The sequence below is a fragment of the Heptranchias perlo genome, chromosome 1 (assembly GCF_035084215.1).
Source record: "Heptranchias perlo isolate sHepPer1 chromosome 1, sHepPer1.hap1, whole genome shotgun sequence".
In the NCBI taxonomy this organism is placed as follows: Eukaryota; Metazoa; Chordata; class Chondrichthyes; order Hexanchiformes; family Hexanchidae; genus Heptranchias; species Heptranchias perlo.
Window position 1 is genome coordinate 81,171,580 of NC_090325.1, and position 218,534 is coordinate 81,390,113.

The following is a 218,534-nucleotide window of genomic DNA, read 5'->3' on the forward strand; positions in this document are numbered from 1 at the left end:
CGGACGGAGGCTCCACACCAACGGGTCATGCACGTAACTCTCAGAGAAGGCCGGGCCCTGGTGTAACTGGGTCCCAGTTGCAGCCCTTCCAGTGCATTCCCACCTGAGCTGAGTCTATTTGCTTTCAAAATTCAAAATATTTGTTTTTCTAAATAAAACTCAAGTAAAGATAAGGAAAGCATTCTGTCTCTTTGGTTCTCAGCTTAACACATTTCTATAATTTAGAGTATCATTCGAAGCCATGAAAAGCTGCATCAGTGCAATTTGTCGTCTTTTTCTCTTTCTCTCTGATTTACGCACACACGTAGACAGACTCTCGATTTTGAAAAAAAAATTCAAGCTTTTGAAATTTGCCCTCTAGCTTCTCTTCAAATAATTTTGAAAAATACTGAATAGATTTTGCTAATGATTGATACATGCAGCGAAGATTACATATGAAGCCTACAGGCAGTCCGTAATGGCAAATATCACACAGCAGACTCCAGCCCAATGCTGCTCTTTCATGGTGGATCCACAGATTACCAACTTAATAACATTTTATTTCTTACAAGTCAGAGGTACAGGCTGGGGGACAGCAATAATTCCCACACAGGAAGGAGCTCTTCAATTTTCTCTCTCTCCCATGTGCTCTTTTCTTAATAGCCCCTCCTCTTCTTCTTCCCCAGCTCGGTCTTTAATTTGTAATGACCTAGTTCTCTTCTATTTTTCTCACACTCTTTTTTTCATACACATTCTCTCTACTTTTGAATCAACACATTTTCTATTTTTCACAACCTCTCTCTTTTTAATACCCCACTCTACTTTTTCCATTTTCCCAGCCTCTTTCTCGCTCACTTTTCATAGTTCCATTCTCCTCTGTTTTCCCACACTCTTTTTTCTTATCAGCCCCACTTGATGCTATTTTTTCGTTCCCTGATTTCTTTTAAAAAACCCTATTGTACTTCGTAAAAGACTTATTCGGACTTTTCCTAAGCAGAGTGCAGTTTTAAAATAAGTGTTCTCACGAAACCCGTAATCTTTTAAATAACTTAGCTTCCAATTTGGTGTGAGTAATGTCATGAAAGAGCTACCAGTGCACTGAATGATTTCTTATTTTCTGTGTTTAAGCAGGAGACCATGAGCAATCTGCCCAGCATGGAAGCTGAATGGAAGAACTACTACCAGAATTTCAGATAAGGTAGTCATTAATCGGCTAAGGAAGTTAAAGCAGGACAAGGCATCCAGTCGGGTGAACTTCATATAAGGGTTCTTAAAGAAGTGACAAGCAAACTTGTTCACGTCTTTACAACCTTCTGTAGGGAATTGTTAGAAACAGGAATAGTGCCCAAGAACTGGAAAGTAGCCAATGTAACTCCAATCTTTAGAGAGGGACATAGGGATGCTCCAGAAAAACACAGACCGGTAAGCCTATCATCAGTGACTACATTTCAAAAATACTTGATTGGCAAAAAAGCACTTTGGGACATCCTAAGGTCATGAAACGTGCTATGTAAATGAAAGTGTTTCTTCCTAACATCTGTTGTGGGTAAAGTAATAGAAACTATTCTGAAAGACGAATAATGAAACAACTAAATAGATGGTATGAGGGAGTCAGCATGGCTTTATGAGAGGGACGTTTTACCTGACAGATTTAATGGAGTTCTTTGAGGAAATAAGCTGCCTTGTTAACAATGAAAATTGTATGGATGTCACGTATTTAGAGTTCAACAAGGCTTTTGATACAGTGCCACACAAGTAATCACTCCACAAAAGGAGGAAGGCATCGAATATGGTGCAACCTTCTGAAATGGACTGAAAATTGGCTAACCCATAGAGAGCAAAGGGCAGATGTGAACAGAGCTTCATCAACTTGGCATGGGGTCACTAATAGAGTACCACAGGGATCAATGCTGCGGTCATTTCTGTTCCATCCATTCCTGCCAGCTGTCCCCTCAGAAGACTACAGAAGAGGAAAGTAGAGGACAGGAGCAGCCACCCAGAGCGTAGAATCATAGAATCATAGAAAGGTTACAGCACGGAAGGAGACCATTCAGCCCATCGAGTCCGCGCCAGCTCTATGCAGGAGCAATCCAGCTAGTCCCACTGCCCCACCCTTTCCCCAAAACCCTGCAAATCTTTTCCTTTCAAGTTCTTATCCAGTTCCCTTTTGAAGGCCATGATTGAATCTGCCTCCACCACCCCCTCGGGCAGTGCATTCCAGATCCTAACCACTCGCCGTATAAAAAAGATTTTCCCTCATGTCACCTTTGGCAAAAGAATCAATCACCTTAAATCTATGTCCTCTGGTCCTTGACCCTTCCACCGATGGAAACAGTTTCTCTTCTTTACTTTATCTAGTCCATCATGATTTTGAACACTTCTATCAAATCTCCTTTTAACCTTCTCTGCTCTAAGGCAAACAACCACAGCTTCTCCAGTCTAATCACATAACTGAAGTCTCTCATCCCTGGAATCATTCTAGTAAATCTCTTCTGCACCCTTTCCAAGGCCTTCACATCTTTCCTGAAGTGCGGTGCCCAGAACTGGACTCAATACTCCAGTTGTGGCCGAACCAGTGTTTTATAAAGGTTCACCATGACTTCCATACTTTTGTACTCTATGCCTCTATTTATAAAGCCCAGGATCCTGTAAGCTTCTTTAACCACTTTCTCGACCTGCCCTGCCACCTTCAACGATTTGTGCACATATACCCCAGATTTCAGTTCTTGTACCCCTTTTAGAGTTGTGTCCTCTAGTTTATATTGCCTCTCCTCGTCCTTCCTACCAAAATGTATCACTTCACATTTTTCTGCGTTAAATTTCATCTGCCATGTGTCCACCCATGCCACTGGCCTGTCTATATCCTCTTGAAGTCTATCACTATCTTCCTCACTGTTTACTACCCTTCCAAGTTTTGTGTCAGCTTCAAATTTTGAAATTATGCCCTGTACACCCAAGTCCAAGTCATTAATATATATCAAGAAAAGCAGTGGTCCCAGCACTGACCCCTGGGGAACACCACTGTACAACTCCCTCCAGTCTGAAAAACAACCGTTCACCACTACTTCCTGTCCCTTAGCCAATTCTGTATCCATGTTGCTACTGCCCCCTTTATTCCATGGGCTGCAATCTTGATGATAAGCCTACCGTGCAGCACTTTATCAAAGGCCTTTTGAAAGTCCATATACACCACATCAACTGCATTGCTCTCATCTACCTTCTCTGTTACCTCATCAAAAAACTCTATCAGGTTAGTTAAATATGATTTGCCTTTAAAAAATCCGTGCTGGCTTTCCTTAATCAATCCACCCTTGTCCAAGTGACTGTTAATTCTGTCCCGGATTATCGTTTCTAAAATTTTCCCCACCACTGAGGTTAAAATGGCTGGCCTGTAGTTGCTGGGTTTATCCTTACACCCTTTTTTATACAAGGGTGTAACATTTGCAATTCTCCAGTCCTCTGGCACCACCCCCGTATCTACAGATGCAAAAGTGCTGATAGTAGTGCCAGGGCTTTCTCGTGAACCAGCAGAAACAGGATGTTGACCACACGTGAGTCACAGGATCTCCACTGAGAAGCAGCACCTTGCCACCACTCCTACTCCTCCCACTGAGGTGGCATTTAGGAACACGAGGTCAAGAAGTAGACGACACAAACCGTACACAATTGCCAAGGGCAAGCATTGAGGAAGCAAACATTGATGCAGGGAATTGTGTGGAGTAGAGAAATAAGCTGCCTGTACATTCTTTAGGGTGTTTGGTGATGATTTGTTGGCCAGAAGGGAGATGTCGGGGGCAAACATGTAAATGCAATAGTGACGGCAGGGGAGATTTAGCCCAGCATGTTGGTCTGGGATGAATGGAGTACAAAAAGGAATCAGGCCCCACCTAATCTATCCAGACATCAGAAATGCTATTTCAACCTACCAATAGTACGTTTCGCCATAATGCAGGTAGAGGCATAAGCCTCATTCTATTTACTTTCCAACCAGGTGTGGAGGTTCCAAGCTTTTGTTAATAGCCAGGGCAGCAAGGACTATCCTTGATCTCCCTGGTGGCCACCTGTCCATTCTGCTCCTTCAAATTTGGATTGCTGTGAAATGAAAACATCATGCTGGTGTATCTTGCAGTCCCAACTGAAACATGAACAGCAACAGCAGATCTCTTTGTACATGCCCAAGTAATTGTGCCTGGGTTGTATTGTATAAATCTTGGGCTGTCCGCGGGTGGACACCAGACACTTGAGTTCAAGCGCACTTGCCTTCCCTCCCTCCTTAAGAACTCCTCTTCCTCCTCCAAATCCAGGGCAGTCATTGCCAAGCCCAATGCTTTGCTGAGCATTCTACTTATAGCCGCATTTGGCAACTGGTGGCAACAAGAATTCTGCTTTTGGAGGCGTGCACCAAGAGAATGCTGAACTGCAGATAAATGACGGCAAGCAGAGGCAAAAATAAATGCACCAGCTAAAATGCCCAAAGTTCAGTTTGGCAAGTCAAAAATAACAGAAAGAAAATCCAAGTATCCAAAACCACACAAACTAGCTTTAAACAGAGGAATTCTGGAGTGAATTGGTTGCAGGCCTCCCAGCACCTGTTTTAAATGGGCGCTCAGCAAATCCAGAACTATGCTGCCAAACAGCACAGGGAATTCATTGTGGGATCCATTAGAATGAATTCACAGCTGCCAATGAGGCCAGTGCACGAGGCCTCCAAGACTGGAAACATTTTTACTCCCACGAAATCAGGAGTTCAGCACCATGTGCGCTGAGGCCCACCCACCCGATTCTGTGGGAATCGTGCACTGCTGGCAAAAGGCCAGTCTTCAAGCATGACATTGAGGAGCCAGTCCTTTTGAGTAAAGGGGATTTTTTTCCTGATATCTGTTCTAAATTTACTTTTCACTAATTTCCTTTCAGGTGTGCACTGCCCTTTTGGCTGGAAAATTTTGGGAGGCCCACACCTGAATTTCTGATCTGTGGGGCCAGTGGGCAAAGCTATCTGCAGATAGCATGCATTTGTAAAATAGACCCCAGATTCTAATACACTGCATATATAGCCTAGCATTATACTAGCCTTTTAAATTGCTTTGCCATATTATCTGGACATTGAAAGCCTACTGTTGCTCCCAAGTCGCTTTCTAATTTTACCTGTATTAATTCAATTATTCAATGTGCATTTCTGGCCTACATCTCTTGGACCTACACATAGCACTTTACCATTTATCAGTGTTGAATTTCATCTGCCCTCTGTCTGCCCAATTGTATAAAGTATCAAAATCATTTTGCAAATCTTTTACTGCATCCTTCGTCTCCACTGTTCTCACTACTTTTGTGTTTTTAGCAAATTTGACTGACATCGGCACTTTAGTGCACTGAATTTTATTTCTCAAGAATTCTATACAGGAGTCACTGGATAACGCTTTAGTGCCAGGGATTTCTCTGTCTGAACCAGGAATGTAGTTATCTGGAGCAACACGTTTAAAGCTAAATAGATTAACAAGCAAAACTTAATAATGGAAAAATGTTCAAACACTAAAGGGCCACAGAGAGTTCCGAACCCCCAAGGCCTTACCAACGGCACATGATATTGCACACTGATTCACTGCGCACAGCATTTTGCAGTGACCAATTTGGTGGAGAAAATGAGACTGCACAACTGGCATGCACTACCTCATTTAAACAGAATGATTACTAAAATAAGGTATCTTGCTGAATTTCAAATCTTAAAGTGAGACTCCACCAACAGCATGTACCTCAAGATATTTACTTACAGTCAGGACAGAGCACCTAATGGAACACCCAGCACAAGTGAGGAGGAGCAAGTGGACATGGTAGCAGAGGGGCAGGAACCAACTGAGTGGAGGCCAAGGACCAGTCCTTCCTCTGCTGCAGGGAGCCAGATTCTTATCTTAAAATGGGCAGCCCATAGAAGGGAGCCTATTAATTAGCAACAGCGCGTCATGCAGTCTTTATGGAACATTCAGAACGTCCAGCATGGTATGTCGGAGATTCTGCAGAAGTGCAACACTAACATCCCTGTAGCAATGCAGAAGGAATTCGTAAACCTGCAATTAACCATGGAGCAAGTAGCAACTCCATGGCCATCTGCAGAGGAACTGCAGAAGTACAAAGCGCAGGCACTAGGGTTGAAATTTGTTATGGCCTATTTTTAAATGCATAACTGGCAGCGGCACACAGTGTTTGTCCGAATCAGGAGGCCTGAGGCCAGGAGAGTATTAGAATAGTCAAGTCTGGAGGTGACAAAGGCATGGTTGAGGATTTCAGCAGCAGATGGGCTGAGACAGGAGTGGAGGTAAGCTATGTTACAGAGGTACAAGATGTGGTCTTTGTGGTGGAGGCAAAATGTGTTCAGAAACACATGGGGTCAAACAGGTCGCCGAGGTTACAAACAGTTTGATTCAACTTGAGACAATAGCCGAGGAGGGTGATGGAATCGGTGGCAAGGGTGCAAATTTTGTGGCAGAGACCAAAGACAATGGGCTTGATTTTAAAAGTAAAAAAACAGATGGGTTAGGGGCAAGGGTGGGGGGGCGGGGCATTGAAAATTGCCACCATTTCAGACCCGCCCCCAACCCGCCCATTTTCGGTTTTCACAGGGGCGGGACGTGGGGCAGGTGGCCAATCTGCTCCCAGGAAGCGGGTCGGGTCTTAAAACCTTTCTAGGAGACTTCAGGCCTCCATTTATAACGAATTCCCGATTTTAACCCCGGGGGGCCAGGATTCCCCGGCCTTCTATTTTATGCCTCATGAAAGTAGGCGAGAAGGCCCGAGACTGCAGGTAAGTGCCTAGAAAGGCACAGCTTGTGGGCCCGGAAGAGCAGGAGTGCTTCTCCCAGGCCCAACAAGCCTACTTGCACCGACCCTCCCCGCCCCCGCCCCGGTCGCAGACCACCGACCCCGACCCCCTGATCCTCCCCCTCCGACTCCGACCCTGATCCTCCGACCCGGATTCCCCATTCCCTGACCCTCCCCTTCAACGATCATGGACCCCCGCGATGACCCCCGACCACCCCCGTGACTGACCCCTGATCCTATCGCCCATGACTTGCGACCTCCGTACCCTCCGTGCCCATCTATGCCCACCAGTGCCCCCCCCCCCGCCAATGCAAACAAAGACATACCTACAGACATCCTTTCCCTGGCTGGTCTCCCATCCAACTGAGACCAGTCTGTCAATCAGCCAGTCAGTCGGACGGGAAACCGGCAAAAAATATAAAAGACGTCCATATAAATAATTAATATAAAAGAATCAAAATCGTAAGGACGTCCGGGGAACCCGTACTAATGGGTTTCCCAACCTCAAATTGGCCCCCCTGCCCCTGGCTCCGTTTCAAAATTGAGCCCAATGGCTTTGGTCTTCCCAATGTCTAACTGGAGGAAATTGCGGCTCGTTCACAACTGGATGTCAGACAAGCAGGTTGACAGCACAGAGGAAGTGCAAGGGTCGAGCATGTGATGAACAGGTAAACCTGGGTGTCGTCGGCTTACATGTGGAAGCTGGCCCCATGTCTTCTGATGATATTGCCAAGGGGCAGCATGTAGATGAGGAAATGGGGGGGTAAAGATAGATCCTTTAAGGAGTCCAGAGGTAATAGTGTGGGGGTGGGAAGAGAAGCTATTTCTGGAAATGCTCTGGCTATGGTTGGTCATAGAGAAAGCAACAATACCAACAGCAGCCGAAAAGCAACAACTGCTGCATATTGAACAAACGAAAACTTTTCTTTTTACAGTGAATGTTTTCACTCACTGGTGATGCTCTGAGGCTTATCTTTGTCTATTCTGTCACTGTCAGAATTCTGGGAAACCCAGCTAAGCATAAAACTCCTGTTTGATCTGTTGCCGTGACTGGGCTACCTGTCTCATACATTTCATGACTGAATGTCTGACAATTGTCATGTAGGTCGCCTGCTGATAATTGATAAAAACCAGTGGCATAGAAGTTGAAGTCAGCACTTAGCCTGATAGTCTCAAACAGAGTCTGGAGTCATACCTAGCACAAAGGAAGATGGTAGTGGTTGTTGGAGGCCAATCATCTCAGCCCTAGGGCATTGCTGCAGGAGTTCTTTAGGGCAGTGTCCTAGACCCATCCATCTTCAGCTCCTTCATTAATGACCTTCCCTCCATCATGAGGTCAGAAATGGAGACGTTCGCTGATGATTGCACAGTGATCAGTTCCATTCGCAATCCCTCAGATAATGAAGCAGTCCGTGCCCACATGCAGCAAGACCTGGACAACAGCCAGGCTTGGGCTCATAAGTGGCAAGTAACATTCGCGCCAGGCAAGTGCCAGGCAATGGCCATCTCCAACAAGAGTGTCTAACGGCCTCCCCTTGACATTCAATGGCATTACCATTGCCAAATCCCCACCATCAACATCCTGGGGGTCACCAGTGACCAGAAACTTAACTGGACTAGCCACATAAATACTGTGGCTACAAGAGCAGGTCAGAGGCTGGGTATTCTGCGGCGAGTGACTCACCTCCTGACTCCCCAAAGCCTTTCCACCATCTACGAGGCACAAGGCAGGAGTGTGATGGAATACTCTCCACTTGCCTGGACGAGTGCAGCTCCAACAACACTCAAGAAGTTCGACACCATTCAGGACAAAGCAGCCCGCTTGATTGGCACCCCATCCACCACCCTAAACATTCACTCCCTTCACCATCAGCGCACTGTGGCTGCAATGTGTACCATCCACAGGATGCACTGCAGCAACTTGCCAAGGGTTCTTCAACAGCACCTCCCAAACCAGCAACCTCTACCACCTAGAAGGATGAGGGCAGCAGGCACATGGGACAACACCACCTGCACGTTCCCCTCCAAGTCACACACCATCTTGACTTGGAAATATATTGCCGTTCCTTCATCGTCGCTGGATCAAAATTCTGGAACTCCCTACCTAACAGCACTGTGGGAGAACCTTCACCACATGGACTGCAGCGTTTCAAGAAGGCGGCTCGCCACCACCTTCTCAAGGGCAATTAGGGATGAGCAATAAATGCTGGCCTTCCCAGCAACGCCCACATCCCATGAACAAATAAAAAAAATAGCTCCCAACTTGCAACTCCACAAAGGCAAACTTAGCCGGATCATTCTATGTAACAGCTATATATTTGATTAATTCAAGAAAGTCACCCTGGGACGATGTACCTTGCTCTCAGGGCAACTACGTTACCTCATTCTCTCATGAAAAATGCTGAGGAATATCTGCCTTGCAGACATTCTGAAAAGAAAATGTGTTCTCTCATTTGCAAGCATTTACATTCCCCTTGCGGATGATTTTAAAATTAAACTAGGTGTCAGCCACTTTCAGACGAGACTGAGCTAAGGAAAATAAATTCTGAAAAAAACGCATGGGGTGGAGAAATGGACAATTTACAGGGATAAACCTCCTGGATCTGGGGGGCAAAATATTGGGAATTTATTTTCCCACAAATCATAGGAAATCCTGAAAGTTCACTAAATGAAACAAGACTGCAGCTGTGATTCTTCCACTGAGGAGAAAAGCTGAAAGCGATAGATACCTTTGTGAAGCAGCGAGTCATTTTGATAACACACCCCTTATTCGCAGATTTGGAAAGTGCCATCATTAATCATTTTACACATTCTTCTGGAATCAGTGGTGTAACATGATATGACACATGTAATCTCACAGGAGGACACAGGCAACTCTCACTGCACAGCATTTAAACCTTTTTTGTTTGGTTCTAAAACAAGGCATGAGATACTTCAAATTGAAGGCCGGATCAGCACTACAGAGTATGATTTTTTTCAAATAACAGCTGCTTTAATATATTTACATTAATAATTGTTAATTATCGTAACCCAGTCACCACCCTTTCTCAGTGCAGTATTCCCTAAGCAAATTAAATTACAACCTTCTCATTTGGCTGGAATAATGCATAAATGCAATGATGTTGAGAGAAGAAACATCTTCTAGATATATAATTTGATTTTTATCTACATAGTACATGTATCAGTCCCAAATGCAGTATCTTTTGCCTGCCGATAATATAAAGGGCAACTCTGTATGTCTTTCAGACAAGTGGAGCCATTCTGTCGAGCAACTGGTACTATCGCTGACTGTAAAATACATCTCCGTGGAAAACAGGCACACAATTATATCTACACAAAATGAAACCCTTCAGGATCTATTACCAGAGGCCACAATACAAAATGAATCAAACATTGTCCTTGCAAGATACGCCAAATATGAGGCTCTTTCATTCAGAATCACATCATGTAAGGAATAGCTAGAGAAACAAGTCCAGTCACAGCATTTGCAGTACCTGTATTTAAATGGCAAAATGCCTGTATAGTGTTCAATGTCAGGCACCTGTTATTGTTTCTAATGCAACTTTAGATTTTTTAAATCGTTGAAACAAGGGCTGGATAGCTCTGAATTTTATACTGGTTGGTCAGCATATTAATATCGATTTTATATGAACTGTATCAATATTTAATTAGTTTTTAATTCAGAAGTAATGGAAACTCGTAAATAATACCTTGAGCAGTTTTAGTTCATCAAAAAATTCAGAGACATTGTATGTGTTTTACATATTTCAAAAATAAAATTGTGATTGTCTCTCCTTTCTAATGTAGTCAATATAGCGGTTTGTGTATGTATGTATGTGTGTCTCTGTCTGTCAGTAGAGTAGTGTGTTCAGCTTTTCTTGCACTTTGGTGAGGAAGAAAATCATGGAAACATAACACACCATGGTTGAGGACAATTTTAACTTTTATCACCGATCGATAGAAAAGAAAATCGGGCGAGGTGTAAAGCAGGCTGCCGATTCGCTATCAGCCGACGATAAAAATTAAAATTATGCCGAACCATGTAGCATGTGGAGAAATTTTAAACATGTCACTTTGGCTCAGTCGGTAACACCTTTGCCTCTGCCTCAGAAGGTTGTGGGTTTAATCCCTGCTCCAGGACCTCAGACTATCAGGGTAAATTTTGGAAATGCACTCACCCAGTGTGGAGCCTCATCCAATGAGAATGCGTATATGAAAATCGTAGGGCACATGCCCATGGTTTCCCGATATCCATTACCTCAGTGCTCTTCTTGCTGGCCTCCCATTCTTCATTTCACCCTCCATAAACGTCAACCTGTCCAAAACTCTGCTGCCCATATCCTGTCTTTTGCTGACATACTTGCTCTCCATCCCCCAATGCATTCATTTTAAATCATTAGCTTTCTCTGCAATCTCCTCCAGCTCTATATTTCCCCTAACTCCATTCCTCTGACCTCAGCTTTTTGTGTATCCTCTTCTACCTTTACCCCATCATTGGTGGCAAAGCCTTCAGCTGTCTGCTTTGGGCAGGGGAAGAGAAAACAGGCTGATGCTCTTCTGCAACATTTCGCTCAACAGCAGCGCAGACAGGGCTCTGGGGCAGACTCCCATCCACTTTCACACACAGAAAATGGTACATAATACAAAAGCAAAAAAACCCCAGAAAATCCACCCAGATTTGTCTTAAAAAACAAGCTAGAATGAAAGATGAAAAATCAATATTGTCTTCATGAAAAACGATCTGACAAATGTTACATTTTGCTTGGGATGGGATGAGAGCCAGATATCGTTCTCCAACACAATTTACAAAAGAAATGAAAAACAAGGTTTTCCAAATACTTTTTTTTAGGAAAGTAGTGCCGTTTAAGAGATCAAAAGTGAATGGGAATGGATTGAGAATAATTGGGATTTTAATAATAATGACAATAATGAAAGCAATAAGACTGAACTCAACTGTGTTATTATCTGAACATTGGAAGTATTCACCAAACTAGTTTAAAAGAAGTGGACTGTTTGCTGGTAACCTTTTTAGACAAATCATATACTTGTCTTTTCTTCAGAGAACATGCTCCTTTCTCAGTATTTTAGTGATTCTTTCAACCTCAGCCCATGTAGAATGTTTTCCTTTTAGACTAACCTTACAGATCTCACCGCTGATAGTCATGATAAGTGGTTGTGGTGTCATTACTACTCTGAAAGAATATTTGCACAAAGGCTGGCACTCAGTGCAGAGGTGAGCAAAAGTCCTGGATTTGCTTTCTGCAATCTAGCTACATTGGCTAATACAGGCTATTGTAACCATCAACAAATGTCAATATTTTGGCACTTTTATAACAAATTCAATCTCTTTTCTTTTTAACACACAATACAGTACGTACCAGCTTACATTAGTGGAAATTCCGTCTTTTGTTGATTTCAATTCTCCACATCAGAACTGCAAACTGAAACCTATTTTTTTGTTTGTCAAAAAATTATACAACACAAACTCTTCTCTCCAAATGTTTGACCTAAGTTTGTAAACTTTTTTTTAAATTGCTGTGCTTTACTTTTTCAAACCCCAGTCCTACTGGCATCAGATAGTGTTAGACACGAATGAAGAATTTCACAAAAGGTCATTTCCACAAAGGAAGGTCAATTCCTGAAACAAATGTTATCATCTCATCTGGGCCACATTCCCTGAGATACACTGAACTCAACCAGAAAACAATAAGAATTGAATAAAAACTCAACCATTTAAAACATGGGATAAGAAAAGGTCACTCTGCCTATCAAAGGTCATCCCTCTAGTAAACAATTTTACAACACCAAGTTATAGTCCAGCAATTTTATTTGGTGAATGTCCACATTCATCTGAGGAAGGAGGAAGCCTCCGAAAGCTTGTGGATTTTAAAATAAAATTGTTGGACTATAACTTGGTGTTGTAAAATTGTTTACAATTGTCAACCCCAGTCCATCACCGGCATCTCCACATCATAGTGACATTTACAAATGGATGAATCAATTGAAAATATATTGACGTCCTCTCTGGTCAAGCCAACCCCCATTTTTATACCACCAGATCAGTTTTCAGGATCTTTCTTGTCAAACGTATTACATTTGCACAAGGGATTGAAACATTCTCTAGGTTTTCCTCAACCTTCAATGTACCACTAATGGATTGTGCATACATATCAATTCTTGCCTTATTGCTCACATTCTGCAGATGCCGCACATTTAATTTCCTTACTTGACTCTTAGGACTGCATTATATAGTATGGATTTACAAATTACAATGGAAAGTCAATCACACAATTCATAACAAATGAAAACGCAATGAAGCAAACCAATGGCATAAGAACTGAATAATCAGAAGCTAAACTAAGAACATTTGCAAATCTTTGTTTATTTTGTAATGATAAAAGTGCTCTAAATGAACAAATTATACATATTTAAAATGAATGTACTTTAATGTTTCTTTTTTACAATCTCACCCTGACTCCTTAACAAAACGGTTTGTTTCTAAATCTAGTGCAATAACTCCAAATAGCATTTGATTGCTGCTAAAATGGTCAATGCAGTAACAATGGGCTAAGGTTCCTGTCCTTTATTGCAACAGAGAGAAATTGAAAAATGGAGTGAAGATGTTTGTTTGCTGAGAGGCTCAATAGTATCTTTGTTAACAGTTTTGATCTGACAATATTTTAAAGAATTAAATAATTTTTAAACTGCCAAAGTTCTGACGTCCCAACAATCACAGTGTAACATTGTGATTCCAACTTCTGATCTGGTTTGTTAATAATTAAAATTCAAACAAAAGAGGTAAACACCTATCGCACTGCCTGCATGCTCAGGCGCACTAGCCATTACTGAATTCATAACAAACTTCATTTATCTTTCAAAAAGGTTCTTATAACTGATCAACTATTAGTTTAGAACATTTTGAAAGTGAGATTGTACCACAAAATATTCTCTGGCAACCAGGATCAATACACTCTAATAAACTATTCACTGATAATTCACATTAGGAACAACTATTAAAATAGTCAAAGTTGAAGAATAATTGTGCTTTACAATAGCCTATTCACTTGGCTATGTCACTTGAGCTGTTCTGAATATATGTAGTATTATGAGTTCTCCTTTGAACTTGCATAATTCAGTGATTAGTGGATAAGATTGATTGGGTTGAGTTCAATAACCGATCTTATGCCCAGCCCCATTCATTAAGAGTGGTCAGTTCTTTAACAGCAGCGGGCATAATAACTTATCTCATGTTGTATGCATGCAACGTTAGCATTCCCCCTAGCAACATATTATAAAGAGGATGGTAATATAATGAATCATACTATTCTTCACGGCAATTCACTCCGGTATTTGATTATGAATAATATACTGAAAGATGTACAATGATTACGCTCTCTGAAATATATGAATGCAAAATATTTTATGTTAGAATAGAGAACAAAGCTAATGAAAGCACAGGGCGATGGCTGAGTTCTTTAGATGTCTTATCATACTCTTAGAATCTATGTCTTGTATGCATACAGTATAACCAATTGTAGATAAATCTGACTGTTGTCCACTTAATAAATCAGGCAGTGCACTTTTAGCGTACATGACCCTACCAGTGGCTAATTCCCACCTGCAAGATATTTTGATAATATATATATTGACTAACGTATCAAAGGATAGTGCCTTACAACAACAAACTGGCCTGTTAACAAAAACAAAAATATATTCCAAATGGAAAAGCTGTTATTTTGCTTTTTATTGTGGTAAAGGAAGCGCATTCTAGAGCAAGATAAGATTGATATTCATTCAGAACAGAGCAATAGATTTTCCACTAAACAAAATGAGACATGTCAAGCAATAAAACTGCACAACTAATGTCAAATTGAAAAACAAACTGCTGATAAATTATGCCATCTGAAGCTAATGGAATGCTTTCAAAACATCCGCTTTCCACCAGCACCGATTTGAACCTCATGCTCTTCGCTCCACATGAATGAGTCCGCAATCACTAAAAACACATTCAGCAGCAGGGGGATTTTTAGGGAAAAAAATGCAAAATATAACACAGTAATATTGTATATGAAAACGATATTTCCAATATATAATTATATTGATGGGGTGGCGGATGATAAACCCCTGTGTTTTGTCAGTGATCGATGCACCTCCTGGTTTTTCACGAGCATTCGATTTACGGTGACTTAGCAACTGCTTTTTCCTCTAGTTGACCTTTGCATCGCTTTGCCAGTTACAACTGCTCGTTGTTTTCTTATACTATCAATAAAACGCATGGCTCACTTACCCATAAACCTGCGACAATTCGGTTACTGTACCATGAAATATAAAACAACACCATCCATCATTTACGTGAGTTTAAAATAAATCAGCCATACCTTACATCTAATTCACCAATTCAATCCCCGGTCATGTTTTCCCCCTTCTCTTTCTGCGTTGATCGCTAGATGCTGGCGTTTTCTCTCTTTTTTTTTTGCGCTTTGGGATGTGCCAATGGGCTGGTGTGCAGTCCAGAGGTTTGGGTCTATTCCGCCTCCATTGCTGCTTCTACTGAGGGAGGACCAGAATCTGGGAAAGAGCTCAGTCTCCTGAATAATCCCACTCTCCATATATGGACCATAGATCAGCCCTCCACGTGGGGAGTGACAGGAGCTGTCTGCAGCCAGGCAGGGTGCTCCTCATCGAGCTCGCTTCATCAGAGCTACACGCCCTTGATACAACTAATAGAGGATCAATATTAAATGCAATCGATAAACTTTGAATTAAACCTGCACGTATAGATTATATTAGGATGCTTCGTGAAACGTAATGTAAATTATAGAATGGCGCGACATTCATAGCAGAAAAAAAAATCCAGTTCTACATGAGTTTACTGAGTGGGTTAAATTACCAACCATTTGGTTAGTGCTATTCTTCGTAGAAGTGTATTTGCTGAAGATTGATGTAAATAAAAGAATTAATCACAATAAACGTGATTGTGCTTTCTATTACGAGATCTAAACGTTTGCCTATTCTTAGCTTGTTTTTTTGTTTTTCTTCCTTTCCCCCGGGAGGTGTCTCAATGAGAAACATTGCTAGGCAGCAGGAGCAGAGCAGAATCACCTGGGTCCCTGAGCACTCGGCACAGACCGATCCACAGCCATCCGCTTCAGCTAAACACGATCCAAGCGCGTTACCACGTCTGCTTTGCTTCCCTCATCATTCTCCGCTTTGTTTTTTTTGGAAAGACTCACTTCAACGCCACTCCATCTAGCGGTTCGGTCTGCGGCTATCTCTCCCCCCACCCCCGTCCACCCCTAGTAACCCTGGGCGGTGGCTCGGAGTGACAGGCGGCACTTGGCTTGAAATCCTGGCGCCAGTGAGCGGTAATATCAATTAGTGAAAGCACGAACATGCGCTGGATCGCTCATTGGGAAACGTGACCGTGTGCAATTGAAAACAATTTTACAACACCAAGTTATAATCCAGCAATTTTATTTTAAAATAAATAAAATTTAAAATAAAATTGCTGGACTATAACTTGGTGTTGTAAAATTGTTTACAATTGTCAACCCCAGTCCATCACCGGCATCTCCACATCGTGTGCAATTGAAACCGAGGAGAGGTTCTAGTGTTATCTTTTATGTCTAAAAATGCTTCATTAGCTGGAATGAAGAGAGCGTGGATGTCAAATTTCCTGGGGGATATTGGCCAAATATCTTTTTGCCACCAGAATTTTTAAAAACTAGAACTTGTTTTAAAATATTTTTCAGCTCTTTCACAACTGTTACACAGTTCGTGCTTGTGGAACAACTAAGATTGGTAAACCTATCCCGCCACATTATGTGTGTTCAACGGACTAGAGTGATTCTGCTGATAACAAGGGTGTAAAATTACGCTTTTTAATATATATTTTAAACTTACTTTGAAATAAAGACTGGGTAACAAAAGGCACCGCTGCTGGTTTACAAGGCCCATGTTTCCAATTGTTCTTCCTACCTCAGACCCTGTTCCTGAACCCTGACCCTGTTTCCATGACAGAGAGAGGTGTAGTAGGCTCAATTCTGTGTGATATCCTGACAACTTTACCAATAATAATGATTATAAAAAGTCCAAGCCTTTGACTACTGATTGATTTCCCCTCCTTTTATGCCTATAATTACTGTACATAGTGCACCCCCCATTGACCTTTAGTCAGAGGCTGGAACATTATCAGGTAATTAGGACCAATAGAACTGGAAATCTGGCTATTCACTGACATTGTTGTTAATGCAAGTTCTTCATTGATGTATATTTCCAATTTTGTATCCTCCTCCTCTTGAAATTGCTAGCACATGTTGGGACTTGGTTCCACAGGAGCCAACAGCTCTTTGATAAGTCATCCAAGTGATCATTTGTCATGTGTAAGCTACAGTGAGTGCTGGCAAGTTATTCATCTGTGGAGGGCATTGTAGCCGGCCCTGAACCTGTTCTTATTCAACATCCACACACGGGCACTTTCAGCAGGAGTCATTGAGTAGTGATCACAAACAGAAACCTTGTCGTATTTTCTCTTTCATGGCCAATTTTGGCACCTCAATGATGCCTTGGCTGGGTTCTACTAACTCATAGTGACTATTGATCAATCTGGGATCCTTCTGGTTTATATGGCTTAGTGCCTTTCCCCACTAGCCAACAAGGGGAGCTGCTCATTAATTATTTTACCCTCTTTTTAAGATTATCTTCTTCTGTATTTGGATCTTCAATCACTATTCTCCAATAGAAAGTGGGCAGATGATCTGTTCTCCAGTCTCTGCCAATAGTGCTTCATAGCCATTATTGACTATGCAGTAGCAGCCTGAGATGACTCATCTTCTGGTTCATTTTCGCTCCTTCCTTCCCTGAATCTCTCTTTTCCAGTCCAACCAAGATGAGAAGCTTACTCTGAAAATGACAAGCAAAACACATGCTATACCAGTACATGATACACCAGCATACTTTGCCATTCACTTACTTGCCACATTATTTAAGCCACATCAGCTGCTATTGCTTTTCTTTCAGTACAATTTAATTAAACAGAAACAACCCTCTCTCTAATTCATAAGATACCTAACCTGAAAGGAGCATTTGCCTTAAGTGGTACTGTTGGTAGAATTGTGATTCCATTGCCAAAACTCTACTTGTGGTTATATTCTAAAATTACTTTAATCAGAGCAGCACTCCTGCTACCTTACCAAGACTGGCATTTTAATGTATGAAACGAGCAGATTGCAGCTTCACATTCCCACCCACCTGCAACCTGATCCAATTTCTCAGGCAGTGTATGGTCCAGTGACAGATACATTGAGCAGTGAACATGTCACCTTAACTGAACTGAAGGTCAACAGGATATAGAGGATAGCAGCCTTATAGAGAAACTATTAAAAAACACATTGGCCCAGATTTTGCTGGAGCGGGGCATCTTGCGGCGTGCCCCATTAGTTAGACTTTTTCCCTCACCCTTCAACCTAAACATTTTTTTGTCCTGCAAGTTGCTGGAAGTGCGAGCTGGTAACGGGACATCTGGGACTTTGGCAAACAACGGGACCAACAGTCTATCTCCTTAATCAAAGAGATTTAAGGATTGAGAAAGAAAAAGAGAAGGAAATAGAGTGAATTAAAGTCAAATGAGGTACAGAAAGAGAAATGAAGAGAAGGAAAGAAAAATTGGATTAGGAGAGAGAGAAAAAAAGAGAAAGGAAAAGTAAGAAAAAAATATTAAAATTTATCATTTTAAATTTAAAAATTATCTAGGAACAATTTACTACCTGTACGAATGAGACTCCACAATTTCAATTGTTCCCTTTCTGGACCGAAGACGTTGATTAGCATTGCATTAACAATTATCACATAGTTAAAAGAGTACTTATGCTATTAAGTACCTGCTCTAACTTTCTGCATGAGTTTAATGTGCAAATCCTGCAAGTTATTAAAAATAACAGGGAGGTTGAAAGCAAGCTGCCGTTTTTGCAAGGCTAACGGCGGAGCGGTGCAAATCAACCAGCAAGTTATGGCAATTTGCAACTCACTGCATATCTCTTCTTTGCCTGAACTTGCTGGCTGATTTGCACATTAATAACGGTGTACGTCATGAATTTGCTGTTATTTTTCCTGCAAGATTTGTTTATTGAATCATTTGTTGTTTAGTGTCTAGGAAAAACAATTTCTGTTAAGTATTTTAACCACTCTTTGTCCCGGGAATACACATTGCTTTTAAAACCCACCATTAAAAGTAGTTCTTTCTTTAAATACTTTAGTATAAAAATTACCAAAAAAACACTGAAACATTCATGATATTTCAACACCCGAAGTTGAGGTCTTCAATTTCTTCTGGTGTGAAACATTCTGACTTGGCACAATACAGCTGCACATTAGGTTTAATTATTGAACACATTTTAAAAATTATTTTTGGCCTGCTTGTGTGTGTTTCTGATCCCTTGTTCTATTGCCACCAATGGCCTTTGTCAGCGTGCTTTTTCTCCTTGATGTGTGATGGCATCCGCCAAGTGAATTCAGGATACCTAATGAGATTCATTGCAAAGTTTGCCATCCTCAGTATATACTATCATCTCATTAAAAGTGTTATTTTTAAATTAGAGACCTAGAGATCAGCTCCGCTTATTTACCATCATTTCTGATCTGTCACTTTCCACAGAATTCCCTTGTGTAAAATTGCTTCTGTCCTCCGCCTCCACCCCGCACTTAAGTCATAACATTTATTAACACCAGCCTTTTCCTATGATTCTGAGACATTTGACTCCTCTTAGGAAAGATTCTTCCCTGTTCACTGAATACCATGTCATCTTGCCAAGAACAGCATCCTTGAGTGAGTGCTGCGCCTCAGCTGGATAATATTTATTTCTGGCTGGCTCGTCTTTGACAAAGAACATCTGACTACAGTATCATGTTTATTAAAGGTTCTGTGTTGTCCCATCAGCCATTTTAGGTGGCTCAATAATGCCAGGAATAATCTATACTGTTTCAAAGCATTTAAATAACATTATAATATTTGTACCACTGAGCCAGTCATGTGGGGAAGCCAACAAATTAGCAGTGATTTTGTCATGAGTCTGATTGTTTATTCACTCTGTGTCAGCTTGGCTCAGTTGATAGTAGTCTGATCTGAGTCAGGAGGTTGTGGCTCAAGGTCCACTGCATGAGTTCAGTATATAATCAGATGAGATGTTAAACTGAGGAAACAAAAAACAAAATACTGCACATACAGGAAATCTGAAACAAAAAAAACAGACAATCCCGGAAGCACCAAGTAGGTCAGGCAGCATTGGCAAAGAAAATAAGAAAGTTAATATTTCAGATATAACCCTTCGTCAGAACTGGAAGATATAACATAAGAATGGGATTCCCTGGCAGTGCCCATCTTATATGGGCATGATGCATCTGAAGCACTGTACAGGTGATCGCCTAATTTGAATAAAATTAAGGGCTTTAATGAGTCCAGCTCATGGTAAATGTGCAGGTGCTCAGCATCACAGGTGTTGGTTGACTGCTTCATCAGGTGCCGTGCATACTGGGCACTTACCATTCCTCAGCGCCACATAATGTGAGGTACCGGCACTCAAGGCATAGCAGCATTACTGGCACTAATGGGGAGATTGCATTAACAACTCCAAGATTCTTACTTAATGCAAGAGTAGATAGTACAGGTATTAAATCAATTAGTTGCAGAAGATTTAATTGGAAGACTAAAGTTGTCTATATTTTCTAATTTCTAGCATAATTTTAAAAAGCCTTGCCAAGAATACTACAATTGTCCATTTTCATGTTTTTCAAACGCCATTTTACATAAGAACATAAGAACATAAGAAATTGGAGCAGGAGTAGGCCAATCGGCCCCTCGAGCCTGCTCCGCCATTCAATAAGATCATGGCTGATCTGATCCCAACCACAAATCTAAAGAACACAAGAAGTCGGAGCAGGACCCGGCCACATAGCCCCTGGGCCCTCTCCGCCACCCACAGGGCATTGACCGATCCGAACTCAGCTTCATGTCCAATTTCCTGCCCGCTCCCCATAACCCCTAATTCCCTTTACTTCTAGGAAACTGTCTATTTCTGTTTTAAATTTATCTAATGATGTAGCTTCCACAGCTTCCTGGGGCAGCAAATTCCACAGACCTACCACCCTCTGAGTGAAGAAGTTTCTCCTCATCTCAGTTTTGAAAGAGCAGCCCCTTATTCTAAGATTATGCCCCCTAGTTCTAGTTTCACCCATCTTTGGGAACATCCTTACTGCATCCACCCGATCAAGACCCTTCACAATCTTATATGTTTCAATAAGATCGCCTCTCATTCTTCTGAACTCCAATGAGTAGAGTCCCAATCTACTCAACCTCTCCTCATATGTCCGCCCCCTCATCCCCGGGATTAACCGAGTGAACCTTCTTTGTACTGCCTCGAGAGCAAGTATGTCTTTTCTTAAGTATGGAGACCAAAACTGTATGCAGTATTCCAGGTGCGGTCTCACCAATACCTTATATAACTGCAGCAATACCTCCTTGTTTTTATATTCTATCCCCCTAGCAATAAAAGCCAACATTCCGTTGGCTTTCTTGATCACCTGCTGCACCTGCATACCAACTTTTTGATTTTCTTGCACTAGGACCCCCAGATCCCTTTGTACTGCAGTACTTTCCAGTCTCTCGCCATTAAGAAAATAACTTGCTCTCTGATTTTTCCTGCCAAAGTGCATAACCTCACATTTTCCAATATTATATTGCATCTGCCAAATCTCCGCCCACTCACCCAGCCTGTCTATATCCCCTTGCAGGTTTTTTATGTCCTCCTCACTCTCTACTTTCCCTCCCATCTTTGTATCATCTGCAAATTTTGATATGTTGCACTCGGTCCCCTCCTCCAAATCGTTAATATAGATTGTAAAGAGTTGGGGACCCAGCACCGACCCCTGTGGAACACCACTGGTTACTGGTTGCCAGTCCGAAAATGAACCATTTATCCCAACTCTCTGCTTCCTGTTCGATAACCAATCCTCCACCCATGCCAGAATATTACCCCCAATCCCGTGATTTTTTATCTTAAGTAATAATCTTTTATGTGGCACCTTGTCGAATGCCTTCTGGAAGTCTAAATACACTATGTCCACTGGTTCACCTTTATACACCCTATACGTTATATCCTCGAAGAACTCAAGCAAATTTGTCAGACATGACTTCCCCTTCATAAAGCCATGCTGACTTTGTCCTATTAAATTATGCTTATCTAAATGTTCCGTTACTGTCTCCTTAATAATAGACTCCAAAATTTTACCCACCACAGATGTTAAGCTAACTGGCCTATAATTTCCAGCCTTCTGCCTACTACCCTTTTTAAATAACGGTGTTACATTAGAGGTTTTCCAATCTGCCGGGACCTCTCCTGAGTCCAGGGAATTTTGGAAAACTATCACCAAAGCATCCACAATCCCTACTGCCACTTCCCTCAAGACCCTAGGATGGAAGCCATCAGGTCCAGGGGATTTATCCGCCTTGAGTCCCATTATTTTACTGAGTACCATCTCCTGAGTGATTTTAATCGTATTTAGCTCCTCCCCCCCCGAGAGTCCCCTGTTTGTCCAGTGTTGGGATATTCTTAGTGTCCTCTACTGTAAAGACTGAAACAAAATATTTGTTCAGCATTTTTGCCATCTCCATGTTTCCCACCATTAATTTCCCGGTCTCATCCTCTAAGGGACCTATGTTTGCCTTAGCCACCCTTTTTCTTTTTATATAACTATAGAAACTCTTGCTATCTGTTTTTATATTTTTTGCTAATTTCTTTTCATAATCTAACTTCCCTTTCTTAATCAATCCTTTAGTTACTTTTTGCTGTCTTTTGAAGAATTCCCAATCTTCTATCCTCCCACTAAGTTTGGCTACCTTATATGTCCTTGTTTTTAGTCGGATACTATCCTTGATTTCTTTACTTAGCCACGGATGGCTGTCATTTCTTTTACACCCTTTTTTCCTCAGTGGAATATATTTATTTTGAAAGTTGTAAAATAACTCCCTAAATGAACACCACTGCTCATGTACCGTCTTACCCTTTAATCTATTTTCCCAGTCCACTTTAATCAATTCCGCTCTCATACCATCATAGTCTCCTTTATTCAAGCTCAGTACGCTTGTTTGAGAATCAACCTTCTCACCCTCTAATTGGATATGGAATTCAACCATGTTGTGGTCGCTCGTTCCAAGGGGATCCTTAACTAGGACATTATTAATTAATCCTGACTCATTACACAGGACCAGGTCCAAGGTTGCCTGCCCCCTTGTAGGATCAGTTACATACTGCTCAAGAAATCCATCCCTGATGCACTCAATGAACTCGTCCTCAAGGCTGCTCTGCCCAATTTGATTTGTCCAGTTAATATGATAATTAAAATCCCCCATAATTATGGCTGTTCCCTTATTACATGCCCCGACTATCTCCTGATTAATACTTCTTCCAGCAGAGTTGCAACTATTAGGAGGCCTATATACTACGCCCACTAATGTTTTTTTCCCCTTATTATTCCTTATCTCCACCCAAACTGTTTCATTATCTTGATGCTTTGTCCCAATATCATTTCTCTGTATTACAGTGATTCCTTCCTTTATTAACATAGCCACCCCACCTCCCCTTCCTTCCTGCCTGTCCTTCCTGATTGTTAAATACCCTGGCATATTTAATTCCCAGTCGTTGTCACCCTGCAGCCATGTTTCTGTAATGGCCACAAGATCATACCCATACGTAGTTATTTGTGCCGTTAACTCGTCCATTTTATTACGAATGCTACGTGCATTCAGATAAAGAACTTTCAAATCTGTTTTGTGACACTTAGTTCCTGCTTTTTCCTTTTTTAACACTTTACCTATTACTCCATACCTTCTGTCCCTTCCTGTTACGCTTTCCTCTCTCTCCCTGCTCAGGTTCCCAACCCCCTGCCACTTTAGTTTAAACCCTCCCCAACAGCACTAGCAAACACTCCTCCTAGGACAGCGGTCCCGGCCCTGCCCAGGTGCAGACCATCCGGTTTGTACTGGTCCCACCTCCCCCAGAACCGTTTCCAGTGTCCCAGGAATTTGAATCCCTCCCCCTTGCACCATTCCTCTAGCCACGTATTCATTTGAAATATCCTCCTATTTCTACTCTGACTAGCACGTGGCACTGGCAGCAATCCTGAGATTACTACCTTTGAGGTCCTATTTTTTAATTTACCTCCTAACTCCCTATATTCTGCTTTTAGGACCTCATCCCCTTTTTTACCTATATCGTTGGTGCCTATGTGCACCACGACAGCTGGCTGTTCGCCCTCCCCCTCCAAAATGTTCTGTAGCCGCTCCGAGACATCCTTGATCCTTGCACCAGGGAGGCAACACACCATCCTGGAGTCTCGGTTGCGGCCGCAGAAACGCCTGTCTATTCCCCTTACAATTGAGTCCCCTATCACTATAGCTCTGCCACTCTTTTTCCTCCCAGCCTGTGCAGCAGAGCTACCCGTGGTGCCAGGAAGTTGGCTGCTGCTGCCTTCCCCTGATAAATCATCCCCCCCAACAGCATCCAAAGTGGCATATCTGTTTGAGAGGGGGATGGCCACAGGGGACCCCTGCACTACCTGCCTGCATCTCTTACTCTTCCTGGTGGTCACCCATTCACTTCCTGCCTGTATACCCTTTACCTGCGGTGTGACCAACTCGCTAAACGTGCTATCCACGAGTTTCTCTGCATCGCGGATGCTCCACAGTGAGTCCACCCGCAGCTCCAGCTCCGAGATACGATCGGTCAGTAGCTGCAGGTGGACACACTTCCCGCACACATGGTCGGCAGGGACACTGGTAGTGTCCATGACTTCCCACATCTTGCAGGAGGAGCATATCACGGGTGCGAGGTCTGCTGCCATGACTTGCCTTAGCTTAGTTACCCCTTTTAAATTACGTTGAAATTAGAAAATGTTAACTATACTAGGGACCTAGGTTCACTAAAAAAAAACACTATCTGCTATAAAACCTGCAGATCTTCCCTTTCTTATTACTTTACTTACAGTAAAATGGTAGAAATACTCACCTGAACCTACTCACCAATCAGCTGCCTCCCCTGTGCCGCGTCACTTTCTGACTGGTGACGTCACCCCGAACTCTGCTGCTGGTCTCAGAGTCTCGCTCTCAGAGTAAGCTCTGGTCTCGCTCTCTCCGCGCTGTTTATATCCCCGCTCTGGTCTCGCTCTCTCCCGCCGCTCACCGACTGAACTCTCGCTCTCTCCGCGCTGTTTTTATCCCCGCTCTGGTCTCGCTCTCTCCCGCCGCAGTATTCCTAATACTGACTTTAGTTCTCCTCTGCCATTTTTTATACTTGTGCCTACTGTTTTGAGAACTGTACCTTTTAAACAGAGAAATTAACCTTAAAAAAGTATTTTACTATGAACCTTCCTATTTACCCACGTAGGTGTCACTTTACTATGAAAACACCTTTTTATCGTAGGGTTTCTTTGTCCTTCAGTGCAAATTTTAATCAACTTATTTTTCTTTTATTTCATAGAATCATAGAATGGTTACAGCACAGAAGGAGGCCATTCGGCCCATCGAGCCCATACCGGCTCTCAGCAAGAGCAATCCAGCTAGTCCCACTCCCCTGCCCTTTCCCCGTAGACCTGATTTTTTTTCCCTTCAAGTACTTATCCAATTCCCTTTTGAAAGCCATGACTAAATCTGCCTCCACCACCCTTTCAGGCAGTGCATTCCAAATCATAACCACTCGCTGCACAAAAAGGTTTTTCCTCATGTCGCCTTTGGTTCTCTTGCCAATTACCTTAAATCTGTGTTCTTGACCCTTCCGCCAATGGGAACAGTTTCTCTCTATCTACTATGTCTAGACCCATCATGATTTTGAACATCTCTATCAAATCTCCTCTCAACCTTCTCTGCTCTAAGGACAACAACCCCAGCTTCTCCAGTCTATCCGTGTAACTGAAGTCCCTCATCCCTGGAACCATTCTAGTGAATCTTTTCTGCACCCTCTCTAAGGCCTTCTTCACGTCTTACCTAAAGTGCAGTGCCCAGAACTGGACACAATACTCCAGTGACCGAACCAGTGTTTTATAAAGGTTTATCATAACTGCCTTGCTTTTGTACTCTATGCCTCTATTTATAAAGCCCAGGATCCTGTACGCTTTTTAACCGCTTTCTCAACCTGCCCTGCCACATTGAACGATTTGTGCACACATACCCCCAGATCTCTCTGTTCCTGCACCCACTTTAGAATTGTACCCTTTAGTTCATATTGCCTCTCCTCATTCTTCCTACCAAAATCTATCACTTCGCAATTCTCTGCGTTAAATTTCATCTGCCACGTGTCCACCCATTCCACCAGCCTGACCATGTCCTCTTGAAGCCTATCACTATCGTCCTCACTGTTCACCACACTTACAAGTTTTGTGACATCTGCATATTATTAAATTGTGCCCTGTACACCCAAGTCCAAGTCATTAATATACATCAAGAAAAGCAGTGGTCCTAATACGGACCCCTGGGGAACATCACTGTATACCTCCCTCCAGTCCAAAAAACAACCGTTCACCATCACTCTCTGTTTCCTTTCACTTAGCCAATTTCGTATCCATGCTGCCACTGCTCCTTTTATTCCATGGGCTTCAACTTTTCTGACAAGCTATTATGTGGCACTTTATCAAATGCCTTTTGGAAGTCCATATACACTACATCAATCGCATTGCCCTCATCAACCCTCTCTGTTACCTCATCAAAAAACTCAATCAGGTTAGTTAAACACGATTTGCCTTTAACAAATCCGTGCTGGCTTTCCTTAATTAATCCACACTTGGCCAAGTGACTGTTAATTTTGTCCCAGATTATCGTTTCTAAAAGTTTCCCCCCATCTATATTCTATATGTCTTTGGAAGACTTTTGGATTCCCTTTGATGTTAGTTGCCAGTCTATTCTCATACTCTTTCTTTGCCCCTCTTATTTCCTTTTTCACTTCCCCTCTGAACATTCGATATTCAGCCTTGTTCTCACCTGTATTATCAACCTGATATCTGTCATATGCCTCCCTTTTCTGCTTCATCTTACTTTCTATCTCTTTCATCATCCAGGGAGCTCTGGCCTGATTTCCCTACCTTATCTCCTCATGGGAATGTACCTAGACTGTACCCAAACCATCTGCTCTTTAAAGACCGTGCATTGTTTGATTACAGTTTTGCCTGCCAATCTTTGATTCCAATTTACCCAGGCCAGATCCGTTCTCAACCCACTGAAATTGGCCCTCCTCCAATTAAGTATTTTTACTCTAGATTGCTCCTTGTCCTTTTCCATAGCTAATCTAAACCTTATGATACTATGATCACTGTTTTTCTAAATGTTCCCTCACTGACACTTGCTCCACTTGACCTACTTCATTCCCCAGAACCAGATGCAGCACGTCTCCTTCTTCGTTGGGCCAGAAAATTCTCCTGAACATACTTAAGAAATTCTTCCCCCTCTCTGCCCTTTACACTATTACTATCCCAGTCTATATTAGGATAATTGAAGTCCCCCATTATCACTACTCTATGGCTCTTGCACCTCTCTGTAATTTCCCTGCAAATTTGCTCCTCTATATCCTTCCTACTAGTTGGTGGCCTATAGAATACACCCAGTAGTGTAATGGGACCTCTATTCTTCCTTAACTCTAACCAAATAGATTCTGTCCTTGACCCCTCTAGGACATCCTCTCCCTCCAGTACTGAAATATTCTCCTTAATCAATTCTGCCACCCCCCCCCTCCTCCTTTCCTTGCTTCCCTATCTTTCCTGAACACTTTGTATCCTGGAATATTTAGTACCCAATTCTGCCCTTTATTAAACCAGGTCTCCATTATCACCATGACATCATATTCCCATTTGGCTATTTGCGCCTGCAGCTCACCAACCTTATTTACACGCTTTGTGCGTTTATACACTTGCACTGTAAACCTATCTTAGACCTTCTTGTATTCTCTTTTAGTCTGATCCCACCTAATACCTTACTATTTCTTACTCTAGTGCTATCTGTTTCTCCCAATCCTTTGTGCACCTTGTTTCTTCTTTCCAAAGCTACATCCTGGTGTCCATCCCCCTGCCAAATTAGATTAAACCCTCCCCCACAGCACTAGTGAACCTCCCCATGAGGACATTCGTTCCAGCTCTGTTGAGGTTATTCTCACCCAACATTATAGCCCAATGCCCCCCCCACAAATCCTCCATGATAAGTAAAATTTTAGCCTTTCTGAAATCAGGTACTAACATTAAATTATTACGGTACCTCATTAGTTGAAATCAAACAATACAGTGACCACTGTTGCTCTGATGCTCCTCACATGGAAATCGAATATCATCTTGGGCTCACTACTAAATCAGTAGTTTGTCCTCAGCAAAGGAATCATTAACAGTATTAACAAATAATTCAGTGCTGCCTCCCCACGCACTTGGGTGCCCCGTATTAGATTCTTACACAGCAGCACACCACTTAATGGATGGATAGTTAAAATCCCCCATGACAATACTACATTGTTCTGCTGCTCTTGAAGTTGATCATAAAGCTCCCTGTCTTGCTTAACCTGCTGCCCCAGAGCCCTATAATAAGTGCCAAGCAACAGCTATGGACTAACTCCATTATCCAGCTGCGCTCGATACATTTCAGCTCCCTCCTGCTGACTAACATCCTCCTTGACTATTGCAATTACATTCTCTTATATAAACAAAGCCCCATGCCACTTTTGTGATCCAATCTGTCCTTTTGGAATCCCTTGTTGCTTTCACCTGCACTTCTCAACCATCACTGTTGCTCAACCAGGTTTCAGAGATAACAATTTCATCTAAATTCTCCATGGAAGGACATGCCCCCTGCCTATAATTCATTTTATTTTTAATACTTCTAACATAGCATAAATATATTTCAAGGAATTATGTAACAGATTCGGACGTGATGCCAAATGGTAATGTCTCATTTATTAGAGTCAAACCAAATGTAAGAATCCCCAATATTAGAAGACAGTAATAATACAGGGATTAAAACATTATTACCCCATTTGATCTCTGGGAAGAGTTTGTAATTAAGTTGGCGGCATGGTTGTTTTGAGTTCTGACATCTTGGTAATCTTCTGACATCTTGGCAGTCTTCTGACAGCTGGGTGGGATTCACGCTAATTCCTCTGCCCTGAGCTCAGGAGACATTAGGTTTTTATGGCCCTCTGGCCGGATCCTCCCATCATATATGGAATTGTTATTCACAAGACCCTTATAGATTTACAAGGTTGCTTTTCACGGAACTCAAGGTGGCCTGTTTGTTTAACTTTACTCATCTAGCTGTCTCACCATTGTCCTGTTCCTATTGCTATCTTTGGATTATTGTTCCGCTTTTTGGGTCATTGTTCCTCTTTTAATCACATAGCTGACTTGCCTCACAATGAGGATGACAAGGTTCAGTTATTAATCAAAGGTCAGTATTTTACAATTCAGCAAAACAGGCCGTTCACTCAGCAAAATAAGCAGCACAGCCTGCTGAGCATGATGGTTAATAACATTAAGAAAATAATGTCAATTTGTCCCTATTCCCAATATTCTTCCAGATTCCCCAACTTGAGAGTGAGAAAACCATAAGGGTTTTGATCTCTCATCTATCCTTCAATAAGGCTGTCAGTTCTATGTGGCCCTACCTCCATTTAACATTCCTGATAGCATGTTTAAGTACACATAATGCTTTTGCGGTCAAAATTTACAACCACTTGTAAGCTTTCTGTCTGGAGGCTAATGTTTATTTGCATTTTTGTAACATTGTGGCCATAACAGGCACCAATATCTTAGTCCCAATTTAGTAATTCTGGTTGGTGTAAAGCAAACTGTTAACCACCAAATCGGACATATGGTGTAGCCTTGTGTGTAGTGCTTTCTATTAGTTGTAACGCAATACCTTCCTCCAAATAAACAACGTTGGTTCTTTTCGAATTCAACATTACAGTAGGGGATTCTTCATCCGGAGTGAAACCACAAGCTGACAGTGCCCTTTGTTAAACATCACATCTGCACAACCAGGATCCACTTTTCCTGGATCAATGTGAAGTGTTTGGTGCAATCCTGAACCTTTCTTTTCCCCTTTACTGATACATTCGATCTTCGGATAATTTACAAATTCCTTATGTATATCATCCTCCAGCAAGCCCATTGATTCCACTTTAAATACTTCCATCGGTTTTACATCAGCAGATAGCATTGGTATTGCCACTATCACAGGAATCAGTCACGAAATTATGTTACTCTGCTTGCAAAGTTTCTTGGCACCTTACACCAATCTATACTCCCATCTGATTTCCAGATTTTCATTTGTTTGTCCAATTTAAAATTTGGGATCCAATTGTTTTCTACAGCATTTAACCTCCTTTTGAATCTGAACATTGTAAAAACCCTCCATACTTAATTGCCTTTAAGATTAGTTGTTCCTTAGTCTTTGTTACTCAGAATGATTGCCAGTATCTCTTATCTGTCTCTCTGCCAGTCGTTTTATTAAAACCAGGGACTCCCTTGTTCTGATATAACATCCCCTGTCTACCTATTCATTCCTTTAAGTAATCCCTCTAATTGCTTGTGCATTGTTTTATTATGTTCCCATTGTCTCTATGTGAAATCACCTAAATCTCTTCCGGATTGTGCTTAGTAAAACTGTGTACCATTTCTCTTAGCGTGATAAAAATCTACATACATTCAACTACATAAATCAGAAGACAAAAGATACAGAAGGCAAAATTTAACAGAGCAGGAATAATCACTAACTGCAAATTATAACAAGCTTCTTGTGTTTGCTTCATCACACGTTCGTTTACGGGTCCTTCATAAATGTGGGCACGGAATTTGCATCTTTTCCTGCACCTTCCATTTTAAAGTTTTAATTACATTAGTCTCAATTTTAAATCACGTCCAAATTGGGATCCTACTACGATACAGTTTTCCTGTCAAACACCGTTAACTTAGGCAAGTTTTCCCTTTGCTTATGCACTTCTTCCTCTAACTATCCCACAGAATGTGGTTCTGCCAATTTGGTAAATACTTGGTTCGTCACATCCATAATAGGTAAGGATAGGATAAAAATCGAGATTTGTTCTTATCCCTAACTTGGCCCATAGGGTGAATAGTAGCATATCCCAGATTGCAGATTGTTGATACAGGTGGAACTTCAACCCCCACATTTGTTTTACCATTTCCCTTAGAATACCAACGGACAAGATCATAGTCCCTTAACATATCCGGGACTTCACCTCACATCAAAAATATCAGTGTTTGATCAATAAACAATAGCACATATGCTCTGTATGCCGTACAAATAGTTGCCCATACTATTCCCTTTGCTTGTTTGTTTCCTTGTATATCATTTCATTTATTTTATCCCACATCTGAGTGCAAAACTTGGTAATGTTGTGCATGTTATAGACGGTACAACGTTCTTCCTGTGCTAGTTCATTGATTGCGTTTAGGATTGATGCATGTTCATAATGACACGTATGGTTCTATATAGTCTCAACAGCTACCCGATTCCAAATTGACATTCCTGTTCCGAATGCCCCATTATCGCACCTACCCCATCCACAGCATCCGATTGTAATTGCCTTGTCCTGAAGATGCCCTCCTCTGATCTAGTTTCAACCCCTGTTATGTTATCTATCACTCTCTGCCTCTCGTTCCCATTTTATCCGCATATCTCTTGTAGGCATTTACCACAGTACCGTATTTTGGACATTATTCACTTATGGCACATTTTACAGTTTCTAAGTCCCTATCATATTATACTCCCCAATAATAAATGTAATTAATATCACATTGTCCATTTTGCTTCATCTGTGAAGAAAGCACAAAGAATTATTTCTTCTGCCTCCATTTTCTTTTGACATTGGAGTCGAACAGCCTACACACTCTTGACCTGATGTCTCAACTGTCTGTTGTCTTGGACGCTCTGTACGTTGCTACTGACTATCTTTCCCCGTTGGATGGCTGTAGACCCACAGGGTTAAAGTCATCCCAAATGTGGAAGTAACTATGTAAGGCAACATGGTTTTAAAACTTCGTTGCAGCACTGACTGTGAAAATAGGGCGGAGCCAGCTTCATTACAACAGCTCCATACTCAGGCAGATTTCAACTAAATTTAAAGAAACTTTGCTGAATTGAAAAAAAAACTATCGATTTAGATCTCAAATCTCACAGACATAAAATAGGACATAGTCCTGTTACTGTATAATAATTCTCCAAACTCTTTTGACTTCTTCCTATATATTTAACAGTGGTACCAAGCTTAGAAAACACAACGATTGAAGTGTTTATATTAAACGAGCGGGACTGCAAAAGGTGAACACTGCTTCAGTTTTGTGAAAAAAGGGGAAATGGAGCCAGCTGCAGCCTGCATGCTGCAGAGTGCAACACACTTAAAGAGACAGTACACTAAAAACTAAAGAAAAATCCAGTAGCTTGTAATAGTAGGAGAGACGGAAGCTTCCCTTTTCACCTTTTTCCCCTGTTTTAAATCATCTATCCTTTATCTCTCTTTCTGAATTTCATTCTCAGATGTTTCCAACTTAACTCAGTTTTGTACCGATTTAAAATCTCATATGGGAAAGACCATTTATCAGGCTTGTATTGGCTCTCCTGTTTAAAAGTTTTCTCCTTTTACCCCGTTGGTGGAAGTAAGGGATATAGTGACATAGAGTATGGATGAGAAGTGGGTACTGGGGACCCAGTTGATAGTTTCAGTACCTTTCCCAGTTCACTTTCCAGAACCTCTACAACTGATACTCTCTCTTCTGGTTTCATATCCTGTAACATGCTTTGGGTTTGCTTAAATGCATCTTTGACTTCTGCAACTTTCATTTCTACTTTCTCATCTAACCCTTCACAATCTACTTTATTTTTATCATTGGCTCCTTGTGTCATTGTGTTTTCTAGGGAGCAATAGTTCGCAATCACCTCTGCCAACCCTTCCCCATCTACCTTGTCTCCATCACCATCCGCTTGGGTCATTGTACATATACAATCTCTCTTAACTCTCAACTCTTCTTGGAGCTGTTGTATCTGTTTCTGACATTCAACATGGGACACTGTGGGCATGAATTTGACCTCGAGCTGGGAAGGGAGCGGGGGAAGTGGGGGGTGAGGGAGATTTTCAGGTGCGAAATTCAGAAGGTAAGTTGGCGAATCATGACCTTAATGAGGACAATAAATTTTACCTCTGGGCTTCGTGCCTGGCAGCCAGCCTGATTGACAGGCTGGTTGGCTGTCAGGCAGGAAGGCCTGCAGTAGCAGGCCGCAGCCGGGAATGGGAGAGAGGAAGGGAGGGATCATGGGCTGGGGAGGCGATTGGAGGGGTGGGGAGGAAATCAGGGGCTGGGGAGGACATCGGAGGTCTGGGAGGTGGAGATCGATGGGAAACCTGAACAGGTATGGTTAAATTCATTTAAGTTTTCGAATACACAAAGAATTAAGAACCTCAAGTATTTCAATGAGGTACATTGTCCCTTTAAGTATCGGCCCGCTGGCTTTAAGTGGGGGCAGGACTTTCTGGTGTCTGTTGTGCACACGCATACAAACCTGCCTGGATTAAACCCAGAAGTGGGCGCGTTGGAGCCAGGACGCGGTGCCTCTCCTAAAACCTCCCACCCGCCCCCAACCCACTCGCTTTTGGGGGTTAAAATTACGCCGTGACTCCCTTTCTATGTTCTTGGACCATTGCATCCAGCACCCTTACAGTGGCCTGCAAATCATTATTCTGTTGCTTTAACCAAGAACACCTTATCTGGGTTTCCTGATTTATGTCCTCAATTTGTCTTATACATCTCTTTGCTCAACTACTTCTGATGGTAATATGCTGCATTACATTCCCGACTGTGGATTCTCCTATCAGACTGGAATATTTCCTCTTTTTTTCTCCCCCATTGATATCTCACCTCGTTCATGGCGACTTCTAAAACAGCTGTCTTTGCCTGTGCTTCTGACTTCTCGATTTCTAGTTTCTCATTGCTCTCCCTCAACTGAGCACAAATTACTGTAGCGGCCAGCAACCACACTGCTTTCCACTGCTTATCTTTATAATTTCTTTTTTCTTTAAACTCCGTCTTCACTCTACTGCAAATGAGAAATGGCACTACACTTGTGCATACTTCTGCATATTTCTCCTTAAGTCTATCTCTCTCTCTTGTAATATTTTCTGACTCTGTAGTCCCTGTGCTATCGCAGTTTTAGCCACCAATATAAAGGAGAGAAGCAGCTGAGAGGAGCACATAAAGCACGAGAGAAGTGGTGGAGAGGAGCACATAAAGCGCAGGAGAGAAGCAGCTGAGAGGAGCACATAAAGCATGAGAGAGAAGCGGCTGAGAGGAGCACTTAAAGCACAGGAGAGAAGCGGCTGAGAGGAGCACATAAAACACAGGAGAGAAGCAGCTGAGAGGAGCACATAAAGCACGAGAGAGAAGCGGCTGAGAGGAGCACATAAAGTACAGGAGAGAAGCGGCTGAGAGGAGCACATAAAGCACAGGAGAGAAGCGGCTGAGAGGAGCACATAAAGCACAGGAGAGAAGCGGCTGAGAGGAGCACATAAAGCACAGGAGAGAAGCGGCTGAGAGGAGCACATAAAGCACAGGAGAGAAGCGGCTGAGAGGAGCACATAAAGCACAGGAGAGAAGCGGCTGAGAGGAGCACATAAAGCACGAGAGAGAAGCGGCTGAGAGGAGCATGTATGACACAGGAGAAGCGGCTGAGAGGAGCACATAAAGCACGAGAGAGAAGCGGCTGAGAGGAGCACATAAAGCACGGGAGAGAAGCGGCTGAGAGGAGCATGTATGACACAGGAGAAGCGGCTGAGAGGAGCACATAAAGCACGGGAGAGAAACGACTGAGAGAAACACTTAAAGCGCGGGAGAGAAATGACTGAGAGGAGAACTGTAAAACAAATGCAGGAAAAATCTGGGGAAAAAAAATTCTGAATCTGAAAATGTGATGCCGGAGCAGAGGGAGGAGTGGCAGAGCCCGAGGAATTACAGCTAAGTGTTTAATTTATTATATAATTGAGCTAAGTGTTTAATTAATTAATCAGATCTAAGGGGATAAAATTAAAATTAACTAAATAGAGGATATTAACATTAAAGGATTCTGAATTTCATTTAATTAAAATCTGGCATACATAAATAATAGGAGTTAAGGAAATAATAAAATAAAGAAGTTAATAAACAAAAAACAAGGCTAATTAGTTACAAATTAATCTGAAATCAAGCTAAATCCATCTACTAAATATAGTTTAGATCTCAAGTAATTATGTTATAGCTAGAATTAAATTACTACTAATAAATAAATAAAAACTAGAAATGGCAGTGCAGGCTATGGGTCAGGACTGTAGTATGTGGGAGTCTGTGGACAGTGAGACTGTCCTGGATTGCCACATCTACAGTAAATGTTTCTGCCTTGAGACACTCCAACTCAGAGTCCTCAAGCTGGAGTGCGAGTTAGAGACACTCCGACACATAAGGGAGGGGGAGGAATTTTTGGATAGTTTTCGCCACAGTACAGTCACACCTCAGAGGAAAGCACAGGTACAGAAAGGAGAGAGTGTGATAGTTAGTCAGCAGGGTAAGGAGAACCATGGGGTGATAGAGAAGGAGGTCCTGCAGACACTGGTCCTGTCAAACAGGTACGAGGTACTCGATACCTGTGAGGATAAGGATGCAGGCTGCGGAGTGGATAGCCAGAATGCTAACCATGGCACCGAGGAGCAGGAGGCAGTCCAAGGGGAATAAGAACACTATAGAAAGGATGCAATCATTGGGGTTTTGATAATTAAGAGGAAAGATAGCATCCTCTGCAGTCGTGACCGAGGGTCCAGGAGGATGTGTTGCTTACCTGGTGCAAAGGTAAGGGATATCTAGGAGCAAACTGGAGAGGAACTTGGAAAGGGAGAGGGAAGATCCAGTTGCCGTGGTCCATGTTGGGACCAATGACATAGGGAAGAAAAGGGAGGAGGCCCTGTTAAAGGAATATCAGAAGTTAGGAACTAAATTAAAAAACAGGACCTCACAGGTGGTAATCTCAGGATTACTACCCAAACCATGTGCTAATTGGCATTGGGATAGGCAGATCAGGAAGTTGAATATGTGACTGAAAGGGTGGTGTGGGAAGGAGGCGTTCCATTTCATGGGACACTGGCACCAGTACAGGGACTGGAAGGAGCTGTACGGCTGGGACGGGCTACCCCTAAACCAGAATGGGACCAGTATCCTAGCAGAAAGATCAATAAGGCTGTTGATAGGACATTAAACTAATAAGACTGGGGGAGGGATCCGGTGAAAATAACCATAAGTCTGAAGATAAAAGAAATAGTAGATGAGAGTAAAGGTCAGACTAAGGTAAGGAACAAGGTAGCATAAATGGCCAGGGAACAAATACAGTTATAGAACATGAGTACAAAATGACTGTAAAATATGAAGTGAGGGAACAAATTAAATTACCTGTACAGCAATGTGCACAGCATCCAAAACAAAACTGGGGAACTGGATGCAATAATTTGTAGCGAGGAGCCCGATGTGGTAGGAATAATGGAAACATGGCTACATAAAGAACAGGACTGGCAGTTAAGTATTGCAGAATATAATATATTTATAAAGGACAGGTAAGGAAGAAGGGAGGTGGGGGTAGCTGTACTAATTAGAGACAACATAATGGCAATAGAAAAAAGGGACATAAGTAATATTAAGATAGAAACAGAATCCATATGGATTGAGACAAAGGATAAGAAGGGACCCAGCACGTTAATAGGTATATTCTACAGACCACCTAATAGTGGAAGGGAAGTGGAGGGAGAAATATATAGACAAATCTATGAAATGAGTAAAAAACATCGAATAATCATCATGGGAGATTTCAACTACCCCCAAATAAACTGGCAAGAAAGGGTGGGGAAAGGGGAAGGAGTTTTTACAGTGTGTACAGGACTCCTTTCTTACCCAGTATGCGAAAAGCCAAACAAGAGAGGGATAACTGCTGGATCTAGTAGTGGGAAATGAACCAGAACAGATAAGAGAAGTAAGCGTAGGGGAACATCTAGGCAATAGTGATCATAACATAATAAGGTTTAAAATAATGATTGAGAAAGACATAAGTAAGACAAGGACTAAAGTAATAGATTGAAAAAAAAGATAATTGTAAGGGGATGAGAATAGAACTAGGGAAGGTAAACTGGAAAAATTTTTTGACAGACCAAGAGATAGAACAGCAGTGGGGAATATTTAATATGCTGATCAATAGAGTTCAGCAGAAATATATTCCTCTAAAAGACAAGAACAAACGAGCCATAATAAAACACTAGGGATGAATAAAGAGATAAAGGTAAAATTTGAAACTAAAAAAAGCATACTGTAAGTACATAGACAATAAAGGAAACAATGACAAAAGGGAATACGAAGAGATTAGGAAGGATGTCAAAAAAATAATTAAGAAAGCAAAGAGGAACTACAAAAATAAATTATCAAGGAATATAAAAAGAAATAGTAAAGTATTCTACAAACACATAAGTAACAAAAGAAAAATCAGGATAGGAATAGGGAGTTTATCTTGTGCATCACTAAGGGATGCACAAGCTAAACTCACAGGTCATGGCAGCGAAATGGCAGAAATATTGAATAGTTATTTTGCCTCTGTATTTACAAGGAGATCAAAAAAAGTATCAAGACATTTAAGATAGAAAGGAGGGAGATAATTGCTAAACTAATCAAATTTAGAGAGGATAAAACCCCTGGTCCGGATGGATTGCATTAGTGCATATTAAAAGAAGTTAGGGAAGAGATGGCAGAGGCACCATTACATATATATAAAAATTCATTAGAAACGGGAATAGTGCCAGAGGACTTGCTGACAGATAATGTTATTCCTATATTTAAAAAGGGAGGTAGAACAAGTCCAGGGAACTATAAACCCTCCATAGACTATAGCTTAATGTTGGTGGTAGGAAAGATAATGGAATCTTTACTCAAAGATGTAATAGAAAAACATCTAGAAATTGAAAATATAAGAAAAAGCAGCCAGCATGGAGTTCAAAAGGGCAAGTCATGCTTGACCAACCTTCTTGAATTCTTTGAAGAAGTAACAGAAAGCGTAGACAAGGGTAATGTAGCAGATGTAATATATTTGGATTTTCAAAAGGTCTTCGATAATGGCATTGTAGACTCATGACTAAGGTCAAAGCATGTGGAGTCAGGGGAAAAGTAGCAGAATGGATAGCAAGCTGGCTACAAAGTGGAAAACAGAGAGTAGGGGTTAAAGGTAGTTACTCAGATTGGCAAAAGGTGGGATCAGAGCTGGGACCACTGTTGTTCACAATTTATATCAACAATTTGGACTCGGGAATCGGAAGTACAATTTCAAAATTTGAGGACGACACAAAATTGGGGGATGTAGTTAATACAAAGGGAGAATGCGTTAAAATGCAAGAGGTCATTAATAAACTTGCAGAATGGGTGTGTCTGTTCTGATGATGCCACCTTCCACACCAGTCCTTCCGATATGTCTTCCTTTATCCTCAACCGAGTATTCCCCTCCACTGTGGTTGACAGGGTCCTCAACTGTGTCCGTCCTATTTCCTGCACTTCCGCCCTCACCCCTTCCCTTCCCTCCCAGAACCATGACATGGTCCCCCCTTATCCTCACCTTCCACCCCACCAGCCTCCATATTCAACGAATCATTCTCCACCATTTCCGCCACCTCCGTGCGATCCCATCACCTAACACATCTTCCCCTCCCCTCCCCTTTCAGCATTCTGAAGGGACCGCTCCCTCCGCGACACCCTGGTCTACTCTTGCGTCACCCCCAACAACCGCTCTCCTCCCCATGGCACCTCCCACTGTGAGCGCAGGAGATGCAACACCTGCCTCTTCACCTCCTCCCTTCCCACCATTCAGGGCCCCAAACACTCCTTCCAGGTGAAACAGCGATTTATTTGTACTTCTTTCAATTTAGTATACTGTATTCGCTGCACACAATGTGGTCTCCTCTACAATGGAGAGAACAAACGCAGATTAGGTGATCGCTTTGCTGAATACTTCCGCTCAGACCACAAGCGTGACCTTGATCTGCCGGTCGCTTGCCATTTTAATTCCCTGTCCCACTCTCACTCTGACCTCTCTGTCCTCGGCTTCTTACACTGTTCCAATGAGGCTCAGTGTAAGCTCGAGGAACAGCACTTCATCTTTCGTTTAGGCACTTTACAACCTTCCGGACTCAACATTGATTTCAATAACTTCAGATCATAATCACTGTTCCCATTTTTTTGGACAGCAAGTACTGGTAATGGTTCTGCTGCTGCCATTTACAGCCACTCCTGACCAATCTTTAGTTTCTTAACCTGTCCCATTATCACCCTCTTTGCCTTGCACCATCATCCCTTTTGTCATTTAATCACTCCTGCCCACCACCCTATCAAAGACCTTCCCTTTTGTTCTTTGCTCACCTCCCCTCCGTTCTCTCCCCGCCCTGCTTTCACTGGCTCTGTACTTGTTTAAACATTTTAACTCTTTTAACATCTTCCAGTTCTGATGAAAGGTCTTCGACCTGAAATGTTAACTCTGTTTCTTTTTCCACAGATACTGCCTCACTTGCTGAGCTTCTCCAGCATTTTCTGTTTTTATTTCCGATTTCCAGTATCCACAGTATTTTGCTTTTGAGAATGAGTGTGTAATTGGCAAATGAATTTCAATATAGCTAAGTATGAGGTTGTGCATTTTGGTAGGAAGAATAAGGAGGCCACATATTGCTTGGATAGTAAGAGTCTAAATGGGGTAGAGGAGCAAAGGGATTTCTGGTACAGAAACACAAATGTGTAGCAGAACTACACATAGTATGAATTATGTATCTCCTGTCTCAACTAGTTTAAATACCATCCAATGGCCCTTTCTACATTCTGAGCCAACCTTTCAGCCCCAAATGAACCCCATTCTACCTGACCAAATTTTCCCTCCCTAGAAAAATGTTAGTTATCCATCAACTCAAGATTTTCCACTTTCTTCAATGTCACCAGCCAATCATTATAAACAATTTTAAAGGGGGTGGTGCGCCCGGGGAATCTAGGGATGTGGAAGCATATGTGACTATGGTCGTGGTGCACCATTTCTCCTCATCCTTCTCATGGTCGTCCCCAACCCCCACAAACTCCATTCCCTCGTCACTGATTCCATTCCCCCTCCTGGCCACTGTCTCAGACTGAACTAGAATGTTCATAACCCCAGCATCCTACTTGACCCTGAGCTGAGCTTCCAACCTAATATTCTCTCAATCACAAAGACTATCTACTTCCACCTTTGTAATATTGCCCGTCTTCGCCCCTGCCTCAGCCCATCTGCTGCTGAAAACCTCATCCGTGTTTTTTTTACCTCCAGGCTCGAGTATACTAATGCTCACTTTGCCGGCCTCCCATCTTCTACTTCCATCTTCAGCTATGGCTCAGTGGTAGCACTCTCACCTCTGAATCAGAAGGTTGCAGGTTCAAGTCCCACTCCTGAGACTTGAGCACAAAAGTCTAGGCTGACACCTCAGCAGTACTGAGGGATCATTGCATTGTTGGCAGTGCTGTCTCTAGGATGAGATATTAAACCAAGGCCCTGTCTGCTGTCTCAGGTGTACATAAAAGATCCTGCTGCACTATTTCGAAGAAGAGCAGGGGAGTTTTCTCCGCTGGCCAATATTTATCCCTCAACCAACACAACTAAAACAGATTATCTGGTCATTTATTTCATTGCTGTTTGTGGGACCATGCTGTGAGCAAATTGGCTACCGCGTTTCCTACATTACAACAGAAACTACACTTCAAAAGTACTTCATTGGCTGTAAAGCACTTTGGGACATCCTGAGGTCATGAAAGGCACTATATAAATGTAAGATCTTTCTTTCTTTCCATAAATTTAAGCTCATCCAAAACAAAGTATCCTAAGTCGCACCAAGTCCCATTCACCCATTACCCCTGTGCGCACGGACCTATCTTGGCTCCCAGTCGAGTAGCGCCTCAATTTTAAAATTCTCATCCTCGTGTTCAAATCCCTCCATGGCCTCGCCCCTCCCTATCTCTGTAACCTCCTCCAGTCCTACAACCCCCCGAGAACTCTGTGTTCCTCCAACTCTGGCCTCTTGTGCCGTCTAGGCCCTTCAGCTGTCTAGGCCCTACGCTCTGGATTCCCTCCCTAAGCCTCTCCACCTCTCTCTCCTTCTATAAGGCTCTCCTTTCAACTTACCTCTTTGACCGTCACATGTCCTAATGTCTCCTTCTTTGGCTGGGTGTCAATTTTTGTCTGATTACGCTGCAATGAGGCGCCTTGGGACGCTTTATGATGTTAAAGGTGCTAATGTTTTTATTTCGGATTTCCAGCGTCCGCAATATTTTGCTTCTATGTAAGTGTTGTTGTTGTGGTCAGAATGTCACGTGATCAAACCTCTAGGAATGCCTCAAACCAGAGTTGGCAATCCTAAAAATGATTTGTGCAATCTCTTGCCAATGGCCTGCCACATCCCTAATTACCTAGGGGCAGGGTCTTGTACTGAAGAGGATGTCGGAAACAAAATAACTACGGTAAAGAACCAAGCTGAATACAGAAAGTACAGAGGAAAGCTGAAAAATGATATAAGAAAGGCAAAGAGAGTGTATGAGAATAGATTAGCGGGTATCATAAAAGGGAACCCAAAAGTCTTTTATAAACATATAAATAGTAAACGAGTAGTCAAAGGAAAGGTGGGGCCGATAAGGGACCAAAAAGGATATCTGAGGTACTAAATGAATACTTTGCATCTATCTTCACTAAAGAAGCGGATGCTGCCAATGTCACAGTAAAGGAGGAGGTAGTAGAGAAATTGGAAAGGATAAAAATAGATAAAGAGGAGGTACTTAAAAGGTTGACAGCCCTCAAAGTAGAAAAGTCACCAGGTCTGGATGGGATGCGTCCTAGGTTGCTGAGGGAAGTGAGGGTGGAGGTAGCAGAGGCTCTGGCCACAATCTTCCAGTTCTCCTTAGATATGGGGGTGGTGCCAGAGGACTGGAAGATTGCAAATGTTACATTCCTGTTCAAAAAAGGTGAGTGGGATAAACCAGGCAACTACAGGCCAGTCAGCCTGACATTGGTGGTGGGGGAACCTTTAGAGACAATAATCTGAGACAAAATTAATTGTCATTTGGAAACATATAGGTTAATAAATGACAGCCAACATGGATTTGTTAAAGGAAAATCATGTTTGGCTAACTTGATTAAGTTTTTTGATGAAATAACTGAGAGGGTTGATGAAGGTAATGTGGTTGGTGTTGTGTATGTAGACTTTCAAAAGACATTTGATAAAGTACCACATAATAGACATAATAGCAAAATTGAAGCTCATGGGATTAAAGGGGCACTGGCAGCGTGGATACAAAATTGGCTAAGAGACAGAAAGCAGATAGTGCTGAATGGTTGTTTTTCAGACTGGAGGGAAGTATACAATTGTGTCCCCCAGGGGTCAGTATTGGGACCACTGCCCTTTTTGATATATATTCATGACCTGGACTTGGGTATACAAGGTACAATTTCAAAGTTTGCAGATGACATGAAAATCAGAAATGTAGTTAACAGTGAGACGGGTAGTAATAGACTTCAGGAGGACATAGACTGACTGGTGAAATGGGCAGACACATGGCGGATGAAATTTAACGCAGAGAAGTGTGAAGTGATACATTTTGGAAGAATGAGGAGCGGCAATTTAAACTAAATGGTACGATTTTAAAAGGTGTGCAGGAACATAAATACCTGTGAGTGTACTTACACAAATCTTTGAAGGTGGCAGGGCAAGTTGAGAAGGCTGTTAAAGATTTGAGATCCTTGGCTTTATAAACAGAGGCACAGAGCACAAAAGAAAGGAAGATATGCTAAATCTTCATAAATCACTGGTTAGGCCCCATCTGGAATATTGTGTCCAATTATGGGCACCACATTTTTGGAAGGATGTCAAGACCTTAGAGAGGGTGCAGAAGAGATTTATTAGAATGTTACCAGGATTAGAGACTGTTAGCTAAAATTAAAGCTCATGGGATTGAAGGCAAACTATTGACCTGGTTAGGAGATAATGGGTATGTACTCAAATTGGAAGGAAGTGACTAGCGGTGTCCCACAAGGATCTGTGCTGGGGCCTCAACTATTCATTGTATTTATTAATGATTTAGATAACACAATAGAGAGCCATATATCCAAATTTGCCGATGACACAATGATTGGTGGCATAGTAAGTAGGGTAGACAGGAGCATAAAATTACAAAGAGACATGGATATATTAAGTGAGTAGGCAAAACTGTGGCAGATGGACTTCAAAGCAGGTAAGTGCAAGGTCATCCATTTTGGACCAATAATTGTTCCGAGTATTTTTTAAATAGTGAAAAGCTAGGAGTAATGGAGGTCCAAAGAGCTGTAGGGGTCCATGTACATAGATCACTAAAATGTAGTGGTCATGTACAAAAAATAATCAAAAAGGCTAATGGAATGTTAGCTTTTATATAGAGAGGGCTAGCACATAAAGGGGAGGAACAGAACATTAGAAATAGGAGCAGGAGTAGACCATACGGCCCCTTGAGCCTGCTCCACCATTCAATAAGATCATGGCTGATCTTCGGCCTCAGTTTTACTATAGCTATACAAAGCCCTGATTAGACCACATCTGGAGTACTGTGTACAGTTCTGGGTACTGCCCCCTAGAAAGGATATATTGGCCTTGGAAGGAGTGTAGTGCAGAGTCACCAGAATGTTACCAGTGCTCCAAGGGTTAAATTATGAGGCGAGATCACATAAACTAGGCTCGTATTCCTTGGAATAAAGAAGATTAAGGGTGATTTGATTGAGGTTTTTAAGATTTTGATAGGAATTGATAGAGTAGAAAGAGATAAACTTTTTCCGCTGGTGGGGGAGTCTAAGACAAGGGAGCATAACCTTAAAATCAGAGCCAAGCCATTCAGGAGAGAAACACTCCCTTCATGCAAAGAGTGGTAGACGTGTGGAACTCTCTCCCACAAAAAGCAGTAGTTCCTAGCTCAGTTAATAATTTTCAATCTGTGAGCGATAGATTTTTGCCAGGCAAGGGTATAAAAGATATGGAGCCAAGGTGGGTAAATGGAGTTAGAATACAGATCAGCTATGATCTCATTGAATGGCGGAACAGGCTTGAGGGGCTGAATGGCCTACTCCTGTTCCTATGTTGGATATCAGTTACATGGAGAGGCTAGAGAAGCTAGGATTGTTTTCCTTAGAGCAGAGAAGGTTAAGGGGAGATTTAATAGATGTGTTCAAAATCATGAAGGGTTTTGATAGAGTAAATAAGGAGAAACTGTTTCCAGTGGCAGAAGGTTGGTAACCAGAGGACACAGATTTAAGGTAATCGGCAAAAGAACCAGAAGCGAGATGAGAATTTTTTTTATGCAGTGAGTTGTTATGATCTGGAATGCACTGCAGATTCAGTAATAGCTTTCAAAACGGAATTGGATAAATACTTGAAGGACAAAATTTTGCAGGGCTATGGGGAAAGGGCAAGGGTATGGGACTAATTGGCTAACTCTTTCAAAGAGCAGGCACGATGGGCTGAATGGCCTCCTGCGCTGCAACACTTCTTTGTCCGACGAAGCCGCAGAAGGGCTCGGATGCCCCTTGGCACATGCGCAGTGGTGGGCGAGGACTGTAATGAAGAAGACTACAGCTCCCAGAATGCCCAGCGGATCGCCGTGGCGCATGCGCGCTGGCGGTGGGTCGAGCGGCTGGTTGAAGGGGGCCGCTGGAGCCGAGCGGGACGGGACGGGACGGGCTCAGTGTGAGCCGGAGCCGGAGCCGGAGCGGGCGCCATGGGCGGGATGGCGGCGGCTCGGGCCGCTCGCAGGGCAGTGCTGCTGCCCACCATGCTGACGTTTGCTGTGATCGTGGCGTCGGGCGGGCTGCTGCTCATGATCCAGAAGGGCATGTTAGCCGAGGTGGACGCACTGATCGGCCGCAATTACGGAGCCAGAGGCCGGCCGCACGGCAGCGCAAAGCCCGGCTCAGCCGGCGGGCAGGACTGGGGGTGGAGCGAGGACCCGGACTACCAGGTGAGAACGGCTCAAGGGTGACCCACGATCGTTAGTGTGACTAGTTATTAGAACCAGCGTTCGCTGCTAGTAACTGCTACTTGTCATAACCAGCGCCGATTGCTGGTAACCGCTAGTTATTGTAACCAACGCCGATTGCTAGTAACCGCTAGTTATTGTAACCAACGCCGATTGCTAGTAACCGCTAGTTATTGTAACCAGCGCCAATTGCTAGTAACCGCTAGTTATTGTAACCAGCGCCGATTGCTAGTAACCGCTAGTTATTGTAACCAGCGCCAATTGCTAGTTATTGTAACCAGCGCCCGTTGCTAGTAACCGCTAGTTATTGTAACCAGTGCCAATTGCTAGTAACCGCTAATTATTGGAACTCTGGGTGCAGTGAGACTGAACATTTGTGAGCCGGGACCGCAGAATGCACTGGAGCCGCTGCTTCAGACCTCTTTTTGGGGGTGGCGGGGGGGGGGGGGGCTGTCGTTTCACATCGCACTTACACCTGAGTGCATTTTAACTGCAACCATTGGGAAAAGTAATGAGTGAGGTTTACTGAGGCATAGCTAGCCAGTCATATCCTTCATCACTGGGAAGTGCCACTGTTGATCTGGGGTTTAACTTTCAAAAGGAGGAAAATGTAACTATCTCTTGCTATTAAATGGAGACTAATTTAGTGATTGAACTTCAGGGTGGAAGCATTGAACGTGTTAATGTCTATGTGTGAGAGCAACGATCCATTTGGTTATTAATGTCTCCTGAAACCTAAGCTATGCAGTAGGCTCTCGACACACACTTTCCAGCCGCTGCTCTTTGTCTCTACAGCTGGAGTTTTTGGGACATTTTTGTCTTTTGGCGATTGGCCAGTGGCACCAGCTGTAGCTGACTGCAGACTTGTGATTGAATTACCATAAAGCAGATTATCTGGTCCTTCATTTGCTGTTTGTGCGATTTTGCTGTGTGCTAATTGGCTGCCACGTTTGCCATCATAACAGTGATTGCACTTCAAAAGTAATACATTGGCTGTAAAATATTTTGGGTCAGCCTGTGGATGTAAAAAGGCACTGTATAAATGTGAATTCTTTTATTTCAGCTGAAGTATCACTGTACTGAACTGAAGTTGTAACTTGGCTTTATTTCACTGCATTTACATGATAAATATGTGATTTTACTAGTTTACCTAAATCTTTCCCAGATTAACATTGAATGTACATGTTAATGAGGATTCACAGGATATGATTTACATAATTTTCATAGCAGTGACCATAACTGACGTCTGATTATTATGCTGCATGCATCCACCAATCCCAATTCGGAGAGACACCTACCCTCCTGAATTTTGTTCTCTAAAAGGTGCAGGCATTTCCATGCCTTAATGTATGTTTGAACAATCGTGGTTAATTCAGTAATTGCACCAAAGGCACCGTCTGAAGAAGAGTTTTCATAATAGAAGAAATAGTATTTGGATCTTTGCTGTAAGACTCCAAATTGACTGTATTGATTGTACTGAATATTGGCCCAGAATTTGCTCCAAAAATAACGGAGAGCTGAATAGTGCTCATCGTTATTTAAGGGCAAACAGAAGAGCAACTTCCGGTCAGCGTGCATGCGCAGTCAAACATGCAAATCTGGAAGTTGCTCGCCGAGATGCCCTGCTCTTCCGGAAGCTGTGTGGGAAGGACAGCTCGCCAGTAAAATGAATGGACCAGTGCAAAGTTGCTATACTGTCCAGCTGGAAATGAACTAATCTACACAGAAAAAGGTACGCTGGGTTTTTTTTTTAGGTCTAAACTAATTTTTAACGACATGGTATGTAGTAATGACTGCCAAACAACCTCTTTGGCACTGAAATTAACTTTTAAAAATATGGTTCCTTCTGATTTTAGTGGTGTTGGACATTTAAAAAAAAGTTTTAATTTTTATTTTTTTTACTTTGTCTTTTAATTCAGTATTTCTTACCCTCTTTATTTGGCTTTCTCTAACTGATTTTACATTGAATTTACTGTTGTAGCTTTCACTTCCTGGTTCTGACACTGTGTGGCTTGTCAAGAATGCTTCAATCTGATTGGTTGAGGGGACAGAGTGATCCTTTCCCCACTCACACAGCTCACAGATTCCCAGGAGAGGACGCTGCACTTTTTGCAGCTCACCATTAGAGGAAGTTCCCGCACTAAAGCCTGTGGATCGTTTGTGGGCAAGTTTAAATCTAATGAGCGGCGGGCGCCGTTCTTTTGCCGCTCAGAGCAAATTCCGGGCCATTGAGTTGCAGTTTTTCGTTACCTGCTGTTACGCTTAGCAATGTGATCAAGTTTAATTTTCTTCAATTTCTCTGCTATTTGCAGACGTCGTGTCAGCTTCCACAAGTATGCTGACGATGCCCAGCTGTAGCCCGCCATCATCTCTCTTGACCCCTCCATTGCCTCTTGTGTTGTCAGGCTGCTTTTGGATACCCACTTTTGGATGAGCCATAATTTCCTCCAGTTAAACAATGCTATCTGCTTTGGCTCCCACTGCAAACCCTTGCCACTAATTCCATTCCCCTCCCCAGCCATTGCCTCAGGTTGACCAGACTGTTTGCAACTTATTCCATTCAACTCCGTTCTGAGTTTCTGATTCCTTATCCTTTCTGCCTATTTCCACCTCCATAATATTATAGAATCATAGAAGTTTACAACACAGAAACAGGCCCTTCGGCCCAACATGTCCATGTCGCCCAGTTTATACCACTAAGCTAGTCCCAATTGCCTGCACTTGGCCCATATCCCTCTATACCCATCTTACCCATGTAACTGTCCAAATGCTTTTTAAAAGATAAAGTTGTACCCGCCTCCACTACTGCCTCTGGCAGCTCGTTCCAGCCACTCACCACCCTTTGAGTGAAAATATTGCCCCTCTGGACCCTTTTGTATCTCTCCCCTCTCACCTTAAATCTATGCCCCCTCGTTATAGACTCCCCTACCTTTGGGAAAAGATTTTGACTATCTGCCTTATCTATGCCCCTCATTATTTTATAGACTTCTATAAGATCACCCCTTAACCTCCTACTCTCCAGGGAAAAAAGGTCTCAGTCTATCCAACCTCTCCCTATAAGTCAAACCATCAAGTCCCGGTAGCATCCTAGTAAATCTTTTCTGCACTCTTTCTAGTTTAATAATATCCGTTCTATAATAGGGTGACCAGAACTGTACACAGTATTCCAAGTGTGGCCTTACTAATGTCTTGTACAACTTCAACAAGACATCCCAACTCCTGTATTCAATGTTCTGACCAATGTAACCAAGCATGCTGAATGCCTTCTTCACCACCCTATCCACCTGTGACTCCACTTTCAAGGAGCTATGAACCTGTACTCCTAGATCTCTTTGTTCTATAACTCTCCCCAACGCCCTACCATTAATGGAGTAGGTCCTGGCCCGATTCGATCTACCAAAATGCATCACCTCACATTTATCTAAATTAAACTCCATCTGCCATAAATATCATTCGTGTCTGCCCCTACTTCAGCCTATCTGCTGAAACCCTCATCCTTGCTTTTGTCATCTCCAGACTTGAACTGTTCCAAATGTATCTGCTAGCCTGCCTCCAATTCTCCACACTCCATGAACTTCAACTCATCCGAAACCCTGCTGCCTGAATCCTATCCTGCACCAAGACCCATCACCCCATTTAAAAATCTCATCCTCGTGTTGAAATCCCTTCATGGCCTTGCCCTCTCCCTGTCTTTAACTTTTCCAGCCCTAAATCACTTGCCCCCTGAATTCTCTGTTCCTCTAACTCTGGCCTCTTGTGTATTCTCCTCCCATCACTTCATCTCATCATTGCTGGCTGTGCCTTCAGCTGTCTAGCGCCCACGTTCTGGAATTCCCTCCCTAAATGTCTTCAACTCCCTCCTTTTAACAAGGAGTATTAGCAAGAAATATAAAAACTGACAGTAAAAGCTTCTAGAAGTATATAAAATGGAAGAGGGTAGCTAAAGTAAACATTGGTCCCTTAGAGGATGAGACTGGGGAAAGAATAATGGAAAACAAGGAAATGGCAGAGGAATTGAACAGATATTTTGTATCTGTCTTCACAGTAGAAGTCACTAATAACATACCAATAATAGTAGAAAATCAAGGGGAAAAGGGGAGGGAGGAACTAAAAACTATCACTAGAGAAAAAGTACTAGGTAAACCAATGGGTCGAAAGGCTGATAAGTCCCCAAGACCTGATGGCTTGTATCTGAGGGTCTTAAAGGAAGTTGCTACAGAGATAATGATGCATTGGTTGTAATCTTCCAGAATTCACTAGATTCTGGAAAGGTCCCAGTGGATTGGAAAACCGCAAACGAAACACCCCTATTCAAGAAGGGAGTGAGACAGAAAGCAGGTAAGTATAGACCAGTTAGCCTAACATCTGTCATTGGGAAAATGCTAGAATCCATCATTAAGGAAGTAGTAGCAGGACGTTTGAAGACTCATAATACAATCAAGGAGAGTCAACATGGTTTTATGAAGGGGAAATCGTGTCTGACAAATTTATTAGAGTTCTTTGAGAAAGTAACGGGCAGGGTTGATAAAGGGGAACCAATAGATGCAGTATATTTGGATTTCTAAAAGGCATTCGATAAAGTACCACATAAAAGGTTACTGCACAAGATAAGAGCTCATAGTGTTGGGGTTAATATACTGGCATGGACAGAGTTCATGGAATGCATTTGAGACAATTTTCTAGAACAATATGTCGAGGAACCAACGAGGGAACAGGCTATTTTAGATCTAGTATTGTGTAATGAGATGGGGTTAATTAGTAATCTTATAATTCAGGATCCTCTGGGGCAGAGTGATCATAATATGATAGAATTTCACAGTGAGTTTGAGAGTGATGTAGTTAAGTCCGAAACAAGGGTCTTAAATTTAAAGAAAGATGATTTGTAGGTATGAGGGGCAAGTTGGCTAAGGTAGATTGGGAAATTAGATTAAAAGATATGACGGTAGATAAGCAATGGCGAACATTTAAAGAAATAATTCCTAATTCTCAACAAATTATACATTCCTTTGAGGAATAAAAACTCCACGGGAAAAAATGATCCAACTGTGGCTAACTAGAGAAGTTAAGGATAGTATTAGATTAAAAGAAGAGGCGTACAATGTCGCCAAAAAGAGTAGTAAGCCTGAGGGTTGGGAGGGTTTTAGAAATCAGCGTAGGATGAACAAGAAATTGATAGAGGGAGAAAATTGGAAATGAGAGCAAACTAGCAAGAAATATAAAAACAGATTGCAAGAGATTCTACAAGTATGTAAAAAGAAAGAGATTAGAAAAAGTAAATGTGGATTCCTTTTTAGAGGCAGAAACCGGAGAAATTATAATGGGGAATAAGGAAATGGCAGAGATGTTAAACAAATATTTTATATCTGTCTTCACAGTAGAAGACACAAAAAACATACTGGAAATAGTGGGGAACTAAGGGTCTAATGAGAGGGAGGAACTTAAAGTAATTAAGATTAGTAAAGAAAAAGAACTGGAGAAATTAATGGGACTAAAAGCCAACAAATCCCCCGGATCTGTTGCATTGGTTTTGATCTTCCAAAATTCCCTAGATTCTAGCATTGTTCCCATGGATTGGAAAGTAGGAAATGTAACCTCGCTATTCAAGAAAGGAGGCAGAGAGAACACAGGGAACTATAGGCCAGTTAGCTTGACATCAATAATAGGAAAATGCTAGAATGTATTATTAAGGATGTAGTAACAGGGCACTTTGAAAATCATATGATTAGGCAAAGTCAATATGGTTTTATGAAAGGGAAATCGTGTTTGACAGATCTATTAGTTTTTTGAGGGTGTAACTAACAGGGTAGATAAGGGGGAATCAGTGGCTATAGTATATTTGGATTTTCAAAAGGCATTCGATAAGGTACCACAAAAGATTGTTACACAAGATTAGGGCTGATGGGATTGGGGGTAATATATTAGCGTGGATTGAGAATTGGTGAACGGACAGAAAACAGAGTGGGGATAAATGGGTCATTTTCGGGTTGGCAGGTTGTAACTAGTGGAGTGCCGCAAGGATCAGTGCTGGGTCCTCAGCTATTTATAATCTATATTATTGACTTAGATGAAGGGACCGAGTGTAATGTATCCAAGTTTGCAGACGATACAAAGCTAGGTGGGAAAGTAAGCTGTGAAGAGGACGCAAAGAGGCTGCAAAGGGATATAGACAGGTTAGGTGAGTGGGCGAGAAGATGGCAGATGGAGTATAATGTGGGGAAATGTGAAATTATCCACTTTGATAGGAAGAATAGAAAAGCCGAATATTTTTTTGGAAGGTGAGGGACTAAGAAGTGTTGGTAGCCAGAGGGATTTGTACATGAATCACAGGAAGTTAACATGCAGGTACAGCAAGTAATTAGGAAGGCAAATAGTATGTTAGCCTTTATTGCAAAGGGGATGGAGTATAAGATTAAGGAGCTCTTGCTGCAGTTATATAGGGCTCTGGTGAGACCACATCTGGAGTACTGTGTACAGTTTTGGTCTCCTTACCTAAGGAAGGATATGCTTGCCTTAGATGGGGTGCAACGAAGGTTCACTAGATTGATTCCTATGAGGAGAGATTGAGTAGAATGGGTCTATATTCTCTGGAGTTTAGAAGAATGAGAGGTGATTTCATTGAAACGTATAAAATTCTTAGAGGGCTTGACAGGTTAGATGCTGAGAGGCTGTTTCCCCTGGCTGGAGAGTCTAGAACTAGGGGTCATAGTCTCAAGATAAGGGGTTGGCCATTTAGGACTGAGATGAGGAAAAATTTCTTCACTCAGAGGGTTGTGAATCGTTGGAATTTTCTACCCCAGAGGGCTATGGATACTCAATCGTTGAGTATATTCAAGTCTGAAATTGATGGATATTTGGAAACTAAGAGAAAGAAGGGATATGTGGATAGGACGGGACATTGGAGTTGAGGTAGAAGATCAGCCATGATCTTATTGAATGGCGGAGCAGGCTCGAGGGGCCGTATGGCTTACTCCTGCTCCTATGTCTTATGTTATGTTCACACACCTGAAATCTCTGCGTGGCTTCTCCCGATCACCTGCTGATACTTTGGCAGAAGATCATAAGGAACGGCATAATTGGGTATTTCAGCCATTTCTGCAGCGTCTTCCCAATGCTGCAGGGAAGGTAGGGGCCTCATGCAAGACTGGATGTTGGGACAAACAGTCTGACAGCACAAAGGCAGTGATGGGCCAAGAAGTGGAGTTAGGTTTAGTCAGAATACACGTGTAAGCTGACACCATGGCTTCAGATGATTCCGCCAAGGGACACTAGATGAGGAAGAGGAAGGGCCAACGATGGATCCTTGGGGGACTCCAGAGGTGATGATGCAGGGTTGGGTAAGGAAGTGATTGCTAGAGATGCCCTGGCTAAGGTCAGATAGGTAAGAGCCAGGGCAGCTCCATGGAGCTGGACAGTTACATCGAGTCTACAGCAATGGAACAGGCCATTCGGCCCTAACTAGTCTATGCCGGCATTTATGCTCCACATGAGCCTCCTCCCTCCCTACTTTATCTAACCCTATCAGCATACCCTTCTATTCCTATCTCCCTCGTGTGCTTATAGCTTCCCCTTTTGCTATTTGCCTCAACTACTCTTTATGGTAGCGCGTTCCGCATTCTTACCACTCTTTGGGTAAAGAAGTTTCTCCTGAGTTCCCTATTGGATTTATTAGTGACTATTTTATATTTATGACCTCTAGTTTTGGTCTCACCCACAAGTGGAAAAATTTTCTTTACATCTACCCTATCAAACCCTTTAATTATCTTAAAGACCTCTATCAGGTCACCCCTCAGCCTTCTCTTTTTTTAGAGAAAAGAACCCCAGTCTGTTCAGCCTTTCCTGATAAGTATTATCCTCTCACTTCTGATATCATCCTTGTGAATCTTTTTTGCACCTTCTCCAATGCCTCTAAATCCTTTTTATAATATGGAGGCTAGAACTGTGCAGAGTACAAGTATGGTCTAACCAAGGTGGTCTTGCATTTTGACACATTCTTCCTTTGTATTAATTACACCTCCCAATTTGATGTCGTCCGCTAATTTTCAAATGTACCACCTTACACTTATCTATATTGAAATTCATTTGCTAATTACACGCCCGTTCTGCAAGTTTATTAATGTCTTCGTGTATTTTGTCACAGTCCTCCTCCGAATTAACTATACCCCGACAACTATATATTTGGTGTTGTCTGCAAATTTTGAAATTGTACTTCCGATTTCTGAATCCAAATCGTTTATGTAAATTGTGAACAAGAGTGGTCCCAGCACCGTTCCCTGTGGAACACCACTTCCCACCTTTTGCCAGTCTGAGTAGCTACCCTTAAACCCTACTTTCTGTTTTCTGTTTTGTAGCCAACTTGTTATCCATTCTGCTACCTGTCCCCTGACTCCACATGCTCTGACCTTAGCCATGAGTCTACAATGTGGTACCTTATCGAAGGCCTTTTGAAAATCCAAATATATTACATCTACTGCATTATCCTTGTCTACATTTTCTGTTACCTCTTCAAAGAATTCAGTAAGGTTGGTTAAGTGAAGGAGAGGCACCTTTATTGAGCCAGTCTCCTTTTGACATCAAATGTCCAGGCAAATTTGACAAGATCACACCCAGCAATACAATCATCTTCCTGTAATAAATAATTAAACACAGTTTGGTACTGCAACTTAGATAAGATTTTTATCAGCAAGCATAACTTTTTACCAGGCAAATAATAGCCCAATATCTCGCTCAAGATGAAATAGTTGGCTGTTTACATTGAAATAGCCATTAAACTCTTTTATAATATAAGAGTATAACTACACTGGGCTGCACTCCATGTGTAAAGAAGTTGAAGTCCAGGGTGCCAAGAGGATTGTAAACAAATGGGCTGATTTTATGTGGACTGTGGAGATTTGCCACCAGGAGCACACATCAGGAATTCAAGTGCATTCCTGCGATTTTTCAAACCAAAATTAACACAAACTTGTAAAATTATCCCCACCACCACTGGAGATTTTCAACCTGCAATCCCCAAACCACTGAAGGCCTGTAAGGGGATCCCAGAGGCTTTGCAAGATACTCCCATTGTAGACTAAAGTCTTTTGGAAATTAGGATAGGGGATCTCTAGTGCAGATCTTTGGTACAATCTCAGAACTTTTGCCCCAACAATGGCAGGCAACCAGCTGCTTCCCGTTACCAGTTTTAAAGAGAGTGTGTAGAAAATCAATGATTATATTTTTAAAAAATAAACTGTTCAGTGTTGCAGATGACAAATGTAAAATGATTGTTTTAATAATTAATGAGTAGATGTGCTGGAGTTCAAATTTGTAATGTGATTCACGTTGTGCTTGCGCTAGCTTTCTGATACTGACAGTATTAAAAACAAATGGACATCCTGGCAATTGAAAGGATTAAGAATTTTAATAACATGCGACAGTGGAATTCAAATCTAGTTGTAGTGGTATAGAGTGCTCGTCTGAATTTACGTTTAACTTCAAATTCAATAGAGTTGTATTCTGCTCAGAGCGTAAAAGTCTGCTCAAAGTCTGATATCTTGACAGAATGAAAGTACTGTGGGGCATCTCTGGGTCATCACTATTTTGGATTTTGTAACGCATTGACATGAATGGATAGCGGGCGGTTTAGGAGTTGACAATTTAAATACTTGTTCAGATGGGCCAGACTTGAGAGTCAGCTTTATTTTCCATAATTGGAATAAACTGGCTCATAGCTCCTTCCTAAATCTATGATGTACTAACATAGATATTACAAAGATGTAAAATGTTGAGTATCAACATTTGGTGAGCTCCAGGGTGACTTGAAAGGCAGTTGGTGGCTATAGCTGTGAATGAAGTTTTGAACCTCCCTCCATCTGCTTGGCTGGAACAGACAAAAATATGTTCAGTCAAATTCAATTGATAGCCTTGAGGTCTGCATTCCTCAACTTGAGGAAATTCCCAACATAAATTTTAACAGTAAACGTGAACACTTTGACAATAGATCCCTTATAGTTTTTGTTAAAAACATTACTCTTGAACAATTTTTTTCGTTAACTACAAAAATTTCCATTGCTCCCCTGTGCTCAATGCACTGTTCTGTTGTTAATATCCATGGGTGGATCTAGCCTGAGTGTGCAATGCTGCAATTCTTGCTATGCAATGCTGCACAAATGAGTTACATGGTTGGTATGAGTACTTAATTCTATGATTTTCATTGTGAACTAATTTGAATGTTACCAAATGCTGTGCAGTTCACAGTACAGAAAAAAACCTGGCCTTTTAGTTCCATAAAGCCATCTAAGTGTGGTACAGGTGCCACTGGGCACTTGAATATAACCAAAGTAAAGAGAACTTGCATTGATATAGCACTTTTCATGGCCAAAGCACTTCACAACCAATGAAATACTTTAAAGTGTAGTCACTGTTTTAATGTAGGGAAACGCAGCAGCCAATTTCCCGACATCAAGGTCCCACAAACAGCAATGAGATAAATGACCAGATAATCTGTTTTTGGTGGTGTTAATTGAGGGATAAATGTCGGCCAGGACACCAGGAGAAATCCCCTGCTCTTCTTTGAATGATGCCATGGGTTCTATTATGTCCACCTGAGAGGGAAGATGGGACCTCTATTTAATGTCTCATACGAAAGACGGCACCTCCAACAGTGCAGCACTCCCTCAGTACTGCACTGAAGTGTCAGCCTGGATTATGTGCTCAAGTCTTGCGAGTGGAGCTTGAACCCCTGACCTTCTGACCAAGAGGTGAGAGTGCTGACACTGAGCCATAGCTGACACCTTAATTAATTGAAGGAGCAAAGCTTTCATACTGTGATAACACTATCTGATAGCATTTGTCTAAGAAGTCACCTACGTGTTGGGGGGTGCGGGGGGTGGTGGTGTATGTGTATATTTTATCTTATATCTCCCTAATTGCTGTCATATTTTCCACCTTTTCTAGATTATTCAAGAGATTCGGAACAGGACTCTTCGGAGTGTGTGCAAACATAAAACTATGCCACATAGTATCTTGGATTTAACAACATCCCAGCGGCGGACTTTACTAAAACACATCCTGGTCAATGACGAATATAAGTTTTTATATTGTTATGTACCCAAAGTTGCGTGCTCTAATTGGAAACGTGTTATTAAAGTTCTGAACGGTGTGCTGGACAATGTGCATGTGCAGATAAAAATGGACCACAAGAATGACCTGGTGTTCCTCGGAGATTTAAAGAATAGTGAAATTAAATACAGGCTGAAACATTACTATAAGTTCATGTTTGTTCGAGACCCAATGGAGCGATTGTTGTCAGCTTATAGAAACAAGTTTGGAGAAATTGAGGCATACCAGAGGAGGTATGGAATGGAGATAGTGAGAAGGTATAGGAAAAACATCGGGCAGTCCAAGGGGGATGATGTTACTTTTACAGAATTTCTTCAGTACTTGGTGGATGAAGATGTAGAAACAATGAATGAACATTGGATGCCAATTTACAATCTGTGCCAACCATGTGCTGTGACATATGACTACATTGGCTCCTATGAACGATTGCACAGTGATGCACGATATATACTTCAAAGTGTTGGGGCCCCACACAGTGTTGAATTTCCTCAAAGACAAGCATGGTATAAACCTATCACTAAGGAGACCTTACATTACTACCTATGTAAAGTGCCACAAGGACTTCTGAAGGAACTTTTACCAAAATATATTCTGGATTTTTCACTGTATGCTTATCCTCTCCCAAATGTTACAAGTGAATATTGCAGACATTGAAGGGCATTATTATCCACACTGTGTGGGTGGGAAAGCTTTTTCCCCCATCTGTTTTCTAAATGCTAGATGTGAAGGGGCCATTGGCATTGGAGAAATGTTATACCATTGCTTTTGTGTTATGTCATTAGGATACACACACTACTGGGATCTTTACCTCCCTAATAGAGTGACAATTCCCGCCCCCCACCACCCCCAACCACCAAAAGTTTTTTGAGACTTGAAAGTTTTGCCATCATTAATTAGTTTTCAGGAGTCAAAATTGAATTTTATTGGTTATTGCCCCAGGACCAGTATTACTGACAATAACAGGTTTTGGCTTCAACGTTATTGTTCCAGGTGGTCTTAAGAAAAGACAATAACCTTCTAGCTATTTGAACTTTTTAATCCTCCTTCTTTCCCTGTATTGGCATTAATCGTTTTCTCTCATCTTATTTTTCTGTTCCTGAGCCTCTTCATTTTTCTTTATCTCTTTTGCTCTTCAAATATATTTTTCTATCTATTTTTATCAATAGGAAATTCTCAAGTTATTTGCCAGTTTACCTGATACTTCCCATTGGGTAGCACTCATTATAATCCAGTTGTATAGTACCCAATCCCATCCAGTGTCAAGAATGTAACCGAATAGCAACACAGTGAACCTTACATGGGCCGTGAAGAATATTTTTTTCTGGGTCCACGGCCCTGTCTTCCTTTACTTCTCCCTCAATTTTTGTTCAAAAGAGCAGATCGGACACATTGAATCAGTGGTATTTCTAGCCCCTGGTTATTTTTTAATATCTTAATTCTGGCAGAATTACAGAAGCCTTAATGATGCAATGGAGGATTGGTAATTTGTCACTGACAGCATATGTATATGGATTTGATGCTTATTTTTAAAAATGTACACAGAGTGCACTAGCCCCTTCTGATGTTGCTCCTTACTTATGCCTTCCCCTAATAAAGAAATTGCATGGAATCCACTACTTTCTTTTTCATGGCTCCTACAGAAGTGTTGGAAGATCTAATGTATGTATAGATTGTAAAAGTTGATATGAACGGGCTGGAATAGAGTTAAATAATTGAAAGCAGGTAGGGCTGATGGTAGCACAATTTTTTTAAATAGGTATATTTTTTATGAAGATGTTACATTACAAATCAAATAAAATACACTTTGACTATATTAGTTCTGTTTTATGTTCATTTGTGGACGGTGACATTTCTCTTACATTGTCAAACCAGGCATTTAACCAAATGTTTATATCTGATGATCTGGATTTGTTGCTACAATTTAGTTTGCTGTACTTAATTACTGGCACCACGTTGTTAAGCAATCAGCATATGATTCCCGAGTACTGACTAGAGCGGTTGCAAACTGAACAATGTCAATATTCACATTCACTTATGGTGCCTTATATGGTTTCCCTTATCGGCGATGCCAACCTTTCCTTTTTCACCACTCTTATACTTTGGGAACTGCAGCATCATGGTGACATTTGACAGCTGTGCCATGCCCCTGGTGCTAAGGAGATTAAATAATTGGTTATGCTGACTGATGCATCAGTTGTTTTTCTGTATATCTGTGGGTAGCATATTGGGTCATTGTGCAGATGACACCATTGCTGGACTGGAAGGAGGTGGAGGCAAAAGGGTTGTGTGCAGCAGTAAACATGCCTGTTACTGACAGAGCAGGGTGGCTGCAGGCACCCTTACAGCAGCTGGAACAAATTGGCAAATGGCTCCACGCTAATCCAAAAATTACAAAGCCAATTCCCAAATCATTACCTAGGAGGAATGCCAGGCTTGGAGAAATGATTGGCACCTTGGCATATGTAGTCAATCCAACTGGTTCCTGCTAATCTTTCTGGCAAGCCTTTTTTCATCTAGGACCACTTACAGTACGAAATACTGTGACTGGGGTGTTTTCAAAGCAAAGAGGACCAGTAGGTGTAGCTTCCAGTTAGATGCTGTGGCATACCCTGCATTGGAATGTAAATTGGAGTGGGAGAATCTTTACAGGTACCGTGGTTTTTTGAGAATCTTCCTGTTCCGCAGAACTCATGGAAAGAGTTTCGGTACAGTCAGTTTCTCTCTGATATTGGTAACAATGATTCAGTTACTTCTCTCATTTCACAAATATTCCCTCCATTGTCTAATCCAGGAAACACAGCTGGAAGAAATGCATTAATACTCTTAAAGAATAGCTGAAACAATTAAATTCATGAGCAAAATATTAGCTGAACAATTAAAAGAAATATAGTTTTATATATATTAGCTGAAAAATAAAAACATTTCAAATTATTTCCTCCATCCATTTAACATCTGTTTATAATGGACAGAAGTATCATTGGGCAGCACTTCCATCCAAATAACACACGTGATGGATTTGGATATATGTATAATTAGGTGGTGCTCAGCCTGTAAGCAAATCAATGTGGGATGTGTTTGTAGCATGGATGGGCAGAAGTGTTGCCCCCCAATTTCTCACTGCCTGCTCTCCTAAATCCTGCTGATGGTAATACTGCCAATTACCACTCTTTGTCCCTGAACAAATTTTTAATGAAGGTGTTTAAAATGTCATGTCTACAACATGTCATCAATGAAGACAAACACCTCGCTATGGCCATCCCCACACCTCCACTACTCGCCTTTAAACAGCCACCCAACCTCAAACAGACCATCGTTCGCAGCAAATTACCTAGCTTTCAAGAGAACAGCGTCCACGACACCACACAACCCTGCCACAGTAACCTCTGCAAGACATGCCAGATCATCGACACAGATACCACCATCACACGAGAGGACACCACCCACCAGGTGCATGGTTCATACTCCTGTGACTCGGCCAACGTTGTCTACCTCATACGTTGCAGGAAAGGATGCCCCAGAGCATGGTACATTGGCGAGACCATGCAGACGCTGCGACAACGGATGAACGGACACCGCGCAACAATCGCCAAACTGGAGGGTTCCCTCCCAGTCGGGGAACACTTCAGCAGTCATGGACATTCATCCACCGACCTTCGGGTAAGCGTACTCCAAGGCGGCCTTCGAGACACACGACAACGCAAAATCGTCGAGCAGAAATTGATAGCCAAGTTCCGCACCCATGAGGACGACCTCAACCGGGATCTTGGGTTCATGTCACGCTACACGTTACCCCACCAGCGAACAAATGTTATCTGTTTTTAATATAACGGGTCAGTTGCTGTCTTTTCTATGTTTCTACCTCTCTATCTCTGTTTTTTTTGTTTGTTGTTTTTTTTTTGGTTTGTTGTTTTTTTTTTGGTGATTTGTATATTCTGTGAGACCTGGCAGGTAACACCTGTCTGTCTGCACACTGATTGCCTTGGCAACGGGCAGTTGAAAAAACTGTCTGTCATCACCAAGCATTGTTCTGTGAATTATAAATGCGATTTCATTTCGAGGATTTCATTTTCACATCGTTCACCTGACGAAGGAGGAAGCCTCCGAAAGCTTGTGAATTTAAAATAAAATTGCTGGACTATAACTTGGTGTTGTAAAATTGTTTACAAGTGTTTAAAATTGTTATTTAAAAACTGAGCAAAAAATCAGAGAAAAACATAGTCAGAATTCCACTCATCACAATTGTCTCTCCTTTTGTCTTTCGAATGCTATTTCACTTCCTAAGATCTTTGTATATTATCCAGCATTTTTTACCTTTGTTTGCAGAGCATTAAACCCATTCACTGCCGCACTGTGATAATAAGGAGCATATGTAAGTATTGGCTTTTTATCTGTTCTTGCCGCCTTCACTTTGTTCAGTCTTATCTTTCCGTTCTGATGAAGGATCTACACCTGAAAAAAAAACTTGCTTTTCTCTTTTCAGATCTTCCCAGACCTGAATGTTTCTAGCATTTTCTATTTTTACTCTTTTGTATTTTCCTGCTTTACATAGCTAGAGACTAATCACTTACCTAGGTGTTCAATCATTCCTATAATTCCAGAATTTGAATTTGGCAAATTGACCAAGTTGCTTTTAGTTACAAGATGTCTGCAGCTCAATGGGCAGAAAACTATTATCTTTAGCAGGAAATCTGTTTAACTGGCCAGTTGGCCAATGCTGACAATTTTTTTGAATTGATAAACCAAATATTCATTTCAGTACACACCAAAAAATTTTGGGTGGTCTTCAGTTTAAATCTTTTTCAGCTCTTTAAACTCTGTTTGCTAAATAGAAGGTGCCATCTGAAAATAGCTGAGTACTGTACAATGTTCAGTAATTATCTCATCCCACTGCTCAGTCCACTGAAACAATAATTCAGTGTTTTATAGTCAGCATCAAAATTGCTTTGATGAGTGGAAAAGAAGTCAATTTTTGGGGTTAGGACAGACCAGCCTGATATTTTTGGCATTTTTCTCTCAATTCCGAGATGGTTTGGTCCTGTGCTCCGTGTAGCAGCCAGGCTGAGGACGGGTGAAATTCATACAATTAGGTTAGGTAGGTTTCACTCAAATACCCAGATTTGCACTTGTCTCCCTCAAGATAGAGGATTACACCATTAAAATAGTCTGGAGGTAACAAAGCCATAGATGAGGGTTTCAGCAACAAATGAGCTGAGGCAGGGGCGGAGATATGCGATGTTATGGAGGTGGAAGTAGGCGGTCATGATGATGGGGCGTATATGTGGTTGGAAGCTCATCTTAGGGTCAAATACGACACCAAGGTTGCGAGGGATCTGGTTCAGCCTCAGACAGCGGCCAGGGAGAGGGATGGAGTTGGTAGCTAGGGAACGGAGTTTGTGGCGGGGTCCAAAAACAATGGTTTTGGTTTTCCCAATATTTAGTTGGAGGAAATTTTTGCTTCTCCAATACTGGATGTCGGACAAGCAGTGTGACAAAGCAGAGACAGTGGAGTCGGTGAGGTAGAGCTGGGTGTCGTCAGCATACATGTGGAACCCGACGTGTTTTTGGATGATATCGCCGAAGGGCAGCATGTGGATAAAAAATAGTAGGGGGCCAAGGATAGATCCTTGGGGGGATTTCAGAGGTAACAGTGCAGGACGAGAAGAGAAGCCATTGCAGGTGATTCTCTGGCTATGACTGGAACCAGGCGAGCGCAGTCCCACTCAGCTGGACGATGGAGGAGAGGCGTTGGAGGAGGATGGTGTGGTCAACCGTGTCAAAAGCTGCAGACAAGACGAGAAGGATGAGGAGAGATAGGTTACCATGGTAATGGTCACAGTCACATAGGATGTCATTGTGACTTTAAGGGCCTTTACAGTAGTGTGGCAGTAGTGGAAACCTGATACGAGGGAATCAAACATGGAGTTGTGGGAAAGATGAGCGTGGATTTGGACGGCGACATCTTCAAGGATTTTGGAGAGGAAAGGGAAGTTGGAAATGGGGGAGTAGTTTGCAAGGACAGAGGGGTCAAGGGTGAGTTTTTTTGAGAGTTGCGATGACAGCAGATTTGAAGGGGAGGAGGACAGTACCTGAGGAGAGGGAACCGTTAACAATATCATTTAATATGGGCCATGATGTGGAAATGCCGGTGATGGACTGGGGTGGACAAATGTAAGGAATCTTACAACACCAGGTTATAGTCCAACAATTTTATTTTAAAATCACAAGCTTTCGGAGATTATCCCCTTCGTCAGGTGAGTGAGTGAATAAGAGGTTCTCAAATCGCATATCTTATATTAGGCTGGGACACCATCACACCAATCAAAAGGTGTCGTTGGTGTTCAGACAGGTTAGCCACGGAAAACAGTAGGTCCCAGTATGCTGAGTACACATTGTGTCAAATTATACAGACAGAGAGAAAGAGAGAATATTAAAAACAGATAACTTTTTTTTCCCCTTGCTGGTGGGGTTACGTGTAGCGTGACATGAACCCAAGATCCCGGTTGAGGCCGTCCTCATGGGTGCGGAACTTGGCTATCAATTTCTGCTCGACGATTTTGCGTTGTCGTGTGTCTCGAAGGCCGCCTTGGAGAACGCTTACCCGAAGATCGGTGGCTGAATGTCCTTGACTGCTAAAGTGTTCCCCGACTGAAAGGGAACCCTCCTGTCTGGCGATTGTTGCGCGGTGTCCGTTCATCCGTTGTCGCAGTGTCTGCATGGTCTCGCCAATGTACCATGCTCAGGGGCATCCTTTCCTGCAACGTATGAGGTAAACAACGTTGGCCGAGTCACAGGAGTATGAACCATGTACCTGGTGGGTGGTGTCCTCTCGTGTGATGGTGGTATCCGTGTCGATGATCTGGCATGTCTTGCAGAGGTTGCCGTGGCAGGGTTGTGTGGTGTCGTGGACGCTGTTCTCCTGAAAGCTGGGTAATTTGCTGCGAACGATGGTCTGTTTGAGGTTGGGTGGCTGTTTGAAGGCGAGTAGTGGAGGCGTGGGGATGGCCTTTGCGAGGTGTTCGTCATCATCGATGACATGTTGAAGGCTGCGGAGAACATGGCGTAGTTTCTCCGCTCCGGGGAAGTACTGGACGACGAAGGGTACTCTGTTGGTTGCGTCCCGTGTTTGTCTTCTGAGGAGGTCTATGCGATTCTTCGCTGTGGCCCATCGGAACTGTCGATCGACAAGTCGAGCGTCATATCCCGTTCTTACGAGGGCGTCTTTCAGCGTCTGTAGGAACACTTTAGCAGTCAAGGACATTCATCCACCGACCTTCGGGTAAGCGTTCTCCAAGGCGGCCTTTGAGACACACGACAACACAAAATCGTCAAGCAGAAATTGATAGCCAAGTTCCGCACCCATGAGGACGGCCTCAACCGGGATCTTGGGTTCATGTCACGCTACACGTAACCCCACCAGCAAGGGGAAAAAAAAGTTAAGTTTTTAATATTCTCTCTCTCTCTGCCTTTTGGGTCTCTTTCTCTCTGTCTGTGTAATTCGACACAATGTGTATTCAGCATACTGGGACCTACTGTTTTCCGTGGCTAACCTGTCTGAACACCAACGACACCTTTTGATTGGTGTGATGGTGTCCCAGCCTCATATAAGATATGCGATTTGAGAACCTCTTATTCACTCACTCACCTGACGAAGGGGATAATCTCCGAAAGCTTGTGATTTTAAAATAAAATTGTTGGACTATAACCTGGTGTTGTAAGATTCCTTACATTTAATATGGAGACAAGGAAGGGAAGTTGGGTGGTCAGCAGTTTGGTAGGAATAGGGTTGAGGGAGCAGGAGGTGGGTCTCAGTCAAGATGAGCTTGGAGAGGGCATGAGGGGAGGTAGGAGAGAAACTAGAGAAAGATGCAAGTTCAGGGCTAGGGCAGGGGGAATAGTAGGGGAAATTTGGCTTGGTGGGCAAGGGGAAGAGAGGGAAGTGGCAGGGGTAGCTCAATCTTAGTGACAAAGTAGTCCATGTTGTTGAAGGTGAAGGTCGAGGAGGCAGGAGAGGTTTAAGACGACGGTTCGTAGTGGAGGAGAGGCCGGGGGTTGTCTTTGCATTCCAGGATGATCCTGGTATAGTGAGCAATTTTGGCAGAGGAGAGCAGGACCCAATTATGTGCTTCAAAGTTAAAGTCAGAGGTCCTGTGGTGGTATAAGGTTGACGTAGAAAGGGTAGAGTCAGCTTGGACTACTGACAAACTGATGTCCAGGTTCGGAGACAGGTGTGGAGGGGAAGTGAGTCCAGAAGCTATTGGAAGGGTAGAGTATCAGAGGATGCACTACTTGAGGTATTTCAGTGGGAATGAAAAGCCAGCAGGAGTGCAGAATCGCTCGCGTGGCAGGAAAATGGTGAAGTTGGAGGTCACTATAAAGGTCCAGAAGCAACAGCAAAATGGACTACGGCCCAACAGAGTGAATTTCTGGCCAGGAATCACACTGTAGCAAAATAAAGCTGAAAACCAGTAGGACGGTCATAAGCTCAGCAAGTAACAGCAGTGGTGAGGTTTGGGCTGCATGCTAGACAAAGTTACCTTGAAACTTAAGCAACTGAATGGCAGATCAGAATCACAGCAGCTGAGTCTTGCAATGCAGTCCAGTAGAGTAGCGAAGTCTTGATGGCAGAAAAGTCCAGGAATTTGGAAGCCAAATTTGAGCAAAGATCCAGTGCTCACTGATAAAAATAAAGAGCAGGCTTGGTCAGGGGATGGGCAGTGGGCCCAGGTAACTTTAAACTTGCAGCTTAAACTCATAGATATGTATGAAGTGCTTTACTTTTGTCATGTGTTATTCTTTTGTATTTTCTTCTGAATAAAATTTAATTACAAAAAAAGTCAGCAGGCTCTACCTATGGGGCTGATGTTGCAGAAAGACATAACTTTTATTTGTGAAGTGACTGCTCAAGTAATTCTTCCAACAATTGTACTTCTGGACCAGATAATAGGACCCTGAGATTCTGTAGAGGTTCTACCATAAATCCAGCAGAATCCCCAGGGAAATGGCAGGAGACTGGTAGAACACAGTGGAATTTCAAGGACTATCTAGTTTAAAGATTGAAATAATGTTTTGGTGAGGTTTTGTGCTCAATGTGAACAGTGGGTGAGCTATAGAATGAAAAACTTTTTTCTACTTTGGCACCATGTCAGCATCAAAGACCCCTAGATTAGGTTTGATGTGGATTAGGTTTAGCATGACCAAATGCAAAGTAAAGCTTCCCTTCCTCTTCCCCCAGCCTCAGCTTACTGCTCCATTGTAATTTTTTCATTTCATCTATGTTTATGACCTGACTGATTGAAATTGTCCATTTGTTCTGAATTATGGGCAGTGTTTTTTTTAATCCTGTTCTCTCATTTTTATCAAGAATTGGGTTGAGATTACCAACCTAATTTCATTATAGGACCCTTGCAAATTGAGAATTTCATTCTATTAGTCTGAGCTAGATGAGTTAAAAAGAAAGGGCTAGACCAATGTGCTACCTAGTCCGCTTAATAATTAAATAACATTTGTAGAAATAGGAGTGGGCATGTGCTGTATGTAAATTGTCCCTGATTGTTTCCTACAGTGTACTGGAACTGCCCGAGTCTACCAGGATTATTTGGCACTATGGATGTTGTGTTTGTGTGGGTAATACAATGAGGCAAGGACAGGAATGGTAGCTTGTTGGAGAGATCTTATTAGTCATGATATATCAGTTGACAGATAAACTTTGGTGCACTTTATCTGAACTTGTTACACCAACATTAAATTGAATATCTGCTCTTTGATTTACTGGCTGGACAAGTGAAACCAGTGTTTATTTAGCTGCTCCCTTAAGAAATAAATGCTTAGTACTAGGACAAATAACAATCTTTCTCCAGAAGGGGAAATGACTTACATGATTTACATTTTAGGCATACTTAGATAATCTGGTTTGCTTTAGTTATGTTAGGAATCAGAAAATAATTGAAGACAGCATTAGCCCTCAGAGAGATTTATCAGAGTAGGTTAGGGATGTGGATAAAGATAAGCCTGATGAGCCATAAAGGCACTTTACTTTGAGATTCACTTCTGAAGGGGATACCATGGTCCCAGTATTACATTATAGGTATGCAGATAAAATTCAAGTAACCAGAATTGTTCTCCTTCTGTTTGGATGCTTTGCAGCTATACTACCCCTATTTAAAATTTCCATGTCAATTTTAGTACAGATTGCATTTCAAACATAACCCACTTTAATATTAATTTCATACTGGGGCTTCAGGATAGAAAAGGTTCATGTTTTGCAGCCTGCCTCAGAAGGGGCGGAACCTCTGGCCACCCCTTACAAGGCAAATGCTGTTGGGGACTCCCTATGCTGGGAGTTCCCAATTCACTGGCTCAGTCGGGAGCTGGTGTAGTATTGGGGGCTGCTACGACCAGTGAGATCAGGGGTAGTAGCCCAGACCACCGAAGATAGCAATTTTTTGTTGATAATTTCTTCATCGGCCCTCTTTCACAGGGGGCAAAAGGTTATGGCTGGAGGGGCCTGGGCAATGTGAGCAAAGAGATTGAGTGAGAGAATGAAATAAGTAAAACTATGAAGTTAGCAGATATAAGTAAAAATCATAACTACCTTCTTTCTTAAAAGTATTAATCAGAAACAAATTCAGGACTGACTTGCTTGAATAGTACAAGAATCTCCATTTTTATTAAATTTCTTATAAATAGATGCTAGATTAATTACAATTGGCAAAGTAAACTGCAAAAAATTAGCATGCACTCCATATTAGAAAACAAAATTATAAGCGCATCTAAAATTGCTTTTAGTAACAAAGAAAATGCTGAAGATATTTTTATGTGGTCCAAAGTTTGGAATACTAAATAAGTTTTACTGCCATGCACCAAGAAAAATAAAGTCTGTTTATAAATTAATTTGTACCATTATCACAAACTTTATTTGATAAATACATCAAACAGCTGTACTAGATTTGAGGCACCCAAGTTACATGACATTAGGACTACAGGTCTGGAATATCAAATTTGGTAATCAGTAATGGGAAAATAAGATTTGGTTTTAATATTTTAATGGAAAAGCTATAAACTTTTATCAATGACCTCCATTTCAATTATTTCATTCCACTGGCACAAGGAATGATCAGCAAAATAGACCTAATCAAAAATGTAGTATTGTCCATTTAAAAATGATATACTTATGAATTACTCTCAAGAAATCAATACTAATTTCTCAATAGTTTATGTTGAAACCATTAGTTATATCCAGCCCAAGAACCTCCGTTGCATTTATTAATTGAGTTGTAAGTCTATTTCAATGTAGTTATCCCTCGAGAAATTCCAAGATTGTGAAACTTGGTTTACATTGTATGGTTAATCATGAGATTGCAAAGCAATGACAGTTATTAATAATGAAAGACGACCTGGGAGCTGGTAGCAAAAATATTTGTCAGTTACTGAGAACAAACATATCAATAAATAACTTACATATAACATTGAAAACCTAATTCAGTATAAAAATATCTTTACAGAATAAAAATTTCTTCAAACATCGACAGTACAGTACAGATATTTACAGCACAATATGGGCATTACATCAGATTATGTGAGAATCTCCATACCTCATTTTGTTAGTGTCTGTTTATGAAAGTATGTGAAAAAAATTAAAATTTATAACACCATTTTCACAGATTCTATAATTGTCAGTAAATTTTAATCCACATAGTTTAAAAAGGAGTGTTCTTATTTCCTATTTGCTTTATATTATTTTGCTGCTTTACCGCAGCAAAAAAAACCTTGTTTTATGGTTCACTTAACATATTAATATAGTATATTTGATCCAGTGAAATAAATGTAATTATATGTTCGATGAAGTTTTTAAAAATAAGTTTGAAAATTGATCAATTGCAATCTATAACTGTAATGCTGCACATAGTCAATAGAAAGTTTAAAAAAGACATGCAAGCTAGCTGCTTTTGTGTCCTGCATTATAGAAAAGAATATGGTTGGACAAGCTCTACTTTTTTTTATATATATGTAAGCACTGTAATGCAGAAAGTCAAACCTATGTTAAATACAGGCTAGATGTTCTTAGAACAAATGGGGGACATGCTGATCTTTTTAATAAAACTAAAATGTTAAACAAGCTGACAAATGTGTACAGTAGAATATGGATCGGCCAATGAATTGAGTCCACTACAGAACTAGAAATGTAATAAAGAATTTTGTCCTCAATTTAAGTTTCTTTCATTTCAAAATTCTGCAAGGGCTGATGAAACTAATACTGCAAAAGATTCAGCACGCAACTTCCGGAACGCTCTTTTTTTTTTTGAGACCAGCGGCTCGATTTGTGAAACATTCACCTGGGCTGAGTGAAGTCTACTCCTTACAGTAAACTTCTAAAACTGGGAAGAGAAAAATAGTCAGTATTTATTACAAATATATCAACCAGCTACAAATTATAATTGAAGTTGTTGTATAAGTTTTTATCACCAATGCTGTGTTGGAAAAGGTGGACTATTAACCTTTATGTGCAGTAGCCTTCATACTTTGAACAAATTCCCTCATTTGGGCCTTCAATATACATTGCATCATTCCAGTTCCACACCTCCAGCAGCACCAGCCCTCCTCCCCAAGGTCAGACAACTATTTTTTTTAAATGGGAACTGGCAATCAATAAGGCACTCTGTTCATAGGTTTAATTAAGCCAATGGCATGTATCCTTCCATTTTTTGGGTTATTTTCTCCATCTGTACATCAATTACAGCTGGGACAGGAGGCAGGCAATGTGCCGTCAGACCTCCGCCTATGACGCTGTTGAGTTGATTAAGATTTGAAATGCCCTAAGAATTGCTTTATATGTGCCCTGAAAGTAGTCAGTAGTCATACTGAATGCTGTGAAAGGAAAAGGCTAATTAAACGATGAAGGCTAATACAAACTGAATATTCCTTACCAAATATAGAAGACAAAACTTCAAGACCACAGGCCCGCAGATGGCTTGTTAAGGGGGACATAAAGATGTCCTGCCATATATGGATCTGTATGCGACCCCTTTGTTATCAAAGACCAGAAAGCTAGGGAGTAAATGAGCAACCTGTGCTTCATTGATTTAGAGGTCATTAGGGGGAACAACAGGGCTGTGTGGTGATTGACACAAGGGCTTAACATGTTCACTCAGGGTAAATTGAAATTTTCAAGACTTGATATTGCTAGATTTTTGTTAGATAAGGGTGTCAAGGGATATGGAACAAAGGTGGCCAAATGGAGTTGAGGTACAGATCAGTCATGATCTAACTGAATGGCGGAAGAGGCTCGAGAGGCTTAATGGTCTGCTCCTGATTCAACGTAATGTAAGATGGTGTTTTTGAATACTCTCCATTTGCCTGGATGAGTGCAGCTCCAACAACACTCAAGAAGCTCGACACCATCCAGGTCAAAGCAGCCCGCTTGATTGGCACCCCATCCACCACCCTAAACATTCACTCCCTTATCCACTGGCGCACTGTGGCTGCAGTGTGTACCATCCACAGGATGCACTGCAGCAACTCGCCAAGGCTTCTTCGACAGCACCTCCCAAACCCGCGACCTCTACCACCTAGAAGGACAAGGGCAGCAGGCACATGGGAACAACACCACCTACACGCTCCCCTCCAAGTCACACACCATCCAGACTTGGAAATATATCGCCGTTTCTTCATTGTTGCTGAGTCAAATCCTGGAACTCCCTTCCTAACAGCACTGTGGGAGACCTTCACCACACAGACTGCAGCAGTTCAAGAAGGCAGCTCACCACCACCACCTTCTCAAGGGAAATTAGGGATGGGCAAATAAATGCTGGTCTCGCCAGCGATGCCCACATCCCATGAACGAATAAAAAAAAAACACTGATGTCTTTACTCCTCAATCCTGTTTAGTTCTAGTTCTTTTAGTGGTCTTTGTAGTAGAAGGTAGGAGTTCTTTGTCTTGTATATATAGGAGGGTGTCTCTGTAAAATCGGAAAGTGCATATCCAACAGAGAGAAGTTAATATTGTATGGCTATAGATGTACAAGTTTCCACGAGATCAAGAGAGGTGAGATTTAAGCCAACTAGTTCAGATACTGCTATCAATGTGGAAGGTGATTTCACCAAGGAGCAGAGATTCCAGGAGGAATGGATAGCATCTCTACAGGGTTTCGATTCCAGTGTTCTTATAGAGGTGAACGAGTATGGTCTGGCAATGACTCTTTTCTTTACCTTTGCTGGGGGGGAAGTGTCTGGTCTCAACTCAGGACCTCCAAATAAATATTTGTGTGAAAAACTTGTAAGAAGTATGCTATTTCAATAGAAACGGGAATAGTGCCAGAGGACTGGCGGACAGCTAATGTTATTCCTATATTTAATAAGGGAGATAGAACAAGTCCAGGGAACTATTGAGTAGTTAGGTTTACGTCGGTGGTAGGAAAGATAATGGAATCTTTATTCAAAGATGTAATAAAAAAAAATCTAGAGAATGAAAGTATAATAAAGAATAGTCAGCACAGATTTCAGTAGGGAAAGTCATGCTTGACCAGCCTTATTGAATTCTTTGAAGAAGTAACAGAAAGAGTAGACAAGGGTAATGAAGTACATGTAATATATTTGGATTTTCAAAAGGCCTTTGATCAGGTACCGCATTATAAACTCTTGACTAAGGTCAGAGCATGTAGAGTCAGGGGACCCGTAGCACAATGGAAAGCAAGTTGGCTACAAAACAGAAAACAGAGGGTAGGGGATAAGGGTAGCTACTCAGACTGGCAAAAGGTGGGAAATGGTGTTCCACAGGGATCGGTGCTGGGACCACTGTTGTTCACAATTTACATCAATGATTTGGATTTGGGAATCCGAAGTACAGTTTCAAAATTTGCGGATGACACCAAATTGGGGGTATAGTTAATACAAAGGAGGAATGCGTCAAAATGCAAGAGGACATTAATAAACTTGCAGAATGGGCTTGTAATTGGCAAATTGAATTTCAATATAGATAAGTGTGAGGTAGTGCATTTTGGTTGGAAGAATAAGGAGGCCGGAGACCACATACAACTTGGATAATAAAAGTCTAAATGGGATAGAGGAACAAAGGAATCTAGGGGTACAGGTACACAAATCACTAAAACTGGTGACGCAGTTTATTAAGGCCACAAAAAAAGTAAATTAAGCACTGAGGTTCATTTCTAGAGGGATAGAATTGAAAAGCATATAAAAAGGATATAGATGCATTGGAGAAGGTGCAAAAGAGATTCACAAAGATGATACCAGAATTGAGAGGATATACTTATCAGGAAAGGTTAAAAAGGCTGGGGCTCTTTTCTCTAGATAAGAGAAGGCTGAGGGGTGAGGGGTGACCTGATAGAGGTCTTTAAGATAATGAAAGGGTTTGATAGGGTAAACAGAGAGAAAATGTTTCCACTTGTGGGGGAGTCCAAAACTAGAGGTCATAAATATAAAATAGCCACTAATAAATCCAATAGGGAATTCGGGTGCAACTTCTTCACCCAGAGAGTGGTTAGAATGTGGAACATGCTACCACAAGGCGTAGCTGAGACAAATAGCATTTAAGAGGAAAGCACATGAGGGAGAAAGGAATAGAAGGATACCCTGATAGTATTAGATGAAATAAGGAGGGAGGAGGCTCATGTGGAGCATAAACATCGGCATAGACCAGTTGGGCCGAATGGCCTACTTCTGTGCTATAGTTTCAATGCAACTCTATGTTAATGTGCAAAAGATTTTTAAAAATTAAAGACTAGGCTGTGAATTGCAACAACATCTATTTCGAATAGATGGTACATTTACAGATACCATTTGACCATTAAGATTTTATTTAAGGATCATAATCTACTCACTTGCCATTTAACAGTCAGTAGAACATTCTGTTATTCTTTTAGGGGAGCACATATCCTGGGAATGTGAAAGAGGGCTCACTGATGTTCTGAGTGGGGACAAAGAACTAATGGCAGTAGAAAGGCCATGGCGACGCATCTCCTGAATTGCACGCTCTCTGTGGAATGAACAATAAAAAGATGAAAAGAGCAGTTATTTCTACAAATTTTACATGTATACTGGAAACTGGCGTCTTTCAATATCTTTTGATGCACAACCAATGACATATGCTCAAGGAAAGAGTATGAGTCATAAATAGTGCTCGGCAACATGACAGCAGACTGAAAGCAGTGCTGATATCTGAAAAATTATAAGCAGCTTTTGGCAAGTAGCTAATTTTTCCAGTCACTCAAACCAACCTATATTCCACGTGATGGATCATGTGGAGAGATAGACATTACAGTCCATTAATCAGGATAAGCTGTTCTTCTCAAATTACTGCATCAAAAAGCCTCAAGAAGTTGAATAATAGTTAATTCTTTTATGTAGTGTACTGTAGACATTACCTTTCAAAACGTTCCGTCGTTAGTTGACGTTTGATAACATCAAGCTCCGCTTGAAGCTGTGAAGATTTAGCACGAAGTTGAGCTATTTCTCGATTCTGGCTTGATCTGTGAAGAATTATTAGTTACATTACAGATAAGATATGCATCAGTACTTTACAGTCAAACCATCAAATGTAGTAATAATTTCAGACACACTGGCTTCGATTTTTCACATGAGCTATGCCTGTTCCCAGGCGTAATGTGAGTGGACTTGGATGGGAAATGCATTACAAGTCAATCTGTCAGCCCCTGCTCAGTTCCACCACTTCCAACATTTCCTACCGAAAGTATAGTATTTCTGCCCATATATTATATAGAATGGCACAGAAATTACAAAACAGTAACAGGCTGTTCAGCCCACCCTGTTGGTGTTGGGTTTTTTTTATCCTCCATACAAGCAGTAGCCCTAATCTCATTTGCCCATCCTGTTCCCATATCCTTTTATAAAAGTATCAGCCTTGGCTCAGGGGTAACACTCTCACATCTAAGTCAGAAGGTCGTGGGTTCAAGCCCAACTCCAGAGGCTTGAGTACATAATCTAGGCTGACACTCCAGTGGGGTACTGAGGAAATGCTGCACTGTTGGAGGTGCCGTCTTTCAGATGAGACGTTAAACCGAGGTGCTGTCTGCCCCATTTCAAGAACAGCAGGGGAGTTCTCCCAGTATCCTGCCAACATTTATCCCATCAAGTCTTTGGAGTGGGACTTGAATCCACAACCTTCTGACTGAGAGGTAAGAGTGCTACCACTGATCCACGGCTGATACCATAGTGACTACACTTCAAAATGCAATTCATTGGCTGTAACGCACTTTAGGGCATCTTGAAGTTGTGAAAGGTGCTATATAAATGCTTCTATCTAACCTATATTTAAAAGTTGACCTGGACACCAAAATCATTTAAAAGACCAAGATTGGAAAATCAGCTGGTCAAGGGTGCAATATTAAAGAGGGCAGAAATCTTGGCCTGCCGCACTTGTGCTGGTATAAGAGCTCAGTGGAAGATTGAGGTTCGTACCTCTGTCCTCACTCTTAAAATCTAATTGAAAAGGCTACTGGACCTTGGCTTATGAATGAAATACATTTTCTCCAATGTGATTAAACTGGTAAATGTACATATTGCTCAGAATAATTTCTCCCCCTATTATGTGTTATTTTTCCTCTACTATATGCCATTCTTCAACCGAGGGGCCATATATTACTCAACCAATAATACTCTTAAATTATTAGCACATTTGCAAGCATTTTTGGTCCATTACATTTGTGGGGCAGGGAGATATTTCATAGAGCTTTCTTGGAAATTTTACTTGTAATCACCCACCTTACTTAGAATATAAACTAAGGGGAATCTACTAAAGTGCAGAATATACAAGTCTGCTGGAAGGCCGAATAACTTTTTTCTATTTAATACTTTATGTTCGTAAAAGTGGCCTAAGTTGACTTGTACCCCAATTGTCTATCTTTCCCTCTGGCGAAGTAAAAATACAGAAACAGGCCATTTGGCTCAACTGGTCTATGTCGGCATTTATGCTCCACTCGAGTCTACTCCCAAACCCTCTTCAGAGGGGGCAAAAAAGATTCACAAGAATATCCTCTCAGTTCTGGTATCATCCTTATCAGGAAAGGCTGAACTGGCTGGGGCTCTTTTCTCAAGAAAAGGCTGAGGGGTGATCTGATAGAAGATTTTAAGATAATTAAAGGGTTTGATAGGGTAGACGTAGAGAAAATGTTTCCACTTGTGGGGGAGTTGAAAACTTGGTTATAAATATAAGATAGTCGCTAATAAATCCAATAGGGAATTCAGGAGAAACTTCTTTACACAAAGAGTGGTAAGAATGTGGAACGTGCTACCATAAGGAGTAGTTGAGGCAAATAACATAGATGCATTTAAGGGGGAGCTAGATAAGCACATGAGGGAGAAAGGAATAGAAGGGTATCCCGATTTGGTTAGATGAAATAGGGAGGGAAGAGGCTCGTGTGGAGCATAGACCAGTCGGGCCGAATGGCCGGTTTCTGTGCTGTAGTTTCGATGTTACTCGATGTAACCCTATCAGCATGTCCTTCTATTCCTTTCTCCCTAATGTGCTTATCTAGCTTCTCCTTAAATGCATCTATGTTATTTGCCTCAACTACTCCTTGTGGTAGTGAGTTCCACATTCTTACCACTCTTTGGGTAAAGAAGTTTCTCCTGAATTCCCTATTGGATTAATTGGTGACTATCTTATATTTATGTTATGGTCCCTAGTCGTCTACCCTATTAAACCCTTTCATGTTAAAGACCTCTATCAGGTCACCTTCCAACCTTCTCTTTTCTAAAGAAAGCCCAGCCTGTTCAGCCTTTCCTGATAAGTATATCCTCTCAGTTCTGCTATCATCCTTATGAATCTATTTTGCACTCTCTCCAGTACCGCTATATCCTTTTTATAATATGGAGACCAGAATTGTGCACAGTACTCCAAGTGAGATCTAACCAAGGTTCGATACAAGTCTAACATAACTTTGTTTCTTTTCAATTCCATCCCTCTAGAAATGAACCCCAGTGCTTGGTTTGTTTTTTTCATGGCCTTATTAACCAGTCTTGCTACTTTTAAGGATTTGTGCATCTATACCCCTCGATCCCTTTGCTCCTCTACCCCATTTAGACTCTTATTATCCAAGCTGTATGTGGTCTCCTTATTCTTCCAACCAAAATGTAACACCTCACCTTTTCTATATTGAAATTCATATATCAATTACTTGCCCATTCTGCAAGTTTATCAACGTCATCTTGTATTTTGTCGTAGTCTTCTTCAGTATTTATTAAAACCCCCAATTCGGTGTCGGCCGCAAATTTTGAAATTGTACTTCCGATTCCCCAGTCCAAATTGTTTATGTAAATTGTGAACATCAGTGGTCCCAGCACTGATTGATCCTTGTGGAACACCACTTCCTAACTCTTGGAAACTTTACTCAAAGATGTAATTGAAAAGCATCTAGAGTCTGAGTAGCTATCCTTAACCCCTACGCTCGTTTTCTGTTCAGTAGTTAACTTGCTATCAATTCTACTACTTGTCCCCTGACTTCACATGCTTTGACCTTAGCCATGAGTCTACAATGCGGTACCATATCGAAGGCCATTTGAAAATCCAAATACATTACATCTACTGCATTACCCTCATCAACTCTGTTATTTCTTCAATGAATGCAATAACGTAGGTCAAACATGATCTTCCCTTTTGAAATTCGTGCTGACTATTCTTTATTATATCTTCAGTTTCTAGATGCTTTCAATTACATCTTTGAATAAGGATTCCATTATCTTTCCTACCACCGATGTTAAGCTAACTGGTCTATAGTTCCCTTGACTTAGTCTATCTCTCTTTTTAAATATAGGAACAACATTAGCTGTCCACCAGTCCTCCAGCATTATTCCCTTTTGTAATGAATTTATATTCAGACCGTTTGCAACCGTGGCATCCTGTTTGGCCCCGAGAAGAGCTTCCGACCACATATCCGCTCCATCACCAAGGCCGCCTACTTCCACCTCCATAACATCACCCGTCTCAGTCCCTGCCTCAGCTCATCCGCTGCTGAAACCATCATCCACGCCTTTGTTACCTCTAGAGTGGACTATTCCACTCTCCTGACCGGCCTCCCATCTTCCACCCTCCATTAACTTGAGCTCAACCAAAACTCTGCTGCCCATATCCTAGCTCGCATCAAGTCCCATTCACCCATCACCCCTGTGCTTGCTGACCTACATTGGCTCCCAGTCCGGGAAGACTTCAATTTTAAAATTCTGAACCTTGTTTTCAAATCCCTCATGACCTCGCCCCTCCCTATCTCTGTAACCTCCTCCAACCCTACAACCCTCCGAGATCTCTGCGCTCCTCCAATTCTTGCCTCTTGTGCATGCCTGATTTTAATCACTTCAACATTGGCGGCAGTGCCTTCAGCTGTCTAGGCCCCAAGCTTGGAATTCCCTCCCTAAACCTCTCCACTTCTCTACCTCTCTCTCCTCCTTTAAGACAATCCTTAGAGCCTACCGCTTTGACCAAGCTTTTGGTCACCTGTCCTAATACTTCCTTACATGGCTCGGTGTCAAATTTTGTTTGATAACACTCCTGTGAAGCGCCTTGGGGCGTTTTACTATGTTAAAGGCACTATATAAATGCAAGTTGTTGTTATTGTGTATATCTATGTAATGGTGCCTCTGCTATCTCTTCCATAACATCTTTTAATATGCACGGATGTAATCCATCCGGACCACGGGTTCTATCCTCTCTAAGTTTGATTAGTTTATCAATTATCTCCCCCCCCGCTTCTATCTTAAATGTCTTTATATCTCTTTTTAATCTTGTCTTCTAATGTCATGTCCACCTTGTTAGTCTTCCTGGTAAATGCTGAGGCAAAGTAACTATTCAATATTTCTGTCATTTCACTGTCATTACCTCTGAGTTTATCTTGTGCATCCCTTAGTGGCCCTATCCCCATCTTGATTTTTCTTTTGTTATTTATGTGTCTGTAGAATACGTTACTATTTCTTTTTATATTCCTTGATAATTTAATTTTGTAATTCCTCTTTGCTTTCCTAATTGTTTTTTTGACTTCTTTCCTAACCTCTTTGTATTCCCTTTTGCCATCCTATCCTTTATTGTCTATGTATTTAGTGCATGCCTTTTTCTTTAGTTTCAATTTTACCTTTATCTCTTTATTCATCCATGAAAGAAAGACTTGCATTTACATAGCGCCTTTCACGACCTCAGGATGTCGCAAAGCACTTTACAACCAATTAAGTACTTTTGAAGTGTAGTCACTGTTGTAATGTAGGAAATGCAGCAGCCAATTTGCACACAGCAAGGTCCCACAAACAGCAATGTGATAATAACCAGATAATCTGTTTTAGTGATGTTGGTTGAGGGATAAATATTGGCCAGGACACCAGGGAGAACTTCCCTGCTCTTCAAATAGTGCCATGGGATCTTTTACATCCACCTGAGAGGGCAGATGGAGCCTCGGTTTAACGTCTTATCCGAAAGATGGCACCTCTGACAGTGCAGCAGTCCCTCGGTACTGCACTGGAGTATCAGCCTGCGTTATGTGCTCAAGTCTCTAGAGTGGGACTTGAACCCACAACCTTCTGACTGAAAGGCGACAGTGCTAACCAACTGAGCCACAGCTGACACTGTGGTGTTTCATTATTGGCTAGCTTGTTTTTGTTTTTAGCAGAATATATTTCTCCTGAACTCTACTGATCACCATTTAAAATATTTCCTACTGCCTTTCCTATCTCTGTCAATTTTTTTTTCCAGTTTACCTTCCCTGGTTCCATTCTCATCCCCTCAAAATTAGCTTTCTTCCAATCTATTACTTTGGTCTTTGTCTTACCTATGTCTTTCTCAATCATTATTTTAAACTGTATTATGTTATGATCACTATTGCCTAGATGTTCCCCTAGATTACTTCTCTTATCTGGTCTGGTTCATTCCCCATGACTAGATCCAGCAGTGAAGTACCCTGTACCCCAGACAGCATTGCTGAGATCAGTAGCTCACTATCCTATCACTCTATGGACCAACATGCATTAGGAATCATTAAGATTCCACACAGGTTCTAGGAGGTTACATAGAAATTACTGAAGGGTTTAGCAGATTGCTACAGATTTCTACCAGTTAAATAAGCCGTATATTACACAAACAATATGATTCTACTTTTAACATACTGCAACCTTTCTTTAGTAACTATTTTAACATTTTTTTGTGAATCTAGTGCTTAGCATTTGCTATTTCGGGTACCCAGTGTCAGCATCAAGCACTCTTAGATAACATATAATATGGATAGGTACAGAGTAAAGTTTTCTTCACTGCATCAGTGTAACATTTTCCATTTCCCATACCAGCCAACTTGTGGCTTGTTAGAGCGGGATTGCTGATTTAGTGCCAATCTGTGTTCATTAGAAATTGAATTAAAACTGTCCAAGTTTTCACTACAGGATTGTCAGCAGACAGAGGAGACTTTCATTACATCAGTCTGGGCTGGTTTTGAATCCAAGTGCTAGAGTTAAAAGGATAATCTCCAATGCACTGCACACCAGGCCCCGACTTTCCACATTAATTTGAAGAGGATAGACTCTACATGGCTCTCCAAGAATTTACCTGTTACAGGTTAAGAAAGTCATTTTATAATTAACCCACTGCAACTTCTACAACAACTCTATTCAATGTTTTTATTTTGAATTTTTGATGAGTAGGTTTTTTTTTGAAGAGCTAGATGTAATCAACTGTAAAACTTCACCATTTCTATAGAAGAAAGGTACTTCAGAGGTCCTCAAAGTTTCTGACATCAGTAGATATGTAACTTCTCTTCTCCCTCTCCCCAGTGAACTGACTTCCACTCGGAGGTTACAGGCAGCTATTTGGTTAAGAATGGCTTATCATGTGATGGAGCAGATGTGATGCAATTGGTAACAAGAGTTAGGAAAAAAGACCTGGATGCCACTGTTATGTAGTGAGGGAGAGAGTGGAAATCACAAAGTTCTCTTAAATGAATAAGTACTCCTGTGATTTGCCTACCAATCCTGCACTCCAAAAGTAATTCATCGTGTGAAGCACTTTGAAATGTTGCTGTTGACATAAAGCAACATTTAAGTGCAATTGTTATTTATTTTTTCTGGTCGGACTGGCATTGTACCTGTGTTTTGTGAAATACAACATGTAAAGAACTAGCTACATTTGTAAGTGATATTTTAAGCTTATCTGCCTTATAACAGTAAGACTGTCTAAATATAAATGTGGCCAAACACAACTAGTTTAATTTTGAGGAAAATTCTCAGGACTATTTGGCATAAGAGTTTCAGTAGTTAGGAAAAATTTTTTTACAATAACAGATGCTAATGATATTAAATAAGTACCACTCACACTTTGCTCTCTGCTAGAGTCAGCTTGTCCCCGAGAAGCTGTATTTGTGACTCTTTTTCATGCTTTGTCAGGTGACACTGAAACTCCTTTTCTCGTGTTGATGTCAACAATGTCTCAAGGTTCTTTATTGTGACTCGTTCACTACACATCTGTTTTTTTAGAAGCTCGGCTTCGGACTTCAAATCTTCTAGTTCACTTAAAGTCTGCATAGATATTAGGAAGTGTTTTTAAATAGACAAAAAACATACGCACAACTTATCAGATTCAGGCATACAAGGCAGAATAAAGAAATCAACCAACTTTTCTGCAAAAACATCACATAATGCCAGGTCTCATTACTGGTAAGTGTAGCACAGTGTCGAAGCTTATCTAATGCGTGGATGTTTCAGGTGGCACGGAAAATGGTAGGAACTATAATGTCACAACTAGGCAACTCAGGAATTATGGGCAGTTTGGCAGGAAGATCTCAATCCCAACCAGAAAATCATGAGTCTAATGAAAAGGGGTGTCTGCCACTCCAATTTGCGAGACTTGGTAAACTGTTTCAGTTCTTGGCCAGGATTATGGATGGAACTCTGTTGGGAGAGAAAATATTCCATCTCAAAACATGGGTCACAGAATAGTTCATGCTAATTGAATTTGCCTCCTGATCACGCAGCAGCAGTTTTGAGGAGAAATTGATGTCTCAGAGTCCTTACTGGAGGATGTATGGTATCAATTAGGTCTGCTGGGGGGGGGGAAATGAAAGATGGAAATGGGACAAAAAGAATTTTGTTTTTGAATGGGCATATGCTGGATCTTTTAAAACAATATGATCTTTATATAGTCGGTGTATGCTTTTTCTAACATTCTATAATTCAGAATTTGTTATTCTACTTGATTGAAAATGAAAAAAAGAAATCACAAATGAGGAAAGAACTTAAATAAATTGACAGAAGGGATGCTCAACAACACTTCAGTATGAGCACAAGTGGAATACCTTTAAAGGTACAATGCTGAGCATGCAGAATAATATAGCTAAAATCAACAAGCTCAAACTAAACAAATGTGATCCTAAATAGATTAACAAACACATTAAAAGGGAAATAGAGGAAAAAAAGCAACCTCTATAAATTTTGCAGGGAGAAAAGGGAAGGGATTCACTGGATGAATATAAGAAAAGGCAGATAAAAGGATGATCAGAGGGGCAGAGAGAGAGAGAGAGACCTAGAAAAAAGCACAGCAGTAAAAAACTGTTTCAGTACTATACAGAAAGAGGGCAGTCAGAGAAGTGAAAAGTATAAAAAATGCAAAGGACCTAGAAACTGAGGATGAGCACAAAATAGGTATTATGAATGATTACTTCCACCAAGTATTCAGAAGGGACGATATGAGCAACACGCAGAGATAACCTAAATAAAAGCAATGATTTTGATATTAATGAGATAGAAGTCCTAGAAAGGTCTCAAAAGAAATAAATCACCAGGGATAAATGGTATTTATCCTAGAGTGCTGAGAGAGACTAGGGAGGAGATTTGTGAGGCACCAACATCATTATGAAGGAGTCATTGGACAGAGGAGAGGTTGCAATACATTGGAAACAGGTTAATGTGGCCAAAAAGGTGGCAAAACAGACTCAGGCAACTGCAGGCTATTAGTCTTACTTCTAGATTATCAGGAGTAAACTTGAGGCAATGGCTGAAGGTTAGAAAATAAAAAAAGTTCTAATTTGAGGAGTTATATCAGAATGGGGAATGGGAAGTACTGAGTAGGGGGCCCCAGCGCAGTTTAAAAATAACAAATCTGTTTGACACCGTCCAATTTACAATAATTACCTGGATTTAGAAACTCAATGCAAACTGGTCAAATTTGCAGATGATTCCAAACCAGGAGGGGCAGTGAAATTAGAGGAGGCAGCTCAGAAATTATAGGATGAGTTAGGCAAAATAAGTAAGTGGGCAGAGCAATGTAGATGAAATTTAATGCAGACCAAGTGTAAAGTATTACACATGGAAAGGAAAAATAGGTGTCACATGTATTCCATGAGTGGTGTTAAAGTAATTAAGGACAAAGCTGAAAGAGACCTAGTAGCCTTAATCGATTTGATGCTCAACATGTCCAACCAATACAAAACAGTAACAATATTGAACTACATGGTCAAAACAAGTCAGAGAAAGTCATGGCCAAACTGTACAATGCTCTGGTCAAACTGCACCTAGAGTACAGTTCTAGTCACCGAGATACAGGGGACACTTTCAAGCACTGGAGGTAGTGTAGAGCGGAACCATAGGCTGATCCCTAGTGTCAAAGGTCTGAGTTATGAGGTTAAGATTATAAAAATTTGGGACTTTCAGCCTGGAAAAGGTGTTTTACAGGTGATATTATATTTGTATATTAGTTAAAGTAATGGAAAAGATAAATCCTGAATATTACTTTAAATTAAATTGCAAGAGGAGAACAAGGGTATACAGGTTCAAACTAATAAAAGGTAAATTTAGGACTTATATGAGGAAATTGTTCTTCACAAAGAGCGATCTACATGTGGAATGGACATCCAGATAGAGTAGTGGAGGTGACAACCCTGGAATCATTTATGAAACAACTGGATACTACCATGATGAGAACTTTAGGATCTTTCTGAGTGGATGAATTCATTAAGATGTGCTGAATGGCCTCCCTCATCTGTAATTATTTTGTGAGGAGAGTAAAAATACATGTCGAAAAGATCTATGTTGGAATCAGGAGGAGATTTGGAATTATAATACTATGAGCTACAAAACAAAAACTAAGATCAGGTACCAATAATGCACCGTAGACCAATCTTAAAACACTTGGGTCTTAAGTCTAATCTGTATCCTAGGCCAAATCAATTAACAGTTAACTTCAACTGTTCTTCACTATAAATAAGCTTTGACATTGGGCTTTTGCTTTATCATACTGTATTTAGATGTAAAAAGAATGACTAAACATTGCTTTTTTGCTCATTGGGGAGAGTTGCCGGACTAGAGAAATGACAGAGTAATGAAAAAGGAAATGTTTTTCTTTTGAGTTACATTACAATGTGGTTGTCCTTAGTCTTAAATATTACAAAAATGTATATTTTGAAAAAGACTTGCGCATATATATAGCGCCTTTTATGACCACAGGAAGTCCTAAAGCGCTTTACAGCCAATTAAGTACTTTTAAAGTGTAGTCACTGTTGTAACGTGGGAAACACAGCAGCCAATTTGCACACAGCAAGCTCCCACAAACAGCAATGAGATAATGACCAGATAAACTGTTTTAGCTATGTTGATTGAGGGATAAATATTGGCCAGGGAGAAATCCCCTGTTCTTCTTCGAATAGTGCAGTGGGATGTTTCTCATCCATCTGAAGAAATCCATCTCTGTTTTAATGTCTCATCTGAAAGACGGCAACTCCAACTGTGCAGTGCCCCTCTGTATTACACTGGAGTGTCAGCCTAGGTTATGTGCTCAAGTCTCTGGAATGAAAGTCGTTGAAAGCAACATTTTAGCACCAGGCAACTATGTAAATATTTTCTTCAGTTCTGTATCAGGAAAAAAGGTCACTTATAACTCCATAATGGCTCATTCAAAGGTTAATCTACTAAAGTATCATAACGCAATCCTATCTTACCGTATTGGAGAACTTGCCAAAGAGAGATTACAATATATTCACAATCCATCCTGATAGGCTTTCTGTAAAAATAACTAAACCAAATGACAGCGTATGATGGAGGCACTGGTAACAATAATGGGCCGGATTTTGCCCTGAAAATGACGGCGAGCCTAACAGCGCTCACCATTATTTCAGTGCAAATGACAGAGCAACTTCTGGCGACCACACATGCACAGTTAAACGCAGAAATCCGGACGCTGCTGTACCAGATGTCCTGCTCCTCTGTAAGCTTCGGGGGAAGGATATCTCATTGGCTGACTCACCGTTCAAAGGAACGGAACAGCGTGAAATTCCTGCATTGCATTGATGGATACAAAGTAATCTCGCCAAAAAAAGGTACATCAAGTTCTTTTTTTAAGTCTAAGCACCCTGTTAATGGCATGGTAACTCTTAATGACTGCCAAACAACCTCTCTGGCATTGAAATTTAACTTTTTACAAGTCTAGAGTCTCATTCTTTCAGATTTTAATTGATGTTGGACATTTAAATTTTTTTTTACTTCTTTCTGTCTCTTTTATCTCTGTCTCTTAATTGAATATTTCTTACCCTCTCTTTATTTTGCTTTCTGTAACTGGTCTGACATTGAATTCGCTATTCCTACTCCTGCTCCTATTTCTTACATTCTTAACTTACACTTCTTGTTCTGACTCTGCGTGGCTTAGCAACATACCACCTGCCATCTGATTGGTTATGGGGATCGACGTTGCTTGTCCCGTTCACACAGGTCCCAGATGCCCTGTACAGGGTACTGTGCTGGATTGTGGACCCGATAAGAGGAATTTGCAGTGCAAAAGCCCATGAAAAGTCTATGGGCAAAATCAAATCTACCGAATGATGGGTGCCGTTCGTTTGCTGTTTGAAGTTGACTTGTTTGTAATGTGTTCTTGACCTGCTGCTCCAAAGGCATAACAAATAGTGACTGCAGTGGAAGTACTAAAATGTTACCATCTGGGCTTGTCTTCTTAAAGTCACATTGGTAGCCTGTTATATCTAAGGACACTGGTCCACAAAAGCAGTAAACACGCATACACGATAACTAATGATTATATAGACAGTTCTTGTATTATATTGTCATTTTAATTTAACATCTTTAAAAATCTTAATTTACATTAAAGCTCAGACACTATTTTATCTAACCTTACCCTTTCATGTTCCATATTCTTGGAAGTAAGTTGCCGTGACAACAATTCCTTATTAGAATCCAGTTGGGCACACAATTCTCTGATTGAAGCCAGGTCTCCTAACACATGGCATTTCTCAGCCTGTGTCTGTCGTAGCTCTTCCTCCAGTTTGGACATGTTTTTAGCAGTATGTGAAATCTCTCTCTCATATGTTTGTTGGGCAGATATGTGCTAAATTAAAGAAGAATTTATAGTAACACATGTAAAAATATGCATATATTTGGCACATTGACATTGAACAAACAAAAGTAACCTAAAGTATGAAAGTTAATTGAGGGAGCAAACTGTAAGCAAGTGAATGTGAAAATAAAGAATATTTGATTAACTACCTCCAGTATGGTCTTCCTTACTCTTCGTTAAGAGTTCAACCTCTATATACAATAGGACGTAAACAAACATCGCATGAAGTATAACCACCTGGGGCATTTCTTTTAAGGAAATCAAGGATATGGGGAAAAGGCGGGAAAGTGGAGTTGAGGTAAAAATCAGATCAGCCATGATCTCATTGAATGGCGGAGCAGGCTCAAGGGGCTGAATGGCCTACTCCTGCTCCTATCTCTTATGGTCTTATACCTGGAGCAGTCAGCAATCTTACCCCACTCCACTGTATAATGTTTTGGGCTGAATTTTCACGCCTCCTGACCAGCGGAAATGGGGTGATAGTGCCCCCAAAACCAGGGCCTACCGCTAAGCGGCATCCGAAATCAGTGGTAGGCAGCGCACAGCAGACTTTAATCGTGCTAGAAAAAAAATTAGGGGAAAAACAAGAGTTAATAATGAAAGAGTATTGTTGTGTTTGTCGTGTAAACAAACTTGATAGGAAAAAAACCAATTCAATATCACACAGCAGCATATTGAAGGAAATTGTGCTTGAAAAAGTGTACTGCTGAGGTTTGGAAACTTGACCCGTTGACTGAATGTGTATTCCAATGTGTATTGATCCTGCTGCAAGAAGGCACAATGAATTAAGTGTTTTGATAAACTGTAATAATTTAATAGGATACAGCGCCGGGGCTTTCAGTCAGAGTGTCACTAGCCTTACTAGCCAATCAAACTCCATGAGAATGCCCAGCTCACATTAGCCAAGACTGATTTTTTGGCCTTTTCACGATCAGTTGGGAGCAGCATGTCTTTTTAATGGAATTCCCACCAAATTCTACTTTGCTCAGCAGTGACAGTTCAAAAAGAAAAATATGTCTTCCGATTTGTTTTTAAATAGATCAATTATGTGAAATCTGTGTTGGTTTGAGGATGCTCTGTAAGGTGATCCCACCATTTGATGCTGGTGAACACCTATTTCAACGTCACACAGAAGAGTCCTTCAATCAAAGAAGGCTGTTAATTTACACCAAAAGTACTTCGACAACATGGTTGTTGTATTGCCCAAAATGAGCTATTAGGATACTTGATATGTGTAAAACTACATTTTTAGTTCTACAGACTTTATTGATATCTAATACCTCCTGTATTTCCCTTTCTAGCTTGGTCACTCTTTCCTCAAGATGTCGTCTCTCTGTGTCTATAGACAGGAGCTCCAGTCGAATTGAACTGCTCTCTCCCTCTGCCTGATGGGCTTTATTCTCCCAGTTCTCAGCCTGGTTACTTGCCAGTCGGAACTGCTCCAGCATATGATGGAGCTCTTGTTCCTATTATAAAAAAAGAGACAGTCACCTAAGTATAAGTATTTCAGACTGAAGAATACCTGCACAACATACAGACTAATCCTGATTCGCCTTTCATCATTTTTAGGTACCGATCTATCAGTTCTAATCTAACAGACCCCTGCAGCTATTCCCATTGACAACCATGGCCAACGTAGGATGAATTTTGTATGTGCACTTTACAAATACAGAAAATATTGACATGAGACCTCTAGTTATTGCTTTGCACAAGACAAAATTATTTTAATAGGACAAGTTAATTTCATACAAAACAATGTAGAGCTATCATTCCTCTCCCAGCGCTGTCTGACAGCAATTAGTGCAAAGCGCAAAGGAAGTGCACCCGTAGGGACCAGGAACTGAATGTCCAAACTTTCTCTGGGGCCTCATTTGAATTCTGCAGATGCACGTGGGGCCAGTATTGGTTGCAGCCACAAAGAAGGAGCACTAGGTTCATCTTGAGCGTTAAAAGGTGGCCTTCACCTTAAAGGAGCATGCACTATGAAAAGAAAGCACAATTTTGGGGGATTTCCTGGTGATTGGAACATAAAATATTCAATGTGGCATCCACCAAAAGTTGTGTTCTCTTATTGCTGTGGTTTTCTTCTTTAATAAAATGGTATGATCCATGAGTATTTTCATGCTACTGGGCCATATCTGGGATGGAGTAGCAGCACCTCAAGCAGTGGTTTGGGTGCCCTTAAAGTCTGCCTCAGAGAGAACTGGTAAGAGGCAGCACCGTTGTGCCATGCAGTAGGTAGAGGAACAGGAAAAACAAATGGGGGGTATGAAGAATGATGGTACAGGAATAGGAGGAGGGTGCTGGTTAAAATGTGAGGCTTCTATTTTTATTTCACATGGCATAGAGCAGTTATATGGTCAGGGCAGGCTGGGTGCTTGATGTGTAGTAGATGACAGGTCATCGACCTGAAACGTTAACTCTGTTTCTCTCTCCACAGATGCTTCCTGACCTGCTGAGTATTTCCAGCATTTTCTGTTTATATTCCAGCATCCGCAGTATTTTACTTTTATTTTAGATATTTTGAATACTTGATATCTGTCATCTTCACTCTTGATTTCACCTTGATTTTTTTTTGGTTACTCACTCTCTATTTAGGATACCCTTTATGAAAGATAGCAATGCCATTTTTACTGGTCTGGGTAGCTATTTGGTGGGCAAGAGCAGATCATGTTGATTATCTCCTTAGAATTTCTCTTCCCTCCATTCACGAACCACAACCCCTCTGTTCACCAACTACTTCTTGACAGCCTGGCTAACATCAGAATTCACTGTGCAGGCAAAATGCTGTTTCACCAAAGTCACTACTGATCTTTATTCTTAGTGAAATACAGGATACCCAATGTTCACATTCAGTTATTATAAAATGTACAATATTAGGGAAGCATTAAGAATTTTAAATCAAATTACAATAATTTCCGTTCAATAGAATATATTGCAATTTTCTCAAGTGTTTAAGACACTAAGATATTGCAAATGTTAAACTGGAAATGGAAGTCCACTGAGAATCAATAAGCCTAGGCATGATCTTTGAAGTTTCTGCACTGCAGAAAAATAGAATTAAAACAAAGACGATATGTCTGTTATCAGCCAATAGTATTTTAAAATACAACTTTCAATTTTTGCAGCTTGAGCCATTTAAAAGCAAGATAATGCAGGTAACAGATGTTAATTTCAATGAGGACTGGCCTTTAAATCTGAATCTACAGTACTGATGGCAGTTTGCACAGTTTATTCAGAAAGCAAGGCAATTTGTTCTGGAGACATATTTGGAACTAAAATTAATTTTCTACAGCAATTATTAGTACTGTAACTATATTACACAGCTTGGGTGCATTTTCCATCCATTCAAAATTCTATTAAGATTTTTTCCATGTTCTATATTCTAAATATGGCAACCAGTTACATTTGCAATCAGATATTATATCCATTCAATTAAATATTTAACTGAACTTTTGGATAAATTCATAAAAATAGCTCTACTTCCTACCCAAATGTGTGTTCTATATCTTATACAAAAGCATATCAAGATTGCATTGACTTTGACTCATTTAAGATTACTTTGACCAATCGGTAAATAAAACAATAGCTGACTGAATAAATTAAAGGCCAAAAGATGCATTTCATTGTGCTTTACTATTACAATGTCACAATTCTTCGGTCAGCAGGATCCCTGCGAACAAATTATTTTGTGTTCGGTTGGTTGAGTGACAATCCAATCAACTGGTTGAAAAAATATAAAATAATTTGTTAGAGAATCATGAGAGGCTTACGTTAAGAATCCAGCTGTAAGAAAACAAAGACATTATTATATGGAATATATAGCACAGAAACAGGCCATTTGGCTCAACAGGTCCATGCTAGTGTTTATGCTCCACATGAGCCTCCTCCCTCCCTACTTCATTAACCCTATCAGCATATCCTTCTATTCCTTTCGCCCTCATGTGTTTATCTAGCTTTCCCTTAAATGCATCTATGCTAGTCACCTCAACTACTCCTTGTGGTAGCAAGTTCCACATTCTAACTACTAACATGGTTAATAACATAAAAATGTACTAGGTTTCTTCTCATCTTTTACCACTTCTTACCTTGGCAACCATTAAGCTCTCTATTCTTGCCACCTCATTGATGTAGCTATGCACTCTTGATTTGAATTCATCCTTTTCATGCAAAGCTTGTTCTAGCTCATTGTTGATTGCCTAGGATGAAGATTAGTGAAGGTTACCAGTAAGTTCTGTATTAATTTAGTATAATAGATACATAATTACTAAACTACTTAGTGTAGAGACAAGAAAGTGCAAAACAATCTCAATTATCTTAGGTTATATTTTCTGATCACTGCATTCACCATTCCTAAAACAAAAAAATTAAATTTAGATAGGGTGCTTTTTGGATGGCATCAGATAATGGCCCCATTTCATCTGTGCCTAAAGTAACTCATACACAAGGTGCTCATACCAACTGTTAGCAAACTAATCAGAAGTGAAATAAGGAGGAAGAACTGATACAAATTCTGAATAGTGAAGAGGTTCACTCTGATGAATAGGAACATACGGAAATATGTTAAAAAGCTAGTTGGAAAGGCAAAGAGGGACCTGAAAAAAAAGCATTATTGCAGACATAAAATAAAACAGCAAGAAATTTATTCAGTATTATAACAGAAAGAGGGTAATCAATGACGAGGTGAGAACCCTAAAAGATGTTAATGGCTTTAAACAAAGGAGAAGCACAAAACAGCTAATATATTGAATGACAGTTTCCTCCAAGTACTCACTGAGGAAAACATGAACAGGCCCTCCCCAAATAGCACAGAGTTAACAACTTCGACATAAATGAATTGAAGTCCGAGACCAGCTACAAGAGATTACAACAAACAAATCCCCAGGAATAAATGGTCGTAAACTACATCCTTAAGAGGGACAAGACAGATTTGTGAGGCATTGATGTTCATGAAGAGGAAGTCAATGAACACTAGCATGGTTGCAGTAGATTGATAGAGTGACAAAGCAGATGCAGGCAATGACAGACCCATTAGTCTTCCTTCAATATTGGGTAAAATAGTGGAATTAATCAGGAGTAAACTTGAGGCAGAAATTGACCACAATGGACTGGGCAGAACTGTTAACAGATAAAACCACAGATGAACAGTGGGAAGTGTTCCAAGAGGTATTTGGTTCAATTAAAGACCTGTACATACCCCTAAAGGGCAAGAGCTCCACGCATGCAATTAAACAACCTTGGTCAACAAAACAGGCGAGAAATAGTATAAAACTAAATGAAAGGGCTTGTACAAATGCAAAGAATAGTGGTGATCTCGCGGGCTCGGAGAGATATAAAGAACAGCCAAGGGATACAAAGAAAGTAGTAAGAGCTGCAAAAAGGGAACACGAGAAAAAACTTGCGAGGGAAATCAAGGACAATACTAAAGGTTTTAACAAGTATATTAAGAGAAAGAGGGTGGCTAAGAGTAATGTAGGCCCCTTAAAGACAGACACAAGTGATACTGTAATTGAAAATAAGGAAAAGGCTGACTCGCTAAATAATTACTTTGTATCAATCTTCATTGTAAAGAGGATAAAGTGCCAGAAGTACGAGAAAAACTAAAACTAAAAATAAACTTACTAGATTTAATATAAGTAAAAAAAATAGTAATGGAGAAAATAATGAGATTGAAGATAGACAAATCTCCAGAACCTGATGATTTCCACCCCAGGGTGTTAAAAGAAACAGGAGAGGAAATTGTAGATGTTTTAGTCATGATCTTCCAAAACTTTCTTGATTCAGGAATTGTCCCCTTGGATTGGAAAATTGTCAATGTCACTCCATTATTTAAGAAGGGTGGAATAGATAAACCAGGAAATTATAGATCTATTAGTCTAACATCTGTTGTGGGGAAGGTACTAGAATCTGTTATTAGGGATAGAGTGACTGAGCACTTGGACAAGTATGACTGATCAGCGAGAACTAACATGGATTTGTAAAGGGTAAGTCATGTCTAACGAACCTAGTTGAATTTTTTGAGGCGATCACTAACATGATAAGGGAGTGTTTGTGGATGTTATCTATATGAACTTGCAGAAGGCATTCGACTTAGGAAAAATGGAAGCATATGGAATTGGAGGCAACCTTTTGACATGGGTAGGGAATTGGAGACAGAGTAGAGATAATGGGTATGTACTTAAATTGGCAGGATGTATTTAGTGGTGTCCTCCAAGGATCTGTACTGGGGCCTCAGCTTTTCACTACATTTATAAATGACTTAGATGAAGGAATAGACAGCCGTATATCCAAGTTTACTGACAACACAGTAAGTAGTGTAGATCGGAGCAGAAAGTTGCAAAGGGACATTGACAGATTAAGTGAGTGTGCAAAACTGTGGCAGATGATGTCCAATGTGGGGAAGTGCGAGGTCATCCACTTTGGACCTTAAAAAGATAGATCAGAGTATTTTCTAAATGGTGAAAAGCTAGGAAGTGTGGAGGAGCAGAGAGATTGAGGGGTCCATATATAGAAATTACTAAAAACTAGTGGACAGGTGTAAAAGAAATTGAAAAGACGACTGGAATACAGTCTCCTTGAGATAAAGGCTAACATTCCAAAGGGGTGGAAGTTATGCTACAGTTGTATAAAGCTGTGGTTAGATCACATCTGGATTACCGCATTCAGTTCTGGGCATCGTACCTCAGGAAGCATATATTGGCCTTGGAGGGGGTGCAGCACAGATTCACCAAAATGATACCTGGGCTAAAAAGGGTTAAATTATGAGGACAGGTTGTATAGAGTAGGCATGTATTCCCTCGAGTATCAAAGATTAAGGGATGATATAATTGAGGTGTTTAAGATGACTAAAGGATTTGACAGGATAGATAGACAGAAACTATTTCCTCTGGTGGGGGAGTCCAGAACAAGAGGGTATAATCTTAAAACTAGGGCTCGGCCGTTCAAGGGTGATGTCAGGAAGCACTTCTTCACACAAAGGACAGTGGAAATCTGGGACTCTCTCCCCAAAAAAGCCATTGAGGCTAGGTCAACTGGAAATTTCAAAACTGAGATAGATAGATTTTTGTTAGGCAAGGGTATTAAGGGATGTGGAACCAAGGCAGGCGAATGGAGTTAATATACAGATCAGCCATGATCTAACTGAATGGCCAAACAGGCTCCAGGGGCTGAATGGCCTATTCCTGTTCCTATTAACAGATAAATGTATGATAACCTAGTAAACAGCAACCAAGAAAGAATCAGGTTGGTGGGGGTCCCAACTAATCAACTTCCTTGACTTTTTTGTGAAAATAACATCCCAAATGGATTGTGGAAAGCCCTATGATGTAATGTACCTATACTTCCAAAAGGCATTTGACAAATTTCTGCACAAATCACTACTAGTTATGCTAAAAGTGGTAGGGATTCAAGGTAAAATTTGGGAAAGGATAAAAAGTTTACCGAGGGGTAGAAAGCAGCAGACACTTATTAGAGGAGCTACGCCAGGGTGAGGGTGATGTCTACTGAGTGGGATGCACAAGGGTTAGGACCCCTACTGCTTCCAATTTACATTAATGACTTGGATTTAGAAATTGGATGCAAACTAATCAAATTTGCAAATGACACCAAACTAGGAGAGGCAGTTAATTCTGTTGAGGCACCTTAGTAATTACAAAATGAATTAGATAAAATATGTAAGTGGGAAGAATGATGGCAGATGGAATTTAATGACAACAAGTGTAAAGTACTACACATGAAAGAAAAACGGGTAACACAAGTGCTTCAAGAATGGTTTGAAATAGCTAGTATGAAGCTTATAAAGATCTGGGGGTCTTAGTAGATGTGATGTTCAACATGTCCAGCCACAAAGGAACAGCAATCAACAAACCAAATAGAATATTGAACTATGTAGCCAGTAGAGTACAAGTCAAAGCAAGTCATGTTCAAACTGCTCAGTACTGTGGTCGGACCATACCTCAAGTAATGTCTACAGTTCTACTGGACAAAACACAAAGACAACATTCAAGCCCTGGAGGCAGTTTAGACAAGAGCCACAAGTCTGGTCTCTAGTATCAGAAGAATGCGTTATGAGGAACGACTGGAGAAACTTGGGTCTTTTCCTCCTTGAAAGAAAGAAGCTGTAAAAGGGTAGATTTGGAAAACTACTTCAAAATAAACTTTGAGAGTAGGACAAGGGACACAGATCCAAACTAGTAAAAAGCAAATTTAGGACGAATTCCAGGAAGTGCTTCACGTAAAAAAATGATCAATACATCGAATGGACTTCTGGGTAGAGCAAAGGAGGCAAAAAATCTGAAAACATTTAACAAATTGGATGCTGTGATGGTGAACTGTAGGATCTTTCTAGATGGATGAGCTAAGTAGGCCCAAATGGCCTTCCACATCTGTATTTATTTTTCAATCTCATGATTATGGAGCGTTTTATCAGTTTTTTTGTATTGCACCAGAGGCAACAGCATTACTGCACCATCAGATCCAATTTTTGTGGAGAACGCAGTTGGAATCACTATGAATTTGGCATATTTATACTCAAGATTTTCATGCCGCATTTACACCCTACAATTGTAAATATGACATGTCATAGTGGCGTGAAACCTATGATTGGATTGCAAAGCTTTGGTGCTGACTTGATTCTAGTGTGCATACTCCAGGATGGTTTACATTGTGAAATAACATCTGGAGTTGATTCAATACCAGATTTAGTCTGGAAAAAAAAATTGCAAATATTTTATCACCTTGCATGGATATCCAGGTACTTGCATGAAATGCAAAAATTACATTGAACACTACAATTAAGCACTCATAAAACAGATTGAACTCAAATGTTTTAATATATGTTTTTAAGAAATCACTCAAATTTAAAAGCGAAGTTCAAATACAGTTTTGTGTGTTTAAAAGAGCGTTTCTTGATAACAAGTATGGATAAAGGAGTTACTATTTGTACTTCATTAAATGCTTAAACAAATAATTCATATTACCTGATTTTCCCTCGTCATTTGAGCCAAGTCATCTTGTAAACAACGATTTTCTTTAAAAGCATCATCTCGAGACTGTTCCAATTCCTCCAAGTCCTTATGAATGGAATCTAGCTGTCGACGTAAGGAATTTATTTCCCTGTCTCGGTTACTTAGAGTGTCGTTCAAAAGACTGATTATTAAAAATGAAGATTTAAAAAAAATGAATATCAAGTTTAAAAAAATAAAAGTTTGTACCCCAATTCTGTTGTGTTAACTACTGTACTTACTCAAGAGCAGATTCCAGTTCAGTCACAGTAATCTTCATATTAGTTATGGCCTTTTCCTATAAAAGGAGAAAACACTAAGTGTATCGGTCACATTTATGAGCAATGGAAAACAAGACGCGTCATTAGTGCACCAGAAAAGTTCAAATTCACTCTGTTGACTTCACTCTGCGGAAAAAATATGAACTGTGTTTTTTTTCCTTATTCTATTCTCATGCCTTCAATCTTAACACAGTGTCTGGGATGAGAGAGGTTTTGACTGAAATATTGAACTACTATACATAATCTAATGAGGATCTAAAATTGCAATTTGGTTTTGTGACTGCACCAACTTTCTTGGGAAGGGAATGAATAATGCATGTCTTCTAAATTTGGCACAAGAGTCATGGTTTCACATTATAACCTAGAAGTTTCAGCTCAGAAGGAGTCATTCAACCTATCATGTTTGTGCTAGTTCTTTGCTGGAGCAATCCAAAGTGAATCCCACTGCCCAGCTCTCTTCCCATAGCTTTATATGTTCCTCTCCTTCAAATGTAAGTACATTCTACTATTAAAAGAGGCTATTCTCTGCTTCAGCTGCCCTTTGCATAAGGGCAGTCACAATGTGTACATTTTAAAAATGAAATTCAAACACATTGTGTTTTCCAATAGAGTGCTAAAGATACCTTCAAATATTTGTTTCCTATTGCACTGTCTGAAGTGGCAACAGATCATGTTATTACAGATCATGTTAGTTCTACTTGAATGAAGCTCAACAGAAGCTTGAGGAACAGCACCTCATCTTTCGATTAGGCACTATACAACCTTCCGTACTCAACACTGATTTCAATAACTTCAGATCATAACCACTGGTCCCATTTTTTCAGACAGCAGGTGCTGGCTGTTGCCATTTACAGCTCCTCGAGACCCATCTTCTGTTTCTTTACTTGTCCCATTACCACCCTCCTTGCCTTGCACCATCATCCTTTTTGTCATTTAATCACCCCTGCTCTCCACTCTATCACAGACCTTCCCTTTTGTTCTTTCCTCCCCCCCCACCCCGCCCACACCTTTGCCTGGCTCTGTACTTGCTTATAAAATGATAAATCTTTAACTTATTCCAGTTCTGACGAAAGGTCATCGACCTGAAATGTTAACTCTGTTTCTTTCTCCACACATGCTGCCTGACTTGCTGAGTATTTCCAGCATTTTCTGTTTTTATTTCATGTTATTACTGTTGACTTGTGAGAAGGCAACAATGAAATGAAGAAGTTGGATTAGCAAAGCAGAATACGGAAGCAAGATGATTCGAGCACTGGGGACGTGCATAATGCCACCATGCTCAATAACTTTCCCAAGGGTAAGTGGACACCTCAGAAATTCTGCAAAGTTACAGACAACAGTGGGTATTATACATTTGCAGTTTCAGCTTTCTATAGCCTCTTGGGAAACCTGCCACCCTTGCTTGCACACCACTGTTGGAATAATTGTTCACATCCCTCTCCTTTCCAGAGTCATACAGCAGTTTGGGTTCCGCCAGAACCACTCGGCTCCAGACCTCATTACAGCCTTGGTCCAAACATGGACAAAAGAGCTGAATTCCAGAGGTGAGGTGAGAGTGATTGCCCTTGACATCAAGGCAGCATTTGATCATGTGTGGCACCAATAAGCCCTAGTAAAATTGAAGTCAAAGGGAATCAGGGGGAAAACTCTCCAGTGGCTGGAGTCATACCTAGCACAAAGGAAGATGGTAGTGGTTATTGGAGGTCAATCATCACAGCCCCAGGACAATGCTGCAGGAGTTCCTCAGGGCAGTATCCTCAGCCCAACCATCTTCAGCTGCTTCATCAATGACCTTCCCTCCATCATAAGGACAGAAATGGGGATGTTCGCTGATGATTGCAGTGTTCAGTTCCATTCACAACCCCTCAAATAATGAGGCAGTCCGAGCCCGCATGCAGCAAGACCTGGACAACATCCAGGCTTGGGCTGATAAGTAGCAAGTAACATACGTGCCAGACAAGTGCCAGACAATGACCATCTCCAACAAGAGAGAGTCTAAACACCTCCCCTTGACATTCAACGGCATTACCATCGCTGAATCCCCCACCATCAATATCCTGGGGGTCACCATTGACCAGAAACTTAACTGGACCAGCCATATAAATACTGTGGCTGCAAGAGCAGGTCAGAGGCTGGGTATTCTGCGGCGAGTGACTCACCTCCTGACTCCCCAAAACCTTTCCACCATCTACAAGGCACAAGTCAGGAGTGTGATGGAATACTCTCCACTTGCCTGGATGAGTGCAGCTCCAACAACACTCAAGAAGCTCGACACCATCCAGGACAAAGCAGCCCGCTTGATTGGCACCTCATCCACCACCCTAAACATTCATTCCCTTCACCACCGGCACACAGTGGCTGCAGTGTGTACCATCCACAGGATGCACTGCAGCAACTCGCCAAGGCTTCTTCGACAGCACCTCCCAAACCCGCGGCCTCTACCACCTAGAAGGACAAGAGCAGCAGGTACATGGGAACAACACCACCTGCACGTTCCCCTCCAAGTCACACACCATCCCGACTTGGAAATATATCGCCATTCCTTCATCGTCGCTGGGTCAAAATCCTGGAACTCCCGTCCTAACAGCACTGGAGGAGAACCTTCACCACATGGACTGCAGTGGTTCAAGAAGGCGGCTCACCACCACCTTCTCAAGGGCAAGCAGGGATGGGCAATAAATGCTGGCCTTGCCAGCGACGCCCACATCCCATGTACGAATAAAAAAAAGCACAGGAGACCATTCAGCCCATTGTGTCTGTGCCAGCTCTTTGAAAGAGCTATCCAATTAGTCCTACTCCCCATCTCTTTTCCCATAGCCCTGCAAAATGTTTCCGTTTCAAGTATATATTAAATTCCCTTTAGAAAGTTACTATTGAATTTGCTTTCAACACCCTTTCAGGCAGTGCATTCCAGATCATAACAACTCACTGAATAAAAAAATTCTCATCTCCCCTCTGGCTCTTTTGCCAATTACCTTAAATCTGTACCCTCTGGTTACCGACACTCCTGGCGGTGGAAACTGTTTCTCCCTATATACTCTATTCAAAGCCCTTCATAATTCTGAACACCTCTTAAATCTCCCCTTAACCTTCTCTGCTTTAAGGAAAATAATCCCAGCTTCTCTAGTCTCTCCACATAACTGAAGCCTCTCATCCCTGGTACCATTCTAATAAATCTCCTTGCACCCTCTCTAAGGCCGTGACACCCTTCCTGCAACTCAGTGAGCAATGTCACCGGAGAGTCTGCTAGTGTTCTGTAAACTTACAATGTGGATTATTATAAATTAGTGTAGTATTATGAGCATTTCGAACACACGTTCAAGAACATTGTTTGAGCCAATTGCTTGACCAGAATCTTTCAGCAGTTGGATCAGCTGCTAATTTAGTTCTACTTAAATGGCCGGAGAGTACGGAAGATGCTGTTGATTCTGGACACATTCACTAATTTTTTTTAATACCAATGTTAACTTCCCTCATCCCTTCTCTCACCTCTGGGCTATTTGAACTTCTATTGTCACTAGATGTCTCCAAATTTTTCTTTAATCAAAAATTAAAATGTTTTCCACATTGCCGGACAATTCAAGCCCCACAATTCTGCATTTATTCATCTGACTAAAAGCTCATTATCAGAAAAGGGAGGACACTAATTTAGTCACGACTGGATTCAATAGCATGTCCCAAAGGTGAAAGGACAGTTTATTTTTGAATATGAATTTTTATGGGTTTATTGTTTTATGGCAAGTTGTTTACTTCCAGCAGTGAGTCGCAAACTGCCAGATATTATAATCTGCTTACTGAATGTTGAACTCACAACAGAAAGATTAACTTAACAATGGAACGTGAAATATTAGTATATTTACCCGGTTGGTAAGGTTATCCTCTAAAATAGCAATTTTCTCGGTTTTGTCATCCATAGCTTCCTGCAGGCAATCCTTTTCCTGGTCTAGAGCAGATATTGTACTTTTTAATAAGCTGACTTCTTCTCGCTGAGCAGAATTCTGTCTACTGAACTCACCTATGCAACAAAATACAGTACATGAAAATACAGAATGTTTTATGCTGGTTAGAAAACTTGCAATCCATTTGCACTAATGTCTACATAGGAACTTGAGTGTTATATTTAGGTCTTATTTTATAGACAGTAAAAGCACATAGAGCACTCACAAATACAATGCACAACATAACACGTTCTCAGTTCCACTCAGTCAATGGCTCTATCAGCCCCACCATTGATGGCTGTGCCTTCAACTGCTGAGGTCCCATGTTCTGGAATGTCCTACCCCTCTGCATCTCCCTCGCCTCCTTTAAGACCCACTGCTTTTGGCCACCCTCCTCATATCTCCTTCTTTGGCTAGGCATCCATTTTTTGATTCTGCCTTTGTGAAGTTCCTTGGGCATTTTTCTATGTTAAAAGTGCCATATAGATACAAGTTGTTGTGTTATTTTTCAACATTTTAAACTCCAATATAAATTTCTAGAGGTCCGGATTTAACAGTTACTGATTTTGTACATAAATGTTTTGAATTCTTAATTAATGTGGTTCATTAGATTCAGTTTTACATCGTTATTACCTAGTCTCTCCTCATGTCTGGCAATTCGGTCTTGAAATGCTTGAAGCTCTTTTGCTTTCATAGCCAACCGATGCTGCGTGTCTGCAAGAGATTTCTCCAGGTGTTGATTCAGCAACCTAAAGCATTAATACAATGCAGCCATTTGTTACTAAAGATCATTTACAGATACCTACAGACATGTTTAGCAACAGAAACCAATGACCACTCAAATGCACCATTGGATTTACCTTTGAATTTGGGAACTTGACCTGTGCATATCCCACTGGCAAGGGTGTCCCCTGACCCATGAAACAGTGGCAGCATCGTCTCACTACCCAATTAACCTGACTTACTGTCCTTCCTTCCATCATGTTCTTTCTTTCATGTTTCCCTGAAAGTGTTAGGGAATGGAATGCCTCTGGACAAAGATGTCCAACCTTTTGTAGCAGCGGTTCACCCATTTGCCACACTAGTGAGTGGGTCATGCAGGATGCTGACTGAACACTATGCCCAACACAATCACTTTCTTTTCCAATAAAACATTTCCACGTTTATTGCAGAAACATTCTCAGACATTTTGCAATTTCAGTTTTTGAATGCTACTTCTGGGCTTTATAGAATTACATAGAATTTACAGCAGAGAAACAGGCCATTTGGCCCAACAGGCCCAAGCTGGTGTTTATGCTCCACAAGAGCCTCCTCCCACCCTTCTTCATCTAACCCCATCAATATATCCTTCTATTCCTTTCTCCCTCATGTGTTAATCTAGCTTCCTCTTAAATGCATCTATGCTTGTCAACTCAACTACTCCTTGTGGTAGCGAATTTCACATTCTAACCACTCTCTGGGTAAAGATGATTCTCAATCTATTGGATTTATTAGTGACTTTCTTGTATTTATGGCCCCTAGTTCTGGTCCCCTGCAAGTGGAAACATCTTTTCTATGTCTACCCTATCAAACTCTTTCACAATCTTAAAGATTTCCATCAAGTCACCCCTCAGTCTTCTCTTTTCTAGCCCAAGCCTGTTCAATCTTTCCTGATAGGTATAACCTCTCAGTTCTGGTATTATCCAGTAAGTCTTTTTAGCACCTTCTCCAGTGCCTTTATATCCTTTTTAGAAGAGACCAGAACTGTTCACAGTACTCCAAGTGTGGTCTAACCAAGGCTCTACAAGTTTAATATAACTTCCCTGCTTTTCAATTCTATCCCTCTAGAAAAGAACCCCAGTGCTTTGCTTGCTTTTTAAAAAAAAAATGGCCGTATTAACCTGCGTTGCTACTTTTAGCGTTTTGTGTATCTATACCCCCAGCTCCCTCTGCTCCTCCACCCCATTTAGACACTTATTTTCCAAGGAGTATGCGGCCTCCTTATTCTTCCTACCAAAATGCACCACCTCACACTAATCTATATTGAAATTCATTTGCCAATTACACGCCCATTCTGCAAGTTTATTAATGTCTTAATGTATTTTTGTCGCAGTCCTCCTCAGTATAAACTATACCCCCCAATTTGATGTCCTCTGCAAAATTTGAAATTGTACTTCCGATTCCCGCGTCCAAATCGTTTATGTAAATGCTGAACAACGGTGATCCCAGCACCGATCTTTGTGGGACACCACTTCCCACCTTTTGCCAGTCTGAGTAACTACCTTTAACCCGTACTCTGTTTTCTACTTTGTAGCCAGCTTGCTATACATTCTGCTACTTGTCCCTGACTCCACCTGCTCTGACCTTAGTCATGAGTCTACAATGCGGTACCTTATCGAAGGCCTTTATTACATCTACAACATTACCCTTGTCTATCCTTTGTTACTTCTTCAAAGAATTCAATAAGGTTGGTCAAGTATGACCGTCCCTGTTGAAATCCGTGCTGACTACTCTTATTATATTTTCGGATTCTAGATGTTTTTCTATTACATCTTTGAGTAAAGTTTCCACTATCTTTCTTACCACCGACGTTAAGCTAATTTGTCTATAGTTCCCTGAGCTTGTTCTATCTCCCTTTTCAAACATATTACAATCACATTAACTGTCCACCAGTCCTCTGGTACTATTCCCTTTTATAATGAATTTTTATATATACATAATAGTGCCTCTGTTAGCTCTTCCCTAACTTCTTATAATATGCGCGGATGCAATCCATCTGGTCCAGGGGTCTTATCCTCTCCAAAACTGATTAGTTTATCAATTATCTCCCACCTTCTTTCTTAAATGTCTTCATTTTTAAAAATCTCTTCTTCTAATGTCATGCCCACCTTGTTAGTCTCCCTAGCAAATACTGAGAAGTAATTATTTAATATTTCTGCCATTTCACTATCATTACCTGTGAGTTTATTGTGTGTATCCCTTAATGGCGCTATCCCTATCCTGATTTTTCTTTGTTATTTAAGTGTCCGTAGAATACTTTACGATTTCTTTTTATATTCCTTGATAATTTAATTTTGTAGTTTCTCTTTGCCTTCCTAATTGTTTTTGTGACTTCTTTTCAAACCTTTTCATATTCCCTTTTGTCATCTTCTCCTTTGTTGTCTATGTACCTAGTGTATGCCTTTTTCTTTAGTTTCAATTTTGCCCTTATTTCTTTATTCATCCATGGTGAGTCATTACTGGTTAGTTTGTTCTTGCCTTTTATAAGGCCATAAGAGATAGGAGCAGGAGTAGGCCATCCGGCCCCTCGAGCCTGCTCCGCCATTTAATGAGATCATGGCTGATCTGATTTTTACCTCAACTCCACTTTCCCACCTTTTCCCCATATCCTTTGACTTCCTTGCTGATCAAAAATTTGTCTATCTCAGCCTTGAATGTATTCAATGACTCAGCTTCCACAGCTTTTTTGGGTAAAGAATTCCAAAGATTCACGACCCTCTGGGAGAAGAAATTCCTTCTAATTTCCATCTTAAACGGGCAGCCCCTTATTCTGAGACTATGTCCCCTAGTTTTAGATTCCCCCATGAGGGGTAACATCCTTTCACCATCCACCCTATCGGGTCCCCTCAGAATCTTGTGTGTTTCAATAAGATCTCCTCTCATTCTTCTAACCTGTACAATCTTTCCTCATAAGACAACTCTTCCATACCCGGAATCAACCTAGTGAACCTTCTCTGAACTGCCTCCAATGCAAGTATGTTCTTCCTTAAATAAGGGCACCAGAACTGTACGCAGTACTCCAGGTGTGGTCTCACCAGCACCCTATAGTTGTAGCATGACTTCCCTGCTTTTATACTCCATCCCCCTAGAAATAAAGGCCAATATTCCGTTTGCCTTCCGGATTACCTGCTGCACCTCTATGTTGACTTTTTGTGCTTCATGTATGAGGACACCCAGATCCCTCTGTACTGCAGCATTTTGTAGTATTTCTCCATTCAAATAATATTTTGCTTTTTTATTTTACCTCCCAAAGTGGATGACTTCACATTTTCCCACATTATATTCCATCTGCCAAATTTTTGCCCATTCGCTTAACCTCTCAATATCCCTTTGCAGACCTTTGTGTCCTCTTGGCAACTTGCTTTTCCACCTATCTTTGTATCATCAGCAAATTTGGTCACAAGGCACTCTGTTCCTTCATCCAAGTCATTGATATATATTATAAATAGTTGAGGCCCCAGCACTGAGCCCTGCAACACCCCACTAGTTACAGATTGCCATTTTGAAAATGACCCTTTTATCCCGACTCTTTGTTTTCCGTTAGTTAGCCAATCCTCTATCCATGCCAGTATATTACCACCAACACCATGAGCTCTTATCTTGTGCAGTAATCTTTTATGTGGCACCTTATCAAATGCCTTTTGGAAATCCAAATATACTGCATCCATTGGGTGCGACATATTTTTCCTGGACTCTATTGTTCACTGTTTTAAATGTTTCCCACTGCTGTTCTATTTCTGTTGGTCAGTAAATTTTCCCAGTTTATTTTCCCTAGTTTCATTCTCATCCCCTGAAAAATCAGCTTTTTTCCAACTTATTACTTAGGTCTTTGTCTTACTTATGTTCTTCTCCATCTTTATCTTAAACCTTATTATGTTGCGAATGTTATTACCTAGATGTTCCCCTGCGCTTACTTCTCTTATCTGTTCTGGTTCATTTCCCATTACTAAATCCAGCAGTGCTTCCTCTCTTGGGTGAGAAATGAGTCCTGCACATATTGTAAAAACTCCATTCCCTGTACCCCTTCACCTACCTCTTCTTGCCAGTTTATTTGGGGGTAGTTAAGATCTCCCATGATTATTAATTCCATGTCCTTTACTCATTTCACATATTTGCTTACATATTTCTTCCTCCACCTCTTTTCCACTATTAGGTGGTCCGTAGCGTGATTGATCCTTTCTTATCTTTTATTTCAATCCATATGGATTCTGTTTCTATCCTTCTGTTAGTTATGTCCCTTTTTTCTACTGCTATTATGTTACCTCTAAATAGTACAGCTACTCCATCCCCCCCTTCTTCCTGGTTATGGTATAACCTGCAATATTTAGTTGCCAGTCCTGTTCTTTACGTAGCCATGTTTCAGTTATTCCTGCTACATCTGGTCCCTTCGCTATGGATTATCGCCTCCAGTTCCCCCGTTTTATTTTGGAAGCTGAGTACTTTGCTGTACAGGCATTTTAATTTGTGTTTAATAGTTATTTCTTTTACTTTATTTTTAATAGTCCTTCTATACTTCTGTTTTATAACTATATTTGTTCTTTGACTGTTTATGTTATCTTTGTTCCTTACCCTGGTCTGACCCTTACACTCATCTACCGTTTCTTTTATCTTTAGGCTTTTGTTATTGCTACCAGATCCCTCCCCCATCTCCCCCACTGCCCTATTTATCCTTTCCGCTTGGACTTTTGTCGCACTCTGGTTCAGGTGGAGCACGTCCTAGCGGTATAGCTCCTTCCTGTCCCAATACTGGTGCCAGTGTCCCATGAAATGGAACCCTCCATCCCATTCCACTCTTTTAGCCACACATTCATCTTTCTGATCTGCCTATCCCAATGTTAATGAGCACGTGGCTTGGGTAGTAATCTCGAGATTACCACCCGTGAGATCCTGATTTTAATTTAGTTCCTAGCTTCTGATATTCCCTTAGCAGGACCGCTTCCTTGTTCTTCCTTAGTGTTATTGGTGCTGACATGGACCACGACAACTGAATTCTGCCCCTCCCTTTCCAAGTTCCTCTCCAGTTGCTTCAAGATGTCTTTTACCCTTGGACCAGGGAGGCAACACACCTTCCTGGACTGCAGAGGGCGCTATCTATCCCCCTGATTATAGAATCCCCTATGACTACAAGCTTTCTATTCTGATACCCCCCTTGGACTGCCTCATGCTCCACGGTGCCATAGTTAGCATTCTGGGCATCCTCCCTGCAGTCTTTATCCTTATCCTCACAGGTATCAAATACCTCGTACCTGTAGAATAGGACCAGCGTCTGTGGGACCTCCATCTCTACCTCTCCTAGGTTCCCACTACCCTGCTGACTAACATTCCCGTCCCTTATGCGTCGAGTGTCTGAATCTCGCACTCCAGCTCAAAGACCCGAGTGCCTCGAGACGGAGACATTTACTGCAGATATGGCAATCCGGGACAGTCTCACTGTCCACGAACTCCCATATATTACAGTCCTGACACACAGCCTGTACTGCCATTTCTAGTTTTTATTTATCAGCAGTTTATTTCTAGGACTAATAGAATCACTTGAGATCTAGATTATATTTAATAAATGGATTTAGCTTGATTTTGAAATAAGTAATTAGTCTTTTTCAATTTATGCATTTTTTAAATTTAAGTTTTAAAAGTTGACAGATTAGGTTGATGGTGAGGAAGAAAGCTGTAGACTGCAGGAAGATATCAATGGACTGGTCAGGTGGGCAGAAAAGTGGCAAATGGAATTCAATCTGGAGAAGTGTGAGGTAATGCATTTAGGGAGGGCAAACAAGGCAAGGGAGTACACAATAAATGGGAGGATACTGAGAGGTGTACAGGAACAAAGGGAACTTGTAGTGCATGTCCACAGATCCCTGAAGGTAGCAGGACAGCTAGATAAGGTGGTTAAAAAGGCATACGGGGTACTTTCCTTTATTAGCCGAGGCATAGAGTATAAGAGCAGGGAGGTTATGCTGGACTGTATAAAACATTGGTTAGGCCACAGCTTGAGTACTGCGTACAGTTCTGGTCACCATATTACAGGAAAGATGTGATTGCACTGGAGAGGGTACAGAGATTTACGAGGGCTGGAGAATTTTAGCTACGAGAAAAGATTAGATACGCTGGGGTTGTTTTCTTTGGACAAAGGAGGCTGAGGTGAGATTTAATTGAGGTATATAAAATTATGATGGGACTCGATAGAGTGGATAGGGAGGACCTATTTCCCTTAGCAGAGGGGTCAGTGACCAGGGGGCATAGATTTAAAGTTATTGGTAGAAGGATTAGAAGGGATCTGAGGAGAAATGTTTTCACCCAGATGGTGGTGAGGGTCTGGAACTCACTGCCTGAAAGGGTGGTAGGGGCAGAAACCCTCAATTCATTTAAAAAGTGCTTGGATGTGTACTTGAAGTGCTGTAACCTACAGGGCTACGGACCAAGTGCTGGAAAGTAGGATTAAGCTGGCTCGCTCTTTTTCGGCTGGTACGGATAAGATGGGCCAAATGGCCTCCTTATGTGCTGTAACTTTCTATGATTCGTTTATAGTCCCTTGGTTCAAAATCACATTGCACCGCCTCCCCCTTTGCACCTAATTCCCACACTCACCAAATTCCCAGTTGAAAGTCCTCACTCTATTAGCAATTCACTCTGTGTCCTTACCAACCTCTTATATGCAACAGAATACTTTTACATTTATCAGAAAACCACTTCTCGCACAGCACCCTCAAGTGAAAATCCATCAATCTTCTGGAGTGAACCTGATGGACGCACAAAGAGTCAGATGCCCAAAATTAAAAGTGTTGCGCAAAAATTGACTGGCTGCCCATTAGCTTACCTTTCAGGTGGCTGGTGCTCCCCATTCTATGTATCCTAATGTCAGCTGACACTTTCGATTGCCTGGACTGGCATGGTATGCTCTAATGCCATCCACCGCCCGGCCTGGTCTGCTACACCACTCTTTGCTGTTTTCTGCTGTACTTGTTTCCTCCACCTTCACTGCTCACTGCCTGCTATGATCTTCTTTGTCAACTCCATCAGCTCACCCATTGTGACCTCCCTTTCCATCTGCTCTCAAAGTACTTCACTGGTGTTTCTTCTACTGTTGGTTTCAAGTTTTTGAGCTTTCCAGCCCAGGATTAGGTAAAGACATCTTTCTCATTGATGTAAGTCCACCAAAATAAAGGAGCTTTTTCCAATCTTCTTCCAGCAACTTGGGAGTTCAAACAGTTGAAGCCAACAGCTGAAGTTGAGTGCACAAACATGCAAATAGAAACTAAATGAATTGGGGCTTTGAGGGCCAGAAATGAGAGCTTGCAGGCTTCATTTGGCCGACGGGTCAACTGGACAGTTAAAGCTTATGTGGTTAGGCCCCCTTTTCTGATAAAATGAGATCTGAGTTTGTAATCTCCCAGTCCCTCCCACTTAGCCCTAAGCTTACAAGTTGGTTTAACTTTTGGGTTCAGACAAGTTAGAGTTTTTCATTATTAATACATGCCTCCTGCTATCTTGGTGTGAAAAGGAAAATCTGCAAAATATTTGAATGTAAGGGTGAATAATATGTCTACAGAAGACACCAACATGATTGCAGCATTGAGCAATCCTGAGTCTAATATCGTGGTATGATAAGGTACCTTTGTCATATGGGTCACAGTAAGATTGCAGCTGCTGAGATGCTAGCTGGAACACATTGTTAATTAGACGTAGGATACCATCTTGATTAAAATTAAAGAATAGAAATTCTGTGGGGCCCACTAACCTCTAGAACCTGAATTCCAAATGTTTGTTCTGGCATAGGGAAGCTCTGTGCTAGGAGCATAGCTTTGTGAAATCAAACCTGATATCTGGAAATATCTTCAACAACCATTTATGCAAAAATTTTTGCATATTACATTCACTTGAATGTCCACCTAGGTTTGGGGGAAATTTCCATATGCAAATTATATGAGAAAAAATACTGGACTTATTGTCAATTGTTTCTCGTTACTGATGTTGTTGTCAGGTAACTGGATAAAACAGAGGTCTTTTGGCATCAAAAGAAATACAGTACTTGCATTTATTCCTTGTAACGTTGTTAAAATGTCTCAACAACAACTTGCATTTAGAATCATAGAATGGTTACAGCACAGGAGGCCATTCGGCCCATTGAGCCAGTGCCGGCTCTTGTAAGAGCAATCCAGTTAGATCCATTCCCCCACTCTTTCGCCGTAGCCCTGCAAATTTTTGTGGTTCAAGTATTTATCCAATTCCTTTTTGAAAGCCATGATTGAATCTGCTTCCACCACCCTTTCAGGCAGCGCATTCCAGATCATAACAACTAGCTGCAGAAAAATGTTTTTCCTCATGTTGCCTTTGGTTCTTTTGCCAATCACCTTAAATCTGTGACCTCTAGTTCCCGACCCTACCGCCAATGGGAACAGTTTCTCTTTATTTACTTTTATCACGATTTTGAACACTTCTATCAAATCTCCTTTTAACCTTCTCTAAAGAAGAAGAACTGCAGCTTCTCCAGTCTAGCCAGGTAATTGAAGTCCCTCATCCCTGGAATCATTCCAGTAAATCTTTCCTGCATCCTCTCTAAGGCCTTCACATCCTTTCTAAAGTGCGCTGCTCAGAATTAGACACAATACTCCAGTTGTGGCCGAACCTGTGCTTTACAAAAAGGTTCAACACAACTTCCTTGCTTTCGTACTCCATGCCTCTGTTTATAAAGCCCAGGATCCCGTATGTTTTTTTAACCGCTCTCTCAACCTGTCCTGCCACCTTCAAAGATTTATGCACATATACCCCCAGGTTGCTCTGTTCCTGCATCCCCTTTAGAATTGTTCCTTTTAGTTTATATTGCCTCTCCTCATTCTTCCTGCCAATTAAACTGACTGGCCAGTAGTTGTTGGTTTATCCTTACACCCTTTTTGAACAAGGGTGTAACATTTGCAATTCTCCAGTCCTCTGGCACCACTCCCATAGCTAAGGAGGATTCGAAGGTTATGGCTAGCACCTCTGCAATTTCCACCCTTACTTCCCTCAGCAACCTAAGATGCATCCCATCCAGACCGGGTGACTTATCTACTTTAAGTACAGCTAGCCATTCTAGCACCTCCTCTTTATCAATTTTTAGCCCATCCAGTATCTCAATTACCTCTTCTTTTACTGTGACTTTGGCAGCATCTTCTTGCTTGGTAAAGACAGATGCAAAGTACTCATTTAGTACCTCAGCCATGCCATCTGCGTCCATAAATAGATCACGTTTTTGGACCCTAATCAGCCCTACCCCACCTCTTACTACCAGTTTACTATTTATGTCTACAGAAGCCTTTTGGATTCCCCTTTATGTTAGCCGCCAGTCTATTCTCATACTCTTTCTTTGCCCCTCTTATTTCCTTTTTCACTTCTCCTCCGTACTTCCTACACTCAGCCTGGTTCTCGCGTGTATTATGAAGCTGACATCGGTCATATATCCCCTTTTGCTGCTTCATCTTTCTCTCTCTTTCGTCATACAGGGAGCTCTGGCTTTGGTTGCCCTAACTTTTCCCCTCATCGGAATGTACCTAGATTGTACCCGAACCATCTCTTTAAAGACTGCCCATTGTTCGATTACAGTTTTGCCTGCCAATCTTTGATTCCAATTTACCTGGGCCAGATCCGTTCTCAATCCACTGAAATTGGTCCTCCTCCAATCAAGTATGTTTACTCTAGATTGCTTCTTGCCCTTTTCTGTAACTACTCTAAACCTATGCTATGATCACTGTTCCCTAAATACTCCCCACTGACACTTGCTCCACTTGACCCACTTTAACATAATAAATGCCCCAAAGAGCTTCACAGGAGTGTTATCAAACAAAATTTGATACCCAGCCACGAGGAGATACTAGGTCAGGTGACCAAAAGTTGATCAAAGAGGTAGATTTTAAAGAACGCTTAAAGGAGGAGAGAGAGGTAGAGAGGCAGAGAGGTTTAGGGAGGGAATTCTAGAGCTTAGGGCCTAAGCAGCAGAAGGCACTGCCACCAACGGTAGAGCGATGAAAAGCGAGGATGTGCAAGAGGTCAGAATTGGACGGTTGTAGGGCTTGAGGAGGTTATAGACATAGGGAGGGGCGAGGCCATGGAGGAACTTGAAAACAAGGATGAGAATTTTAAAACTGAGGCGCTGCCGGACCAGGAGCCAACATAGGTCAGCGAGCACAGAGGTGATGGGTGCATGGGACTTGGTGCGAGTTAGGATATGGGCAGCAGAGCTTTGGATGAGCTCAAGTTTATGGAGGGTGCAAGTTGGAAGGCCGGCCAGGAGAGCATTGGAATAGTCAAGTCTAGACGTAACAAAGTCATAAAGAGATCACTCGGCTCCAGACCTCATTACAGTCTTGGTCCAAACATGGACAAAAGAGCTAAATTCCAGAGGTGAGGTGAGAGTGGCTGCCCTTGACATCAAGGCAGCAGTTGACCGAGTGTGGCACCAAAATTGAAGTCAATGGGAATCAGGGGGAAAACTCTCCAGTGGCTGGAGTCATACCTAGCACAAAGGAAGATGGTAGTGGTTGTTGGAGGCCAATCATCTCAGCCCCAGGACATTGCTGCAGGAGTTCATCAGGGCAGTGTCCTAGGCCCAACCATCTTCAGCTGCTTCATCAATGACCTTCCCTCCATCATAAGGTCAAAAATGGGGATGTTCGCTGACGATTGCAGTGTTCAGTTCCATTTGCAACCCCTCAGATAATGAAGCAGTCCATGCCCGCATGCAGCAAGACCTGGACAACATCCAGGCTTGGGCTGATAAGTGGCAACTAACATTCACGCCAGACAACTGCCAGGCAATGACCATCTCCAACAAGAGAGTCTAACCACCTCCCGTTGACATTCGATGGCATTACCATCGCCGAATCCCCCACCATCAATATCCTGGGGGTCTCCAATGATCAGAAACTTAACTGGACCAGCCACATAAATACTGCGGCTACAAGAGCAGGTCAGAAGCTGGGTATTCTGCGGCAAGTGACTCACCTCCTGACTCCCCAAAGCCTTTCCACCATCTACAAGGCACAAGTCAGGAGTGTGATGGAATACTCTCCACTTGCCTGGATGAGTGGAGCTTCAACAACACTTGAAGCTTGACACCATCCAAGACAAAGCAGCCTGCTTGATTGACACCCCATCCACCAACCTAAACATTCACCCCCTTCACCACCGGCGCACCGTGGCTGCAGTACGTACCATCTACATGATGCACTGCAGCAACTCGCCAAGGCTTCTTCGACAGCACCTCCCAAACCTGCGACCTCTAGCACCTAGAAGGACAAAGGCAGCAGGCACATGGGAACAACACCACCTGCACGTTTTCCTCCAAGTCACACACCATCCCGACTTGGAAATATATTGCCGTTCCTTCATCGTCACTGGGTCAAAATCCTGGAACTCCCTACCGAACAACACTGTGGGAGAACCTTCACCACACGGACTGCAGTGGTTCAAGAAGGCAGCTCACCACCACCCTCTTAAGTGCAATTAGGGATGGGCAATAAATGCTGGCCTTGCCAGCGATGCCCACATCCCATGAATGAATAAAAAAAAAATGCAGGTATTATTGTTAAGTAGGCAATAAGGACATAAACAAACATCAAAATAAAAGGGATATCCAACTGATCGAACACATTGGTTTCCACAAGCTACATATTCTGTCATGAACTTTATCCAACTCATTCCGTCTTCTGAGGAAGAGTTCTGGAAATGTGTTTCACTGTTCACCAAGGTAATTTAAACAAGGATTTCATCATATCTATCTAACCATATGTTGTACATTATTTGTATTTAACATCTTGTCTGCCTTGTAATGACATTTCCATGGCATCAGCAGCTTAAAAACCACGCACAGCATTCAGGCACCTCTATTTCTTACAACACTGATCCTATGCCAGACCAGATACATATTCGGCTTTTTTAAAAAAACACAGGCATTGAGCAAGACTTGAGACTAAAATAACTATTCCTCACTCAGTGTGGTGGACACATGGAACAAACTCTCATCTGAAGCAGTTGATGCTGTTTGTTAATTTTCTACTTGTCTTCTCGTTCTATGTCCGCATTTACAATTTTAAAACCGTGAATCAGGTCTCCCCTTAATCGTCCTTCCTCCAATGTAAACAATTTCAGTTCCCTGAGTTTGTCTTAATAAGTTTGGGCTAACTCCTGGAATCTTCCATCTCGCTCTTCGCTGGATCCTCTCCAATGCCGCAATGCACATTTGAGGTTAAAATACCAAAGCTGAGCACAATATTCCAAATGTGGTCTCAGCAATGATCAAGGCTCAAATAATAACAATAACTATAAATAGCATCTTTAATGTAATAAAATGTCCCAAGGTGCTTCACTGGAGTGTAATCAGATAAAAATTGACAAATAACCTAATTCCATTTCTCATCAAATGTACTTTAGATGTAGCCCAGTATTATTAGTCTAGTTGACAACAGATAAGCATTATCTTTGTCCACTGTCACAAACTCTGTACCCTTACCAATGATTCCATCCCTCTCCCTGGCCACTGTCTCGAGTTGAACCAAAGATTGTTCTCAACCTCTGGCATCCTATTTGACCCCAAGCTGCATTTCCAAACCAATATCTTCTCCATCACAAAGACCACCTATTTCCACCTCCATAACATCCCTCGTCTCCACCCCTACCTCAGCTCACGTGCTGCCGAAACCCTCATCCATGCCGTTTGTCACCTCCAGACTCGACTATTCAAACGCTCTCATGGCCAGCTTCCCGTCCTCCACCCTTCATCAACTTCAGCTCATTTAAAATGCTGCTGCCCATATCCTATCCCACACCTAGTTCCGATCACCCATTACCTCTGTCCTCGCTGACCTACATTAGTCCCCTATCGCCTCAAATTTAAAATTCTCATTCTTGCCATTAAATTCCATCATGGCCTCATTCCTCTGTATTTCTGTACTATCTCCAGTCCTATAACACCCCCAGAATTCCACTCCTCCAACTCTTGTGCATCCTCCCTCCCTTCGTCCCGCCATTGGCGGCCATGCCTTCAGGAATCTAGGCCTCACACTCTGGAAATCCCACCCGAACTCACTCGACCTCTCCTCCTTTAAGACTATCCTTAAAATCCAGTTCTGTGACCAAGCTTTTGGTCCCTCTTCATTGGTTCAACATCCATTTTTGTCTGATTGCCCTTCAATGAAGGGTCTTGAGTTGTTTTTCTACATTAAAGGCCCTATAGAAATACAAGTTGTAGTTGTTCCATGTGCACCGTATATTTATCCATAGTATAATCCATACGCCATTCTTAGTCCGTTCATTTAATTTGTCCCGATCCTTTTAACACCTCATAAGAATTATAAACTTAATGTTGCATGTTGAGCTCCCTTTTCTTTCCACTGGCCTCCAGTTGCTTAATCATCATGATGGCAGTAAACAAAAATCCAATGAGAATTACCTCATCTGCATATTCTACCACTTGGCCTCAATCATACTATGAGCTGTTAATTGAACAAGATGATCTTCAAACCATTCTGGCATTTTCCTTCCAATTCTCATTTAGAGGTCCAGCTACTCCATAGAGTTCGAGCATCTCCCAGCCACCATTTCTGCACAATGGATAATATTGTACTTAAAGTACATGGACAATTAAACAACTAACGGGAGGAGGAGGCTCTGCAAACATCCCCATCCTCAATGATGGCAGAGTCCAGCATGTGAGTGCAAAAGACAAGACTGAAATGTTTGCAACCATCTTCAGCCAGAAGTGCCGAGTAGATGATCCATCTCGGCCTCCTCCCAATATCCCCACCAACACAGAAGCCAGTCTTCAACCAATTCGATTCACTCCACGTGATATCAAGAAACGGCTGAGTGCACTGGATACAGCAAAGGCTATGGGCCCCATAACATCCCAGCTGTAGTGCTGAAGACTTGTGCTCCAGAACTAGCTGCGCCTCTAGCCAAGCTGTTCCATTACAGCTACAACACTGGCATCTACCCGATAATGTGGAAAATTGCCCAGGTATGTCCTGTCCACAAAAAGCAGGACAAATCCAATCTGGCCAATTACCGCCCCATCAGTCTACTCTCAATCATCAGCAAAGTGATGGAAGGTGTCGTCGACAGTGTCATCAAGTGGCACTTACTCGCCAATAACCTGCTCACCGATGCTCAGTTTGGGTTCGGCCAGGACCACTCGGCTCCAGACCTCATTACAGCCTTGGTCCAAACATGGACAAAAGAGCTGAATTCCAGAGGTGAGGTGAGAGTGACTGCCCTTGACATTAAGGCAGCATTTGACCGAGTGTGGCACCAAGGAGCCCTAGTAAAATTGAAGTCAATGGGAATCAGGGGGAAAACTCTCCAGTGGCTGGAGTCATACCTAGCACAAAGGAAGATGGTAGTGGTTGTTGGAGGCCAATCATCTCAGCCCCAGGGCATTGCTGCAGGAGTTCCTCAGGGCAGTGTCCTTGGCCCAACCATCTTCAGCTGCTTCATCAATGACCTTCCCTCCATTATAAGGTCAGAAAAGGGGATGTTCGCTGATGATTGCACAGTGTTCAGTTCCATTCGCAACCCCTCAAATAATGAAGCAGTCCGAGCCCGCATGCAGCAAGACCTGGGCAACATCCAGGCTTGGGCTCATAAGTGGCAAGTAACATTCGCGCCAGACAAGTGCCAGGCAATGACCATCTCCAACAAGAGAGGGTCTAACCACCTCCCCTTGACATTCAACGGCATTACCATCGCTGAATCCCCCACCATCAACATCCTGGGGGTCACCACTGACCAGAAACTAAACTGGACCAGCCATATAAATACTGTGGCTATGAGAGCAGGTCAGAGGCTGGGTATTCTGCGGCGAGTGACTCACCTCCTGACTCCCCAAAGCCTTTCCACCATCTACAAGGTACAAGTCAGGAGTGTGATGGAATACTCTCCACTTGCCTGCATGAGTGCAGCTCCAACAACACTCAAGAAGCTCGATACCATCCAGGACAAAGCAGCCCGCTTGATTGGCACCCCATCCACCACCCTAAACATTCACTCCCTTCACCACCGACACACTGTGGCTGCAGTGTGTACCATCTACAGGATGGTACACACTGGTGCACTAATGTGCTTTAGGGAAGGAAACCTGCCATCCTTACCTGGTCTGGCCAATATGTGACTCCAGACCCACAGCAATGTGGTTGATTCTTAATTGCCCTCTGAAATGGCCTAGCAAGCCACTCAGTTGTAAAATCTCGCTATGACAAGTCACAATAAGAATAAAACCGAATGGACCACCCAGCATCGGACCACTAGGCGCCGGACACGACAACGGCAAACCAAGCCCAGTCGACCCTGCAAAGTCCTCCTCGCTAACATCTGGGGACTTGTGCCAAAATTGGGAGATCTGTCCCACAGACTAGTCAAGCAACAGCCTGACATAGCCATACTCACAGAATCATACCTTTCAGCCAATGTCCCAGACTCTTCTATCACCTTCCCTGGGTATGTCCTGTCCCATCGGCAGGACAGACCCACCAGAGGTGGCGGTACAGTGATATACAGTCAGGAGGGAGTGGCCCTGGGAGTCCTCAACATTGACGCTGGACCCCATGAAATCTCATCGCATCAGGTCAAACATGGGCAAGGAAACCTCCTGCTGATTACCACCTACCATCCAACCTCAGCTGATGAAACAGTCCTCTTCCATGTTGAGCACCACTTGGAGGAAGCACTGAGGGTAGCAAGGGCACAAAATGTTCTCTGGGTGGGGGACTTCAATGTCCATCACCAAGAGTGGCTCGGTAGCACCACGACTGACCGAGCTGGCCGAGTCCTGAAGGACATAGCTGCCAGACTGGGCCTGCAGCAGGTGGTGAGCGAACCAACATGAGAGAAAAACTTACTTGACCTCGTCCTCACCAATCCACCTATCGCAAATGCATCTGTCCATAACAGTATTGGTAGGAGTGACCACCGCACGGTCCTCGTGGACATGAAGTCCCGTCTTTGCACTGAGGACACCATCCAACGTGTTCTGTGGCACTACCACCGTGCTAAATGGGATAGATTCAGAACAGATCTAGCAGCACAAAACTGGGCCTCCATGAGGCACTGTGGGCCATCAGCAGCAGCAGAATTGTATTCCAGCACAATCTGTAACCTCATGGCACGGCATATTCCTCACTCTACCATTACCAACAAACCAGGGGATCAACCCTGGTTCAATGAGGAGTGTAGAAGAGCATGCCAGGAGCAGCACCAGGCGTACTTAAAAATGAGGTGCCAACCTGGTTAAGCTACAACTCAGGACTACATGCATGCTAAACAGCGGAAGCAACATGCTATAGACAGAGCTAAGCGATTCCATAACTAACGGATCAGATCAAAGCTCTGCAGTCCTGCCACATCCAGACGTGAATGGTGGTGGACAATTAAACAACTAACGGGAGGAGGAGGCTCTGCAAACATCTCCATCCTCAATAATGACGGAGTCCAGCAGTGTGAGTGCAAAAGACAAGGCTGAAGCATTTGCAACCATCTTCAGCCAGAACTGCCTAGTGGATGATCCATCTCGGCCTCCTCCCAATGTCCCCACCATCACAGAAGCCAGTCTTCAGCCAAATCGATTCACTCCACGTGATATCAAGAAACGGCTGAGTGCACTGGATACAGCAAAGGCTATGGGCCCCATAACATCCCAGCTGTAGTGCTGAAGACTTGTGCTCCAGAACTAGCTGCGCCTCGAGCCAAGCTGTTCCATTACAGCTACAACACTGGCATCTACCCGACAATGTGGAAAATTGCCCAGGTATGTCCTGTCCACAAAAAGCAGGACAAATCCAATCTGGCCAATTACCGTCCCATCAGTCTACTCTCAATCATCAGCAAAGTGATGGAAGGTGTCGTCGACAGTGCTATCTAGCGGCACTTACTCACCAATAACCTGCTTACCGATGCTCAGTTTGGGTTCCGCCAGGACCACTCGGCTCCAGACCTTATTACAGCCTTGGTCCAAACATGGACAAAAGAGCTAAATTTCAGAGGTGAGGTAAGAGTGACTGCCCTTGACATTAAGGCAGCATTTGACTGAGTGTGGCACCAAGGAGCCCTAGTAAAATTGAAGTCAATGGGAATCAGGGGGAAAACTCTCCAGTGGCTGGAGTCATACCTAGCACAAAGGAAGATGGTAGTGGTTGTTGGAGACCAATCATCTCAGCCCCAGGGCATTGCTGCAGGAGTTCCTCAGGGCAGTGTCCTTGGCCCAACCATCTTCAGCTGCTTCATCAATGACCTTCCCTCCATCATAAGGTCAGAAATGGGGATGTTCGCTGATGATTGCACAGTGTTCAGTTCCATTCGCAACCCCTCAAATAATGAAGCAGTCCGAGCCCACATGCAGCAAGACCTGAACAACATCCAGGCTTGGGCTCATAAGTGGCAAGTAACATTCATAGAGTCATAGAGTTATACAGCACGGATAGAGGCCCTTCGTGTCCGCGCCGGCCATCAAGCCCAGTCTAATCTAATCCCATATTCCAGCATTTGGTCTGTAGCCTTGTATGCTATGGCATTTCAAGTGCTCATCCAAATGCTTCTTGAATGTTGTGAGGGTTCCTGCCTCCACATCCCTCTCAGGCAGTGAGTTCCAGACTCCAACCACCCTCTGGGTGAAAAAGTTCTTTCTCAAATCCCCTCTAAACCTCCCGCCTTTTACCTTGAATCTATGCCCCCTTGTTACAGAACCCTCAACGAAGGGAAAGGGCTCCTTAGTATCCATCCTATCTATGCCCCTCATAATTTTGTACACCTCAATCATGTCCCCCCTCAGCCTCCTCTGCTCCAAGGAAAACAAACCCAATCTTCCCAGTCTCTCTTCATAGCTGAAGCGCTCCAGCCCTGGTAACATCCTGGTGAATCTCCGCTGCACCCTCTCCAAAGCGATCACATCCTTCCTGTAGTGCGGCGACCAGAACTGCACACAGTACTCCAGCTGTGGCCTAACCAGTGTTTTATACAGCTCCATCATAACCTCCTTGCTCTTATATTCTATGCCTCGGCTAATAAAGACAAGTATCCCATATGCCTTCTTTACCACCTTATCGACCTGTTCCGCCGCCTTCAGGGATCTGTGAACTTGCACACCAAGATCCCTCTGACCCTCTGTCTTGCCTAGGGTCCTCCCATTCATTGTGTATTCCCTTGCCTTGTTAGTCCCTCCAAAGTGCATCACCTCGCACTTTTCCGGGTTAAATTCCATTTGCCACTGTTCCGCCCATCTGACCAACCCATCTATATCGTCCTGCAGACTGAGGCTATCCTCCTCGCTATTTACCACCCTACCAATTTTTGTATCATCAGCGAACTTACTGATCATACCTTTTACATTCATATCCAAGTCGTTAATGTAGACCACAAACAGCAAGGGCCCCAGCACCGATCCCTGTGGTACCCCACTGGCCACAGGCTTCCAGTCACAAAAACAACCTTCGACCATCACCCTCTGCCTTCTGCCACTAAGCCAGTTTTGTATCCAAAGTGCCAAGGCACCCTGGACTCCATGGGCTCGTACCTTCTTGACCAGTCTCCTGTGCGGGACTTTATCGAAGGCCTTACTGAAATCCATGTATACCACATCCACTGCGTTACCCTCATCCACACGCCTAGTCACCCCCTCAAAAAATTCAATCAAATTAGTCAGACATGATCTTCCCTTGACAAAGCCATGTTGACTATCCCTGATTAATCCTTGCTTCTCCAAGTGGAGACTAATTTTGTCCTTCAGAATTTTTTCCAATAATTTTCCTACCACTGATGTTAGGCTCACTGGCCTGTAGTTCCCCGGTTTTTCCCTACTCCCCTTCTTGAATAATGGTCCTACATTAGCGGTTCTCCAGTCCTCTGGCACATCCCCTGTGGCCAGAGAGGTTCTGAATATATGTGTTAGAGCCCCCGCAATCTCCTCCTTTGCCTCACACAGTAGCCTGGGATACATTTTGTCCGGGCATGGGGATTTATCCATTTTTAGGCCTGCTAAAACCGCCAATACCTCCTCCCGCTCGATGTTAATATGTTCGAGTATATCACAGTCCCCCTGCCGTATTTCTATGTCTACATCGTCCTTCTCCATAGTGAAAACAGATGCAAAAAATTCATTTAGAACCCCTCCTACATCTGCCGGCTCCACACACAGATTGCCGTTTTTGTCCCTAATGGGCCCTATTTTTTCCCTAGTCATCCTCTTACCCTTAATATACTTATAAAACATCTTAGGATTTTCCTTTATTTTGCTCGCCAGTGTTTTTTCATGGCCCCTCCGTGATCTCCTAATTTACTTTTTAAGTATCCCCCTGCACTTTTTGTACTCCTCTAGGGCTTCCTCCGTCCTTAGCCTTTTGTATCTGCCAAAAGCCCTCCTTTTTTTCCTAATCCATTCTCGTATATCCCCTGACATCCAAGGTTCCCTGGAGTTCTTGGAACCACCCTTGACCTTTACGGGAACATGTTGCCATTGTATGGTCTCCATCTCCCTTCTGAAAGACTCCCATTGCTCCGATGCAGATTTTCCTACAAGCAGCTGATCCCAGTCCATTTTGGCCAGATCCTGCCTTATCCTATTAAAATCGGCCTTCCCCCAATTTAGAACCTTTATTTCCGGCCCCTCCCTGTCCTTTTCCATGACCATCTTAAATCTCACTGAATTATGGTCACTGTCACCAAAGTGCTCACCTATTAGCACTTCTTCCACTTGGCCGGCCACATTCCCTAGAATTAGGTCCAGTACCGCCCCCTCTCTTGTAGGACTTTCTACATGCTGGCTCAAAAAGCTCTCCTGGATGCACGTTAAGAATTTTGTACCCTCTAAGCATTTTACACTCTGAGTATCCCAGTTAATATTGGGGAAGTTGAAATCCCCCACTATTATTACCCTATTATTTGCACAATTTTCTGAGATTTGCCTACATATCTGTTCCTCTATCTCCCCCTGACTGTTTGGGGGTCTATAGTACACTCCCATCAAAGTGCTTGCCCCCTTTTTGTTTTTAAGCTCCACCCACATGGCCTCATTTGAGGAACCTGCTAATATATCATCCCTCCTTATGGCAGTAATTGATTCTTTAATTAATATTGCGACCCCCCCCTCCTCTTATACCTCCCCCTCTGTCTCGCCTGAAGATTCTGTACCCCGGAATATTGAGCTGCCAGTCTTGCCCCTCCCTCAACCATGTCTCTGTGACAGCAACAATATCATACTCTCATGTGTTTATCAACACCTTCAGTTCATCCACCTTATTTGCAAGACTCCTTGCATTAAAATAGATGCCATCCAGCCTTGCTCTTACATATTTGCCCTGTCTTCCAAGCTGACTTGTTTTTTTCTCAATATTTGGCTGCACATCACCCCCTATTGTAGCTCCACTCTGTATCCCATCCCCCTGCCAAGTTAGTTTAAACCCCCCCCAACAGTGCTAGCAAACTTCCCCGCAAGGATATTTGTCCCGCTCTGGTTCAGATGCAACCCGTCCGACTTGTACAAGTCCCACCTTCCCCAGAAGCAGGCCCAGTGATCCAGGAAACTGAAACCCTCCCTCCTGCACCAACTCTTTAGCCACGCATTCATCTGTTCTATCCTCCTATTTCTATACTCACTAGCCCGTGGCACTGGGAGTAATCCAGAGATTACAACCTTTGAGGTCCTGCTCTTTCATCTGCTACCGAGCTCCCTAAATTCTTGATGCAGGACCTCATCTCCCTTCCTACCTATGTCGTTGGTCCCAATGTGGACCACGACCTCTGCCTGCTCACCCTCCCCCTTGAGAATGCCCTGAAGGCGCTCAGTGACATCCATGACCCTGGCACCAGGGAGGCAACAAACCATCCTGGAGTCACGTTTACGGCCACAGAAACGCCTGTCTGTTCCCCTTACGATAGAATCCCCTACCACTATAGCTCTTCCACTCTTTTTCCTCCCAGCCTGTGCAGCAGAGCTACCCCTGGTGCCAGGAAGTTGGCTGCTGCTGCCTTCCCCTGATAAGTCATCCCCCTCAACAATATCCAAAGCGGTATATTTGTTTGAGAGGGGGATGGCCACAGAGGACCCCTGCACTGCCTGCCTGCTCCTCTTACTCTGCCTGGAGGTCACCCACTTACTTCCTGCCTGTACAACCTTTACCTGCGGTGTGACCATCTCACTAAACGTGCTATCCACGACGTTTTCAGCATCGCGAATGCTCCATAATGAATCCATCCGCAGCTCCAGTGCCGCAATGCGGTTTGTCAGTAGCTGCAGCTGAATACATTTCCTGCACACATGGTCGTCAGGGACACCGGAAGGGTCCCTGATTTCCCACACAGAGCAGGAAGAGCATAACACGAGGCTGGGCTGTCCTGACATGCGCCAGATAAGTGCCAAGCAATGACCATCTCCAACAAGAGAGAGTCTAACCACCTTCCCTTGACATTCAACGGCAATACCATCGCCGAATCCCCCACCATCAACATCCTGGGGGTCACCATTGACCAGAAACTTAACTGGACCAGCCATATAAATACCGTGGATATGAGAGCAGGTCAGAGGCTGGGTATTCTGCGGCGAGTGACTCACCTCCTGACTCCCCAAAACCTTTCCACCATCCACAAGTCACAAGTCAGGAGTGTGATGGAATACTCTCCCTTGCCTGCATGAGTGAAGCTCCAACAACACTCAAGAAGCTCGACACCATCCAGGACAAAGCAGCCTGCTTGATTGGCACCCCATCCACCACCCTAAACATTCACTCCCTTCACCACAGGCGCACAGTGGCTGCAGTGTCCACCATCCACAGGATGCACTGCAACAACTCGCCAAGGCTTCTTCGACAGCTCCTCCCAAACCCGCGACCTCTACCACCTAGAAGGACAGCAGCAGCAGGCACATGGGAACACCACCACCTGCACGTTCCCCTCCAAGTCACACACCATCCCGACTTGGAAATATATCGCTGTTCCTTCATTGTCGCTGGGTCAAAATCCTGGAACTCCCTTCCCAACAGCACTGTGGGAGAACCGTCACCACACGGACTGCAGCGGTTCAAGAAGGCGGCTCACCACCACCTTCTCAAGGGCAATTAGGGATGGGCAATAAATGCCGGCCTTGCCAGCGACGCCCACATCCCATGGACGAATAAAAAAAAAGCAACTCGCCAAGGCTTCTTCGACAGCACCTCCCAAACCCGCGACCTCTACCACCTAGAAGGACAAGAGCAGCAGGCACATGGGAACAACACCACCTGCACGTTCCCTTCCAAGTCACACACCATCCCGACTTGGAAATATATCGCTGTTCCTTCAACATCGCTGGGTCAAAATCCTGGAACTCCCTTGCTAACAGCACTGTGGGAGAAACTTCACCACACGGACTGCAGCGGTTCAAGAAGGCGGCTCACCACCACCTTCTCAAGGGAAACTAGGGATGGGCAATGAATGCCGGCCTCGCCAGCGACGCCCACATCCCATGAACGAATAAAAAAAAATAACAGATCCGTAATAATTTCCGAGCATTCTTAACAATCATCATCGCTGGGTCAAAATCCTGGAACTCCCTACCTAACAGCACTGTGGGAGAACCTTCACCAACGGACTGCAGCGGTTCAAGGCGGCGGCTCACCACCACCTTCTCAAGGGCAATTAGGGATGGGCAATAAATGCTGGCCTTGCCAGTGACACTCATATCCCATGAACAAATAAAAAAATATCAATATGAAGATCTCGTCAGCAATGTGACACAGATTTGTCCAGTTTCATTTTAGAGATTTTATATTTTATTTTTTCTTTATGGCAATTTATCGCTTGCCAGAATTGTGGTCACTTTAAATTGGTTCCAGCACAGTCGCAAGCAGCCTGTATAGATAAAGCACATGTATTATCTGCACCAGGACTCTTGACATCTGTGACTCGTATCGGGTAAACAGGGTGACTTTGTTTTTTTCTTTTCAACATCTTTAATTACATCTGAGAGTAGGGGCATATGAGAATGGAAGTACTCTCAGCTCAACAAAGAGATGATTCATGGCTTAATCAGGTGATATGAACAATTAATATGAATCACCAAGCTATGATCGTCTCAGGTCTATTTTGTGTGCTACTGTACCAGGCCTTTGAAAGGCCACCCGCGGTGATGATAGCTGTCTCAAAATATAATCAAACTCTGCTTTGTCCTGGAAATTGATAAAGGGAATTCTGAAGGGAAGGCCCAGGTAGCTTTAGAGTCTATTTTGATGATATTATAGAAGCTACCTGAACTAGAGCATGCACCAGTCTACTTTTCCCATCTAATAGTGGAGGTCAACAGAAAATTCCAGGGATGGTTCAGTCTCATCGGAAACTTCACATCACAGACACTAGGTCCAAATTAAGAGTGTTATTTCTGAGATCCGAGAGTCCAGAGGTGGTTATATTCTGAAACAAGGACCATGGCTTGAGTAATATGTCAAGAGAAAAAGATTAGTGAAGACAAATGTAGGTCCATTACAGTCAGAAATGGGGGAAATTAGAATGGGAAACAAAGAAATGGCAGAACAATTAAAAACATATTTTGGTTCTGTCTTCACAAAGGAAGACACAAATAACCTCCCAGAAATGTTAGGGAACCAAGGGTCTAGTGAGAGGGAGGAACTGAAGGAAACCAGTATTAGTTAAAAAAAAAGTGCTAGGGAAATTAATGGGACTAAAGGCTGACAAATCCCCAGGGCCTGATAATCTACATCCCAGAGTACTAAAGGAAGTGGCCCTGGAAATAGTGGATGCATTGGTGATCATCTTCCAAAATTCTAGAGACTCTGGAACATTTCCTACAGATTGGAGGGTAGCAAATGTAACCACACTATTTAAAAAAGGAAGGAGAGAAAAACAGGGAATTACAGACCAGTTAGCCTAACATCAGTAGTGGGGAAAATGCTCGAGTCTATTATAAAAGATGTGATAACAGAACACTTGGAAGGCATTAACGGGATTGGACAAAGTCAGCATGGGTTTAACAAATCTACTGGAGTTTTTTGAGGATGTAACTAGTAGAATAGATAGGGGAGAACCTGTGGATGTGGTGTGCTTGGATTTTCAGAAGGCTTTTGATAAGGGGTCCCACACAAGAGGTTCGTGTCCAAAATTAAAGCACGTGGAATTGGGGGGCAATATACTGGCATGGAGTGAGAATTGGTTGACAGACAGGAAACTGAGAGTAGGAATAAACGGGTCTTTTTCCGGGTGGCAGGCAGTGACTAGTGGGGTACCGCAGGGATCAGTGCTTGGGCCCCAGCTATTCACAATATATATCAATGATTTGGATGAGGGAACTGAATGTAACATTTCCAAGTTTGCAGACGACACAAAGCTGGGGTGGAACGTGAGCTGTGAGGAGGATGCAAAGAGGGTCCAATGTGATTTGGACAAGTTGGGTGAGTGGGCAAGAACATGGCAGATGCAATATAACGTGGATAAATGTGAGATTATCCACTTTGGTCGTAAAAACAGAAAGGCAGATTATTTGAATGGTGATAGATTGGGAAAAGGGGAGGTGCAACGAGACCTGAGTGTCCTGTACACCAGTCGCTGAAAGTGAGCATTCAGGTGCAGCAAGCAGTTAGGAAGGCGGATGGTCTGTTGGCCTTCATTGCAAGAGGATTTGAGTACAGGAGCAGGGATGTCTTACTGCAGTTATACAGGGCCTTGGTGAGACCGCATCTGGAGTATTGTGTGCAGTTTTGGTCTCCTTATCTGAGGAAGGATGTCCTTGCCATGGAGGGAGTGCAACGAAGGTTTACCAGACTGATTCCTGGGATGGCAGGACTGACTTATGAGGAGAGAGTGGGTCGACTAGGCCTATATTCACTAGAGTTTAGAAGAATGAGAGGTGATCGCATCGAAAAATATAAAATTCTAACAGGACTAGACAGACTAGATGCAGGGAGGATGTTCCCGATGGCTGGTGAGTCCAGAACCAGGGGTCACAGTCTCAGGATACGGGGTATGCCATTTAGAACCGAGATGAGGAGAAATTTCTTCACTGAGGGCGGTGAACCTGTGGAATTCTCTACCACGGAAGGCAGTGGAGGCCAAGTCATTAAATATATTCAAGAAGGAGATAGAAATATTTCTTAATGCTAAAGGGATCAAGGGATATGGGGAAAAAGTGGGAACAGGGTACTGAGTTAGACGATCAGCCATGATCATTTTGAATGGCGGAGCAGGCCTGAAGGGGGGAATGGCCTACTCTTGCTCCTATTTTCTATGTTAATCTAGTGAAATCTACTGTGCTTGATTGTGCTTTGATTTAAATTTGAATGTCAGTTTAGCTCAGTGGTAACACCTCGCCCGAGTCACAGGGTTACGAATTGGAAGCCCCACACCAAGATGAGGGGCATAATCTTGGCCAACACTTTCAGTGCAGTATTGAAGGAGTACTGCATTGTCGGATGTGTGGTGTCTTTCAGATGAGATATTAAACCAAGGCCCAATCTGCCTGTTCAGGTGGACATAAAGGATCTTATGGCACTATTCAAAGAAGAGCAGGGGCGTTCTCCCACTGTCCTTGTCAACATTTATTCCTCAACCAACACCACCGAAACAGATTAACTGGCTTTACTATTTGTGGGACCTGGAGATGTGCAAATCAGCTGCCACATTTAATTACATAATAACAATGACTGCATTTCAAAAAGCAATTCATTGGCTAAGTGCTTAGAGACATCCAGTGCTCTATAAATGAAAGTTTTTTTTTAATAAACCTGTTTGTAATTAAAACTTGAGATATATTGTCTGTCAGAAAGTGTTATTTGTCCATCAGTCATTACATTGAAACTACAGCACAGAAACATGCCACTTGGTCCAACTGGTCTATGCCGGCGTTTAAGCTCCACACGGGCCTCCTCCCTCCCGACTTCATCTAACCTTATCAGCATGCCCATCCTATTCCTTTCTCCCTCATGTGCTTAACTAGCTTCCCCTTAAATGCATCTATGCTATTTGCCTCAACTACTCCTTGTGGTAGCACGTTCCATATTCTCGCTCTGAGTTTCTCCTGAATTCCCTATTGGATTTATTAGCAACTATTTTATATTTATGATCTCTAGTTTTGGACTCCCCCGAAAGAGAAAATGTTTCCACTATGTTAACCCTATCAAACCCATTCATTATCTTAAAGACCTTCATTCAGGTCACCCCTCAATTTTCTCTTTTCTAGAGAAAAGAGCCCTAGCCTGTTCAGCCTCTCCTGATTAAGTATATCCTCTCAGTTCTGGTATCATCCTTGTGAATCTTCTTTGCACCCTCTCCAATGCCGCTATATCCTTTCTATAATATGGAGACCAGAACTGTGCACAGTGCTCCAAGTGTGATCTAACCAAGGTTCTATACAGTCAGAGAGTTCCAGAGTTACTGTTTGCAGTGTACAAATCAATATTAAACTGGGTAATTGTTCACTCAGGGCACACCATTTTGTGAATAAGGTCGTGTTTCAATCCACTGTACGTTTACCCGTGGAAGTGATCCTTTGTGGGCATGATAAAAAGTATTGGGACAATGCACAAATCATAACAATTAAACTGATTCTTCACCATATTCCCAGCATTCTTCAGTCATCTGTCTTTGCTTGAAGATCTGATCCTGATTTACATTCTTTTCTGAAGCTACACTGACTTTCCTACAGATTTCCATACAAAGGTCTTTGTATTCTATTCAGGAACACTAGTAACACCTTCACTGGCATACTGCCACTTGAATTCTTACAGTCCTTCCTGGCCTGCTCACACAACGTTCTTGAGATACCTACGGCTGTCTTAATTATAACTGACTTTGTAACCATACTTCATATCTGAACAGTTCAAAAGGTAAAAATTTCCCTTCTCCATTTTGAGGAAATGTTTTTTTTGAGCTCCTTGATTTGTTGGCTGTGTCAGTTTCAGCCAGATCACTGGTCCCTGACTGTCAGTTTCCAGCAAGCTCATTAGCCTCCACTCACAATCAACCCATCACCAGGGGAAATAACTGTGCTGCCATGGATGATATCACAAAGCAGTTTCAAAGTGACCATTATTTTCCATTTACATACTTTCTCAGGTCTGCCAGAATATTAGAAGCAATTACTGAGTACCAACCTGTTTATGGCAGGCACTAAACCAGGAAAGTAGGACCAGAGGACATGGTCAAAATGCAGTTGAATGCAATAGTGGAAGTTTTAGGGTACTAGAGGGATAAGCTTCAACGGGCTAGATTTGACTGATCAGTAGTAATACGAACAGTACCACTGGCATCCATGCATTTCATAAAAAACTGCAGGACTAATAAGCCAAAGCACTCCAGATTAATATTTATTTCCATGAACAATGCCACAGATCAACTAGTAAACTGAAATTGCAGATGACTGCAACACCCACATGAATACAATATGGACGCTTTGATCAGTGACTGAAACAAGAATTCACAGGGCTGATCGTACTAAGCAGCATCCACTACATTTGCATGCTGAAAAAGCCATTAATTGTTAATGAACTTCCTCACAGAACCATTCCTCAACCCGTGCTATTTAAAATTATACATTGTGACATTAATTTTTCAAACCAACATATGAATGTCATACCAACCTAACTGAACTCAGCTCTGCCTTCTGATGAGAGGCATCATCAGAGGTCTGCAAAAGTTTTTGTGACTGACACTTGATATTTTCTTCAAGTGTTGCTATGTCTTCCTTTTGTGATGTTACTTTCTTCTTAAGGGAAAAGCATTCGTTATCAAGCTGCAAAACAAAAACAGAAAATACACCATAACGATTTGCATTTATATAGTGCCCTCAATGTAGAAAAAAAAGACCCAAGACATCTCAGAGGTACGAGGAAAAAAGAAATGCGAGCCAAAGAGAAAAAGATAACAGATGAGGTGACTCAAAGCTTGGTTGAAGAGGTGGGTTTTAAGGAAGGTCTTAAAGGAGGAGAGGGAGGTGGAGAGGCAGAGAGGTTTAGGGAAGTAATTCCAGAGTGTGGGGCCTAGGCGGCTGACGGCACAACCACCAACGGTGGGGTGAAGGGACCAGGGTGGGGAGGGTGCACAAACGGCCAGAATCAGAGGAACGGAGAGTTTCGGTGGTGGGGAGTTGTAGGGCTGGAGGAGGTTACAGAGATAGGGAGGGGCGAGGCCATGAAGGGATTTAAGTACTAGGATTAGAATCTTAAATTTGAGATACGGGGGCACTGGGAGCCATTGTAGGTGAACGAGGAGGACAGGGGTGATGGATGAGCAGGACTTGATGCGGGATAGGATACGGGCAGCTGAGTTTTTGATGAGCTGAAGCTTACGGAACACACCATCCCAACGTGGAAATATATCGCCGTTCCTTCATCGTTGCAGGGTCAAAATCCTGGAACTCCCTAACTAACTGCACTGTGGGAGAACCTTTACCACACAGACTGCAGCGGTTCAAGAAGGTGGCTCACCACCACCTTCTCAAGGGCAATTAGGAATGGGCAATAAATGCTGGCCTTGCCAGCGACGCCCACATCCCATGAACGAATAAAAATAGTTGAATTTGGAGGTGACAAAGGCTTGAATGAGGGTTTTAACAGCAAAAGGGCTGAGGTTGGGGCAGAGGTGAGTTATGTTAAGGAGGTGGAAGTAGGCAGTGTTTGTGATGGAGAGGATATAGGTTTGGAAACTCAGTTCAGGTCCAAATGGATGCCCAGACACCAAAGAGCTCAGCCTGCAGAGAGGTTGAGGAGGATAAGGAGGGATAATGCATCATTGTTACAGTCACAGAGGATGTCATTTGTGACTTTTGTTAGGGCCATTTCGGTGCTGTAGCAGGAGCAGAAACCTGATTGGAAAGATTCAAACAAGGAGTTGGGGGAAAGTGGAGCACAGGACTTGAGAAGAAAGGTAGGTTTGGAGGTCATAGTTTGCAAGGACAGAGAGGTCGAGTTGCTTTTTTGAGGAAGGGGAACCATTTATAATGTCAGCTAGCATGGTGCCAGGAAAGGAATTTGGGTGGTAAGCAGTCGCGGTAATAGGGTCCAGAGAGCAGGAGGTGGGTCTCATGGATGAGATGAGCTTGCAGAGGGCATATGGGGAGATGGGAGAGAAACTAGAGAGAAATACGACTTCAGGGCATAGGGAGCCTGGGGGTTTGATGAGCAAGGGGAAAGAGAGAAGCAGCAGAGACAGCTGAATGGATGGTCTCAACCTTAGTGACAAAGATATCCAGGAGCTCCTTGCACTTGTTGGAGAGGGGAAGGGGAGAGTGGTTTAAGCTTGGTAGTGGAGAAAAGAATCCAGAGGTTCTCTTTGTTCTCTACAATGATCCTGGAGTAGTGGGCAGTTTTGGCAGAAGAGTGAGGCCCAAAAAGCGATTGATGTGGTCCGGCCAGATCTGCTAATAGATTTCTAAATCAGTGGTGCAACAGATACACTCAAGTTTGCACCTTTGAACTTTAGGGAGCAAAAATGGGAGCTGTACTAAGGGAAATGGGAGACAGCAACGGTTTTGCTGGGGACAAATCATCAATGTGGAGGTGAGGGAATGGATGAGCAGATGAATTAATTTCTCAAATAATTGGTGGTTAACAAGGGTTAATAAACATAGTTACTGTGTTCCTAACATCTATAGCTCTTTTTATGTTTTATCCAAGATGCCAATATACAGACAAACCAATTGCTCCATAAACCTTTGAAAATGCTGGTTGCATAAATTTGCAATATTTTCCATATTAAATTTACAGTGTATTTTACAACTCTCACAAGCTTGAAAATGTGCTTGTTTGACAGGACAGTTTTTTAAAAACTGCTCTATTTGTATACACAGTATTTTGACCAGTCAATAATAAATTTCATACATTTTGTAATGCATTGTATGTGAATCTGGAAATTGTTTTGAACATGTACTTATACATTACTACAATGTACAGTATTTTGAAAAGGTAGACTACAGTTTTAGGTTCAAGTGGGCTGATGGTACAAAAATACACTGCAGTATAGTTTTGTTTTGTGAACACACAGTACATTCCATTATTGACACAATGTTGTGTACCATTATGTGGGGCATTTAGTGGTATAAGTGTCAGGTTCCAATCAATCCCAATTGGTGGTGCATGGTAGCTCTAAGTACTGCAATGCAATGCACAGAGAAAATCAAGTTCCTATTGATATGACATGGCAGTTAGACCACTGTTATATTTTCACCATTAGCAGATGTCCTGTGGCCATTCCACCTCGATGCTCACTGCAGCAGCATAAAAGCAGATTGGAAATATATTTAAATTAAATTTGAAACATTTATCCAATTCATAAAATCACAGAAAGTTATGGCACAGAAGGAGGCCACTTGGCCCATCGTGTCCGTCGAAAAGAGTTATCCAGCTTAATCCCACTTTCCAGCACTTGGTTCGTAGCCCTGTAGGTTATGGTACTTCAAGTGCACATCCATGTACTTTATAAAATGAGTTGAGGGTTTCTGCTTCTACCACCCTTTCAGGCAGTGAGTTCCAGACCCCCACCAACCTCTGGGTGAAAAAATTTCTCCTCAGCTCCCCTCTAATCCTTCTACCAATTACTTTAAATCAATGCCCCCTGGTCACTGACCTCTCTGCTAAGGGAAATAGGTCTTCCCTATCCACTCTATCTAGGCCCCTCATAATTTTATACACCTCAATTAAATCTCCCCTCAGCCTCCTTTGTTCCAAAGAAAACAACCCCAGCCTATCCAATCTTTTTTCATAGCTAAAATTCTCCAGCCATCCTCGTAAATTTCCTCTGTACCCCCCTTATTGCAATCACATCTTTCCTGTAATGTGGTGACCAGAACTGTACACAGTATTTAAGCTATGACCTAACTAGCGTTTTATACAGTTCTAGCATAACCTCCCTGCTCTTATATTCTATGCCTCGGCTAATAAAGGAAAGTATCTCATATGCCTTAACCACCTTATCTACATGTCCCGCTACCTTCAGAAATCTGTGGACATGCACTCCAGGTCCCTCACTCCCTCTACACTTCTCAGTATCCTCTTATATATTGTGTACTCTCTTGCCTTGTTTGCCCTCCCCAAATGCATCACCTCACACTTCTCCGGATTGATTTCCATTTGCCACCTTTCTGCCCACCTGACCAGTCCATTGATATCTTTCTGCAGTCTACGGCTTTCCTCCTCACTATCAACCACACGGCCAATTTTTGTATCAACTGCAAACTTCTTGATCATGCCCCCTACATTCAAGTCCAAATCATTAATATATACCATAAAAAGCAAGGGACCTAGTACTGAGCCTTGTGGAACCCCACTGGAAACAGCCTACCAGTCACAAAAACACCCATCGACCATTATCCTTTGCTTCCTGCCACTGAGCCAATTTTGGATCCAACTAGCCACTTTCCCTTAGATCCCATGGGCTTTTACTTTTTTGACCAGTCTGCCATGTGGGACCTTGTCAAAAGTTTTGCTAAAATCCACGTAGACTACATCAAACGCGTAATCCTCATCTACCCTCCTTATTACCTCCTCAAAATATTCAATCAAGTTAGTCAGACATGACCTTCCCGTAACAAATCCATGCTGACTGTCCTTGATTAACCCATGCCTTTCTAATTGACGATTTATGCTGTCCCTCAGAATTGATTCCAATAATTTGCCCACCACCGAGGTTAGACTAACTGGCCTATAATTACTCTGTCTATCCCTTTCTCCCTTTTTAAACAACGGTACAACGTTAGCAGTCCTCCAATCCTCCAGCACCATGCCTGTAGCCAGGGAGGATTGGAAAATGATGGTCAGAGCCTCCGCTATTTCCTCCCTGGTGATTATCTACTTTCAAAGATGCTAAACCCTTTAATACTTCCTCTCTCACTATGTTTTCATACTCCTCCTCCTTAACTATAATCTCTGCATTGTCCCCCTCTTTTGTGAAGACAGGCCCAAAGTACTGATTAAGAACCGTACCCACCTAGGTTAGCTTTTTGGTTTCTAATAGGCCCTACTTGATGATTAAAAGACATTTTGTATCATACCGCATATAATTCTTCCTTTTTTATCTTTCAGAAGCATCTGTGATCATGTTTTGCTCCTATTTTATGGAATGACAGCTGGGGCAATATTAATTCATTTCAACCTTCATAACTATGCTGTACTCAGATGAAATGCTAAAACATGCAGTCTCATCCATATGCAATGCTGCATATGGTGTTTTATTTTTCTCATCAAAAATAACAAGATCAACGCAACATACTTTGCGATGCTTACTGCACTGTGCACTTTCATGGGATAAACCAATGCAGACAAGGGCTAAAATAAATAGCATACATTCATTTTGTTGAAACAACATTTGGAAAATTCAGCAAATTGTTAAATCGTGAGAATATAAACATTGCCATATTGTATTTGTTTATCATCATTGTTCACACCCCAGTGTTGGTAAGTGGTTTAAATGTGGCACCACTTAGTGACCAAGACTTTCAAAAAATCTGTATCTGCAGCCAGTAGTTTGGTTTCCTGGGGTTCAGCTGTCCTAGATCAGCCCTTTAGCCGGTCAAGTCAGAGACCCATTGTTTGCAAAACAGTTACTCTAAGATGCTTGAGGCTGCTCCCTGGTGAAAGCATCACCAAGCACTCTAGCAGCAAGGATAACCAGACTCGTGGATTTTCAGGCCAGCAATAAAATTAATATTTCTATGAAAATGTCAAGTAAAATAATGATGAGTATATCACTTTTCTATATATCCAAATGGGGAAGATATTTCAAACAGAAAGTACTCTCCAAGATCTTTCTTCCCCTCAAAATTCTGATAATCTATTAGGCTAATTCCTACAAGGGAAATTACATAGTCCTGAAACCAACTTACAATTAGTAGCATAATATACATTAGGCTAATTGTAAATTTGATTTAGAGTTATAAAATTCCCCTTTTATACCTTCTGCAAATTTTGACCCATTGGCCTCTCAATCTTAAATTGATTAATTTTAACTATCATTAATAAAGTTTTTGCTTTATTGAGTTTATATTCTTAAAAACAAAATACATTGAGTAAAATGTTGCAATTTAATCTCAAAAGTTTTTGAAGATCATTGAAAACTCATCAGCTTTGCTGTTATGGTAAATGGTGCATTCCAAATCAGCTTTATTAGTAATTCTGAAGCACCCACTACTCGATATACGACAGATGTTCTTCTAAGTAGCCTTTACAGTATAACTTCTGTGTTAAAGTAGTCAGACTACAACATGTATCTAGGTTATCCATGAAACTGTCATCCAAAATAGATTGTTTGCTGCAAGATACTCACTTCACATAATTTATTTTCTAACTGTGATATCCTCTGTTCCATCTGTTTTGTGTTACAATCAGCTGATTCAAGGATGCCCTAGTAAAAGAACACATTTTAAATACTTACAATTTGCACAACTCGAAGAAATCAACCTTTTGATTATTTTATTTCTGGAAAAAAGTTAATTGTTGTGATCTTATCAGTCATTGGAAAATGAGTGAGACTATCTAATAGATGTATCCACTTCACTTTAATACTTTTAACAAATGTGAATTGATTTTTTAAATAACATTTTTTGGTTTTAATTTTTGTGAACATCAAGGGGGATGGATGTTAGATATAGCATGGGATGCAAGGTAAAGGTCCCTCTACTTTGCCTCAATAACATGCCTCAGCTTCAATCTCAAAAGGGTATCCTCTTACTGCATTAATATTTTCCATTAACTATGCTAAGCATTCTATGGTCTCTCAGAGGGAGATTGCCAATTACTGCTAAATTAAGGGAAATTTCTCTAAGAGCCGATGTCCACCAGGAACTGGATTGAGTCTGCCCAAACTCAGTTTGTGTACCACCCTTAAAGCCAGCAGATACTTTCATTCCATTACTCTAGGTCAGATTTGAACCCAGATCTGAGGTGCCAATCAGGAATTCTCACTCAATGTGCAGCAGAGCTCGAACTACTGGAGCAGCAGCGGCATCAGATATGACTCAGAATGGCAGTGAGGGGCAAGAGTAGAGCAGGATGATTTGTGTGGACCCTGTAATAAAAATGTAATTTTCCAGTGGTTTCCCTCATAACATGCCTGACATTATTTTAAAGTTTAAGATTAGAAGACATCAAGTAGAGGAGTTTAATGAGACATGGAGAAAACTCATGTGACCCATTCAAAATAAAATGAAAAATGAGAGAGATACATGGAATAGACAAATTGAATATAAATAGGTGAACCCAACCACTAACACATAAAATGTTTTGTATTGTACAGTACATAAGGATAGGTCCCTCTAGTGCCTGTCAATTAAACAGCTTAAAAACAACAGTGAAATGATCACGCATTGTCACAATTTAAATAATTAAAATGTTTTTAGTATATATGGTTGTTTCTCATCGTCAATCAGTTTTATTAAATACCTTCATTCTCTCTCTCAGACTTTCATTCTCGGCTGCCATTCTCTTCAGATCTGCTTTAGTTTCATCCCTTTCTTCTTCCAAACGCATTTGACATATTGGTGATATTAGCACTTCCTTTTTTAATTTGTTCAACTCATCTTGATCCTGGAAGTAATTCCCATTTAAGGCAAGCAGGAAAAAACAAAAATCATGTTTTGCAATAGAATTCAAATTATTTAAATTAAGTTCATTCATAGGTAAGCACTTAGGTATTGATATTGCAATGCTGTGCGCTGTAGTGCTGATCCATGTTGGACGCAGGTAATCCCCAGGGAGCTGAGGCGTGAGGCATGCTGTACACCCACTGCACGCCATCATCAGCTGAGGAAGTGCCCGTGTGGCTGAGGGTATCCACACCAAGTATGGTCTAGGCTCATAAATGTTCTCAAAATTATGTAAATTATGGCATTATAACATGTTCACACTGCCAGAACAGTGCTGCAAATGCGCAATGCCCATGTTAAACGGGTGCTGCATGGTAGGCCAGTTCAGTTATGTTGAATCCCCATTCTTAAAGGGGAATCTGTTGGTAGTTGTGGCAAGTAGCTGTATGTTGACCCAGTGATTTGACTGCTTTTTCGCTGAATGTTTTGCTTTCAGTACTGAAGCAAATTCAGACATTCTAAAACCTGTACCTCATTTCCCAGCTCAGGGTGTTTGCCAAGAGAATTTTAATTGTGTGCAGTCAAAACAGGATCTATGGTATCTCACTGGGCAGCCCAGCCTATCTGCAGGTTCTGGAGGAGGAAAGGGAGGATCACAAGATAATTAAGGATGAGGGGGGTCATTTGAACCATCTCAGTAATCCTTCCAAATTAACCCTATTGTTTCACCATTGCAACAGGGTTTTTGCCTCTACTACTCTATTTGGATGTCTAGGAGTACAATAGGTTGTGAATTGAAATCCCCTCATGGCAAGTTGGGAAATTAAATTTAATGCATCTGGTAAATTATGGGCTAGTACCAAGAAAATTGATAGTCAAAGCTGCCAGAGTATTCCAAAAACCTAACTGGTGCACTATTGCCCTGCAGGAAAGGGAACCTACCACCCATACCTGGTCTGGACTACACAGCCCTCTGAAGTAGCCTAATCACACAATTCATTTGAAAAACTATCACTAGAGCAAAGTCATGAGAAATGTCAGATCAGGACAAGATTCAGGGAATCTCAACCCAGTCAATCTTGCAAAGTCCTTCTCACTGACATCTGGAGAATGGTATCCAAGTTGAGAGAGCTGTCCCACAGACTAGTGAAGCAACAGTCTGACGTAATTATACTCTCAAAGTCAGATCTATCAGCCAACATCCCAGACTCTTCCAGCACCAATGACTCCATGATCCTGATGTAAGGATTGCATTGGTAGGCAGCCATGAGGGGTCAGAATCCCTCGGTTCTGGAGCTGAAGGAACCTTCAAGTAGGCCCTCTGGCCAGCAGGTTACAGCTTCTCTAATTCATTCTCCATTTTCTCCTTGTGCTTTATGCTTCATTAAGTGCTCCCTCCTGCAACTCACTCACTTTCTCTGCTGGAGTGGAAATATTTGGTCAAGTGCTTGCTATTGTAGAAGAGGATGAAGTTGGGTGTGAGAAATGCTAGAATGAGGCCAGACATTGGGCTCTACCACCTCTTGTTCTTGAACATCTAGAGGAGCAGAACATATTTTGGAATGCTCCCTTATAAGAGGGCTTACAAAATAAGACATTTTAGTCCATTAAGCTGGCTTGTGGCTATGCATGCAAGTGTGTGAGGGAGTGAATGAACAAGAGATAAAGAATGAAAAGCAAAGGATGATTCTAGTCATGAACTTAGGGGGAGGCCTCTGACTTTCTCCACCTCCTACTGCCTCTAGGCCTAGAATCAACAGGGCCCACTCCTTGTAAGGAGTCAAAGGCCTCTGTGAAATGATCCATCTCCGGTCTTCAAGTCCTGCCACTTATGTGCAGCCTTTTCTTGGAAGCGTATCGAAAAGGGGCATATTTTAGGCTGAGGAATTTGAGAAACGTGTGTCACCCAAGTGTCCAGCAAAACAGCCACCTCTTTGAGCCTGTGAACATGCAGCACGTAGATACCGTGTGTTGACAGCGTGCTTGATGTTTGTTGTGTACTACCCTTAATGAGACACAAGACAAACACATTGACATGGTAGCAATAGAGTGCCCTAGTGAAACATGGGTATGCCTGTGCATTTGGAATGTGCAGAACAGTTACCAGAGTGCTGACCATTCTCTCATTTTGATGCTTTACTAAGCTGATAGTGAAGAGCTGTAAAGATGCATTGTAAAATATTATTGTGCAATTAGACAACAGGTAATCTTCCAGGGATCAGCAAAATTCTTCCTCAGTTGTCCCAGAATTGTTGCACAGATAAGACAGCTTTCTAACATCTTCATCAATGCTGCTTGAGACCTGCTCTTGACTGGAGAATGAGTCCAAATAGGTCCAACATTGAATGAAGAGTAGTAAGCCTGAGGATTGGGAGGGTTTTAGAAACCAGCAAAGGACGACCAAAAAGTTGATAAAAAAGGGAGAAAATAGATGAAAGTAAACTAGCAAGAAATATAAAAACAGATTGTAAAAGCTTCTACATGTAAAAAGGAAGAGAATAGCAAAAGTAAACATTAGTCCCCAAGAGGCTGAGACAGGAAAAATTATAATGGGGAAATCAGGAAATGGCAGATGTGTTAAACAAATATTTTGTATCTGTCTTCACAGTAGAAGACACAAAAAGCATACCAGAAATAGTGGGAAACCAAGGGGCCAATGAGAGTGAGGAACCTAAAGTAATTATCAGTAGAGAAAAAGTACTCGAGAAACTAATGGGACTTAAAGCTGATAAATCCCCTGGACCTGATGGCCTATATCAGAAGGTTCTAGAAGAGGTGGCTGCAGAGATAGTGGATGCATTAGTTGTGATCTTCCAAAATTCCCAAGATTCTGGAACGGTCCCAGCAGATTGGAAGGTAGCAAATGTAACCCCGCTATTCAAGAAAGGAGGGAAAGAGAAAACAGGGAACTGCAGGCCAGTTAGCCTGACATCAGTAGTTGGGAAAATGCTGGAATCCATTATTAAGGAAGTGATAGCAGGGCACTTAGGAAATCATAATATGATTAGGCAGAATCAACACGGTTTTATGAAAGGAAAATCGTGTTTGACAAATTTGAGAATTTTTTGGAAGATGTAACTAGCAGGGTAGATAAAGGGGAACCAGTGGATTTAGTATATTTGGATTTTCAAAAGGCATTCGATAAGGTGCTACTTAAAAGGTTATCACGCAAGATAAGGGCTCATGAGGTTGGGGGTAACATTAGCATGGTTAGAGGATTGGTTAACGGTCAGAAAACAGAGAGTAGGGATAAACGGATCATTTTCAGGTTGGCAGGCTGTAACTAGTGGGATACCGCAAGGATCGGTGCTTGGGCCTCAGCTATTTACAATCTATATTAATGACTTGGATGAAGGGACCAAGTGATTGGGAAAGATTGATGTACAAAGGGACCTGGATGTCCTTGTACACCAGTCACTGAAAGCAAACATGCAGATGCAGCAGTTAGGAAGGCAAATGGTATGATGGCCTTCATTGCAAGAGGATTTAAGTATAGGTGCAAGGGCGTCTTACTGCAGTTATACAGGGCCTTGGTGAGACCACAACTGCAGTATTGTGTGCAGTTTTGGTCTCTTTACCTAAGAAAGGATATACTTGCCATAGAGGGAGTGCAGCGAAAGTTCACCAGACTGATTCCTGGGATGGCAGGACTGTCGTATGTGGAGAGATTGGGTCGACTAGGCCTACATTCACACGAGTTTAGAAGAATGAGAGGGGTTCTCATTGAAATGTATCAAATTCTGACACGGCTAGACAGACTGGATGCAGGGAGGATGTTTCCCTGGCTGGGGGGTTCAGAATGAGGGGTCAGTCTCAGGATACGGGGTAGGATATTTAGAACTGAGATAAGGAGAAATTTCTTCACTCAGAGGGTTGTGAATCTTTGGAATTCGCTACCTCAGAGGGCTGTGGATGCTAAGTCGTTGAGTATATTCAAGGCTGAGATAGACAGATTTTTGGACTCGAGGGGAATCAAGGGATATGGGGATCAGGCAGGAAAGTGGAGTTGAGGTCAAAGATCAGCCATGATCTGAATGAATGGCGGAGCAGGCTCGAGGTTCGTATGGCCTACTCCTACTCCTATTTCTTATGTTCTTATGAGTGCCAGCTACAAGTGGCACTTTTTTGAGGTTGTTTTGCAAAGCTATTCGAAAATGGCCTTACCACAAATCCTCTAAAGGGACATACTATTTGAAAAGATACCTTACCATATAGTATACCAAATGAAGAATTCACATTTCATTCTTACTCCATCAATACCTGTTCATATATCATAAGCAGTTTGTCACGCTCTGCTGTCAGGACCTTGACATTTGATTGGATTTCCGCCATGTGTTGCTCAAATTTGTCTAGCACTGATTGTAACTCATCTCGCTCTCTGATTGCCTGCAACAGTTCAGAGCTGAGACAAGCATTCTGTGGGAAGAAATACAATTTCCCGTTAATGCATTAAAACCAATATTCTGTCAGTATAGTTTGTAAAAAAAAAATCATCTAAACAAAGCACGTGAACGGTAAGCACATAGCATTGTAATCATCACCAGCATGAACTTTAATATTGCTGAACATGCAATACATAATTTGACATGTATGCTAAATATAAACAAATACCAGACATCTGGAACATTCCAAAAGTTGTACTGAGTTCTTCTGAGTGAATATTTGCACCAATACTAATTGGTTTGACGGGTACTGCTGTGGATTCGCACAGATGATGCTTCCCATTAATAATGATGCTTATATGCATCACACAAGTATAATAAAGTGTTAAAAATTATTTTGTGCAGCGTGATGCTGAGTTTTTCAGTAATAGGTTACTTGCATACATTAAATTATAAAACTTTAAAAGCACCATCAAAAAAGACAACCTCAGGCTTCCAGGTGATCTAGTAAAGGCAATGGTGTACCACTAAGTCATACAGACCAAAGGGTTCAATTAGATCTGTGCTAAGTTAGCTGATCTTAGCGAGGGCAGCAGTTAGCCCACAATGATGGACCTCAGTCCCTGTGGTCAGGCAGGAGAAGGTCATCAAGAGATCCTGTTCCTGATTGTTATCCAGTCAACCCTGGAGGAAAATGTACATTTGTTCATCAGGTGGGAATAGGATTGGGCTTGGTTTTGATATCCTTCATAGCACCCTGTCTACTGATACACTGTCTAGGCTCAAGTGTGATGAACAGCCACTTGCACAAGGTATCAGAAGGTTGCCAATATCAGTGGAACCATGCCATGAGTTAGCATCTTCAGGAAAGGGGAGGAAAAAATTGGGGGAAGAAAAGCCAGCTGACAAAATCATGAGTACAAACCAGAACATCTATCGAATTATAATAGAATCCTGGAGTTGGTAGTTCTGTAACATCCCCAGTGCTTTGAAATCAATGATTAATGGCATTAATGATAAGACCTGTTATTCTTACTTCTCCCAAAGATGGCACTATAACCTCTCAGCCTGTGCTAAACATGATGAGCACAAAGTTCCAGTTTCTGAGCCAAGATGCAACTGGGGCAGATCTCCCATCAAGAGGCTGGAAAATAGGGTGGAATCCCTTTCTTCTGGATTCTGCCCTTTTAAAAAAAAATATAGCTCCTACCATTTTCTGGTGGGGAGACTGTAGGCTGATCTTCAGATTGTCTCCCCACCAATTAAGGAGATATGCTGAGGGAGTACACGGTTGACCCAGGGAAATCCACCCTTTATGTCCTTAAAACACCTCAGCAGAAGTCTTGCCAGCTAAAAGCTGGCATGAGTCCTTTTTGAGGCCTTTTGAAAGGCTCCATGCATTACCTAGACCAAGATAATTTATCACAGAAGTGATCAATTACCTTATGTCTTGAGGCAAAATAGTTTCTTTTGGAGCCGAAGACCCTTGATGTTGATTTTTTTTTTAAACCATTGGCCCAGAAAGGCCTGGGGAAATCTCAGGCTGTGCAGCTGTGGGCCGTTCCGTTTTACAAGGGGTGGACACCACCGAAGCGCACTTACAGTGCAAGCGGTCTGCTCCAAAAACTCAATCCCCACAATTCGGACATGGTCAGCGGCAAGCACGTGGGTGGACAGGAGTTCTGCTCCACCACTCCTACTGGTGGGCGGTGGGGTGAAGATCCCCTCAGGGAATTTTGCGCCTAGAACATCTAAAACACAATACATATCCGCTAACTGAGATCAATTCGCTGCTAATATATTAAAAGTCTTGTGCATAGTATGTACTACTTGTAGGTGTAGCATTTATTCCCTGTAACTTTCCTGTTACACTTTTTCCATCACATCTGTCTGTAATGCTTTCTGTCATGCTTAAACTTCCTATTTTAACCATATTTCTAATATTCACCTTTAATTAGCTCATTCTTCCCATTTGACTCACTCCACTTCTAGTGCTCTTAGCTAACCATTTGTATCTCCAAGCTGTGGGTGGCACTGTCTTTAACAGTTCCACACCCCAGAGTCCCTTCCCATCACCCCCAACCTAAGGACCCCATTTCAACATTTCCAGATCCCAAAACCCATTCATTTCTCCCACACCCACTACTCCTTTCCCAGTTATCCCAGAACCAGGACCACATTCCCAGCATTAATCACCTTTCCTTCACTCTCCAGGACTTCGACAAGCCTCCTGCCTACATCCAACCTGGAACAACATCTCCACCATTTCCTATGTATTCTGGGACTTAAACAGGGGGTAAAAAGATCAAATTGAGCACATATACATAATCATTACTAAGGCCAATTATTTACAACTTCATAGTATTTTCAGGTTTGAATTGCTCAAACACTGCCAATATGCAGTAATAAAAACACAATTTGACTTATTCAATCATATTATCACTGGCCTTGATAACGTATCATAGGTTACATGGAATAACACAGCGTATCCTCCAATGCACTGCGAGCATTTAAAAAAAAGGGGGGATTCAAAACTTACTTTGCTGGTACAAGATATCAAGACATAAGAATGGAAAGTGAAGAACAATAAACACAGACGTACACGTTCAATCCAGGTTATTTTAGTTATTTGAAAACTAAAACCATCACCCTGTTCCTAACATTCATTAAGGCTTTCAGTACCTTCACAGGTGAAATCCGTGTTGGACTCCGGCCACGTCTCGGAGAACAGACTGGGCTGGTTCTTCCAGATACCATATCCTGCAGGTATTCTACTTCACATTTGTAATAATCCCTTTCTTCCTCCAAGGTTTTTACAAATTTGTCCAAACGAGACGGTGATTTGTCCCCTCTCAGAATACCATGCTGTGTGCGTATTCTTTCCAATTCCAATACAGTTTCTCGTTCTGAAGATTGTTGAAAGCATAAAAAAGTCTCAGGAATCTGCAAGACTACTACAGGCATGCTGTCATGTCTGATTAATAATTTAATTTAGTTTTTCAAAAAACGTGAATTGTTTCAAAACTGAATAGCTTCCAAATATATGAATACATTTTTAATTCACTTTCAGACCAAATCATAGAAAGTTAACAGTATAAACATGGGCTGATCTGCAGACCTATATGGGATAAATGTTCCGATAAAATTCCAGCTTTTCCTCCTGCAACCCCCTTCCTAGAAACCCATAACAGGAACAATGAACTAACATCCAGTGAGCTAGAAAGGATCCCACATCTCAGGGCCTCTCACACTTTCTCATCCCCTCCCAAATTTGATGAGACTCTGCACTTCTCTGCATTATTAGAATGCCTGCCTCTCCGGGTTCATATTTTTAAGACTGCATTCCCCGAGATCCTTGAGAATTTTTCACAAGGACACTCAGAGGTGACAGTCCTTATTTTCCTTCAGGTATTTGTTGATTACCATCTCTAGGTTTTGTATGAAGTTGGAGTCAAAGAGGAAATTATTGTTCATTCTCCACGAGTACATTTCTTATCGTCAGTAAAGGAATTATCGTGAGGGAGTTTAGTATATTAGAGACCACTATTTGGTCAATTTCAGCGCCTCATGATGTCCTCCTTCAACACCCAAAAACTGTAACTTTGTGGATATTTATCATGATGTGGAGATGCTGGTGATGGACTGGGGTTGACAAATGTAAACAATCTTACAACACCAGGTTATAGTCCAACAATTTTATTTTAAAATCACAAGCTTTCGGAGATTATCCCCTTCGTCAGGTGAATGACTCATTCACCTGACAAAGGGGATAATCTCCGAAAGCTTGTGATTTTAAAATAAAATTGTTGGACTATAACCTGGTGTTGTAAGATTGTTTACATTTGTCATGACAGAGAATACTGGGCAAAATCCTGCATGGAGGGGTAGTATAACCTCCTTATATCACTTGCCCCCCTCCCACAAAATCCTGATACTGCCATCAAAAATTGTCCAAAGCCTGATTTGGTACAAGATTAAAATCCCCACCTACAATTAATGGAAGTTTGGGTAGTTATCCATCCTTAGAAGAGCTCACTTCCAGGAAATTTGCCTAACCAGGATTAGGGCCACCTAAATTAATCCGAAGACTGCCCATGCAAAAGAACCTGACCATATAATATACAGTGCCTGCCCTCTGGGTCTTTCAGTGTTCCACTATGAACAGAATAGATGTTAAAATATTGCCACCACCCATTTTCTTATATTAAAGGAAACACAGTGTATTTGCCCCACCCATGAATTCTTAAGCTCGAAGGAGTCTTTCTCCTCCGAACATGCCTTTTGCAAAAAGACTACTTCAAGTCTTTAATCAGCTTAAATGCTTCATAATTTTAACACATTGACTAGATTTTAGATCTCCTTCACTTTACATGAAACGCACCATTACTCACAATCTTTTCTTCACCCCCTTGACTCCCCACCCACAGTTACAAACAACCCTCAGAGCTGTCTGCATTTCCTCCTGAACACAACATAGGCATCCAGCAAAAAAAAAATCATCATTTGCAGTAATGAAAACTCAAAAATACCACCCTCAGCTCTCCTTCCCCACTCCCCCATCTTTCATTTGTTCCCTGCTGCCCCCTTATGCTGTCTAGAGTGATTAAAGTTTTCTTCCCGTGTTAGCCTGTGAAACTAGACGGCTGCTATAGTGCGTTATACGTTCTCTCCCTCTGCAACCTTCACCCACCCACACTTTTGAAGCTGCACCTTTCTTCTCATCTGGAACTTTGCATCTCTTTTCAAAACATAAAGTTTCATCTGTTTATTCAGAATAATCACCTGCTCAAACTCATTAAGTTGTCCCAACCTTCACTAGTGATCCTCCCCAGCATTAAACCTTTGGACACTACCTTTACCCACTTGCATCCATTCCATTGTGTCATGAAAGTCTCGTTGTCCCACAACTAAACACCTATATTTTTTTTTAAATGAAAGGAGGTCTAATCCAACTGTTATAATTCCTGCATCGTAAAATGTAGCGTATTGACCATCTGCAATCAAGACAATGTACTGGTCACATCAGCTTCTCCCCCCACTTCTAGGTCAGCATTTACTGTGAGCTCTCCTTATAATAAACTCCTTATGTCCAAATCTCAAAGCTATAACCTAGTCTGGTATCTTACTCATGCATATAGGAAATCCTCTGCTAATATCCTAAACACTTACTCCATGGAGATAAAGATTTCCTAAGAACTTTTTTTTTAGGCAGGCGGGATAGAGGAAGCAGTATTGAATATCTACGTTGCAAAGAATTCTCTTGATGACATTCAGCTGAACCCATCACTTATGCAGTGTGTGCGACAAATCAGGGAAGGTCACTTTTCTTCTGTGTGGACTCTAGATTTTGCAGTTTATCTTGAAAATGGAGCATTTGGAGATGATAGCACATGACCTCTCCTGTGGTTGCAGCTCCCTTTGAATTTTTATTTTAGAGAGCCTGATAGTCCCAAAAGCTCAGGTAAGATAATCTGGATGTGATTCTATAGTATTCTGTACCACCCCCACCCCCCTCTCTCTTTTTCTGGCAAGCTCAGTAAATTATGATTGCAACACCTCCAACAGTTCCCCAAATCCTTCATTAGTTACCACTGTCTTCTTTTTCAGCACATCAATCTCCTATATGGCAGTATCTAACTGGTCTCCGATACCAGGAAGCCACTTCTCCATTCAATCCTCCTTGTGAGTTTTTTTCAAAACAAGGTTACATTCTGTTTTGGCTCACCTGTGCTTGAATTTTGAAGTCTAATAACTTTTCAGGACAAGAGATAGACTCCAGAGAGCTGACGCAAATAATGGGGCCGCATAGGTTGTCATGTCTGGATTTGTGTCCTTTAGGCTTCCCCTTTACTTTGCTTGAGGTTTAGCAGCTGTAGGTTTCGATGGGGACTATTAGCGTTGTACGGTTACTTCAAATCAAAATGAGCTTTGATAAATAGTTTCAGAAGAGAACCAGCAGGAGATACACCAATGCGCCATCTTTCACCACTGCATCACACAACTCTTCTTTTAAACTTTTCTTTTTATTTCATCTCCGGTCTGACTTCTTTTTCCCTTCTGTTTAACCTAATTTATTTTACCTCCCTCAGCTGTCTTCTCTTGCCCCTTTCCTCCTCTGTTATTCTCCTCACCCACCCTTTTCATTTGCTTTGACCCTTTTCTTCTCTTTAATTCACTGCCATGTGAGGAGGACATGTAAATCGAAGGACCAATACTTCAGCTGGGAAATAAAAACTTTAAAAATCAGCAATGTCTGAAAATTTCACTGCTGTTCGGTTGGAAACTACGATAACAACAGGCAGGTCTGGAACGGCACCAAATACCATCTGGGAAGCCTGTCATCCGACAAATATTGACCAGGGTGGTGCGGGTGCAGAAAGGCCATTTTGAATCATGCCCAACATTTTGCAAATATAAATGATAAAACAGATGACACTTTGATGATAAGTGCAACTGATATTTGCAGGCAAAATTTTCTTCCCTTATTTTAACCGCATTTTTGAGCTACGTAGTACTATTTACGAACTATTAAAAAAACCAAACTTGATTATGAGATGAATAAATTGATTAAGTATACTTACTGCTTCAATAAGTACATCAGTTTAAAATTAAACTACTGGTAAAAATGTTAACTTAGAGGAATAGCTTGATGTTAGCTTTTATATTGCCCACAGTATCCTCAAGACTAGAAGAGTTGTGATACTAAATGTATTTCATGATGTAAATGCTTTGAAGAAATGGTTCAAGTTCATAAACAATGGGCTTTATGCTACTAGAAGGACAGGAATAAGAAATCCGCTGTGCCTATTTTTTTTTAACCAAAGTTAATATTTCTGTATGTATTTAAAGCACAACAGCAAGGCAATTTCAGTGTATTTAAGCTAGATTAGAAACTGTTAACAAATAAAAAGAAAATACCAGCATTTAATAGTTATAAGAACTCAGAAATCAATCAATAATTTTTTTTAAGAATTAGGAAAAATGATACTTCAATTTTCATGCTCGATCTATGGCTACCTGTTGCTATTTGTTTATCAATTCGATCAGCCAGCCTTTGCTTTTCCTGTTTTATTTGATTTAACAAATCATTAAGAGTTTGATTTTCTTCCGATTTACATTGCAGCTCTTCCTGAAGCTTGGTATTGTCATCATGTGTTGCAGTCAGTTCCTGGAACAGTATATAATTACACATTTAGAAAAAGAGTTCAATCCTTTTCCCAGGAATCAATTAGATCAATCAAGCATTTCAACACACTGGTTTTCATTAGATTGTTATAATCACAATTGCTGCCAGACATAAATATCCTAAAATTAAATTTATACTAAACATTAAACACATTCACACTTATCTTCTCCAGAAAACACGCAGTTTATTGTAGCATCGCACGCAATAAAATAGACATGCGCTGAGGAAACACCAGTAATTGGCCACAGCATACTGGATATGCCTTTCCTCCATCATTTCTTTAAAAGAGGAATCTTTGGGTGTTTGTTACATTGACAGTGGAATGCTGGAATAGTGGTGCTTAAGCTGAGACCCCCATGACATACGAGTGGCACTTTCAGCTCTTAGAATCCACAAAAATCTGGGTCTTAAGACACCCTTGGAGACAGAGTTTGCCTCATTTTATTGATAATCTACTATTGGTGTCAGGAGATCCCCGTGCACGCTGTCAATAGGGCACTGCCAATAGGCTATGTGATTGGTGACTAGGGTTATGACTATTTTTTTAAAAATTGTAAATAATTGTGGTTAAAGCACTGAACACACACATTACAGGCGCCAGTGCACTTTTTTCCTTCATTAGTAAAGAAAACAATAAATTATACTGCCGAGCAGTGAAATGATTCATACCCCTGTAATAAATACAGGATAAGAGTTGGCCGACAGTGAGTTACAAGGTACCAATTCAATCAAGTCGCTATAAGTACCGTGTAAATTACCATAACAATTACTCTTTGATTAATATTGATTATCTATTGGAATTCCAGTTACAACACTCCCATATTTTACAAAATTTAGTGTTCATCCTTTTTACAATGTCCTTGGAGAGGGTAAATAAGGTGGGGGTGGGGAAGATTTAGATTAACAAGGCAGTTGGAAGGACAAACAGACCAGACCTAGAAAGGGAAAATTAAATGGAGGTAGAAAAAGTGCAGAAGTTAAATATTATGGTACAGAGCAGGGTTTGGTAGATAATACAAGTGGAGACACTGATGTAGCAGGTAATTGCATGCAGTATAGGGATATGGCCACAGGGGGAAATAATGAGAAAATAAGTACATCAGTCTAGGGAGTGGAGGAAATGGATGCCTCAAAGAATACAAATGCTAGGAGTCTCAGGAATTGAAGAACCGGAGATCCTCACTAGAGAGGGGCTGTGATATCATAAGCATCGTAGAGACCTGGTTCAACAATGACATGGGTTGGGTAAACATACAGGGATGCAAATCACTTCAGAGATAGCTAGATGTCTCTCACTTTCAATCTGTTTGCCTCATCCCCTTCCCCCTCCTACACTAGCTTCCTATTTGCTTCCCTCAAAGAAGCTTTGCTTTCAAAATTCAACTTTTCTTTCCGCCCCCCCTCCCCAAAGAAATCAAATAAAATTGAGCGAAGAAACTGCTTCTTTGCCCCCAGTCTCTCGTTGTCGCATTTAGATGCGATCAGGTGCAATAGCTGGTTAGCTTCTAAATTCAACTGGAGTTTTTTCTTAAAACTTGACCTGTTAGCATGAAGAAAGTCGCTGTCTCTTGCACTCAGTTTAATGCACTTTCGCAAGTTTCGAGAACACAAAACAAAAGTCGCAGCAGGTGTGTAACCAGAACACTTAGTTTCTCACTCTGAGAATAGGTACACTGCACGTGCTCAGACTGCATAATTCCAATTAATCTCTCAGTGACACAGTTCTGGGTAAAAGTATCCAATCCAAGCCCCGGCTTTTCGCAGAGGTTGAAGCCTTCAAGTGAAAATTTAATGAAGGCATTATTACACACAAAAAAGACTATTCAATGGATACATTCAATGTTATTGTGGAATATGTAATTTTTAAAATTTTGTTTATTTTGGCCGTTAGAAATTCTAGTTGTGGAAGAAAAAAGGGCAGCTGGAAAAAATGATCAGAAAGCATTTTGAGAAAACTGTAGGAATCCAAAGACATTACACAATCTGGGGGCCAGATTGTGTAGTCAGAGTGACGAGTTTACATAGACAAAACTCATTATAAACATGGACATAGAAATTTATAACATGAAAAGTTGACACAAAAAAGTGAGACTAAAATGTGACAACAGAAAGTCAAGAGGTACAGAGGCAAGGTTTTTAATATATTATAGATATTTGCAGAAAGCAACTAAAAATGGAAACGGTGAGCCAGTGAATCACCTCAAAGCCGACATAATAAGTGGCCAAGGAACAGCAAATTCCAAAATTAATAAACACATGGGGCTCGATATTAGGAGGGAGACGGGTTGGCAGCGGGGGGTCGACTGGGCGCGTGGGTAACGCGTCCAGTGAATTCGGGGTGCTCCGCACACGATCGCAGCCTAATTGAAGCCACTTACCTTGGCTTCCGGGTTTCGCGCTGGAAAGCTGCACAGCGGGGGGACTGCGCCCCCACATCATCGGCAGTCAGCTGGAGAAGCCCTATTTAAAGGGGCAGTCCTCCACTGACTGATGTTGCAGAAAGGAGCCAAAATTACAGCCTGGAGCAGTCCAGGGGGAAGGCTGCTCCCAGGTTAATGATGCCTCACTCCAGGTCTTACTGGATGGGGTGAGGAGGAGTGGGAGGACAGAGATCTTCTCCCCAGCAGACGGGAGTAAGTGGCCTGCCTCTGCCACCACAAAGGCCTGGCTCGAGGTGGCAGAGGAAGTCACCAGCACCACCAACATATCACGCACCTGCATACAATGCAGGAGGCGCTTCAATGACCTAAGTAGGTCAGCCAAAGTGAGTACACTTACTCATTCCCCTACACTCCGTCTGCCACATCACCGCCCCCACCCCACATCTCCTTCTGCACTGCCAACACTACTCTATCACATCACTCCTCACACCCACTCAAAGCTCATCCTCATCTTACCTGCACTTACTCACCTTGCCAGTACTCATCCCACCACTACCACTCAACCTAATCCTCATACAATCTCATGGCTCGGCCTCATACTCACCCTTTCATGCATCTCTTTCACGGTCAGCCACACCCCACCTGCCACTACCTGTGCTGCAGCCACAGGGCATGCATCACATATGTGCAGTATGAAGCGTAAGGCAAACATGAAGGGGGTGCACAAGGGTGTTTGAGGGTTTGTCATGGTTTTTACTTATATTTGATTTCTGATCAACTCACATTACATATTACATTGTCAGCACTACTGCCACATCTTGGCCATTCTTGACTGACTTGTGCAATAATGCCCTTTCCTAAGGATCACCATGAAGACCCACAGCCAATGCCACCCATTGTGTCACTGCAGAGTGGGTGTAGGTGTATTTGCAGGGCTCTTTTGTGCAGATGACAGAGACGCCGGCGATGTCCCCGGTGGCACCCTAGAAGGAGCCAGAGAAGTTGTTGAGGGCAGTGGTGACTTTGACAGCGACAGATAAGATGGTGCTCGGGCCAGCCGGGAGCAGCTCGGCATCAAGGAGGCTGCAGGTGTCCACAACTACATGTCGAGTGACTCTCAGCCTCCGTGTGCACTGCTGCTCAGAGGTCCAGGAAGCTGAGCCTCGGTTTGTGGACCCTGTGGCGAGGGTAGTGCCTTCTGTGACGCATCTCTCTCTGCAGTTGCCCTCCCTCCTGCTGTGCAGGTGGATGTGTCACAGCATTGTGTTGTGGAGCTCCACGTGTCAGAGGTGGACGGCGTGGCTGGCGAGGCTGTTTGTCCTCCGAGGAGGTCATGACTGCAGCTACGGCTGCCCCCATCCAGAAGATGTACGTTTGAGGGGGTCCGCAAGGTAGGTAAATGTGTCTGGACACCGGGGTTGAGGTTCCAAGTTGGTGAATTTTAGTGTTAGGAGGAGGGTGGTGGAGGCCAAACTTTGTCCAAAGTGACAGGAGTGGCATCATGCAATGAGTGAGGGTCTCCCCCCCCCGTCAAATGGACCCTTGCAGCTGCCACAGGCTGGTGGCTGCAACACATCCATTTCAACTGGGTGTGTTTCCCCCAGTATGGGGGAACACTCTCAGTTTAGATGAAAATCCCATCCCTCCTAAAATATCCTACAAATCAGGTCTGCTAACGACCTGAAGTATCAAAACAATTGCCATAAGTGGGATCCTGCCGGCTTTACTTGCCGGTGGGAGTCCCGCATGTGGGGGCTGCGCGCATATCTAAGCCCCTCTCTCCTGTCATAGAATCATAGAAAGGTTACAGCACGGAAGGAGGCCATTAGGCCCATCGAGTCTGTGCCAGCTCTGTGCAAGAGCAATCCAGCTAGTCCCACTCCCCCGCCCTATCCTCGTAGCCCTGCAAACTTTTTCCTATAGAATCATAGAAAGGTTATGTCGTCATGCCTCCTTTCATTTCTCCCCTCTCGGGTACTCTGCCGCCCCAAATCCGTACCCCAGCCCTTCAGGATTCCTCGACCTTCCTACTCCTGTCCCAGGCTTGACTCCCTCTTAGATAAGCCAGCAGCTTCCCTCTGTGCCTCTCTTGGCATCCTCTGAAGGGCCCATTGAGGCACTTGTCCTTGCCTCCTTACAAGCAGCAACCCCAAATGCCCCATCCTACTCTCCTAACGACTATCCCACCCAGCACGCCTGCTGGGGGCTAATCTCGTCAGTCTCCTTCATGCCCGACTCACCCCTTCCAGCACTGACCCTGTAAACTCTGCCAGCGGATCAGCTATCACCGCCCCTCTCCACATCTCCCTCCAAAACGTCCGTTCACTTGTAAACAAGGCCCTTGCCATCCATGAGCTTATTGTGGATGACTGCATCAACATTATGGCCTTGATGGAAAACTGGCTGACGGGTGATGACACCTTCCCCCTTAATGGAGCCTCCCCGCCTGGCTATATCTTCCACCCCTTGTCCCGCCGAGGCGGCGGTGTGACCCTTATTACTAAATCACACCTTGGTCTGTTCCCCCTACTCTTCTGGCACCTTCTCCTCCTTTGAGCATCTTACCTTGTTCCACCCCTCTCACCTCCTTTAAAACCCTAGTTCTCTACTGCCCACCCAAATACCACGCCAAGTTTCTCAGAGGTATCTTCACTGCTTTCCTTCCTTAGCCTCGGCACTGAGCGACTTCTCATCCTCCCCTGCCACAGTACTGAAACAGCCCTTAGCAAAGTCACAAACAACATTCTAAACGACTGATAAACTACCCTTCCTCATCCTTCTCGACCTATCAACAGCCTTTGACATGGTTGACCACACCATCCTCCTCCAACACCTCTCCTCTGTCGTCCAGCTGAGTGGGACTGCACTCGTCTGGTGCCATTCTCATCTACCCAGTCAAAGCTAGAGAATCACCTACAATGGCTTCTCTTCCCATTCTGCATGGTTATCTCTGGAGTCCCCAAGGATCTATCTTTGACCCCCTCCTTTTCTCAACTACACGCTGCCTCTTGGCGACAGCATCCGAAAACGCAACGTCAGGCTCCACATGTACGCTGACAACACCCAGCTCTACCTCACCACCACCTTCCGCAACCCCTCCACTGTCTCTGATTTGTTACACTGCTTGTCTGACATTCTGGATGAGCAAAAATTTCCTCCAACTAAACGTTGGGAAGACTGAAGCCAGTCTTCGGTCCCCGCCACAAACTCCATTCCCTAGTCACTGACTCCATCTCTCTCTCTGGCCACTGTCTGAGGCTGAACCAGACAGTTCGCAACCTTGGCATCCTATTTGACCCTTAAATGAGCTTTGGACCACATATTCGCTCCATCACCAAGCCCACCTACTTCCACCTCCGTAACATCGCCCGTCTCCACTCCTGCCTCAGCTCATCTGCTGCTGAAGCACTCATCCATGCCTTTGTTACCTCTAGATTTGACTATTCCAATGTTCTCCTAGCTGGCCTCCCATCTTCCACCATCCATAAACTTGGGCTCATCCAAAACTCTGCTGCCCGTGCCAAATCCCGTTCACCCATCACCCCTGTGCTTGCTGACATTGGCTCCCAGTCCGGGAACGAAACGATTTTAAAATTCTCATCGTGTTCTTAAATCCCTCCATGGCCTCGCTCCTCCCTATCTTTGTAATCTCCTCCAGCCCTACAATCCTCCGAGATCTCTGCGCCCCTCCAATTCTTGTCTTTTGCACATCCCCGATATTAACTGTTCCACCATTGGCGGTCGTGCCTTCAGCTGCCTAGGCCCCAAGCTCTGGAATTCCCTCCCTAAACCTCTTCGCCTCTCTACCTCTCTCTCCTTTAAGACGCTCCTTAAAACCTACCTCTTTGACCAAGCTTTTGGTCACCAGTCCTAATATCTCCTTATGTGGCTCGGTGTCAAATTTTGTTCGATAATGCTCCTGTGAAGCTCCTTGGGACGTTTTACTACATTAAAGGTGCTATATAAATGCAAGTTGAGAATTGAGATAGTGTTGAGAATTGGAAAGAAGCAACATAACATTACTCTTTTAAAAAGGGACAGGATGAACAACAGGCTCATCAGTAGCAAAAAATACTCCATTTCCATTGATGAGGTCCTAAAGGGAGTAACTGTTAGCCTGTCCCGTTTTGAAGCAACTCCAAAGTATCCTCCCTGAGTATATAAATACAACATTTATCCAATTAGAACTGTATCTTTAGAACACTGATCAAGTACAGAATGCAAGATTCTGCCCACTCCCAAAAAATTACATGGGCTTACAATACAAAGAAGGTGACTCACTTTGGTCAGTCTCGCAATAGTTTCTTCAAATCCTTCCAATTCTCTATGCTGCTTCTGGATTTCATCCTGCAAAGATGAAGGTAGATTACTTATTTCTTAGAAATGGCATTCCTCAGCCTTCATGGAAAATTGAGCAATTCCATTCATTTTTTTCTCAACCATGTGTCAAAAATGCAAAAACCTATCACCCTGTTTAGGAGTCTCCAAACTAAACTATCGAGAAATCCATTTGTGTTTCCATTTGCTTGATAAGGAATGCAGCACTTACTAAGCCCAGAGAACTTAGGCAATTTGGTAACGTGTAGCTTACCTGCACAAAGCATTGACAAGCTTCCTGCTGCTTGAACAACTAATATCACCGTACCCTATTAGGGCATTGGCGTGCCAGGTTATTTGAAGCTGTGTGGCAAGGGAACCAAGCCCTACAGTCAAGTTGGCCCCTCCAGGTCCCACTATTAATTTTATCCAACAGCAATTTGCATTTACATAATGGTGGGGTTGGAATTCAATGGATGTTTTTGCCAGTCTCCTCCCGTAACCTCCAGGATAACAGCGGAGAACCAGTTATGCCAGGTGTCCACCATTTCCGGGAAGGTCCTTTTTGTCTTGTAAAGGTCGATACATCTGTCCACACTTTACAAGGCCAAAAATGGCTGTGAATGGAGCCAGGAGCGGGGATGCCCTAAGCCGGGGATTGAAGGCGTACAGGCCTCCACAAAGGTATACGTGGGCACAACTGATGAGACCCAGGCCAGGCAAGTAGCCTGGACCTCTGAAGACCTTAAAAATGCTTTAAAAAAAAATTTCTCCAGATCAGTTCCTTTACTTATGTAGCTGATGGTAGCATGGCTGGGATCGGTGTAGTGGTGAGAAGAACTGGTCAAGGCCTTCACAGATGGGCAGGTGCTGGAGTTTCCAGCAGTCAGGCGCCAGACATGAACCCAAAGTGAAGCTTGTACCTGCCGGACCCATGAAAGAAAGGTGCTCTCCCACTGACCCTGCAAACTCTGGAATCATGACCCGAGGAATTTTGAGGCCAATGCCTTTAATATAGCAAATATCCAAAGGCGCTTCATAGAGGGGAAACTGACACGTGCAGCAGTTTAACAGTTGGAAGAAATGACTGGAATGCATGGGCAAAAAGGTTTTGAGCAGGCATTTAAATGTACAATAAAAGGTAGCAAGGCAGGGAGATTTTGGGAGGGAGTTCTAGGAAGTAGTGTTGAGAAGGGTAACGCAGTGGATGTGGTATACATGGATTTCAGTAAGGCCTTCGATAAAGTCCCCCACAGGAGACTGGTCAAGAAGGTACGAGCCCATGGAATCCAGGGTGCCTTGGCACTTTGGATACAAAACTGGCTTAGTGGCAGAAGGCAGAGGGTGATGGTCGAAGGTTGTTTTTGTGACTGGAAGCCTGTGGCCAGTGGGGTACCACAGGGATCGGTGCTGGGTCCCTTGCTGTTTGTGGTCTACATTAATGACTTGGATATGAATGTAAAAGGTATGATCAGTAAGTTCGCTGATGATACAAAAATTGGTAGGGTGGTAAGTAGCGAGGAGGATAGCCTCAGTCTGCAGGACGATATAGATGGGTTGGTCAGATGGGCGGAACAGTGGCAAATGGAATTTAACCCGGAAAAGTGCGAGGTGATGCACTTTGGAGGGACTAACAAGGCAAGGGAATACACAATGAATGGGAGGACCCTAGGCAAGACAGAGGGTCAGAGGGATCTTGGTGTGCAAGTTCACAGATCCCTGAAGGCGGCGGAACAGGTAGATAAGGTGGTAAAGAAGGCATATGGGATACTTGCCTTTATTAGCCGAGGCATAGAATATAAGAGCAAGGAGGTTATGATGGAGCTGTATAAAACACTGGTTAGGCCACAGCTGGAGTACTGTGTGCAGTTCTGGTCGCCACACTACAGGAAGGATGTGATCGCTTTGGAGAGGGTGCAGAGGAGATTCACCAGGATGTTACCAGGGCTGGAGCGCTTCAGCTATGAAGAGAGACTGGGAAGATTGGGTTTGTTTTCCTTGGAGCAGAGGAGGCTGAGGGGGGACATGATTGAGGTGTACAAAATTATGAGGGGCACAGATAGGATGGATACTAAGGAGCTTTTTCCCTTCGTTGAGGGTACTATAACAAGGGGGCATAGATTCAAGGTAAAAGGCGGGAGGTTTAGAGGGGATTTGAGAAAGAACTTTTTCACCCAGAGGGTGGTTGGAGTCTGGAACTCACTGCCTGAAAGGGTTGTGGAGGCAGGAACTCTCACAACATTCAAGAAGCATTTGGATGAGCACTTGAAATGCCATAGCATACAAGGCTACGGACCAAATGCTGGAATATGGGATTAGAGTAGACAGGGCTGATGGCCGGCGCGGACACGATGGGCCGAAGGGCCTCTATCCGTGCTGTATAACTCTATGACTCTAAGGCAGAGGGTTCTACAAAGGGAGAGGCGAACAGAATCATAGGCCTAAAGGCCTTGGGCCAAGACTTGGAGATGGTTGAAATAGTAGAGGGGTGGGGGGGGGGCTCAGGTTATGGAAGGGTTTGTAAATGAAGATGAAGAATTTGGATTTGATGTACTGGGTGACAGGAAGATAATGGAAGCAATTAGGAGTAATGGATGAGCAGGACAGGGTGCAGGAGGCAGAGATTTGAAGAGGGAGCTTGTGAAGGGTGGAGCTCAGGAGTTTGGCATTGGAGAAGTTGAATCTAGAGGCAGTGAAAGTTTGAATAAAGGTTTCAGTGGTGGGAACAAGGCAAGGCCAGAGTTAGGAAACGCCATGGAGGGCAAAGCAAAGCAATCTTGGTGACAGATAGGATATGGAGTTTGAAACTCAGTTTTAGGTTGAACAGGACATTAAAATTATGCAATATCTGGTTCAGACTGGACAAGCAACCTTGGAGAACGATGGTATCAGTGCCAAGGCCACTGGGTTTTGATGGGAGCTGAATACAATAGCTTTGGCCACCCTATTGTTCAATTGGAGGAAGTTCTGGCTTATCTGTAACTAGATGTCAGACAGTCAGGTAGGTCATGGAGAGAAAGAGTTGGGTGACTACAGGTGTTGTCAATAGGTAATATGTAAATCAGGAAGAGGAGACCAAAGATAGAACTTTAGAGCACTCTGTCGGTAAGTACGTGGAGTGGAAGGAGAAGCCATTGATAGAGAAACAATGAGTAAGATGGGAATGGAACCACGAGAGCAGACCTGAAGAGAAGGCCTATGGAGAAGAGGTGGTAGAACAATGGGTAGAAGTTGAGGAATACAGGAAGGGTAATGTAATATGGCTGTAACCACAAAAGATTTCATTGGGGCCTTTGAATGGGGCAATCACGGTGCTGTAGGCAAAGTGGAAACGGACTGAAAGGATTTGAATAAGAAACTGTGGCAGAGGTGAGCACGGAGCTAGAAGGCAAAGATGCATTTGAGAGGCCAGGGAAGGAGCAGTAGTTGGAGCGTACAGTGGACCTTTTGAGGAGGGGGTGATGATGGCAGTTTTGAACGGAGAGGAATGGTGCCTCAATAAAGGGAGCCGTTTACAATGTCAGCGAGCACTGGGACAAAAAGGTAGTTGAGTGGTCAGGTGTTGGGTCTGGAGGGATCTGTGTGAGAAAGTGGGTCTCTCAAAGGAGATGGACTTGGTGAGATCAGAAGAGCTGGGTGAGAAGAAACAGATTGAAAAAGAGCAGCTGGTGGGAGGGTGCTGGGAACACGGGTAGGGGGGAAAAGCAGCAGCTGAGGCAGCTCTGTGAGTAGTTCCAACCTTTGAGATGAAACGGTCCATAAGCTTCTTGGTGTTCTTCATCTCTCTCTCCCCCTTTAAGATGCTGCTTAAAACCTACCTCTTTGACCAAGCATTTGGTCACCTGTCCTAATGTCGCCTTCTTTGGCTTGGTGTCAAGGCAGAATCAAGAGAGTTGTTGAGCAGATCGACTTGACAGTGCTATCGTGGTACGTGGAGAATCAAATGAGAGTAGGTTAGAGAGTGTTGTTGAAGAGGGAAGTAGAGGAAGGGGTCGAGTTGATGTGTAAATGATCAGAGATGGCCTCTAATCAAAATCTCGCAGGTGGTAAGGTTTTGGAGATGATCAAGGGGTGTCACCGTTCAGAATTTTTAAAACCATTTTTCCACAGAAAGGATTTGGGAAGAAGAGTTGCTTTTAATGATGGGGTTTTAAAAAGTAATGTGCATTGTCATCAGTTTACAGGGAACGTAGCATCTACAGGATGCACTGCAGCAACTCGCCAAGGCTTCTTCAACAGCATCTCCCAAACCTGTGACCTCTACCACCTAGAAGGATGAGGGCAGCAGGCACATGGGAACAATACCACCTGCACGTTCCCCTCCAAGTCCCACAACATCCCGACTTGGAAACATATCGCCGTTCCCTCATCGTCGCTGAGTCAAAATCCTGGAATTCCCTAACAGCATTGTGGGAGAACCTTTACCACACGGACTGCAGTGGTTCAAGAAGGCGGCTCATCACCACCTTCTCAAGGGCAATTAGGGATGGGCAATAAATGCTGGCCTTGCCAGCGACGCCCAGATCCCATGAATGAATAAAAATAACTCCCAGTGACTTGAATTAGTTGTTGATAGGGCCACAAAATGTGGCCAAGTTACAAAGATTCCTGTAAGTACAGATACCACTGTAATACTATTATTATAACTCTGAAAAGTGAACCATATTGTTATAATAAATTAGTTGATACAGCCAAAGATGTGCCATCACAACAATGGAAACAGCTTCTTAATGCTGTTTGTTTGTGACAATTTTGCTGGGAGATGTAGTTAAATAAAATTTAGTGCACCAAAATGAGGCCTGATCAAAGAGCAGCTAAACAAATATTATGGGTCACAGATCATACTTTTTCACATAATTTTAGGTGCCAGAGAACCAATACACAAAACTAAATTAGACAATGTTACAACAGTCTCATTAAGCAAATATCAGAGAGGATAATTACATCTTTGTGTATAATATTAGAAGCAAACACATAATTTTTGGGATGGGATCATTAACCATAATTTAACTATATTTAAATAGCTTTTTATATATTTTATCTTATAAGAGAGAGAAATCTGACTTACAACTCTGAGTTTAGCTAATCTGTCTCGAAGTTCATCTATTTCTCTACACTGTCTCTTGATTTCATTCTGAAAAAGTAAATAACAAATCGCTGTGAATCCCTCCGTGCACAACAAAAGTACCAACAGATTATGTTCTATGAAATAATTAACGATTAGAGATCAGTTGGGTTACACAAATACTATCAAAGTGTGAATAATGGTCTCAAAATAATCTTAATGAACAGTGTACTGGTTTTCCAACTTCTATTCTTACGAGCGGTCAATCCTCTGAACCCCGAGTGTATCCACCCCAAGCTCCATTTATCTCCTTGATTGCTGATCTCTTTACCCAAACCCGCTTGTCACCCATACTATGACTGGATAAATAACAGTGCATTCTTTGTACCAAAGATATTTGGTTGGAACACCGATGGTTCATCACAAAAGTTGCACCCAAAATGTTACCTTATCTTTGTCAGATTCCGAACGACCTGCTGTGCATTTTCTGTTAAGGCTTCCAGCCTTTTCAGTTTTCTTTTCACAAGATAATTGCAGATTAAAAAGGCTCTTAATTTTGACTCATCCATCCAGAAAGACCCTAGCATTTCCCCACTGCAGCATCCAATTGTTTCTTAAAATTATTCCAGAGTGTTCATCTCCCTATCTAGAAGTCCGTTCCAAGTGTTGATCACTCTTTATACAAAGAGGAACTTCCTGATATCAGTCCTAAATTTACCTTTTGCTGGCTTGAACCTGTGACCCCTTATACTACTCTAGCAATTTAATTTAAAATATTTCAAATTTACCTTTTCCATTCCTTTTACTATCATATATACCTCTCAGACATCTCCTTTCCATATTGAAAAGCCCAATTTTCCTGAGTCATTCCTCATAACTCAGACCTTATCAGACAAGGAATCAGCCATGTGGCTCTTCTCTGTACTGACTCCAGCGCTTGAATGTCTCCCTTGTGTCTGGTGACCAGAAATGGACACAGTACTCAAGATATGGACTGACCAGAACAACGTCCAGCTCCAGCATAATCTCTTCTAACTTGTACGCTTCTACCTGGGCAATGCAGTTCGGCTTCCTATTTGATTTGTTGATACTGCAGTGATTGGATAGGTTGAGCGTTCTAGGAACCCCTAGATCTTTTCCAACTTCACCGTAAGCTATTTAAACACCATTCAAGTTGTCCATATGTGCAGAATCTTATAATTATCCATATTAAATTTCATTGGCTGTTGTTCTGCCCACTTAAATATTTGTCCAACTCTGAAAGGAGTTGCCAAGCTATCCCCACAGAAACAATTGCCCTTTCTAATTCAGTATCAGTGACCAATTTAATCAATTTCTCAATCCAAGTCCTTAATAGGGTCTCAACATGGATCTCTGGAACACCCCTCCTCAGCATCTTCCCCATACCCTGACATAACTGAGCTCTCAGCTGGATTGCAGTATAAGTATAGTTTTTTCACATCTTCATACTGTGGTCATCAAAATAAATGGATTTTAAAATTCTATCATCTTTCTATAATATTAAAAATCTTACTTCTGTGCACAATTCCTGCTTGGAGCGCTTTACTTCCTGTTGGTACATTTTTGTTTTGCTTTTTGTATCAACAACTTCCCATTATAATTTCCTGTGTCATTTAACATGTGTTTTTCCTATTAAACGTCATGTTGATTGCACAATTGCAGGTCACTCCGTAGCAGCTGTCAGTTGCCTGTGCCAGTTGAGCCACCATTTTGCATTTTTTCCTGTGATTTTTCCTTTTAGGCAAGTGAATTTTTAGCTTACTTTCAAACTTTATTAAAATGGGCCTCCATCTATTATCTACTAAATTCAGTACGTGGGCTTGCATTTCACTGACAACTCATTATAAGTACTTGCAGTAAATGTTACCCTTGTGTGGTGGCACTATGATGTGTGACACATAGTTGTCATAGCTGCTATTTTATAGTGAGAGTATATTACCCTGTGAGTGCACAGTTTGGCCGCTGGCTTCCACAAATTGCTCAAAATGCTTTCTAATTTTTTTTTCCATCCACCTTTTTTTCTCCTCTAAATGAAATTTCTAATGTCCAAAATAAGGGTTTAAACAAAATTACATATTTCAGAATAAGCTAACAAAATGTATCCGTTGAAGGCAGTCTTTTAGAGGTATGAACTGGTTTTGTATTGTACCAGAAAATGCCTTGCAACCAGGAATGATACCAGATTCAAATTTGTAGTCCATTACTACACCTGTTATAAATACATATGACAAAATAATTCACCAGCTTAAAATGTAAAAGTAAAAACACCTAGGCAACAATCCAATATATTTTAGTACCTTTGCTTCTTGAATTTCCTTATCCGCAATTTCTAGCGCAATTTCTTTGTCCCTCTCCAACTGCTGTGCCAATTGGTCGATCTCATTTAGTTCATTACATAAGTGCTCGTTTTTGGTGCTCAAGTTTACAACCTCATTTGTTGCGTCACTTTTTTTCTCCAGAAGCTCCTTCATCTGCTTCTCCAGATCACAGTTAGTTCGCTGAAGATATTCAACCTGTAATTATCGTTTGAGGGAGAAAATAAACCTGAGTGTGGCACCTATATTACACAGAATGCATGGCACAGAAACAGGCCATTCAACCCAACAGGTCTATGCCGTTGGAGGCAAACAGCATAGATACATTTAAGGGGAAGCTAGATAAATACATGAGGGAGAAAGGAATAGAAGGTTATGCTGTTGGGAGTTTATGCTCCACACAAGCCTCCTCCCTCCCTACTTCATCTAACCCTATCAGCATATCCTTCTATTTTTTTTCTTCCATGTGTTTATCTAGCTTGCCCTTAAATGCATAGATATCAAACCATGAGTGCAAGTATGAATTAACAAAAGGTAAATGAACAAAATCACTATACTGCAAATTCCACCATCTCCAAAATTGTAAAGTTACTATTGTCCTATTGATCGGTTTATAATGATCTTCTACTGTTTGTGCTACTGCTTACTAAATTAGCTTCACACGTTTTGTCTCGTGATAAAACCATCAAAATGTTTGGACAACAATGAATCTCTATCCCAACTACTTAAAAAATCCCTTACAAATTTGGTCCTTAAATCCAAAATATCCTCATCTCCTCCCCTCTAGATGGCCTTTTATTATTTATTCCGAGAGGACAAACCTACAACTTAAGTTTTGCATTTGATTATGCTTCTATGTGAGGCACACTTTGAATGAGCAATTATAATTTATTAAACATTTTAAATTGTGTGTAATTTTTTAAGTCACAATTGAAGACATTTAAGCCCTGATTTTAACTTGGTGCGAGTCAGGTGGTAAGCCTCCATGACGTCATTGGAATGAGGCCCGGGCATTTTTAATGTCTGGACCTCATTTCCATTTGTCTGATGGGCTTCCCTACCGATTGCGCTGGAATCCGGCAGCCTGCTCACATGATGCGCGTAATTTCCGGTGTGCCTCCAGAGACCAACTTAAAGCAGGGATGCACCTCTTAAAGCGAGGTTGCATTCTCCTCTCTGATTTTTGCTTGGCCAACTCTGGATGAATTTTTGGCACCAGAGGTGAGTAGAAGGGATTGTCCCCAGCTTTTCTGATGTCTCCCTGGAGGAAGTCAGGGCAAGGACTTCCCCATTAGCCACAGAAGCATCCCCAGGTTCACCTGACAACACTCCTGTCACCCCTCCCCCATCACTCTCAACAATTCCCTCCCCTCCATCACATCCTTCAGCATTCAATCACAAGGGCACACTGCAACTCCTGTCTTTCTCATTCCAAACACACTCACTTCCTCCTTTGCTCTCTTCACACCACACACTAACACCATTTTCTTCTCACATCCTAGCACTTGCACAACCATTACTCCTCCCTCAGTTCATATTACACACACTTGGCTTTACATTCATCACTTCCCCATCCTCATTCCTTCTCCTTCGCCATCTCTCAACACATGCACTAGATATACAAACCCTACACAACTTCACTGGCCTTTTCAACAGCCACTCACTAAATAATGGAGATGGGGGGGAGGGGGAGAGTGGAGTTGAGGTAGAAGACCAGCCATGATCTTATTGAATGGCGGAGCAGGCTCGAGGGGCCGTATGGCCTACTCCTGCTCCTTTTTCTTATGTTATGTTCCTCACCCTCTCTTTCTGCAAGACAATGCAAGGGAGGAGTCATTAATATCATCACGCTCACCCAAGCACAGCAAGAAACCCTGGAGATCAATGGCCCAGGCAGAACCATGAGCATTGGGGAAGGCAAAGATGGTTGCTTACCAGAGCATGGCATCTGCATATTACTTGCAACTCTTCATTCACCACAGCAAATATACAGCAGGCTTCACAACTTCAACCTGCATTCTCAAGACTGTCACCTGCAAATGTCTAGCTTCTATCTGCTATCCTAACTCTTGTACTGTTTCTCTTTATTCTAGGTCCTTCTCAGCAGCAAGAGGCTACTGCAGAAGACACCTCGGATGTGAGGATGCGCTGTCAGATGCACCATCCCTCCCAGGCACAAGTTCAGATACTGGCACTCCACCTGGGTTAAATAGTGAGGCAGAGCATGCTTTTCTTCACTGGTGAATGCCAATACACACCAGTCTACCCAATTATCTGTCATCTTAGTTATCCTCCAGAAAACTTCTCAGCAAGGGTTTCAATTAAATCTTAGTATCTGATTACGTATTCCTTAAATTTTGCAAACTAAGGATTTTAACTCACACCTGTAGGTTTAAGTGTGCTATAAGGCGCTCATTACTTTTGCTTTTAGCTTCGAGAGAGATAACATCATGAGGACGACCTCCTTCCAGCGTTCGGTTCAGGCGCTCTATTTCCTCGTCTCTTGCTTCAACCTGTAAAAGAAAGGCCATTAAACATATAGTAAGGAAGAAGGTGATTAGGGTGAAAAGTAAATGTTTTATGCATCAAAGCAATTGAACATGCATATTGTACTGAAGGAGAGTCCATGTCATGTTTCTCTGGAAACATTTATACAACTGGTGCTTAAAATTATGCAAATTGAAATGCACTGCAGTTCAGGTGAACATGCAGTCTCTGAATGCAAATAATCTGAAGTTGAAAGACACTTAATATCCTCATTTTAACATTTCTTGGCAGTACAGTGTACATTATAACATGATACATAAAAAAATTAATGTCGCATAACAAAATGTAAAATAAAATATGAAAAGTCAGTTCTCAGTTTAGTTTTCAGCAGTGGTCAGAGACTTATGACGATAGAGTGCATTTGTAAAGCTGAAATTCTAATTATATGGATTTTTATTTCAATGAACACATTACAAGTGTTACATTAATTAAAATATTTTCAATTCACAACCTGGTTGTTCATTACCATTATGTTAAATTTCAACATGCCAGCTCATGGTTACATAGAATGTACAGCACAGAAATAGGCCATTCGGCCCAACTGGTCCATGCTGGTGTTTATGGTCCACACGAGCCTCCTCCCAAACCTCCTCATCTAAACCTATCAGCATACCTTTCTATTCCTTTCTCCCTCATGTTTATCTAGCGTCCCCTAAAAGGCATCTATACTATTTGCCTCCACCGGCATGGACCTGTTGGGCCAAATGGCCCATTTCTGTGCTGGACATTCCATGTAAAAACTACTCCTTGTGGTAGCGATCCACATTCTAACCATTCTGAGTAAAGAAGTTTCTCCTAAATTCCCTATTGGATTTATTAGTATCTTATATTTATGGCCCCTGGTTTTGGTTTCCCCCACGAGTGGAAACATTTTCTCTATGTCTATCCTAACAAACTCTTTCATAATCTTAAAGCCCTCTATCAGGTCACCTCTTAGCTGTCTCTTTTTTTTATGATGTGGAGATGCCGGTGATGGACTGGGGTTGACAATTGTAAACAATTTTACAACACCAAGTTATAGCCCAGCAATTTTATTTTAAATTCACAAGCTTTCGGAGGCTTCCCCCTTCCTCAGGTGAACGAAATGAAATTTTTAAAAAAAGAGACAAGAGCCCCAGCCAGTTCAATCATCCCTGATAGTTAGAGTCATACAGCACGGATAGAGGCCCTTCGGCCTATCGTGTCCGCGCCGGCCATCAGCCCTGTCTACTCTAATCCCATATTCCAGCATTTGGTCCGTAGCCTTGTATGCTATGGCATTTCAAGTGCTCATCCAAATGCTTCTTGAATGTTGTGAGGGTTCCTGCCTCCACAACCCTTTCAGGCAGTGAGTTCCAGACTCCAACCACCCTCTGGGTGAAAAAGTTCTTTCTCAAATCCCCTCTAAACCTCCCGCCTTTTACCTTGAATCTATGTCCCCTTGTTATAATAGAGTCATAAGTTGTACCCTCTCAGTTCTGATTATTTATAGATGAATAGAAGTGAAGATAAAATTGCAGATATCCAGATCCCTATTCAAATAAAACAGATCCAAGCAAGTTATTCACTATGGCAAGGACTCATTACCAGAGACATAGTTAAAATTCAGGGAGTCAGAAATAAAAAAGGAAGTCAGCTTGAACTTCTTCCCCAAAGTGTAATAGGCTTGTGAAATAAGTTACCAGCAAAGCCACTGAAGTGGACAATATAAATTGGCTCAAGAGATAGTTATGCATACTTTCTGGAGGCAGAGGAGCTTGAGGGAAGTTATGAGAATGCAGGTTCGTGGGGTTGATCCCTGAAAGAGAGGCTGGCTTGTTGAGCCAAATGGCCTTTTTTGTAATCTAGAAATTCTGATTTTCTTAATACCATTTGGTGTTTTCAGCACTTTTTATGGACATTTAGAGAACAGCAGCATTTTTCCTGTATAAATGTAGTGCAAGTAACACTGTGAAGGTGTAGTGAGATATGATTAAAAGGAACATCTTTTTATGTTTATATATTTTATTATAAATTTTACATTATGAAATTTATATTGTTATGACAATCTATGAAAAGGCAGTTTTACCAGGAACCTTAATCCTCCACAGCAGAACCCCCATCTCCAGAGCTCCTAGTAAATTTTCCAGACATCTGGACATTATTTTCCAAACACAAAGTTTGGAGAATTTTTTTAAAAAAAATAATTAAGTCAATCTATATCCTCCTTCCCCAACCCCTCTCTCCCGGTGCTAGGTGTACAGTTACGTTTCATGACTATGATCCCTCCAACCCAGCGTTACATAGAGTGAGATCGAAACTACAGCACAGAAACAGGCCATTCGTCCCAACAGGTCTATGCTGTCATTTATGCTCCACACGAACCTCCTCCCTCCCTATTTCATCTAACCCTATCAGGACACCTTTCTATTCCTTTCTCCCTCATGTGCTTATCTTCCCCTTAAATGCATCTATGCAGTGTTGAAAGAAATCAGTTTCAGAGTTGAACAACACCCTTCTTTTTTTAAAGAACCAAGATCAGTTAAATAATCGATGGTTCTTCTTAAGATATATAAAAAAATGTTATCTGAACACAAAAGAGATTTTAAAAAGCAGTTAAAACTGAGGCTGCTAGAATCAGGATAGTAATAATAGAAATGAACAAATCTATTTAGATACAAATAAAAGTATCTCTGGCACTGCCCTATTCAGCTACAGAGTTCAAATTGTTAGAAGAGATATAGAGTTGGTAATGATGATTCAGTAGCTGTCTTTTATAGTTCATCTGTACAGCTTTCAATTAACTGAGCTCTCTCTCACAGAATAAGAAGGGTGAAGATGGTGGTCAGTACATTGAAACACATTACTTTTGAATGTCCAGATTACAAAATGATTTTACAAACTATATTCTAAGCGTGACAATAATAATGACGATGAAACTATGCCGAGTTCAAGTGGAATTCAGCAGGTTACCTCATAGCACCTATTTATGCCTCCGCTTTCCAATTTTCTTCCCTTTTCCATTGCTATCCTGAAAGCAGTGACTACTGGAAACATACGAGGGCTCATTTTCCACAACAACAGCAATTTGCATTTATATAGCGTCTTTAACATAGTAAAATGTCCCAAGGCTCTTCTCAGGAGCGATTTTCAAACAAAATTTGACACCAAGTCACATGAGGAGCGTCTTAAAGGAGGAGAGCATCTTAGCGAGGCGGAAAGGTTTAGGGAGGGAATTCCAGAGCTTAGGGCCTAGGCAGTTGAAGGCACGGCCACCAATGGTGAAGCGATTAAAATCAGGGATGCACAAGAGGCAAGATGTGGCGGGTTGCAGAGATCTCAGAGGGTTGTAGGGCTAGAGGAGGTTACAGAGATAGGGAAGGGCGAGGCCATGGAGAGATTTGAAAACAAGGATGAGAATTTTAAAATCCAGGCACTCCCGGACCGGGAGCCAATGTAGGTCAGTGAGCACAGGGGTAATGGGTGAACGGGACTTGGTGCAAGTTAGGATACGGGCAGCAGAGTTTTGGATGAGCTCAAGTTTATGGAGGATTGAAGATGGGAGACTAGGTAGGACAGCATTGGAATAGTCAAGTCTAGAGGTAACAAAGGCACGGATGAAGGTTTCAGCAGCAGATAAGCTGAGGTAGGGGGAGGAGACAGGCGATGTTAGAGGTGGAAGTAGGTGGTCTTGTTGATGGAGCGGATATATTGTCGCACGCTCATCTCAGGATCAAATAGGTTGCGAACGGTCTGGTTCAGCCTTAGACACTCCATGCTAAGTTTAGGGTTTTCTGCCTAGTTGTTGGTGTAAAGCTAGTCAAAATTGCAGTAAGCAATCTGCCCTCAATTTTCCATGGTCAGATCATTTGAATAGTTTCAAAAATAAAAATAACAAGTGAGGCATCACGTTAGCAGGCGATATTGGGTATGTGGGTTGCTTGAAGCACTTGAAGTGCAGGATATTTTTTACCCTCTCCACCCACCTAATATTGCCTGTCTTCATTGTCACAAGATAACGAAGCAGCCTATCTTAGAAGTCATTGCTATGATGGGAGAGAACATTTTGAAGGTAGTTGTGAACTTTTTTTTGTGTAAAGCATGAACTTTTGAACTATATATCTGCAGTAACATTGACAGGAAAACCAATGAAACTAACTACATACAAGGGATATGAATATAAAACAATACAATAGTGCAAACATGTTATAAACTGACCCCTGCTGCTTTCAACAGACCCTATCCCAGCCTCCAGCTTTAAAGAGGACACTGAAATGAATGCTGCAGTACATTGCTGAATTTTGAGACTAGGTCAGAAGACAGTGACTCTGTGACATCCAGCTGGTGTTACATACATCACGTTTACATCCAAGCAACGATGAGACTGTAAAGAGTATGAAAATGAGCCAAACACAATTTGTCTGTTCATAGAATGGACTCTCTCATCCCCTCAAGAGGAATCATTGAAGACTAAATTAAAACCCTTATGAACATTGTTCATTCCACCTATATATATTTGATTATTGTACCATTTAAGTATTTGCCAAATTTTATCGTGCTTCACTTTCTATTTAATTGGAATACTTCAGCTACACAGTATCAACTTGGCTCAGTGGTAGCACACTCATCTTTGAATCAGAAGGATGCAGGTTCAAACGCCACTCAATGACTTGAGCGCATAATCTAGGCAGACACGCCAGTATATAACTGAGAGAGTGCTGTTACATCGAGTCTGCTGCACAGAAACAGGCCATTCGGCCCAACTGGTCTATGCTGGCGTTTATGCTCCACACGAGCCTCCTCCCACCACTCTTCATCTAACCCTATCAACAGACCCCACTATTCCTTTCTCCCTCCTGCGCTTATCTAGCTTCCCTTAAATGCATCTATGCTATTTGCCTCAACGACTCCTTGTGGTAGTGCAGTCCACATCCTTACCACTCTTTGGATAAAGAAGTTTTTCCTGAATTACCTATTGGATTTATTAGTGACTATCTTATATTTACGATCTCTAGTTTTGGACTCCCCTACAAGTGGAAACATTTCCTCTGCATCTACCCTATCAAACCCTTTGATTATCTTAAATACCTCTACCAGGTCACCCCTCAGCCTTCTCTTTTCTAGAGAAAAGAGCTCCAGCCTGTTGAGCCTTTCCTGATAAGGATATCCTCTCAGTTCTGGTAGTATCCTTGGTGGAAAAAAGATTCACTTCTCCAATGCTTCTATATCCTTTTTATAAGATGGAGACCAGAACTGTGCAGAGTACTCCAAATGTGGTCTAACCAAGGTTCTGTACAAGTCTAACATAACTTCTTTTCTTCTCAATTCTATCCCTCTAGAAATGAACCCCAGTGCTTGATTTGCCTTTTTTATGGCCTTGTTAATTTGCGTTGCTACTTTTAGTGATTTGTATATCTGCACCCCTACATCCCTTTGCTCCTCTACCTCATTTAGACTCTTATTATCCAAACAGTATGTGGCCTCCTTATTCTTCCTACCAAAATGCACCACTTCACACTTAAATATTGAAATTCATTTGTCAATTACATGCCCATTCTGCAAGCTTATTAATGTCTTCCTCCATTTTGTTGCATTCTTCCTTTGTATTAACTACACCTCCCAATTTGGTGTCATCTGCAAATTTTGAAATTGTACTTTCGATTCCCGAGTTCAAATCATTAATGTAAATTGTAAGCAACAGTGGTACCAGCACCGATCCTTATGGAACACCGCTTCCCACCTTTTTTGCCAGTCCGTGTAGCTACCCTTAACCCTTACTCTCTGTTTTCTGTGTTGTAGCCAGCTTGCTATCCATTCTGCTACCTGTCCCGACTCCACATGCTCTGACCTTAGTCATGAGTCTACAGTGTGGCACCTTAATCGAAGGACTTTTGAAAATCCAAATATATTACATCTACTACATTATCCTTGTCTATTCTTTCTGTTACTTCTTCAAAGAGTTCAAGAAGGTTGGTCAAGCATGACTTTCCCTTTTGAACTCCATGCTGACTATATTATATTTTCGGTTTCTAGATGTTTTTCTATTACATTTTTGAGTAAAGATTCAATTATCTTTCCTACCACCGACGTTAAGCTAACTGGTCTATAGTTCCCTTGACTTGATCAATCTCCCTTTTTAAATATAGGAACAACATTAGCTGTCCGTCAGTCCTCTGGCAATATTACCTTTTATAATGAATTTTTATATATATGCAATAGTGCCTCTGCTATCTCTTCCCTAATTTCTTTTAATAACCTGGGGTTTTATCCTCTCTACGTTTAATTAATTTATCAATTATCGCCCCTCTTTCTATCTTAAATGTCTTTATAACTTTTTTGATCTTTTCTTCTAATGTCATGCCCACCTTGTTTGTCTCCCTGGTAAATACTGAGGCAAAGTAACTATTCAGTATTTCTGACATTTCGCTGTCACTACCTGTGAGTTTACCTCACAGGCATCCCTTAGTGGCCCTATCCCTATCCTGATTTTTCTTTTGTTATTTGTGTCTGTAGAATACTTTACAATTGCTTGATATATTCCTTGATAATTTAATTTCGTAGTTCCTCCTTGCTTTCCTAATTGTTTTTTTTTTGCTTCTTTCCTAACCTCTTCGTATTCAGTTTGGTCACCCTCTTCTTTATTGTCTATGTATTTGGTGTATGCCTTTTTCTTTAGTTTCAATTTTACCCTTATCTCTTTATTCATTCATGGTGTTTCATTATTGGCTAGTTTGTTCTTGTATTTTAGAGGAGTATATTTCTCCTGAACTCTATTGAGCACCGTTTAAATATTTCCCACTGCTGTTCTATCTCTTTGTCAAAAATTTTTTTCCAGTTTACCTTCCCTATTTCCATCGTCATCCCTTCAAAATTAACTTTTTTCCAATCTATTACTTTGGTCTTTGTCTTACTTATGTCTTTCTCAATCATTATTTTAAACCATATTATGCTGTATTGTTGGAAGTGCCATCTTTCAGGAGAGACATTAAAACGAGGCCCCGTCAACTTGTTCAGGTGTCCTGGCCAACATTCCTCCCTCAACCAACACCACCAAAACAGATTAACTGGTTATTCACCTCACTGATGTTTGTGGGACCCTGCTCTGCATAAATTGGCTGTCATCTTTGCCTACAAAACATTGATTACACTTCAAAAGTAATTCTTTGGCTGTGAAGGGCTTTGAGTTATCCAGAGACATGAAAGGCACTATAAATGCAAGTCTTTCTTTTCACTTTACAACGTCCATTCATATAGCACCTTTAATGCAGAAAAATGTCTCTTTGGCAATCCGCAGAAGAGAAAAAGGACGGATGTCAGTTAGGAGAGGTTTATACGTAAAACTTTGGTGATTTGAATTAGTGAATTTCAAGGGAGAGATACTACTGACAAGTCTACAGTTGATCCAGTACAGATTGCTGAAAGTAGGGTAATTCTTAATTTTACAGGTGAGATTATCAGGATCATAGGGAACAAAGTTCATTTACTGTAAGTGTTATAAAACTGTTGAAAGACTAAATGGTAATTTCAAAGATAAATGTTTCTTGTTCCCTCACTCAAGAAGGAATTGAGTCAAACCTTTGTAGATGATTCATACCTTAAGCAAAGGTATGAATATAAACAGTTTTATTTTTAAAAAGTTCATTCCAAAGAGAAAGCCCAAGGCTGGGCTATAGTGGATTTACCAGTGGTTTCTATTCAAGATCTTGTGTAATGGGGGGCAGGAAGTTCCAAACAAAATATCAGCTTCCAGGCTGCATTCAATCAGCTTTAAATATGGCAACAAGAGGTGACTGAGAGACAATAGTAAGTGTACAGGTACCTCCCTTTATAACACTGAGAGCAGAGGTGTGCTACCATTTGGAGCAGGGAGATGGAACCATTTGCTATAACCAGCAAGAGGATCACGTGATTAAAACGCATTAGTCAGGCAGAATCATAATTAAAAACCATGTGCAATACAATCACTTCTTTTCTAATAAAGCATTTCTACATTTATTGGAGTGATTTACAAGCATTTAAACAAAATACTCCCAAAGATCACAGGATTTGAAAGAGTTGGCATCACTGTGTACTGTTCTGCATTGACAGTCATAAAAAAAAATCAAACAGCCATACATTTAATAAAATCAACACGTGTACATTATAAACTTCAAACTCCCATACTCAAATTTAAATCCCAATACTAAAAAATTCAGACCCTCATGCAAAAATTGCCTGGCTGCCAGCTCCTTGTTTACCTTTGTTCTAGCTAATACTTCCCACTTGAAGTAAAGAATCCTTTATTGCCTGGCCTGATCTGCTCCAGCACAGCCAACTCTATTCACTGCTGATGGCCACCCACTGTGACCTCCGGAACTGGCTGTTCCGGAGGGACGAAGCAGACTTTTGAACCTCCCAAACCTGGAGGATCAGTAAAGACTACTCTCTGATTCATAATGCGTTTGGTGCAACACACCTTTAGTGTGTTAGTAGTCTCCTGAATTATGCTGCCACTTTCACATCGGTGTGCACCCAGATCTGCTTTGCATCTGTCCGAAAGTGTCAGTATAAATTATATCTCTATTGTGCACTGTAGATTAGCAGCTTGTTGCATCGGACCTGTGAATTTGTACGCATGCCAATCTGGACATGCTTCAAATATCCAAGGAATGCACAAGAACATAGGAACAGGAGTAGTCCAATGAACCCCTCGAGCCTGTTCCGCCATTCATTCAGATCTGTATTTTAACTCCATTTACCTGGCTTTGCTCCATATCCCTTGACACCCTTACCTAACAAAAATCTATTGATCTCAGCCTTGAAAGCTTCAATTGATCTCAAGCATCTATAGTCGGGGGGTGGGTGAGAAAGAGAGTTCCAGATTTCACTCCTGAGTGGCCTAGCTCTAATTTTAAGATTATGGCCTCTTATTCTGGATTCCTGCACCAGAGGAAATAGATTCTCTTTACCTATCCTATCGAATCATTTTAATCACGTCAATTAGATCAGCCCTCAACCTTCTAATTTCAAGGGAATACAAGCCAAGTTTATGCAACCTGTCCTCATAACATGACCCTCCTGAGCCCCGGTATCATTCTGGTGAATCTGCGCTGTATCCCCAATATATCAATTCCTGAGGTGCGGTGCCCAGAACCAAACGCAGTACTCCAGATGCAATCCAAATAGCTTGTATAAAAGCAGGCCCGATTAATTGTTAATCTATAAAATAAAATGGTGCTTGGCAGAAGAAGGAATCTCAAGGAGTTGTTGAGGTGAATATCACGGATGCAATTAAGGGGAAGCTGGATGGAGAAAGGAATAGAAAGTTATGCCTTTAGGGTTAGACGAAAAGGGTGGGAGGAGGCTCTTGTGGAACATAAACACCACCTGTTGCGCTGAACAGCCTGATTCTGTGCTGTAAATTCTATGTAATTTTATGCAATTGGTGGTAAAAAGTTGCTCCAAGTAAAATCAACCAATGTAGGAGCAGTCTTTTCCAATTACCAGGCTGAGGGAGGTCAAAAATGTACGCGCACAATCGCCCATATAGGAAACAACCTGAATGGGCTTTGATGGCTGGAAAATAAGGCTTGTGGGATATGTTTGGACACCTCCAACTTGGAGGACAATTTAATATATTTGCCTTTTAATTAACTCATCTTCAAAACAAAAAGGCACTTCATGTGCAATACAAGCATCAAGTCTTTTGTGAATGAGGTATTGAACATATTTCTTAGAATGCAGAAGCAGGGATATGCTAGTAATCAGTTTGATAGAAAAATCAAGATATATATTTGCCGTTTTGAAAATTATTCCCGTTTGCTTTTAAAAACAAAGAAAAAGTAACATCAAAAGTTTGTGTTCAGATGTGACCATCTCACCTGCCTCCGGAATTTCCTCACCCCACGATCTGATTTATCCAGTTCATCCTTCAGTTTATCAACAGTACCCTGAAGATCCACTATTCTGTAAAAAGCAACATCATAAAAGTCAAAAGTAAACTCCAAATAAGGATTATCTGCCTCTCTGAGATAAACAAGAATATACTGGAGGAAGAACAAATTTAGTAAAAGAAAATCAAATAATGAAAATAAGGTTTCCTGAAGGGGGCACAATCTTAAAATTAGAGATAAGTCATTTAGGAGTTAAATTTCCACTTAAAGGGAAGTGGAAATGTGAAATTCTCTCTCTCAAAAGGCTGTGGATGCTGGGTTCAATTGAAAATTTCAAGATTTGAGATTAGATTTTTATTTGGTAAGGGTATCAAGGGATTATGGATCAAATAAAGATAAATGCAGTTGAGGCACAGATCAGCCATGACCTAATTGAATGGAATAGGCTCGAGGGGCTGAATGGCCTACTCCTGTTCCTATGTTTTACTGAAGTCAATTCCTGGACCAATGTGTTACGGTCACATTATTTGCCATATGATCATACCACAAAGAACTGAAATCAAACCTAACCTAATCATTTAAATGTTAGCAAGTGGCTATCTTGTCAGCTCTTAACATTAAAAATTAAAATATATATATATTTGCATAATTACATTCTCAAATTATGGGATTGTTTCCATTAAAAATATATAAATAAAGCACTACATATAACAGAAAAAACATAACTGGAGTCTCCTTGAACAGAAATCAAATTAAATTTGACTTGATAAAAACAAATAAAGCCATTTCAAATTTGCTGTGTCTACATCAGTTCAACTGCATTTTGAGGAGTAAAATTTAATTGAGACAAATGATCGCATCACACTCATTTTAGTACTCTCTCTCCCAAAGTACTTTCAATCTACCCTAACATCCGTCATGGTAATCAGGCTGCCAATCTACATCAGAGGATGTTGCCATCAAATTCTCCTCCTGACAGTTAATCTGTCTGTTATTCTTTCAATGTGCCCATACACAGTCCCATCATCTCATCGTTTCCTTTCCATGTAGCCTCTTCCTATGTGGCATCCTTTCCATCACCTGCCAAAAGTACCAATATTCAGTCACACGGCACTTGTGCTGTCCATTGCAATTTTTCAGCTGTAACATGCTCTATTATTGCATGAAGGAAAGTACATTTTTCTCCTCTTGGTTTTGTATTTGCTCAGCGTGGGTTGGAATCATTAAAGACAGGGCTTATTTTACAAAGTCAAGGTCTAGTATAAATTCAACAATAACTGCTAAAAAAAAAGCTGCTTTAAAAAAAATTCCAGATTACAAATATGCCCAGTTTTCTTTCTTCTTCAGTGTTTTTCCTTATAGAATAGCAATATGGTATGTCGATTGATTGAAAATTAATATATACTTGGTATAATAGAAATTACAGTTCTTTTAAAAGGAATAAACCTCAACGGTTTGCACACTTATTTCATGAAGTTTTTTTTAATCCCACAATCTACATTTGAATCATACCATTTCATGTTCTATGACTTTTCCTTTTTCTCTTGTGTTTTCATTCATTTCATTTTCCCTTACTGCTTTCATTTTTCTTTTCAGATTCCCATTAGCTGTGATCTTTGATTCCATAATAGATCTAACGTGTTTCTTCAATTTATTTTACTTGTTTTTTTACTTTAGCTTTGGATCAGTGCAAATTGTGTAACGTAACTCAGGTGTAAAGGAGGTTAAAAACATAAGAACTAGGAGCAGGAGTAGGCTATACGGCCCCTCCAGCCTGCTCCGCCATTGAATAAGATCATGGCTGATCTTCGACCTCAACTCCACTTTCCCACCCGATCCCATATCCCTTGATTCCCTTAGGGGCCAAAAATCTATCAATCTCATTCTTGAATATACTCAACGACTGAGCATCCACAGCCTTCTGGGGTAGAGAATTCCAAATATTCACGACCATCTCTGAGTGAAGAAATTCCTCTTGATCTCAGTCCTAAATGTCCAACCTCTTATTCTGAGACTATGTCCCCTAGTTCTAGACTCTCCAGCCAGGGGAAACAACCTCTCAGCACCTACCCTGTCAAGCCCTCTTCGAATCTTATATGGTTCAATGAGATCACCTCTTATTCTTCTAAACTCCAGACAGTATAGGCCCATTCTACTCAACCTCTCCTCATAGGACAACCCTCTCATCCCAGGAATCAATTCAGTGAACCTACATTGCAAACCTCTACGGCAAGTATATCCTTCCTTAGGTAAGGAGACCAAACTGTGCACAGTACTCCAGGTGTGGTCTCACCAAAGCCCTGTACAATTGCAGCAGGAAGTCCTTACATCAACCACGATCATATTGAATGGCGGAGCAGGCTCGAAGGGCCGAATGGCCTACTCCTGCTCTTATTTTCCACGTTTCTATGTTACTCTTGAATTCCAACCCCTTTGCAATAAAGGCCAACATTCCATTTGCCTTCCTAATTACTTGCTGTACCTGCATGTTAACTTTATGTTTCATGTACAAGGACACCCAAATCCCTCTGAACACCAACATTTAATAATTTCTCACCGTTTATAAAATATTGTTTTTCCATTTTTCCTATCAAAGTGAATAACCTCACATCTCCCCACAGTATGCTCCATCAGCCACCTTTTGCTCACTCACAACCTGACTATATCCCTTTGCAGGCTCTTTGCGTCCTCCTCACAACTTACTTTCTCACCTAGCTTTGTATCGTCAGCAAACTTGGATACATTACACTCAGTCCCTTCATCTAAGTCATTAATATAAATTATAAATAGCTGAGGCCCAAGCACTGATCCCTGTGGCATTCCACTAGTTACAACCTGCCAACCCAAAAATGACCCATGTCTCATCATCTTGGCTTTGCATCTCCTACAGCATAACTACAACCAACTTCATTGTTAATCATTTAAATGTTAGTAAGTGGCTGTCTTGTCAGCTCTTCATTAACATTCAAACATATATATTAACATTAAAATATATATACTGGGATGTCACTGAGAAGAGAGCACAGATCTATAAAGTCCACTTTCACTGACTGGAGAGTGATGACTCAACTCCCAGAAGTTACCCATTGCAAACCAGTAAATATTTTATAAGACCCTTAAACGTTTGTGGCAAAATGGATTTTTGCCTTTGTTGAATTTTTTTTACAACTTGTATTTTTGTACTGCTAGAATCAGCAGGTAAAGGATTAACATCAAAGATCATAAATAGAATCCTTGTTTGTAGGAGCCAGTAGCTCAGATCAGACAGTTGTATAGGAGAGGAGCAAGTTTGTTTTGGTCCACATAATGATGGTGTGAAGCATTAATCGTTTAATCAACCTGAATGGAGCAGGGAACGATTTTAAAATTCTCAACCTTGTTTTCAAATCCCTCCATGGCCTCGCTCCTCCTTATCTCTGTAACCTCCTCCAGCCCTACAACCCTCCGAGATCTCTGCACTCCTCCAATTCCGGCTTCTTGCACAATCCCAATTTTAAACCGCTCCACCACTGGCGGCCGTGCCTTCAGCAGCCTAGGCCCTAAAAGCTTTTGAATTCCCTCCCTAAACCTCTCCGCTTCTCTATCTGTCTTCCTCCTTTAAGACCTCCTTAAAACCTACCTCTCTGACCAAGCTGTCGGTCACCTGTCCTAATATCTCTATGTGGCTCAGTGTCAAATTTTGTTTGATAATGCTCCTGTGAAGCGCCTTGGGACGTTTTACTACTTTAAAGCAGTTGTTGTTGGATGTTGTTTACAAACCCAAACATTTTGTTCTATTGTCAGTGATGGCTCAATTATCCCACAGAAGTACTTTTGCAGCATCTTGCTGTTTAATGTGTCATTCTATTCAATTTGCACAGCATCGCATGCAACAAGGCAGACTCCTGAAGGTTCTCTGGGCACACATCAAAGGATAGGTCCTCAACCTGGAGGTAATGATTTTGACTGATAGCTATTTCTGAGTCTTTGAAGAGAGGGTAGGCCCCATAATCGGCTGGTACCCTCTGCAATTGACAGTTCAATGGACAGAGACTCTGCAACACAGTGAAATATTAATAGTTCTCAGTGAAGGACAGGACATGTTGCCAATTCACTCTGATTTTTTCTATCCACCAACAGCACGGTTCTCTTCAAGACAGCCAATATGATCAGCCTTTCCTAATTCCTTTGATTTTTCCTTATCAATTTACTGGCATGAAGAGTGGACAATAAATGCTCCTATAAATCACCATATCATCTACGGACCTACAGACCTTCAAACAGGATTCAACTGGCCACACTGTAGTTGGGTGCTTCTCAACCACTTTTAAACTGTATAGGCACACTAAATCTTTATCTATGGGGCCATTGTGACAACGAAAAATGTCCTTGTGGACAAATACAAGCCATATCCCAAGTCGGTGAATCACGTCCACTAACCAAACTATTTGATGGCCTACACGCTGGTGATGGCACTGCTCTAAAATAGTTGGAATTTTATGCCAAGTCTGCATACGTTAAATAAATAAATGTCTGTCAGAGCATGAGGACAACTTAAATCCAGAAGTAGCAAGGCTTTCTGGTTTAAAAGTTCTGTGCCAGCATTTTAAGTGAAGTCAGGCAAATTTGAGGATTTAGTAAGTAAACGTATGGTTTATGTATGGCATTTATTGCCCATCCCTAGTTGTCCTGAGATGGTGATGGTGGGTCACCTTTTTGAACCGCTGCAGTGTGAGCAGTAAAGTTGCTTCCACATCGCTGTTAGGTGGGGAGTTCCAGGATTTTGACCCAGCGACAATGAAGGAACGGTGATGTATGTTCAAGTCAGGATGATGTGTGACTTGGAGGCGATAGCGTTCCCGTGCACCTGCTGCCCTTGTCCTTCCAGGTGGTGGAGGTCATGGGCTTGGTAGGTGCTGCCAAAGAAGCCTTAGTGAATTGCCGTGTTGAATCTTGTAGATAGTACACACTACAGCCAAGATATACTGGTAGTGGAGCAGGTGAATGTTTAGACTAGTGAGTGGCTGAGGTGCTGATCAAGCAGACTACATTGTCCTGGATTGTACTGAGCTTCTTGAGTGTTGTTGCAGCTGCACCCATCCAGGCAAGTGGAGAGTATTCCAGCACACTTCTGACCAGTGCCTTTTAATTGGTGGAAAAGCTTTAGGGAGTCACTCTCTGCAGAATACTCAGCCTCTGATCTGCTGTAGTGGTCATGGCATTTATGTGGCTGGTCCAGTTCAGTTTCCGGTCAATGGTGACCTCAGGGTGTTAATGGTGGGAGTCTTGGCAATGGTAATGCCACTGAACGTCAAAGGGAGGTGGTTAGGCCCTCTAACCTAAGATGGTCATAGGAGATGGTCATTGCCTAGCACTTGAGTGGCCACTTATCAGCTCAAGCATAGATGGTGTCCAGGTCTTGCTGCACGTGAGCATGGACTGCTGCATTATCTGAGGAGTTGCCAATGGAGCTGAACGCTGTGCAATCATCGGCGAACACCCCTCCTTCTGACCTTATGATGGAGAGAAGATCATTGATAAAGCAGTTGACGATAGTTCGGTCTAGGATGCTGCCCTGAGGTACTCTTGTATCGATATCCTGGGGCTGAGATAATTGGCCTCCAGCAACAACAACCGTCTTCCTTTGTGCAGAGTGGTCCAAACTGAGCATGTGAGTAGGTTATTGGTGAGAAAGTGCTGCTTGACATCACTGTTGACGACTCCTTCCATCACTTTGCTGATGATTGGGAGTAGGCTGATAGAACCCGACCAATCACTGTCCTATCTGACCTCCTTTTTGTGGGCAGTGCATGTCTGGGCAATTTTCTGCATTGTCGGGTAGATGCCAGTGTTGTAGCTGTACTGGAATAGCTTGGCTAGGATTGTGGCTAGTTCTGGAGCACAGGTCTTCCGTACCACAGCCGGGATATTGTCGGGGCCCATAGCCGTAGCCGCGTCCAGTGCACGCAGTCATTTCTTGATGTCACGTGGAGTGAAATGAATTGGCTGAAGACTGGCAGATAAGGATCAACAACACTTCTGGCTGAAGATGGTTGAAAATGCTTCAGCCTGGTCTTTTGCACTTATGTGCTGGGCTCCACCAACATTGTGAATGGGGATGCTCATACAGTTTCCTCCTACCGTTAGTTGCTTAATTGTCCACCACCATTATTAGAGAGAAAGCAAGTTGCGTTTTTATCGCTTTACATATCAAAGAGTGTAGCAAAAATATCTCATTGTGCAAAACTGGGCAGTGTTCATTCACCTATCTGATGTAAATAAAATCATTTGTTCGTTTGAAAACTGCATCTCGATTTGGTAAGAATGTTTACCCCAGTTCACTGTCAGTAGAGAAGGGAGAATTCTCAAGGTGATGTGTGATACATTCCAGTAATTGGCCTATGGATCCTGGGACATGCTATCATTCATCTACATAATGGTCAGAAAAAGGTGCATTGCAAATCAGAGGAGACCTCGGCAAGATGTTGAACCTCAGAACATCTATAAGCACAAAACTATAACAGTTATTTATTAATTGCTTGTGTTTCTGAAAGTAGCCATTACTTTGTATTGCTTTCGACATCCTGTAGTTCTTATTCTCCATCAATATCTACATAGGATTTTGGTTAGTGAAGCAAGTCGAACCCGAGGATCATTTGCCAGAAAGTCATTCCTGGATATTCCATTCTGCTGGACTGCTTCGTTGAACTGAGCCTATGTAAGCTCAGAGTCCCTCATTCTGCACTCTGAACTGGGACACTATCCATTCTACCCATCTTATCTAGGTTTTGATCCAAAACAATTATCTTAGACAGTCATCATAGGCTGTGGTAAACCTGTAATCTAATGTCAAAATTAAATGTCCCATTTCACTGCTTTAATAATAAACTATTTTACTGGTTATTAAGTTCTATAATAATTTAATTGTTGTGGCTTCACTGTTCAGCTATGAATTATAAATACCTATCATCGGCCACATTCAAGAGGTCCAATAAATAAGGATCTTCAGTATGAATTTGTGGTGCTGATGCAATCCCTGATGGAGGAATTGGCTGATCAATTTGCATTCGCTGTCGGCGGAATGGGATGGTGCGCTTTTTACCACCTGCAAAAGAAAAGTCAATTGTTTTGCAATAAATCTGAATATTTGAGATTTAATTTCAATGTCCAGTTCTCTTCAGACTGTACCGTACATACAGGCACGTTCCATGTTTGGTACTTCTCTAAGATTGGTTTGCCAGATCCTGTTCCTTTACTTTAAGGTGCAGCTTTGAAATAACTTTGTTGTTCAAATAAAATAAACTATCCCAATACCGATTAATTTTGACATCTCTACAGTTTGACATTTCGACCCCTGATCTCAGTAGTCCTCCTCCATGCAGGAGTATACAAAATTCTTGGTAACTGGGTTACACAGGTCTATTTGTTCTATGATGTCATTTTGTGACCTAACCTTCTGTGATGCAATATTATTTACTGAGCATTTAGTGACATTGATGTTAATGTGATGTCATTAGTACAAGGTCATATTTTGGTAGTCTTTTTGATCCATGTATTTATATCTACAATTCTCTACATTGTAATTGACCAGGATTTAGACAACCACTTACAGCTCATTGGTGCTACTGCTACCACAAGAGGGGATTTCATCAAAACAGTGTCAAAGCTCTGCAGTGACAAAAACAGCAAGAGAAGAAATGGTCACATGCCAATGACTCAGTGGGTAAATCTGTTGTGTGGTGGGGTACAAACCTTCCAATCAGAAGACGATCTCAGCTTGCTCACGAGTGTGCAATTGAACAGCTTTGGGCTGCTAAAATTGGCCTCAGGGTTCACATACCAACATAGTGGAAGTTGTTCATGGTTCCTACTCTGATAGTTATCCAGTGATCCACCACTGCAAAAGTGTGCGTACATGAGTGTATGTATGTGAGGACTTGCATGACACAGTTTCAGGCTTGGGTGCGATGCCCCCATGGTAAAATAGTTGATCTAGGTTCACACATGAATGCCCATTTGTGTGAAATACTGAAGACTGAATCACCACTCTCAGGAGTGGAGAGAGAAATAAATTGCCAACTTTTCCAGGAAAGTTCCATCTTTCCTGATATCCTCCTAATACGCATTAGGCAAAATCTTATTTTTGCTATTACCCAGCACCAACATGAATAATTGTAACCATCATAGCATTCATCTGCAGACATAGCAACATAGTAATTGCTAGACAAAAAAGACCAGGTCCACCTAGTTCGCCATCTACTATCCTGGTAGTCGCTTGATACGAAAATGGAGTTGTTGACAAATCAACACAATCAATCTCTATCAATTAGTCTACAACAGACCCAGACATGAGGCGAGGAAACCCCCAGTGGTGGAAATCTTTGGGAACCATAGATCCAAAGTCACTTGTCCCAGGCATATTACACTTATACCATATGTTGTGTCTCAAATTACTCATATACTGTATCCCAAAATATGGGGCAGCACTATATCGTAAAATACCAGTGGCAAAATTTAAAGATTGTTTAAGAGCTATTTATTTATTCCAATACTTGCCTCACTACATACTGTTTATGGATAAAAATTCTAATGAAAGTTTTATTTTTTAAATTTAACTTATTTTTAGATCCTCACAAATTTAGAATGACCATAAAAGTTGTAGATATATTCTAAACTGCATCCATCAACAATTTTCCAACCACGAGGGAGCAGTGCTGAGATCTGGGGCCCGATTTTAGCAGGCCTGCGGGTTCCCAGCGGGTGGTCCTCCGGGAGCGTGGAAAACGCGGACGGCTAATTGAGTGCGCCCCCCGCGCGATCGCGGGATAATTGATCACATTAAGCCCTGCTTCCGGGTTCTCCGCTCCCCAGCTGCGTGCCGGCGGGCTGCGCATGCGCACTACCGTTTACGCGATGTAGGAGCTCCACTTAAAGGGGCAGTCCCCCAAAGCCCCTCCTGCTGCAATCAAGAGGCAACACAGGATGGCGCAACCCAGGGGCAAGGCTGCGCCACGCTTCTCGGACCTCGCGCTGCAGCTGATGCTGGAGGGTGTGAGGAGGAGGAGGGACACGCTGTTCCCTGCGGACGGACGCAAGTGCCCTGGCTCCGCCACCAGGAAGGCATGGGCAGAGGTGGCGGCGGAGGTCAGCAGCAGGGCCAACACCCCCAGGACATGGGAGCAGTGCCGCAAGTGGTTCAATGACCTCACTAGGTCCGGCAAGGTGAGTACACCAAAGCACCCTCCCACAACCCGTCCCCACCATCACGCCAAACAGATCACAACCCCTCCTGCAGAGCCACCACAGCGCTCCCGCATTAATCCTCACAGCCACTCACTCAACATCCTCGCCGTGCCCGCAAGTAGCCACCGTCCCTGTCCCCACCTGAACACTACCACACACCACAATCCCCATGCAATGGGATGGGCACGTGGCACACGCATCCTCCCATCCATCTGCCCCACGCTCAACCCACCCACACTGATGCTTGATGCGTCTCACTATGCAATATGCACTCACTCACACATCTGTGTTTTGCCTTGACAGAAGAAGAGATGCAAGAACAACAGAGAAAGGGCCCGCACCGGAGGGGGCCCGCCGCACGTGGTCGATCTGACGGATGCAGAGGTGGAGGTGCTCGACCTCACCGGCACGCAACATTGCCTCTCTGTTGCGGATGGCGAGTCTGTCGCTGCAGAAACGGCCGGTAAGGGAAAGCTGACACTCAACACTCATGATCGCGAGTGACCGTATCATTACCTGGCATCAGGCGCACCGTAACGTTTGTGCACATGCCTCATAGTGCCCTCTGTTCTCTTGCAGGGCCGTCTGCGAGCGCTGTGGTTGAGGAGGGCGATTCCTCAGAGGACATGCCGGTCTCTGAGGGTGCATCGTCACATATGAGCCAACCATCCACCAGCGCAGAGACACGCACCTCGGTGGGTCCCCCTCGCCAACTAGTTGGGGTAGCACTTGGTGATTCACCGCGCACGTGTGAGCATGAGCATGAGCAGACCCTGGTGGCAGGGGCAGCCGCGGAGGGTCCGAGTCGGTGGGAGCACTCATCTCCAGGCTCTGCTCAGCCGGACCCAGATGCTGAACCCAGGGGGCCACCAGTCAAAAGGAGAGTCGTCGAGGGGCACCAGCTAATTGCCGAGGTACTGGGAGAGGTGCTGTGCGCATTGTCCACAATTGCGCAGGCGATGAAGGAGTCCAACTCCTGCATGCGGGCATTGGTGGCGCAGGCACAGGAGGGTACCGGCGACATAGTGTCGCGGGTAGGTGCGGGAGCGTCTGCGGTGGAGGACAGGCTGGCCTCCCTCGAGCGTCACGCACAGCTCCACATCGAGTCCGTGCAGGCCCTGACAACGGCTGTACGGATTCAGGGTGAGCAACATTCCGCCGCCATAAACAGGCTGACGGATACACTAGGGGTGGCCTTGCAAGGCCTCACACATGCAATCCAAACTGTCGTCCAGCAGGGTGGAAGGGGTGATGTGGGCTGAGGCCACGAGAGGGATGATGGTGACCGGGGACATGGAAGCGGGGACGCTTCTCAAGGTGCCCCCACATCCCACCCGTTGCCCCCCTCTCAACCAGTACCCGCAATGGTGCCTCCTCTCCAGGTGGCCGAGTCTGCCCCTGCACAGGTACAGGAGGAGCAGTCTGTGGAGGTGCCCTCACGTGCACCGAAACCCAGGGGCCGTCCGCCAAAAGCATCTACCCGGTCAAGGCAAGAACAGGAGCAACCTGCCACTACCTCTGCTGGAGCCACAGGGGTAGCACCACGTAGGGGTACCCGGAAAAGAAATCCAAAGGCATTATAAGCACAAAGGGAATGCACCAGGGTGTCTGTTAATTTGTACACTTTTTGTTTATAGTATTGCACCTTGTACATATTAAACACTGTCGTTCTCACCACTCCTGCCACCTCTCGTCCATTCTCCCGCGGCCTGTGCAATAGGTGTGTTCTGTGCAGCCCATCATGACGGTGAACACCTGCTGCCGCCCATTGGGCACACTGCTGTGGGTGCAGGAGTACTGGCAACACTCTTCAGTGGAGGGGGCTGGTATGGCCCCTCGCATGTGCAGGTGAGGAGATGCGAACGCCTCGCACTGTCTGACTCTAGGAGAACCGTTGACGTATGAGTGCCTCCCTGGCCCGGCGAGCATCCCGGTGAGTCGAGGTTCGGCGCATGGGTCGTACATCATCCTCTGGCGCGTCCCCCTCCTCCTCCTCCCCCTCCACCTCCTCGCCGTCCTCAATGTGGATGGCGGGTGTGGATGGGGCCTCCTCCAGCGGCACCCCTCTCTGATTCGTCCCACTCTGAATGGTGTGTATTGGAGCGCTCCCCCAGAACGATCAAGGCACCTGAAGCGCATCTTAAGCAGCCCTATGGTCTGCTCAATTGTAGACCTGGTAGCAGTGTGGCTGTCATTGTACCGACGCTCCGGCTCGGTGATGTGGCTCATGACGCCTCTGAGGAACCCCGTGTGTAGGGGATACCCCTTGTCGCCGAGGAGCCAGCCGTTGCCGGCGTTGGGTGCGTGGAAGATGGGCGGGACGGTGGACTCCCTGAGGACGAAGGCATCGTGGCAGCTGCCGGGGTATCTGGCGCACACGTGTAGGAATCTCTGGCGGTGGTCACAGATGAGCTGCGCGTTCATGGAGTGATACCCCTTCCTGTTGATGAACGGCCCTGGCTCATGCGGAGGTGCCCGTATTGCGATGTGGGTGCAGTCGATTACACCCACGGGTACAGGGTGCAGTCGATTACACCCTGTACCCGTGGGAAGCCAGCCATGGCATGGAATCCAACCGCCCTCTCCATCTGGCTGCGCTCGTCCATGGCGAAGTTGATGTTGTGCGAGGCCCTGCGGAACAACCCATCAGTGACCTGCCTTATGCACTTGTGTGCAGACGACTGACAGACCCCGGTGATGTCCCCGGTGGCACCCTGGAAGGATCCGGATGCGAAGAAGTTGAGGGCAGTGGTGACTTTGACGGCGACGGGTAAGAAGATGCTGCTTGGTCCATCCGGGAGCAGCTCGTCGTTAAGGAGGCTGCAGATGTCGGCGACTACCTGGCGATTGACTCTGAGCCGCCGTATGCACTGCTCCTCGGAGAGGTCCATGAAGCTGAGCCTCGGTCTGTAGACCCTGTGCGGAGGGTAGTGCCTCCTGCGACGCATCTCTCTCTGCGGTTGCCCTCCCTCCTGCTGTGCAGGTGGCTGTGCCACAGCACAGTGTTGGGGAGCTCCACGTCGCTAAGGCGGACGGCGTGGACTGCGAGGCTGCTGGGGCTGGTCAACGCACCACCCATCTGGCAGGTGTTGGTCTGAGGGGTTGTGCAGGGTAGGTAGGTGGTTCCTCGCACTGGGGCTGCGGTTTCACGTCGGTCTGTCCTCTGGCTTGGCGGGGGGTGGTGGAGGGCAGGGGTTGCCCTATGTGACACGGTGGCCTCCTGCGTGGGTGAGGGCTCTCCCCCCCCCACCCCGCCCTCCTGTGGAGTGCACCTTGGCAGCTGCCACAGGCTGCTGGCTGCAACACATCCGGTTGGAGCGAGACTGTTTCCCCCAGTGTGTGAAACAGTCTGAGTTGAAGGTAAAATCCCACACTTCCTGTTATGACAGCTGAATCAGGTCATTTAATGACCTCAACAAGCAAGGTAAATACACTCAAGTGGCATCCCGCTGGCTTTAATTGCCTGCGGGATTCCCACCAGCGGGGTCAGCGCACGCACCCCCGCACGTCAGCGTGGAACCCGGAAGTGGGCGGGATCGAGGCGCGATCCGGTGACGCACCTGGATATCGCGATTTTCGACGCCCCCCGCCGGGAACGCACCCGGAACCCGCCGGTAAAATCGAGCCCCTGATGTTTTTTTATGCCACTGGGGCCGCGAAACTCAAACAGACAGCAACTAGTCCATGCACTAACATGGAACTCAAGAGAAGATAGCATCAGGGTGGCTATTTACTGTATACCAAGAGAGTTGCATCCGTTCACAGTGTAGGTACATCAGAAGTGGAAGCCTGGGAGGCTGGCTGGAGAGTGGGATTGGGCCAGGAGCAACTGGATATAGCTGAGTCACAAAATTATTTTAATATGTCAACAACAATTTGCATTTATTTGGCACCTTTGAAGCTTTATAGTAGAAAAATGTTACAAGGCACTTTACTGAAGTGTAAGGAAAATAAAAAAGGTGGCGAGCTAACAAAGGAGATATTAGGCGAGGTGATTAAAACTCACCTCTTTGAGCAAGCTTTAAAGGAAGACAGGGAGGTGGAGAGGCAGAGGGGTTTAGGGAGTGAATTCCAGAGTACTGAAGGTGCTACCAGTAATAGTGGGGCAAAGGGCAGGAGGGAATGCACAAGAGGCTAGAGTCAGAGGAACAGAGAGTTTTGAGGGGGGGGGGGGGGGGGGAAAGGAGCAGGAAGGTTATAATGCTGGAGAAGTAGGGAGAGGTGAAACCATGGAAGGATTTAAACATAACAATGAAAATTTTAAATTGGAGGCATTAGGGCCAGAACCCAATGTAGATCAGTGGGGGCAAGATAATGGGGAAGTGGGATGTTGCATTGTGTGAGAGGGAACCTTAAAAAAAATAGCTGCCCATGAAGCCCAGAATTCATAAGAACATAAGCAATAGGAGCAGGAGTAGGCCATACGGCCCCGCGAACCTGCTCCGCCATTCAATCAAATCATGGCTGATCTTTGACCTCACCTCCACTTTCCTGCCCGATCCCCATATACCTTGATTCCCTTAGAGTCCAAAAATCTATCTATCTCAGCCTTGAATATATTCAATGACTCAGCATCCACAGCCCTCTGGGTAGAGAATTCCAAAGATGTGAGGGCAATGAATTCACAGGAGAGAAGGCAAGGAGAGCTGAGATGAAGACTGAAATCAGCAAGGATGAATAGTCACATGCATCGACTAAGGGAGGACATCTTGGAGAGAAACTTGGGGTGGGGCAGGGAGGGGTGGTGGACAACGAGGATTTTAAAGGAGGCGAGAGAGGTGGAACAGGATAAGATACTCAAAGGAGAAAGAGGTGTCAGGGGAGTAGGGGGGAGGCCAAGGTGTGACTTGGTGATAAGGGCCACCAGCAGTTTGGGCAGGGCAGATGGTGGAATGTACAGCCAGGCAGGGAGGCTTCAGTAAGGGGCACGGTATTTCAACCTGTGATCCCAATTTCAGTTAAAGCCAGGATGTCAATACGATCATCCACGATAATGTTGTGGATTGCAAGGGCCGTGTTCGCAATTAAGTCGACATTCTGGAGGAAAATCCAGAGAGGGACAGTGATTGCTGATCTGTCGGCAGAGTCCAAGTTGAGAATGGAGGATGTGGTGAGCAGGATGGGAAGGAGGTCAATTAAGTTAGTCCCCAATGGGTGCGAAGGTCGCCAAGAGAGGAGGATTGGGCAGCTGGGGTTACTATTCTTAAGGAGACAGTGACAGGTGCCACAATGGGCTCATTAGAGAATGCCAACAGGCACAGAGGATAGATGTGGACTTCTTCAAGGGAGATTCGAGCCAGGGATCGTGGCAGGAGAGAAGAAAGTCAAAAAAGTATTGTTGGGTTGGAATAGGAATCGGGGGGTGGGGAACCAGGCTTCAACTTATATAAAGATTATTTCATACATTGAAGTTCAATATATCAATCATGAGTTTATGAATTGAAACAATGTTCTACAATGTATACAGAGCTTTTATCCTGTGTAACATGTGGCAGATTAAAACCCAGTATTAATCCAGTTTGACTCACATGATTTATTCACTGAATCATTGGGAGGGGAAAATCACACAATTTCCCAAAACAAAGTATGCCTGACCTTCACACTAACTGTGTATGTTTTTTACAACATAATATATTATATTCTTGAAATGCATTATGAACTTAATGTGACACTGGTAAAACAGTAGTGTGATTTTGAAATCTCTGCCCCTTGATCTGTTGCTGCCCAGAAATATACATACTCTGTGGTACAAGTACAATGAGTCTTGATACATGATTAATGGAACTCAGGTGCAATAGAATTACTGAATAGGAAGAGATTCTAAAATTGGAAACATGATGCTACTGTTGGTGATTGGAACAGTGAATTCTGACTAATCCCCTTGAACTATACCCATCAGTCACAAAAGAGCTTTGTTCCACTTGTTCATATTCAGATTGACTTCAATTAAGGGTTACTAAAAATGAGTGTAGTAGTTTCTAAAAGAGTGACAGGGGAATTCTCCACATAAAATGTTTAAAAACCTAAAAATAAAATATACCTCAATTAAAACCTTGAAAATATTTTCAAAGCAGTCAATTACAATTGATCTTTTTACTTTCTCCATATCTATTTTCTGCACACGTGGATACTCAAAACATTCCAATATACTAAAAATATTAAGATTCTAAAAAGGAGAAACTCAAATGCTTTTATATTCAACTGAAAGTGATTTTCTCCCTCCTCCCCCCGACTCAAGACAGTTGGCTCTGAATTGCTTCCTATGCAGGTCTGAAATATTGGCCCCCATTGACCTGGGACTGGTAATACACATCACCGAAGCAATGGAGGGAAGCATAGATCCAAAAGACTACAGAATTGATATTTAATTATAGGTAACATGCATATTTAGCATTTGAGACAAAGGAGCATTTTCACTTTCCTTCCCCTATACGTACAAGAACTTGTATGATGACAATGACAGCAGTGTAACAGAACCTAGAATAGATTTCAAAATTATATTTCACACTGTGCTTCTAACCATAATTCTAATTCAATGCAGTTATGTTGTACACTCTGCCACTGCCCAGCAGCACGTTACAGTGTTTACCAAATTATAGCAACATCCACATTTTCTTTGAAGTGAAAGAAAATCATATATAAAAGTAGTAATCTCACCTGGAGTTTGTACCACTGCTTGCAGGTTTTTCTCTTGCAACTGTTGGATCTTTTCTGTCTTTGCTTTACTCTCCTTCTCTAGAGATCGCACTTTGTGCACATACTGGTTATTTAAGAACTTCAAGTCTGCAGTGTCATGCTCTAACTTTCGAATGGTGCATTTTAAATCTTCAGATAAAAAGAACAACAACTGAAGTAAAATCACAGCTCATAACATGGCAGCCAGTTTAATAGGTAAAAAAAAAGTAAGAAAAACAGTGGAGAAATAGCCTGACAATTTGCAATCTTCTTACTGGGCTTTTCAACCATACTTCCATATACAGCTCAGCACTTAAAATACCTAGTTTGTATGGGCAGGTAATAGATAGAGCACTAAAATGGCAGAAATGAGAGAAAATACAATGCACAAGGTTGCTTTGGCCTCATCTCCACCCATAACCTGATAGTGCAATTGTAAAGGGTCAAGGAAGCACCTGCAAAAGCGAGTGGGACAGAAATAAAGCAGCAAAGATCGAGACTGATAGACCTCTGCCCAATTTTCCAATTGGTAGTGCCTATTTTACATCTGAAAATTGTTACTGATCTGGAAATCTATCAGAATGTGTTTGAAATGCATAGCAAAATTAATTTTAATATCCATTTACACATCCAAATATTTACATTAATTTGATGTTAATACTTAAAACTGATAAATACACATTTTAGGCCGCATAGTACACTACTTCCTGTAGAAGTGGGATCCATGGCTCAAAACCCAGCCACAATTGAATTCACTAATCTTCAGTGGGCAAGTTTCTTGTTGATACTCCTACAGGTACTAGATGATGTCAGAGAAGTACACGCTCACACCATCTCAGCCTTCTAGCTAAAGACAGACAGTAGAGATGGTACAATTTGCATTTACACAGTACATTAATGTAGCAAAATTTCCCAAGATGCTTCACAGACAGAGGTCAGACCAAAACAGCAGTAAGGAAGGAGTTAGATGCAGGATATTCCAAGAGGGAGGTGTTAGAGGCTTTTGAAGGTGGGGAAAGATGTATCAAGGAGGGCTTTGGAAGGAAAAGACAGTACATTTTTATGCCTTTGTCACCTCCTGACTCAACTATTCCAGTGTTCTCCTGGCAAGCCACCCATTCTCCATAAACTTCAGCTCATCTAAAACTCTGCTGTCTGTATCCTACCCTGCACCAAATCCTGCTCAGCAATGAGCTCTGTCCTCGCTGACCTACATTGGCTTCCAGTCCCCTAACACCTCCAATTTAAAATTCTCATCCTCGTGTTTAAATACCTGCACCGCCTCACCCTATCCCATCTCTATGACCACCTCCAGCCCTACTACCCTCCCAGACTCTCTCTCTTCCTCCAATTCTGGCTTCTTGTGCACCCCCACACCCTTAGCCCAACCATTGGTGGCCAAGTCTTCAGCTGTCAAGATTCTAAGCTCTTGAATTACCCCCTTAAACCAGTCTGTTTCTCAAACTCCCTCTCCCCCTTTAAGTCTCCTTAAAACCCACCTCTTTGATAAAGCTTTTGGTCACCCCTTCGAATGTCTCCTTCAGTGGTTTGGTGTCCGTTTTTGTCTGATTACGTCTTTGTGAAGTACTGTTGGACATTCTGCTACATTAAAGGTGCTATATAAATGCAAGTGGTTGTTAAAGAATATTTTAAAAACTGAAAGAAAATAATTTACTTCAGAGGTGAAAAGAATTTCAACACATGCATGCATCAGACAAAATAAACCGCATTTGTCTACAAATAAAACAGCAATATTGGTACATAAATACTTTAAGAATTTGCTCCAACCTACACACACAGCCCACCCATACCTTGCATATGTTGATCTGACTCTTCCTTTAGTCTCAGTAATTCCTGGTGGAGCTTATTGTTCTCCTTGACAAGACGTGCATTCTCGGTTCTATATGGTTCAAGTACAGAGTCCAAGTTCTTGCTCTCTTTTTCCGTTTTTCCAGATGACAGCTTGGCATTGCGGAGGCTTTCTGTAGTGTGCACCAAATCACTGCAACACATTAACTATTGTTCAGAATACTATATAGTGATGGAAATACCCCCTAAACTCAATTAGCAAAAACTACTTTAAAATTTACAAAACTGCAGGAGGTAATTTGTGTATGATTTAGCATTTTCACCGAGATGCAAATATTAATTTGATTTTTTTTAAACTAGATATTTAAAAGTGCACTGCAGTGAGGACCAACCAGTAGGGCAGGGGTATCCAACCTTTTTGGATCAGGAAACAAGATCCATGTGCCAGAACTAGTGAGTAAGACATAGAAACTATGTTTTAAACTTCTGGGTGACTTTCAAGCACTTAAACAAAATATTTACAAAAGCCACAGGACTTGAGTGGTGGGTTAGTCTACGGTGTTCCCCACTAACATGCATTAAAAAAAAATCAAACACTCGCCTATTATATATTAGAAATGTTGCATGGTGGCAACAGTAAAAATGTGGTTATGTGTAACGTAATAACAATGTTATGTGACAGGGCTATCTGAAAGAAACATTTAAAACTCACCTACGTAATCAGACAGGAGAATCAAAGATTTTAAAAAAGGGCTCCAACAAAAAAAAAAGCAAACACCATGGCCCAAAAAAGGCAGAGCAGTGAACTCCTCAGCAGATCCAGGAAAAAAAGAATTTGATAAAGACTTTGCAGGATTCATCACCAACCAGCCAGAGAGCACTAAAAACACAAACCTACACAAGGACAAACCCCATAGAACGCTCGCTACCAACCCCCAGAAACCGACTCCAGAAAATGTGGAACCACCAAAAATCATCTATAGACCAAAGAAAGCACCCTGCAAAATTATTCACCCCTCCAAACCGCTCAAGCAAACATTGGACAGCAGTAACTCCATCCACTTGCCTTACATAAGAACATAAGAAATAGGTGCAGCAGCAGGCCATACAGCCCCTCGAGCCTGCTCCGCCATTCAATAAGATCCACTTTCCTGCCCTATTCCCATATCCCTTGATTCCCTTAGTGTCGAAATATCTACCGATCTCAGTTTTGAATATACTCAACGACTGAGCATCCGTAGCACTCTGGGGTAGAGAATTGCAAAGATTCACAACCCTCTGAGCGAAAAAAATCTTTCCTCATCTTGGTCCTAAATGGCTGACCCCTTAACTTGAGACTAGGGAAACAGCCAAGGAAAACAGGCTTTCAGAGGGCTTGACAGGGTAGATGCTAAGAATTTTATACTTTTCAATGAGATCACCTCTCATTCTTCTAAACTCCAGACAACATAAGCCCATTCTACTCAATCCCTCCTCAAAGAACTACCCACTCATTCCAGGAAACAATCTAGTGAACCTTATGTAAGGTGATGAAAATTGTATACAGTACTCCAATTAGTCTCACCAGAGTCCTATGTAATTGCAGCAAGACCTCCTTACTCTTATACTCCAACCCCCTCGCAATAAAGGCTAACTTACCATTTGCCTTCCTAATTACTTGCAGGTGCGTGTTAACTTCCTGTTTTTCGTGTACAAGGACATCCAAATCGCTCTGACTACCAACATTTCTTAGTCTCTCACCTTATGAAAAATATTCTGCTTTTTATTGTTTTTATTCCTCAAGCGAATGTATATTCGTTGAGAATTTTGAATTATTTCTTTAAATGTTCACCATTGCTTATCTACCATCATATCTTTTAATCTAATTTCCCAATCAACCTTAGCCAACTCGCCCCTCATACCAACATCATTGGCTTTGTTTAAATTTAAGACCCTATTGTACTTAACTACATCACTCTCAAACTCAATGTGAAATTCTATCATATTATGATCTCTCTACCCCAGAGGATCCTTAACTATCAGATTACTAATTAACCACATCTCAATTACACAATACTAGATCTAAAATAGCCTGTTCCCTAATTGGTTCTTTGACATTTTGTTCTAGAAAACTGTCTCGAATGCATTCCATGAACTCGTCCTCCAAACTACTTTTGCCAATTTGATTTGCCCAGTCTGTATGAAGATTGAAGTCCCAAGATTATTGCATTACCCTTGTTACGTGCTCCTCTAATTTCCTGATTTATAGTCTGTCCAACACTATAACTATTGTTCGGGGGCCTATAAACTACTCCAACGGTGTTTTCTGCCGCTGGTTATTTCTTAATTCTACCCATACTGATTCTACATCCTGATTTTCTGAGCTAAGTTCCTTCCTCACTACTGCCTTTATCTCATCCTTTATTATCAGGGCTACCCATCCTCCTTTTCCATTTTGCCTATCTTTTCTAAAAGTCAAGCACCCTGGAATATTTAATTCCCAACCTTGGTCACCCTGCAACCACGTCTCAGTAATGGCTACTAGATCAAACCCATTTATCTTTATCAAACCCATTTATTCCCTGATTTGACCTTGGTCACTAATACCCTATTACTTTTGTTAAACTCTCTGTCCCTTCCTGACACACTGCTTGTTTTTATCCAAATCGCTACTCTGCTCTACAGCCTTGACATATCACTTCATACTTATAAATGTACTCTTACCTGAACCCTCAGCTCCATAATCCCTTAATACTTTTGACCAGCAAAAAAATCTATCGCTCTCAGATTTTAAATTATTAATTGAGCTAGCATCTACTGCTTTTTGTGGGAGAGTGTTTCACACTTCTACCACCCTTTGCATGAATAAGTGTTTCCTAACTTCTCTCCTGAATGGCCTGGCTCTGATTTTAAGGTTATGTCCCCTTGTCCTAGACTCCCCCACCAGCATAAAAAGTTTCTCTCTATCTACCCTATCAATTCCATTGAAAATCCTAAAAACATCAATCTAATAACCCGTTAACCTTCAAAATTCCAAAGAATACAAGCCTACTTTATATAATCTCGTAATTATAATTTAACCCTTGGAGCTCTGGTAACATGCTGGTGAATTTGCACTACACTTCCAATATATCCTTTCTAAGATGCAGTGCCCAGAGCTGTACACAGTACTCCAGATGTGCTCTAACCAGGGCTTTGTATAGCTGTAGCAAAACTTCCTCCCCTTTATATTCTAGTCCCTCTAGTTATAAATGCCAACATTCCATTAGTCTTTTTAATTACTTTTTGTACCTGATCACTACATTTTAGTGATCTGTGTCCAAGGACCCCTAAATTTCTTTGGACCTACACTGTTCCTACCTTTTCACCATTTAAAAAATACCAGGATCTATCCTTTTTTGGTCCAAAATGGATGTCCTCTGCGTTGAAATCCATTTGCCACATTTTTGCCAACTCACTTAATCTACCAATGTTTCTTTGTAATGTTATGCTCCCATCTACACTACTTACTATGCCACCTATCTTTGTGTCATTGGATATATGGCTCTCTATTATGCTTTCTAAGTTATTAATAAATATAGTGAATAATTGAGGCCCCAGCACAGATCCTTGTGGGACACCACTAGTCACTTCCTTACAATTTGAGTACATACCCATTATCCCTACTCTCTATCTTCTACTGCCTAACCAATCTCCTAACCAGGTCAATAATTTGCCTTCAATTCCATGAGCTTTAGTTTTAGCTAACAGTCTCTTATGTGGAACTTTATCAAATGCCTTCTGGAAGTCCATATAAACTACATCCATAGACATTCCCATCTACTATTTTAGTTACTTACTCAAAAAATTCAATTAGGTTCATTAGACATGATCTGCCCTTTACAAATCCATGGTGGCTCTCTCTGATCAGCTCAAAATTTCTCTACATGCTCAGTCACTCTGTCCTTAATTATACATTCCAGTAACTTCCCCACAACAGGTTAGACTGACATGTATTTAATTTCCTTGTTTCTCTCATGCACCTTTCTTAAAAATGGAATTACATTTGCAATTTTCAAATCTGACAGGACAATTCCTGAGTCGAGAGAACTTTGAAAGATTATGGCTAAAGCATCTGCAATTTCCTCAAAAACCATCAGGTCCTGGGGATTTGTCGGTCTTTAGTGGCATTATTTTTTCTAATACTGCTTTCTTACTTGCGTTAACTTTAGTGAGTTCCAGTCCTTGATTCATTATTAGTTTCCCTGGAATGTCAAGTATGAATACTAACACCAAGTAATTATTCAACAAATCTACCATTTCCTTATTTTCATTTGCAAGATTACCTGCATCTGTTTTTAAAGGGCCCACATTACCCTTGACTACCTTTTTTCTTCCAATATAATGGTAAAAACTTTGTGCTAATCTCAATATCCCTCTTAAGTATCGATACACAGAAGTCGAAGGGGGCGAAGCTTAGAAATATCAAGCCTGGTTTTCTCTCAATTATAAAAAAAAGTCAGGGGGCTGTAGTCTGCTACCTTGTTGAGTTTCTTCAACTAGCAGTGAAAGGTCTAGGATGCCTCATGAACTCCCAAACCTTGGGCTTCTCAGAAAACACAAGCCTTCAAAGGAAAACATTGCTAGAGACATTTCAAAAACAGAAAATGCTGTTACATATGCAAGCATAATTGTCTTGCAAATTTTTTATGTTACAGACTGTATTTCCATAATAAGTCCTTAGCTTAGTGGAGAAACAAAGATTTTCAAAAAATATTTTGCATGATTTTGATTTACCTTTTCCTATGTTTTTATTAGTAGCTCTTGCTGCTTCCTCATTCTCAATTGGTTATTTTTGTACACCCATAGTAGTTTTCCATTAGAAGTTTATCCACATGCTGTTGCAGTGGTTGATTGGTACTTTGCCAATCTCTTTAGTTGCGATTTTGTACTGTTCAATGAATATGAAATTTCAGCCCATCAAGTGTAAGCGTGGCACAAAATTTGCATATAGAAAAGTGTGACACTCAAGCGTGACAGGGAAAAGATTGGTATGCATTTGGATTAGAGGTGAAATTACTACTGCATTGGCAATTTTACTACCATCAATACAATACTACAGAATATCACTTTTTAAATCTATTAAGTAATTACAATGCTGTGACAAGTATGCTTGTAACATTTTTCTCCACAGAAGGAGCCCCTCAGCTTGTCTGAAAAATATAGCAGAGCAACAAAGGACATACCAATTCTTTAAATACCTGAAAAGTTTTTCCACCAGTGGGAGTGTCTCTATTCCGAGAGGCTGCCTGTAGCCAAGTTGATCTAAACGCTTCCGCAGGTTTACAAACTTTCTCTCTGAAGTGGTAGTCATGTTAAGAAGTTTCTCACTGCAAGTTTAGGTAAAGTCCTAGATGTCAAAACAATTAGGAAGTATAATGCAGCAGTGACCAAAACAGGCAAAACATCAAAGGAATATGAATCTCAAGGATGTATTCCATACTGTTGCCGAGAGTACCAAATATGGAAATCACACTTTCTATACTCCAATCTAATGACCATAGAAAGGACTAAGAATCTATAATAAGGTCACTACAACAAAGAACTCAGAACAAAGGGAAAGTCTATAGCACAATGGAAGACAATCACTGTAGAACACTGGCACTTATAACCACAAGAATAGAATATTCTATAGAAAGATAAATCAATTTAAAATTATCTGTTCATGTCCCAATGAGGTAGCAACACTTATGATAGATCTAATGTAGGTTGATTTATCAGTGCTCTAGAAAGAGGGGCTGCTGTATGATAGAAGCTAGATTTTATGTTAAATTAAACCACTAGAAATAGGAATATCAATGGCTGCTATGAAGGCCACTGCAAATAGGATGTTATCAGGAATGAGAGATTACAGTTATAGACAGCAGGGAAGTTAAGGCTTTTTTCAGTAGAGCAGAGAAGGTTCTTCGATGACATCTTCAAGATTATGAAGAGTTATGATATGGTAAATAGTGATAGATTGTTTCCACTAATCAGCAAGATAGTAACAAGATAGCAAAATTTAAAAAAATTAGAGTTCAGGAAGAATTTCTTTAACCTGAAGGTGGTTAGAATGGGAATCCTTTGCCACAAACTACTACTGCTGAATCAGAGTGCTCAAGTTCTTTTAAAAGGCAAGTACATAATTGCTTGAAAACGAGAATGTTAAAAAAGATATTGGGGAGCAAGAGTGGGATTGGACGAGGTGGGTTATGTGAAAAAGAACACCAGTGCAGACTTAATGGGCCGAATGACCTGTTTCTATGCTGTAGCATTCTATAATTCTATGAGCACTACCCAAACTTTATCGAATATCTAAATTTATACTGGCATTTTATTGCAGAATTTGTCCCCAGGTTCTATTTTTAATAGTTACTAGTAAATTGCCCATGATGCCGCCCAATCAGTGGTTTAATGTAATTTTTTAAATATACAAGATGGTGATGGAGTTGGGAGGGAGACTTTAGAAGCATGCGGCACAGAGCAACCTGGTAATCAGAGCTTGCAATTACATGACACTTGACAGCAAAACTGAATGTTGACATACCAATTTACAGTGGCAAATATTGACAGAAAAGTGTGACCAAAAAGCATGACAGCAGGAAGTAAGATTTGAAGACAGGAAGTGTATGCCCTGCGCCAAGGCTTTTAATGTATATGTGGATTATTCATACACCAGTTAACAGTACACAACCTTTGTTGTTTTTCTTTTGGGAAGGTTGGTATGTGGGAGAAATCCAGTCCAAATCAATTGTAAACATAGATGAGCTTACAAATCACTTGACTCGCCAAACAGGATAATGTGGATATTGTTCAATTAAAGTTCACAATCTGTGCTCTCAGTCTGAACTTAGAGGTTTAATGAAATTGGGAGGGCCTTTTTTTGACTATAGTAAAAGAATTTCCTCGGATTGCTTCAATGTCATTTTCCTTGGTGATAAAGCAGAATACGTCATGCACTAATGCCAAATATTTGATTCCATAGGCCAGTAAGAATGTTTTCAGAAGTAACTGAACAGGTTCATCCCACATGAGTAGTGTTGATGTAATATATCTATCGCACCAATTAGAATTCAACACATCGTAGCTTAACATTATTCTCTAATGTACTGCAGATTGGGAAAATGTTAGTGACCAAAGTAAATACTTTCCAATCAACTTTTGACATAAAGACACAAGTTAACTCAACTGACAAAAAAGAACCCTCAAAAATCTAAAGAGACAAATGCCAGTTGTCTGAAATACAAAAGGATAATTTTCCAACTTTAGACTGCCGGCAGGGACCATCACTCACCAGGATTGCATAACGGATATTTGTACACATGCTGCATATGATCTCCCAACCATTTAAATGAATAGTCAGAACACAGTAAGCAGTGCGTGCCCAAATTTCCAACAAGTGCTGCCAGCAGGCAAAGCTGGAAAATTACCCTTAAAATGTTTACATGCACAATAGACACTGGTGTAAATTATGTAATGTGTGTTATCTTAGCACGGTAAAATCTCAGAGAAACAGTCAAAATCAATTTGTTATTGTACTCTGCACAGAATGAGCCTCTTTATGTCCCCTTCGTCACAAATTTCCACATACCCGATCTAACTTTTTTGAGTTCTGAGAGTGATAAGAGTGAGAGAAAGATCCCCTGCTCTTCAGCAAAACTTGTAACAATGATACCAATATCTGCTGATCCAAATTACACTCTCATTTCTTTGATCATATGGTCACATTTTGTTTGAAGCTGAAACACCAATGAATGAAATGTTCATCATAACTCCACAGAATCAATGAAATATGATGAAAACATATCACTCCCTCCTTGGTTTCATATCCATGTCCTCACAGTACAAGTTGCATAATAAACTTCGATTCAATAGACTAGGGTGGATTTTCAGGTCATCTACAACAGTTATACAAGTGCAGAATGGGTCAAGGGGCACCAAAAAAAAAAATTGGGGGAGCAGACCATAGGCATATTTTGCACCCAATTCCTTTGGTCTACAATTTTACAGCAGGGTGCATTTTTGTGCTAGAGTTATTGTGCACATTATGTTGTAGCCTCATTAAAGCCCCAAAAATATTTAAATGAATATCAGGCACAATTTCTTTTGAACTGAGATTGCACTTTGTCCCTACAATGCCCATTTTTAAAAAATGTTGTTGCATGTGGGCAATGATGATAAGCTGCCCTGTGTTGGTGATGGTGGCAACTATCTTTACAATTGAGTGGTTTGGTAGGCCACTTCAGACAGCATTAAGAGTCAGCCATGGGTAGGAGTTGCAAACTTCAAAGTTTGCATATATGCATTAATTGCTGAGCATGCATGTTTTAACAGCTCTTTTTACTGTGTTGAGAGCATGAGCTCAATCCTGTAAAATTCTTCTAGGAAGGGAAAAGGCGGGCAGCGAACAAGGCGCCGTTTCTTTGCTAGTGCAGCTGCTCTAAAATGGCATTTATTTTATTCCAAAAGGCCTTAATTTACAATTTGTTTAACCAATTCAGCTCCTGTTTGCTGAAATTCTGTGTTAAGCAGGAATGTACTACAGTAGCATGAGTTGTTAATGTGATATGAAAATACAGCAGGGATTAAGTTAACACTCACATATCTGTGTTAGTGGAGTATTATGTGGTTTAGTCTGTTTACACTACTTTTGTACCCACATTGCTTCAGCATCACATAAAAATCTATTTATATTAAAAATCGTGTGTAAATGCACGAAGTATGGTAAATGAGGTTGGTGAGCTGCAGGCACAAATAGCCACATGAGAATATGATGTTGTGGCATTAACAGAGTCCTGGCTCAAAAAAGGGCTGGATTGGGTACTAAATATCCCTGGACACAAGGCGTTCTTGAAAGATAGGGAAGGAAAGAAAGGGGGGGGGGGGGGGGGAAGAGCGGTGGCAGTATTGATTAAGGAGAATATTACATGCTGGAGAGAGAGGATGCCCTTGAGAGGTCAAGGACAGAATCTGTTTGGTTAAAGTTAAGAAACAATAGAGGTGCCATTACACCACTGGGTGTATTCTATAGGCCACCAACCAGTGGGAAGGATATAGAGGAGCAAATTTGCAGGGAAATTACAGAGAGGTGCAAGAATTGTAGAGTAGTGATAATGAGGGACTTCAACTACCCTAATATAGACTGAGACAGTAATAGTGTAAAGGGCAAAGGGGAAAAATTTCTGAAGTGTGTTCAAGAGAACTTTCTTGATCAGTATGTTTCCAGCCCAACGAGGAAGGAGGCATTGCTGGATCTGGTTCTGGGGAATGAGGTGGAGCAAGGGTCAGTGGGGGACCATTTAGGGAACAGTGATCATAATATCAAAGTTAGATTAGCTATGGAAAAGGACACAGAGCAATCTAGAGTAAAAATACTTAATTGGAGAAGGGCCAATTTCAGTGGGTTAAGAACGGATCTGGCTTGAGTAAATTGGATTTAAAGATTGGCAGGCAAAACTGTAATTGAACAATGGGCGGCCTTTAAAGTGGAGATGGTTCAGATACAGTCTAGATACATTCCTACGAGGGGGAAAGGTAGGACAACTAAAGCCAGATCTCCCTGGATGATGGATGAGATAGAGAGTAAGATGACGCAGAAAAAGGGGGTGTATGACAGATGTCAGTTTGTTAATACGTGAGAACCAGGCCGAGTATAGAAAGTTCAGAGGTAAAGTAAAAAAGAAAATAAGAGGGGCAGAGAATAGACTAGCAGCTAACATAAAAGGGAATCCAAGTCTTCTATAGGCATATAAATAGTAAATGGGTAGTAAGGAGGGGTAGGGCCAATTAGGGACCAAAAAGGAGATGGAGGCAGGGGGCATGGCTGAGGTACTAAATGAGTATTTTGCATTTGTCTTTACCAAGGAAGATGATACGGACAAATCCACAGTAAAAGAGGTAGTTGAGTAGTTGAGGTACTGTATGGGATAAAAACTGATAAAGAGGAGGTACTAGAAAGGTTGGCTGTACTTAAAATAGATAAGTCACCAGGTCCGGATGGGATGCATCCTAATTGCAGAAGTACTGGCCACAATCTTCCAATCCTCCTTAGACACGGGGGTGGTGCTGGAGGACTGGAGAATTGCAAATGTTACACCCTTGTTCAAAAGAGGATGTAAAGGTAAACCCAGCAACTACAGGCCAGTCAGTTTAACCTCGTTGGTGGGGAAGCTTTTAGAAACAATAATTCGGGACAAAATTAATAGCCACTTGGACAAGTGGTGATTAATAAGGGAAAGCCAGCACAGATTTATTAAAGGCAAATTGTGTTTGACTAACTTGATTGAGTTTTTTGATGAGGTAACAGAGGGTTGATGTGGTGTATATGGACTTCCAAAAGGCCACACAATAGGCTTATCAATAAAATTGAAGCCCATGGAATAAAAGGGGCAGTGGCAACATGGATACGAAATTGGCTAAGTAATAGGAAACAGAAAGTAGTGGCTGTTTTTCAGACTGGTGGAAGGTTAACAATGGTGTTCCCAAGGGTCGGTACTGGGACCACTGCTTTTCTTGATATATATTAATGACTTGGATGTACAGGGCACAATTTCAAAATTTGCAGATGACACAAAACTTGGAATTGTAGTAAACAGTGAGGATAGTGAGAGACTTCAAGAGGACAGACAGGCTGGTGGAATGGGTGGACATGTAGCAGATGAAATTTAACACTAAGAAGTGTGAAGTGATACATTTTAGTAGGAAGAACAAGGAGAGGCAGTATAAACTAAAGGGTACAACTCTAAAGGGGGTGCAGGAACAGAGAAACCTGGGGGCATATGTACACAGGTCATTGAAGGAGGCAGGATAGGTTGAGAAAGCAGTTAAGAAAGCATTTAGGATCCTGGGCTTTATAAATAGGGTCATAGGGTGCAAAAGCGAGGATGTTATGTTGAACCTTTATAAAACACTGGTTCGGCCACAATTGGAATATTGTGTCCAATTCTGGGCACTGCACTTTAGGAAGGATGTGAAAGCCTTGGAGAGAGTGCAGAAAAGATTTATTAGAATGATTCCAGGGATGAGGGACCTCAGTTACGTGGATAGACTAGAAAAGCTGGGATTATTCTCCTTAGAGCAGAGAAGGTTGAGAGGAGATTTGATAGAGGTGTTCAAAATCATGAAGGTTCTAGACAAAGTAAATAAAGAAAAACTTTTCCCACTGGCGGATGAGTTGCGAACCAGAGGTCACAGATTTAAGATGATTGGCAAAAGAACCAAAGGCGACATGAGGAAAAACTTTTTTAAGCAGTGAGTGGTTAGGATCTGGAAATGCACTGCCTGAACGGTTCAACTAATCAGCTGATTGACCAGCCTTGGCACTGGCTAACCCACTGTGCCAGTTCTAGAACAAGGGGTCATAGTCTCAGGATACAGGGTTGGACATTTAGGAAGCAGGGTCAATTGTGGCTTTCAAAAAGGAATTAGATAGGTAACGGAAGGAGAAACATTTGCAGGGCTATAGAGAAAGAGCAGGGGAGTGGGACTGGCTGGAGTGCTGTTGCAGAGAGCCGGTGCAGACTTGATGGGCCGAATGGCCTCCTTCTGTGCCATAACCATTTTATGATTCTATCTTGCATTGGCAATATTGTAGTTATTCTCTAATGGTGTTAACCTTTTGACATCATGGACCAATCAGACCCCAACATTAGTCCATGATACCAGAAACCAGATCATTGGGGAAAATGTTTTTTGATCCATTTCTAGCCACGTGATAGCACCCCATTCCCCTGTTAAACCTCCACCCTAGGGATGTCACCCACTCTGCCTGACCGTTGCTCCTCCTAGGCCCACTCTAAGTGCTCCAGCTTTACTCTCCTCCTTCCCTCAAAAGCATACCAAGTATTCCAACAAGTTTTAAGCAAGGTAGCCGTGCACCTTTATCCCAGCTCCAAGCACAGTTCCTAGGTTGGCAGCACCTTGAGATGTTGCTGCAGACTACAAGCATGAGTTTTAAGCATACGCACAGGCTTGTTCGGATTCAGGACTTGCAAATCAGCTGTTTGTCGAACACTGCCCATGCTGCTTCTTGAAATTAAAGCAGAGAAGCAGCAGGGGCAGCATTCAACTAATCAGCTGATCAACTAGCCTTGGCACTGGCTAACCCTCTGAGCCAGTTCTAGAACGAGGGGTCACAGTCTCAGAATACAGGGTAGGACATTTAGGACTGAGATGAGGAGAAATTTCTTCACTCAGAGGGTGGTGAACCTGTGGAATTCTCTACCACAGAAGGTTGTGGAGGCCAAGTCACTGAATATATTTAAGAAGGAGATAGATAGATTTCTAGACACAGAAGGCATCAAGGGGTATGGGGAGAGAGCAGGAATATGGTATTGAGATAGAGGATCAGCCATGATCATATTGAATGGTGGGCAGGTTCGAAGGGCCGAATGGCCCACTCCTGCTCCTATTTTCTATGTTTCTATGTAAAGCTCATACCGCAGTACTCCTCAATCAAGTTTTGGCAATGCTTCCTTGGTCTCCAAACACAAAGAGGACAGCATCAAGCTCTTTTTTGTCAAGGTTCAGGCTTTGGGCCCCGCTGCATTCCCTCCCACTCCAGCTTTTGGGCTCTCCTGCATCCTCTTCGTCCAATCTTGAGCCCTGCTCCCTCCACAGCCTTGAATCCTATGGCTTCCCTAATAGGCCTAAATCTCCAGTTTCTACCTCATCAGCATACAGTACTACTTAAGGCATTAACTTCAGAACTACCATGACATCAACAGAAGACTATTCCAGCTGGGGATGCAAGATCTGGATCCACTGCTCCCTCCGAGGTCAGATCTTACCAACTGCCCACCCACCCCCAATGTACCATGCTCCTTCTCAACCCTCAGCGCACCCGCTCAGCCCAGATACCCACCTCCAATCGGATACATTCTGGTTCTCATCTTGCTGAGTGCCCCTTCTCTAAAAAGGTACAGAATACAAATTCAGTAAATGAATGAAGGAACATGTGTGATATGCATATGGGCACAGAATGAATATTGAAGAGAGAGGGAAGGACACTTATTCAAAGACTGGGGAAAGAATCAAGGACATAGAGAGCTACCCTTAACATAAGAACATAAGAAATAGGAGCAGAAGTAGGCCATCCGGCCCCTCGAGCCTGCTCCGCCATTCAACAAGATCATGGCTGATCTTCTACCTCAAACCCATTTTCCTGCAGTATCCCCATATCCCTTGATGCCTTTCATATCTAGAAATCTATCGATCTCTGTTTTGAATGTACTCAATGACTGAGCCTCCACAGCCCTCTGAGGTAGAGAATTCCAAAGATTCACCACCCTCTGAATGAAGAAATTTCTCCTCATCTCAGTCCTAAATGGCCTACCCCTTATTCTGAGACTGTGACTCCCTGGTTCTAGACTCCCCAGCCAGGGGAAACATCCTCCCTGCATCTACCTTGTTGAGCCCTGTAAGAATTTTGTATGTTTCAATGAGATCACCTTTCATCTTTCTACACTCTAGAGAACACAGGCCTAGTCTACTCAATCTCTCCTCATACAACAATCCCACAATCCCAGGAATCAGTCTGGTGAACCTTCGTTGCACTCCCTCTATGGCAAGTACATCCTTTCTTAGGTAAGGAGACCAAAATTGTACACAATACTCCAGGTGCAGTCTCACCAAGGCCCTATATAATTGCAGTAAGATATCTTTACTCTGTACTCAAATCCTCTTGTAATAAAGGCCAACATACCATTTGCCTTCCTAATTGCTTGCTGCACCTGCATGTTAACTTTCAGTGACTCACGTACAAGGACACCCAGGTCCCTTTGAACATCAACATTTACCAATCTTTCGCCATTTAAAAAGTACTCTGCACTTCTGTTTTTCCTACCAAAGTGGATAACTTCACATTTTTCCACATTACACTCCATCTGCCATGTTCTTGCCCACACACTTAGCCTGTCTATATCCCCTTGAAGCCTGTTTGCATCCTCCTCACAACTCACATTCCCATCAGCAAACTTGGAAATATTACATTTGGTCCCCTCATCCAAATCATTGATATAGACTGTGAATAGCTGGGGCCCAAGCACCGATCCCTGTAGTACCCCACTAGTCACAGTCTGCCAACCTGAAAAAGACCCATTTATTGCTACTCTCTGTTTTCTGTCTGTTAACCAATTCTCAATCCATGCCAGTATATTACCCCCAATTCCATGTGCTCTAACTTTGTTCACCAACCTCCTGTGTGGGACCTTATCGAAAGCCTTCTAAAAATCCAAATACATCATATCCACTGATTTCCCCCATATCTATTCTATTAGTTACATCCTCAAAGAACTCCAATAGGTTTGTCAAACATGATTTCCCTTTCATGAATCCATGTTGACTCTGCCAAATCCTATTATTATGTTCTAAGTGTCCTGCTATCACATCCTTTATAATAGATTCTAGCATTTTCCCTAGTCCTGATGTCAGGCTAACAGGTCTGTAGTTCCCTGTTTTCTCTCTCCCTCCTTTCTTAAATAGTGGGGTTACATTTGCTACCCTCCAATCTGCGGGAATCATTCCAGAATCTATAGAATTTTAAGAGGATGACAATCAATCCATCTACTATCTCTGTAGCCACCTCTTTCAAAACCCTGGGATGTCGATCATCAGGTCCTTGGGATTTATCGACTTTCAGTCCCATTAATTTCTCTAGTGCTATTTTTTTTTTTATTAATACTAATTTCTTTCAGTTCCTCATTCTCGCCAGACCCTTAGTTCTCTAGTATTTCTGGGAGGTTTTTTGTGTCTTCTTCTGTTAAGGCAGACACAAAGTATTTGTTTAATTTCTGTGCCATTTCCTTATTCCCCATTATAAATTTTCCCATCTCTGTCTGAAAGGGACCCCATATTTGCCTTCACTAGTCTTTTCCTTTTTACATACACGTAGAAGCTTTTACAGTCCGTTTTTTATGTTTCTCACTAGTTTATTTTCATTCTATTTTCCCTTTCTTTATCAATTTCTTGGTCCTCCTTTGCTGAATTCTAAAATGCTCCCAATCCTCAGGCTTACTGCTTTTTCTGGCACTTTATATGCCTCTTCCTTTGATTTAATACGATCTTCAATTTTTCTTGTTAGCCACGGTTGGACCACTTTTCCTGTTAGGTTTTTGTGCCTTAAAGGAATATATATTTGTTGCAAATTATGTATTAATTCTTTAAATGCTAGCCACTGCCTGTCTACAGTCATACCTTTTAATGTAGTTCCCCAATCAAGCATAGCCAACCTGTGCTGCATACCTTCGTAGTTTCCTTTATTTAGATTTAAGACCCCTAGTTTTGGATTGAACGATATCACTTTTAAACTTAATGAAGAATTCTATCATATTATGGTCACTCTTCCCTCAGGGCTCCTTTACAACAAGATTAATCAACCCTTTCTCAATGCACAATACTAGATCTAAAATAGTCTGTGTTCCCTAGTTGGTTCCTCAACATACTGATCTAGAAAACCATTTTGTATACATTCCAGGAATTCGTCCTCCCCAGTATTAGTGCCAATTTGGTTTGCCCAATCTATACATAGATTAAAGTTCCCCATGATTACTGTATTACCCTTCTAACATGCGCTTCTAATTTCCTGCTTTATACCGTGCCCTACATTACACTACAGTTTGCTGGCCTATAAACAACTCCCAACAATGTTTTCTGCCACTTGCTGTTTCTTAGCGCCACCCAAGCTGATTCTACATCTGGATCTTCTGAGCCAAGATCCTTTCCCACTATTGTACTGATCTCATCCTTTATTAACCGTACTACCCCACCTCCTTTTCCTTTTTGCCTGTCCTTTCTAAATGTCGAATATCCTTGAATATTCAGTTCCCAACCTTGGTCACCCTGCAGTCACGTCTCTGTAATGATTAGATCATACCCATTTACTTCTACTTGTGCTGTCAATTCATCTACCTTGTTGCGAATGCTGCGTGCATTCAAATAAAGTGCCTTTAATTTTGCCTTTTTAACTTACAGATGGGGCCTTGGTTTAACAGCTCATTTGAAGGATGGCATCTCTGACAGTGCAACACTCCCTCAGTCAGCCTAGATTATATGATGAAGTCCTGGAGTGGAGCTTGAACATACGACTTCTGAGGTGAGAGTGCTACTAAGAAACCAAAGAAGAAAGTTGGGTACAGGGGCCACTTGTTATGCCCTGGCACCCAGCATTCAGAAATTGACAGAGAGGGTACCAAGCCTGACCTAGAAGAGGAGCCAGTGCAAGTGCTCTAACAGCATTGGCCTCATCAAGAAAGATAGAGATTCTTAACATTTTTACAATTATTGGCCATTTCTTTTTACTCAGCTTTCCACCCCAGATTGCTGCGATTCCCTGGCAGACACCCAGAAGCCCACCTCTGGTAAGGCAATGATCTCAGCCAGGATCAGACAAACAGAAGTGCCCACTTGCCTCTTATGCTGGCACAAATGTCAAATGGAAAGCCTAGGCTAAACTGTTTAATGCAACTTGGGCCTGAAGTTAACCAAATCAAATTTATACAAGAGGTCCGATACCATCTTGAAGAGGTAGTATGACCCTTTTTAGGCTTCACACCAGCTGTAGCATAATCAAAAACAATACAAGCTAAAAAGTTCCCAGATGGTCTAATAAAATTTTTTTAAAACTTCACCTTAATGTTAACTAAGTCAACTGAGCCAGCGGGAGGGTGGACATCACAGGGTTTGGGGGGGGGGGGGAGAAAAATTCAGGTGAGACATATAAACTGGTCACATTGAATGACAGATTAAAGGCTCAAAATCAAAGGGAAATTAAGGTTAGGAGGATCGTTCTAAAATCACATTAAGTCTTATCATTTCAGGCAACAGAGGATTATAGCAAGTTCCTAAAAATAAAATAATGGAGAGGAGGATTATTTGCTTATTTGGCAAGGACAAATATGACAAACGTTCCTCCTGCATATTGAACAATGAAGCCCATTAATGTGGAATTTCCTTCAGGTTAAGTTTGTTTCTGATAGGAGTCAGCCAGGAATTAGTCAAATTGTTCCCTGAGCAGTATGACTTGTACGAAGGGTGAAACATCCTGCAAACATGATCGTGCCCGTCAGTCGGGCGAGTCTTGCACTGACATTCATTCAGAGGAGATGCTGGAAGGTTTCCCAGTGCCTGAACTTCAAATCAAGGTCCGGCTATCAGGACAGAGCTCTGCACGGAGACGGCAGCACGCATGCGCCGGCAGCACGGCCCGGGTCGGCGGCCCCGTTTTGTTCTGAAATAAAAACAGAAAAATACCGGTTCCCGGTCCGGGTCCGAGTCTGGGTCCGGGGTCAGGGTCTGGGTCTGGGTCCGGGGTCCGAGGTCAGGGTCTGGGTCCGAGTCCGGGGTCAGGGTCCGAGTCTGGGTCCGGGTCCGAGTCCGAGTCCGGGGTCAGGGTCTGGGTCTGGGTCCGAGTCTGGGTCCGGGTCCGAGTCCGGGTCCGAGTCCGAGCAGCCGGGCACCGAGTGCCAGAACTGTCAAAAAAAAATAACACAATTACTGCCGGCCGAAAGGAGCCCTGCCCTTTAACTAGAGGCCTACGCCTCCCCCACCTCATCGGCTCGGCCCGGCCCGGGGCCTCGCCCCTCGCCCGCCGCTTCAGTCCGACAATTGCTGGGGTTTCCGAGTCTGACCTCAACAGGCTCCCGGCCCCGGCGGCTTCTGCCGCGCCCTGTCCGCTTACCGTTGATTTCCCGGCCGCCGCAGCTCGTCTCTCAGCCGCTCCGCTTCCTGCTGCCACCGCCCGGACACCGAGTATCCGCGGCAAGAGGTTTGAAAATGGCGCGCATCCCGTCCGGTCCGGTCCGTGAGCGGCGGGACAGCGCCCCCCAGCGGACAGGAGGGGGGACGGCACCTCCCGTCCCTTCTGATCCACATCCCCTCACCCTTTAATCCTGATTGACATTTCAAAATCATTTTTCGGGATATGGGTATCGCTGGCAAGGCTGGAATTTATTGCCCATCCCTAGCTGCCTGTGAGAAGGTGATTGTGGGCTTTCTCCTTGAATCCCTGCAGTCCATGTGGTGAATGTTTGTTAGGTAGGTCGTTCCAGGATTTTGACCCAGCGACAATGAAGGAACAGCGACATATTTCCAAGTCGGAAATGGTGCGAAACTTGGAAGGGAACTTGGAGGTGATGGTGTTCCCATGCACCTGCTGCCCTTGCCCTTTTAGATGGCGGAGGTTGTGGATTTGAGAGATGCTGCTAAGGAAGCCTTGGCGACTTGCTGCAGTGCACCCTGTGGGTAGATATGTTGTAGCCACGGTACGCTGATGGTGGAGGGAGTGGATATTTAAGCCAGTAGATGCAATACTGATCAAGCGAATGCTAAGGAAGGATATACTTGCCTTAGTGGTAGTGCAACGAAGGTTCACTGAATTGATTCCTGGGAGGAGAGGGTTATTCTATGAGGAGAGATTGAGTAGAATGGGCCTATACTCTCTGGAGTTTAGAAGAATGAGGGGTGATCTCATCGGACGTTTTGGACTGAGATGAGGAGGAATTTCTTCAATCAGAGGTTTTGAACCTTTGCAATTCTCTACCCCAGAGGGCTCTGGATGCTCAGTCGTTGAGTATATTCAAGAATGAGATCAGCCATGATCTTATTGAATGGTGGAGCAGGCTGATCTTCAACCTCATCTCCACTTTCCTGCCCGATCCCCATATCCCTGGATTCCCCTAGAGTCCAAAAATCTATCTATCTCAGCTTTGTACATAATCAATGACTCAGCATCCACAGCCCTCTGGGGTCGAGAATTCCAAAGATTCACAGTCCCCTGTGTGAAGAAATTCCTCCTCATCTCAGTCTTAAACGGCCAACCCCTTATCCTGAGACTATATCCCCTAGTTCTAGACTCTCCAGCCATGGGAAATAGCCTCTCAGCATCTACACTGTCAAGCCCTCTCAGAATCTTATATGTTTCAATGAGATCGCCTCTCATTCTTCTAAGGGTAATGGTCGACAGGTGTTTTTGCGACTGGAAGGCTGTTTCCAGTGGAGTACCGCAGGGCTCAGTACTAGGTCCTTTGCCTTTTGTGGTATACAGTAACGATTTGGACTTAAACGTAGGGGGCATGATTAAGAAATTTGCGGATGACACAAAGATAGGCCGTGTGGTTGATAGTGAGGAGGAAAGCTGTAGACTGCTGGAAGATATCAATGGACTGGTCAGATGGGCAGAAAAGTGGCAAATGGAGTTCAATCCGGAGAAGTGTGAGGTGATGCATTTGGGAAGAGCAAACAAGGCAAGGGAATACACAATAAATGGGAGGATACTGAGAGGTGTAGAGGAAGTGAGGGACCTTGGAGTGCATGTCCACAAATCCCTTAAGGTAGCAGGGCAGGTAGATAAGGTGGTTAAGAAGGCGTATTGAATACTTTCCTTTATTAGCCAAGGCATAGAATATTAATTGTAAACAATTTTACAACACCAAGTTATAGTCCAGCAATTTTATTTTAAATTCACAAGCTTTCGGAGGCTTCCCCCTTCCTCAGGTGAACGATGTTCACCTGAGGAAGGGGGAAGCCTCCGAAAGCTTGTGAATTTAAAATAAAATTGCTAGAATATTAAAGCAGAGATGTTATGCTGGAACTGTATAAAACACTAGTTAGGCCACAGTTTGAGTACTGCACACAGTTCTGGTCACCACTTTATAGGAAGGATGTAATTACACTAGAGAGGGTGCAGAGGAGATTTATGAGGATGTTGCCAGAATTTTAGCTATGATGACAGATTGGATCGGCTGAGGTTGTTTTCCTTGGAACAGAGGAGGCTGAGGGGTGATTTGATTGAGGTGTACAAAATTATGAGGGGCCTAAATAGAGTGGATAGGAAGGACCTATTTCTCTTAGCGGAGGGGTCAATAACCAGGGGGCATAGAGTGGATAGGAAGGACCTATTTCCCTTAGCGGAGGGGTCAATAACCAGGGGGCATAGGTTTAAAGTGATTGGTAGAAGGATTTGAGCGGAAATTAGGAAAACATTCTTCACCCAGAGGGTGGTGGGGGTCTGGAACTCACTGCCTGAGAGGGTGGTAGAGGCAGAAACCCTGTGCATCTGAAGAGCTGTGACCTGTAGGGCTACGGACCAAATGCAGAAAAGTGGGATTAGGCTGAATGGCTCGTTTCTCAGCTGGCGCGGTCACGATGGGCTGAATGGCCTCCTTCTGTGCTGTAAATTTTCTATGATTCTTTCTATGATTCTAGGGTTGCAAATGCTTCAGCCTTGTCTTTTGCACTCGGATGCTGGGCTCCACCATCGTTGAGGATGGAGATGTTCATGGAACCTCTTCCTCCTGTTAATTGCTTAATTGTCCTCCACCATTCATAACTGATGTGGCAGGACTGCAGAGCTTTGTCCTGATCCGTTGGCTGTGGGATGGTTTAGCTGTATCTATAGCATGCTGCTTTCAATACTAAGCATGCATGTAGTCCTGTGGTGTAGCTGAACCAGATTGCCACCTCATTTTAAGATACGCCTGGTGCTACTTTCGGCATGCTCTTCTACACTCCTCATTGAACCAGGGTTGGTCATCTGGTTTGATGGTGATGGAGGAGGGAGGGATATGCCGGGCCATGAGGTTACAGATTGTGGAGGTATACAATTCTGCTGCTGCTGATGGCCCACAGCACCTCACGGTTGCCCAGTTTTGAGCTGCTAGATCTGTTCATATCTATCCCATTTAACACGGTGATAGTGCCACATGACACAAAGGAGGGTGTCCTCAGTGTGAAGACGGGATTTGGTCTCCACAAGGACTGGGCGGTAGTTACTGCTACCAATGCTGTCATGGACAGACACACCTGCGACAGATAGATTGGTGAGAACGAGGTCAAGTAGGTTTTTCCCTTGTGTTGGCTTTCTCACCACCTGCCGCAAGCCTGTCTGGCAGCTATGTCATTCAGAACTCGGCTAGCTCAGTCAACCACCAAGCCAATGATGGACATTGACGTCCCCCACCCAGAGTACATTCTGTGCCCTTGCTACCCTCAGTGCTTCCTCCAAGTGGTGTTCAACATGGAGGAGGATTGATTCATCAGCTGAGAGAGGGCGTTAGGTGATAATCAGCAGCAGGTTTCCTTGCCTATGTTTGACCTGAATCTATGAGACTTCATGGGATCCAGAGTAAATATTGAGGACTCCCAGAGCCACCCCCCTCTCCCCCCCGTATAGAACTGTGCCTCCACCTCTGGTGAGTTTGTCCTGCTGGTGGGTCAGGACATACCCAGGGATGGTGATGGAGAAGTCTGGGACATTGGCTGATAGGTATGATTCTGCTTTTTATTTCCAGACCTTTTTAACTGAATTCAAATTCTCAAACCGCCATGATGGGATTTGAACTCGTGTCCCCTGGATTACCAGTCCAGTCACATATATTAATGAACTGGACTTGGGTATACAGGGTATAATTTCAAAGTTTGCAGATGACACGGAACTCAGAAATATAGTAAACGGTGAGGAGGATGTAGACAGACTGGTGAAATGGGTGGACACATGGCAGATGAAATTTAACGCAAAGAAGTGGGAAGTGATAGATTTTGGTAGGAATAATGAGCAGAGGCAATATAAATTAAATGCTACAATTTTAAAGGGAGTGCAGGAACAGAGACACCTGGGGGTGCACATACACAAATCTTTGATGGTGGCAGGACAAGTTGAGAAGGCTGTTGAAAAAGAATATGGAATCCTATGCTTTATTAATAGAGATATAGGGCTCTATTTTTGCACCCGCGATCGGGTGCGTTCGTGGCGGGGGGGGGCTGCGAAAATCCGTGATTCCCGGGGCGGGTCTGGAGCTCGGCTCCAACCCGCCCACTTCCGGGTTCCCCAGTGATGCACTGACATGCGCGTGCAGCCCCCGCATGTGGGACTCCCGCCAGCAATTAAAGCTGGCGGGGAACCACATAAAGTACTTAAACAGGTACTTCAGGTTGTTTACAGGCCTGATTGACCTGATATTTTACGAGGGATGGGATTTTGAAATGAACTGAGACTGTTTCCCATACTGGGGGAAACACTCCCAGTTCAAATGGACGTGTTGCAGCCATCAGCCTGTGGCAGCTGCAAAGGTCCATTTGACAGGTGGGGGCGGGAGACCCTCACTCATTGCAGGAGGCCACTCTGTCACTTTGGACAAAGTTTGGCCTTCACCACCCTCCTCCTAACAATAAAATTCACAAACTTGCATACTTACCCCGGTGTCCAGACACATTTACCTACCTTGCGGACCCCCTCAAATGTACATCTTCCGGATGGGGGCCGCCGTAGCTGCAGTCATGACCTCCTCGGAGGGCGAACAGCATCACCAGCCTCGCCGGCCACGCCATCCACCTCTGACACGTGGAGCTCCACAACACAGTGCTGTGACACATCCACCTGCACAGCAGGAGGGAGGCCAATGGCAGAGAGAGATGCATTGCAGAAGGCACTACCCTCGCCACAGGGTCTACAGACCGAGGCTCAGCTTCCTGGACCTCTCTGAGCAGCAGTGCACACGGAGGCTCAAAGTCACTCGACATGTAGTCATGGACATCTGCAGCCTCCTTCATGCCAAGCTGCTCCCGGCTGGCCCGAGCATCATCTTCTTACCTGTCGCTGTCAAAGTCACCACTGCCCTCAACAACCTCTCCTCCGCATCCTTCCAGGGTGCAACTAGGGACATCGCCGACGTCTCTCAGTCATCTGCACAAAAGAACCCTGCAAATACACCTACATCCACTCTGCAGTGACACAATGGGTGGCATCAGTTGTGGGTCTTCATAGTGATCCTCAGGAAAGGGAATTATTGCACAAACCAGACAAAATTCGCAAAGACGTGGCAGTAGTGGTGACAATATAATATGTAATGTGAGTTGATCAGAAATTAAACATAAGTAAAAACCAAGACAAACCCTCAAACACCCTTCATGCTCATGACACATTTGCCTTACGCTTTCTACTACACATATGTGATGCATGCCCTGTGGCTGCAGCACAGGTAGTGGCAGGTTGAGTGAGGCTGACCGTGAAAGAGATGCATGAGAGGGTGAGTATGAGATCGAGCGAGTATGAGATCGAGCCATGAGATTGTATGAGGATTGGGTTGAGTGGTAGTGGTGGGTTGAGTACTGGCGAGGTGAGTAAGTGCAGCTAAGATGAGGATGAGGATGAGCTTTGAGTGGGTGTGAGGGGTGATGTGATAGAGTAGTGTTGGCAGTGCAGAAGGAGATGTGGGGTGGGGGCGGTGATGTGGCAGACGGAGTGTAGGGGAATGAGTAAGTGTACTCACTTCGGCTGACCTACTTAGGTCATTGAAGCGCCTCCTCCACTGTATGCAGGTGGGTGATATGTTGGTGGTGCTGGTGACCTCCTCTGCCACCTCGAGCCAGGCCTTCTTGGTGGCAGAGGCAGGCCACTTCCTCCCGCCCGCCAGGGAGAAGATCTCTGTCCTCCCCCTCCTCCTCCTCACCCCATCCAATAAGAGCTGGAGTGAGGCATCATTAAACCTGGGAGCAGCCTTCCCCCTGGGCTGCTCCATGCTGTAATTTTTCCTATTTTCTGCAGCATCAGTCAGTGGAGGACTGCCCCTTTAAATAGGGCTCCTCCAGCTGACAGACCTTGCTACGCATGCGCAGTCCGCCCACCACGTAGCTTACCAGCGGAAAACCCGGAATCACAGGTAAGTGGCTCCAATTAGCCTGCGATTCCGTGCGGAGCACACTGATTTCACCGGGTGCGTTACCCACGCGTCCAGTCGACCCCCCGCTGAGAACCCGCCGCCCTGCTAATATCGAGCCCATAGGGTACATAAGCAAGGACATTATGCTAAATCTTTATAAAACACTGGTTAGGCCGCAGCTGGAGTATTGTGTTCAATGATAAACGAAAGAGCAGGGGAATGGGACCAAATGGATAGCTCTTTCAAAGAACCAGCACAGGCACGATGGCTGTGCCATACAATGATACTATGATAACCACTGTACCCCTGTGGAATACTGACTTTGCTCTCTGTGTGCATTATATATTAAAAGTGGTAGGTGGGTCACAACATTCCATTTCAAGATGCATTGAAAACCCCAGTCTCAAATTCTTAATGGAATTTGTCCATTATATTTACCTGCAATATCTGTTATGGCTGTAGGTGGCGCTGTAATATGGTTTTGAATATTAAAGACAGAAAATGCTGGAAACACTCAGCAGGTCAGGCAGCATCTGTGGAGAGAGAAACAGAGTTAACGTTTCAGGTCGGTGACCTTTCGTCAGAACTGGAAGATGTTAGATAAGAACAGCTTTTAAGCAAGTACAGAGCCAGAGAAAAGGAGGGGGGGTGGGGGGAAGAACAAAAGGGAAAGGTCTGTGATAGGATGGAGGGCAGGAGCGATCAAATGACAAAAGGAATATTGGTGCAAGGCAAAAAGGGTGTGATGGTGGGACATTGTTGTTGTTTAGATCTTAACCACTGCTCTCATTTTTTTAATCTCGGACAGCAGTTGCTGGTGATGGAGGATGGCTGCGCCAGAGCCACTGGGGGTGGAGGAGGTGGGGGCTGGCACTTGGGGTGGGGATCCCCTATCAGTACATACTGGGGCGAGGGGAGGGGGCGGTCTGCACCCCAGGGGGTCTACCTATCTTTCTTCCGCCACATTCCTGGGCCACGGAAACCCTCTGCACTTTGCCAGATTTTCCACGCTCCCTTCCATCTCTGCTATTCTGCTGGAACCATTTACACCTCCTCTGAACCCATCTTTTCTTTCTTTTCTTGACCCATTATCACTCCCTTTTGCCTTGCACCAATATCCCTTTTGTCATTTAATCACTCCTGCTCCTTTTTAAATTTCCAAACATTTAGTTTTGCATGTTTTGAAATCTAGGAATTTCAATTGGGTTAACTGAAAAATGTGGGGAATTACGAAAACCATGGAGTCTCCCCCAGAAATGCAAAAATCAGAAAATAAAATATTGAAAAAACTTGATAAATCATATGAAACAAAAATCAGATGGGAAATGATCAAAAACACTGACCCTGAGGTAAGGCGTCCAATCACTGCAGAGCAGCAATTAACAAAGAAAATACTGAACTACATAGCCAAAACAGTAGAATACAAATCAGAGAAAATCATGCATAAACTGTACAGTTCTCTGGTCAGATCACACCTCCATGTTGCACTTGGGGAGTGGCCCCCAAAATTGGGTTGGTAGGCCCAAGTGCACTTGTTACTCAACTGCTGATTTCACGGGGAAGTTCTGACAATTTTTATGGCTGTGGTACAATGATGTTCTGACCTTATTAGATGCAAAGGAATTATCTAAATTAATGATAACTGGTCACATGATGAATATCCCATACTCTTCTCATTTGCTAAGAGTTCACATAAAATGGGCACTGGGAGGCCTCCATTGCTGTTTGCTGCAGAACTCCACTACTTAATATTTGATTCTTCCTTAATAAAAACTTGCTTAAAACTGTTATCTCTAACTTCTTCCAGTTCTGATGAAAGGTTATCGACCTGAAAGGTGAACTCTGTTTCTCTCTCCACAGATGCTGCCTGACCTGCTGAGTGTTTCCAGCATTTTCTGTTTTTATTTCAGATTTCCAGCATCCGAAGTATTTTGCTTTTGGATTCTTCTTGCTGTTTTTGACTTGTCATAGAATCATACAAAGTTACAGCCCAGAAGGAGGCCATTTGGCCCATCATGTCCGTGCTGGCCGAAAAAGAGCTATCCTGCTTAATCCCACTTTCCGGCACTTGGTCTGTAGCCCTGTAGGTTACGGCACTTCAAGTGCACATCCAAGTACTCTTTAAATGAGTTGAGGGTTCCTGCCTCTACCACCCTTTCTGGCAGTGAGTTCCAGACCCCAACCACCCTCTGGGTGAAAAAAATTCTCCTTTCCTCTCCTCTAATCCTTCTATCAATTACTTTAAATCTATGCCCCCTGGTCACTGACCCCTCTGCTAAGGGTAATAGGCCCTCCCTATCCACTCTATCTAGTCTCGTCATAATTTTATATACCTCAATTAAATCTCCCTTCAGCCTCCTTTGTTCCAAAGAAAACAACCCCATCTTATCCAATCTTTCCTCATAGCTAAAATTCTCCAGCCCTGGCAACATCCTCGTAAATCTCGTCCGTACCCTCTCTAGAGCAATCACATCTTTCCTGTAATGTGGTGACCAGAACTTCAAGCTGTGACCTAACCGATGTTTTATAAAGTTCTAGCATAACCTCCCTGCTCTTATATTCTATTGTAAACAATTTTACAACACCAAGTTATAGTCCAGCAATTTTATTTTAAATTCACAAGCTTTCGGAGATTTTCTCCTTCCTCAGGCAAATGTTTCAAGAGCTCCTTGAAGCCTACGCATTTATACATATTGAACAATACATGGTGTTTACAGACTGCCCCTGCAACTGCCCGTTGCCAAGGCAATCACCGTGTTCAGACAGAGAGGTGTCACCTGCAGAACCCCCGAATACACATTCAACAAAAAAACAAACAGGGAAAAAAAAACAGAGAAAAAAAAACACAGAGAGAGGCAGAAACATCCGGAAGGCAGAGAGAGCCAGCAAATGACCCATTATATTAAAAACAGATAACATTTGTTCGCTGGTGGGGTAACGTGTAGCGTGACATGAACCCAAGATCCCGGTTGAGGCCGTCCTCATGGGTGCGGAACTTGGCTATCAATTTCTGCTCGACGATTTTGCGTTGTCGTGTGTCTCGAAGGCCGCCTTGGAGTACGCTTACCCGAAGGTCGGTGGATGAATGTCCATGACTGCTGAAGTGTTCCCCGACTGGGAGGGAACCCTCCTGTTTGGCGATTGTTGCGCGGTGTCCGTTCATCCGTTGTCGCAGCGTCTGCATGGTCTCGCCAATGTACCATGCTCTGGGGCATCCTTTCCTGCAACGTATGAGGTAGACAACGTTGGCCGAGTCACAGGAGTATGAACCATGCACCTGGTGGGTGGTGTCATCTCGTGTGATGGTGGTATCTGTGTCGATGATCTGGCATGTCTTGCAGAGGTTACCGTGGCAGGGTTGTGTGGCGTCGTGGACGCTGTTCTCTTGAAAGCTAGGTAGTTTGCTGCGAACGATGGTCTGTTTGAGGTTGGGTGGCTGTTTAAAGGCGAGTAGTGGAGGTGTGGGGATGGCCATAGCGAGGTGTTTGTCCTCATTGATGACATGTTGAAGGCTGCGGAGAACACGGAGAACACGCCATGTTCTCCGCAGCCTTCAACATGTCATCAATGAGGACAAACACCTCGCTATGGCCATCCCCACACCTCCACTACTCGCCTTTAAACAGCCACCCAACCTCAAACAGACCATCGTTCGCAGCAAACTACCCAGCTTTCAAGAGAACAGCGTCCACGACGCCACACAACCCTGCCACGGTAACCTCTGCAAGACATGCCAGATCATCGACACAGATACCACCATCACACGAGATGACACCACCCACCAGGTGCATGGTTCATACTCCTGTGACTCGGCCAACGTTGTCTACCTCATACGTTGCAGGAAAGGATGCCCCAGAGCATGGTACATTGGCGAGACCATGCAGACGCTGCGACAACGGATGAACGGACACCGCGCAACAATCGCCAAACAGGAGGGTTCCCTCCCAGTCGGGGAACACTTCAGCAGTCATGGACATTCATCCACCGACCTTCGGGTAAGCGTACTCCAAGGCGGCCTTCGAGACACACGACAACGCAAAATCGTCGAGCAGAAATTGATAGCCAAGTTCCGCACCCATGAGGACGGCCTCAACCGGGATCTTGGGTTCATGTCACGCTACACGTTACCCCACCAGCGAACAAATGTTATCTGTTTTTAATATAATGGGTCATTTGCTGGCTCTCTCTGCCTTCCGGATGTTTCTGCCTCTCTCTGTTTTTTTTTCTCTTTTTTTTCCCTGTTTGTTTTTTTGTTGAATGTGTATTCGGGGGTTCTGCAGGTGACACCTCTCTGTCTGAACACGGTGATTGCCTTGGCAACGGGCAGTTGCAGGGGCAGTCTGTAAACACCATGTATTGTTCAATATGTATAAATGCGTAGGCTTCAAGGAGCTCTTGAAACATTTGCCTGAGGAAGGAGAAAATCTCCGAAAGCTTGTGAATTTAAAATAAAATTGCTGGACTATAACTTGGTGTTGTAAAATTGTTTACAATTGTCAACCCCAGTCCATCACCGGCATCTCCACATCATGACTTATATTCTATGCCTCAGCTAATAAAGGAAAGTATCCTGTATGCCCTTTTAACCACCTTATCTAGCTGTCCTGCTACCTTCAGGGATCTGTGGACATACACTCCAAAGTCCCTTTGTTCCTCTACACCTCTCAACATCCTCCCATTTATTGTGTACTCCCTTGCCTTGTTTGCCCTCCCCAAATGCATTACTTCACACTTCGCTGGATTGAATTCCATTTGCCACTTTTCTGCCCACCTGATCAGTCCATTGACATCTTCCTGCAGGCTACAGCTTTCCTCCTCACTATCAACCACACTTTCCCTTGGATCCCATGGGCTTTTACTTTTTTGACCAGTCTGCCATGTGGGACCTTGTCGAAAACCTTGCTAAAATCCACGTACACTACATCAAACGTGTTACCCTCGTCGACCCTCCTTGTTACCTCCTCAAAAAATTCAATCAAGTTAGTCAGACACTACCTTCCCTTAACAAATCTATGCTGACTGTCCTTGATTAAATCGTGCCTTTCTAAATGATGATTTGTGTTGTCCCTCAGAATTAGTCAGTCATATCGAACTTTGTGCATTATAGTGATGTGCATTTTGTTTCTGCTGCTTGCTGCTGTGTTTTTTTGCAATGTGTTAACCTGAGCTGAATTTTTTAAAAACTCATATTGGCCCGTAAATCGCTCTGAGCGGTGAACCAACAGTGCTCACCACTCATTAGATTTAAATTCACCCAATAAGTTACTGCATTCTTTTTGGCGGCAACTTCCTTGAAATTCAAGTTCATAATACTTCAACGTTCTTTCCTGAGCTGTGTGAGTGGGGAAAGGATCGCTATTTCCCCTCAACCAAACCACTTGAAGCAAGCCACGCTGCGAGAACCAGGAAGTGAAACTCAATTGACAAACTGTGCAGACCAAAAATTCAGGAAGTGCCCCGTAAGATTAGTAAATGTATAATAAAATGAAATAGAGAAAGAAAAATAAAGGGAGGGTAAGATTAAAAGACTAAGATAAAAGAAACAAAGATAAAGTTAAAAAAAAGTTTAACATTTTTAATTAAAATTTTTTTTAAATGTCCACAAACTATTAGAATCAGGAGTAATGAGCCTCTACATTTTTAAAAGTTAATTTTCAGTGCCAGAGAGATTGTTTGGCAGTCATTAATACTTACCACGCCATTAAAAGTTAGTTTAGACCTAAAAAACTCAGTGTACCTTTTTGGTAGTGAGATTAATTAGTTTCCAGCTGGGCAGGAGAGCAAGTTGGCGCTGGTCCATTAATTGCAGCCAGCAAGGTTCCTTTAGCGCAAAGCTTTCACATGACCGGTGAATCAGGAAGAACAAGTTCAGGATTTCTGCGTTTGACTGCGCACGTGCGATCCCCGGAACTTGCTCTTCGAATTGCCCAGTGGCTCATCGTTACTTTACGAGCAATTTCCAGACCAATATTTTTGGAGGGCCAGATTCAGCTTTTAAAGGGTTAACTCCCAAAAGCTGCGTTCAGCAATTTTTCTCAATCATGAGCCAACAGCCTATAAGGCTCACAGTGATTTTTTAGGTGTTAAGTAGGACCTTTTTGTGGAATCTCATTTTTTTCAGGCTTTTGTGAGTAGATCACTCTTTTCACATAGCTGTGGACTATGGTGAAAGCAGATGCTTGGGAGCCGCTTGCTAACATTTCAAAAGGGTAAGTGTTCAACACAGGCTTATAACTATGATTGAAATTGTGGTTGACTGAGGCCCCCCATTTCAGAGACGTAAAAGAGGGGGTGGGGAGGGCACTT

At 42.5% G+C, this 218,534-nt stretch overlaps 2 protein-coding genes across 5 annotated transcripts; one reads left to right on the plus strand and one right to left on the minus strand.

The window, feature by feature from the left end:
* The first annotated feature begins 44,569 nt into the window (after positions 1-44,569).
* On the plus strand, positions 44,570-57,829 carry chst14 (carbohydrate (N-acetylgalactosamine 4-0) sulfotransferase 14). The gene is made up of 2 exons (XM_067987156.1): positions 44,570-44,901; positions 55,852-57,829. Exons 1-2 carry the CDS (start codon positions 44,662-44,664, stop codon positions 56,668-56,670), a joined length of 1,059 nt encoding a protein of 352 aa, XP_067843257.1. The 5' UTR covers positions 44,570-44,661; the 3' UTR covers positions 56,671-57,829.
* Positions 57,830-66,677: 8,848 nt separating this feature from the next.
* Positions 66,678-206,361, minus strand: cep135 (centrosomal protein 135). 4 transcript variants are annotated; one of them, XM_067987169.1, is made up of 28 exons: positions 206,252-206,361; positions 205,825-206,042; positions 193,800-193,948; positions 188,583-188,773; positions 186,754-186,921; positions 177,817-177,958; positions 170,863-170,947; positions 160,882-161,010; positions 158,480-158,695; positions 156,165-156,230; positions 151,061-151,126; positions 144,230-144,380; positions 139,895-140,118; positions 137,091-137,246; positions 132,688-132,831; positions 131,573-131,650; positions 125,896-126,047; positions 98,198-98,313; positions 97,487-97,641; positions 93,588-93,643; positions 93,322-93,490; positions 88,432-88,542; positions 85,624-85,809; positions 84,125-84,334; positions 79,325-79,527; positions 72,393-72,497; positions 71,850-72,004; positions 66,678-68,390 (listed from the first exon to the last, which is right to left on the minus strand). In XM_067987169.1, exons 3-27 carry the CDS (start codon positions 193,910-193,912, stop codon positions 71,857-71,859), a joined length of 3,540 nt encoding a protein of 1,179 aa, XP_067843270.1. In that variant the 5' UTR covers positions 193,913-193,948; positions 205,825-206,042; positions 206,252-206,361; the 3' UTR covers positions 66,678-68,390; positions 71,850-71,856. The 4 variants fall into 4 exon arrangements, with proteins under 4 accessions (XP_067843270.1, XP_067843286.1, XP_067843289.1 ...); XM_067987185.1 differs by lacking the exon at positions 205,825-206,042; XM_067987188.1 differs by lacking the exon at positions 156,165-156,230.
* Between the last annotated feature and the right edge of the window lie 12,173 nt (positions 206,362-218,534).

Excerpts from the sequence above, each read along its gene's own strand:
- chst14 (XM_067987156.1), top strand. The coding sequence starts at position 44,662 with ATGGGCGGGATGGCGGCGGCTCGGGCCGCTCGCAGGGCAGTGCTGCTG. Across the intron at positions 44,902-55,851 it reads GCGAGGACCCGGACTACCAG|ATTATTCAAGAGATTCGGAA; the intron begins GTGAGAACGGCT and ends CACCTTTTCTAG.
- cep135 (XM_067987185.1), bottom strand. The coding sequence starts at position 193,912 with ATGACTACCACTTCAGAGAGAAAGTTTGTAAACCTGCGGAAGCGTTTA. Across the intron at positions 126,048-131,572 it reads TAGAAAATAAATTATGTGAA|CTTGATAACGAATGCTTTTC; the intron begins GTGAGTATCTTG and ends TTTGTTTTGCAG. Across the intron at positions 93,644-97,486 it reads AGGATAACCTTACCAACCGG|GAAAAGGCCATAACTAATAT; the intron begins GTAAATATACTA and ends CTCCTTTTATAG.